Source organism: Mustelus asterias, chromosome 7 (genome assembly GCF_964213995.1).
Source record: "Mustelus asterias chromosome 7, sMusAst1.hap1.1, whole genome shotgun sequence".
Lineage (NCBI taxonomy): Eukaryota > Metazoa > Chordata > Chondrichthyes > Carcharhiniformes > Triakidae > Mustelus > Mustelus asterias.
In genome coordinates, this window is record NC_135807.1 from 102,880,504 (window position 1) to 103,137,852 (window position 257,349).

The 257,349-nt window shown below is 45.2% G+C and overlaps 1 protein-coding gene across 1 annotated transcript; it reads left to right on the plus strand.

The window, feature by feature from the left end:
- Positions 1-56,562: 56,562 nt before the first annotated feature.
- stac (SH3 and cysteine rich domain) lies at positions 56,563-243,502 on the plus strand. The gene is made up of 11 exons (XM_078217125.1): positions 56,563-56,849; positions 129,034-129,307; positions 140,752-140,852; positions 151,389-151,470; positions 151,588-151,703; positions 156,860-156,944; positions 157,343-157,410; positions 205,121-205,215; positions 210,488-210,539; positions 233,654-233,791; positions 241,495-243,502. The coding sequence occupies exons 1-11, from the start codon at positions 56,709-56,711 to the stop codon at positions 241,591-241,593; spliced, it is 1,251 nt and encodes a 416-aa protein (XP_078073251.1). The 5' UTR covers positions 56,563-56,708; the 3' UTR covers positions 241,594-243,502.
- The last annotated feature ends 13,847 nt before the right edge of the window (positions 243,503-257,349 follow it).

Below are 257,349 nucleotides of genomic sequence, written 5' to 3' on the forward strand. Positions count from 1 at the left end.
GAGAAAAGAATGGATGTTCAGGAACTTGGGGAATTAAATATTGATGTCTTGAGGAGTGTACATATTACAGAGAAGGAGGTGCTGGAAGTCTTAAAGCACATCAAGGTAGATAAATCCCCGGACCTGATGAGGTATATCCCAGAACGTTGTGGGAGGCTAAGGAGGAATTTCCCTTTGCCGAGATAATAGAATCATCGATAGTCACGGGTGAGGTGCTTGAAGATTGGAGAGTGTCAAATTTTGTGCCTTTGTTTAAAAAGGGCTGCAGGGAAAAGCCTAGGAACTACAGGCCAGTGAGCCTCACATCTGTGGTGGGTAAATTGTTGGAAGGTATTTTGAGAGACAGGATCTACAGACATTTAGAGATGCAAGGACTGATTAGGGACAGTCAGCATGGCTTTGTGAGTGGAAAATCATGTCTCACAAATTTGATTGTGTTTTTTGAAGGGGTAACCAAGAAGGTAGATGAAGGCAGAGCAGTGATGTTGTCTACATGGACTTTAGCAAGGCCTTTGACAAGGTATCACATGGTAGGTTGTTGCATAAAGTTAAATCTCACAGGATCCAAGGTGAGGTATCTAAATGGATACAAGATTGGCTTCTTGACAGAAGCCAGAGGGTGGTTGTAGAGAGTTGTCTTTCAAACTGGAGGCCTGTGACCAGCGGTGTGCCACAGGGATCAGTGCTGGGCCCACTGTTATTTGTCATTTATATTAATGATTTGGATGAGAATATAGGGGGCATGGTTAGTAAGTTTGCAGATGACACCAAGATTGGTGGCATGGTGGACAGTGAGGAATGTTATCTCCAATTACAGCGGGATCTTGATCAATTGGGCCAGTGGGCTGACAAATGGCAGATGGAGTTTAATTTTGATAAATACGAGGTGATGCAGTTTGGTAAATTGAACCAGGGCAGGACTTACTCAGTTAATGGTAAGACGTTGGGGAGACTTACAGAACAAAGAGATCTAGGGGTACATGAAGAAGGCATTCGGCATGCTTGGTTTCATCGATCAGAACATTGAATACAGGAGTTGGGATGTCTTGTTGAAGTTGTACAAGATATTGGTAAGGCCACACTTGGAATACTGTGTGCAATTCTGGTCACCCTATTATAGAAAGGATATTATTAAACTAGAAAGAGTGCAGAAAAGATTTACTAGGATGCTACCAAGACTTGATGGATTGAGTTAAAAGGAGAGGCTGAATAGACTGGGACTTTTTTCTCTGGAGCGTAGGAGGCCGAGGGGTGATCTTATAGAGGTCTATAAAATAATGAGGGGCATAGACAAGGTAGATAGTCAATATCTTTTCCCAAAGGTAGGGGAGTCTAAAACTAGAGGGCATAGGTTTAAGGCGAGAGGGGAGAGATACAAAAGTGTCCAGAGGGGCAATGTTTTCACACAGAGGGTAGTGAGTGTCTGGAACAAGCTGCCAGAGGTAGTAGTAGAGGCGGGTACAATTTTATGTTTTAAAAAGCATTTAGACAGTTACATGGGTACGATGGGTATAGAGGGATATGGGCCAAATGCGGGCAATTGGGATTAGCTTAGGGGTTTTAAAAAAAAGGGCGGCATGGACAAGTTGGGCCGAAGGGCCCGTTTCCATGCTGTAAACCTCTATGACTCTAACTGTTTTATGGCAGATAAAAGAGCGTATGAGAGAACTGTTTTGTAGCATATCCAAAGAAACAAGCACTCTTACAGACCAGGGCTCACAATTACATAGTAAGAAGTTTAACAACACCAGGTTAAAGTCCAACAGGTTTATTTGGTAGCAAAAGCCACACAAGCTTTCGAGGCTCTGAGCCCCTTCTTCAGGTGAGTGGGAATTCTGTTCACAAACAGAACTTATAAGACACAGACTCAATTTACATGAATAATGGTTGGAATGCGAATACTTACAACTAATCCAGTCTTTAAGAAACAAAACAATGGGAGTGGAGAGAGCATCAAGACAGGCTAAAAAGATGTGTATTGTCTCCAGACAAGACAGCCAGTGAAACTCTGCAGGTCCACGCAACTGTGGGAGTTACAAATAGTGTGACATAAATTCTGATTCTAGGATCGCATGATAAAGACTCAGGAGGAAAAAAGCAGAAATATTTATGTGAAATAGTGTGACATAAACCCAATATCCCGGTTGAGGCCGTCCTTGTGTGTGCGGAACCTGGCTATCAGTTGGTGTCTCAGTGAGGGAGTGCTGCTCGGGCTGCAGTGGAGAGTGACAGTTGGGGAAGTGTGGGGAAGTTTTTTTTTTTTGTTTTCTTTTTTTCTTGCTGGTAATGGCTTCAGGGATGGCAGTTCAGGCAGTATGCTGCATCTCCTGTGGGATGTATGTGGTGAGGAAATCCAGTAGTGTTTCAGGAGATTTTAGTTGTAAGAAGTGCATTAGATTGCAGCTTCTGGAGGAGCGTGTAAAGGAGCTGGAGGGGGAGGTAGAGGAACTCCGCATAATTCGGGAGGCGGAGGTGGAAGTTGATAGGAGTTATAGAGAAATAGTAACTCCTAGAAATGAGGCTTGGGTCAATGCCAGGAGGAGGGGTAAGAAGCAATCGGGAAGACAATCCCCTGGGGCGGTTCCCCTCCATAATAGGTTTTCGGTGCTGGAGGCTACAGTTGAGGAGGAATCAACTGAGCATAGAGAGCAGATCTCTGGGGGTGAGCCGAGTGAGAAAGCTCAGGTGGTTAGGGGCTGTAAAAGACTGGGCCTTGTGATTGGGGACTCCACAATTAAGGGGACAGATAGGAGGGTCGGAACTAAAGGTAGGGACTCAGGGTTGGTGTGTTGCCTACCAGGGGCTGGGGTCCGGGATGTGTCTGACAGGGTATTCAGGATTCTTAGGGGGGAGGGAGATAAACCACAAGTTATTGTACATGTGGGGACACACGACATAGGGAGGATAGGGGAAGGGGATATTAGGCAGGGATTTATGGAGTTGGGGTGGAAACTAAAGGCCAAGACTGACAGAGTGGTTATCTCTGGACTCTTGCCTGTACCACGGGATAGTTTAGAGAGGAATAGGGAGAGGGAAGGTTTGAATTCATGGCTGAGGGGATGGTGCAGGAGGGAGGGGTTCAGGTACTTAAGCAATTGGGGCTCGTACTGGGGAAGGTGTGACCTCTATGAGAAGGATGGTCTACACCTTAATCAGAAGGGGACCAATATCCTGGGGGGTAAATTTGCTAAGGCCATGCAAGGAGGTTTAAACTGATTCGGGGGGGGGGAGGGATCCTGAGTAGTGGGGCTGAAAGTGAGGGATGCATGGATGGGGACTGCAATGCACGGCATTGCAGAGGTGGGGTGGAGCAGGGTTTGAAATGTGTATACTTCAATGCCAGGAGTATTCGCAATAAAGTGGGTGAACTTGCAGCGTGGATCAGTACCTGGGACTTCGATGTTGTGGCTATTTCAGAGACATGGATAGAGCAGGGGCAGGAATGGATGCTGCAGGTCCCGGGGTTCAAATGTTTTAGTCGAAGTAGGGAAGGAGGTAGAAGAGGGGGAGGGGTAGCATTATTGGTCAGAGATTGTATCACAGTGTCAGAGAGGAGGTTTGATGAGAACTTATCTGTTGAGGTAGTATGGGCGGAGATTAGAAATAGGAGAGGAGAGGTCACCCTGTTGGGAGTCTTTTATAGACCTCCTAAAAGTTCTAGAGAGGTTGAGGAAAGGATTGCGGAGTCAATCCTGCTTAGGAGTGAAAGTAATAGGGCAATTGTTATGGGGGATTTTAACTTGACTAATATTGACTGGAATTGTTATAGCTCTAGCTCGTTAGAGGGGTCAGTTTTTGTTCAAAGCGTGCAGGAAGGTTTTTTGACTCAGTATGTAGACAGGCCAACTAGAGGTGAGGCTATATTGGATCTGGTGCTGGGAAATGAGCCAGACCAGGTGCTAGACTTGGAAGTTGGTGTGCATTTTGGTGATAGTGACCACAATTCGGTTACGTTCACCTTAGTGATGGAAAGGGATAGGCATGAACCTCGGGCCAGTGGTTTTAGCTGGGGGAAGGGTAATTATGAGGCTATTAGGAGAGAATTAGGAAACATAGGTTGGACTAGGAGATTACAGGGACTGGGAACGTCCGACATGTGGAGTTTTTTCAAGGAGCAGCTACTGCGAGTCTGTGATAGGTATGTCCCTGTCAGGCAAGGAGGAATTGGTAGGGCTAGGGAACCGTGGTGCACCAAAAAAGTTTCTTTGTTGGTTAAAAAGAAAAAGGAGGCTTATGTTCGGATGAGACGTGAGCACTCGGGTAGTGCACTAGAAAGCTTTAGATTGGCTAAGAGGGAGTTGAAGAGCGAGCTTAGAAGGGCTAAAAGGGGACATGAGAAGACTTTGGCGGATAGGGTTAAAGAGAATCCTAAGGCGTTCTATAGGTATGTCAAGAACAGAAGGTTGGTTAGGGCAAGTTTAGGGCCAGTTATAGATGGCAGAGGGAAGTTATGTGTGGAACCGGAGGAGATTGGTGAAGCATTGAACCAATATTTATCTTCGGTGTTCACGCAAGGGGACATGAATATAGCTGAGGAGGACACTGGGTTGCAAGGGAGTAGAATAGACAGTATTACAGTTGATAAGGAGGATGTGCAGGATATTCTGGAGGGTCTGAAAATAGATAAATCCCCTGGTCCGGATGGGATTTATCCAAGGATTCTCTGGGAGGCAAGAGAAGTGATTGCAGAGCCTCTGGCTCTGATCTTCAGGTCGTCGTTGGCCTCTGGTATAGTACCAGAAGATTGGAGGTTAGCGAATGTTGTCCCATTGTTTAAGAAGGGGAACAGAGACTTCCCCGGGAATTATAGACCGGTGAGTCTCACTTCTGTTGTCGGCAAGATGTTGGAAAAAATTATAAGGGATAGGATTTATAGTTATTTGGAGAGTAATGAATTGATAGGTGATAGTCAGCATGGTTTTGTGGCAGGTAGGTCGTGCCTTACTAACCTTATTGAGTTTTTTGAGAAAGTGACCAAGGAGGTGGATGGGGGCAAGGCAGTGGACGTGGTATATATGGATTTTAGTAAGGCGTTTGATAAGGTTCACCATGGTAGGCTTCTGCAGAAAATGCAGATGTATGGGATTGGGGGTGATCTAGGAAATTGGATCAGGAATTGGCTAGCGGATAGGAAACAGAGGGTGGTGGTTGATAGTAAATATTCATCATGGAGTGCGGTTACAAGTGGTGTACCTCAGGGATCTGTTTTGGGGCCACTGCTGTTTGTAATATTTATTAATGATCTGGATGAGGGTATAGTTGGGTGGATTAGCAAATTTGCTGATGACACCAAAGTCGGTGGTGTGGTAGACAGTGAGGAAGGGTGTCGTAGTTTGCAGGAAGACTTAGACAGGTTGCAAAGTTGGGCCGAGAGGTGGCGGATGGAGTTTAATGCGGAGAAGTGTGAGGTAATTCACTTTGGTAGGAATAACAGATGTGTTGAGTATAGGGCTAACGGGAGGACTTTGAATAGTGTGGAGGAGCAGAGGGATCTAGGTGTATGTGTGCATAGATCCCTGAAAGTTGGGAATCAAGTAGATAAGGTTGTTAAGAAGGCATATGGTGTCTTGGCGTTTATTGGTAGGGGGATTGAATTTAGGAGTCGTAGCGTTATGTTGCAACTGTACACAACTCTGGTGTGGCCGCACTTGGAGTACTGTGTGCAGTTCTGGTCCCCACATTACAGGAAGGATGTGGAGGCTTTGGAGAGGGTGCAGAGGAGGTTTACCAGGATGTTGCCTGGTATGGAGGGGAGATCCTATGAGGAGAGGCTGAGGGATTTGGGATTGTTTTCGCTGGAAAGGCGGCGGCTAAGAGGGGATCTTATTGAAACATATAAGATGATTAGAGGTTTAGATAGGGTGGATAGTGATAGCCTTTTTCCTCTGATGGAGAAATCCAGCACGAGGGGGCATGGCTTTAAATTGAGGGGGGGTAGTTATAGAACCGATGTCAGGGGTAGGTTCTTTACCCAGAGGGTGGTGAGGGATTGGAATGCCCTGCCAGCATCAGTAGTAAATGCGCCTAGTTTGGGGGCGTTTAAGAGATCCGTAGATAGGTTCATGGACGAAAAGAAATTGGTTTAGGTTGGAGGGTCACAGTTTTTTTTTTTTTTAACTGGTCGGTGCAACATCGTGGGCCGAAGGGCCTGTTCTGCGCTGTAATGTTCTATGTTCTATGTTCTATCAGTTTCTGCTCCGCGACTCTGCGCTGTCGTGTGTCGCGAAGGCCGCCTTGGAGAACGCTTACCCGAATATCAGAGGCCGAATGCCCGTGACCGCTGAAGTGCTCCCCAACAGGAAGAGAACAGTCTTGCCTGGTGATTGTCGAGCGGTGTTCATTCATCCGTTGTCGCAGCGTCTGCATAGTTTCCCCAATGTACCATGCCTCGGGACATCCTTTCTTGCAGCGTATCAGGTAGACAACGTTGGCCGAGTTGCAAGAGTATGTACCGTGTACCTGGTGGATGGTGTTCTCACGTGAGATGATGGCATCTGTGTCGATGATCCGGCACGTCTTGCAGAGGTTGCTGTGGCAGGGTTGTGTGGTGTCTTGGTCACTGTTCTCCTGAAGGCTGGGTAGTTTGCTGCGGACAATGGTCTGTTTGAGGTTGTGCGGTTGTTTGAAGGCAAGAAGTGGGGGTGTGGGGATGGCCTTGGCGAGATGTTCGTCTTCATCAATGACATGTTGAAGGCTCCGGAGGAGATGCCGTAGCTTCTCCGCTCCGGGGAAGTACTGGACAACGAAGGGTACTCTGTCCACTGTGTCCCGTGTTTGTCTTCTGAGGAGGTCGGTGCGGTTTTTCGCTGTGGCGCGTTGGAACTGTTGATCAATGAGTCTAGCGCCATATCCTGTTCTTATGAGGGCATCTTTCAGCGTCTGGAGGTGTCTGTTGCGATCCTCCTCATCCGAGCAGATCCTGTGTATACGGAGGGCTTGTCCGTAGGGGATGGCTTCTTTAACGTGTTTAGGGTGGAAGCTGGAGAAGTGGAGCATCGTGAGGTTATCCGTGGGCTTGCGGTACAGTGAGGTGCTGAGGTGACCGTCCTTAATGGAGATGCGCGTGTCCAAGAATGCAACCGATTCCGGAGAGTAGTCTATGGTGAGCCTGATGGTGGGATGGAACTTGTTGATGTCATCATAGAGTTGTTTCAGTGATTGTTCACCATGAGTCCAAAGGAAGAAAATGTCATCGATGTATCTAGTGTATAGCACCGGTTGAAGGTCCCGTGCGGTGAAGAAGTCTTGTTCGAACCTGTGCATGAAGATGTTGGCATATTGAGGTGCAAATTTGGTCCCCATGGCTGTTCCGTGTGTCTGGATGAAGAACTGGTTGTTGAAGGTGAAGATATTGTGGTCCAGGATGAAGCGGATGAGATGTAAAATTGCATCTGGAAACTGGCAGTTGTTGGCGCTGAGCACTGAGGCCGTTGCAGCAATGCCATCGTCATGGGGGATGCTGGTGTAGAGTGCTGGTGTAGAGTGCTCTCCGGAATCGGTTGCATTCTTGGACACACGCATCTCCATTAAGGACGGTCACCTCAGCACCTCACTGTACCGCAAGCCCACGGATAACCTCACGATGCTCCACTTCTCCAGCTTCCACCCTAAACACGTTAAAGAAGCCATCCCCTACGGACAAGCCCTCCGTATACACAGGATCTGCTCGGATGAGGAGGATCGCAACAGACACCTCCAGACGCTGAAAGATGCCCTCATAAGAACAGGATATGGCGCTAGACTCATTGATCAACAGTTCCAACGCGCCACAGCGAAAAACCGCACCGACCTCCTCAGAAGACAAACACGGGACACAGTGGACAGAGTACTCTTCGTTGTCCAGTACTTCCCCGGAGCGGAGAAGCTACGGCATCTCCTCCGGAGCCTTCAACATGTCATTGATGAAGACGAACATCTCGCCAAGGCCATCCCCACACCCCCACTTCTTGCCTTCAAACAACCGCACAACCTCAAACAGACCATTGTCCGCAGCAAACTACCCAGCCTTCAGGAGAACAGTGACCAAGACACCACACAACCCTGCCACAGCAACCTCTGCAAGACGTGCCGGATCATCGACACAGATGCCATCATCTCACGTGAGAACACCATCCACCAGGTACACGGTACATACTCTTGCAACTCGGCCAACGTTGTCTACCTGATACGCTGCAAGAAAGGATGTCCCGAGGCATGGTACATTGGGGAAACTATGCAGACGCTGCGACAACGGATGAATGAACACCGCTCGACAATCACCAGGCAAGACTGTTCTCTTCCTGTTGGGGAGCACTTCAGCGGTCACGGGCATTCGGCCTCTGATATTCGGGTAAGCGTTCTCCAAGGCGGCCTTCGCGACACACGACAGCGCAGAGTCGCGGAGCAGAAACTGATAGCCAGGTTCCGCACACACAAGGACGGCCTCAACCGGGATATTGGGTTTATGTCACACTATTTCACATAAATATTTCTGCTTTTTTCCTCCTGAGTCTTTATCATGCGATCCTAGAATCAGAATTTATGTCACACTATTTGTAACTCCCACAGTTGCGTGGACCTGCAGAGTTTCACTGGCTGTCTTGTCTGGAGACAATACACATCTTTTTAGCCTGTCTTGATGCTCTCTCCACTCCCATTGTTTTGTTTCTTAAAGACTGGATTAGTTGTAAGTATTCGCATTCCAACCATTATTCATGTAAATTGAGTCTGTGTCTTATAAGTTCTGTTTGTGAACAGAATTCCCACTCACCTGAAGAAGGGGCTCAGAGCCTCGAAAGCTTGTGTGGCTTTTGCTACCAAATAAACCTGTTGGACTTTAACCTGGTGTTGTTAAACTTCTTACTGTGTTTACCCCAGTCCAACGCCGGCATCTCCACATCATCACAATTACATGCCAGCTCTTCTCGGTTAATAAACACTCTGAATGTGGAAAAAGGACATCTTTTGTTCCTGAAGATAAAAGACATGCATGCAATAAGTGCAACTTTCAATCACATTCACATAATACTGTTCTTCAAAGCAACCTCCTACTTTAATAAAAATTGAAGAGCCAAAACTATCCAATATAATCAGATTGTCAGAAATATTAAAACTTATAAGAGCCTCTAAATATAGGGACCATTTGTATTCAAGCAGAGAAGGTCAGTTTTTAATAAAGATTGTTATTAAAATACTGAAGAGTCTTGATAGCTGGAAAGAGAAAGGATTTTTTCCTTCTAGTTAGAAAACAAAGCAAGGAAGTGTCATCGACTTAAGATTGCCACTGAGACTGAGGCTGACTATATTAAGGGATGATGTGGAGATGCCGGCGTTGGACTGGGGTAAACACAGTAAGAAGTTTAACAACACCAGGTTAAAGTCAAACAGGTTTATTTGGTAGCAAAAGCCACACAAGCTTTCGGAGCTCCAAGCCCCTTCTTCAGGTGAGTGGGAATTTTGTTCACAAACAGGGCATATAAAGACACAGACTCAATTTACATGAATAATGGTTGGAATGTGAATACTTACAGCTAATCAAGTCTTTAAGATACAAACAACGTGAGTGGAGAGAGCATCAAGACAGGCTAAAGAGATGTGTATTGTCTCCAGACAAGACAGCCAGTGAGACTCTGCAGGTCCTGGCAAGCTGTGGGGGTTACAAATAGTGTGACATGAACCCAATATCCCGGTTTAGACCGTCCTCGTGTGCGCGGAACTTGGCTATCAGTTTCTGCTCAGCGACTCTGCGCCGTCGTGTGTCGTGAAGGTAAGCTTGGAGAACGCTTACCCGAATATCAGAGGCCGAATGCCCGTGACCGCTGAAGTGCTCCCCAACAGGAAGAGAACAGTCTTGCCTGGTGATTGTCGAGCAGTGTTTATTCATCCGTTGTCGCAGCGTCTGCATGGTTTCCCCAATGTACCATGCCTCGGGACATCCGTCTGGTGACAATACACATCTTTTTAGCCTGTCTTGATGCTCTCTCCACTCACGTTGTTTGTATCTTAAAGACTTGATTAGCTGTAAGTATTCGCATTCCAACCATTATTCATGTAAATTGAGTCTGTGTCTTTATATGCCCTGTTGGTAAACAGAATTCCCACTCACCTGAAGAAGGGGCTTGGAGCTCCAAAAGCTTGTGTGGCTTTTGCTACTAAATAAACCTGTTGGACTTGAACCTGGTGTTGTTAAACTTCTTACTATATTAAGGGAGGCAGTGACATAGTGGTAATGCCACGGGTCTAGAGGTCCTGCCTAATGGCCTGTGGACAAGTCTTCAAATCCCACCAATAGACCTTGTGGAATTAGAATTCATGTAACAAATCTGGAATTATGAAGGTAGTCTCTATAAGGGTGAATGTGAAACAATTGTCGTAAAAATCCATCTGGGCTCTTTTTCCTCTAGGTAAGGAAATCTGCTGTCCTTCCTTGGTGGAGCCCAAGACTCCAGATCCACAGCAATGTGGTTGACTCTTAAATGCCCTTCAAAGTGGCCCAGCAAATCACTCAGTTGTATCAAACCATTCCAAAATATCAACATTGAATGTAACCGGATGGACCCACCTGGCATCAATGTAGGCATGATGCCGGCGTTGGACTGGGGTGAGCACAATAAAACATCTCACAACACCAGGTTAAAGTCCAAGCTAGTCTAACCTAGACACCAGAAATGACTACGGCACACTCAGCCCTTTCAATCTTCAAAGTCCTCTTAACTAATATCAGTGCCAAAATTGAGACAGTAATCCCATGAGAGCTGTCCCACAGACATAGCCATAATCACAGAGTCATACCTGGCTGACAATATTCCAGACATCGCCATCACCATCCCTGGGTACACTTTGTTCCACCGGCAAGGCAGATGTGGTGAAACATTGGTATACAGTGGGGAGGAAGTTTCCTTGAGAGTCCTTAACATTCCACAACAAACGGATCTGACCTAAACTCTGCAGTTCTGCCACATCCAGTCATGAATAGTGGTGGAGCATTAAACAACAAACTGGATGAGGAGGCTCCATAAATATCCATATTCTCAATTATGGGGGAGTACAGCACAAGGTCAAAAGACAAGGTTGAAGCATTTTTAATGATTATCCCTTGAAGGGCAAAACAGCAGTGTAAGAGTCACCTGACCTGGGTGAACAATCGGGACTGCTCTACAAGAAACAGGAAAACCCCTCAAAGACTCAATTTATAATTGTCCAACCCATGTATTTAATGTTTAGTTAGAACTAGAACTGAGTAAATTAGTTATTGAAGATTATATAGTAGTTAAAGGGGGAGGGATGCTGTGATTGTCCCTTTAAACAGAATAAGAGTCACCTGGTGTTGATAACCAATCAAGGGAATCACCCCAGGCGGGAGGAGTTTTCTTAGGCAGAGGCATTCCAGAACTAGCTGACATGCTGCTGCTCTTGTAGATCCTTGTAAATAAATCTTTTGTTGTTCACTGATGAAGTCTCTAAAAGTGCACATTACAACTGGCAATGAAGATAAATTATCCTGACACTGCCTCTGGCCCAACACATGTGAGTATTCTATTTTAATAAAAGCCTAAGCAAATGAAAAAAGTATATCCTCACCAGAATGTCTCTCTTTGGGTGAACAGACCCATTTGACTCCTCCACAGAAGAATACTTCTCCTTGGAGAGACATAGGATGAGAGGGAACCTAATAGAGGTATATAAGATGTTGAGAGGCATAGATCGGTTGGACTCTCAGAGGCTTTTTCCCAGGATGGAAATGGCTGCTACGAGAGGACACAGGTTTAAGGTGCTGGGGGGGGTAGGTACAGCGGAAATGTTTGGGGGAAGTTTTTCACACAGAGGGTGGTGGGCGAGTGGAATCAGCTGCTATCAGTGGTGGTGGAGGCAAACTCAATAGGGTCTTTTTAAGAGACTCCTGGATGAGTACATGGGACCTAATAGGATGGAGGGTTATAGGTAGGCCTAAAAGGTAGGGATATGTTCGGCACAACTTGTGGGGCCGTAGGGCCTGTTTTGTGCTGTAGATTTTCTATGTTTCTAAGACTGGACACTAATAATTCCAAGCAAATGAAATAAGGGGTGAAACGCAAAAAATTCTCCCAAGTGTTTGTCAGACCTGTAATCTTATTCGCAGTCTTGCAGCTCCAAGCACACTGATTCCAAATCATTAAGTTACCTCATGAATTCCGTGAAGGCACAATTGCAAAACTCAACCATCAGTCATACTCCAAAGGTTCAAATTTAATCCAAGGGTGAGAGCCCCAGGCAACTCGATTGCAATAATCAGAGTATTATAATTTTGGAATCGCCCTAAATGACATGTTATGGGATAGGTTAGTCTTTAGCGTGCACAACAGTGCTATTCAATACAGATTGCTTGCAGAGGTCAACCTAAATTTAAACAAGCAATGAAAATAGCACTGGCCATAAAAAGTGCTGGAAAGCATGCGCAGCGCACTAAATGGCACCATTCACCAGTTAGGATGGGAACCCATGGCATCAAAACAACTGAAGCAGCCAGGAAGTGGGAAACAATTACAGCTACCAACAAAACCAAAAGGTATAGTGGAGGCAATCTGACAGTAATGCTTAAAGTAGAATGTAGAGGTAACCATACTGCTGAATCATATTGATTTAAGGAGCCGAGTGTTTTTATTGTCACAAAAGAGGACATTTGTTAAAGCAGTGCAGAGCTAAGTCAAGATCGTTGAGTAATCGATTAAACAAGATGTCACAAGTATACAACAATGAAGTGCCTGGCACCAGTGATTCTGGTATTCACTCTCTCTGTTTAATTTAAAAACAAGCAAGTCAGACCCTCTTACTGTAACGCACCAGATAAATGGGAAGTCTTTTGTAGTGGATACAGGGGCATCAGCCACTGTGATGGGCAACTATATGTTTCAGTACATAAAAAAAGGGAGTGAAACCATTGAACTTGCCAAGTTGAATACTTAGACAGGAGAAGCAATAACAATAAAAGGCACCACAATGGTACCTGTAATTTATGGACAGCAGTCTATCCAGCTTCCAGTGATAATAGTGATGGGTGAAGGACCAAATCTTCTCAGCTGCAATTGGCTTAAAGAAGTCAAGTTGAATTGGGCCAAGGTCTTTCAATTGCAGGAAGGGGGATTTTCCAAACTGATAAGAAAATATGACTATATCTTTTGTGGCGCATTAGGCAAAATTAAAAAGCTGAGATTTATATTGACCCAGATATGACTCCCCAGTTCTTAAGGGCAAGACTGGCACCATATACCTTACAAGAGAAAGTGGATACTGAGTTAAACAGGTTGAAAGAACTAGACATCATCCAGCCAGTTCAGTTCTCAGAATGGGCAGCATCAATAGTTCCTGTATTGAAACCAGACAAGACCATCCACGTTTGCGGTGATTATAAGCTAACAGTTAGTTAGATCACCAAGCTGGATAAATATCCAATCCTGAGAACTGAAGGCCTGTATGCAAGGCTGGCAGGAGGTCAATCTGACACAAAGCTGGATATCAGCAACCTGAATTAGTTGACGCTTCCCAGGGGTATATCATGATAAACACACACAAAGACCTATTCCAGTACACATGCCTGCCTTTTGGTGTCTTCGGCATGTGCAGTATTCCAAAGGACAATGGAGAGTCTGCTACAGGGGCTATCACATGTTGTGGTATACCTTGGCAATGTCCTTATCACTGGATCAACAGAGCCAAAGCATCTAGCAAACTTAGAATAGATGTTTAAAAGATTTCTGGATGCTGAAGTTTGCCTCAAGAAAGAGAAATATACCTTTCAAGCCATTGAGGTGACCTATCTGCGGCACCATATAGACACACAAGGATTGAACTCTACACCCTGTGGCAGACAAAGTCAAAGGAGGCACTTGTACCCATAAGCATAACTAAACTCAAATTGTTTCTGGAGGAGGTAAAAATACTACAGATGATAGGATATGTGTCAAGAACCCTCTTCGAGGCCAAAAAAAGGCTATTCATAAATCAAGAAGGAAGGACTATCAATAGTCTTCAGCATCTAGGAATTCCACCAGTACTTACGTGATTGACACTTTACCATCGTTTTTGACCACAAACCGCAAGTGGGTCTCTTCAAAGAGGACAAGGCTATCCAACAATCACCTCGGCAAGAGTTCAATTATGGATGTTAAGTCTGTCGCCTATGAATATACTTTCAAGCACCAACAGGGTAATACACACAGTGAATGTGGACACCCTTAACTGCCTACCCTTGCAAGAAAGTATCACATGTATTCCAGTACCACAAGAAATCATCATGGCATTAAATCTTTTAGATGCATTGTCATTCTGGGCAAAGCAGATCAGAACTGGATCAATCACAATCCGTATCTGTTCAAAGTGAGATAGCAAACACTTCATAGGATGGGTAAATGAGCCAGTTTCTGAGGAAGTAAAACCATTCTTCACCCGCAAGAATGAATTGAGTTGTCAGGATGGCATCATACTCTGGGGAACAAGAATTCCCATGCCAGGCAGAGAATTGCTCCTAACTGAATTACACAGCAAAAATCCTGGGATCTCTAAGATGAAAATATTTGTCAGGAGTTATGAGTGGTGGCCTGGTATTGGCGTTGATATTGAGAAGCTGGTCAGATACTGTCAACAGTGCCAACTGCAACAAAAGTTGCCTGACACAGTCCCACTGCACCCATGGGAATGGCCTGACCGGCCATGGGTATGAACCATATTGATTATGTTTGTTTATTCTTGGGCACAATGTTTTTGCTCATGATTGGTACACACTCTAAATGGATGGACGTTTTTCAGATGAAGTCCACTACATCACAATCCACCAATGCTTTTCAACTCATGGATTATCTGAAGTCATGGTATCAAACAATGGAACCGTATTCATAAGTGCTGAGTTCCAAAAACTTCACCGCTCTCAGTGGGTGTTAAACACATTAGAACTGCGCCTTACCATCAGCATCAAATGGATGAGCCGAGTGAGCCATCCAAACTTTCAAGTCTGGCTGAAAGAAAATGTCAGGAGGAACCTTAGAAACCAGTCTCATGATTCCTCCTTAGCTATTGTACCAACAGCTGGACTTCCACTAGTAGAGCTACTAATGAAACATCATCTCAGAATGAGACTGAGCCGCGTGTTTCCAAATTTGCCAGGGAGGGTAGCAAACCGCCAATGGACCATGATTCACATTTTATTGCACAATCATTTACTGTGAATGAAGCTGTCTACATGAGAAACTTCAGTCATGGATCAACTTGAATCCCGGAATTATTGCTTCTGAGACTGAACTCCTGTTGTACCCAGTAGACGTGGATCACTTGAGGAGTAGAGAGATACTCCAGCCGTCAGTGTTGGCATCAAGAAATGTTTTTGAACCTATAAGCACCAAAATGCCTGATCAGCCTGTTATATATGATGTGGAGATGCTGGCGTTGGACTGGGGTAAGCACAGTAAGAAGTCTCACAACACCAGGTTAAAGTCCAACCAGTTTATTTGGTAGCACGAGCCACAGAAGCCTGTTATAGACTTAACTGGTGTTTTTGTGGAAGCAAGTAGCAATGAACTGCCTGTGCCGAACTGGACAAATCATATAAATACTGTGGCTAAAAGAAAAGGTAACAGGCTGGGAATCCTGCATCAAGTGATTCACCTCCTGACTCCCTAAAACTTGTCCATCATCGACAATGCATGAGTCAGAAGTGTGATGGAATACTTTCCACTTGCCTGGATGAGCTCAGCTGATATGGAAAAGGTTTAATATCATCCAGGACAAAGCACTCTGTTTGATTGGCATCTCATCCACCACCTTAAAATTCCACCCTGGCAGCAGTGTGTACCATTTACAAGATTCTTAAGGGGGAGGGTGAGCAGCCAGAGGTCATTGTACATATTGGTACCAACGACATAGGTAGGAAAAGGGATGAGGTCCTGAAGTGTGAATATAGAGAGTTAGGCAGAAGGCTAAAATGCAGGACCTCGAAGGTAGTAATTTCAGGACTACTACCGCTGCCACGTGCTAGTGAGAGTAGGAATAGGAGGATTAGACAGATGAATGCCTGGCTTGAGAGCTGGTGCAGAGGGCAGGGATTTAGATTTTTGGATCATTGGGATCCTTTCTGGGGAAGGGCTGATCTGTTCAAGAGGGACGGGTTACACCTGAACTGGAGGGGGACTAACATCCTGGCGGGGAGATTTGCTAGAGCCACTCAGGAGTGTTTAAACTAGTTTGGCAGGGGGGTGGGATCCAAAGCAGTAGGGAGACAGAAGAGAAGTTTGAGAACAGCACAGAAGTTAAAGAGAGCACATTAAATAGTAAAGGCAGTGTCAGTAATCCTAGTACCAGACAGATCAGACAAAAGGGCAGAGAGCAAGGGAAGTCCAGATTAAACTGCATTTATTTCAATGCAAGAGGCCTGACGGGCAAGGCAGATGAACTCAGGGCATGGATGGGTATGTGGGACTGGGATATTATAGTGAAGTGGAGAAAATAAAGAAAATGGTTACCTGACACACAATGGTTGCCTGGCACACAAAATAGTTACCTGGGAAAGAGACATTAACAGGCACTGGCTTTTAGCACAGACAGTTATTTCAAGTTAAAACATGCAGTAACTGAAATGCTGCAGGAAGTTAGTCAGAGCTTGAGGCACTTTAAAGATAAGGGCAGACTCCGAACAATAAAGACTGATGACAAGATCAGCCCGAGATGGGAACATAAATACATAAATGCAACAAAAACCAATCATTGTATGTAAAGATCGAAACCAGCCATTGATAGAGGAAATGTATCCATTCTATGAACAATGCAATGTTAAATGCCCATGTCTGTACCTGTCTGATTGTAACGATGTGTTAACTATCGATCACCATGATCTGTCTACTCAACTATAACTATGTGTTAAACGGCTAATGTCCGGACTATCCATTGTCTAAAAGGTATAAAAATGATCAACTGCTATTGTATGATTGAGAAGGTAGTTGCCAAGTACTGCAGAGTACCAGTGCTTTCTCCCCAAAGCTTCGTGTCCAAAATAAAACTGGGTTATTAAACCTCCAGTCTGACTCCGGTGGTAAATTTCCCACAATAGCAATTACTGAAACATGGCTAAGGGAGGGACAGGACTGGCAGCTCAATGTTCCAGGGTACAGATGCTATAGGAAAGATAGAACAGGAGGTAAGAGAGGAGGGGGAGTTGCACTTTTGATTAGGGAAAGCATCACGGCCGTACTGAGAGGGGATATATCCGAGGGATCGGCCACTGAGTCTATATGGGTAGAACTGAGAAATAAGAAGGGGGAAATCACTTTGATAGGGTTGTACTATAGGCCCCCAAATAGTCGGCAGGAAATTGAGGAGCAAATATGTAAGAAGATTACAGATAGCTCCAAGAATAATAGGGTGGTAATAGTCGGAGATTTTAACTTTCCCAACATTGACTGGGACAGCCATAGTATTAGAGGGTTGGATGGAGAGAAATTTGAGTGTATTCAGGAGGAATTTCTCATTCAGTATGTGGCTGGCCGACTAGAGAGGGGGCAAAACTTGACCTCCTCTTGGGAAATAAGGAAGGGCAGGTGACAGAAGTGTTAGTGAGGGATCACTTTGGGACCAGTGACCATAATTCTATTGGTTTTAAGATAGCTATGGAGAATGATAGGTCTGGCTCAAAAGTTAAAATTCTAAATTGGGGCAAGGTCAATTTTGATGGTATCAGGCAGGAACTTTCAAAAGTTAATTGGGGGAGTCTGTGGGAAGGCAAATGGACGTCAGGTAAGTGGCACGCTTTCAAAAGTGTTAACCAGGGTTCAGGGTAAACACATTCCTCTTAGAGTGAAGGGCAAGGCTGGCAGAAGTAGGGAACCCTGGATGGCTCGGGATATTGAGGCCCTGGTCAAGAAGAAAGAGGCACATGACGTGCATAGGCAGCTGGGATCAAGTGAATCCCTTGAAGAGTATAGGGAGTGTAGGAGTAGAGTTAAGAGAGAAATCAGGAGGGCATAAAGGGGACATGAGATGGTTTTGGCAGATAAGGCAAAGGAGAATCCAAAGAGCTTCTACAAATATATAAAGGGCAAAAGAGTAACAAGGGAGAGAATAGGGCCTCTTAAGGATCAACAAGGTCATCTATGTGCGGATCCACAAGAGATGGGTGAGATCCTAAATGAATATTTCTCATCAGTATTTACTGCTGAGAAAAGCATGGATGTTAGGGAACTTGGGGAAATAAATAGTGATGTCTTGAGGGGTGTATATATTACAGAGAAGGAGGTGCTGGAAGTCTTAAAGCGTATCAAGGTAGATAAATCCCTGGGACCTGATGAAGTGTATCCCAGGACATTGTAGGAGGCTAGGGAGGAAATTGCGGGTCCCCTAGCCGAGATATTTGAATCATCGATTGTCACGGGTGAGGTGCTTGAAGATTGAAGAGTGGCAAATGTTGTGCCTTTGCTTAAAAAGGGCTGCAGGGAAAAGACTGGGAACTACAGACCAGTGAGCCTCACATCTGTGGTGGGTAAATTGTTGGAAGGTATTTTGAGAGACAGGATCTACAGGCACTTAGAGACGCAAGTACTGATTAGGGACAGTCAGTATGGAAAACGTCATCCAGGGTTCCCTACTTCTGCCAGCCTTGCCCTTCACTCTAAGAGGAATGTGTTTACCGTGAACCCTGGTTAACACACTTTTGAAAGCGTGAGTTGAAAATCATGTCTCACAAATTTGATTGAGTTTTTTGAAGGGGTAACCAAGAAGGCAGATGAGGGCAGTGCAGTTGATGTTGTCTACATGGACTTTAGCAAGGCCTTTGACAAGGTACCGCATGGTAGTTGTTGCATAAGGTTAAATCTCACGGGATCCAGGATGAGGTATCGAAATGGATACAAAATTGGTTTCTTGACAGAAGCCAGAGGGTGGTTGTAGAGAATTGTTTTTCAAACTGGAGGCCTGTGACCAGCGGTGTGCCTCAGGGGTCAGTGCTGGGTCCACTGTTATTTGTCATTTATATTAATGATTTGGATGAGAATATAGGAGGCATGGTTAGTAAGTTTGCAGATGACAGCAAGATTGGTGGCATAGTGGACAGTGAAGAAAGTTATCTCCAATTGCAACAGGATCTTGATCAATTGGGCCAGTAGGCTGACGAATGGCAGATGGAGTTTAATTTAGACAAATGCAAGATAATGCATTTTGGTAGTTTGAACTTACTCAGTTAATGGTAGGGTGTTGGGGAGAGTTACAGAACAAAGAGATCTAGGGGTACATGTTCATAGCTCCTTGAAAGTGGAGTCACAGGTGAACAGAGCGGTGAAGAAGGCATTCAGCATGCTTGGTTTCATTGGTCAGAACATTGAATACAGGAATTGTGACATCTTCTTGAAGTTGTACAAGACATTGGTAAGGCCACACTTGGAATACTGTGTTCAGTTCTGGTCACTCTATTATAGAAAGGATATTATTAAATTAGAAAGAGTGCAGAAAAGATTTACTAGGATGCTACCGGGACACTTTTGAAACTCTCCCACTTACCAGACGTTGCTTTGCCTTCCGACAGATTCCCCCAATTAACTTTTGTAAGTTCCTGTCTGATACCATCAAAATTGGCCTTGCCCCAATTTAGGATTTTAACTTTTGGGTCAGACCCATCATTCTCCATAGCTATCTTAAAACTAATAGAATTATGGTTACTGGTCCCAAAGTGATCCCTCACTAACACTTCTGTCACCTGCCTTTCCTTATTTCCCAAGAGGAGGTCAAGATTTGTCCCCTCTCTAGTCGGGCCATCCACATACTGAATACACTCAACAAATGTCTCTCCATCCAACCCTCTAATACTATGGCTGTCCCAGTCAATGTTGGGAAAGTTAAAATCCCCTACTATTACCACCCTATTTTTCTTGGAGCTATCTGTAATCTCCTTACATATTTGCTCCTCAATTTCCCACTGACTATTTGCGGGCCTATAGTACAACCCTATCAAAGTGATTTCCCCCTTGTTATTTCTCCGTTTTACCCAGATAGACTCAGTGGCCAAACCCTCGGATATATCCCCTCTCAGTACTGCCGTGATGTTTCCCCTAATCAAAAGTGCAACTCCCCCTCCTCTCTTACCTCCTGTTCTATCTTTCCTATAGCATCCGTACCCCGGAACATTGAGCTGTCAGTCCTGTCCCTCCCTTAGCCATGTTTCAGTAATTGCTATAACATCCCAGTCCCACATACAAATCCATGCCCTGAGTTCATCTGCCTTGCCCGTCAGGCCTCTTGCATTGAAATAAATGCAGTTTAATCTGGACTTCCCTTGCTCTCTGTCTTGCTTTTGCCTGATGTGTCTGGCATTAGGATAACTGACACTGCCTTTACTACTTAATGTGCTCTCTTTAGCTTCAACCTTCTCTTCTGTCTCCCTACTGCTTTGGGTCCCACCCCCCTGTCAAACTAGTTTAAACCCTCCCGCGTGGCTCCAGCAAATCTCCCCGCCAGGATGTTAGTCCCCCTCCAGTTCAGATGTAACCCATCCCTCCTGAACAGGTCACCCCTTCCCCAGGAGAGATCCCAATGATCCAGAAATCTAAACCGCTGCCCCCTGCACCAGCTCTCAAGCCACGCATTCATCTGCCTAATCTTCCTATTCCTACTCTCACTAGCACATGGCACCGGTAGTAGTCCAGAAATTAGTACCTTTGAGGTCCTGCACTTCAGCCTTCTGCCGAACTCTCTGTATTCACATTTCAGGACCTCATCCCTTTTCCTACCTATGTCGTTGGTACCAATATGTACAACGACTTCTGGCTGCTCACCCTCCCCCTTAAGAATGTCCGTTCAGAGAAGTCAACATCCGAAACTCCCGATTCCACTATTTTCTGGCCACTGGTTTCAATTAAACTGAATAATGACATGAGGATTTAGGAATGATGGGCCCAGAATAACATTCAAATTTCCACTATATTCTTTGTTCCAACAGCAAACTATCTTTTTGAGTTTTGTTTAAAATACATTCTTGTTTCATTTCAGTCGTCGAGAATGTCAGCACTGCAGTGGGGAGGGGGAGATTTACCACTTTCCACACTCTGCCAGCATGGAGTAAATGTTGTGCGAGATTGCCAGCTGTGTGCTGTCAGCAGCCATTCGACTCATGAGACACCTGTTTATGTAACAGTCAAATCACTTTGTGCCCTTCTGTGCTGCCACCCGTTACAGAGAAAGTCAAAAAGTTCGCACACCACAAAAGATGCTGATGGGAAATGGTGGATCCACAATTCCCGACTCTCTATCCCTATCAGAAGCTTAGGTTGAGGAATTATCCTGACATTCATTCTTTCAGCACAAGTTACCTTGTTACAAACATTGAGACCAAAATCTTCCAATCTCGGGCCGTCGGAGACCGGATATATGACTGACATGTGCATCGGGAAGTTCTGACGTGCAAACCTATGTGTGTGTTTCCCTGAAGTTTCAAATTCCAATGGATGATTCCCCTGCTGCCCGGCATCCTCTGTGAATGTCTCCACCTCTGAATTAGTCAGTGACTTCAGGCAGTTCTGTGAGACTTACCTGGAGAGTTTCCCAGGAAAGTTAGACAGATTAAAACTTGCCCTAATATCTGGCTAACTACAAAATGTAACCTCCAACAGTCGCTCACTGTGACACCACCCCACCGTGACCACCCACATACCCACTTGATCTTGCCAACCACCTGACTGCACCCCGACCACCTGACTACTCCCCAATCCAGCTACCCCCCAACCAACTGACTACTCCTAAGTATACAGCTACACCTCACCCACCTGCCACCCCCACCCAGCCTACCAACATCACTCACTGTACCCATATCAACCCTCTACCCTCTTTCCCACTTACTCACCTTACCGAACTATACACCTTACCCATCCCACCTACATAATCACCTGCCTTACCTCAACCACCTACCACCCACCCATCCAATCAATGTCACCCACCCAACTGACCTCATACCCCTACCCATTTATCCACCTAACCACCTATAAGACCGTAAGATCATAAGACATAGCAACAAAATTAGGCCATTCGGCCCATTGAGTCTGCTCTGCCATTCGATCATGGCTGATATTTTTTCTCATCCCCATTCTCCTGCCTTTTCCCCATCGCCCCTGATTCCCTTATTAATCAAGAACCTATCTATCTCTGTCTTAAAGACACTCAATGACCTGGTCTCCACAGCCTTCTGCGACAAAGAGTTCCACAGATTCACCACTCTCTGGCTGAAGAAATTCCTCCTCATCTCTGTTTTGAAGGATCGTCCCTTTAGCCTGAGGTTGTGCTCTCTGGTTCTAGTTTTTCCTACTCGTGGAAACATCCTCTCCACGTCCACTCTATCCAGGCCTCGCAGTATCCTGTAAGTTTCAATACGATCCCCCCTCATCCTTCTAAACCCCAACGAGTACAGACCCAGAGTCTTCAACCATTCCTCATATGACAAGCTCTTCATTCCAGGGATTATTCTTGTGAACCTCCTCTGGACCCTTTCCAAGGCCAGCACATCCTTCCTTAGATATGGGACCCAAAACTACTCACAATACTCCAAATGAGGTCTGACCAGAGCCTTATACAGCCTCAGAAGTTCATTCCTGCTCTTGTATTCTCGACATGAACGCTAACATTGCATTTGCCTTCCTAACTGCCAACTGAACCTGCGCGTTAACCTTAAGAGAATCTTGAACAAGGACCCCTTTGTGTTTCTGATTTCCTAAACATTTTCCCATTTAGAAAATAGTCTATGCCTCCATTCCTCCTTCCAAGGTGCATAACCTCACACCTATCCATTCTACCACCCTCCCCAGTTACACATTCATCAACTTACCCATTCACTAACATTGACTGGACATTTAAACTTACCATATGTCAGAGGGTGCCATAAAAAGTGTGGCCGGAATTCTCCCAAAAAAATTCCAAGTGTTGAATCTGTCACTTCTTTACCCACTCTCCTAACCTGTCCAAGTCCTTCTGCAGCCCTCCTGCTTCCTCAATACTACCTGTCCCTCTACATATCTTTGTACCATCTGCAAACTTAGCAACAGTGCCTTCATTTCTTTCTTCCAAATCATTAATGTATATTGTGAAAAGTTGTGGTCCTAGCACTGGCCCCTGAGCCACACCGGCTGCCATCCTGAAAAAGACCCCTTTATCCCCACTCTCTGCCTTCTGCCAATTAACCCATCCTCTATCGATGCCAGGATCTTACCCTTAACACTATGGGCTCTTAACTTATTTAAGTCTCCAATGTGGCACCTTGTCAAAGGCCTTCTGGAAATCTAAATAAGTCATGTCCACTGGTTCTCCTTTATCTAACTTCCTTGTTACCTCCTCAAGGAACTCTAATAGATTTGTCAGACATGACCTCCCCTTGACAAAGCCATGCTGACTCAGTCCTACTTTATCATGCACTTCCAAGTACTCTGCAATCTCATCTTTAATAATGGACACTCAAATTTTGCCATTGACCGAAGTCAGGCTAACCGGCCTATAATTTCCGTCTGCTGCCTCCCTCCCTTCTTAAACAGCGGTGTTACATTAGCTACTTTCCAGTCGTCTGGTTCCCTCCCTGCCTCCAGTGATTCTTGAAAGATTGCCACCAATGCCTCCACAATTTCCTCAGCTACCTCTTTTCGAACCCTGGGGTGAAGTCCATCCAGTCCAGGTGATTTATCCACCTTCAAATCTTTCAGTTTCCCCAGAACCTTCTCCTTAGTGATGGCCACTACACTCACCTGTTCCCCCTGACTCTCCTGGAGCTCTGGCAGCCCACTGGTGTCTTCCACCATGAAGATTGATGCAAAGTAACTATTCAGTTCCTCGGCCATTTCTTTGTTTCCCATTATCACTTCTCCAGCCTCATTTTCTAGTGGTCCAATGTCTATTTTTGCCTTTCTCTTACCTTTTATATTTTGAAAAAAACTCTTCCCATCTTCTTTTATATTACTCGCTAGCTTACATTCATATTTCATCTTCTCTCCGCTTATTGCTTTATTAGTTGTCCTCTGCTCATTTTTAAAGGCTTCCCAATCCTCTGGCTTCCCACTAATCCTTGCCACTTTGTATGCTTTTACTTTTATGCTGTCCTTGACTTCCCTCGTCAGTTATGGATGCCTCATCCTCCCCTTGCATATTTCCTCCTGCTTGGGATGAATTTCTGTTGTGCCTCCTGAATAACTCCCAAAAACTCCTGCCATTGCTGTTCCACTGTCTTCCCTGCTAGGCTCCCTTTCCAATCAACTCTGGCCAGCTCCTCCCTCATGTCTTTGTAGTTACCTTTTTAAAATGTAATACCGTTACATCTAACTCCAGTTTCTCCCTCTCAAACTGCAGGATAAACTCTATCATATTGTGGTCACTGCTCCCTAAGTGTTTCTTCACCTTATCAAAGTTCCCTAATCAAATCTGCCTCATTACACATCACCAAATCCAGAATTGCCTGTTCCCTGTCTGCTCTCTCACAAGCTGCTCCAAAAAACCATCTCTTCGACATTCCACAAATTCCTTTTCTTGGGATCCACTACCTACCTGATTTTTCCAGTCCACCGACATATTGAAGTCCCCATGATTATTGTAATATTGTCTTTTTTTATATGCCTTTTCTATCTCCTGATTTATTTTCTGCCCCACATCCTGATTACTGCTAGAGGGCCTGTAAATAACTCCCATCAGGGTCCTTTTATCTTTGCGATTCCTCAACTCGACCCACAGGGATTCTATGCCTTCTGATCCTATATTGCTTCTTGCTATCGATTCAACTTCATTCCTTACTAACAATGCAACCCCGCCCCCTTTGCCCATCTGCCTGTCCTTCCAATAGGACAGTAAGTCTCACAACACCAGGTTAAAGTCCAACAGGTTTATTTGGTAGCCCAAGCCACAAGCTTTCGGAGCGCTGCCCCTTCATCAGGTGAGTGGGAGTTCTGTTCACAAACAGGGCATATAAAGACACAAACTCAATTTACAAAATAATGGTTGGAATGCGAGTCTTTACAGATAATCAAGTCTTAAAGGTACAGACAATGTGAGTGGAGAGAGGGTTAAGCACAGGTTAAAGAGATGTGTATTGACAGATAGTGAATGAGAGGTAGTTAGTGAGATGTGTATTGACAGTTAGTGAGATTTTGCAAGCCCAGGCAAGTCGTACCCCACGACTTGCCTGGGCTTGCAAAATCTCACTAACTGTCCTGGCTGGAGACAATACACATCTCTATCTACAGCCCTAGTTATATGATTCATCAGGACTCTAGTCCCATACGATTCAGATTCACCTCACCCATTTTGCCCACTTCACCCCCTACCCAGTTGCTCACCGATCCACTTCCCCATCTCTCACACACCTATCCACCTCTCCCACCCTACTCACCTCATCCACCCTACCACTTACCTCCACCACCTATCCATCCTACCACCCTCCCCAGTCTCACATTCATCAACTTACCCATTCACTAACATTGACTGGACATTTAAACTTACCATATGCCAGATGGTGCCATAAAAAGTGTGGCCGGAATTCTCCCAAAAAATTCTAAGTGTTGAATTTGTGTGAAAACTGGAGTAATTCATGCTGGGTTTTTTCAGTGGAAGTTCAGAGAAGAATCTCCCACACTCTGTGCACTGCAAAGGTCACCAGTGTGAATATAGTTAAAATTAGTGGGCAGGGCCTATTTTTGCTGGAGAGGCCGGCAGCATAGCGCTGAGTGGACCATTGTGCACGCACCAATCTGTGAGCGCCGAGATCGGCGCATTCGCAGTGGCCCCACACTGCCGGCCTCCTAATTGCTGGCAAGCTCGATTGCTGGCCAGTCCTGCAATCTCTGCAACGCCAGCCGTGCTATGCCCCCCCCCCCCCCACCCCTCCCACCACGGCCTGATCCCTGTCCCCCACAACATTCCTGGGCCAGCCCTGCCCCAACCGATTCATCCACCTGACGGTTATGGTCCCGACCCCCGCAGGACGCAGACTCCCATCCACCCCTCCAGGTCCGCCCCGATCACTGGCCTCTCTTCTTCCCCCTGCTGTCTACAGAGTGGCAGCAGGACACCCCCACCCCCACCGATTGCCCTACCAGGCCTCGCCCCCTTGGCACTGCCCCATGCCTAATGGGCAGTGCCAAGGTGCCCCCTGGGCATCGGCACTTTGCCCCTTGGGCAGTGCCAAGGAGCACAGGCTGGCACTACCAAGGTGCCAATGCCTAGGGGACACCACCCTCCCAGCACCCAACATTCGGGGGGGGGCCCCTGATTGACACCCTTCACTCCAGCGGGGTTGGGCCGCCAGCTCCCTGAAAGTGGGGAGTTATTTTGGATCCTACTGTAGTGAACCACTCTGGCAGGGGGCTTCAGTCCTGGGCCCGCTAATATTACTTAAATTGCATTAAAATAGGTATTTAAATTGTTTTGGCGCCCCCCCCCTGCCAATTTCCAGCATGGAGCTGACGCTGCCGGAAACCCGGTACTGGGAGATGCTACCGGGGTGGGACCGCATGTGCGAACTCCGCACATCGGCTGCCGTGAAATTCTCCCAGCCCACTGCACTAATGTTTAAGTGCAACGGGCTGGGAGAATCGCCCCCTCGATGTCCTCTCATCCTCTGACTCTATACTACCTCAACAAAGTCTTCCAAGGGACAATGCACTGTGCATTTTTAGAAAAGACTGGCTCAGAAGGTTCCAGACGAAATGTGAGTATTGAGTCAGGGGAGCGTTCGAGCAGATTGACAATCTGATGATGATTGCTGCTCCGCTGCTCTAGTGGTCCGAGGTGGAATTCTTCCTTCTGGACTCTAAGTGCTCCCGCCGGCATGAAAACGGGAGTGATTAGTGCTGCCAGTGCTATCCACTGTATTTAAATTGGCTACGCCACCCCCCCCCCCCCCCCCCCCCCCGCATATAAAACATAGTAAGAAGTCTCGGAACACCAGGTTAAAGTCCGACAGGTTTATTTACAATCACGAGCTTTCTGAGAGCTGCTCCTTCATTAGGTGAAGGACTCACTCACCTGATGATGAGCAGGTGAGCACTCCAAAACTTCATGATTCCAAATATACCTGTTGGACTTTAACCGGGTGTTGGGAGACTTCTTACTGTGCTTACCCCAGTCCAACACCGGCATCTACACATCACACATAAAACATGTGGACCCTCCGACTCCAGCGGCAGCTGATTCACTGGAGTCAGTATTCAGGACTAACAAACGGGAGCAGCATATAAGCGCTCCCTGAACATTGCACCGTCACTGCAGCAATGAAGACAGCAGGAAGAAAAGCAGCTCCAAGATTCCTTGTTGCTGATGTGAACCGTGTGTTGAACGCCATTGAGGAGAGGAGAGGCCCACCCTCTTCCCCAGGGCAGGCAGGAAACTTCCTGCCAACGTTGGAGCAGCATCCTGGGAAGTGGTGGCTGAGGTGATCAGCAGAGGCAGCATGGCCAGGAGGAATGCAGTGCAATGCCGGAAGGAGCTGACCCACCTCCTTCGAGCTGCAAGGGTGAGTACCCACCTGTCCTCCCAGGGCATCAGATCCATCCCCAACTTCTGCCATCTAACAACCATCACTTTCAAACTTCAAGTACCAGCTATCAGCATCTCCTTCAGATCCCCCCACATCTACCCCCCTCCCCACCATTGATCCCCATCATTATTGTTCTCAGGCTTGCCCCAGATCCCACATCAAGTCCCCACACCCACCTGGCCACCATCTCAAAATGTCCTCTTTGTGTCTCCGAGGACAATGACACACAACAGGAGGGAGCGAGGGAAGACAGGCGGGGCATACCAGAGCTGTGGGTCCTCACACCATTTGAGGAAAAGGCGCTGGAAATCGTGGGGGAGGCGTCAGAGCAGACGGTGTCTGATTGTGAAGTCAGATCAACCTGAGCAAGTGAGAATCCAAAACACCTTTATCATGATGATTAATATCGAGTGAGTCTATCAATCCCTACACCACTGAGGTTCCCAAAGCTGAGCCCCATGTCCTTTCTTTTCCAGGATCACGATGCAATGAGGCCTGCTCCCTGAACATGCAATGTTCAGGGAGCGCTTATATGCTGCTCCCGTTTGTTAGTCCTGGAGGTGAATTCTGACTCCAGTGAATCAGCTGCCGCTGGAGTCGGAGGATCCAGATGTTTTATGTGACATGGAGATGTCGGTGTTGGACTGGGGTGGGCACAGGAAGGTCTGGAACCTTCTGAGCCAGTCTTTCCTCCAGCCAACCTCTCAGAGCACCCCAGATCACAACTCCAGGGATGACACTGAATTCTCAGCACTGCTTTCACCTGCACCAGGACAAGCTCCCCATCACTGTGCAGATGGAAAAGCAATGCCAGACTCGACAGGAGGGGGTGTCAGCAACATTCCAGCAAGTGCAAGGCTATCTGGTGGAGTCCAGAAACCTGATCCCAGGAGATGGTGCTGGCAATGCATGGTACCCAAGCCAACATTGCAAGGGTGGCGGCCACAGTGGAAAACCTGGGGTCAGAGATTGGAGCTATATCTGATGATGTTCAAGCCTTGGCTCACTCTGTGCTGCCTATTGCTGAGGCCCAGACAGCAGGTACCAGTATCACACAGACATGTCAAAGTTGCAGATGGACATTTCTGTCGTGGTTCAGAGCTGGCCAGTCACAGAGGTCCATGGCTGATGGCATCGCTCTCTTGGCTCAGGTACATGAGACCATGTCAGGCAACGTCACTCAGGTGAGGTGCCTTAAGATTGGAGGGTGACAAATGTTGTGACTTTGTTTAAAAAGGGCTGCAGGGTGTGGTAAACCACTGTTAAGCTTATTGCCTGTGTGTGTGTGTGTGACATGCCTGGGCATGCCCCTGCCAGCCCTGCCTGAGACTCCTCCCCCCTGGTCCAGGTATAAAGGTGACTGCTCCCCAACCCCCGCCTCAGTCTCTGGACCAGATCATCAGCATGGGTGTGGTTCAAGTCTTTTGCGAATAAAAGCCTACTTGTTCTTGCATACAAACTAGTCTTTGCTTGATAGTGCATCAATTTTATTCGCAAAATGTTTTGGGATGGAGCAGATACTAAAACCCGATAGATTGGAATTGGATCCTCAAGCCATAGGAGCCTCTAACAGCTTTGATCACTGGCTGCAATGTTTCAAAATTTTCCTCTCCGCCTCCGCCTCCGTCGTCCGGACCGAAACCAACAAGCTACACGTGCTCCACGCCTGGGTAAGCGATCAAGTATTCTCGATGATTAGAGATGCTGAAACTTACGAGGATGCGATCGAACTTTTAAAAGGCCAATACAACAAACAGTCTAATGTAATCTACGCCAGACATCTTCTGGCTACTCGCAGACAACAGCCAGGAGAATCGGGCGACCAATTCCTGCGTGCGTTGCGAGCACTTGGCAGGGCCTGCAACTGCAAGGCCGTAACAGCCGCCCAAAACACTGAGGACTTAATCAGAGATGCCTATGTCACGGGTATCAGTTCAAACTATATCCAACAACAACTGCTGGAACAGGGTGGGCTGGACCTACAAAAGACTGTAGCGCTTGCCGACTCGTTAGAGGTGGCCTTCCGTAATCTCGAGGCCTCCACCCCCGACCACGGGGGTGCATCGTGGACGCTGCAGTCACCGCCACCTCTGTACTCGGGAGGGCCGCAGGCCTATGCCACGCCACGTCCCACCAATGACCCGACCGCTGCAGCATTCTCTGGAGGCCCGAAGTGCTACTTCTGTGGCCTGGGGAAGCACCCCCGACAACGCTGCCCAGCGAAGGATGCGAGCTGCTCCAGGTGTGGAAAGAAGGGCCATTACGCGAAGGTATGCAGGGCAAAATCGACGTCCAAGCCCAGTAGCGCCGCGTGCGACCCACAGGGGCTGCCATCTTGGGCGCCGGTAGCCGTGTGTGAGCCGTGCGGGCCGCCATCTTGGACGCCTTCAGCTGCGTGTGAGCCGTGCGGGCCGCCATCTTGGATGCCGTCAGCCGCGTCGCAAAATCTAACGGTGGCTTCGGTTACGCTGGACCAATCCAGGCCTCACCAACTCGCCAGGTCCATGATGGACAGCGAGGTAAATGGTCGCACTACAAACTGTTTATTTGACTGTGGGAGTACGGAGAGCTTTATTCACCCTTACACAGTGAGTCACTATGCCCTTTCAGTACTGCCAGTGAAGCAAATGATCTCCATGGCTTCAAAGTCCCACTCGGTGGATGTCCTCGGGTACTGCGTGGCAACCCTGACTGTACGGGGCACAGTGTACAAAAACCTCAGGCTCCTCGTGCTGCTAGAACTCTGCGCTGCCGTACTCCTGGGGCTAGATTTCTTGTGTCACCTTAAGAGCGTCACCATGGAGTATAATGGGCCTTTTCCCCCGCTCTCCGTTTGCAATCACCAGTTCTTAGATCGCCCACCGCACACCACCTGCAGCCTCTCGACCCTTAACGTCGCCCCTCCCTCACTGTTTGAAAATCTCACCCCCGACTGCAAGCCCATCGCCACCAAGAGCAGATGGTACAGTGCTGGAGACAGGGCTTTTATCAGATCCGAAGTACAACGGCTCCGAGGGGAGGGGATCATTGAGGCCAGTACCAGCCCCTGGGGAGCCCAAGTAGTAGTTGTTAAGACTGGGGAGAAACATCGCATGGTCATTGACTACAGTCAGACCATTAACCGATACACGCAGCTGGACGCGTACCCCCTTCCCCGCATATCTGACATGGTTAATCAGATTGCGCAATATCGGGTGTTCTCCACCATCGACTTAAAATCTGCATATCACCAGCTCCCTATCCGCCCGGAAGACCGCCAATATACTGCCTTCGAGGCGGATGACAGCCTCTATCACTTCCTTAGGATCCCCTTCGGCGTCACCAATGGGGTCTTGGTTTTCCAGCGTGAGATGGACCGAATGGTAGACCAGAACGGGCTGCGGGCCACCTTCCCGTACCTGGATAATGTCACCATCTGTGGCCATGATCAGCAGGATCACGACGCCAACCTCCACAAATTCCTCCACACCGCCACACTCCTAAATCTGATCTATAATAAGGAGAAGTGCGTATTCCCCACACACCGCCTCGCCATCCTTGGTTGTGTTGTGGAAAACGGGGTCATCGGTCCCGATCCCGACCGCATGCGTCCCCTCCTGGAACCTCCCCTCCCGGAACCTCCCCTCCACACCAGCCTCAAAGCACTGAGAAGATGCCTGGGCTTCTTCTCTTATTACGCCCAGTGGGTCCCCAATTATGCGGATAAAGCCCGTCCGCTCATCAAATCCACCTCTTTTCCCCTGACAGCAGAGGCCCGCCTGGCCTTCAACCGCATCAAAGCAGACATCGCAAAGGCCACAATGCACGCTGTCGACGAATCCATCCCATTCCAGGTGGAGAGCGATGCGTCTGACTTCACCCTAGCCGCCACCCTTAACCAGGCGGGCAGACCCGTGGCCGCCTTCTCACGAACCCTCCAAGGCCCTGAAATTCCACACGCCTCTGTCGAGAAGGAGGCCCAAGCCATAGTGGAAGCTGTACGGCACTGGCGCCACTATTTAGCTGGTAAACGATTCACCCTACTCACGGACCGACGGTCAGTTGCATTCATGTTTAACAACACGCAGCGGGGCAAGATCAAAAATGATAAAATATTGAGGTGGAGAATCAAGCTTTCCACCTACAATTACGACATCTTATTCCGGCCCGGGAAGCTCAATGAGCCCCCAGACGCCCTGTCCCGGGGAATATGTGCCAGCGCACAAATAGACCAATTGCAGACTCTCCACAACGACCTCTGCCACCCAGGGGTCACCAGGTTCTTTCACGTCATTGAAGCCCGTAACCTGCCCTACTCCATTGAGGAAGTCAGGTCTATAACCAGACACTGCCAGGTCTGCGCAGAGTGGAAGCCGCACTTCTATCGGCCAGACAGAGCACACCTCATAAAGGCCACCGGCCCTTTCGAACGCCTAAGCCTCAACTTCAAAGGCCCCCTTCCCTCTTCTGACTGCAACATATACTTCCTCAACGTCATTCACAAATATTCACGTTTCCCCTTCGCTATTCCCTGCCCGGATATGACCTCGGCCATGGTCGTCAGGGCCCTGCACAGCCTCTTCACCCTGTTCGGTTTCCCTAGCTATATCCATAGCGACCGGGGATCCTCCTTTGAGTGATGAGCTGCGACAGTACCTGCTCTCCAAAGGCATATCCTCGAGTAGGACCACCAGCTACAACCCCAGGGGGAACGGACAGGTAGAGAGGGAGAACGCGACAGTCTGGAAGGCCGTTTTACTAGCTCTGAGGTCTAAAGGTCTTCCAGTCACCCGCTGGCAAGAGGTCCTCCCTGATGCACTACACTCGATTAGATCACTCCTTTGCACAGCTACCAATGCTACCCCTCATGAAAGAATGTTTGTTTTCCCCAGGAAGTCCTCCTCTGGGACCTCACTACCATCGTGGCTGACGTCCCCAGGCCCTGTCCTGCTCCGGAAGCATGTGAGGACCCATACGTCGGACCCCCTGGTCGAAAGTGTCCAGCTCCTCCACGCCAACCCCCAATATGCCTATGTGGCGTACCCCGACGGGCGGGAGGACATGGTCTCCATTCGAGACCTGGCACCCGCAAGTGCCCCAGGGACCACGACGACCCACAACCCCACACCCCAACCCCTGTATACAGCACGCCTGAGCCCCAGGAGCCGCCACCACGCACCCAACAATCGGAAGGGACTACAGACGACTCGAGCGACTATGGCCTGGCGCCTGAACCAACACCGCGGCCACCGGAACCATAGAACCATAGAAAATTACAGCTCAGAAACAGGCCTTTTGGCCCTTCTTGTCTGTGCCGAACCATTTTTTGCCTAGTCCCACTGACCTGCACTTGGACCATATCCCTCCACACCCCTCTCATCCATGAACCCGTCCAAGTTTTTCTTAAATGTTAAAAGTGACCCCGCATTTACCACTTTATCCGGCAGCTCATTCCACACTCCCACCACTCTCCGCGTGAAGAAGCCCCCCCTAATATTCCCTTTAAACTTTTCTCCTTTCACCCTTAACCCATGCCCTCTGGTTTTTTTCTCCCCTAGCCTCAGCGGAAAAAGCCTGCTTGCATTCATTCTATCTATACCCATCAAAATCTTATACACCTCTATCAAATCTCCCCTCAATCTTCTACGCTCCAGGGAATAAAGTCCCAACCTATTCAATCTCTCTCTGTAACTCAGCTTCTCAAGTCCCGGCAACATCCTTGTGAACCTTCCCTGCACTCTTTCAACCTTATTTACATCCTTCCTGTAACTAGGTGACCAAAACTGTACACAATACTCTAAATTCGGCCTCACCAATGCCTTATATAACCTTACCATAACACTCCAACTTTTATACTCGATACTCCGATTTATAAAGGCCAATGTACCAAAGGCACTCTTTACGACCCTATCCACCTGTGACGTCACTTTTAGGGACTTCTATACCTGTATTCCCAGATCCCTCTGTTCAACTGCACTCTTCAGAGTCCTACCATTTACCCTGTATGTTCTATTTTGGTTTGTCCTTCCAATGTGCAATATCTCACACTTGTCTGCGTTAAATTCCATTTGCCATTTTTCAGCCCATTTTTCTAGTTGGTCCAAATCCCTCTGCAAGCTTTGAAAACCTTCCTCACTGTCCACTACACCTCCAATCTTTGTATCATCAGCAAACTTGCTGATCCAATTTACCACATTATCATCCAGATCATTGATATAGATGACAAACAACAATGGACCCAACACCGATCCCTGCGGCACACCACTAGTCACAGGCCTCCACTCAGAGAAGCAATCCTCCACAACCACTCTCTGGCTTCTTCCATTGAGCCGACACCACAACCAGCACTACGGCGGTTGCAGCGGCAGATCAAGCCCCCAGAGAGACTGAATTTGTAAATTTGTAATTCTGTAAATATCGTTCCACCCATCTCACCCCCGCCGGCCTCTTTTTTTAAAAGCAGGGGCTGAATGTGGTAAACCACTGTTAAGCTTATTGCTTGTGTGTGACATGCCTGGGCACGCCCCTGCCGGCCCTGCCTGAGACTCCTCCACCCCCCTGGTCCAGGTATAAAGGTGACTGCTCCCCACCCCCTGCCTCAGTCTCTGGACCAGTTCATCAGCATGGGTGTGCTCCAAGTCTTTTGCGAATAAAAGCCTATGTGTTCTTGCATACAAACTAGTCTTTGTTTGATTGATAGTGCATCACAGGGTAAAGCCTGGGAACTACAGGCCGGTGAGCCTCGCTGCGAATCACCAGTTTCACACTGTGAATGAACAGATTCTCGGTGTGAAGGAGCAGTTTCTCGGTGTGAAGGAGCAGTTTCTCGGTGTGAAGGAGCAGTCTCTCGGTGTGAAGGAGCAGTCTCTCGGTGTGAAGGAGCAGTCTCTCGGTGTGAAGGAGCAGTCTCTCGGTGTGAAGGAGCAGTCTCTCGGTGTGAAGGAGCAGTCTCTCGGTGTGAAGGAGCAGTCTCTCGGTGTGAAGGAGCAGTCTCTCGGTGTGAAGGAGCAGTCTCTCGGTGTGAAGGAGCAGTCTCTCGGTGTGAAGGAGCAGTCTCTCGGTGTGAAGGAGCAGTCTCTCGGTGTGAAGGAGCAGTCTCTCGGTGTGAAGGAGCAGTCTCTCGGTGTGAAGGAGCAGTCTCTCGGTGTGAAGGAGCAGTCTCTCGGTGTGAAGGAGCAGTCTCTCGGTGTGAAGGAGCAGTCTCTCGGTGTGAAGGAGCAGTCTCTCGGTGTGAAGGAGCAGACTCTCGGTGTGAAGGAGCAGTCTCTCGGTGTGAAGGAGCAGTCTCTCGGTGTGAAGGAGCAGTCTCTCGGTGTGAAGGAGCAGTCTCTCGGTGTGAAGGAGCAGTCTCTCGGTGTGAAGGAGCAGTCTCTCGGTGTGAAGGAGCAGTCTCTCGGTGTGAAGGAGCAGTCTCTCGGTGTGAAGGAGCAGTCTCTCGGTGTGAAGGAGCAGTCTCTCGGTGTGAAGGAGCAGTCTCTCGGTGTGAAGGAGCAGTCTCTCGGTGTGAAGGAGCAGTCTCTCGGTGTGAAGGAGCAGTCTCTCGGTGTGAAGGAGCAGTCTCTCGGTGTGAAGGAGCAGTCTCTCGGTGTGAAGGAGCAGTCTCTCGGTGTGTCACAGAGGTCATAGTGTCATAGAGGTTTGCAGCCTGGAAACGGGCCCTGCAGCCCAATTTGTCAATGTTGCCCATTTTTGTTAAACCCCCAAGCTTATTCCCAATTGCCCGCATTTGGCCCATATCCCTCTATACCCATCGTACCCATGTAACTTTCTAAATGCTTTTTAAAAGACAAAATTGTACCCGCCTCTACTACTACCTCTGGCAGCTTGTTCCAGACACTCTCCACCCTCTGTGTGAAAAAATTGCCCCACTGGACACTTTTGTATCTCTCCCCTCTCACCTTAAACCTATGCTCTCTAGTTTTAGACTCCCCTACCTTTGGGAAAAGATATTGACTATCTAGCTGATCTGTGCCCCTCATTATTTTATAGACCTCTATAAGATCACACATCAGCCTCCTATGCTCCAGAGAAAAAAGTCTCAGTCTACCCAGCCTCTCCTTTTAACTCAATCCATCAAGTCCCGGGAGCATCCTAGTAAATCCTTTCTGCACTCTTTCTAGTTTAATAATATCCTTTCTATAATAGGGTGACCAGAATTGCACACAGTATTCCAAGTGTGACCTTACCAATGTCTTGTATAACTTCAACAAGACATTCCAACTCCTGTATTCAATGTTCTGACTGATGAAACCAAGCATGCCGAATGCCTTCTTCACCACTCTGTCCACCTGTGACTCCACTTTCAAGGAGCTATGAACATGTACCCCTAGATCTCTTTGTTCTGTAACTCTCCCCAACGCCCTACCATTAACTGAGTAAGTCCTGCCCTGGTTCAATCTACCAAAATGCATCACCTCGCATTTGTCTAAATGAAACTCCATCTGCCATTCGTCAGCCCACTGGCCCAATTGATCAAGATCCCGTTGCAATTGGAGATAACTTTCTTCACTGTCCACTATGCCACCAATGTTAGTGTCCTCTGCAAGCTTACTAACCATGCCTCCTGTATTCTCATCCAAATCATTAATATAAATGACAAATAACAGTCGGCCCAGCACTGATCCCTGAGGCACACTCTGGCCACAGACCTCCAGTTTGAAAAACAACTGTCTACAACCACCTTGGCTTCTGTCAAGAAGCCAATTTTGTATCCATTTAGATACCATTTAGGAGGGGGAGTTGCACTTTTTCTTGGGGAAAGCATCATGGCCGTACTGAGAGGGGATATATCCGAGGGTTTGGCCACTGGTTCGAGGAGGAGGTACGGAAGTGAAGGGACAGTTTCTCAGTGTGAAGGGACAGTTTCTCAGTGTGAAGGGACAGTTTCTCAGTGTGAAGGGACAGTTTCTCAGTGTGAAGGGACAGTTTCTCAGTGTGAAGGGACAGTTTCTCAGTGTGAAGGGACAGTTTCGCCAGTGGTGCACATATTCCTGTGGTCACACCTGTGCATTTGATTATTCACTTCCACTGTGTAAGATCATGTCTGCAATTTCTCTGTGCGTATCTCAGGTTTCCATATGGGCTAACTCCTGTTGAGAGCATTGAAGATTTGTACCCTGACTGGCACTCCAAAACTCAGCCCTGGCAATAGGTTGACAGTGTAGCCAAAATGAAATTTGACTTTCTGCCATTTCACCTTCGTTTTTTTCACTCATGTCTGTTATTACATCTGGTTTCAGTCGCTTTTTTGTTATTGTAAGAGTACTTTGCATTTAACTTGACATTAGCACTTGGACAGGACAATTTTTCATGCCTTCAGTTGTTGTGTTTCTCCACTCAAGGATTGACTTGTCTGCATCTCTGTCTGAATTGCTTGATTTCTTGAGAATCCCTTGGTGATTTTCACTGCCAGCTCAGCCTTTAAATTTGACTTGGAATCATGCAAAAATTATTATTGCTATTCTCCCAAAAAAATTAAGTGCCCAACAGGCAGGAATACGGGGGGTTTTCCCACCGGTTTTTTGGGCAGGCTGAGTGGAATGGATCTCTGGGACTCTGTGCATCACAGAACCCCTAACGCAATTCACACCGGTAGGGAGGGGGCAGAGCCTAAACCTGCCAGAAAGCCAGGCGCAGAGCAGGCCACTGCATATGCGCCAATCTATCAGTGGGGAGATCCATACATGCACACTGGCCCCCCCCTCAATGCTGGCCTCCTGATCACCAGCCTCTGATTGCCGGCCTCCGTGACGTACCCACCCATCTGGTCAGCATCCTCCATGGACTCTCCACCCCCCATGGCCAGCCCGAATCCCCCTCCCCATGGCCATTCCAATCGCCCACTAATCCCTAATGCAGAATGAGCAGAGGATCCCCCCCCACCACCACCAATCGGCACACCTCCCAGGTGGTTCCACCCCCTCAGGTCCCACCCCCTTTGCACTGTCTAGTGTCCCAGTGGGCAGTGCTAGGGTGCCTGGTCGGCAGGGCCAATGTGCCAGGCTGGCAGGGGGGGCCTTAATGACCTCTGTCCCCACCAGTGGGGTGACCATGCCTGGTCCCCATTTACGGTGACCATATGTGATTCCCACTGGTGGGAACCTCTCCCAATGGGGTGGGAAACATTAGCGAGCCCAGAGAATAATGTCCCGGGCTCGCTAATGATGTGGAAATGATGATTTCCATATTGTAATCAGCCTCGCATTGATTTCTGGCTCAAGGCTGATTACACTTTAGAAAAGGATCTGAGAGAGTTGTAAACAGCTGGACACCAGTCATGAATGCCGCTACAGGCCCCCTGCTGATATTTTCCAGCCCACTGCGCTATTCGAACAGCGCAGTGGGCCAGAAGAATTGCGTCCTATGTGTAGTGAATTGAACTGAATTGATTTATTATTGTCACATGTCTTGTGAGTATACAGACAAAACATACCGTTCATTGAGTACATAGACGAGAAGGGAAGGATAGGTTGCAGAATATAGTGTTGCAGTTACCAATAGGGTGATGAGAAAGATCAGCTTATTGCATGATAGGACCATTCAAAAGTCTGATGGCAGCAGGGAAGAAGCTGTTCTTGAGTTGGTTGGTATGTGTTTTCAGACTTTAGTATCTTTTTCCCAATGAAAGAAGGTGGAAGAGAGTATATTTGGGGTGTGTGGGGTCCGTGATTATGTTGGCTGCTTTTCCGAGGAAGCGGGAAGTGTAGGTGGAGTCAATGGATGGGGGGCTGATTTGCGTGATGGACTGGGCTATGTTCACGATCCTTTGTGGTTTCTTGCGGTCTTGGACGGAGCAGGACCAATACCAAGCTGTGTTACAACCAGAAAGGATGCTTTCTGTGGTGCGTCTGTAAAAGTTGATGTATTTCATTTCCCAATCATTTTTGAATTGGCTGAATTCTTCACTCGTAAACCATTGTCACTCATCACAATGTCTGGAATGCCATAACGACAAAACAATGTTTTTAGGCAATCTTCTACTTCTCCTGTCATGTTGCAAGTCAGCTGGTCCAACTCCCAATAGTCGGAATACTAGTCAACAGTGACAAGATAATCAGTTCCTGTTATAGTAAAGAATTCTACTGCCAGCTTCATCCATGCTCTGTCTGGGATGTCATGCATCATAAATGGTTCTCTATCTTGCTTAACTTTGTACTCGGTGCAAGCACTGCACTGGCCAAGGTGGTGTTAATTTCCTTGCTCATGTCAGGCCATTAGAGCATTTCCTTTGCCTTTCTCAGACTTAATTAAATTGCTTGATGGCTTGAATGGATACGCTTCAGCATCTCCCATCTCCTCAGGGACGATGACTCTATTTCCTTTTGTCAATTCATCTTGCGATGCTCAATATGTGCTTGGTTCATGCTTTCAGGCCATCCTTTCATCGTTACTTCTCACAGCACTTGAAGAGCTGCATTGTGCTGTGCCATTTGCTTCATTTGAGTAAGGTGCTTGTCTGTCAGATTCACCAGTTTGATGACTTCCAGATCATGTCTAGCTGCTGCTTCACGTTCAATCTCAAAAATTTCACATTTTGTTGTAGCCTCTTCAACTTTCTTCATGGGGAGCGCTCCACTCGACAACATGTCGGCAATGTACTGCTTCCCTTGCTTGTATGTTATGTCCAGATAATATATGTGATAACCCCATGAGATCCATGGGGTAACTGGGAATGGCCTGCCCAGGTGGAATTCATCACCTGAGCCCTTTATCAGACAGATACCAGGAAGGGTATTGTCCCAGTGGGGGCTTGTGTATGTATGCCATGAAGTAGTTGCTTTATTTTTTGTTTAACAAATACCATTCCTTTCCAGTTGGGCTTCCTGAGTTATTACATTTGCAACAAAGAAGAATGAACATTTTGGATAACGTTGCCTTTCAAAGTATCTGGTAAAAGAGTAATGGAGAAACATGAAAATGCAGAAAATTGGAACCGCATGATACAGGTGTGGAGAATCAGCCCCAGTACACTGAACAAATGAAATACTACTTCTGGGAAAATGGGATAGGGGATGACTGGCAAAAAGTCATCCTCCTGACCACTTGTGGGGCACCAACTTTCAGCATCATATAGAACTTAACATACCCAGCAGCCCCAGATTCAAAATCCTTTAATAAACTGATAGATTTGGTAATGAACCACTACAACCCCAAACCATCTGTTATGTTGCAGCGCTACAGGTTTAACACGGCAAATAGACTTTCTGGGGAACCGGTTATGGAATTCTTGATGAGATTGCAAAAATTGGCGGAACACTAAGTATGGGCCAACACTTCCGGAAATGTTAAGGGATCACTTAGTATAATGGAATAAATAACATAGCAACCCAAATATATAGAACGCTGGCTCAAAAGGAACGTAACTTTGACTTTTTGTTAGTAAACATGGATGAACAGAGTTACATGACTGCCAATTAGCTTTGAAAAAATATATATTAAACATGAAAGGTTTGGCTATAATACATACTCCTTCACTCCCATTTATCTTCATTATGTGGATATGCCGGTGTTGGACTCCGATGGACATAGTAAGAAGTCTCACAACACCAGGTTAAAGTTCAACAGGTTTATTTGAAATCACGAGCTTTCGGAGTGGTGCTCCTTCAGATTTTAAGGTAACACAAATTATAAGATATATCTTATACTATAATGTTCTCAGCTAATACACAGTCCCTGTAAACCAGTAGGTAACTGTGGTCATATACACCCCACTCTGAAGTCAAGTGGCAGATGCTACCCAGTCAAACTTCTGTGGATTTCTCCTCAAATGCCCCCAAGATAATTATTACACTGTGAGCCAACTGGCCTCATTGGACTCTGGCTTCCACACAAGTGTTTCACCAAATTCCACACTTGAAAAGACATGCCTTAGAATCTTCTTTCAAACGATGCTTTCCTTCAGCTGTTTTCACAAGGATCCACTTCCAGGATTTCTAACTCTCCAGTCAATACTACTCTGCCTTGAATTGCCACGGGGTATTCAAGTTTCCACACAATCTCTCAGGTACCCAACCACACCACTTCACCAGGTCTGCACTTTTCAGTTCTGTTTTTAACTTCAACGAATAGTACCTTGTTCAAACTCCAGTTCCTTTTGTCCCTTTGACTTCAGTTTTCGTGCAATTTCTCTTTTCATTCCTGGTTTCCAGAACTAGCTGTTCTTTAGTTCATGGGGCTTGCTTTCTTCTCATTACTTCATTGTTCTTCTTCTGCTTCTGAGAGAACTATTTCCTCTCTAGCTGCTAAGTTCCAACTGCCTTGGGTCCAGTCAAAACTAAACTCAAAAGTCTTTTTAGCCCTTGTTTCTAAGCAGCAGCCCAGTCCTTCTCTAAGATCTGTTTGTTTTTCACATTGTAAACTCTCAAAGCACAATACAGAGACAATTTGGAATTAAACCAAAACCCCCATTCATGCAAGCACTTTTGTTGAACATGAATCTACCTTTAGTTGTAACCCTTTCTTAAACAAAAAAATGAATTAAACTCATTTAAATCTAGACTTTATTTCTAATATCCAACAATACAAACATAGATTACTTAAAACTACATCTGCTTCCTGACATAAAGACTGATGGAGAGAGTATGAGCAGGACGCATGCCAAGGTTGATGATAAGGATGCCTGGCAAGTGTGTGTGATGAGAGGACAGGATGAGGATGCAAAATCAAGAGGCAATGAGCCTGATGGAGATGTGAAGGTGTGTGTGAGAGTGAGCGATTATGGCAGTATTTGAGATCAATGTGAATGTTTGATGGACTGTGATTTAAGAGCAATGAAATGGTAGACTTACTCTGGTGGCAAGGATGAGATCATTCATCCTCTTCCTGCACTTGTTGGTGAATTTCTTATGTGCGGAGTTGGAACTGGTTGCCTTTGGCACTGCCTCCTACACCAGAATGGTGAGATTAGTGGACCTGAGGCCATCACAGGGATAGAAGATATTTCAACAGACCTCAGGTATCCAGTAGATGACCCAGGGAGGCATCACTGAATTTGGCTAAGATGTCTTCTTCAGTTTCGGGGCCATCATTTGCCTGGAGCATTCTTGATCTGCAGACGTAAAGGAGACTGTGCTCTGGTGCCCGGAGTGAGGAAGCGGTGAGATCTGGTGGATTTTATATGGATGTATATTTGATTAACTGGGAAGTGTACAATACTATGTGGAAATCCATCATTGCAGATGGCAGGAAAAACTCCTGCCACTTTGTGTGCAGAATTGAAAATTCCACCCAAATGGGCTTAACATCAGAAGAGAAGGCAGGTCATGTTTAACTAGTTTACTGGAACTCTTTGCGGACATTACGAGCCGATGAACGCAAGCATGCCGTATGCCTTCTTGACTACCTTCTCCACCTGCGTACAGTGACCTGTGTAACTGTATACCCAGATCCCTCTGCCTATCAGTATTTTTAAGGGTTCTGCCATTTACTGTATATTTCCCATCTGTAATAGACCTTCCAAAATGCTTTACCTCACATTTGTCCAGATTAAACTCCATCTGCCATCTCTCTGCCCAAGATCTATATCCTGCTGCATCCTCTGACGGTCCTCATCACTGTCAGCAATTCCACCAACCTTTGTGTCATCTGCAAACTTACTAATCAAACCAGTTACATTTTCCTCCAAATCATTTATATATATATATATATTACAAACAGCAAAGGTTCCAGCACTGATCCCTGAGGAATGCTACTTGTCACAGTCCTCCATTCAGAAATGCACCCTTCCACTGCTACCCTCTGTCTTCTATGACCAAGTCAGTTCTGTATCCACCTTGCCAGCTCATCTCTGATCCCATGCGACTTCACCTTCTGTACCAGTCTGCCATGAGGAACCTTGTCAAAGGCCTTACTAAAGTCCATGTAGACAATATCCACTGCCCTACCCTCATCAATCATCTTCGTCACTTCCTCGAAAAACTTGATCAAGTTAGTAAGACATGATCCCTCCCCCCGCCCTTCACAAACCATGTTGCCTTTCACTAATACATCTACTTATTTCCAAGCGGAGTAAATTCTGTCTCGAAGAATCCACTCCAATAATTTCCCTACCATTGACATAAGTACCACCAGCCTGTAATTACCTGGATTATCTTTGCTACTTTTCTTAAACAAAGGAACAACATTGGCTATTCTCCAATCCTCTGGGACCTCCCCCGTAGCCAGTACAAATACAAAGAATTCTCTCAAGGCCCCAGCAACTACCCCCCTCTCAGTATTCTGAGGTATATCCCATCAGGCCCTGGGGACTTGTCTACTTTAATATTTCTCAAGAACCCCAATACCTCCTCCTTTTTGATCTCAACATAACCCAAACTATCTACACACCCTTCCCCAGACTCATCATCGACCAAGTCCTTCTCTTTGATAAATATTGATGCAAAGTATTCATTTAATACCTCACACTTTCCTCTGGCTCCACGCATAGATTCCCTCCCCTGTCCTTGAGTGGGCCAACCCTCTCCCTGGCTACGCTCTTACTCTTTATATATGTATATATGGGATTTTACTTAATCCTGCTGGCCAATGTCTTTTTGTGATCCCTTTTAGCCCTCCTTACTCCTTGCTTAAGTTTTGTTCTACTTTCTTTGTATTCCACACTTGCTTCATGTGTTCCTAGCCTCCTAACCTTGACAAATGCTTCCTTTTTCTCTTTGACTCGGCTCACAATATTTCTCGTTATCCAAGGCTCCCAACACTTACCATACTATCCTTCATCCTTACAGGTATGTGCCGGTCCTGAATTCCTATCAACTTACATTTGAAAGCCTCCCACATGCCAGATGTTGATTTGCCCTCAAACATCTGCCCCCAATCTACATTCTTCAGTTCCTGTCTAATATTGTTGTAATTAGCCTTCCCCCAATTTAGCACCTTAACTTGAGGACTACACTTATCTTTATCCATCAGTACCTTAAAGCTTACTGAACTGATCCCGAACTGCTCCTCTACAGAAACGTCGACCACCTGGCCAGGCTCATTCCCCAATACCAGGTCCAGTACGGCCCGTTCCCTAGTTGGACTATCTACGAATTGTTTCAAGAAACCCTCCTGGATGCTCCTTACAAACTCTGCCCATCCACGCCCCTTGCACTAAGTGAGTCCCAGTCAATATAGGGGAAGTTAAATCTCCCACCACAACAACCCAGTTACTTTTACATCTTGCCAAATTCTGCCTACATATCTCTTCCTCCATCTCCCACTGGCTGTTGGGTGGCCTATTGTAAACCCCCAACATTGTGACTACACCCTTCCTATTTCTGAGTTCTACCCATATTGCCTCACTGTATGAGCCCTCCGATGTGTCCTCCCACAGTACAGCTGTGATATTCTCCTTAACGAGTAGGGCAACTCCCCCGTCCCTTTTACATCCCCCTCTATCCTGCCTGAAACACCTGTATCCTGGAATGTTAAGCTGTCCATCCTGTCCTTCTCTTAACCAAGGCTCTGTAATGGCAACAACATCATAGTTGCAAGTACAAATCCAAGCTCTAAGTTCACCTGCCTTACCTATTACACTTCTCGCATTGTAACAAATGCACTTCAGTCCACCAGACCCTCTTTGATTAGCAACCACACCCATCCTGCTGTTTCTCTGAGTCTTACTGGCCCTACTCTTTAGTTCTCCTTCAATTAATTCACCTTTGCTTTGGTTCCCACCCCCCTGCCAAACTAGTTTAAATCCTCCCTTGTGACATTAGCAACTCCCCTGGCCAGAATATTTATAGCCCTCCAGTTTAGATGCAACCCGTCCTCCTTGTACAGGTCCCATCTGCCCTGGAAGAGATCCCAATGCTCCAGATATCTGAAGCTCTCCCTCCTACACCAGCTGTTTAGCCACCTTTCTAGCCTCACTGGCAAGTGGCACAGGGAGTAAGGTTGGCTCAGACACATTACTGGAGGAGCATTAAAATTCTCAGCTCAGGACAGGGAGAGAGTATGTGACAGAGTGACATAAACAACTTGGGGCCAGAATGAGAGGAGCGCTGAGTGAAGAAGTTCTTCAGGTTACATTGTTGAGCATGCAAAGCCTGTCCTTACCCCTGTCCAGGGAGGGGACAGGCATGTCAAGCCAGTCTCAATCATGTCCAACATGTTGTGCGTAAGGTGTTGTCGTAACATCACACATTTTGGTCTGTGGGGTTTATGGATTCATAATGGGCCACAGCTGGCGCACACAATCGGGGAGGCTTCTACTGCCTAAGATGGGGAAGAGGCATTGTGGGGTATCCCAGGGTGTGTATGGTATATGTTTAGCTATGTAAGTGGAGAAGAGTGAAGTCCAAACAGCACGTAGACACATCCACTTCACAAAGCAATGGGGCTAACAAACAGATGTGCATCACAAAGATGATCAAGGAATATTTGGAAGGAATTGAGTGATCTGTGAGGGAGGGAAACCTGAACATTAGCTCCTCTGGGACAATGAGATGGGTTTCCACACTCACACAGTGAGAGTCCACGCTGGGCTGTCAGTGAGAATTCTGTAGCACCATCTTCCAGCCCACATCAATGGCTCAGTACAGAATTAAAATGAAGAAAAGCTTTGCGGGTGAGGGCTCTGCAGGCAGATTGTAGGGCAGGTGCATACACTGGAGGAGGTGGGATTAAAGGGACACCCATGCTTTCCCAAATGAGGAGAGAGGCATAGTTGAAACAGGTTAGGAGCCTTTCAATGACAACATAGAGAATCAGGAAATTGAAGCAATGAAGCCCTTTGATGTGAGACCAATCCTGCAAAGTGGCACTAATCAATCTCCTTGTTTAAACCCATATTCACAGTGTGGAAATTCCCCAGCATCATAACATACTCCAAAGCAATTAGGTGTCTGGACAAGCTTCTGAAGCCTGTTAGAAAGCTGGCACTGGATGGTTCACAGAAGGAAAGCCTCAGGATCCCTCCTCAATTAATCTCATTTCCTAACTAAACATCTACCCTCATATTTTTGTTTGTTTCAAAGAATATAATTTTTGGAGTGTAGTTATTGATGATTCCAGCACCTGGCCAAAGCAGTTGGTCATGCTGGGGGAGGGGGAATCTTGCTTAGCACCCCGTACTGGCCATCATTTCAGAGGCCACTAATTTCGTACAGGAGAACAAAGTCCTTGAACCCAGATTCACTGTTGAGTCATTGACACAAAGAGGCCCTTTGGGAACTAATGCTGATTCTTCTCTGTTTCTCATTGATACTGAGGAGAGGAGACCATCAGGAACATGGGGCTTGGATTTATCACTGCCTACATTATCGCTTACAGGAGAGAAGAAGAAGATTGTGAGAAATGCTCCTGGTTCAAAGTTTATTTATGAATGTCACAAGTAGGCTTACATTAACACTGCAAGGTACACTGAGGGAGAATTTAGTATGGACAATGCACCTAACCAGCACATCTTTCGGACTGTGGGAGGAAACCGGAGCATCGGGAGGAAACCCACGCAGACACAGGATGAACGTGCAGACTCTGCACAGACAGTGATCCAAGCTGGGAATTGAACCTGGGTCCCTGGCGCTGTTAGGCAGCAGTGCTAACCACTGTGCCACCGTGCCGCCCAAGGAAGGAGTAAAACCCCCATGACCAATGGCGATCAGGCCCTCCTCCAGACACAGAGACATCATTCGTACATGGCTCCCAAAACCCATGATGTACCAAACGTGCATGTGTTCTTTGCAGATGAGCGAGAATCTGTGTCCCTGACAACTCTGCATGTCCAGGGATCTAGTGACGCATATTTGCCATATTTGCCATATAGGCACTAAGGGAACCATAGGAAGGCATCAATTGCTGGTGGCTGTGAAAGTAATTGCCACATTGAACTTCTACACCAGTGGCTCCTTCCAGGGCTCCACTGGGGACGTCTGAGGGATATCACACAAATGCATTAATAAGGTCACATACAACCTTTTTGCCAAGGTCCACAATCACGTCAATAGAGATGAAGTAAGCCAGAGTGATAGAGCGCTGGACTTTGCTGAGATTTCAGGATTTCCACAGGTCCAGATAGCCATTGATTGTATTCATGTGGCTATAAAGGCACCCAGCAACAGGCACTCCAATACATTAAGTGGAAAGGCTATCACTCTCTCAATTGATTGGTTTACGACAATAAGAAGGTTATCATGTAGGTTTGTGCTAAATACCCAGGACACATAAACAACCAGGAACCACACAGGATCCAGGGATGCCTCCTTGGTGCCGAAATTGATGATGCTCATGCAGCAACCTCTGACTCCTGCAGAGAGAAGGTACAACAAGACTCATGCCACTGGCTGAGCATTGGTGGAGCACACCATAGGGATTCTAAAGATGTGACTCTGATGCCTGTACAGATCGGAATGATCATTCGAGGGTTTCACAGATCATCGTGGTTCACTGTGCACTGCACCTGCTGCAGCAAAGAGGGGAGGACTTGTCAGATGACAAGATGAAGGAGCTACATCTCTCCTCTGACATGGGCGACCTCAGGGAATGAGTGTGATGAGTTCAAGGAAACTGAGACTGCAGAGAAAAAGGCCAGAGTATGGGCTAGACGAGACAGGTATTAGGCAGGTCATTACCACCAGGGCAATGGTGAATTGTATTGAGTATCCTCTTGGGCAAGTGCCTTCCATCGTGAGCCAGCATGAATACCAGTTACAATTCCTCTCATGTCACCCATGTACTTCATTGACCTGATCCTTTGAAGGGCGTTCCACTGTTGTGAATCCATTGGGAGATGACTCTATTGTCTGTGATGCATTTTTCCAAATCACACTGACATCATGCACTCTCAGTTAGGGATCCTGGGCTGCATTTATCCTCACCTTAATCTGGATGCGGACCACCTGAGGATGATGAGAGCAAACCTTGCCTGTCAGATGTTAAAACACATATTCTTTAACACAGATATTGCACCCTCATGGCTAGCCCTGACCCTTGCCATGTTCAAGATGCTCAGACACACACCATGATGCCCTCAAGGAAACACGTCATTGCTAATAAAAAGCACACTTCAGCTTTAGTTACCCTCGCTCCTATCCCATTGCTCCCCTCCACATTATCTGAAGCAACAATGTGCACTTCCAGAGCACGTTCAAAGCCTTTATTGTCCACCAGAAACCACCATTTGCAATTTGTGTCAGTGACCTCGGTGAGTGCTCAGATGAGGGGATGCAAAGGGCTGTATCCCTACTTTGTGATGAGAGCCTTGTCTCCACCATACACAGAACCACAGGGTGGTAGACACTCCAGGTTGGATGTCTGAGCACCAGGACAATAATGTGGCAGAGCTTTGTCACCTTAAAGAGGCAGAGTGCTCCCATTTATTGGCGAGTTTAGGAGATGTACACTCTGAAAATCAAAAACACTGTTGGCTGACAGCAGCACACACAAGTTCTGCTTTTGAGCTCAGAGCATAAAAACTGCTGAGAGACAGACAGCACATGTGATTGCATGATATATGACCCTATCCATGAATGAACACATCCCACCTTTCAAGAGTGTAGACAAGATAGGAAAACACCTCTGCCTCAATCTTACACGGCCAAAAATAAACATGACGTGATGCTACAGAATACGTGAATGAGACACATCCCACAAGCATACTTCATACATCACTGATGTCGAGAATGATCTGGACAGGGGTTACACAATATGGTGATATGGAAACACGCTACAGAGATGAGAGGCTCAAGATTGTGACGTTTGCAATAAGTTGGTGGAGGTACCGAGGTAACACATTGATTGACAGCAACACAGTTCATTGTAAAATGGAGGCATACGCTAGAGATGTGAAATGGATGTGGTCCTATTTATATTGTGTTCATTGTATATATGTTGTTGTGGACGCATGCCACTGTTATGCTCCTACATCTTTGTACCTTTCCTCACCCTACCGCTACATCTTGGTACTTTTCCCAACCTCCACAGTGGAAGTGGAGGCAGCCTGCTAACTGCTATGCCCTGTGTCTGTGATAACCTTGGTGTGTGTCATTTGGAGGGCATAGACCTGGAGGGACCCAGACTGCTTTCTGAATCCTGCTGTGGGGCAGGTGCACCCTCCTCAGCCTGTGGAGCTGGGGATGATTGGGGTCACATAAAGAGGGTATTTGGATCGACCAGAGAGTTTCAGAGTCACCTGGGAGGATAACCCCAGGTGTCCAGCTGCTAGCCTTGCTCCATAAGAGCGCCTTAGAGGCCGTGACTGATTCATGGAGGAGAAGGGGCACATGGAGTGAGATCTAGGTGCGCTCTCCACCACTCCCCCCCCCCCCCCCCCCCCCCACTCCCCAACTTGCTTAGCCTCTGATGGATGCCACCAAAGGTGGCAGTGCTATTCCTGCATCAGTGCAGAATAGATGTCCTGGACCAAGATCTCTATGATGGATACTTTCTGACCGGTGTTGACCTTGGTGCATTGGCATGCTTGGCACTATCACTTCAGACTGAAGGTGCACAGACCCCGCCATCATGTGTTGCAATCTGAGGAATGCAGCTGATATCCCTTCCTGATGTTCCTGTGATTGTTGCTGTAGCTCCAGTAACTTATTTAGGATGAGTCCAGAGGCTTGTCAGCAGAATTGTGGCCTCCAGCAGTCCTCCGAGTGCTGGCAACCTTGGATGTCACTGCCTTTTCCTGCTATGGACCAGATAATCTTGCTGTGCTCATTAGATCATGAACCCAAGCCTGGCCTAGAACTAGGTCCCACTGAGGCACGTGTATCACCGCTGGGGGAGGGTGTGGGTGAACACTGTGATGGCTCTTCTGGTGTACTAGTTCCTCATCCAATGTGTTCTCGGGGCTAGAGATGAGGGACTGTATACATTTGAAAGTTTTCCAGGGGCAATGTAAAAAAGAGAGATTATTAGTGCATGCCAGGTGACTCTTGTTAGCTATTTAAGTGGTTGCACGATTGCTTTAAAAGCTAGTCACATTATTTGATGGTTATGTTATTTGGATGTTTCACAGGCTCCTGCTTAGTTTTGTTTTATACTCTGGCAGGCAACAGCTCCTACAATAAATCTGTCATTGTTAGTTTGAATCTACATATGCAAACCATAGCTTTTTCATTTTGTTTAAAACCCACAACCCCTAACATAGATAGAACATTACAACTCTCAAACATGACAAGACACGCACAGTATGGTTGGCTGAGGGATAAGATAGTGCAAGATCACTCACTTGTGTGTGTGCCATACATCGCGTCGTCAGCGCAGCCATAGCTGACATCCTCTGCAGTCAGCTCCATGGCACAGTTTTTGGACTCCAGGTGGACCCAGTTTGGGACCTCTCCCTTTTATTGTATGTCAGCTCGTCCTGCATGAAGACAGATGGAGAATGTGAGAAAGATGCATGTCAGGGCAGATGTTAAGGAGGCCTGGCATGTGCGGTGAGTGGTGAGTGGAGCCATGGACAGGATCAGGACACCCCAAGGTTGAAAGGAGGTTAGGCCGGATGGAGATGTGACGGTGTGTATGAAAGTGAGTGGTGATGTCCCTTCGGCTGGCTGGCAGTGAGTGAAATGCCAGTGAATGTGTGATGGGCTTGTGAGTTGAGAGTGCTGAGATGGTTGACTTACCCTGGCGGCAGGGATGAGATCATTCATCTTCTTCCTGCGCTGGGTAGCTGACCTGTTGTTCACAGCATTAACATTGACCACTGTTGTCACAGACTCCCAAATTGGATTAGTGACCTTGTTAAACCTCCTGCAGCCAGAGTGGGGTAGGTAACATCGCGACAGGCCTCGAATGCTTCCAACAGCTGCTTCTAAATTTGGGGGCAGCCGTCTGATGCGCGATATAACACACGAGAGGCTGGATGTACTCGGGAAATAAAGGCTTTTATTGCCAACAATAACAGAGCTACCATATACAGTATACGATCCCAGACTAAAGGGTCACCAGGCAGAGCAGTGACCTTTATACCTCTCCCAGGAGGCGGAGCCGACTGGGGTGTACCATAAGGACTATATTAACAGGTAGAACAGCTCAACCCTAACCCCAACAGTAACATATCTACAGACTCATAGTACTGGCCAGACCATGGCTCAGCACTACCTGGTGGGAACCAACAATGGTTCACCACACCGATTTCTTGAGTTTTGGAGCCAACTGTCTTATCTGTAGCTGTCCTAGGCTGCAGAGATTAAATGTGACACCTGGATTGAGGAAGCACTGAGCTGAGAGCAGGGCAGGTAAAGGCCACTCTCCAGTGATTCAGTGTGGTTCCTGTGCGTGCATAAAGAATGATGCAGGAAGAAAATGATAAGGCGCGAAACCCTGCCATTGCAGCCAGTGGAAAATCCCACACTAAGTGCAGTGAGAGAAAATTCCACCCCTTGCCTTCTTCCCCATATACAATTCCATTGGAATGATGGCACAGGGGTAATTTTCCAAAAAATCAGAAAATTGCAAGCCTCGCACCAGAAACTTTGGGCGATGCTCTTATCACTATCAGTCTGGGGGATGCCCCACGACTTTTGTGAAGTTTGTTCATGTTTACCAATTCACAGCCCCTCAGGAGTCATGAACGATCGTCTAGCTTCAGGAACCTTTTGCAAAATGAGATTTTTAAAAATCATCCTCTTGCCCCTCCCACACCCACCTCCCACCCTCACTCCACATACCCCATCCATGCCAACTCATGCCCCCCACACCCCATGGTCCCTCATACCTTTGATGCCAACTCTGGGACATGGGTGATAGATATGATTCTCTGATACAACTACATCAGACTGTTTAATTCACCAGCATGTGGACCAGCTCTCCTCACTTTGGTACCAGTCCCCAGATGTTGATGAGGCATTTTCCAGGGCTACTTGGACTGTGATATGCTCATTTGATGCCTAGGTCGCAGTTGGGTGCTCCATCTAAGACTTATTATTCGTTGGAGTGGTTTTAATAAAGCTGAGTAAACACAGCCTGCTCTGTGTTTTCATGTGATATCATTTATCGAGGTCAGTCTCCTAAATGACTCTGAGTCTTACATAAATTGTGTAGATTTTATTTTTAACAACCATTCCAGACTAAGTAATTCAATGACTATTAAAGAAAATTCACACACACACACACACAGACCAGGACACTGCAACAACTCCCTCGATCCTCTTTGAAATAAAACTATGGGATCATTTACATCCACTTGAACAGACATCTCATTCAAAAAACAGCACCTCTGATAGTGTAGTGCTCCCTCAGTGCTGCACTGGAATGTCAACGTTCATTTTCATGCATGCAAAGCCCTACAATGGGGCAGGAACCCAACGGTTTAGAGGCAAGAGCACAGCAAACTGAGCCACAACTGACACTTTTACTGAGTTTACTGATACTTGTTCTTTATTCCTGATTATCTTATTTTAAAACTGAATGAATCCAAATGCAGGTCAAAATGTAAATTGTCTGTGCTCACACTCAAGCAGGAAGCTAATTTATTAGCCAGAAATTGTTTAAATGGCAGGTTTGGCAGCAAACAGCATCACCATTGGATTTTCATGCCGTCACTTGTGCTATATTTGCACTGTAAACATCAATCCAATAACAGAACATCAATGTCAATATTGCATCTGGGACCTCATGAACATTTTGCCCAAGGGTTTATCTCCTTGATCAATGAAATAAAAGGATAGTAAAAGAAACAGAGTGAACAATGAAGAAGAGATTAGGACGAGTTGGAGTCAAACGAAATATAGGCTGACAGACAAATAAAGAGGAAAGAAATAGAATGGATTATTAGCGGAAAAGGAGAGACGGGGTTACGTGATAGGAATAGTAGAAAGAACAAGCAGAAGAGTATTTTGTAACTCAGATGTGTTTGGGAAATGATGTATTGGTCTTAAGAAGTTAATGAGTGAATTCTTGGGGTTCTTGAGAAACATTAAGGTAGGCCTGATGGGATATACCCCAGAATACTGAGAGAGGCAAGGGAGGAAATTGCTGGGGCCTTGAGAGAAATTTTTGTATCCTCACTGGCTACAGGGGACGCCCCAGAGGATTGGAGAATAACCAATGTTATTCCTTTAAGAACAGTAGCAAGAATAATCCAGGTAATTACAGGCTGGTGAGCCTTACATCAATGGTAGGGAAATTATTGGAAAGGGTTCTTCGAGACGGGATTTACTCCCACTTGGAAATAAGTGGATGTATTAGCGAGAGGCAACATGGTTTTGTGAAGGGGAGGTCGTGTCTCACTAACTTGATCGAGTTTTTCAAGGAAGGGACAAAAATGATTGATATGGGTGCGGCAGTGAACGTTGTTTACATGGACTTCAGCAAGGCCTTTGACAAGGTCCCTCATGGCAGACTGGTGCAGAAGGTGAAGTCGCATGGGATCAGAGGTGAATTGGCAAGGTGGATACAAAACTGGCTCGGTCATAGAAGTCATGATGTGGAGGTGCCGGCATTGGACTGGGGTAAACACAGTAAGAGTTTTAACAACACCAGATTAAAGTCCAACAGGTTTATTTGGTAGCAAATGCCATTCGCCTTCGGAGCGCTGCTCCTTCGTCAGATGGGAGTGGATATCTGTTCTCAAACAGGGCATACAGAGACACAAAATCAAGTTACAGAATACTGATTAGAATGCGAATCTCTACAGAGATACAGGCTGTAGGATTCGCATTCTAATCAGTATTCTGTAACTTGATTTTGTGTCTCTGTATGCCCTGTTTGAGAGCAGATATCCATTCCATCTGACGAAGGAGCAGCGCTCCGAAAGCTAATGGCATTTGCTACCAAATAAACCTGTTGGACTTTAACCTGGTGTTGTTAAAACTCTTACTCGGTCATAGAAGACAGAGGGTAGCAGTGGAAGGGTGCGTTTCTGAATGGAGGGCTGTGACAAGTGGCATTCCTCAGGGATCAGTGCTGGGACCTTTGCTGTTTGTAATATATATATATATAAATAATTTGGAGGAAAATGTAACTGGTTTGATTAGTAAGTTTGCGGACGACACAAAGGTTGGTGGATTTGCAGATAGCGATGAGGACCATCAGAGGATACAGCAGGATATAGATTGGTTGGAGACATGGGTGGAGAGATGGCAGATGGAGTTTAATCCGGACAAATGTGAGATAATGTATTTTGAAAGGTCTAATACAGAGAGGAAATATACAGTAAAAGGCAGAACCCATTGATGGGCAGAGAGATCTGGGTGACCTGAAAGTGGCAATGTAATTGGAGAAGGTAGTCAAGAAGGCATACAGTATGCTTGCCTTCATCGGCCGGGGCATTGAGTTTAAAAATTGGCAAGTCATGTTGCAGCTTTATAGAGCCTCAGTTAGGCCACACTTGGAATACAATGTTCAATTCTGGTCGCCACACTAGCAGAAGGAAGTGGAGGCTTCGGAGAGGATACAGAAAAGATTTACCAGGATGTTGCTTGGCATGGAGGGCATTAGCTATGAGGAGAGGTTGGAGAAACTTGGTTTGTTCTCGCTGGAGCGACGGAAGTTGAGGGGTGACCTGATAGAAGTCTACAAGATTATGAGGGGCATGGACAGAGTGGATAGTCAGAAGCTTTTTCCCAGGGTGGAAGAGTCAATTACTAGGAGGCATAGGTTTAAGGTGCGAGGGGCAAGGTTTAAAGGAGATGTACGAGGCAAGTTTTTTACACAGAGGGTGGTGGGTGCCTGGAGCTTGCTGACGGGGGAGATCATGGAAGCAGATATGATGGTGACTTTTAAGGGGCGTCTTGACAAATACATGAATAGGATGGGAAAAGAGGGACATGGTCCCCGGAAGGGTAGGGGGTTTTAGTTGAGTCGGGCAGCATGGCCGGTGCACGTGTGGAGGACTGAAGGGCCTGTTCCTGTGCTGTAATTTTCTTTGTTCATTGTTTGTTCTTTCTTTGAATGGTAGGGTCAATGTGGCCCAAGAAGTACAGAATCAGAACCAGCGCCATCATTGGAAACAATGCTTTCATAGGAACATAAAATTGCTACACCGAGGAGACTAAGTCCACCTTGTTCACCTTCCACTATCCGGGCAGTTTCATGACAATACCAAGAAGTTCGGGGTAGCACAGTGGTTAGCACTGCTGCCTCACAGTGCCAGGGACCCAGGTTCAATTTCTGGCTTGGGTTACTGTCTGTGTGGAGTCTGTATATTCTCAGTGTCTGCGTGGATTTTCTCTGGGTGCTCCATTTCCTCCCACAGTCCAAAGATGTGCGGCTTAGCTGGATTGGCCCATGCTAAATTGTCCCTCAGGCCGCAAACCTACCACCTTGCCTGCCCCGGAATCGATTTCCCAGAGCTGAAAGTTTTGTTGGTCTTGGGCGGGATTTTACGATCTTGCCCAAGCGAGGCAGTAAAATCCCGCCCTTAGTGTCAGGGGGACACTCGGGTAAATGCATGGGGTTATGGGGATAAGGCCTGGGTCAGATTGTGGTCGGTGCAGACTTGATGGGCCGAATGGCCTCCTTCTGTACTGTAGGATTCTATGAATTGTTGACTCTTCATATCAATCCATCTCGATCAATCTGTAACAGAGCCAGAAGCAGCAAGGGGAACCCCAAGAGCTTTGGGAATCATCTATTCAAAGTCACCTTTTCCTCACAAGCATGCTGCACTGAATATGTCTTGACTCTTATTATTCACATACCGTCTGTATCCCGAACTGTTACAGTCTGAAAGAAATCCACATGACCTGCATTTAAATGAGGGAGCCGGTTTGAATATTGAAACAATTTTGCATGCTGAAGATTTGTTTTCCAATACCAGCAGTACTGTGGATGGCAAGACTGACAAACACATAAAAAATGTTTTAAAAAGCTTGGAAGAACAATTCTCTATTTGCTGAATCGAGATTCCGCAGTTTCATTGGTTACTTTGTGGGCTTTAGTGTAATTCATGTCATTAGCAGGGTTCTCTGACAAAGGGTCATCCTGACTGAAAACGTTGGCTCAATTCTCTCTCCACAGATGCTGTCAAACCTGTTGAGGTTTTCTGTTTTTGTTTCAGATCCCAGTATCCTCAGTATTTTCCCTTTCTCTTTCAATATTAATTCCCACCACTAAATGGCTGCGGTAGAGATAATTCCTAATAGTATCGTAAATCCAGAAATTTCACGATTGCCATGAGGTTCCCTGGGAGCTGCGAGGAAGACTGGAGTTTTGTTATTAAGGTTTATATGTAAGTGCTACAAATTGTCCAGCAACTGCAAAGGATCGTAACTCCTGCTGCATCTGTTTCACTTTGCAAATTGCTACATTTTTCAAAAATGAATGATTAAGAGTGATATTAATGTGCGGTTGTAAAGACGCGACTCTATAGTGATCTCAGATCTACAATCTCGCCCGAGTTAAACAATATAGTTAAGGGCGGACATTATTCTGCATTACCAATTTCAGTAAATCCCAAATTAAAATAAATCTTATTTTCCAAAGATCCATTCCATAACACTTTGCGATACTCAGGCTACACAGCAGTTCCATGAATATGTGTAAAAGTGATTCTGAGTATAAGGCCTGTTTCAGAAAGGAGGATATGGAAATTGTTACATTAAGATCCTGAGGCACAGTCCAACATCCCAAATGTTAATTTGTTGTAAACCTGCTGGCGGGTGTAAGTCTTCGGTCTTTATTTTAAACCAGCTGTTTTAATTGCCCTCCTTTTTAGTTTGGAGTGTTGTCCGGTCTCCATGAGCCAGGAGTGTAGACATCTGGGGCAACATGTTTGTATTTTTACACGTGAGCGAATCCCAGTTCTGAGAGCGGGCGGGAGGGGGAACAAGTGCACTGAGCAGCATTGCCAGGATACTGAGCTGCAGACACATAGCAAGGATCCTCACTTGGAGCTGCTCCGCTACAGGTGGAGGGAGTGCTTTTCTCCAATTGTTTATTACCCAGTGGGGCAGCGGCTCCAGCAGACAGCAAAGTTTCAGCAGCAGCCGCCAATATTTTCTCTCCTGCTACATCTCTCTCCCACACTTTCTCCCTCACTGTTTCTCTCACAGTCCCCTCTCGCTCCTCCACACTTTCTGTCCCTCTCTCGGTTCCACTCTCCCCGGGCTGCACTCTCTGTATTGACGCCTCTCCTCGGCTGTTCTATCGATCACGCAGCCGGAAATACGTGAAGAGCCGGAGGGTAAAACCCGCTGAAAACTCCGGAGAGTTGGCAAAGCGGCGGGAGTTGTGTGGATTTTCGGGAATAATTGAGGAGGAAGGAGCGAGCGGCGGAGCCGGGGATCGGGCGGGCGGGAAGGCGGCTCTCCCGCCCCCGGCTCTGGGACCGAGTCCGCTCTCGGTGATGCCCGGGGTTGGCCGCTGAGGAAAGTACAAGATGCCGAACCGGGAGCTGGCGGCGGAGGAGTCCGAGAGCGGTGCGAACCCTGCCGCTGATGAGATGGAGAAAGAGAACGAACGGGTCGACGGAGAGACACCCGGGTCCCCGGCTTCAACCCTCAGCCAGCGGGAGTCCAAGGTACGAGGGGAGGAATGGGGTGACGCACAGTGGGCTGTCTGGGTGTAGGGGAGGTGGTCTGGGGGGCAGTGGGCTGGCTGGCTGGCTGTAGGGGGCTGCCTGGGGTGGGCTAACACTGTGCATGAGGCTGAATCTTTGGAGTGAGTGTGGTAACTGTTCACTTGAGACATTTTTCCAGCAATATTTGGGAGATGCTCCTCTCCAGCAAAGTCCTGAATCCAATGGGATGAAGGACAGAGTTGGAGAGAATGGGATAGGCTGTCTACATGGCCCCATGTTGAGGGCTGCAAAGAGACTCCTTCCCCCCCCCCCCTGAGCAAGGGGTCGTGTGGGGGTACTGCCAACTCTCCCAGGCATGTGGTCCTGAGCGGTAACTGTCCAACCCCTCCCCATCCATGCAAGAGGCAACATGGATAAACTGTCTGCCTTTCCACAACACCTCCCCATGAATGGCTATGGGGGGAGACTGTTCTCCTAGGCACCACAGGGAAACTGACCTCCAGCCCTCCAGCATGGTCTCTCAAGATGAAACTGCCTTCAGTCAGTGAGGGGCCACAGGGATGAGACACCCACATGATTGAGGCACTGCCGGGAGAGATTCCTGCCCCAGTTAGCGAGGGACTCTGGAGAAATGATCTCCCTCTCCTGAGAAAATTATTTTTGAATCTTCAGTCATGCCATCATTTTTTGGATGTGTTATCCTAAAAGCCGAATGTTTCTTATGGTGCTTCTTCCACAAACCCAAATGGAAATGGGGCTGCACGGTGGCGCAGTGGTTGGCACAATGGTTAACACTGTGGAACAACACCACGAACCAGTTCAATTCCAGCCTTGGTTCATTGTGTGGAGTTTGCACATTCTCTCTGTGTCTGTGTGGGTTTCCTCAGGGTGCTCGGGTTTCCTCTGGGTGCCCCGGTTTCCTCCCACAGTCCAAAGATGTGCAGGTTAGGTGGATTAGTCGTGGTGAATATGTGGGGTTACGGGGATAGGGTGCATAAGTCAATGCAGACTCAATAGGCCGAATGGCCTCTTCTGCACTGTAGGGATTCTATGAAATAACCGGCTTTTTCAATTGTTGTCTAAAGTATCCGAGGAACGTGACCAGTGGAATTCGAAGAAACATTAAATTTCCACTAATACATTAGTTTTAGAACTTCTTCAAATTGCTCCCAACATAACACAATAGTTTCCTTTAAAAGAATGAGGAGGTAACATGAATTTAACAATTTTGAAATTACAGAACCAGAATCTGGGGCTTCACAATGTGGTGAAATCCACAACAGCATTGTAATTGGGAAGCAATTCAGCTGTTTAAAAAATAAAATGCCATTTGGTTATGAACTTCTAAGAGGTATTTTTTATGAGGACTCATCGCGATTAGATCCCAGGCTCATAAACCAGTAAAGTTTATTTATTAGTCACAAGTAGGCTTACATTAGCACTGCAATGAAGTTACTGTGAAAATTCCCTAGTCGCTACACTCCGGCCCCTGTTCGGATATACTGAGGGAGAATTTAGCACAGCCAATCCATTGAACCAGCACAAACCAAAACTGCTTCAGTGACCAGGCTGATCCGGGAATATTGAGATAATTCCCAGATTTGATTTTTGATTTGACTTATTATTGTCACATGTATTAGCATACAGTGAAAAGTATTGTTTCTTGCGTGCTATACAGACAAAGCATACCGTTCATAGAGAAGGAAACGAAAGAATGCAGAATGTAGTGTTAAAGTCAGAGCTAGGGTGTAGAGAAAGATCAACTTAATACAAGGTAGGTCCATTCAAAAGGAAATTTGGCATGTCAGCTGCGATTCTCTCCAATGTTTACAGATGCACCATAGAAAGCATTCTTTCTGGTTGTATCACAGCTTGGTATGGCTCCTGCTCTGCCCAAGACCGTAAGAAACTACAAAAGGTCGTGAATGTAGCCCAGTCCATCACACAAACCAGCCTCCCATCCATTGACTCTGTCTACACTTCCCGCTGCCTCGGCAAAGCAGCCAGCATAATTAAGGACCCACGCACCCTGGACATTCTCTCTCCCACTTTCTTCCTTTGGGGAAAAAGATACAAAAGTCTGAGGTCATGTACCAACTGACTCAAGAACAGCTTCTTCCCTGCGGCTGTCAGACTTTTGAATGGACTTACCTTGCATTAAGTTGATCTTTCTCTACACCCTAGCTATGACTGTAACACTACATTCTGCACTCTATCGTTTCCTTCTCTCTGAACGGTATGTTTTGTCTGTATAGCACGCAAGAAACAGTACTTTTCACTGTATGTTAATACATGTGACAATAATAAATCAAATCAAATTCAAAAGTCTGATGGCAGCAGAGAAGAGGCTGTTCTTGAGTCGGTTGGTGCATGACCTCTGACTTTTGTAACTTTTTCCCGACGGAAGAAAGTGGAAGAGAGAATGCTCGGGGTGTGTGGGGTCCTTAATTATGCTGGCTGCTTTGCCGAGGTAGTGGGAAGTATAAACAGAATCAATGGATGGGAGGCTGGTTTGCATGATGGATTGGCCTATGTTCACGACCTTTTGTAGTTTCTTGCGGTCTTGGGCAGAACAGAAGCCATCCCAAGCTGCAATACAACCAGAAAGAATGCTTTCTATGGTGCATCTGCAAACGTTGGTGAGGGTCATAGCAGACATGCCAAATTTCCTTAGTCTTCTGAGAAAGTAGAGGCGTTAGTGGGCTTTCTTAACTATAGTGTCACAATGGGGGGACCAGGACAGGTTGTTAGTGATCTGGACACCTAAAAACTTGAAGCTCTCGACCCTTTCTACTTCGTCCCCGTTGATGTAGACAGGGGCATGTTCTCCTCTACGCTTCCTGAAGTTGATGACAATCTCCTTCGGTTTGTTGACATTGAGGGAGAGATTATTGTCGCCGTACCAGTTCACCAGATTCTCTATCTCATTCCTGTACTCTGTCTCGTCATTGTTTGAGATCCGACCCACTACGGTGGTGTCATCAGCAAACTTGAAAATCGAGGTGGAGGGGAATTTGGCCACACAGTCATAGGTGTATAAGGAGTGTAGTAGGGGGCTGAGAATGCAGCCTTGTGGGCACTGGTGTTGAGGATGATTATGGAGGAGGTGTTGTTACCTTACTGATTGTGGTCTGTGAGTTAAGAAGTGCAAGATCCAGTCACAGAGGGAGGAGCCGAGGCCCAGGCCACGGAGTTTGGAGATGCGTTTTGTAGGAATAATGGTGTTGAAGGCTGAGCTGTAGTCAATAAATAGGAGACTGACATAGGTGTCTTTGTTATCTAGATGTTCCAGGGTTGAGTGCAGGGCCAGGGAACAGGTGTCTGCTGTGGACCTGTTGCGGCGGTAGGCGAGTTGTAGTGGATCCAGGCAGTCCAGGAAGCTGGAATTTCCAGCTCCTTTTCTGTACTCCTAAACATACTTCTTAAAACCCTCTCCCCATCTCCTCCATACTTCCCTCCAACAATAAGCGCAAGAAATTCATTACCTCTTTGACACTAAAATTGAGACCATCCATAAGAACAAAGAACAGTACAGCACAGGAAACAGGCCCTTCGGCCCTCCAAGCCTGTGCCGCTCATTGGTCCAACTAGACCATTCATTTGTATCCCTCCATTCCCAGACTGCTCGTGTGACTATCCAGGTAAGTCTTAAACGATGCCAGCGTGTCTGCCTCCACCACCCTACTTGGCAGCGCATTCCAGGCCCCCACCACCCTCTGTGTAAAATACGTCCCTCTGATATCTGAGTTATACTTCGCCCCTCTCACCTTGAGCCCGTGATCGTCACCTCCGACCTGGGAAAAAGCTTCCCACTGTTCACCCTATCTATACCCTTCATAATTTTTTACTCTCTATTAGGTCTCCCCTCATTCTCTGTCTTTCCAGGGAGAACAACCCCAGTTTACCCAATCTCTCCTCATAGCTAAGACCCTCCATACCAGGCAACATCCTGGTAAACCTTCTCTGCACTCTCTCTAAAGCCTCCATGTCCTTCTGGTAGTGCGACGACCAGAACTGGACGCAGTACTCCAAATGTGGCCTAACCAGCGTTCTATACAGCTGCAAGATCAGACTCCAGCTTTTATACTCTATACCCCGTCCTGTAAAGGCAAGCATACCATATGCCTTCTTCACTACCTTCTCCACCTGTGCTGCTACCTTCAAGGATTTGTGGACTTGCACACCTACGTCCCTCTGTGTTTCTATACTCTAGGAGCAGGAGTAGGCCATTTGGCCCCTCGAGCCTGCCCCCCCCCCCCCATTCAATAAGATCATGGCTGATCTTTTCGTGGACTCAGCTCCACTTACCTGCCCGCTCACCATAACCTTTAATTCCTTTAGTGTTCAAAAATCTTTGCCTTAAAAACATTCAATGAGATAGCCTCAACTGCTTCACTGGGCAGGGAATTCCACAGATTCACAGCCTTTTGGGTGAAGGGTTTCCTCCTCAACTCAGTCGTAAATCTGCTGCCCCTTATTTTGAGATTATGCCCTCTAGCTCTGGTTTCACACGCCAGTGGAAACAACCTCCCTGCTTCTATCCAATCAGCAGCCTTAGTCACTTCCTTTTCTATACCTAACCTACCAGGCCAAATTTCCTCTAAAGTTCTCTCCTGTTCTAGCCCTGAACATACATTGTCCCCTAGTTACTGTCCAATCTCCCCTCATTCCCTCTCTGAGCTTACCTTGTCCCTGAGACCCATCTCTTGTTCTATTGATCCAGTTCCTACTGAACAGTTGGCCACGTAACCTCCCATCCTGGTTACCACGATTATTCATTTTGTTAATAGTTTTCTCCCTCTCTCTAGGTCCAGTCTTGCTCTCTCCTTCCAATCTGCCATCACACTCCTCCTCTCAAAAAAAGCCCCTTAACTCTACTCCTCTCCTTGCTGCTGTATTTCCAAACTTCCTTTATTCTCCAAAGCCATTGAATGCGTAGTCACCTCCCAAATGTGTGCCTATCTTGCCCAAACTCTTGGAGTGGCACAGGGGTGGCGCGGTAGCACAATGGTTAGCACTGCTGCCTCTCAATGCTGGGGACCTAGGTTCAATTCCAGCTTCGGGTCACTGTCTGTATGGAGTTTGCACTTTCTCCCCGGGTCTCCGTGGATTTCCTCCAGGTGCTCTGGTTTCCTCCCACAGTCCAAAGATGTGTGGGTTAGGTTGATTGAACATGCTAAATTGACCCTCGGTTCAGGGGGATTAGCAGGGTAAATGAGGGTTACAGGAGTAGGGCCTGGGTGGGATTGTGGTTGGTACAGATTCGATGGGCCGAATAGCCTCTTTCTGTATTGTAGGGACTCTATGATTCTCTCTTGCCCAAGCTGTATGTTTGAATCCTTCCAATTAGGTTTCTGACTTGCCACAGTTCTGAAACAGCTCTTTCTAAAATCGCAAATAACATTCCTTGTGACTGTGACACAGGGAAACTATCCCTCATCTTTCTTGGACCATTATATAGCCTTTGACCAGGTTGACCACACCATCCTTCTCCACCACAGTCTGGTTGGATGGGACTGCACTTGGTTCCATTCTTTATCTATGTAGTAGTCAGATAATGATGTTGTCTCTTTCAATTTCTGTACCATTTCCTGTGACATTCCCCACCCGTCTATCTTTGCACTCTATTTCTCATCTACATGCTGTTCCTTGGCAACATTGTTAAAGAAAACTGTCAGTTTTCACATGTGCACTGACAACACCTTGGCTCCTCCACTATCTTTCTTTAAATTAGACTACTTGTCCGTCATCACTGGATGTGCAGAAATATCCTCCAATTAAACATTAGGGAGACCAAAGTTTCCACTACAAATTCCATTAACTAGCAAATGACTCCATCCCTCTCCCTAGCAATTGCTTGAAGCTGAACCATTGCAATATTGGTGTATTTAATCTTGAGATGAACTTCTGACCATATATCCATGCCATAACCAAGACCAATTACTGTACTGTACTATACATACTGACAATGTATGTATTACTGGCCATCCTCCCACATTCTATCCTCAGTAAACTTGAAGTCATCCAAAACTCTGGTGCCCACATCTTTACTTACACCTGTTCATCCAACTGTGTTCGCTGATGTACATTGACTTCATGGTCTCACCCCTCGCTATCCCTGTCATGTCTTTCTGCCCCATAACCTTCCAAGATGTATATTTTCCTCTAATTCTGGCCTCTTGAGTTTCAGCTGCTTCCATAATTGCTGGCCCTGCCTTCAGCAGCCAAGGTCCGAAGTTTTGGAATTCCCTCCCTAAACCTCTCCAACACACTCCCTCTTTTTTTCCTCTATTTAGATGCTCATTAAAATTAGATTATTTGATCAAATGTTTGACCATTTGCCCTTTTTGGTCATTTACCTTCTTATGTGGCTCAGTGTCGAATTTTGCTTTATAAGAAGACCCCTGTAAAGTGCTTGAGATGTTTTCTTGCATTGAAGGTGCTATATAAATACAAATTGTTATTCTTGCATTTGGGAATTTTTTGACAAACTATATTCTTGGAACATATGAAAATATCTTGCTTCTAAAAATGAACTTTAGATGTTAAACAGGCTAAGCAGCGGAATGAGTATATGTTGCAGCTGATATTCAAATGCACAGCAAACATAATGTCAGTTTGAGACCAAGTTTTAAAAAGGAATTCGGCAGGTCACTCGTAAATCATTACTTATAAAGTTTGTAATAGGAACACTTTACCAGCTGTTAGTCGCTCTATAAAATAGTTTCAATTAGTACCTGGGGAGAGATACAACTTTTAAGGTCAAAATTTTATATGTTAACCTGTGACAAACAATATTTTTCTGGTTCAGGATTATTGCCCACTTATAGTCAAGGCATGGAAGATCTCGCCTGAAGAGAGAGCTTTACATTGTTGGGTTCAATTTTCAAAATTAAATCTTGAGATTCTTTGTGCATGTGTTTTAAAACAAGCCTTTAGCGATGTCTGCTCTTGTATTCAAAACACTCACTTTGCCTAATTGGGTCTGTTTGACAGGAAGTATCAGTATCAGACTACACGACATTGCTAAACTGCGCAATCTGATTCTTTCTATCAATTAATTCATTGCAGCAGGTCTTTCCATTTTAAGACATTGGAGCAGGGATAGACCATTCAGACCCCTGTAATGTGACCATGTTAAAAAATACCTTTCGATATAACAGGTTACACAGCCTTCAGTGCTTCAATAATCTATTCAACAATAGCAACCAAAAGATAACTGAAATAGCTAGCATGTCAGAAAATCCTGCATTCCATTTGAAATATGTAAAAAAAAAATGCCTGTAGCAGAGAAATCTTTAGTTCCCAATTAGTACATGTAGTGTATGCCAAGTCATTTATCCAGCAATCTGCAACTTTCTTGATAGAAACAGAAAATGCTGGCAATACACAGATCAGTTAGCATCTGTAAAAAGGGAAGACAACACAATGTTTTTGTATAACCACTTATCAGAACTGAAGATTAGAATGAGAACTGAAAAGTGACGATATAGACTGTATGGGGGTTACTTGCAGTATTCCCGCAGGTTGAATCATCTGCCCATTGTAGAACCTGCCTTAATTGTGATTTTCATTTCCTGTAAATTGATGAGATGTGAGGTGTTTTATAATGCACTGGGCTTGTGCTCTGCCACTTTACCAGCCAGGTAATGCAGTTGAAAATTATTCTTGTTTTGTCAGGATGAAAGGTTCTATACCCAAATTGTCTTTTCAGAAATAGGAGCTGGAGTTGATCCTTTGAGCCTTCTTCAGTATTCTACAAAATCTTGACTGATCTTTTACATTAGCTCCACGTTCCTGCACAATCCCCATATCTTTCCTTTAGTATCTACAAATCTATTGACCTCTTGCCTTAAATATACTCAACAACTGAACATCCTTGGTTCTCTGAGGTAGAGAACTCCAAAGCTCCACAACCCTTTGAGAAATGACATTTCTCTATCTCAGACATTAATGGCCAACCCCTTACTTATGCTCAGTCTATGACCATGTGTCCTAGATTGCCCAGGCAGGGCAAACATTTTCTCTGCATTTACCCTGTTAAGCCCTTTTAGGAATTGTATATGTATCAGTTAGTCCATCTCTCATTCTTTTAGATTCTTCAAATAAGATAGGTCTTTACGCAATATCTTGAGTTTAAACGTTGTATATTCCCCCACCCCACCCGGTACTCATAAAATAACTCTTTGCCACACACTCCCTCAAGGGCAAGCATATTCTTCCTCAGGTAAGGAGACCAAAACTGTGCACACTACTCTCACCACTGCTCAGAGGAATGAATGTGGCCAGAGTTGCAAAATATGTCAAAGAAAAGCGGCAGAATAGACTCTCTTTCTTGTGGGATCTCTCCAAGTCTTTGCCCCGAAACAAGCCAAAAGATTAGGCACTGCCGATTTCAAAGACAGCCCTGGATGGTGTACCAGCTTTATAAAAAGAAACAATTCTGTACTGTGACAAGCCCAAGATTTCACATTTTAAATAAAGATCCAATAATAAGAAAGACTTGTTGACTCCTGTTGCGCTACTTTTGGAGTGGAGCTGGTGGGAACTGTATCTGAATTGGCAACTGAGTGAAAAGGAGAGGGTGGATTTCAACCCCTCAACTCGTGCATAATTTGACCCCCTGTTTTTTGGCTAAGAATGTAGTCTTAGAAACTCAATATTTACACGAGTATAATATGGTACAATTAACAGCATAGCTGAGGCACTACAGTAGTACTTTGTATCTATCCGTCTTCACTAAAGATGATGATGCTGTCAATGGAGCAATAAAAAGAGACAGCCACAATATTGGATAAATTAAAAAATAAAGAAAGATAAAGTACTTAAAGTTGGAAATCCTCAAATAGAAAAGTCACCCAGTCCTGATGGAATACACATCTTTGGTTAATGAGGGATGTAAAGGGGAAATGATTCTGGCTGCATTCTTTCAATCCTCCTTGGTTGTGTGGGAGAGTTGTACGGTTGCAAGTATTACAGCCCAAACCTAGAAACCACAAACCAATCAGTCTAATGTTGGTGGTGTGGAAATTTTAAGAGACAATATTCTTCAACCAAAGTAATTGGCATTTAGAAAAATACAGACTAAAAATAAGTCAGCACAGATTTATTCAAGGTTAATCATGTTTGACAAATGATTGAGATTTTAGATGAATTACAGCTTAGGATTGGAGAGGTTTTAAAAAGCCATTTGACAAAGTGCCACGTAATTGACTTTTTAACCATGGAATTAAAGGAACAGTGAGTCATTGAGGTTTGCAGCATGAAAACAGGCTCTTCGGCCCAACTTGTCCATGCAGCACTCATTTTTTTAAACCACTAAGCTCGTCCCAATTGCCTGCATTTGGCCCGTATCTCTCTATACCCATCTTACCCATGTAACTGTCTAAATGTTTGTTAAAAGACAAAATTGTATCCACCTCTACTACTACTTCTGGCAGCTTGTTCCAGACACTCACCACCCTCTGTGTGGAAAAACTGCACCTCTGGACCCTTTTGTATCTCTTCCCCCTCACCTTAAACCTATGCCCTCTAGTTTTAGACTCCCGTACCTTTGGGAAAAGATATTGACTATCTAGCTGATCAAAGCCCCTCATTATTTTATAGACCTCTATAAGATCACCCCTAAGTCTCCTATGCTCCAGGGAAAAAAGTCCCAGTCTATCCAGTCTTTCCTTGTAACTCAAACCATCAAGCCCCAGTAGCATCCTAATAAATCCTTTCCACTCTCTTTCTAGTTTAATAATAACTTTCTATAATAGGGTGACCAGAACTGTACACAGTATTCCAAGTGTGGCCTTACCAATGTCTTGTACAACTTCAACAAGACATCCCAACTCATGTATTCAATGTTCTGACCGATGAAACCAAGCATGCTGAATGCCTTCTTCACCATCCTGTCCACCTGGATTCCACTTTCAAGGAGCAATGAACCTGTACCCCTAGATATCTTTGTTCTATAACTCTCCCCAACACACTACCATTAACTGAGTAAGTCCTGCCTTGGTTCAATCTGCCAAAATGCATCACCTCGCAATTATCTAAATCAAATTCCATCTGCCATTCATCAGCCCACTGGCCCAATTGATCAAGATCCTATTGCAATCCTAGATAACCTCCTTCACTGTCCACTATGCCACCAATCTTGAAGTCATCTGCAAACTTACTAACCATGCCTCCTACATTCTCATCCAATTCATTAATATAAATGACAAATAACAGTGGATCCAGCACTGATCCCTGAGGCACACCGCTGGTCACAGGCCTCCAGTCTGAAAAACAACGCTCTACAACCACCCTCTGTCTTCTGTCATCAAGCCAATTTTGTATCCATTTGGCTACCTCACCCTGGAGAGATTTAACCTACCATGAGGTACCTTGTCAAAGGCCTTGCTAAAGTCCATGTAGACAACATCAACTACATTGCCCTCATCTACCTTCTTGGTTACCCCTTCAAAAAACCCAATCAAATTTGTGACTGTTTCTAATCAGTCCTTGCCTGTCTAAATGCCTGTCGATCCTGTCTCTCAGAATACCTTCGAACAACTTACCCACTATAGGTGTTAGGTTCACCGGCCTGTAGTTCCAAGGCTTTTCCTTGCAGCCCTTCTTAAACAAAGGCCTAACATCCAATCTTCAGGTACCTCACCTGTGGCTGTCAATGATTCAAATACCTCTGCTCGGGGACCTGCAATTTCCTCCCTAGCCTCCCACAATGTCCGGGGATACACTTCATCAGGTCCCAGGGATTTATCTACCTTGATGTGCTTTAAAACTCCCAGCATCTCCTTCTCTGTAATATATACACTCCTCAAGACATCACTATTTATTTCCCCAAGTTCCCTAACTGCCTGCTTTTCTCAATAGTAATACCAATGAGAAATATTCAATTAGGATCTCACCTATGTGGATCCACACACAAATGACCTTGTTGATCCTTAAGAGGCCCTACTCTCTCCCTAGTTACTCTTTTGCCCTTTAATATATTTGTAGAAGCTCTTTGGATTCCCCTTTGCCGTATCTGTCAAAGCAATCTTGTGTGCCCTTTTTGTCCTCCTGATTTTGCTCTTAACTGTACTCTTACACCCTCTATACTCTTCAAGGGATCCACTTGATCCCAGCTACCTATGCATGTCATGTGCCTCCTTCTTCTTCTTCTTGACCAGGGCCTCAATATCCCGAGTCGTCCAAGGATCCCTACTTCTAGGCCTAACCCTTCACTCTAAAAGGAATGTGCTTATCCTGAACCCTGTTACATACTTTTAAAAGCCTCCCACTTACCAGCTGTCCCTTTGCCTGCCAACAGACCCTCCCCCAATCAACTTTTGAAAGTTCCTGTCTGATTCCATCAAAATTGGCTTTGCCCCAATTTAGAATTTTAACTTTTGGGCCAGAGTTATCGTTCTCCATAGTTATCTTAAAACTAATGGAATTCTGGTTCCAAAGTGATCCCTCACTGACACATCTGTCACCTGCCCAAGTGGCTGAATGGATTCAAAATCAGCCGAGAGTCAGAAAGTAAAGAATAGTGCTGAATGGTTATTTTTCAGACTGGTGGGAAGTAGGCAGTGCTGTTGCCAAGATATTTCGACTGGTTATCTATTTGATATGTATTAATTACCTGTACTTGTGTATATAGGGCATTATTCAAAAGTTTGGAATGATATGATGTAGGAAATGTAGTAAACAAGATGGGGACAGTAACAGAACTCGAGGACATGGGCAGACTGGTGAAATGGACAGACATGTGGCAGATGTCATAGACACCTAATGTGAAGTGATGCAGGTTAGTAGAAAGAATGAGGAGGGGCAATATAAGCTACATTTTTTAAAAGGGGAACAGGAACAGAGAAACCTGGAGATGTACGAACACAGATCTTTGAGGGTAACAGGATGTGTTGAGAAGACTGTATGGGATACATGGCTTTATTAATGGAGGTATAGAATACAAAAGCAAGGATATTGTGCTAAATCATTAGAAATCACCGGTTAGGCCTCAGTTGGATCATCAGGTTCAAGACTGAGCACCAGACTCTGGATGTTGATGCTTTAGAGAGAACGCAGAGGACATTTAACTCAATAGTACTCGGCATGCAGGGGAATCGGTTAGCTCAATTGGCTGGACGGCTGGTTAATGGTGCAGAGCGATGTCAACAGCGTGGGTTCAATTCCTGTACTGACTGAGGTTATTCATGAAGGCCCCGCCTTCTCAAACTTGCTCTTCGCCTGAAATGTGGAGATCCTCAGGTTAAATCACCACCAGTCAGCTCTCTTCCTCAGAGGACAGAGCAGCCTATGGTCATCTGGGACTATGGCGACTTTACCTTTTGCTAAGCATGCAGAACTTAACCTTCTCTGCTGTCAGAATAACTATAAGTGAACAAGAGATTTAATAAAGGTGTTCAGAAGAGCTGAGGGCACAGGTTTCAGATCATTGGCAAAAGAACCCAGGCAAGATGCACAGCTCTTTTTACATATCTGATCTGGAGTGTACCACCTGAAAGGGTGCTGGAAGCAGATTCAGAAATAACTTTTGAAGAGGATTTTCATAGAATCCCTACAGTGCAGGAAGAGGCCATTCAGCCCATCGAGCCTGCACCAACAACAATCCACCCAAGCTCTAACCTGTAACCCCAAGTGTTTACCCTTCTAATTCCTCTGATACTAAGGGGCAATTTAGCATGGCCAATCAACCTAACCCGTACATTTATTTTGGATGCATACTTGGAGAGGATGATAGAGATAGGACAGGGAAGTTGGACTTACTGGATAGTTCTTTCAAAAAAACTATTATGAACACGATGAGCTGAATGGTCACTTCCGTTGTATCATTTATAGCACTGAAGGTAATTAATCAACTATTGTTTGAAACATTGTAGACATAGTTTCCAATGGCCTTTCAACATGATGGTGATGTTGTGCCTTCTGCTGGAAAGCTGAAACCTTAAGTAGTGTGCTTCGAACAAATTCTTGAAGATCAGTCAGTAAGCTGGGCCTCCCACTCTGCACCAGTGACTCTATATTGGGCAACATTTTCTCTCAGCCCTAATGGCCCAGTGGAGAATACTTTGCCCCCATCCTCTTCACATTTGATAAATTCATGATGTTTGTCTCTGGGATGGTGGATAAGCATGAATGATGAGGCAGGTAAAGGGAGATGTTCTCTTGATGATCTTGCTACAACTCTTTGCAGTTTGTGTGTGAAGAGAGCAAAACTGACACTTGTGCATATTTGGGTTTACTTCTTCACTTCGGTATTGCATTGCTGTAATGTTAAAGGAAAAAGATACATTTTTAAAGTGCCTATCATGACCACTGGGCATCTCAAAGTGCTTTTCAGATAATAAAATACTTTTGAAGTGTAATCATTGTTTTTAATGTAACAATGTGATGATGACCAGGTAAGTGTTTTGGGAAATTGATTGAGGGTTAATAATGGCATGGGACGTTTTACATCAGTCTGGGAGGGCAGATGGGACCTTGGTTTAACGTTTCATCCAAAAGATGGCACTGTATGTCCCTCCCCCAGCACTGTACTGGAGTATCAGCTTTAAATCTGTGCTCAAATCCTGGAGTGAGGCTGTGAACCCACAACCTTGTGACTCGAGGTGTGATTACTATCAACTCAACCATGGTGCTTCTGCTGGATATTATTCATTGTCTGTTGTTCAAAAAAGAGAAAATTGCACAGATCCGGTGCTTGTCCGCTGGTCTGATTCTGCCTTCAAACTTGTCAGTGAGTGGGCTTTCCACTGTCTAGACTAATGCAAAATATCATCATTCAAAAAGTGCCCGTGCCATTTTAGCATTAGTTGCACAATCTATTTCACCTTGATGGTTGTATGTTATTTTAGCTTTAAGAATAACATCTGAGTTGAAACAAGGTTGAATTCTGCATTCATTTGACTTTACAGTCATTGATATACGCTAATTGGTGTTTTGTATTGTTCTTTATTTGTTGTTTTAAAAATTTAGGCCTGTAATAGTTGCCTTTAATGTGCATGATTGTTACCTGTCAAGTAAATTATAGCATATTATTTATGGTACTGGACTAATGACCCAGAGAATGGAAATTTTCAAAGGAAATTGTGTTCTGCCATTCAATGAATCTGGTCATGAATCTATCAACATCCTGAGGATTACCATTGACCAGAAACTGAATTGGACAAACCATATCAATACTGTGGCTACCAGAGCGCGAGCGCTCTTGCTCTCGCTGTCTCATATACAAGGCACAGGCACTCCATCCAGGACAAAGCAGCCCTTGGGCAGCACCTTCCAAACCCACTACCATTTGGAAGAACAAGAGCAGAAGATATCTCGGAACAGCTGGAGGTTCCCCTCCCAAGTCACTCACCATCCTGACTTGGAAATATATCACTTCACCGTTGGGGGGTCAAAATCCTGGAATTGTCTCCTTAACAGCACTGTGGATGTACCTACACTTCAGGGACTGCAGCAGTTCTAGAAGGCAGCTCACTACCACCTTCTGAAGGGCAACTGGGGATGGGCAATAAATGTTGGCCTAGCCAATGACGCTCATATCCTGTAAAATGAGTTTTAAAAAATTGCGGCGTGGCACCAGAGCGGTCACAAAAATTGCTGTTTTGTTTAAAAACCCAATTGGTTCAGTAACACCTGGAAAGAAAGGGGACAGGCTGCCCTTGTTTGAACTGGCCTACATCTATAGTCCAACACTGCAATTACGCTTCAGGCATTGACAGTAGATATGGTTTTTCCATATTCAGAACAATATATAAGGTCTATATATAAAATAATGCTCTTACTGCTGAACCAATTTACTAATTCGTTTTTACAATTTTCTACCGAGGCAGACTTGCACTTTTGGGTGGTCCTGAGCTTTCCCTCCTTGCAGGGCCTCCCCATGACATCCCGCCCTGCCCCATGGTGACGGGGCGACCCGTCCACCAGTGAGGGCCTTGCTTTTGCCTGCAGCCCTCCTCAGCCCTGGTCTGGGAGTCGGATCATCCCTGCAGGTGTGCTGGTGGTTCACTGGCTGCCTGGTTGCTGCTGCTGCCTATCTGGCCTGTTCTCACCCTCCAATGGGTTTGGTTGCCACCCAGCCCCCTCACTCTCAGCCCTGGCCTCTGGTTGAATTACCCCGCCGCTCCCAGAAAGCCATGCAAACTCAGAGCTCCTAGGCTCTGATTGTTGCTCCCACAGCCACCTCTCAGTATGCTAACATTTCCCACCCCCCCCTTCCCCCGCCAAATACATTGGCCGAGGCCCCACGCTGCATTGCTGTGTGTTTCATTGTAAGTCTGCCTCTGGCTTTCTATGACACAGGAAGAGTTTTAACAACACCAGGTTAAAGTCCAAAAGGTTTATTTGGTAGCAAATACCATTAGCTTTCGGAGCGCTGCTCCTTCGTCAGATCCATCTGACGAAGGAGCAGCGCTCCGAACGCTAATGGTATTTGCTACCAAATAAACCTTTTGGACTTTAACCTGGTGTTGTTAAAACTCTTACTGTGTTTACCCCAGTCCAACGCCGGCATCTCCACATCATTTCTATGACAGAAGCAGCCCTAACTTGTACTAACTCTTGGAATATGCAGTAAATGAGTAATTTGAGGCATAATATATGGTAAAGATAGCATGTGAAGGAAGAATAGGTGACTTTGGACCTATGGCTTCCAATGCCCACCAGAACCAGGGATTTTTCTTTTCTTATTCATGGATTGATTGTCAACTGACTAATACCCCAGGATTTGTAGGATGGCAGGTTTTCCCTGCAGTGGGTAACCCATCCCTGCCAACATTGCCTGTTATGTAGCCACATAACACTCCAAAGAGTGCTAATTGGCCAGAAATGGGACTTCTGGCCCTCAGTCAGGAGGAATTCCCACCTCCAAGCAGCATGCCCATCCTTGCAAAGCCAGAAATTGCAATGGCCAAGACTGGGACTGACTGTAATCAACCCCCAGAACGCAAGTCCTGGGAAGGGCGGCACAGTGGTTAGCACTGCTGCCTCACAGCGCCAGGGACCTGCGTTTGATTCCCAGCCTGGGTCGCTGTCTGTGTGGAGTTTGCACATTCTCCCTGTGTCTGTGTGGGTCTCCTCCAGGTGCTTCGGTTTCCTCCCACAGTCCAAAGATGTGTGGGCTAGGTGGTTGGCCATGCTAAATTGCACCTTCGTGTCAGTGGGACTAGCTTGGGTAAATGCATGGGGTTGTGGAATTAGGGCCTGGGTGTAATTGTGGTCGGTGTAGACTCGATGGGCCAAATGGCCTCCTTCTGCACTGGAGGATTCTATGACTTTGGAGTGCATATTCACAGATCCATGAAGGTTGATTGGCCATGCTAAATTGCCCCTTAGTGTCAGGGGGATTAGCGGGGCAAATATAGAGGTTTACAGGGATAGGGCCTGATTGTTGTCGGTGCAGCCTCGATGAGCAGGCGATACACATTTCCCAGGGCAATCACTGGACACCAGGCTTCCACCAAGTTCGGAAATTTGGTTCAACTGCTCCATATTGGAATGTGAAACTAACATTACACAGAAAATATACATTTGTTCCTGCTGCTGGGGGAAATGCAAAATAAAAGGCATCTGCAAACACACCATGTACAATCCAACGAATAGCCTTTCCTGTCATGATTGCTTTAAAATGAAAGTATACAAGTAATAGGAAAATTAAAGGATATGTGTTAAGTCTGCAAAACTTTGCTACCAGCCTGAAACTTTGCTAGACTGGGACATGGATTGGAGGCTGGGCTACAGTCCCAATTCTCCAACCTATACTTGCTACCTGAAGAATCAGTCAGAAAAATTACCTCTAGCACCTAATGTTCCTGGTGTTACCATTATTATCTCCTTTAATATGAATTGGATTACTGAGTCTTGCCACTGCATTGCCATTATGACTGAAATAGAATAGAATAGAATCCCTACAGTACAGAAAGAGGCCATTCGGCCCATCGAGTCTGCACCGACCACAATCCCACCCAGGCCCTACCCCCATATCCCTACACATTTACCCACTAATCCCTGTAACCTACACATCTCAGGACACTAAGGGCAATTTTAGCATGGCCAATCAACCTAACCTGCACATCTTTGGACTGTGGGAGGAAACTGGAGTACCCGGAGGAAACCCATGCAGACACGAGGAGAATGTGCAAACTCCACACAGACAGTGACCCAAGCCGGGAGTCAAACCCAGGGCCCTGGAGCTGTGAAGCAGCAGTGCTAACCACTGTGCTACCGTGCCGCCCTATGAGAAAGAAAGAAATGAGAAAGAAAACTCTCCAAAGGATTACCTTTTTACAAGGCACTTAAAGCAGAGATCCTGAAATTGAGCAGAATGAAGCATAGAACATGGGTATCGGAAGAATGCTGCCTGTAACTTGTTAAGAGGTTGTTTTTGCAATATTGATATATTCTTCATTGAATCATAGAACCCTACAGTGCAGAAAGAGGCCATTCGGCCCATCGAGTCTGCACCAACCACAATCCCACCCAGGCCCTATCCACATATCCCTACATATTTGCCCACTAACCCCTCTAACCTATGCATCCCGGGACACTAAGGGGCAATTTAGAATGGCCAATCAACCTAGCCCGCACATCTTTGGACTGTGGGAGGAAACCGGAGCACCCGGAAGAAACCCACACAGACACAAGGAGAATGTGCACACTCCACACAGACAGTGACCCGAGCCGGGATTCGAATCCAGGTCCCTGGAGCTGTGAAGCAGCAGTGCTAACCACTGTGCTACTGTGCCGCCCATTGGTGGTGATAGAAGTTCTCCTGGCTGATTCCTGACTTTGCTCTTCAAAACTGCAATGTCTCCGGAAACATTTCCAGCTTAAAACTGAAGTTTACGTTCAGTTTTGAGAGAGAGAAGAGTGGGGGTGCAATACTACATTTTTAAGGGCAATTATGAACACATGAAAGCACGGTTAGCTAAAATGAACTGGCAAATTAGCTTAATGATGGGTCTGTAGAGGTGCAATGACAGACATTTAAGGGGATATTTCGGAGCACAGAATAGTTGCATTTGAATGAGAAAGGGAGGACCCACCATCCATGGTTAACTCCAATTAAAGCTAGTATCGAAGTTAAAGAAGCATATAATTGTGCAAAATTGGGTGGCAGGTCAGAAGATCTAGAATTTTAAAAAAGCAAGGAATGGCCAACAGATTGATAAAGCAGAAAACAATAGAGTACAAGAGAAAGCTAGCTAGAAATGTAAAGACAGATAGTAAGAGAATCTATTATCTTGTATCTTATAGAAATCAGATATTTATAGATATTTTTCAAAAATCAAGAGTTAACAAAGTGCGTGTTGGTTCTATGGAAAGTGAATCTGGGAAATTAATAATGGAAAATAAAAAGATGGCAGATGATTTGAATGGGTATTTTCCATTGGGTTTCACTATAGAGAATACAAGTCACATCTCAGAAATAGCTATAAATCAGGAAATGGAAGGGAGAGAGGAACTTGGGGAAAATTACAATAACCATGGAAGTGGTAATGAGAAAATTGTTGGAGCTGCAGGCTGACAAATCCCCGGATCCTGATGGACTTCATCCTAGGGTTTAAAATAAGTGACTAGTTGGTCCATTGGTTTTAACTTTCTAAAGTTCACTAGATTTGGGAAGTTCCATTTAGATTGGAAGGTCGCAAATGTAACTGGTTTATTCAAAAAGGGAGGGATTCAGAAAGGAGGAAACTATAGGTCAGTTAGCTTAACATCTGTCATATGGAAAATGTTGGAAACTATTGTTAAAGATGTTATAGTAGAGCACTTGGAAAAATTTAGGGTAATTGGATAGAGACATCAGGGTTTTGTGGAAGAGAAATAATGTTTAACCATTTTATTGGAGTTTTTTGAAGAAGTAACATGTGCTGTGGATAAAGGGGAACTGGTGGATGTACTGTGCTTAGATTTCCAGAAGGCATTTGATAAGGTGTCACGTCAGAAATTATTGTGAAAAATAAAAGCTTATGGTGTAGGGGATACCATGTTGACGTAGATTGAAGATTACCTATCTAGCATGAAACATAGGGTAGGTAGAAATGGGTCGTCTTCTGCCAAGCAGGATGTAACAAGTGGTGTGCCACAGGTATCAGTGCTGGGTCCTCAATTGTTTACAATATATATAAATGACTTGGATGAAGGGACTGAAGGTATGGTTGCTAAATTTGCTGATAACACAAAGATACATAGTTTAGTAAGATGTGAAGGATTATAAGGAGCCTACAAAGGGATATAGATAGAGTGGGCAAAGATCTTGCAAATGGAGTATAATGTAGGAAAATGTGTAATTTCCCACTTTGACAGGAAAATTAACAAAGAAGTATATTTAAATGGTGAAAGATTGCAGAGCTCTGAGATGCAGGAGTCCTAGTGCATGAATTGCAAAAGGCTACTATACAAGTACAGAGGGTAATGAGGAAGGCTAATTAGAATGTTATCACTTATTGCGAGGGGAATTGACAAAAGTGGGGAGGTTATACTTCAGTTGTACAGGGCATTAGTGAGACCACATCTGAAGAACCATGTGTACTATCAGTCTCCTTATTTAAGAAAGGATATTAATGCATTGGAAGCAAGTCAGAAAGGGATTACTAAACTTGTACCTAGTTTGGGAGGGTTGTCTTGTGTGGAACGGTTAAACTGGTTTAACTTGTATTCGCTGGAGCTTAGAAGGGTAAGAGGCAACTTGTTTGAAACATACAAGATCCTAATGCGTCTTGGGAGGATCAATGTACAGAGGATGTTTCCTCTTGTGGGAGAATCTAGAGTTGGGGATCATTGTTCAAAAATAAGGGGTCACCCATTTAGGACAGAGATGACAAAAATATTTTCTGAGGGTTGTGAGTCTTTGGGAAACTCTTCCTTAAAAGGTGGTGGAAGCAGAGTCTTCGAATATTTTTAAGGCAGAGTGACATAAGGGGTGAAAGTCTATCCAGGGTGGTCAGGAATGTGGAGTTAGGTTACATTCAGATCAGCCATGACCTCATTGAATGGAGGAGCAGGCTTAAGCGGCTGAGTGGCCTACTCCTGCTATTAATTTGTATGTTTGTGAGTATTGAAATATATTTTTCAATGTTCATCGATTTGAGTTTCTTTCAGTTCATGATTGCAGTTTAGTCTCTGTGAAGCATAACTTTATTTTAGGAAGTGCCCAAGATCGCCATTGCCATGAGAGAAATAAATAGTGTCAAGATGGTGACCCCTATTCTTTACAGAACACCTTTTTTGTCTTATCATTGCAGTTCTACATGTGCCTTTGGGACATCAGACATTGAGAGGAAATAGATAAAACATTTTTTAATATAAAAAACATTTGGCTTCAAATTTAATTTTATTGCCCAGTGCTCCATATCTTTCTTGATTTCATGCTGCTGATTTCTTGACATCATCTAAAATTACAAAATCAGCAAATTTTTAAAAAAATATTCATTGATGGGATTATATTCATTGATGGGATGTGGACATCACAGGTCATGCCAGCATTTATTGCCCATATGGGCAGCACGGTAGCACAGTGGTTAGCACTGCTGCTTCACAGCTCCAGGGTCCCGGGTTCGATTCCCGGCTCGGGTCACTGTCTGTGTGGAGTTTGCACATTCTCCTCGTGTCTGTGTGGGTTTCCTCCGGGTGCTCCGGTTTCCTCCCACAGTCCAAAGATGTGTGGGTTAGGTTGATTGGCCAGGTTAAAAAAATTGCCCCTTAGAGTCCTGGGATGTGTAGGTTAGTGGGATTAGCGGGTAAAATATGTGGGGGTAGGGCCTGGGTGGGATTGTGGTCGGTGCAGACTCGATGGGCCGAATGGCCTCCTTCTGCACTGTAGGGTTTCTATGATTCTTTCTATGATTCTATCCCTAATAGCTTGCTAGGCCATTTCAGAGGGCATTTAAAAGTCAACCACATCACTGTGGTTTTGGAGTCACATGTAGGCCAGACCAGATAAGGATGGCAGATATCCATCTCTAAAGAAAATTTCATGGTTGTTACGACAATTGACAATGGTTTTGTGGTTACCATTAGACTTTTAATTCCAGATATTTATTGAATCTATATTCCACCATCTGCCACAGTGGGATTCGAGCCCAAGTCCCCAGAGCATTACCTCGGGTCTCTGGATTACTAGTCCAGTCATGATATCACTACCCCTCACCTTAACAAACCTCCTTACATGGGTGCTCGATGTTTGTACAAAAAACTTAAATGACCTCCTCCAAAGTAGCACGCTGATTTACTTCATACACAAGCCAATCAACTGACTATAGATGCATTCTAGTTGTGCTGCAGACAATTGTTTGCTCTGTACATTCTTACCCCGAGTGAGCAGAGGCGGAATTTTCCTTTCTGTGAGGTTACTTGCGCTGTCGGGCAGGATAATTCTGTGGATTTGCTGTTACTTCAGCTGACGTGTGTTGTTAACCCTGGGGTTTCCTCCATACTTTTGCCAGTGAATTGTGCTGAGACCTGTAAGTCAGTCAATGATAAAATCAGACTTCACCCTAACACCCATTAGTGTAAGAGAGCAGAGTTAAAACAACCTCTGAGAAAATGTTGAAGTATTGTGAGTTACCAGCTATACAGGAATACTGTTTCTTAGAAAGAGGGAGGATACACATGGGACAGGAATCTTCAAAATGGGGGAGGGGGGTGTGGTTGGGAGGGGGCAGGGTTTCTGAAACTTCTGGCTAAAGTGACATTAATTTTCCAACTTCTGCAAGAAAAAGTTTTAGAATTGTATACATCTCTGAAAGCTAGTTTAAGATACGTATACATTTCTACTTCATAAATTCCCACATTAAAAACCTGTTGGTGGAAGGTGGGAGATATTGGCAAGCCAATGTTTATTGCCCAATTCTGGTTGCCTGAGGATGTTCAGAGTCAATCATACTGTGTGATACATTTACTGGATATAAGCTAGACCAGGTGTATGTGGCAGGTTCCCTTCCCTGAAAGACAGTGGTCACCTAGCCAGGATTTCATCAATCCAGCAACTTCGATGGCCATCTATTTTCTGAATTTAGAATATGAATGATCATATTGGGTGGCACGGTAGCACAGTGGTTAGCACTGCTGCTTCACAGCGTCAGGGACTCGGGTTCGATTCCCGGCTTGGGTCACTGTCTATGTGGAGTTTGCACATTCTCCCCGTGTCTGTGTTTCCTCCGGGTGCTCTGGTTTCCTCCCACATTCTGAAAGACATGCTGGTTAGGTGCATTGACCCGAACAGGTGCCGGACTGTGGCGACTAGGGGAATTTCACAGTAACTTCATTGCAGTGTTAATATAAGCCTTACTTATGACTTGTAAATAAACTTTACTTTTACATATTTATTGAATTTGATTCCTCAACTTACAGTGCTTTTTAACTTACAAATTCTAATTTGCTGGTCCATTTAAGTGACCCTATCCTCCAAATTTTAAAACTTTTTCTTCTCGGGTTTGAAGTGCCATAGCTTCCAGGTTTACACTGTTCCCTAATCTCCTTGGCAGCAGTCCTTCTGCCAGTGGAGGTTTTCCTTTTTGTATCTTTAAACTGTTTGTTTTGCTTGTTTAAGGTATTCAGAAATGGCAACAAAATCTCCATTGGATGAGGGCAATGAATCTCGTCCTTCACTACACTCAGCTACTGAAGTAATAGGTTTATTTAGTATATACAAAAAGAAAAAAATGCTGGAAACTCGCAGATCTGACAGCATCTCTGGGGAGAGAATAGAGCCAATGTTTCAAGTCTGGATGACCCTTTGTCAGAGTTGGACGAAAGGTCATCTAGACTCGAAACGTTGGCTCTATTCTCTCCCTACAGATGCTGTCAGACCTGCTGAGATCTTCCAGCATTTTTGGTTTTTGTTTCAGATTCCAGCAGTATTTTGCCTTTTATTCAGTATACAGTTGGATTTGCAACTTTGGCTTCTTAGTTGCTTAGGAGATATAGAAATGAGTATAATTGCAGTTGCGTGCAGACTTGATGGTTATTGCTGGGTATGCTATGAAGACCGTAGTCCAGGAAGGAAACTTGTTCCCGTGAGACCTTTTCATCAGGCATTGCAAAGGTTACAGAAATGCATCAGTCACAAAATGTCAGTTTAGGAGAATGTTGAGCTGGTGTCTTTTCTGCAGTTGGCAGCTAGCATCCCTTGGGAGCTTTTTTTTTCAGGAAATACTGGTCCAGATCTTCCAGTCTCAGGATTGCCAGACATACTCCCCAGGATACATGTTGGGATCCCTCTAAGGTCTCAATGCACTGACTCCATGGGAATTGATCAGGAAATTTGAACTTCTGATAGGAGGTGGCCCAACTATAGATTACAAAAGGAAATTAAGGAAAGTTTTAGATCCAAAGAGGAGTCATATAAAATTGCTCGAAAAAGTAGCAAGCATGTGGATTGGAAGAAGAATCAGTATTCAGCAGAGGAGGACAAAGAGGTTAATTGAAGAGGGGAAAAATTGAGTATGAAAGTAAGCTAGCAAGTAACATAAAAACAGACTGTAAAAGCTTCCACATATATATAAAAAGAAAAAAAGACTGGTGAAGACAATTGTAAGTCCATTATAGTCCAAAACAAGAGATTTATAATAGAGAAAAATATTCTGGCGGGAAGGTTTGCTAAGGTTACTGGGGATAGTTTAAACTAGATTGGTTGGGGGGTGGGAATCAAAATGTGGTGACTGAGAGAGAGGAGGTTAGAGTAAAAATAAGAGGGGCTGGTCGGCAGTGTGAGAGGGAGGATAGGCAGGTGAAGGGGAAGGGAAGCTCTCAGACCGAAGGGTTGAGGTGTGTTTATTTTAACGCAAGGAGTATAGTGAACAAAATGGATGAGCTTAGAGCGTGGATCGCTGCTTGGAAGTGTGATGTGGTGACCATTATCAGGGTCAGGACTGGGTACTTCAAGCACTGGGTTTCAGATGTTTCAGGAGGGACAGGGAAGGAGGCAAAAGGGGTGGGGGAGTGGCACTGTTGATCAGGGATAGTGTCACAGCTGTAGAAAAGATGGATGCCACGGAAGGATTGTCTACGGAATCTCTGAGTGGAGGTTAGGAACAGGAAGGGGTCAGTAACTTTACTGGGTGTTTTCTATAGGCCGCCCAATAGCAGCAGAGATGTGGAGGAGCAGATTCTGGAGAGATGTGATAATAACAGAGTGGTCGTGGTGGGAGATTTTAATTTCCCAAATATCGATTGGAATATCCCTAGGGTAAGGGGTTTAGATGGAGAGGAGTTTGTTAGGTGTGTTCAGGAGAGCTTCCTGACACAGTATGTGGATAAGCCTACAAGAGGAGAGGCTGTGCTTGATTTGATATTAGGGAATGAACCTGGGCAGGTGTCAGATCTATCGGTGGGAGAGCATTTTGGGGATAGTGATCATAACTCTATCTCCTTTACACTAGCATTGGAGAGAGATAGGATCAGCCGAGCTAGGAAAGTGTTTATCTGGAGTAAGGGCAACTATGATGCTATTAGGCAGGAAATTAGAGGCATAAATTGGAAGGAGGTTTTTTCAGGGAAATGTACGGAAGAAATGTGGCAAATTTTCAAGGAAAATTTGTCTGGAGCTCTGCATGGCAATGTTCCGGTGCGACAGGGGAGTTATGGTAGGTTACAGGAACCGTGGTGCACGAAAGCTGTAACGGATTTAGTCAAGAAGAAAACAAAAGCCTACAAAAGGTTCAGGGAGCTAGGTAATTTTAGAAATCTAGAAGAGTAGTACGACTAGTAGGAAGGAACTAAAGAGGGAAATTAGAAGAGCCAGGAGGGGACATGAGAAGGCCTTGGCAGACAGGATAAAGGAAAACCCCAAGGCATTCTACAAGTATGTGAAGAGCAAGAGGATAAGATGTGAAGGAGTAGGACCTATCAAATGTGACGGTGGGAAAGTCTGTATTGAACCGGTTGAAATAGCAGAGGTACTCAATGAATACTTTGCTTCAGTATTCACAGTGGAAAAGGATCTTGGTAGTTGCAGTGCAGACTTGCAGTGGACTGAGAAGATTGAACATGTGGGCATTAGGAAAGAGGATGTGTTGGAGCTGTTGAAAAGCATCAAGTTAGATAAATCGCCGGGACCGGATGGGATGTACCCCAGGTTACTGTGGGAGGCGAGGGAAGAGATTGCTGATCCTCTGGCCATGATCTTTGCATTGTCAATGGAGACGGGAGAGATTCCGGAGGATGGCGGATGTGGTTCCGTTATTCAAGAAAGGGAGAAGAGATAGCTCAGGAAATTATAGACCGGTGAGCCTAACCTCAGTGGTTGGTAAGTTGATGGAGAAGATCCTGAGAGGCAGGATTTATGAACATTTGGAAAGGAATAGTATGATCAGAAGTAGCCAGCATGGCTTTGTCCGAGGCAGATCATGCCTTACAAGTCTGATTCAGTTTTTTGAAGATGTGACTAGACACTTAGACGGGGGAAGAGCGGTAGATGTGGTTTATATGGATTTCAGTAAGGCGTTTGACAAGGTGCCCCATGCAAGGCTTATGGAGAAAGTGAAGGGGCATGGGATACAAGGGGACGTTGCTTTGTGGATTCAGAACTGGCTTGCCCACAGAAGGCAAAGAGTGGTTGTAGATGGGTCTTTTTCAGAGTGGAGGTCAGTCACCAGTGGGGTGCCCCAGAGATCTGTTCTGGGACCCTTGCTCTTTGTGATTTTTATAAATGACCTGGATGAAGAAGTGGAAGGATGGGTTGGCAAGTTTGCTGATGACACAAAGGTTGGAGGTGTTGTGGATAGTGTAGAGGGATGTCAGCAGTTGCAATGAGACATAGATAAGATACAAGAAGTGGCAGATGGACTTCAACCCATAAGTGTGTGGTAGTTCATTTTGGCAGGTCGAATAGGATGGAAGAATATAATATGAAGGGTAAGATGCTTGGCAGTGTGGAAGAACAGAGGGTCTGGGTTCATAGGACGCTCAAAGCGGCGTCGCAGGTAGAGGCTGTGGTTAAGAAGGCATATGGAATACTGGCCTTCATCAATAGAGGAATTGAGTTTAGAAATCGGGAGATAATGCTGCAGCTGTATAGGACCCTGGTCAGACCCCACCTGGAGTACTGTGCCCAGTTCTGGTCGCCTCATTACAGAAAGGATGTGGAAGCCATAGAACGGGTGCAAAGGAGATTTATGAGGATGTTGCCGGGATTAAGTGGTATGCCTTATGAGGATAGGTTGAGAGAGTTAGGTCTATTCTCCTTGGAGAGGCGAAGGATAAGAGGTGACCTGATAGAGGTGTATGAGATGTTGAGAGGTATTGATAGAGTGGATTCTCAGAGTCTTTTACCCAGGGCTGAAATGGTTGTCACAAGAGGCCACAGGTTTAGGGTGCTGGGGAGTAGGTATAGAGGAGATGTTAGGGCTACGTTTTTCACTCAGAGGGTGGTGGGTGCGTGGAATCGGCTGCCGGTAGTGGTGGCGGAAGCGGATTCGATTGAGTCTTTTAAGAAACTTTTAGATAGGTTCATGGAGGTTAGTAAGATAGAGGGTTATAGATGAGCCTAGAAGGTAAGGAAATTGTTCGGCGCAACTTGTGGGCCGAAGGGCCTGTTTGTGCTGTAGCTTTTCTATGTTCTATGTTTCTAGAACAAGGAAATGGCATAGCAATTAAACAACTACTTTAGTCTGTCTTCACAGAGGAAGACATAAATAACTTCCCAGAGATGCTAAGGGTCTGGTGAGAACAAGGAATAAAAGGAAATTAGTATTAGAAAAAGCACTGGAGAAATTGATGGGACTAAAAGCCAATAAATCCCCAGGGTGTGATGATCTACTGGCCCCCCCAGGGGCTGATGATCTACCCCCCCCCAACCAGGGGCTGATGATCTACTCTTCCCCCCCCCCCCCCCCCCCCTCTCTCTCTCCAGGGACTGATGATCTACTGCCTCCCCCTCTCCAGGGGCTGCTGATCGTTTTCAGAGTAGCAGGCGGTGACTCCTAGCGTCCCACAGGGATCAATGCTTAAACCCCAGCTATTCACAACATATATCAATGATTTGAATGAGGGAACCAAAAGTAACATTTCCAAGTTTGCTGATGACAGAAAGCTTGGTGGGAAGGTGAGTGGTGAGGAGGACATTAAGAGGCTTCAAGGTGATTTAGACAAGTTGAGTGGCAAATGCATGGCAGATGCAGTATAATGTGGACAAATGTAAAGTTATCAAACTCGGGCAGAGAAACAGAATGGCACAGTGTTATCTAAATGCTGATTGATTGGGAAATGTTGATGTTCAAAGGTGTCCGAGTAGACCAGCAAGTAGTTAAGAAGGCAAATGGCCTTCGTTGCAGGAGGAGCAAGGATGTCTTACTGCAGCTGTACAGGGCCTTGGTGAGACCACACCTGCAATCTTGTGTGCAGCTTTAGTCACCTTATCTAAGAAAGGATATATTTGCCACGGAGGGAATGCAACGAGAGTTCACCAGGAGAGATTGGGTCGGCCTACATTCATTGGAGTTTCGAAGAATAACGGGATCTCATTGAAATGTATAAAATTCTGGCAGGGCTGGACAGACTGGGGGGTGTTGAGATAGAGAATCAGCCATAATATTATAGAATCCCTTCAGTGCAGAAGAAGACCATTTGGCCCATCGAGTCGGCACCGACCACAATCCCACCTGGGCCCATAACCCCACATATTTACCTTGCTAATTCCCTGACACTAGGGTCAATTTACCGTGGCCAATCAATCTAACCTGCACATCTTTGGACTGTTGGAGGAAACCTACGCAAACACGGGGAGAACGTGCAGACTCCACACAGACTGTGATCCGAGGCCAGAATTGAACCCGGGTCCCTGGCACTGTGAGGCAGTAGTGCTAACCACTGCGCCACCGTGCTGCCTCCGCCATGATCATGTTGAATGGTGGAGCAGGTTCAAAAGGCTGAATGGCCCACTTCTGCTCCTATTTTCTATGTTTCTATGAAATTCCCTTTCTCCCCGGGACTCCCTGAAAAAATTTCCTCCTCTGAGTCAGAGTTGGAGACTTTGGATGGTTCCGACGTGTTTACTTGAAGAGCTATCCAGAAAATGTTAGACAGAAAAATCTTAGTCTAACTCCTGGTTAACTATACAATTGATGTCCAACCACTCTCGCTGACCCCGACTCTCCAAGAATACCCGACCCAAACTGTCTAACCCCGACCATCCAATTTACACGCTTCCTAATCCCCCTCCCACACCTAGAGTCATAGAGGTTTACAACATGGAAACAGGCCCTTCAGCCCAACTTGTCCATGCCGCCCTTTTTTTGTAAACCCCTAAGCTAGTCCCAATTGCCCGCATTTGGCCCATATTCCTCTATACCCATGTAACTATCTAAACACTTTTTAAAAGACAAAATTGTACCCGCCTCTACTACTATCTCTGGCAGCTTGTTCCAGACACTCCCCACCCTCTGTGTGAAACGTTTGCCCCTTTGGACCCTTTTGTATCTCTCCCCTCTCACCTTAGACCTATGCCATCTAGTTTTAGATTCCCCTACCTTTGGGAAAAGACATTGACTAGCTGATCTGTGCCCCTCATTATTTTATAGACCTCTATAAGATCACCCCTCGGTCTCATACACTCCGGCAAAAAAAGTCCCAGTCTATCCAGCCTCTCCTTATAACTCGAACCATCAAGTCCCGGTAGCATCCTAGTAAGTCTCTTCTGCACTCTTTCTAGTTTAATAATATCCTTTCTATAATAGGGTGACCAGAACTGTACACAGTACCTCCCAAACTCACCAGCTGACTCCCTGTGACTCATTCTGATCCCGCCTGCCACCCTGCCCGCTGTCCCCCTACCCTTTTCCCACCCTTGCTAGCTTCCCCCAAACTCATTAACCCCTGCTGCCACCCTACCCACTTAGCAAGGTACCACGCCATCAATCTGTCACCCTGTCCCCTTACACACCCTGCCCCCTTACCCATCCACACAATCACTCTTTCACCCTGCGACTCAGACACTGAAACACTGAAAAGGTGTTTAAATGTTCAGCTTTTCAGTGTGCCACTGAACACCTAGCAGAATATAGCAGTTATTGCTTTAAAAAAGGCTGCATGGCTTGTCCTTCCTCGACAATCAGGCATTATGAGGAATCAGTTGGTTAGAACACGTGCTCAGCATTTCTGAAGAACAAAGAAAATTACAGCACAGGAACAGGCCCTTCGGCCCTCCAGGCCTGCACCGACCATGCTGCCCGACTGAACTAAAACCCCCTATCCTTCTGGGGACCATATCCCTCTATTCCCATCCTATTCATGTATTTGTCAAGACACCCCTTAAAAGTCACTATCGTATCCGCTTCCACTACCTCCCCCGGCAACGAGTTCCAGGCACCCACTACTCTCTGAGTAAAAAATCTGCCTCATACATCTCCTTTAAACCTTGCCCTTTGCACCTTAAACCTGTGCCCCCTAGTAACTGACTCTTCCACCCTGGGAAAAAGCTTCTGACTGTCCACTCTGCCTTTCTTAATCTTGTAGACTTCTATCAGGTCACCCTTCAACCTCTGTCGTTCCAGTGAGAACAAACCAAGTTTCTCCAACCTCTCCTCATAGCTAATGCCCTCTATACCAGGCAACATCCTGGTAAATCTTTTTTGTACCCTCTCCAAAGCCTCCACATCCTCTGGTAGTGTGGTGATCAGAATTGAACACTATATTCTAAGTGCAGCCTAACTAAGATTCTATAAAGCTGCAACATGACTTGCCAATTTTTTGGTGATGAAGGCAAGCATGCTGTATGCCTTCTTGACTACCTTCTCCACCTGCATTGCCACTTTCAGTGACCTGTGTACCTGTACACCCAAATCCCTTTGCCTATCAATACTCTTGAGGGTTCTGCCATTTACTGTATATTTCCTGTCTGTATTAGACCTTCCAAAATGCATTACCTCACATTTGTCCGGATTAAACTCCATCTGCCATCTCTCCGCCCAAGTCTCCAATTGATCTGTATCTTCTGATGGTCCTCATCGCTATCCACAAATCCACCAACCTTTGTGTCGTCTGCAAACTTACTAATCAAGCCAGTTACATTTTCCTCCAAATCATTTATATATCTTACAAACAGCAAAGGTCCCAGAGGAACGCCACTTGTCACAGCTCTCCATTCAGAAATGCACCCTTCCACTGCTACCCTCTGTCTTCTTTGACTGAGCCAGTTTTGTATCCACCTTGCCAGCTCACCTCTGACCCCATGCAACTTCACCTTCTGCACCAGTCTCTCATGAGCGATGTTGTCAAAGGCCTTACTGAAGTCCATGTAGACAACATCCACTGCCCCACCCTCATCAATCATCTTCATCACTTTCTCAAAAAACTCGATCAAGTTCGTGAAACACGACCTCCCCTTCACAAAACCACGTTGCCTCTCACCAATACGTCCACTTATTTCCAAGTGGGAATAAATCCTGTCTCGAAGAATCCTCTCCAATAATTTCCCTACCACTGATGTAAGGCTCACCGGCCTGTAATTACCTGGATTATTCTTGCTCCCCTTCTTAAACAAAGGAACAACATTGGCTATTCTCCTATCCTCTGAGACCTCTCCTCTAACTAGTGAGGATACAAAGATTTCTCAAGGCCCCAGCAATTTCCTCCCTTGCCTCTCTCAGTATTCTGGGGTATATCCCATCAGGCCCTGGGGACTTGTCTACCTTAATGTTTCTCAAGAATCCCACTACCACCTTCTTTTTGATCTCAACATGGTTCAAACTATCTACGTATCCTTTCCCAGACTCATCATCCGCCAAGTCCTTCTCTTTGGTGAATACTGACGCAAGGAACTCATTTAATACCTCGCCCATTTCCTCTGGCTCCACACATAGATTCCCTCCCTTGAGTGGGCCAACCCTCTCCCTGGCTACCCTCTTGCTCTTTACATATGTATAAAAAGTCTTGGGAATTTCCTGAATCCTGCTGGCAAATGCTTTTCCGTGACCCTTTTAGCCAGGCTTGGAAATTCGAGCAGGAATATGGAGCTCCGGCATGGCACAGAAATGTGGGAATGGGGAGGCAATCTAGTGGTGATTGCCACTCCTCAGAAGATTCTGGCCATTGGGTCCAGTATTTCGGTGCGGAAGGCTGTATTATCATGTAGAATTGAGATAGCACGATCACTGAAGTACCCAAAATTAATGTTTAATCATGAAGATTCAGCCACTCCTGTCACATGCAGGTGGCTACTACGAGTCTTTTTACTCAAACCGGGTTATCTCCAAGCATTATTCCCATTATCAAAAGAACTAGTAAGAGCAGAGACAAGAAGATAGTTAAGAAGTTCCCCTTCCTTTCAAATCTATCATCACCACTCTCTTCAAGAAACCATATTGAATGCCCTCGGTATTTGAAAACTAGCACCCAATCTTCACCCCCGTTTCTCCTCCAGAGTTTGTGAACATGTTGTCACCTGTCAAATCTGCAATTTGATTTCTGCCACAGTGCTGAAATGGACCTCATTAAAATCACAATATCATCCTCTGTGACATGGTCCATTGTCACCATCACTCCTTTACACTGTAATCCAGTCTGCAACCTTTAGCAATAATACACAAAAATAAAATTGTGTGCATCTTGAAAATCTGAAATAAAAACAGAAAATGATGGTAAAACATAGCTGCTGCCACTGCCAGGCCTACTGTCAAGACAGAAATATAAGCCCAGTATAACTCTTCAGAACTGGAGAGAAGTAGAGATGTAACGAGTTTTATGCTTGGGAAGGGGCCGTGGAGCAAAGTAGAACTTCAGGGGTGAGTTAGAGGACAGGGAGACTAAATTATATGGAACACGATAAAGAGAGTGGTAATGATACTGACAGACCAAAGCATTGGTCCAGAGTAGATGTTGATTGCAGAATAAAGGTCAGTTCTGTCTGAAAGAAAAGTAATGGATTGTGTTAGTAGCAGAAATTTTACATTGAGGATGCCAAACGCAAACTGGAGACCTCTTTGCAGAACAGTCTGCAAGCGTGACCCCAACCTTCTGATCGTTTGCCATTTCAATTTCCCACCTTGCTCACGTTTTTACCCTTGGCCTGAGACAGTATTCCAGCGAAGCCCAACTCAAGTTTGAACAACAGCACTTCATTCTGATTTGGCACTTTACAGCCTTCTGGCTGAACATTGAGTTCAATAACATCAGACCATAAACTCTGTCCTGCATTTTGAATGTTATTCCCCCAGGTTTCAGTCTGTACCTTGTTCTTCTGTTTTTGCATTCAGACAACATTGGCCCATTTCTCTTATTAACACATTCTATTATTTTATTCCTTTCCTCCCCTCGCCACCCCCACAACTAATTCTCATGGTTTCACCCTAACGTTAAATTCTACGTACACACTGTGTTCAATTTTTTTTTTAAGTCCCTTTTCCTTTTACCAACTAATAAACTATTCATAAATCTTGACATGGCTCCAGTTTCAATCACTGACTCACAGCTCTCTGTATAAAAGTCATGGGTCAGAACAATGTAGAATGATGATCACAGTCAGATTGCCACCCTGCAACTTTGTACTTGCACGGAAGTACAACCACAACTTTTGTGCCCGACGTTCCGACTCGGCCTGGTGAGAATGGTGCAGTGCAGCCGGTTCCCGAAGCTTGCTGTTGAGTGTGGGCAAGTTGGAGGAAATAAAGACAATTGCCCATTTTAATGGCACCAGCTGCATTAAGCAGGAAAGTTTAAAGGTCCAGCCACTTTGGGAAAACCGAGAGAAGGTAGGGAGGCATGATGGGAGGGTGTGTGGGATGCAGGGGGTGGGTGGTGTGGTCAGTGGAAGGGGTGATCACTGGGGGTGTTAGCTGAGAGGTGGGGTTAGAATGTACCAGTCCATCTCTCTTGCTCTGTCCTAAATCTCTTGCATTTAATCCTTGTTTTTAATGTCTTCTCATTCCTGATCACTTCAATCAATCAAAGTTTTCTAAAAAAACATTCATTTGTAGAATGTGTGCATCACTGCTGGGTCAGCATTTATTCTCCATTTCTAATTGCTTTGAGAAGGTGCTGGTGAGCTGTCTTGAAGTGCTGCAGTTGCTATAGTGTCCGCATGCCCACAGTGCCGTTAGAGAGGGAATTCCAGGATTTTGACCCAGCGACAGTGAAGGAATGGCAATATATTTCCAAGTCACGATAGTGAATGACTTGAAGGGGAACCTCCAGATGATGGTGTTCCCAGGTATCTGCTGCTCTTGTCCTTCTAGACAGTAGTGGTCATGGGTTTGGAAGGTGCTGCATAAGGAATCTTGGTGAGTCCCTGCAGTGCATTTTGAAGATGGTACACATGGTTGGCACTGGAGGGATTGAATGTTTGTGGAAGGAGTAGCAATTAAGTGGAATGCTTTGTGGTGGATGGCGTCAGGCTTCCTGAGTGTTGTTGGAGCTGCACTCATCCAAGTAAGTGAAGAGTAGTCTGTCACACTCTGACTTGTGCCTTGTAGATGGTGGCCAAGTTTTGGGGAGTCAGGAGGTGAGTTACAATGGTAGCCATTGTATTTATATGGCTGGTCCAGTTTGAGTTCTGGTTGATGGTAACCCCTAGGATTTTGATAGTGGGGAATTCAGCAATGGTGATGCCATTGGATATCAAGGGACAATGATTAGATTCTCCCTTGTTGAAGCTGGTCATTGCCTGACATTTGTGTGTTGCAATTGTCAGCCCAAGCAGAGGCATTGTCCAGGTCTTGTTGCATTTGGTCATGGATTACTTCAATATCTGAGGAGTCCTTGCTGAATATTCCACAATCATTAGCGAACTTCCTTACTACTGACCTTTTATAATGGAAGGGAGGTCACTGATATAGCTTAAGATGGTTTGGCCGAGGACACTACTCTAAGGAACTCTTGCAGTGATGCCCTGGAAACATTTCCTCCTCATTCCCATTGAGTCCAGTTATGCTAGGGCCCCTTGATGCCATATTAATTCAAATGCTACAGTGATCTCGATGGCAGTTGCTCTTGCCTTACCACTGGAGTTCAGCTCTTTTGTCCATGTTTGAGCCAAGACTCTAATGAAGTCAGCAGCTGAGTGACCCTGGTGGAACCCAAACTCAGTCAACAGGTCGTTTCTGAGAACGTGCTGCTTGATAGTATTGTCGATGACCCCTTCCATCACTTCACTGATGTTCAAGAGTAGCCAAGTTGAATTTGCCTTGCTTTTGTGTACAGGACATACCTCGACAATGGTTAGCACTGCTGCTTCACTGCGCCAGGGACCTGGGTTCGATTCCCAGCTTGGGTCACTGTCTGTGTGGAGTTTGCACATTCTCCCCGTGTCTGTGTGGGTTTCCTTCTGGTGCTCCGGTTTCCTCCCACATTCTGAAAGATGTGCTGGTGAGGTGCATTGACCCAAATAGGCACTGGACTGTGGCGACTAGGGGAAATTCACAGTAATTTCATTGCAGTGTGAATGTAAGCCTTACTTGTGCCTGATAAATAAATTTTACTTTAAAAATTTTCCACACTGCCAGGTAGATGCCAGTGTTGTAGCTGTAGTGGAACAGCTTGGTTCGGAGTGCAGAAAGATCTTAACAATCTTCAGTACTATTACTGGAATATTGTCAGGTCCCATAGCCTTTGCAGTATCCAGTGCCTTCAGTCATTTCTTGACATCAAGTTGAGTGAATCAAATTAGCTGAAGACTGACATCTGTGATGCTGGGGACTTCCAGAGGAGGCCAAGATGGATCATCCATGCGGCACCTCTGGCTGAAGATTGCTGCATATGCTTTAGCCTTGTCTTTTGCACTGATGTGCTGAGCTTTCCCATCATTCAGGATGGGGATATTTGTGGAGTCTCCTTCCTCAATGAGTTGTTGGGAATGGTGGTGGACAATTGAACATGATCTGGCAGAACTGCAGAGCTTGGATCTGATCCATTGTTTGTGGTATACGGGCATAAGACGTAGGATGTAGCCATTCGGCTCATCAAGTCTGCTCCATCATGCAATGAGATCATGACTGATCGGATGTGCTAACCCTGAACTTCTGACCCTATTTGCTTTTCTGTTTGTAACCTCTCTTCCTGTTACACTCTGGATATCATTATCTAAGTAGCTGCATTGCAATTCAGCCATGTCCTTTTGCTTTGTACGTCTATGTACCCCCTCTCCAGAGCCATACCCTCTATTTAGTTTAAAACACTCTCTACTTCCCTAATTATGCAGTTTGCAAGAACACTGATCCCAGTACAGTTCAGATGCAGGCCGTCCCAACAGTACAGCCCCCATTTTCCTCGATACTGATGCCAGTGTTCCATGGCATTCGGCCCATCGAGTCTGCATCAACTCTCTGACAGAGCATCTTAGCCAGGTCCTATCCCCCATAACCCCACGTATTTACCCCACTAATCTCCTTAGCCTGTGCATCTTTGAACACTAGGGGGCAACTTAGCATGGCCAATCCACCTGCACAGCTTTGGACTGTGGGAGGAAATCGGAGCACCTGGAGAAACCATACAGACACTGGGAGAACGTACAAACTTCAGTCACCCAAGGCTGGAATTGAACCTGGGTCCCTGATGCTGTGAGGCAGCAGTGCTAACCTATGTGCCACCATACCACCTACACTTCCCCTACATCAGTCTTTGAGCCACATATTCATCTCTCTAGTTTTATGTACTCTATTCTAATTTGCACGAAGCTCATGTAATTATCCAGCGATTATAACCTTGGCAGTTCCGTTGTTGAATTTAGTGCCCAGCTCCTCATACTTTCTATGCAGAACCACTTTCCTCCTCCTTATTTCATTGGTACCTACATGGACCACAACAATGGGTTCCTCCCCCTCCCACTGCAAGTTCCTATCTAGCCTGGAGCAAATATCCCGAATCGCTTAACTCTGCCTATTACTTGATGCTTATGTGGTTTGGCCTACAATATTCCTGTGTTGTAGCTTCACCAGTTTGACACCTCATGTTTAGATACGCCTGTTGCTGCTCCTGGCATACCCTTCTGTGGTGCCTTTACAATCGTAACTTTTAGGTGAAGCCAACAGGATTCACATATCGCTAAACTAATTTCTCTCAGCTTCAGCCAGAGGGAGACTCCAGGACACGTACCCCCCACCCGCCCCACCCCCCCGCCCCGCCCCACCCAAAGGAAGAAATTCTCTCCAGAGTGTTGCCTTCCTCCCAATAGTCTAAAATTCAGTTGTTTTAACTAGATTGTAATTTCCCAGATATTGTAAGGGTCCGGGTGCACACTCCTCAGAAATTATTCCCCCGCCAAAGGGAATAAGAGTTGGGTTCGCAGAGTGTTTGATACAGGAGGTTAGATGAGACAATTAAGTTTTAAGTAAACACATGAATATTGTGAAAAAGCATGCAACTTGGTGGTTATGCAGAGAGTATAAATCACACCATTTACATGATACCCCATCGGATATCCATCAAAATTAATGTTACCTTGACCCTGCGAGTGTGAGACTAGTTAGGTTTAGAATGGGTCCCACATGGAGGTGCCTGCTGCTATCATACCCCTAATGAAGTCTGATATGTGGAGATATTTATAATGAATTTTTGATGTTGTATAATTAAAAGATGATGTGGTATACGGTCATTTGCTCAATAATGTACCACATCTAATCATTATCCCATTTTTTAAAGAAATGTTTTTTGTATTTGTGAAAAATTAGAATTGGTTAACGGTCATGTTAGTCAAACTGCTTGGTCAACAAATTGTGTCCAGTAGGACAATAAGACTTGGGGCCTAGTGGTTTTACCTGTCCAAACTAGCATCCAAACGAATTTAGTGCGAGTTGGCATTGTAAGGATCCTTAGGATAGTGGCTTCTGGATGTGTGTAATCTTTATCAGCGAGGTCACATTGATGTGAAGGGAGTACGTGCTTGGTCAACTTTGCTCTTCGAAAATGCAGATTGCTGTAAATTTTACTGAAAAGTAATTTTTAAATTAATTTTGTGTATCTATCCCATATTATAGCCTTATTCCCATACACTTGGGGCGGCACGGTAGCACAGTGGTCAGCACTGCTGCTTCACAGCTCCAGGGACCTGGGTTCGATTCCCGGCTTGGGTCACTGCCTGTGTGGAGTTTGCACATTCTCCTCGTGTCTGCGTGGGTTTCCTCCGGGTGCTCCGGTTTCCTCCCACAGTCCAAAGATGTGCGGGTTAGGTTGATTGGCCATGCTAAAATTGCCCCTTAGTGTCCTGAGATGCATAGGTTAGAGGGATTAATAGGTAGAAAATGTAGGGATATGGGGGTAGGGCCTGGGTGGGATTGTGGTCGGTGCAGACTCGATGGGCCGAATGGCCTCCTTCTGTACTGTAGGGTTTCTATGACTTGTACTTTTTGTTGAACAAGGGTCAATCCTGTCTTGGTGCTAATGGTAGAGTAAGTGATATGCTGGGCCATGAGGTTTCAGATTGTGGTTGAGTACAATTCTGCTGCTGCTGATGATCCATAGCACCTCATGGTTGCCAGTCTTGAGTTGCGGGTTCCTTACCATGCTTGACCTGTCCAGAGCTGATGTTGAGAACTCCTGGGAAACTCCATCCCGACCGTATACCACTGTGCTATCACCTCTGTTGAGTCTGTCCTACCGCTGGGACGGGACATGCCCAGGATTGGTGACTGATATTATCTGTACGACTACATCAGGCTGTTACTTGTCTAGTCTGTGAGATAGCTCTCCCAATTTTGGCACAAGCCCCCAGATATTAGTAGAGTTTAGAGGGTCTTATCATTTCTGATGCCTAGATCAGTGCTCTATCCAGTTTCATTACTTTTTATTGACTTTTTAGTAGTTTGATGCAACTGAATTTCACAGGGCAGTTAAGAGTCAACCATGTTGCTGTGGGTGAGGGGTCACATGTAGGGCTGCAGATTTCCTTCCCTAGTGGAAATGATTTTCCAAATTGTAATTAAATTCCACCATCACTGTGGTGGGATTTGAACTGGGGTCCGCAGAGCATTATGCCTGGGTCTCTGGGTTACTAGTCCAGTGACAATACCACGACACCATCATTCCTACTTTACCCAATCTCTTCATAATGTTAGACATCATTATCAATTTACCGTCATCTGAAGTTCTGATGAAAGGTTATGACCTGAAATGTTAACTCTGTTTCTCTTTAGACATATGCTACCTTGATAGTTCTAGCATTTTCTGCTTTCATTACCCCCGCAATCTCCTCCGTTCCAATGTGCATTGGTGTTTACACTCAATTGTGTCAGTGTGCAGCAGCTTAACTTTACACTGTCACTGCTGTATAAATGCAAATTGAATCCAAGTTATGTCTCAACCTGGAGTGGAGTGTGACTCTGGAAGAGATAATCTTACTCCTCTACATTGTACCAAGTATAGCAGTTATGTGGCTAGACTCATAATCTAGATGCCCAGACTAGTGATCGGGAGACATGACCCACATGTCAACTGTTTACCATATACATAGACGATCTGGAGGAGGGGACCGAGTGTAGGGTAACAAAGTTTGCGGATGACACAAAGATGAGTGGGAAAGCGAATTGCATGGAGGATGTGGAAAGTCTGCAGAGAGATTTGGATAGGCTAAGTGAGTGGGCGAGGATCTGGCAGATGGAGTATAACGTTGACAAGTGTGAGGTTATCCACTTTGGAAGAAATATTAGTAAAATGGACTATTATTTAAATGGTGAAAAATTACAACATGCTACTGTGCAGAGGGACCTGGGGGTCCTTGTGTATGAATCGCAAAAACTCAGTTTGCAGGTGCAGCAGGTGATCAAGAAGGCAAATGGAATGTTGGCCTTTATCGCGAAGGGATGGAGTATAAAAGCAGGGAGGTCTTGCTGCAATTGTACAAGGTACTGGTGAAGCCGCAACTGGAGGACTGTGTGCAATTTTGGTCCCCTTATTTGCGGAAGGATATACTGGCCTTGGAGGGAGTACAGAGAAGTTTCACCAGGTTGGTACCGGAGATGAGGGGGTTAGCTTATGAGGAGAGATTGAGCAGATTGGGCCTGTACTCGTTGGAGTTTAGAAGGCTGAGGGGAGATCTTATAGAGACATATGAGATAATGAAGGGGCTAGACAGGGTAGAGGCAGAGAGATTCTTTCCACTTAGAAAGGAAACAAGAACTAGAGGACACAGCCTCAAAATAAGGGGGAGTCAGTTTAGAACAGAGTTGAGGAGGAACTTCTTCTCTCAGAGGCTAGTGAATCTCTGGAATTCTCTGCCCATTGAAGCAGTGGAGGCTACCTCGTTAAATATGTTTAAGTCACAGGTAGATAGAATTCTGATCAATAAGGGAATTAAGGGTTATGGGGAGCGGGCGGATAAGTGGAACTAAACCACTATCAGATCAGCCATGATCTTATTGAATGGTGGGGCAGGCTCGAGGGGCTAGATGGCCTACTCCTGCTCCTATTTCTTATGTTCTTATGGCAGCTGGAGAATTTAAATTCAGTGAATTGAAGAAATAGGGATTTGGTAACAATAGTGGTGAGCATGGGACTAGATGACTTTGTAAACACCTATTTTGTTCACTAATGTCAATTTAGGAAACCAGCCATTCTTACTCAGCCTGGACGATATGTGACTCCTCACCCACAGCAAAGTGACTGACTCTTAACTGCCTCTGATATGGTCTAGAACACCATTCACTTGTATTCAAGAAAATGGTTCACCACCACCTTCTCAAGGGCAATTAGGGATGGGGAATAAATGCTCTCCTTGCCAGTGACATCCACATCCAGGAATTAATATCAAAAGAACTAGACTCTGTTTGTGTCTTGACGGACAATTCTGACCTGACAAGGTTAGAACCATCATGAAGAATAAACTGATTTCTTAATTCTACCCTTAAAGGAGTCCTGATGAAAACACTTCATTTTTTTATATAGACTTTAAACAGTAGGCTCTATCGCATATCCAGACAAAAGAAGAATTAATTAAGACTGACAAAAAGAACAGTACCAACTTTAGCAAGGGTTGTGATTTATTCTACAAGTAAAAAGAGTTATTTTCTTTGTCCGGGTAATGTCATGTTTTATCTTGCTAATGTTAAATGCAGGAAATAATGAGAATCAGCAAAAGAAGCCTGTCTTTTTCTCTTTCTGTCACTGCCAAAAAGCCACATCTCAGAATCAAATGTTTCAGAAGGCTACGCCCCAGTAATGACAATTAGAAATTGTGAATTAAGAATAAGGATTTCCCCTATTTTTGAAAATAAACTTGTAACAATAAACATTTTCCCATTCTTGGAAACAACTTTCTTCAGCAGAGGTGAAAGAGCCAGCAATCCATCTGGGAAATCAGGTTATCCTTTTATTTTATTATTTTTAAAATACACTTACGGGATGTCGCTGGCTATTACTTGCTGCTTATGCTCTTTGGCATGTGTGTAGTCATGTGTTGTAGCTTAACCAGGTTGACACACCATTTTTAGGTGCCCTTCTGCATTATTCATTGAACCAGAATTGATGCCCTGGCTTGGTGGTAATGGGGGTTATGCTGGGCCATGAGGTTACAGATTCTGATCAAGTACAATTCTGTTGCTGCTGATGGCTCACAGCATTTCATGGCATGACCAGTCCGGTCTTGGGTTGCTTGATCTGTTCAAAGTCTATCGTATTTAACACGATGGTAGTACCACAATGATAGAGGGTATTCCTCAATGTGAAGGCAGGACTTTGTCTCCACAAGGACTGTGTGATGGTAACTCTTACCAATCCTGTCATGGCAGAACTGCAGAGCTTAGATCTAATCTGTTGGTTGTGTAATTGCTTAACTCTGCCTATTACTTGCTGCTTATGCTGTTTGACACATGCAGGCAGGTTGGTGAGCATGAGATCAAAGTAAGTTTTTTTTTTGTTGGTTCCCACACCTGCTGCAGTCCCAGCCTAGCAGCTCTATCTGTGGCAGTGCAACAAAGCCACTCTTGATGGTAGACATTGAGGACCCCACCCAGAGTACATTCTGCACCCTTGCTACCCTCGGTGCTTCCTTCAAGTGGTGTTCAACATGGGGGAGTACTGATTCATCAGCTGAGGGGGACAGTATGTGGTAATCAGCAGGAGATTTCCTTGCCCATGTTGGATCTGGTGTCATGAGACTTCATGGGGTCCAGAGTCGATGTTGAGGACTCTCAGGGCAACTCCGATATACCACTGTGATGCCACCTCTGCTGGGTCCTTTCCAGCTGTTAGGACAAGACATAGCCGGGAATAGTGATGTCTGGAACATGGTCTGTAAGGTATATTTCCGTGACTATGACTATATCAGGCTGTTGCTTGACTAGACTGCAAGACAACTCTCTCAATTTTGGCACAAGTCCCAGGATGTTAGTAAGGAGGACTTTGCTGGGTCAACAGGACTGGGTTTGCTGTGGTCGTTTCCGGTCTTGGTCGATGCTGGGTGGTCCATCTGGTTTCATTCTGGATTGTTTTCTTTGTAGTGAGTGGATTAAACTGAATGGCTTGCTCGGCCATTTCGGAGGGCATTTAAGATATTGCTGTGGGGTCTGAAGTTTTTACAACAATTAATAATGGTTTCATGGGGTTATTCGAATTTCATTTTAAGTTCCACCACTTGCTGTGGGGGGATTTGAACTCTGGTCCCCAGAGTATCTGGATTGCTAGTCCAGTGACAATATCACTGTGCCACTCCCCCATGAATCCCATTTGTTCACCCAGAAACCCATTTGGAGCTATGCTAATCTTTCTGAATGCCACAGATAAGGTGAGGTCAGTAACTTCAATAAGCCATGGTTTATCATTATACTGCATAATTGGCACAACCGCAAAGGGATGAAAATTAAATTTAGCATGTGGTAGTATATCAAGATTGAGTTTTGATTTATTTGTAGCAAAAGTAGGACAATGTCAGCGCAAGGGAAGGATCCTGGTACTGGCTGTGCAAAGAATAATGCTGCTATTGAGCAAACAGGTCATTCCAGAGATTGGGAGTTCTTATGAATTCTGGACAAATATGTAGGAAGTGTCATTTTTTCCACTATGTTAGCGAGTTGTAAATTGCAGTCACTGGAATGCAAAGTTTTGACATTTTATTTCTATAGAATATGATTTGTGTGAAATATTCTTTAGCACTGTTCAAGCAGTTAACAAGCCATGTGGCCAACATAAACATTGAAATGTGTGGTAATCTAACTTTGAGGAAAACTCAGTTTTCCAATAGAGATTACAAATGCTGGCAACTTGCATCATGAGCAGAGTTTGTGGAGGACCTTAAATGTTCAAAGGCAAGTGTGGTAGTTTATCAGCAGTTGAAGAAAGCAAACATAGTACCTGATATATGTGAACTTGAAGGAAAATAACAGCAGTTAAAGTTATAAGGATGGGCTGGATTTTCAACTTTGAGGTGGGTGGCAGGAGTCAGGAAATTTCCCAGCTCCGCGTACCCATCTTGGGAGAAAGTACCTATAAAGATGGGGTTTTCAGTCCAGGGTGCAGGTGCTAATAGGAGTTACACACATCCTATTGTCACCAAAAGGTTCATTTGTTCTCTACACATTGGTTTTCTGCCCATTCACTTGTTATAATGACAAGAACCAATTAACACAGAGGGAACAACCCTTGCCGCTAAGACTGCAATGTATCCATTTCAGCCCAGGATGAAATATTTCAGATAGGATGAAATAATTATTTGGCAATAATAGTAATCTCAACCATAACTCACCATTTGCCCAAGAGTCCCTCATTCTTTATATTTTCTTTATACTGTCCATTACATTGTCCTTTTCCCACAATGCACAAAATAAAAGCCAATGTAAAATATGCATTTCAATGGATACTTATATATTGTGACAATGCATGTAAAAACAAATTAATCAACCTTGTGTATTCCTTTCACATATCTCCTGTGTACTTTTGCTTCTATAAGAAGCTTTCGCATTGGCTACAGCATGGCTGATGAAAGGCTGCTGACCATCAGCTGAGATGACCGCAGTTGGCCCTTGAGGCCAACCTAAACCTAGAAGGTGAATTTTAGACTGCACCATCTCAACCTGGGCTGACTGGTTGGCAACAGCAAAGGTAATGGCTGAATGACAAAGATGGGAACATATATACTGTCACACTAAGAGAGGAAGGCAGTCCCGTGCTCCATAGAGTCTCTGCCACCCCCCGGGACAACCTCTCAGCAATCATGCTGATCTGTTGGAAGATAGATTGCTCAAATGCTGTGATATCTGGACACCCCTTTGAGCACTAATATTCAGAGTTGTGATGGCTGCAAGTTGAGATTGCATGACAGTAGTCTGAGCTTTACTGCAACATGCTGATTTTGGTGGAAGCTGAGACACTGGATGCCATCTACTACTTCATACTGATTCCAAGGCATGCTGAGGGAGGTGACCATGTTAGAAAGGATGAACCCCAAGGTCCGCACAAAACTTTGTGTCAAGTTGCATTACTCTGCAAAACTGCTTAACATTGAATGTGGCCATTTTGGCTGGCTTTCCAGTGCAACAAGTGTTTGATTGTGTACACTCATGAGCCTTATTCTTAACCTGACCCATTAAAATCCTCATTCGAGTCCTCTGCAGCAAAGTTATAATCAAACCAAAGTTTAATCAAGATTCAGCTCATCAGTACTAGCTTGATAAAACAGAGGCAGTGGAGGGAATTGAATGAGGTGATGTTGAGGAGATACGGAGTGTCATCAGCCTATGTATAGCCTGATGTCATGTGTTTGGATGATGTCCAAAGCTGCACCATGTATATGAGGAAAAGGCGGGTCCATTAATCAAACACCAGAGATAACAGTGCAATGATGGGCAGAGCAAGATGTTCTTTAGTTATGGCGCAGTGAAACCAGCTAGACAATGATGGCATTGGAGGAGTATTCATCGATAGATTCATAGATGCTTACAGCACAGAAGGAGGCTCAAGATCCATTGTGTCCACGCTGGTTAACAAAGATCTGACTACGCTAATCCTATTTTCCAGCATTTGGCCCATAGCCCTGGAGGTTATGGCAGCGCAAGTGAATATCTAAATATTACTTCAATGTTACAAATGTTTTCAGGCAGTTGGTTCCAGATTCTTACCACCCTCTGGGTGAAAAGGTTTCTCCTCAACTCCCCTCTTAGCCTTCTACTTCTCACCTTAAATCTATGCCCCTGGTTACTGACCCCTCTACTAATGGAAAAAGTGCTTTCCTCTCCACCCTATCTATGCCCCTCATAATCTTATACACCTCTATCAGGTCTCCTCTCAGCCTTCACTGCTCCAAGGAAAACAGCCCCAGCTTACCCAATCTTTCCTTATAGTTCAGATCCTCCAGCCCAGGCAGCATCCTGGTAAATCTCCTTGGCACCCTTTCCGGTGCAATCTCATTCTTCCCATGATGTGATACCAGAACTGCAAGCAGTACTCCAGTTGTGACCTAAGCAGCATTTTATACAGTTCCAGCATGACCTCCCTGCTCTTTATTCTATATCTCTGCTAATGAAGGCAAATATTCTATATGCCTTCTTAACCACTATATCTATCTGAACTGCCACCTTCAGGGATCTGTGGATATGCACTCCAAGGTCCCTCGGATCTTCAGTCCCTTCCAATCCTACCATTCATAGTGTAATTCTTTGCCTTGTTAGCCCTCCCCAAATGCATGATGAAAGGCTGGAAAATTCCGGCCATTATCTTGGTGATGAGTTTTCATAAACATTTCCAAAATGTAACAATTTATAACATTCTGTGCACTTTTAAGACTTGACTTAACGACATACAGTACAAGTAATATTCTTCCTGTGGTGTCACATTTTCCATTAAACATTCTATCTTGGCAGCCTCTTCATGTTTAACCTGCATTAACTTAAATACATATAACAGTTAAGGTTTAAAATCTGCTGTGCTGCAATTCTTCCTCCTATATGACTGAGGATTACTTTTGGTGGTAGTAACTTTGAATTCTAATATGTATCGAGGAACATCTTTTTTTCTCATGACAATTGAAGTTCACTTTACTTCCATGTACTTGTTTTGACAATTATATCCCTGGTCTCGTTTGGTTAACTTTGTCAAGAACAACACTGCTGATCCCCGATGGTGCCTCTGGCGTTTAGATATTAATGGGTGGAAATTGTAGACCCAGAAGAAATTTCCTGCCTTAAATGTGTTTTACCTTCTGGACAGTGAAGAGTTAAAACCAACAGGCGATGAATTGGATTTGCCTCAATTAAACATGGCTGCAGACCCCAAGCCACAGGTTTCGAAAGAGTACACAACAGCACAATTCCAAGCTGATGGACAAAGAGAGGAAGTGCCTAAAGCCAAAATAACTTGGTTCGAACTGATACTGTTAGTGTGGAGTTTTGGAACATAAAATAAAGTTTCAGAGTGAAGCCGTGGTTCTTGCTCGGAATGAATTGGACAAAGCTCATGTGAAACAGGACAACAAGAAACAGAATGAATGTAAAGGAAATCAAGAGCTGATTGAAACAGAATATAAGGACTTTTGATGAGAACAATATCGCAACATCAACTAAGTTCTTTGGGCGGCCAAAGAGAACTTTACTTGACAGATAAATGAGCTGCTTTCACAAATGGAAAACTGTAATTCTGCATTTTACGACTCCCACGGTTGGCTAGCTGAGACCGTGGTTAGTGTGTCAATTTCAGCCTTGGGTGACTCTCTGTGGAGTTTGCATGTTCTCCCCGTGTCTGCATGGGTTTCCTCCAGGTGCTCTGGTTACCTCCCACAGTCCACAAAGATGTGCCGGTTAGGTGGATTGGCCATGTTAAATTGTCATTTAGTGTCCCAAGATGTGTAAGTAGTGGCGTTACAGGGTAGGGCCTGGATGTGGTGCTCTGTTGGAGAGTTCGTGCAGACTCGATAGGCCAAATGGCGGCCACCTGCACTGTAAGGATTCTACAATGACTCAGTATTTCCTTTGATTCTTCTTTAAAACCAGATTTTCCATTGTCATCAGAGTTATTAATTTTTTTAATCCTATCTTTGGATCACCATGTTCAGGTTTTATCTGATCTCCATTCTCCTTCACAGCTATTGGTCCTTCAATACTTAAATTTGGAAAAATAACTGTCTCAGCTAGCCAACCATGTGAGTCGTAAAATGCAGGATTACAGTTTTCCATTTATGAAAGCAGCTTATTATCTGCCAAGTAAAGTTCTCTTTAGCCACCCAAAGAACTTAGTTGATGTTGCGATATTGTTCTTATCAAAAGTCCTTATATTCTGTTTCAATCAGCTCTTGATTTCTTTTACATTCATTCTGTTTCTTGTTGTCCTGTTTCACATGAGCTTTGTCCAATTCATTCCGAGCAAGAACCACGGCTTCACCTTATGCAGCAACCTACCATGCGGTGCCTTGTCAAAGACCTTGCTAAATGCAATGGAGACAACATCAGCTGCACTGCCCTCATCTATCTTCTTGGTTACCCCTTCAAAAAACTCAATCAAATTTGTGAGACATGATTTTCCACTCACAAAGCCATGCTGACTGTCCCTAATCAGTCCTTGCATCTCTAAATGCCTGTAGATCCTGTCTCTCAAAATACCTTCCAACAAGTTACCCACCATAGTTGTGAGGCTTTTCCCTGCAGCCCTTTTTAAACAAAGACACAACATGTGCCTCCCTCCAATCTTCAGGCACCTCACCTCTGACTATTGATGATTCAAATACCTCTGCTAGGGGGCTTGCAATTTCCTCCCTAGCCTCCCACAACGTCCTGGGATATACTTCCATCAGGTCCCGCAGATTTACCTACTTTGATGCACTTTAAGACTTCCAGCACTACCTCCTCTGGAATATGTACACTCCTTAAGACATCACTATTTATTTCCCCAAGTTCCCTAACATCCATGCTTTTCTTAACAGTAAATACTGATGAGAAATATTCATTTAGGATCTCACCCATCTCTGCACGTAGATGACCTTGTTGATCCTTAAGAGGCTCAATTCTCTCCCTTGATACTCTTTTGCACTTTATGTATTTGTCGAAGCTCTTTGGATTCTCCTTTGCCTTATCTGCCAAAGCAATCTTGTGTCCCCTTTTTGCCCTCCTGATTTCTCTCTTAACTCTACTCCTACACCACCTATACTCTTCAAGGGATTCACTTGGGCCCAGCTGCCTATGCATGTCATGTGCTTCCTCCTTCTTCTTGACCAGGGCCTCAATATCCTGAGTCATCCAGGGTTCCCGATTTCTGCCAGCCTTTCCCTTCACTCTAAGAGGAATGTGCTTATCCTGAACCCTGGTTAACGCACTTTTGAAAGCCTCCCACTTACCAGACGTCCCTTTGCCTTCCCACAGACTCCTCCAATTAACTTTTGAAAGTTCCTGCCTGATACCATCAAAATTGGCCTTGCCCCAATTTAGAATTTTAACTTTTGGGCCAGACCTATCATTCTTCATAGCTATCTTAAAACTAATAGAATTATGGTCACTGGTCCCAAAATGATACCTTACTAACGCTTCTGTCACCTGCCTTTCCTTATTTCCCAAGAGGAGGTCAAGTTTTGTCCCCCCTCTAGTCGGGCCATCCACATACTGAATGAGAAATTCCTCCTGAATACACTCAACAAATTTCTCTCCATCCAACCCTCTAATACTATGGCTGTCCCAGTCAATGTTGGGAAAGTTAAAATCCCCTACTATTACCACCCTATTTTTCTTGGAGCTATCTGTAATCTCCTTACATATTTGCTCCTCAAAGAGGTAAAGGGGCAGGTGTTACACCTTCTGCGACTGCATGGGAAGATGCCATGGTGATTGGAGAGGTGTTGGGTCTAGTGGAGGAGTTCACTAGGTTATCCGGGAGGGAACAGCCTCTGCAGAATGCTGACAGGGACCTAGTCAAAGGTCAATAGTGTGGGTGTATCCTGGTAAATGAGTGGCAGTAGGGCAAGTGGATGGGATAATGAGCAAGGCACTTTTCTTCATTCATCTGCCCACTGAGTATTGGCAGCTAACTACATAATTGCATAATGGTTGCAAGACTATGTCATCTTCAAGATTGTGTCTTGAGAATCCCCTCCATTGTTTCAGTGGTTCAGTAGACTACACTTTGAATAGGCAGAAACAATGACAATTTTCCCTTTGAGAAAGCCCATGTTAGGCCATCTGTTCAAGGGTCAGCCAACAGTTGGATGACATTTATAACTTTGACATTCACGTGACAAGGAAATGAAGTCTCCCCGAGGCACAGACACTCACCATTGACAACCTACCTCTCCAATTGGCCTTTTTGCTTTATGCTTTTTATCTGTGTCCGCGTTCCCCTACCACACCGGCCAGCCTCCTACCCCACACTGCTTCCAGGGTTGCTTGTTCCAACTCTAATTCTGGCCCGTTCCTGGACCGAAAATCAGAAGCTAGGGCAGCCATTTTTAAAGATCCGGTTCATGGAGTCTGGAATTATTCCATCATCATTCAAGGATTTCACTCTTTGAAACTCTCTCGCTTTCCCTATTCTTTATCTTTCTAATTTTTCTCTTTGGATTTAAAGTTTATTTATCGGTATCACAAGTAGGCTTACATTAACACTGCAATGAACAAAGAACAGTACAGCACAGGAAACGGGCCCTTCGGCCCTCCAGGCCTGTGCCGCTCCTAGGTCCAACTAGACCAATCGTTTGTATCCCTCCATTCCCAGACTGCTCATGTGACTATCCAGGTAAGTCTCAAACGATGTCAGCGTGTCTGCCTCCACCACCCTACTTGGCAGCGCATTCCAGGCCCCCCCCACTCTCTGTAAAAAAACATCCCTCTAATATCTGAGTTATACTTTGCCCCTCTCACCTTGAGCCCGTGACCCCTCGTGATCGTCACTTAATCTGGGAAAAAGCTTCCCACCGTTCACCCTATCTATCCCCTTCATAATCTTGTACACCTCTATTAGATCTCCCCTCATTCTCTGTCTTTCCAGGGAGAGCAACCCCAGTTTACCCAATCTCTCCTCATAGCTAAGACCCTCCATACCAGGCAACATCCTGGTAAACCTTCTCTGCACTCTCACTAACGCCTCCATGTCCTTCTGGTAGTGCGGCGACCAGAACTGGACGCAGTACCCCAAATGTAGCCTAACCAGTATTCTATACAGCTGCATCATCAGACTCCAGCTTTTATACTCTATACCCCGTCCTATAAAGGCAAGCATACCATATGCCTTCTTCACCACCTTCTCCACCTGTGTTGCCACCTTCAAGGAATTGTGGACTTGCACACCTAGGTCCCTCTGTGTTTCTATACTCTTGCTGGCTCTGCCATTTATTGTATAACTCCTCCCTACATTATTTCTTCCAAAATGCATCACTTCGCATTTATCTGGATTAAATTCCATCTGCCACCTCTCCGCCCAATTTTCCAGCCTATCTATATCCTGCTGTATTGTCCGACAATGTTCATCGCTATCCGCAAGTCCAGCCATCTTCGTGTCATCCGCAAACTTGCTGATAACACCAGTTACACCTTCTTCCAAATCATTTATATATATATATATATATAAATAGCAGAGGTCCCAGTACAGAGCCCTGCGGAACTCCACTGGTCACAGACCTCCAGCTGGAAAAAGACCCTTCGACCACTACCCTCTGTCTCCTATAGCCAAGCCAGTTCTCCTTGTATCCCATGAGCTTTAACATTTTTAACCAACCTGCCATGTGGGACTTTGTCAAATGCCTTATTGAAATCCATATAGACGACATCCACGGTCCTTCCTTCGTCAACCATTTTCGTCACTTCCTCAAAAAACTCCACCAAATTTGTAAGGCACGACCTCCCTCTTACAAAACCATGCTGTCTGTCACTAATGAGATTGTTCCGTTCTAAATGCACATGCATCCTGTCTCTAAGAATCCTCTCCAACAACTTCCCTACCACGGACGTCAAGCTCACTGGCCTATAATTTCCTGGGTTATCCCTGCTACCCTTCTTAAACAACGGGACCACATTCGCTATCCTCCAATCCTCAGGGACCTCACCTGTGTCCAAAGAAGCGACAAAGATTTCCGTCAGAGGCCCAGCAATTTCATCTCTCATTTCCCTGAGCAGTCTAGGATAGATGCCATCAGGCCCTGGGGCTTTGTCAGTTTTAATGTTCCCTAAAAAACCTAACACTTCCTCCCTTGTAATGGAGATTTTCTCTAACAGGTCAACACCTCCCTCCGAGACTCTCCCAGTTAACACGTCCCTCTCCTTCGTGAAGTTACTGTGAAAATCCTCTTGTCGCCACGTTCTGACACCTGTTCAGGTACACTTGAGAGAGAATTTAGCATGGTCAATGCACCTAACCAGCGCGTCTTTCGGACTGTTTGAGGAAACCGGAGCACCCGGACAAAAGCCACACAGTCACAGGGAGGATGTGTAGACTCTACACAGACAGTGACCCAAGCTGGGAATCGAACCTGTATCTTTGGCACTGTGAGGCAGCAGTGCTAACCACTGTGCATCCTGCCACTCTAGAATTAGAGTTCAAGTATTTGCATGCCTCCTTCGTTTTCTTACCTTTCCTGTTCAACTTTGTTCATTTGTTTTGCCTACTTAGGTTCTTTATCTGTATCTGAGTTTGAGCTAATCTGGATTACCTTTTCCTTCCTCAGAGTTCAAGAGTTGAGCAAATACTTAACTATACCTGCTTTCTTGAAACCTATTTTTAATTCTATCCTGAACCTTTCTGCCATCGCTTTGTTAACTGTTGGAAGATATTCAGACATGTCCTCTCTTTCAAGGAAGGCTTCAGCAAAGGACATACCCATTTTAACTTCTCAATAAATGCTGCAAAAACCACTGTGAAATCTTTCTTACTTTGAATTCTGGTCAAACTCGGTGTACTCAATTCAGCCTGTGGATTTGAAATCCTGCAAACAGATCCCAGTTTGCTACGATCACTGTAGAGCCCAATAACTTTTTAAAAATTAAATTTGAACGTCTAGTTAATAATTGAAAGGATGACATGACGAGATTTCACATTTTAAGATATTTACTAAACCAGACTAAAGCCGCTACAAACTAAACTTCATATTTAGAACATAGAAAAGCTACAGCACAAACAGGCCCTTCGGCCCACAAGTTGCGCCGAACAATTTCCTTACCTTCTAGGCTCATCTATAACCCTCTATCTTACTAACCTCCATGAACCTATCCAAAAGTCTCTTAAAAGACTCAATCGAATCCGCTTCCACCACCACTACCGGCAGCCGATTCCTCGCACCCACCACCCTCTGAGTGAAAAACTTACCCCTAACATCTCCTCTATACTTACTCCCCAGCACCCTAAACCTGTGGCCTCTCGTGACAACCACTTCAGCCCTGGGTAAAAGTCCCTGAGAATCCACTCTATCAATACCTCTCAACATTTTATACACCTCTATCAGGTCACCTTTCATCCTTCGCCTCTCCAAGGAGAATAGACCTAGCTCTCTCAACCTATCCTCATAAGGCATACCACTTAATCCCAGCAGCATCCTCATAAATCTCCTCTGCACCCGTTCTATGGCTTCCACATCCTTTCTGTAATGAGACGACCAGAACTGGGCACAGTACTCCAGGTGGGGTCTGACCAGGGTCCTATATAGCTGCAGCATTATCTCCCGATTTCTAAACTCAATTCCTCTATTGATGAAGGCCAGTATTCCATACACCTTCTTAACCACAGCCTCTACCTACGACGCCACCTTGAGCGTCCTATGAACCCAGACCCCAAGATCCCTCTGTTCTTCCACACTGCCAAGCGTCTTACCCTTAATATTATATTCTTCCATCCTATTTGACCTGCCAAAATGAACCACCGCATACTTATCTGGGTTGAAGTCCATCTGCCACTTCTCTGCCCAGTCTTGCATCTTATTTATGTCTCGTTGCAACTGCTGACATCCCTCTACACTATCCACAACACCTCCAACTTTTGTGTCATCCGTAAACTTGCCAACCCATCCTTCCACTTTCTCATCCTGGTCATTTATAAAAATCACAAAGAGCAAGGGTCCCAGAAGAGATCCCTGGGGCACCTCACTGGTGACCGACCTCCACTCTGAAAAAGACCACCTACAACCACTCTTTGCCTTCTGTGGGCAAGCCAGTTCTGAATCCACAAAGCAACGTCCCCTGTATCCCATGCCCCTTCACTTTCTCCGTAAACCTTGCATGGGGCACCTTATCAAACGCCTTACTGAAATCCATATAAACCACATCTACCGCTCTTCCCCCGTCTAAGTGTCTAGTCACATCTTCAAAAAACTCAATCAGACTTGTAAGGCATGATCTGCTTTGGACAAAGCCGTGTTGGCTACTTCTGATCATACTATTCCTTTCCAAATGTCCATAAATCCTGCCTCTCATCAACTTACCTACCACTGAGGTTAGACTCACCGGTCTATAATTTCATAGAACGTAGAACAGTACAGCACAGAACAGGCCCTTCAGCCCACAATGTTGTGCCGAGCTTTGCCTGAAACCCAGATCAAGCTATTTCCTCCCTATCATCTCGAAGTGCTCCATGTGCCTATCCAATAGCTTCTTAAATGTTCCTAAAGTTTCTGACTCCACTATCCCTGCAGGCAGTCCATTCCACACTCCAACCACTCTCTGAGTAAAAAACCTACCTCGGACATCCTTCCTATATCTCCCACCATGAACCCTATAGTTATGCCCCCTAGTTACCGCTCCATTCATCCAAGGAAATAGTCTTTGAACGTTCACTCTATCTATCCCCCTCATCATCTAATAAACCTCTATCAAGTCTCCTCTCAACCTCCTCCGCTCCAAAGAGAAAAGCCCAAGTTCCCTCAACCTTTTCTCATAAGACCTACCCTCCAAACCAGGCAGCATCCTGGTAAATCTCCTTTGCACTCTTTCCAGTGTCTCCACATCCTTCTTATAGTGAGATAACCAGACTGCACACAATATTCCAAATGTGGTCTCACCAAGGTCCTATGCAGTTGCAGCATAACCCCACGGCTCTTAAACTCAAACCTCCTGTTAATGAACGCCAACACACTATAGGCCGCCTTCTTCACGGCTCTATCCACTTGAGTGGCAACCTTCAGAGATCTGTGGATATGAACCCCAAGATCTCTCTGTTCCTCCACATTCTTCAGAACCTTACCTTTGACCCTGTAATCCGCATTCAAATTTGTCCTACCAAAATGAATCACCTTGCATTTATCAGGGTTAAACTCCATTTGCCATTTTTCAGCTCAGCTCTGCATCCTATCTATATCTCTTTGCAGCCTACAACAGCCCTCCACCTCATCCACTACTCCTCCAATTTTGGTGTCATCAGCAAATGTACTGATCCACCCTTCAGCCCCCTCCTCCAAGTCATTTATAAAAATTACAAATAGCAGAGGACCAAGCACTGATCCATGTGGCACTCCGCTGGTAACCGGCTTCCAGTCTGAAAATTTTCCATCCACCACCACCCTCTGTCTTCTGTTAGATAGCCAGTTACCTATCCAATTGGCCAAACTTCCTTCTATCCCACACATCCTTACTTTCTTCATAAGCCGACCATGGGGGACTTTATCAAACGCCTTACTAAAATCCATGTATTTGACATCAACTGCACTACCTTCATCAACACACTTAGTTACCCCCTCAAAAAATTCTATCAAATTTGTGAGGCAAGACTTGCCCTTCACGAATCCATGCTGACTATCCCAGACTAAGCTGCATCTTTCTAAAAGGTTGTAAATCCTATCCCTAAGGACCTTTTCCATCAACTTACCGACCACCGAAGTAAGACTAACCGGCCTATAATTACCAGGGTCATTTCTATTCCCTTAAACAGAGGAACAACATTCGCCACTTTCCAGTCCTCTGGCACCACCCCCTGGGCTATCTCTTCTCCCTTTCTTGAATAACGGAACCACATCCACCATCCTCCAATCCTCCGGAACCTCTCCCATTTCCATTGACGACGCAAAGTTCATCGCCTTAAGGTCATAAACAATTTGTCAGCACCTTGTACGGGCGGCACGGTAGCACAATGGTTAGCACTGCTGCTTCACAGCTCCAGGGACCTGGGTTCGATTCCCGGCTCGGGTCACTGTCTGTGCGGAGTTTGCACATTCTCCCGGTGTCTGCGTGGGTTTCCTCTGGGTGCTCCGGTTTCCTCCCACAGTCCAAAGATGGTGCAGGTTAGGTTGATTGGCCAAGCTAAATTGCCCCTTAGTGTCCCGGGATGCGTAGATTAGAGGGGTTAGCGGGTAAATATAAGGGTTAGAGGGATTAGCAGGTAAATATGTAGAGATGTAGGGCCTGGGTGGGATTGTGGTCGGTGCAGACTCGATGGGCCGAATGGCCTCTTTCTGTACTGTAGGGGTTCTATGGAAATATCTCTCTTTCAAGTGTCTGGCATTCCACTTGGTACCGACACGTTAGCATTGGTACCAAGCAACTGCTTGATTTGCTTTGATCCAGGTAGAGATGATGTAAGTTTGTGGTCGCAATTTGACCATTTACTGCAAATCCAGTCTTCAACTTCAAATCGTAGTTCCCTTGCGCAAGGTCACTTTTGCTTTACCTTGTCACTTGGCGATTTCTTCTGCTTTGTCCCTTCCACTGACAACAATGTCAGAGGTTGACCATCTCCTTAATCATCATAGAATCCCTACAGTGCAGAAGGAGGCCATTCAACCCATCAAGTCTGCACTTACCACAATTCCACCCACCCCTATAACCCCACCTATTTACTCTAGCTAGAACCCCTGACACTGAGGGGCAATTTAGCATGGCTAATCAACCTAACACGGGCATCTTTGGACTGTGGGAGGAAATCCGAGCACCCGGAGGAAACCCACGCAGATATGGAGAGAACGTGCAAACTCCACACAGTCACCCGAGGCCGGAATTGAACCCGGGTCCCTGGTGCTGTGAGGCAGCAGTGCTAACCACTGTGCTGTGTCTGACAACACTGAAGAAATGATTTGTAATGTGCTATGAACATAGTCCACAGGGCATTCTGCAGTACTGAAAGTTAGTTTCATGAGTGGCAAAAGCTGCAAGATATTGGCTTTGCTCTACTAATGGTACCTGAAGAAAACTCTTTTGCATGCCAAGCTTCATGAAGTCTGGAGTTATGAAATAATGCTGATACTTCGCGGATTGTAGGAAGTGGCTACTTGTCAGGAATGACAGTTTTGTTTATGACCTTAAGGTCAATGCATAATCTAAGTTTGCCATTTTTCCCTTGTGCAGTAACGAGATTTGATATTCAAAGTGATGATTTGATTTACTTAATGATACCATCTGCTTCTTTTCAGTTCTTATAACACTTTGGCACAGCTTGCAAATGGCAACCATCTCAAATTTTGTAAAATTGATGTGTTAACACAAGGAGCAGGACAGTAGCCCTTAATCTCTGTTAATCTATTAAATAAGGAAAGATACTGGCGTGTATAGCTTGCATCATCAATCACAATGTGTGCTGTGTTGGAGTCCTCGGGTTTGAATGAAATCCTATTGAAAAGAATTGCCATTGTAAGGCTTCTGCCTTTAGCTACATAGAAAGTGAATCTGTCTCGAGTGATGTTTTTGTAGTGGACTGGAACTGTGATTGTTTTGAAAGGTTGAGCTGTCTTAAGCTTGAAGAGTGTCTGTCATAAGAACATAAGAAATAGGAGCAGGAGTAGGCCATCTAGCCCCTCGAGCCTGCCCCGCCATTCAATAAGATCATGGCTGATCTGAAGTGGATCAGTTCCACTTACCCGCCTGATCCCCATAACCCCTAATTCCCTTACCGATCAGGAAACCATCTATCCGTGATTTAAACATATTCAATGAGGTAGCCTCCACCACTTCAGTGGGCAGAGAATTCCAGAGATTCACCACCCTCTGAGAGAAAAAGTTCCTCCTCAACTCTGTCCTAAACTGACCCCCCTTTATTTTGAGGCTGTGCCCTCTAGTTCTAGCTTCCTTTCTAAGTGGAAAGAATCTCTCCACCTCTACCCTATCCACCTATAATCTTATAGGTCTCTATAAGATCCCCCCTCAGCCTTCTAAATTCCAACGAGTACAAACCCAATCTGCTCAGTCTCTCCTCATAATCAACAGCCCTCATCTCCGGTATCAACCTAGGAGTAAGAGAAAGTTGTGAAAAATTTCAATAGCAAACTTTGTCACTCAGAATTGATTGTTTTGCTCCATTATGGATGGTAGAAATGCTGAGATACTTGCAATCTCGACTAAGCATTCTTGAACATGATCTGCTGCTTTAACAGCTGTTTACACATGCTGTATCTCACGCTGAGGAAGAGAACTCACCCATGTTTCGAACCGATGAAGTCCTCTTTGACAACAAGCATATCTTTGCAAAATGATTCCAATTTTTCCTTCCAGCTAGACGTGGGATTTTAAAACAGTGTTGTGGACATTGTTGGCAAGGCCAATATTTATTGCCCATCCCTAGTTGTTCTTCAGAAGGTGGTGGTGAGCTGCCTTCTTGAACAGTTGCAATTCCTGAGGTGTAGGTACACTCTGTGTGCCGTTCAGGAGGGAATTCCAGGATTTTTACCTAGCGACAGTGAAAGAACAGCAATATATTTCCGAGTCAGGATAGTGAGTGACTTGGACGGGAACTTCCAGGTGGTGGTGTTCCCAGGTATCTGTTGCTCTTGTCCTTCTAGATAGTAGTGATCGTCGGTTTGGAAGTGCTGTCTAAGCAACCTTTGTGAATTCCTGCAGTGCATCTTGTAGATGGTACACATGGCTGCCACTGTGTATCAGTGCTGGAGGGAATGAAGCCTGTAGAAGGGGCAGTACTCGAGCAGGCTGCTTTGTCCAGGATGGTGTTGAGCTTCTTGTTGTTGGAGCTGCAGTCATCCAGGCAAGTAGAGAGTATTCCATCACACTCCTGACTTGTGCCTTATAGATAGTGGACAAGCTTTGGGGAGTCAGGAGGTGAGTTATTCGCTGCAGGATTATTAGCCTCTTGTCTGCTCTGGTAGCCATGGTCCAGTTCAATTTCTGGGCATTGATAACCCCAAGACATTGATAGTGGGGGATTCAGAGATGATATTGCCATTGAATGTCGAAGCGTAATGGTTGGATCCTCTCTTGTTGGTGATGGTCATTGCCTGGCACTTGTGTGATGTGAATGTTAACTTGCCACTTAACAGCCCATGCCTGGATATTATTCAGGTCTTGCTGTATTTGGACACGGATTGCTTCAGTGTGAGGAGTTGTGAATGTACTGAACATTGTGCAGTCATCAGCGAACATCCCCACTTCTGACCTTCTGATAGAAGGAAGGTAATTGATGAAGTAGCTGAAAATGACTGGGCCTAGGACACTATGATGGGAAGTGTGTTGATGAGACTACTGAGGTCTCTTTGTTCTTAACTCTTTCACCTGAGCTGCTTACATCCTGACATTCTCAACATTTTTCATGGAGTCCATGAGGGATGTTCCCTAATTTGTGAAATTGAAGTCTTTTCAATTAACTAGTCACAAATTAGTTTGTTGATTAGTGTGTGAAATTTGTACATAGAAGCCAATTGCCACAACACCATTTCCCTGGTATCTCTGGAGGATCTTTTATTATTCAATCATCATACTTTTCTTCGACCCGAAGTAATTTTTGAGAGCACTTCTGATCATATCAAACGTAGATGTGTCTTCTTTGAACTGCTCGAATATTCACTGGCCTTCTGGTCCAAGACAATATACAAGTATCATTATCTTGTGAATGACTGCTACATCCAGATGGTTTATCCCTGTAGCTGGCAAGTATGTCTCAAAGCCTGAAATCCACTGATCCCTAGGCATGAATGAATCTCCTCGTGAAGAAGGGAAAAATGCAGAAGCCAGTTGATTCAAACTTTTCTCCATCATCCTTGTTGCAAATTTGCTGTATATTTTAAATCCCTGATCTATGCAGGGATGATACTAGTGTGTAACAGGTTTTATTTAGTGCTTTAAAATGTCCAATCCATGCTTCAGCTCTGCTATTCAGCTCTTTCTACAGTTCATTTACTTTTCCCTGAGCCCACATCAAGGCTTAACCAGTGGAGCACAGTGAGCATCAAAAGTAGTCACTCGTATAATCAAACACAGAACACATGAAAACGACAAATTAAATGAACAAATTAAAGTCCTAAAACATAACAATCTTATAAGCCTCATAATTATAAACAAATAAAAATAAATGAATATTTAATGAATGGCAAGAGACTGGGAAATGTGTGCATCCTGAGCCCTTGCACATGAATCTCGGATGGTTAACATGTAGATACAGCAAACAATTAGGATGGCATATTGAGTTTATTAAGTTTATTTATTAGTGTCACAAGTCAGCTTACATTAACACAGCAATGAAGTTACTGTGAAAATCCCCTAGCCTCTACACTCTGGCGCCTATTCCAGTACACTGAGGGAGAATTCAGCATGACCAATGCACCTAACCAGCATGTCTTTCAAAGTATGGGAGGAAACCAGAGCACCCTTTGTCCAGGATGGTGCCCTGTATAAGGGCAATATGGCAGCTAGGGCAGTGGCATGCTCCTCCTGCCAGATGTGGGCAATTACAGAGCAATCTAGTCTCCCTGACAACTTTGTCTGCAGGAAGTGTGTCCAGTTGCAGCTCCTCACACACTGCATTGTTCGGTTGGAGCAGCAGGTGGATGCACTGCGGAGCAGACAGGAGGCAGAAAGTGTGATGGACACTAGTTACAGGGAGGTTGTCACAACCAGGTTCAGACAGATAGATGGGTGACTGCCAGGAGAGGCAGGCAGGTAGTGCAGGAGTTTCCTGTGTCTATTCCCCGTTCAAACAGGTTCTGCTGTGGGACAGGGTCGGGCAAAGAGCAAGCGAGCAGTAGTAATAGGGGACTCGCTAGTTAGAGGCACTATCGGGTGTTTCTGTTTCCGCAATCGAGACTCCAGGATGGTGTGTTGCCTCCTTGGTGCCAGGGTCAAGGACATCTCTGAGCGATTGCAGGTCATTCTTAAGGGGGAGGGTGAGCAGCCAGAGGTCGTTGTGCATATTGGTACCAACGACATAGATAGGAAAAGGGATGAGGTCCTGAAATGTGAATATAGAGAGTTAGGCAGGAGGCTAACGTGCAGGACCTCGAAGGTAGTAATTTCAGGACTACTACCGGTGCCACGTGCTAGTGAGAGTATGAATAGGAAGATTAGGCAGATGAATGCTTGGCTTGAGAGCTGGTGCAGGGGGCAGGGATTTAGATTTTTGGATCATTGGGATCTTTTCTGGGGAAGGGCTGACCTGTTCAAGAGGGATGGGTTACATCTGAACTGGAGGGGGAGTAACATCCTGGCGAGGAGATTTGTTAGAGCCACTCGGGAGGGTTTAAACCAGTTTGGCAGGAGGGTGGGATCCAAAGCAGTAGGGAGACAGAAGAGAAGTTTGAGGACAGCACAGAAGTTAAAGAGAGCACATTAATTAGAAAAGGCAGTGTCAGTAATCCTAGTACCAGACAGATCAGGCAAAAGCAAGACAGAGAGCAAGGGAAGTCCAGATTAAACTGCATTTATTTCAATGCAAGAGGCCTGACGGGCAAGGCAGATGAACTCCGGGCATGGATGGGTATGTGGGACTGGGATGTTATAGCAATTACTGAAACATGGCTAAGGGAGGGTCAGGACTGACAGCTTAATGTTCCAGGATACAGATGCTATAGGAAAGATAGAACAGGAGGTAAGAGAGGAGGGGGAGTTGCACTTTTGATTAGGGAAAGCATCACAGCCGTACTGAGAGGGGATAAACAAAGAACAATACAGCACAGGAACAGGCCCTTCGGCCCTCCAAGCGTGCGCTGCTCCCTGGTCCAAACTAGACCATTCTTTTGTATCCCTCCATTCCCACTCCGTTCATGTGGCTATCTAGATGAGTCTTAAACATTCCCAGTGTGTCCGCCTCCACCACCTTGCCCAAGGGTTCGGCCACAGAGTCTATATGGGTAGAACTGAGAAATAAGAAGGGGAAAATCATTTTGATCGTGTTGTACTATAGGCCCCCAAATAGTCAGCAGGAAATTGAGGAGCAAATATGTAAGGAGATTACAGATAGCCCCAAGAAAAATAGGGTGGTAATAGTCAGAGATTTTAATATTCCCAACATTGACTGGGACAGCCATAGTATTAGAGAGTTGGATGGAGAGTAATTTGTTGAGTGTATTCAGGAGGAATTTCTCATTCAGTATGTGGCTGGCCGACTAGAGGGGGGGCAAAACTTGACCTTCTCTTGGGAAATAAGGAAAGGCAGGTGACAAGCGTTAGTGAGGGATCACTTTGAGACCAGTGACCATAATTCTATTAGTTTTAAGATAGCGATGGAGAATGATAGGTCTGTCCCAAAAGTTAATATTCTAAATTGGGGCAAGGCCAATTTTGATGGTATCAAGCAGGAACTTCCAAAAGTTAATTGTGGGAGTCTGTGGGAAGGCAAAGGGACGTCTGGTAAGTGGGAGGCTTTCAAAAGTGTGTTAACCAAGGTTCAGGGTAAACACATTCCTCTTAGAGTGAAGGGCAAGGCTGGCAGAAGTTGGGAACCCTGGATGACTCAAGATATTGAGGCCCTGGTCAAGAAGAAGTAAGAGGCACATGACATGCATAGGCAGCTGGGACCAAGTGAATCTTGGGAGTGTAGGAGGAGAGCTAAGAGAGAAATCGGGAGGGCAAAAAGGGGACACAAAATTGTTTTGGCGGATAAGGCAAAGGAGAATCCAAAGAGCTTCTACAAATACATAAAGGGCAAAAGAGTAACAAGGGAGAGAATAGGGCCTCTTAAGGATCAACAAGGTCATATATGTGTGGATCCACAAGAGATGGGTGAGATCCTAAATGAATATTTCTCATCAGCATTTACTGTTGAGAAAAGCATAGATGTTAGGGAACTTGGGGAAATAAATAGCAATGTCTTGAGGAGTGGACATATTACACAGAAGGAGGTGCTGGAAGTCTTAAAGCGCATCAAGGTAGATAAATCCCCAGGACCTGATGAAGTATATCCCAGGACGTTGTGGGAGGCTAGGGAGGAAATTGCGGGTCCCCTAGCTGAGATATTTGAATCATCAATAGTCACGGGTGAGGTGCCTGAAGATTGGAGAGTGGTAAATGTTGTGCCTTTGTTTAAAAAGGGCTGCAGGGAAAAGCCTGGGAACTAGAGCCAGTGAGCCTCACATCTGTGGTGGGAAATTGTTGGAAGGTATTTTGAGAGACAGGATCTACAGGCATTTAGAGATGCAAGGACTGATTAGGGACAGTCAGCATGGCTTTGTGAGTGGAAAATCATGTCTCACAAATTTGATTGAGTTTTTTGAAGGGGTAACCAAGAAGGTAGATGAGGGCAGTGCAGTTCATGTTGTCTACATGGACTACATGGTAGGTTGTTGCATAAAGTTAAATCTCACGGGATCCAGGGTGAGGTATCTAAATGGATACAAAATTGGCTTCTTGACAGAAGTCAAGGTGGTTGTAGAGAGTTGTTTTTCAAACTGGAGGCCTGTGACTAGCGGTGTGCCTCAGGGATCAGTGCTAGGTCCACTGTTGTTTGTCATTTATGTTAATGATTTGGATGAGAATATAGGGGGCATGATTAGTAAGTTTGCAGATGACACTAAGATTGGTGGCATAGTGGACAGTGAAGAAAGTTATCTCCAATTGCAATGGGATCTTGATCAATTGGGCCAGTGGGCAGTTGGAGTTTAATTTAGACAAATGCGAGATGATGCATTTTGGTAGATTGAACCAGGGCAGGACTTACTCAGTTAACGGTACGGCGTTGGGGAGAGTCACAGAACAAAGAGATCTAGGGGTACATGTTCATAGCTCCTTGAAAGTGGAGTCACAGGTGGACAGAGTGGTGAAGAAGGCATTCGGCATGCTTGGTTTCATCAGTCAGAACATTGAATACAGGAGTTGGGACGTCTCGTTAAAGTTGTACAAGACATTGGTAAGGCCACACTTGGAATACTGTGTGCAATTCTGGTCACCCTATTATTGAAAGGATATTATTAAACTAGAACGAGTGCAGAAAAGATTTACTGGGATGCTACCGGGACTTGATGGATTGAGTCATAAGGGGAGGCTGAATAGACTGGGACTTTTTTCTGTGGAGCGTGGGAGGCTGAGGGATGACCTTATAGAGGTCTATAAAATAATAAGGGGCATGGACAAGGTAGATAGTCAATATCGTTTCCCAAAGGTAGGGAAGTCTAAAACTAGAGGGCATAGGTTTAAGGGGAGAGATACAAAAGTGTCTAGAGGGGCAATTTTTTCACACAGAGGGTGGTGAGTGTCAGAGGTAGTAGTAGAGCTGGGTACAATTTTATCTGTTAAAAAGCATTTAGAAAGTTACATGGGTACGATGGGTATAGAGGGATATGGGCCAAATGCGGGCAATTGGGATTAGCTTAGGGGTTTTTTAAAAAAAGGGTGGCATGGACAAGTTGGGCCGAAGAGCCTGTTTCCATGCTGTAAACCTGTATGACTCTATGACACCCGGAGGAAACATGGGGAGAACGTGCAGACTCCACACAGACAGTAACCCAGGACGGGAATTGAACTTGGGTCCCTGATGCTGTGAGGCAGCAGTGCTAATCACTGTGCCACCCCCATTAAATGTTATTTTAACTCCTGTTACAATTGGATTGAAGTATAAGAGTAAAAGGCGTTTAGGGCATTGGTGAAGCCACTTTGTACAGCTGTGTTCTCTGTCCCCAAGTAAAAACAACCAGGAGTGCAAAGAAGATTCACTGAACGCGTTCCAGGAATCTGTAGATTGTCCTATAAGGAAAGATTGGAGTGGACAATTCAAATATAACCATGTTCTGCATCAATTTCAGTACCTTCCCTGATCATACAAACACTACCCTGTGCATAACCCCATAACCATATCTATTCTCCACGCTCACTCAGCCAGTAGACAATTGAGCATTATGTCCTGGATTTTAATCTGCAAGGAGTGAGAGGGTTGGGGAGCACGAGGTGGGAGGTCAGCTCCAATCTGCCAAGTACAGCATTCACTCCAGTTCATTAGACTGCATCAGGAGAGGCGTATTGCCAACTAAATCACTCAATTACTTTTTGTCCACTGGTTTCCTGTGCCTCCTGAAACTCACCATTGAAAACAAACCGCAATTGAAGAGGAAATTGGAAAAAATTGCCAAGAAATGTTCAGTACTCGCAATAGCTTTCTTATCTTGGGTTTGTTCACAGTAGTTATGCTGAGTGGTTGCTTTATACACTTTGGATGTTTCTTCAACACTTTGGAGCCCTGATCAATCAAATTAATTTTAATGCCACCTTTGGCATCTTAGATTGGAACTCACATACAAAGAGTGAGACTGGGAGTGGAACAGGCAAAAGAGCAAAGTCGGAGTGCAACATGATGATGGGAGTGAAGGGCCAGGTTGGCTCGGGGTAGGGTGGAGCGGGTGGTGGGTGGGGCCGTTGGTGAGGCTGGGAGCAGAGCGGGCGTGGGCGAGGTTGGGGGTGGAGCAGGCAGTAGGTGGGGCGGTGGGCGAGGCTGGGGGTGGCATGCTGACCTCTGAGGCTGTAAACTAAATGGGAGGAAATAAAATTCATGGTGACATCACATCATGGTGTGCAGAGATGAGTCCACAGGCAAACATTTAACTGATGTTATCCATCCATACTGCCACATACCGGGTGGCACCGTAGCACAGTGGTTAACACTGATGCTTCACAGCGCCAGGGACCCAGGTTCGATTCCTGGCTTGAGTCATTGTCTGTGTGGAGTTTGCACGTTCTCCCCGTGTCTGCGTGGGCTTTCTCCGAGTGTGCTGGTTTCCTCCCACATTCTGAAAGACGTGCTGGTTAGGTGCATTGACCCGAAGAGACGCCGGACTGTGGCGATTAGAGGAAATTCACAGTAACTGCATTGCAGTGTTAATGCAAGCCTTACTTGTGACTAATAAATAAACTTTAACTTAAATTATCCAGTATAGATGATAAATTAATCATATAATTTAGTTCAGTTCGGATTAAGTCCGGTCTCAGGGAATACAGTTTAACATTAAATTAGGGGGGTGCTGACATTAAAGGATTCCTACATTTTTCATTTAAAGTCTGTAAGAATAGTCAAGTAAAAACATTTATGTTAACCTACCTATGAAATTTATTTACATCAGTACAGGGGGAGGAACAGATTGTTCAGCAACTGGTTTAGCACTCATGTTTATTTCTCTTAAATCTCATAAATAGATGTATGATAGGGCACCTCAGTCCCATGGAATGTGTATCCTGTATCAGCACAGTGGTTAGCACTGCTGCCTCACAGTGCCAGGGTCCCGGGTTCAATTCCCGGCTTGGGTCAGTGTGTGGAGTTTGCACATTCTCCCTGTGTCTGCGTGGGTTTCCTCCGGGCTCTCCTGTTTCCTCCCACAGTCCAAAGATGTGCGGGTTAGGTGGATTGGCCGTGCTAAATTGCCACTTAGTGTCAGGGGGACTAACTAAGGTAAATGTATGGGGTTATGGGGATAGAGTCTGGGTGAGATTGTGGTCGGTGCAGACTCGATGGGCCGAATGGCCACCTTCTGCACTATATGATTCTATGGCACATGGAGTATCATTGGTTGGAGGAGCTCAAGCTCTGTATTGCAGAGCTTGAACAGCATCTGGGGTCTTTATGTTGCATCTGTGAAGCGGAGAGCTATATACGCTTCTCGGTGTGGTCATCCCATAGCTTAAGGGTCTGCAAACAGACTGAATGCCAGGCAGCCAAAGGGGAACAGGCAGGTAGGTGCAGGAGTCCTCTTAGTGCACCTTGCTTTCTGACTGATATTCATTTATGCTGATCTTTTCAGCAACCACCAACTTTTTTGTCTCGGCAGTCAGCCTCTACTTCCTGTTGCTGGAGTCAGTATTACCCTTTGGGTCCACAGAGGTCCTAGCAACAGATCCAAGGATTTGTCGGTGAAATGGGGTGCAGACATTGCCTATTTCAACTCCATTCCAGTACGTCTATCTCTTCATGACATGTGCAGAAAGTCTCTTCCTGGAATTGGATCACAAAATGCAGGTCGTCATCACTTCTGACATCAATTAGGGATTGCCAACAAATGCTCACCTAGTCAGCGACAGCCAGTGATGCTCACATTGTGAATGTTTTTAAAAATGTAATCAGGATTTAGAGCTGTATTAAAAAGCAGCTGACAAATGTGATACACACACTGCCAATTTGCTATTGGCCTCCATGCTGCTTACTTGTCTACACATTAAGTCCAACCTCGTAATCTTCAGAGACATCACATTGCTGGATCACCATAATAAGTCATTAGTAACTGTCGACATTAAGGGTGGGATTTTCCAGTTGCCCCAAAACCGGAAAAACCTGCCTGAAGTCAACGGACCTTTGCAGTCAGCCCTGCGCCCGCTACGATTCCCATGGCGGGCGGGATGGGAAAATTCCTCCCCTAACAATCACATTTATTTTTAAAAATCCATTCATCAACATACCTTCATGTCTCTTCTTACTCCAAAAATAAAGGCATTCTGGCATATTGTTACAAATCAAATTGATGCGTATGTGCTATCTGCCACGTCGCACTGCTTTTGTCAGCCTGAATTCCAGGCAGATTTATTTTGAGCAGTTTTCTTGCAGTTGATTAGGGACCTGAGCCCATGGAGAGGCCGCTAGGGTGTACCTAGTCCCATGTGGTATGCTCCCTGTCCCCTACCACTGACAAAACACCAGCGGTGGCAGGGTAAGACCCTTCAATGACCACTCAATAGTTCCTCCCCATCCTCATAATATGAATCTCTGCTGATTCTCTTTACTCTCAACTCTGACGAAGGGTCATCGAGACTCGAAACGTTGGCTGCATTCTCTCCCCACAGAAAAGTCTGTCTCTGACTTTCCTTGGCCCCAACTTCAACAGAGGGAGATGGGAAGGTGGCAGGGTGTCCAGCCTGCACGTTCTACTCTGAATTGATGCTCCCCTGCCCCCCCCCCCCCCCCACACTCTTCCTAACCCACTCCCCTGCCCCCACACTTCCTACCCCATTCCTCCCTCCCCACACTCTTCCCAACCCACTCCACCACAACTCTTCCCAACCAACTCCATCCCCCACTCTTCCCGACCTTCTTCCCCGCCACTCTTCCCGGCCTTCTTGAATTGAAAGGAAAGCTGTGGGGCTCTTTGTCCTAGCAGATGAGAAGACTCTGGTTGACCAGCCTGGGTTATGAAGTGCAGATGGCCTTTGTAAAGACCTCTTTGATTGTGGCCTGTGCAGTCCACAATGTGGTGTTTGTGGCTCTCCAGAGGTTACAATATGCAACATTTTCTTGATACTGCCAGGTAGCTCTTTTGTTCAAGGTTCACAGACAGGCCCGTAAATTCCGATCCCTGGCAGAGATGTATGGTCCATCAAAAATAGAAAAAGATCTGCATACTTGCGTTTCCTGAACAGCTCTGCCGAAACTCCCAATGTGTGCAGCAGCCTCTGACCCTCAGCGCAGCCATCTGACCAGGCCCCAGTGCATCGCAAGAGATTGCTAACCACACCCCCTTATGATGCGGCAAGCCTGGGAACGTCCATTGAGGTCCAAGTTTCAAAAGACAGTTTTGCATTGAAAGCAGGATCCCCTGCTCTTATAAAAGGTATCTATTTGTATTTTGTTTTTTTGCTATTTCTTTAAAGTAATCAGGGGGTCGGAGAGGAATTTCCCAGATTTTTTTTTTTCCCCATATTGGCCCTGGGGTTTTTCACTCTGGGTTTTCACCTCTCCCTGGGGATCACATGGTCTGGAATAGGGGGGTGGGGGTGAGTTAATAGGTTGTAATGAACAAAGCATCGTAGCTGTGAGGGACAGCTCAGTGGATAGGATATTGGTATGTAGATAGGCTGGAAAATTGGGCAGGGATCCTGGATTCAGGATTCAATCCTGGACCGGGGAGCGGCGCGGGCTTGGAGGGCCGAAGGGCCTGTTCCTGTGCTGTATTGTTCTTTGTTCTTTGTTCTTTGTTATTGGCTGACTCGAACTGTAATTTTTTAATTTAAATTATTGAACATGGGGAATTATTTAATATGTATAAATAAACAAATGTTTTATTTGTTTCATTTAGAGTCTATTACAGTACTATTTAGAGTCATAGAATTATAGGGGTGAATTTTCCTGTGCCACCTGCCACTGGAATTGTAGCAGCTGAGGGACGGACAATGGAAAGGTCCATTGACCTCGGGTGGGATTTTTCCAGTTTTGGGGCGAATGTGGCCAGAACTTCCTGCCCATAGAATCCCTACAGTGCAGAAGGAGGCCATTTGTTTCATCGAGCCTGCACGGACAACAATTCCACCCAGGCCCTATCCCTGTAACCCCTGACATCAAGGTGCAATTTAGCATGGCCAATCAGCCTAGCATGTACATCTTTGGATTGTGGGAGGAAACCGGAGCACCCGGAGGAAACCCACACAAACATGGGGAGAACGTGCAAACTCCACACAGTCACCCAAGGCCGGAATTGAACCCGGGTTCCTGGACCTGTGAGGCTACTGTGCTAACCACTGTACCACTGTGTAGCCCTAAATCTGCATTATATTATTATGTAACTTTTTAATATGTGTGGCATGCTTTTAAGTGTTTGTGTATTTTAATTTAGAATATGGCCAGAACTACTTGAACTATGATTTGGATACCTGCATGAGATCAATCAAAGGAGAGTTCATGTTTTGGGCCATGGAAAACTTAGATGTGTTTATCATTAGTATTCTTCTGCTTTGCTTACTTTATTTATAATTCTCATATTTAAGTGGTCTGTATGTTTCAATAAAGCATAATTTCATATTTAAATGTTTTGTTTCAATAAAGCATTAGTAGAATTTTGCAGTTTAATGGAAAATATTTATTAACAAAAATAATGTTATAAATGCAAAACTTGTAAACTGAGTTTAATTGATTCACCTTTTCAAGCTTCTTATAAAATATATTTCTCTACAACAATCAATAAAATATCTATACATTAACACAATTCTGTTGTTGCCAAACAGGGAGGTGAGGGATGGATATGAGGAGCGGGGAGGGGGAGAAGGAGGGGGAGAAGGAGGGGGACGGAGAAAAGGAGAGAGGGAAGGGTTTGGATTTTACATGTAGCCTGACTCTTCCATGTCTACATCAAAGTCTCAAAGTTAAGAATCAAGTGAAAAAATGCGATGTTCCAACAGTGGTAGAACATGACTCCAAATTTTCAAGCTGCACTGGATTCTGAAATACCTAGTTCACATCCGTTTACAGGAGACTTGCTTATGTCATCTTAAGTGTTACGTTTTCTGAAAGCATTTGAACTAGCCAAGTTGCAAAAGGATCAACATTGCATCAGGAAGACTCTTAAAATTGGGATAAATATTACAGGAGACTTGCATATGTCATCTTAAGTGATACACTTTTCTGAAGCATTTGGACGAGCCGAGTTACACAAGGATCAATGTTACATCAGGGAAACTCTTAAAACATTAAAAAACTGGTTAAAATATTTTGCAAAATCCAAATGCTGAAATTCATTCCAGGCACTGACATCCACGTTGTTATATATGAACGAACACTTTTAATGGAATTAGTTGTCATGACAAAATTGTTTTTTTGTTTAAAAAAATTTTGAAACTAATTCTTTCACTTTTTGTGCTTTACTTGTATGTTAAAAAACTTTTTAAAACATGGGCCAAAATAATAACCAACCCAAAGAATGTCTGGTGCATCTATGCACTGCAGCTAGACCAAAAAATAAAAGTGCAAATAAATAAGGGCAAAAACTCACCGAACAACAGCACAAGCGGTGGAGGTTTCAGCACAAACTGCAGTTTAGTGCTTCAGGACCGGCAGCTTTCAGAACTTCGATCGGAGGTTTAAAATTGGCGCTCTTTCAGCATTCATGCACTGGGACTTCCGTGAACGTCCCACACGTGTCCGGCACTTAATCAACGTAACCTGGCATTTCAGACCAAAAGTTACACCCCAATGATTCAATCAGTTTAAAGGGTCTTTGTCCAGTTTTTAAAACATTAGAAATAGCCACGAGGACACCTGTATGTTACATATATGTTATAAAAAATGTACACTGTGAGATCTTAGTTCCTTCTACAATTGCTTCCCACATTATTGAAATATTGTTTTAATTGTCAGTTGTTGACGTCAACAGTTCCAATATCCACAAATGAGATTTTGTAATATGATTAAAGTTATGTATTTAATGGCTACTTGGCTGTTGATGTTTTTGTTTTAAGAACTTGGACTGTCTCAAAAATATCCAGATATTTTTATCTTGCAGCAAAGTTTTCAAATCTAGCTATGTATTTTAGGTATTCAGTTCTATCCTGAGTGTATGCAGCTTGGAGAATATTCCTGCACACAATCAAGATAACAGAAATTGAAGGAAGGAGGGTGAATGATTTCATCCTGTGAATATTTTAAAGGTTTTCTTTATTTTCTGTGGGATTCTATGAAAGAAATAGGTGATTGAATTGTCAAAGCTTCACTTCAGGCAAGTGATGACAGAATGCACTTATCTGTTATGAATTGCTCAGACAGTCAACACTTGATGGGCAACACATATAATCACGATTCTTTTGTTAGGGGAATAATAGCCTTTGGAGCATATATTCATCTTAAAATTGAATTTAAATATAGATCTGTCTATGTTTTTGGTCTAGGCTTTCAGAATATAAACAATCCTATGTGAGCATTCTTACGTTTTTTTGTTATGGAAATTTGTTTATTACAGATTGCTTAAGGGCAGGTTTATTTTTAATTTATTAAAGGGTAAAAAATGTATATATGAGTTCTCTCTTGCACACTGGGACTCTGTATTAGAACACTGTGTACCTTCCAGCCCATTATTTTCATAATTTTAAGAAGCGGATAATTTATGGTTCGACATCTTAAGGGGGAGGTGGTGGCATAGTGGTATTGCCACTGGACTAATAATCCTGAGATCTAGGGTAATGCCCTTAGGACCCTGGTTCGAATCCCACCACAGCAGATGTGAAATTTGAATTTAATGAATGTCCAAACAAATTGTAGTAAGAGTTTTAACAACACCAGGTTAAAGTCCAACAGGTTTATTTGGTAGCAAATGCCTTTAGCTTTCGGAGCGCTGCCCCTTCGTCAGATGGAGTGGATATCTGCTCTCAAGAGGAGCGCTCCGAAAGCTAATGGCATTTGCTACCAAATAAGCCTGTTGGACTTTAACCTGGTGTTGTTAAAACTCTTACTGTGTTTACCCCAGTCCAGCGCTGGCATCTCCACATCAAACAAATTGTACGCAGACTTGAAAAGTAATGGGGCACTTGAACTTAGTGGAGTAAAGATGGAGGCCAAATCAGGGGGAACAATAAAAATGTGAGGTATGAAAAGTTTTGGTAGGAACAAGGGCACTAAAGGTGGAAGTAAGACCATAATTGAGCAGATTGATAGCATGGTGTCCCAGTGGTTAGCACCAGGGGTCCGGGTTTGATTCCCGGCTTGGGTCACTGTCTGCGCGGAGTCTGAGCATTCTCCCCGTGTCTGCGTGGTTTCCTCCGGGTGCTTCAGTTTCCTCCCACAGTCCAAAAGACGTGCTGGGCAGGTGCATTGACCATGTTAAATTCTCCCTCTGTGTACCCAAGCAGTAAGAAGTTTAACAACACCAGGTTAAAGTCCAACAGGTTTATTTGGTAGCAAAAGCCACACAAGCAGAAACTGATAGCCAAGTTCCGCACACACAATGACGGCCTCAACCGGGATATTGGGTTCATGTCACACTATTTGTAACTCCCACAGTTGCGTGGACCTGCAGAGTTTCACTGGCTGTCTTGTCTGGAGACAATACACATCTTTTTAGCCTGTCTTGATGCTCTCTCCACTCCCATTGTTTTGTTTCTTAAAGACTGGATTAGTTGTAAGTATTCGCATTCCAACCATTATTCATGTAAATTGAGTCTGTGTCTTTATAAGTTCTGTTTGTGAACAGAATTCCCACTCACCTGAAGAAGGGGCTTAGAGCCTCGAAAGCTTGTGTGGCTTTTGCTACCAAATAAACCTGCTGGACTTTAACCTGGTGTTGTTAAACTTCTTACTGTGTTTACCCCAGTCCAACGCCGGCATCTCCACATCACGACTACCCAAGCAGTGCCAGAGTGTGGTGACTAGGAGATTTACACAGTAACTTGATCGCAATGTTAATGTAAGCCTACTTGTGACAATAATAAATAAACTTTAAGTGTCATGGAGAACTGAAGATCAAAGACTAGTGAAGTGGAGGGGAAGGGGATGGAAATGATGAGGCGGCACGGTAGCACAGTGGTTAGCACTGCTGCTTCACAGCTCCAGGGTCCCGGGTTTGATTCCCAGCTCGGGTCACTGTCTATGTGGAGTTTGCACATTCTCCTCGTGTCTGCGTGGGTTTCCTCCGGATGCTCCGGAATCCTCCCACAGTCCAAAGATGTGCGGGTTAGGTTGATTGGCCAGGTTAAAAATTGCCCCTCAGAGTCCTGGGATGCGTAGGTTTGAGGGATTCGCTGGTAAATATGTGGGGGTAGGGCCTGGGTGGGATTGTGGTCGGTGCAGACTCGATGGGCCGAATGGCCTCCTTCTGCACTGTAGGGTTTCTATGATTTCTATGATGGCGTGTGAATCTATGAAACACCAGGAAGGCTCAGGGTCCCCATCAAAGGCAACAGAAGGAAAAGAGACTTGAGGTAGGCTGCAGGATTAACACCTTTTAGTCGTTATATGTTGTAAATTAAGTAATGACACCTCACTTACAGATGAATGTGGTGCTGAACAGGACAAAAAATTTATGAATGTCAGCCCAAAGGTCAGAAGCCAATCTCAGCTGAGGCAGAGAAAGTGGTACTAGATTGACTGAGTGACTTTGGTTTGTGGAAGGGAGCCTTGGCTAGGCTTGTCCTCCTTATCACTGCCTTGTGACTTCTGCTGGAAGTTCATGCACGTGAATGCTCGGTATTTAGGCAATAAATAATGGTCTTTAGCAAGTCATCAGAGGGTAGCAGGTAGTGATGGCAAATACCTTCAGAAGGGGAGGAGAGGAAATTGCTGAGAACATTTTAAGCATTTACAAACAATCCTTGTCTGTCTCTAGGCTAAGCCCCTGACAGCACCCTTATTAATTGGACAGAGATAATTCAAGGCCAGAAATCTGATCCTTGCATTATTCAAGGATACAGTTTCAAACGTAACTCAGCTAAGGTAACATTACAAACCCTATTAGACACAAAGCTGGAGCTCGAGGACTCGGCACATCCATAGCTGGTGTCTATTTTTCCGTTTCGTCGTCATGTCTCCCATCTATTTGAACACTGTTTCCATTCGGTTGCAGCTCCAGAAGCTCAAGCGTTCACTGTCGTTTAAAGCAAAAGGTCTCAGGAGTAAAAGCGCCGAAAACTTCTTCCAGCGGACGACCAGTGAGACAAAGCTGCAAGTGGAGCTGCTGCCTGGAGTCAGTTCCAGCACTGGACAGCTTCCAGTCTCAGAAAGTCAAACATCCACCCCAACCAAAACCCCAAGGCAGGCTGAAAACCGGACACATTCCTTCCTGGAATATATCTTCAAGAAACCAACCTTCTGTGATACCTGTAACCACATGATCGTTGGTAAGCCGTTCCACTTGTGCAATGAAGTGTGCAAGCCTGTTGATATTGTTTGTGGTAATAAGGATGAATTTCTGGTCAATAATTGTTATTAGCAAGTATTATCCATCCTTCAAATGATATATTGTGGCGTTCTACTGCACCAAATATGAGCTGTTTTGTAGGCAATGGAAGAATTAATTTTCTAATGTAAGTTCTGATACCAAAGCAACAATGTAAGAATATTAAATGAGTAAATAATATTGGGAGTATTTACATCCCCGACTCTGTATTCTTGAGTACCCCAGCCAAATGATTCAAAACTGCAGGTTTTGGTCAGCATTGTTCCTCTGGAGGTTTGCAGAGTCAAAGGCAAGTATTGTACACAGCATCCTAGAGTTAAAATCCAAATGGCTATGGTTTCAACACCCGAATATTCGTGAAAGCATAGTGCACCGGTTTAACAAATTCAGGTTAAAATGTTTGCTTGTGAGTTGAATTTACTAAGCAACAATGAATTCAGGTTAGAAATAACTCGAAACAAAGTCACTGGATGCAGTTAAGCTCTGAAAGTTGAACCCTACAAGAGAAATCACCTTCGCCGATTTTTTCTGACAATGGGGGCTCACCTCCCAGCATTCAAAGCATGGGAGAAGAAGACATCCCCGCCAACTCCGACTGCCCCACAACCAATTTATACTCCAATGAGCATTGGCTGCAGGCAGGTCTTCACCCCTCACTTGGGAGGAAGTCAGTGTAAGGGTCCCCAGGGCATGGAGTGTAAGGAAGATCCACGGTTGGATCTTGGGGGGCTGGGGTGGGGCGTTAGAAGGGAGATTCTAATGGAGGCGGCCCATCCTTCCCACCCAAAATCAAACTTTGATTCTTTCTGGTCTTCCCCCAAACAGATTTGATGTTCCTGCCAGCCTAAAAATTGAGCCCGGATGGAAGTGACCCTAAATGACATTAAATGGCCAAGGGCAACTGGGGCAAGGGCAGGCTTCTCATGTGAGACCTTGCCCACCCCAGTGTAAAATTGCTGTGTGATCGAGTATGTGGAAAACGGGAGGGAATCCTGTCCCTGCAATTTCACGCATTCCCACCCAAAAACTCAGCAAGGGGGAGTATAAAATTAGGCCCCTTGTTTCCAAAGGAAGATACTTTACTGAAAGGTGCAAGAATCCACCTGAAATTATTTATTTGTTGCCTATTAAGGAGTTGTGTGGTTGTCATTACTAATTTTTGTTAATATGAACCTTTCCACTCTTACTGAACTTATCTTTCCCTAAATCTGACCCCTCCCAGCTCCAGTAAAATCCTTACACTAAACAACCTCATAGAGTCATAGAGGTTTACAGCATGGAAACAGGCCCTTCGGCCCAACTTGTCCAGGCTGTCCTTTTTTTTTAAACCCCGAAGCAAGTCCCAATTGCCTGCATTTGACCCACATCCCTCTATACCTATCTTACGCATGTAACTGTCTAAATGCTTTTTAAAAGACAACATTGTACCCGCTTCTACTACTACCTCTGGCAGCTTGTTCCAGACACTCACCACCTTCTGTGTGAAAAAATTGCCCCTCTGCACCCTTTTATATCTCTCCCTTTCACCTTAAACCTGTGCCCTCTAGTTTTAGACTCCCCTACCTTTGGGAAAAGATATTGACTATCTAGCTGATCTATGCCCCTCATTATTTTATAGACCTTTATAAGATCACCCCTCAGCCTTCTATGCTCCAGAGAAAAAAGTCCCAGTCTATCCGGCTTCTCCTTATAACTCAAACCATCAAGTCGCGGGAGCATTCTAGTAAATCTTTTTTGCACTCTTTCTAGTTTAATAATATCCTTTCTATAATAGGGTGACCTGAACTGTACACAGTATTCCAAGTGTGGCCTTACCAATGTCTTGTACAACTTCAACAAGATGTCCCAACTGGATTCAATGTTCTGACCAATGAAACAAAGCATGCTGAATGCCTTCTTCACCACTCTGTCCACCTGTGACTCCACTTTCAAAGAGCTATGAACCTGTACTCCTGGATCTCTTTGTTCTGTAACTCTCCCCAATGCCTACCATGAACTGATTAAGTCCTGCCCTGGTTCAATCTACCAAAATGCATCACCTCGCATTTATCTAAATTAAACTCCATCTGCCATTCGTCAGCCCACTGGCCAATTGATCAAGATCCTGTCAGAATCCGAGATAACCACCTTCATTGTCCACTATGCCACCAATCTTGGTGTCATCTGCAAACTTACTAACCATACCTCCTATATTCCCATCCAAATCATTAATATAAATGACAGTGGACCCAGCACCGATCCTTGAGGCACACTGCTGGTCACAGGCCTCCAGTTTGAAAAACAACCCTCTACAACCACCCTCTGGCTTCTGTCATCAAGCCAATTTTGTATCCATTTAGCTCCCTCATCCTGGTTCCCATGAGATTTCACCTTGTGCGACAACCTACCAATGTGGTACCTTGTCAAAGGTCTTGCTAAAGTCCATGTAGACAACGTCAACTGCACTGCCCTCATCTATCTTCTTGGTTACCCCTTCAAAAAACTCAATCAAATTTGTGAGACATGATTTTTCACTCACAAAGCCATGCTGACTGTCCCTAATCAGTCCTTGCGTCTCTAAATGCTGCAGATCCTGTCTCTCAAAATACCTTCTAACAACCTACCCACCACAGATGTGAGGCTCACTGGCCTGTTGTTCCCAGGCTTTTCCCTGCAGCCCTTCTTAAACAAAGGCACAACATTTGCCACTCTCCAATCTTCAGGCACCTTACCTGTGACTATCGATGATTGAAACATCTCTTCTAGGGAGCCCGCAATTTCCTTCCGAGCTCCCACGATGTCCTGGGATATACTTTCATCAGGTCTCGAAAATTTATTTATTATCTTGAATCACTTTAAGACTTCCAGCACCACCTCCTCTGTAATATGTACACTCCGCAAGACATCACTATTTATTTCCCCAAGTTCCTTAACATCCACGCTTTTCTCAACAGTAAATACTGATGAGAAATATTCATTTAGGATCTCACCAATCTCTTGTGGATCCGCACATAGATGACCTTGTTGATCCCTAAGAGGCCCTAGTTATTCTTTAGGCCTTTATGTATTTATGAAGCTCTTTGCCTTATCTGCCAAAACAATCTTGTGTCCCCCTTTTGCCCTCCTGATTTCTCTCTTTACTCCTACACCCCCTATACTCTTCGAGGGATTCACTTGATCCCAGCTGCCTATGCATGTCATGTGCCTCCTTCTTCTTCTTGACCAGAGCCTCAATATCCCGAGTCATCCAGGGTTCCCTTCTTCTACCAGCCTTTCCCTTCACTCTAAGAGGAATGTGCTTATCCTGAACCCTGGTTAACACACTTTTGAAAGCCTCCCACTTACCAGACGTCCCTTTGCCATCCCACAGACTCCCCCAATTAACTTTTGAAAGTTCGTGCCTGATACCATCAAAACTGGCCTTGCCCCAATTTAGAATTTTAACTTTTGGGCCAGACCTATCATTCTTCAAAGCTATCTTAAAACTAATAGAATTATGGTCACTGGTCCCAAAGTGATCCCTCGCTAACGCTTCTGTCACCTGCCTTTCCTTATTTCCCAAGAGGAGGTCACGTTTTGCCCCCTCGCTAGTCGGGCCATCCACATACTGAATGAAAAATTCTTCCTGAATACACTCAACAAATTTCTCTTCATCCAACCCTCTAATACTATGGCTGTCCCAGTCAATGTTGGGAAAGTTAAAATCCCTTACTATTACCACCCTATTTTTCTTGGAGCTATCTGTAATCTCCTTACATATTTGCTCCTCAATTTCCTACTGACTATTTGGGGGCCTATAGTACAGCCCTATCAAAGTGATTTCCCCCTCCTTATTTCACAATTCTACCCATATAGACTCAGTGGCCGAACCCTCGGATATATCCCCTCTCAGTACGGCCGTGATGTTTTCCCTAATCAAAAGTGCAACTCCCCCTCCTCTCTTACCTCCTGTTCTATCTTTCCTATAGCCTCTGTACCCTGGAACATTGAGCTGCCAGTCCTGTCCCTCCCTTAGCCATCAGTAATTGCTATAATATCCCAGCCCCATGTAACCAGCCATGCCCTGAGTTCAACTGCCTTGCTTGTCAGGCCTCTTTGCATTGAAATAAATGCAGTTTAATCTGGACTTCCCTGCTCTCTGTCTTGCTTTTGCCTGATTTGTTCTGTACTAGGATTACTGACACTGCCTTTACTACTTAATGTGGTCTCTTTAACTTCTGTGCTGTCCTCAACCTTTTCTCTTCTGTCTCCCTACTGCTTTGGGTCCCAGCTCCCTGCCAAACTAGTTTAAACCCTCCCGTATGGCCCTAGCAAATCTCCCAGCCAAGATGTTAGTCCCCCTCCAGTTCAGATGTAACCCATCCCCCTTGAACAGGTCACCCCCTTCCCCAGAAGAGATCTCAATGATCCAGAAATCTAAACCCCTGCCCTCTACACCAGCTCTCAAGCCACGCATTCATCTGCCTAATCTTCCTATTCCTACCCTCACTAGCACGTAGCACCGGTAGTACAAAGAACAAGAACAAAGAACAATACAGCACAGGAACAGGCCCTTCGGCCCTCCAAGCCCGCGCCGCTCCCCGGTCCAGGAATGAATCCTGAATCCAGGATCCCCGCCCAATTTTCCAGCCTATCTACATACCAATATCCTATCCACCGAGCTGTCCCTCACAGCTACGATGCTTTGTTCATTACAACCTATTAACTCACCCCCACCCCCCCATTCCAGACCATGTGATCTCCAGGGAGAGGCGAAAACCCAGAGTGAAAAACCCCAGGGCCAATATGGGGAAAAAAAAAAATCTGGGAAATTCCTCTCCGACCCCCTGAGGCGATCGAAACGAGTCCAGGAGATCACAATGGCCCTAATCGGAAAATGCTTCCCAACCCTAGTCATTTCCACTTCCACGACACCATATGAATTCCCTGCCCCCGAGACAGGTTCCCAACTATCCGCAGTCTCGCTCTGTACTGGCACCAGCAAGATGATCATAGAATGAAGCCTTAAAACGAGAAACAAGGAACAATTAGCCTGCGCCGCTCCCTGGTCCAAACTAGACCACTCTTTTGTATCCCTCCATTCCCACTCCGTTCATATAGCTGTCTAGATAAGTCTTAAACGTTCCCAGTGTGTCCGCCTCCACCACCTTGCCCGGCAACACATTCCAGGCCCCCACGACCCTCTGTGTGAAATATGTCCTTCTGATATCTGTGTTAAACCTCCCCCCCTTCACCTTGAACCTATGACCCCTCGTGAACGTCACCACCGACCCGGGGAAAAGCTTCCCACCGTTCACCCTATCCATGCCTTTCATAATTTTATACACCTCTATTAAGTCTCCCCTCATCCTCCGTCTTTCCAAGGAGAACAACCCCAGTTTCCCCAATCTCTCCTCATAACCAAGCCCCTCCATACCAGGCAACATCCTGGTAAACCTCCTCTGTACTCTCTCCAAAGCCTCCACGTCCTTCTGGTAGTGTGGCGACCAGAACTGGACGCAGTATTCCAAATGCGGCCGAACCAACGTTCTATACATCTGCAACATCAGACCCCAACTTTTATACTCTATGCCCCATCCTATAAAGGCAAGCATGCCATATGCCTTCTTCACCACCTTCTCCACCTGTGACGTCACCTTCAAAGATCTGTGGACTTGCACACCCAGGTCCCTCTGCATCTCTACACCCTTTATGGTTCTTCCATTTATCGTGTAGCTCTTCCCTACATTATTCCCACCAAAATGCATCACTTCACATTTATCAGGATTGAACTCCATCTGCCATTTCCTTGCCCAAATTTCCAGCCTATCTATATCCTTCTGTAGCCTCTGACTATGTTCCTCACTGTCTGCAAGTCCTGCCAGTTTTGTGTCGTCCGCAAACTTACTGATCACCCCAGTTACTCCTTCTTCCAGATCATTTATATAAATCACAAACAGCAGAGGTCCCAATACAGAGCCCTGCGGTACACCACTAGTCACAGGCCTCCAGCCAGAAAAAGACCCTTCCACTACCACCCTCTGTCTTCTATGACCAAGCCAGTTCTCCACCCATCTAGCCACCTCCCCCTTTATCCCATGGGATCCAACCTTTTTCACTAGCCTACCATGAGGGACTTTGTCAAACGCTTTACTAAAGTCCATATAGACAACATCCACGGCCCTTCCTTCGTCAACCATTTTGGTCACTTCTTCAAAAAACACCACCAGGTTAGTGAGGCATGACCTCCCTCTCACAAAACCATGTTGACTATCGTTAATGAGTTTATTCCTTTCTAAATGCGCATACATCCTATCTTTAAGAATCTTCTCCAACAACTTCCCCACCACGGACGTCAAGCTCACCGGCCTATAATTACCCGGGTTATCCTTCCTACCCTTCTTAAATAACGGGACCACATTGGCTATCCTCCAATCCTCTGGGACCTCACCTGTGTCCAGTGACGAGACAAAGATTTGCGTCAGAGGCCCAACGATTTCACCTCTCGTCTCCCTGAGCAGCCTTGGATAGATTCCATCAGGCCCTGGGGATTTGTCAGTCTTTATGTTCTCTAACAAACCTAACACTTCCTCCTTTGTAATGGAGATTTTCTCCAACGGTTCAACTCTCCCCTCCGAGACACTCCCAGTCAACACATCCCTCTCCTTTGTGAATACCGACGCAAAGTATTCATTTAGGATCTCCCCTACCTCTTTGGGCTCCAAGCATAAGTCCCCACTTTTGTCCCTGAGAGGTCCGATTTTTTCCCTAACAACCCTTTTGTTCCTAACGTATGAATAAAATGCCTTGGGATTCTCCTTAATCCTGTCTGCCAAGAACATTTCGTGACCCCTTTTTGCTCTTCTAATTCCGCGTTTGAGTATTTTCCTACTTTCATTGTACTCCTCCAGAGCTCCCTCCGTTTTTAGCTGCTTGGACCTAACATACGCCTCTCTTTTCCTTTTGACCAGTCCCTCAATTTCCCTGGTTATCCACGGTTCTCTAATCCTACCCTTCCTATCCTTTTTTACAGGCACATGCTTGTCCTGTAGCCCTAACAACCGTTCCTTAAAAGACTGCCACATACCAGATGTGGATTTACCCTCAAACAGCCTCTCCCAATCAAGAGCTGCCAATTTCTGCCTGATCCCAATAAAGTTAGCCTTCCCCCAATCCAACACCTTACCCTTGGGACACCACTCATCCTTTTCCATCACTATCCTAAAGCTAACAGGATTGTGGTCACTATTTGCCACATGTTCCCCAACCAAAACTTTGAAGACCTGACCGGGCTCATTCCCCAGTACCAGGTCCAGTATAGCCCCCTCTCTAGTCGGGCTGTCCACATATTGTTCCAACGAACCCTCCTGTACACATTTTACAAATTCCTCCCCATCCAGAGTCCCTGCCCTCAGCGATTTCCAGTCTATACCAGGGAAATTGAAGTCTCCCACTACAACAACCCTATATTTCCTGCACCTATCCAGTATCTCCTGACATATCCATTCTTCCACTTCCCTTGGGCTGTTGGGGGGCCTGTAGTATACCCCCAACATAGTGACTGCGCCTTTCCTGTTTCTAAGCTCCACCCAGAGTGACTCGCTACAAGACTCCTCCGAATTGTCCTCCCTCTGCACCGCCGAAATATGCTCTCCAACCAATACCGCTACTCCCCCACCTCTTTTGGCCCCTCGTCTGTCTCGCCTAAAACACTTGTACCCTGGAATATTCAGCTGCCAGTCTTGTCCCTCTTTCAACCAAGTCTCTGTCACCGCAACCACCTCCAAATTCCTCGTGCGCATTAAGGCCCCAAGTTCGTCTGTTTTACCTGCTACGCTCCTTGCATTGAAGTATAAGCACTCCAGACCCCCAGGCTCAGTGAGGTCGTCCTCCCCCAGAGTGCTCTTCTTCTTTGCCAGCCTTGTCCCAGCCCCAAGCTCGTCCCCAGCCACCACACTTATAGGCCTAATAGTTTGATCCCCACCCCCCTGCCATACTAGTTTAAACCCCCCCGAACTGCACTAGCAAAGCTCCCAGCCAGGATATTTGTGCCCTTCCAACTTAGTTGTGACCCCTCCCTCTTGTACAGGTGCCATCCTCTCCTGAAAACCTCCCATTGGTCTATGAAAATAAAGCCCTCCCTCCTGGACCAGTCCTTTAGCCAGGCATTCATTTGAACCAACTCCCTATTCTTAGCCTCACTGGCACGAGGCATTGGGAGCAGCCCAGAGATGGCCACCCTAGTGACCCTACTTTTTAACCTATTTCCCAACTCCCTGAATTGCTCTCTTAGGACCCCCCTACTCTTCCTATCTACGTCATTTCCACCAATGTGTATAATGACATCCAGACATTACTACCTTTGAGGCCCTGCACTTTAGCCTTCTGCATAACTCTCTATATTCACAATTCAGGAACTCATCCCTTTTCTTACCTATGTCATTGGTACCAATATGTACAACAACCTCTGGCTGCTCACCCTCCCCCTTAAGAATGTCCTGTAACCGCTTAGAGATGTCCTTGACCCTGGCACCAGGGAGGCAACACACCATCCTGGAGTCTTGATCGCAGCCACAGAAACGCCTGTCTGTGCCTCCAACTAGCGAGTCCCCTATTACTACTGCTCACTTGATCTTTGCCCGACCCTACTCTACAGCGGAACCAGCTGTGGTGCCACAGGCCTGGCAGCTGCTGGTACCTCCGTCTGACAGGCTATCCCCTTCAACAGTATCCAAAATGGTATACCTGTTTGAAAGGTGAATAGCCATAGGAGACTCCTGCACAACCTACCTGCCTCTCCTGGTGGTCACCCATCTGCCTGACTGATGCTGTGGTGTGACAACCTCCCTATAACTAGTGTCTATCACACTCTCTGCCTCCTGTATGCTCCACAGTGCATCCACCTGCCGCTCCAACCGAACAATGCGGTCTGTGAGGAGCTGCAACTGGACTCACTTCCTGCAGACAAAGTTGTCAGGGAGACTAGATTGCTCCGTAATTTCCCACATCTGGCAGGAGGAGCATACCACTGCCATACTGCCCTGATACAGGTGAAAGGATAAAAGAATCTCAACTCATCTTTCCTTTGCTTGTGGTCCTCCCGACGACTTTTGTTTGGTTAGAGGAGGAGGTAGGCAGGGAGAGAAACACTGAAGTAGTTTGGGGTTTAACTGTCCCTTTACAACAGCTCCTCCACAAATCACCTTCTGGTAGCAGTGACTGCGTCTATGCAAATCTTACCTGCAACAATCACCTTTACCATCATCTCATTCTAGTTAATCTGCACCGTATCCCACCCAAAGGCAAAATGTCCTTCCCGAGGTCCATTCATAGAAATCCTACAGTGCAGAAGGAGGCCATTCGGCCCATCGAGTCTGCACCGACCACAATCCCACCCAGGCCCTACCCCCACATATTTTACCCGCTAATCCCTCTAACCTACACATCCCAGGACTCTAAGGGGCAATTTTTTAACCTGGCCAATCAATCTAACCCGCACATCTTTGGACTGTGGGAGGAAACCGGAGCACCCGGAGGAAACCCACGCAGACACGAGGAGAACGTGCAAACTCCACACAGACAGTGACCCAAGCCGGGAATCGAACCCGGGACCCTGGAGCTGTGAAGCAGCAGTGCTAACCACTGTGCTACCGTACCGATTCCAGATGCAGCCTGGCCAAGGCTCAAAACAATTGCAGCAAAATCTCTCCCTCTTTGTATTCCCACCTTCTTGTGATTAAGGTCAAGATCAACATATTATTCACCTTTTTCATTACTACCAGCTTTAAATGATCTGTGTGCTTGGTCTCTCAAATCTCTTTGCTACCATACAGTTGGTGGTTTCTCTCCATTTAGAAAATACTCAAATTTATCTTCCCCACACAATTCCATCTGCTATTGTTTTGCGCACCCGCTTAATTTATGTTGGATTTAACCTAATGTTAAAATACCCAACAGAAGGATTGCAGCTAAACATGTAAAACAGTTTATGAAACGCTGCACAAAAAATGCCTTGCTGATTAGTTTTTGAATGCATAACACTGGTGAGTACTTGATGTGCACCTAGATCCCATTTATACAGTGAATGAAGCATGATGGTTTCTGACACTTGATTCTAATAATGAGGTAGAAATATCGTAGCTCTGTAAATTTGTAAAGCATGTTTTCAAAACATTCCATGTTTATAACATATAGTGTTAATGACATTTATTGACAGAAATTTATCACTCCTTCATCCTTTTGCTGAAAAATGTAGTTCCATTTGATTAGCAGAATCTGAGTTCCTTCCAGTGTTAATGTTTCATCAATGATTTAAAACCCAGAAACATCATAAGCGCATTTAAAATTTATACTTCCCTCTGTGTAGCAGAACTTGTTATCTTCCAATGAATTATGACAAGACAGGATAAGAAATTGGTTCACAGCTATGAACCCTACAGTATTGTCATGACTGGGAAATAAGCCAAACCCAATGCTTCTTTGTGGATAAGCAGCATGGTGGCACAGTGGATAGCACTGCTGCCTCACAGTGCCAGGGACCCAGGTTCGATTCTCGACTAGGGTCACTGTCTATGTGGAGTCTGTATATTCTCCCCGTGTCTGCTTGGGTTTCCTCTGGGTGCTCCGGTTTCATCCCACGGTCTGAAAGATGTGCTGATTAGGTGCATTGGCCATGCTAAATTCTCCCTCAGTGTACCCAAACAGGTGCCGACGTGTGGTGACTAGGGAATTTTCACAGTAACTTCATTGCAGTGTTAATGTAAGCCTACTTGTGACACTAATAAATAAACTTAAACGGATGGCAATCAGGTGCCATCGCACTTATGGAGATGTGCTTAAAATTCTGAGGAGACAGTACAGAAACTTTCCAATAACTCAGGAGGTCTTGGGAGCATAGATGTAAAATTAAGTCCAGAGATTTAGGACAAATACCATAAGGTACTTTTAAAATGCATAAGATTGTGAAGAGGTGGAATGCACTATCAGAGTTGGTGATTGAAGCAGGGATCATGAAAACCTGAAAAGGATAGGTAGCTGAAAGAAAAGAGGAATGAAGGGAAATGGGAACAGGACAGGCATATCTGATTGGGACTGCTGCTCACATAGAGGTTAAACACAACACGGGACTATCTGGGTCAAATAGATGATTCCTGCATTGTGATTCCTGTACAATTCTCTTGTGGGTTCAAATTCGGCATTGTAGGGAACTGAAAGACAGTCGGAAAAAAATTACTAATCAAATAAAGAAAATCAAGCCTGACATGGTTTTAAGAGTTCAATTGTTATCTATTTGTAGTGGTCTGAAATAGTGTAGCTTAAAGTTAATATTGGCCACTAAACACACCATCTGTTTGTTCAGATCACTTCATTACTAACAGGATATGTGGAAAATATTGATTTAACTTGTGATGTATATTCACTAAACAGGCACCAATGCCAAACTCGGATTGCGCTGCAAGGCTTGTAAGATGAGCATCCACCACAAATGCGTTGATGGTGTTGAACAGCAACGATGCATGGGCAAACTGGTAAGAAGTACTGTGCATTTGGCATGGTTATCATAGAAACACACCAAACGCTGCTGGTTCAAAGATTAATCCTCGAGGGTTTTAAAATCCACACACATTTTCTATCACACAACATCTTAAAAAAAAAAACAATGATTTTATGGAAAGCGATAATGTTCAATACTCAAAAACAATGTTGCAGAACTGTAGACTTGCCAAACTTACAACGTTCTTTCCACAAAGCCAATTGTAATTTTCACTTAGTGGCATTGAAAAACTAATTGGGTTCTGAAAAGATTAATGTATAATGACAGCAGTATGTTTAAGAGGAGCTGGCTGGGGAAGGGATGTTGTAGGTTGCTGGGGGACAGTTCCAATGGGAAGTACTCATGTAAATATTTTCCGACAGTATGAAAGGTATAACTTGGTGAAGGCTGGAGTTGTACACTGGTTTTGAACTGGAGGTAGCTGCAATTGGAGGTTATTTGGCATAACTGGAGATCTAAATATACACTCTACCATAAAAAACAATAAAGGCAAGAGGATTTAATTTAGCTGTTTTGACTTAAATCTGCAAAATTTCTTTCTTATTTTGAAACTCATTTAACTTGACATGCTCAGCTCGTAATTTGGATGAACAGGATAAAACCAATTAAAATTAATCTGTAAACCTCTACCAAAGGACTTAGCATAGCACACTGTGTGATGTGTTTAACAGTGGGACCCATCTTTATGTCAAGAGCAGCTTTGGTGTGACATTAGTACCAAGCAAAACTTCATTAAAGAAATATCTAAATTCATCCCAGATGCCATAGTCAGTTAAGGCAGTGAGTAGCTAAACTAATCAGGACACTAATGGTTCTTGCTGCTTTTCGACAAGTACCACAGATTCCTTTACATCTGCCTGAATAGGCAAATAGTATGCTGATATAGTATCTTGATTAAAAGATGCCAGGCGCAAGCTTATCAGCTCGCCGTGCCGCGCCCGTCAATCAGTGTGGCATGCTGGGAACATATCGTGATGGCGAAAATCAGATTTGCGCTGGGCACAAATTGGATCGCTACATAAGAACTAAGAGCAGGAGTGGGCCATCTGGCCCCTCAAGCCTGCTCCGCCATTCAATAAGATCATGGCTGATCTTCTCATGCACTCAGCTCCACTTACCCGCCCGCTCACCATAACCCTTAATTCTTTGCTACTTTGCCCGCATTATTTTACTTGTGAGAATAGCTTTATGCCCAGAAAGGGCACGAAGCTCATCAGCATCTGGATCTCCATATCATTAGTGAATCCAGCACGGCTGCTTTCCCCCCACCCGACCAGTGGAAACCAGATGCCATGGCCATGCCGAGGAGTTTGGAGGTTATTGATACCCCAGATGGTCGAGGTCATGGCCAAGGGGATGGGGCCTGAGTGGGCATGGGGCTGTGACAGGAGTCGATGCACTCTGACGGGTGCCTATGCACAGGGGACCTATGCAGAAGGGGGTCATGGCTGGGGGGGGGGGCATGCGGGGGTGGGTCACAGAAGAGGCAACATATGTCTACAAGTCTGCCAGGAGGCTCATCAGGAGGGCCCTAATGTCCCAATGACCCGTGTCAATGTGGAGGACTGACAATGCCACAGGATTTGGGGGGGTGGGTGGGGGAAGCAAGGAGTTCTCCTGGTTCACCGGCAGATGTGGGCACTCTGCGGAATGGCACCGAGTCCTCTGAAGCCAGCTTCACCGGCATGTATAAGCTTCGTCCCAACCCCCTCCCTTTCCCCATCCCCCGTACTGACACAAAGCAGAAGATTGCAGTGTGGAGCTTGCCAAAAAGATTGACATGGAGGTCTCCCGTTTTCTCGTGGTTATGACATTTGGAATTTCTTTGGGAAAATTCTGCCCGACATCTTTGACAGCACAGTTCTGATTTTGAACTGCACTGAGGTCTCATGAGCCGGGTTTTATTGCAGCTGCAGGTTATGAAGGACCAGGTTCTGTTCCTGGCCTGTACTGAGTTAGTGATCTCATGATGTCGAGATGCCGGCGTTGGACTGGGGTAAGCACAGTAAGAAGTCTCACAACACCAGGTTAAAGTCCAACAGGTTTATTTGCTAGTACAAGCCGCAAGCTTTCAGAGCGCTGCTCCTTCATCAGGTGAGTGGGAATTCTGTTCACAAACAGGGCATATAAAGACACAAACTCAATTTACAAAATAATGGTTGGAATGCAAGTCTTTACAGGTAATCAAGTCTTAAAGGTACAGACAATGACAATTTATCGATCGACAGTTCCGACGCACCACAAAAAAAAACCGTACCGACCTCCTCAGAAGACGAACACGGGACACGGCGGACAGGGTACCCTTCGTCGTCCAGTACTTCCCTGGAGCGGAGAAGCTACGACATCTTCTCCGGAGCCTTCAACATGTCATCGATGAAGACGAACATCTCTCCAAGGCCATCCTCACACCCCCACTTCTTGCCTTCAAACAACTGCACAACCTTAAACAGTCCATTGTCCGCAGCAAACTACCCAGCCTTCAGGAGAACAGTGACCACGACACCACACAACCCTGCCACAGCAACCTCTGAAAGACATGCCAGATCGTCGACATGGATGCCATCATCTCACGTGAGAACATCATCCACCAGGTACACAGTACATACTCTTGCAACTCAGCCAATGTTGTCTACCTGATACGCTGCAGGAAAGGATGTCCCGAGGCATGGTACATTGGGGAGACCATGCAGATGCTACGACAGCAGATGAATGAATATGGCTCGACAATCACCAGGCAGGAGTGTTCTCTTCCTGCTGGGGAACACTTCAGGTTAAAGTCCAACAGGTTTATTTGGCAGCACTAGCTTTCAGAGTCTCGGGCTCCTTCACCAGGTGAGTGAGAACTTGTGTAAGGACTTGACACAAGTCCTCCCTCACCTGATGAAGGAGCCTGAGACTCCAAAAGCTAGTGCTGCCAAATAAACCTGTTGGACTTTAACCTGGTGTTGTGAGACTTCTTACTGTGCTTACCCCAGTCCAACGCCGGCATCTCCACATCAGCGGAACACTTCAGCAGTCACAGGCATTCAGCCTCTGATCTTTGGGTAAGCGTTCTCCAAGGCGGCCTTCATGACACACGACAACGCAGAATCGCTGAGCAGAAACTGATAGCCAAGTTCCGCACACATGAATACGGCCTCAACCGGGATCTTGGGTTCATGTCACACTATCTGTAACCCCCCTGACTTGCCTGGGCTTGCAAAGTTTCACTAACTGTCCTGGCTGGAGACAATACTCATCTCTTTAACCTGTGCTTAACCCTCTCTCCACTCACATTGTCTGTACCTTTAAGACTTGATTACCTGTAAAGACTCACATTCCAACCATTATTTTGTAAATTGAGTTTGTGTCTTTATATGCCCTGTTTGTGAACAGAACTCCCACTCACCTGATGAAGGAGCAGCGCTCTGAAAGCTTGTGGCTTGTGCTACCAAATAAACCTATTGGACTTCAACCTGGTGTTGTGAGACTTCTTGGTGATCTCAGCCAGAGCCTGTTTTGTGGCACTTTATCAAATGCCTTTTGCGAGTCCATGTATACCACATCAACTGAAATACTTGCTGAGCAGGCGACTGCTCATGCGCCGATCTGTCAACGCGGAGATCCGTGCATGCACAGTAGTCCTGCACTGCCGATCTCCCAATCACTGGCCAGCTTGATTCCTGGCCTCACTCCTCCCTCCCTCTGTCAACACTGAGTGTAGAGTGGCGGGACTCCCGACCTCCACCGATTGCTCCGCTCCCTTGGGATTGTCCGATGCACCTTGGGCAGTGTCAGGGGGCCAGGTTTGCGCTGACAATGCCCAGGGCCTTACCCATGACCTACTGCGGGCCTCCAAGGCCCCCGTTCACTCCAGTGAGGTTAGGCCACCATTTCCCCACAAGCGGGGAGCTATCGTAAACCATGCTGGAGTGAAACACTCCTGGCGGGGTGGGGGGGGGCAGCTAGCAGGCCCAGAGATTTCAGTCCCGGGCCCACTAATTATATGTAAATTCTATTTTGAATAAATTATACAGCGAAAGCAGCCCAGTGGGCTGAGAGAATCCCCCCCATTGTGTTCAGTTGTGGGCACCACACTTTAGGAAGGATGTAAATACATTAGAGAGGGTGTAGGAAAGATTTATGAGAATGATTCTAGGGTTGAAGAAATTTAGTTCTATTGATAGATTGGAGAAGTTATATACATAAAGAGCAAAAGAGTAACAAGGGAGCGAGTAGGGCTTCTTAAGGATCAACAAGGTCATCTATGTGCGGATCCACAAGAGATGGGTGAGATCCTAAATTAATATTTCTCATCAGTATTTACTGTTGAGAAAAGAATGGATGTTAGGGAACTTGGGGAAATAAATAGTGATATCTTGAGGAGTGTACATATTACAGAGAAGGAGATGCTGGAAGTCTTAAAGCACATCAAGGTAGATAAATCCCCAAGACCTGATGAAGTGTATCCCAGGACATTGTGGGAGGCTAGGGAGGAAATTGCAGGTCCCCCAGAAGAAATATTTGAATAATCGATAGTCAGAGGTGAGGTGCCTGAACATTGGACGGTGGCAAATGCTGTGCCTTTGTTTAAAAAGGGCTGCAGGGAAAAGCCTGGGAACTACAGGCCAGTTAGCCTCACATCTGTGGCAGGTAAGTTGTTGGAAGGTATTTTGAGAGACAGGATCTACAGGCATTTAGAGACGCAAGGACTGATTAGGACAGTCAGCATGGCTTTGTGAGTGGAAAATCATGTCTCACAAATTTGATTGAATTTTTTGAAGGGGTAACCAAGAAGGTAGATGAGGGCAGTGCAGTTGATGTTGTCTACATGGACTTTAGCAAGGCCATTGACAAGGTACTGCATGGGAGGTTGTTGCATAATGTTAAATCTCACGGGATCCAGGGCGAGGTAGCTAAATGGATACAAAATTGGCTTGATGACAGAATAAGAAGTTTAACAACACCAGGTTAAAGTCCAACAGGTTTATTTGGTAGCAAAAGCCACACAAGCTTTCGGAGCTCTAAGCCCCTTCTTCAGGTGAGTGGGAATTCTGTTCACAAACAGAGCTTATAAAGACACAGACTCAATTTACATGAATAATGGTTGGAATGCGAATGGTTGGAATATAGAGGTCTATAAAATGACCACCACTTGATGACAGAAGCCAGGGTGGTTGTAGAGGGTTGTTTTTCAAACTGGAGGCCTGTGACCAGTGGTGTACCTCAGGGGATCAGTGCTGGGTCCACTGTTATTTGTCATTTATATTAATGATTTAGATGAGAATATAGGAGGCATGGTTAGTAAGTTTGCAGATGACACCAAGATTGGTGGCATAGTGGACAGTGAAGGTGGTTATCTCAGATTGAAACGGGATCTTGATCAATTGGCCAGTGAGCTGACGATTGGCAGATGGAGTTTAATTTAGATAAATGAGAGGAGATGCATTTTGGTAGATTGAACCAGGGCAGGAATTACTCAGTTAATGGTAGGGCATTGGGGAGAGTTACAGAACAAAGAGATCTGGGGTTACATATTCATAGCTCCTTGAAAGTGGAGTCACAGGTGGACAGAGTGGTGAAGAAGGCATTCGGCATGCTTGGTTTCATCGGTCAGAACATTGAATACAGGAGTTGGGACGTCTTGTTGAAGTTGTACAAGACATTGGTAAGGCCACACTTGGAATACTGTGTGCAATTCTGGTCACCCTATTATAGAAAGGATATTATTAAACTAGAAAGAGTGCAGAAAAGATTTACTAGGATGCTACCGGGACTTGATGGATTGAGTTATAAGGAGAGGCTGAATAGACTGGGACTTTTTTCTCTGGAGCATAGGAGGCTGAGGGGTGACCTTATAGAGGTCGATAAAATAATGAGGGGCATAGACAAGGTAGATAATCAATATCTTTTCCCAAAGGTAGGGGAGTCTAAAACTAGAGGTCATAGGTTTAAGGTGAGAGGGGAGAGATACAAAAGTGTCCAGAGGGGCAATTTTTTCATACAGAGGGTGGTGAGTGCCTGGAACAAGCTGCCAGAGGTAGTAGTAGAGGCAGGTACAATTTTGTCTTTTAAAAAGAATTTAGACTGGGTAAGCTGGGTATAGAGGGATATGGACCAAATGCGGGCAATTGGGACTGGCTTCGGGGTTTAAAAAAAAGGACGGCATGGAAGAGTTGGGCCGAAGGGCCTGTTTTCATGCTGTAACTCTATGACTCTAAGTTGAGGCTGTTGTCCTTGGAGAAAAGGTTGATTTTGGTCTTCAAACTCATGAGTATGGATTGAATAGATAGAAATAAACTGTTCCTATTAGTCAAAGGATTAAGAACCAGAAGACAATGATTTAAGATGATTGGCAGAAGAAGTAATGGCAAAATGAGGAAAGCCTATTTTAGGCAGTGAGCAATTAAAATTGGAAGTGCACCACTTGAGCGTATGGTGGAGGCAGATTCTATCCTGGTTCTGAAAAGAGAATTGGATCATTATCTGCAAAGATAAAAATTGCAGGACTATGGGAAAAAGGCAGGTGTCGGACTCGGTGAATTGCTCTGCTGTAACCATTCTATGATTCAGCGAAGGACAGGGGAAGGCTCAGCTTTAAAGAATCTAGCCATCTGCTATCCCTCATTGGCAAACATCATACATTAACACATTGTGGGAGGCAGTGGCATAGTAGTATTGTCACTGGACTAGTAATGCAGAGACCCAGGATAATGCTTTGGGGACCTGGGTTCAAATCCCAACATGGCAGATGGTGAAATTTGGGTTCAATAAAAATCTGGAATTAAAAGTCTAATGATGACCATGAAATCATTGTCAATTGTCCTAGAAACCCATCTGGTTCACTAATGTCCTTTAGGGAAGGAAATCTGCCATCCTTACCTGGTCTGGCCTACATGTGATGTGGTTGACTCTTAAATGTCTTCAGGGTTGGGCAATAAATGCAGTCCCCGCCAATGATGTCTGCATTCCATGAACAAATAAGCAGAAAAAAAACCCTAATTGGAGAAGTAACCACAAGATGACCAGTGTCCTGACAACATACCTGCAAGGAACCACTATATTCAGAGGAGCAGGGGGCAAAATGTTAAAACAATGTAACTGAAGACACATCATTCTTTTAACCACACTGATACAAGATTAAATTGCCTGAGCATTGTGTACCCAGCATTGTGTTTCATTGCATTGACATCCAAAGCTGACCACTAAATTTTTAATCAAAATAGCAAAAGCTGTGTTTTGTCAGTGAAAGGGAGCTGGGAAACAATCAGACTTGTCAATGAAAGAAGATGGCAAATGACCTCATTGTAGCAGAGTAAAATGTTTGTCATCACTGCGGTTTGAAATACAAAACCAAGAGGTGTCTTTATAAATGTTTCAGTGCTTGATGATATTCAACCATCCTTAGGCTATGCTGCTCGTCAGAGTCAAAATTGAAAAAGGTTAACAGAATAAAAAGTGTTTGCTGTAATTTCTGTGCTGCATATTTCAGCTGGTGTTAGAATACAGCTAGACACTACTCTATGTAAGACAATAAGATGAACTCAAATTAACTAAAAATAGATAAATAAATAAAATTAAGACATAAAAATGTAAATGTTGGATTGTAACTAATTGCATAATTAAATAGCTTTATACTGAAGACCTTTGTATATAATATCTGATTAGCATTGATTTTGCAGTTAAATTAACATGCTAACTTTTCCGGAACTAAGTGAAATATTGTCTTTTCACCTGAGGAAGAAGGAAAGAATCATCAGAAGCTCATGAGATGGAAATCTTTTCTCTCTGGTGATTGTTGAGGGTTCTAACAGAAGGTTATTTCGGAGAGGTATTTGCTCACCATATTGACTGCTGAATGGATCTCCAATTCAGAGTAAAAAGAATTAAGTGAGGGAGATCCAGCTTCAAGGGGCCAAGAATGGAACTGGACCAGTTAGACTGGAAAGAAAAGCTGGCAGAAGAAACTAGCTGAACAGTGGGCTACCTTCATAAAAGAAAAGGTTTGGGACAGCCAAGGTACATTCCCTCTCAAGGCAAAGTTAGGGCAAACAAATCCATAGCTCCCTGGATGAACAAAGTGATAGAAATTAAGATAGAGAAGAAAACGTGTGCTTATGACAGGGTATCAGGGAGAAAATACAATTGAGAACCAAAAGGAAGGTTCAGAGGGGAGGTAAAAAAGCACATTAGAGAAGCCAAGAGAGATTATGAGAATAGACTGGCAGCCAACGCAAACGCGGACCCCAAAGTCTCCTATAGGCATATAAATAGTAAAAAAGATGCTAAAAGAGGAGTAAGGCCATTTAAGGACCTAGAAGGGAACTTGCACATGGAGGCAGGGAATGTGACTTAGATATGAAATGAATACTTTGCATCTACCTTTACCGAGGAGGTAGCTGCTATTCAGGCCATGGTGACAGACAACGAAATTCCGTCTCTAGAAGGGCTCAAAATTGACGAGGAGGAAGTGTTGGATAGACTGTCGTCGGTACTTCAACACAGCAGCAGATTTAATTCAACAAAATCACACAGTCTGCAGTGAGAATAATAATGTGGAGATGCCGGCGTTGGACTGGGGTAAACACAGTAAGAAGTTTAACAACACCAGGTTAAAGTCCAACAGGTTTATTTGGTAGCAAAAGCCACACAAGCTTTCGAGGCTCTGAGCCCCTTCTTCAGGTGAGTGGGAATTCTGTTCACAAACAGAACTTATAAGACACAGACTCAATTTACATGAATAATGGTTGGAATGCGAATACTTACAACTAATCCAGTCTTTAAGAAACAAAACAATGGGAGTGGAGAGAGCATCAAGACAGGCTAAAAAGATGTGTATTGTCTCCAGACAAGACAGCCAGTGAAACTCTGCAGGTCCACGCAACTGTGGGAGTTACAAATAGTGTGACATAAATTCTGATTCTAGGATCGCATGATAAAGACTCAGGAGGAAAAAAGCAGAAATATTTATGTGAAATAGTGTGACATAAACCCAATATCCCGGTTGAGGCCGTCCTTGTGTGTGCGGAACCTGGCTATCAGTTTCTGCTCAGCGACTCTGCGCTGTCGTGTGTCGCGAAGGCCGCCTTGGAGAACGCTTACCCGAATATCAGAGGCCGAATGCCCGTGACCGCTGAAGTGCTCCCCAACAGGAAGAGAACAGTCTTGCCTGGTGATTGTCGCTCGACAATCCGCTCGACGATTGCCGCTCGACAATCACCAGGCAAGACTGTTCTCTTCCTGTTGGGGAGCACTTCAGCGGTCACGGGCATTCGGCCTCTGATATTCGGGTAAGCGTTCTCCAAGGCGGCCTTCGCGACACACGACAGCGCAGAGTCGCTGAGCAGAAACTGATAGCCAGGTTCCGCACACACAAGGACGGCCTCAACCGGGATATTGGGTTTATGTCACACTATTTCACATAAATATTTCTGCTTTTTTCCTCCTGAGTCTTTATCATGCGATCCTAGAATCAGAATTTATGTCACACTATTTGTAACTCCCACAGTTGCGTGGACCTGCAGAGTTTCACTGGCTGTCTTGTCTGGAGACAATACACATCTTTTTAGCCTGTCTTGATGCTCTCTCCACTCCCATTGTTTTGTTTCTTAAAGACTGGATTAGTTGTAAGTATTCGCATTCCAACCATTATTCATGTAAATTGAGTCTGTGTCTTATAAGTTCTGTTTGTGAACAGAATTCCCACTCACCTGAAGAAGGGGCTCAGAGCCTCGAAAGCTTGTGTGGCTTTTGCTACCAAATAAACCTGTTGGACTTTAACCTGGTGTTGTTAAACTTCTTAGTGAGAATAATAACCAGTTGGTCTCCTTTATGTGGTGTTGGTTGAGGGTTGAATACTGGCCAGAACACAAAAAGAACTTTGTGCTTTTCAACAGGTGCCACAGATACTGTTATATCCAGCTAAATGGCAAACAGTATATCATTTTAGCATCATGATAACATATTTGACAACAAAGTTCTAACTCTATTGTATTGAGGATGACACCCAGGTCTCAAATAAGCCAGGCCTCATGCAGATATAATGCCCACTGACCACCTGCTTTTAAAAAATCATTCTTACACTGTTGTCTTCACTGGCAAGACTCATTTCTGGCCCATCCTATTCGCCCTGGGAAGGTGGTGGCAGACCCTTTCTTGCAGTATGTTTATTATCTGTAAGGATTTGATAGAACGGAGTGGCATGCTAGGCCACTTCAAAGGGCAACTCTGAGTGAACCATGTTGGTGTTGACATCTTCCTGGTCACTTGAATGCACAGCCACTGGTTTTTGGCACTCTTCTATTGGTTATGCTTGACATGAATTCCTGCTAAAGCAGACCTTGTCGCAAATGCGTTCTCCTTTTTGAACTTACTGAGGGCATAGAAGAAAGATTTGCATTTATGTAGTGTCTTCCATAATCTCAAGATGACCCAAGTGAAACGGTGAGTAGAATGGCCTCCTTCTATTGTATGATTCTATGTTATCATCCTCCACTAATCACTGCTCATATGCTTGTTCTCTCATTGATAGCCAAAGGGGTTTCGACGTTACTATAGCTCTCCATTATTAATCCATGAACAATATGGATGCATCAAAGAGGTGATGCCTATTGGTAAGTACTGAACTTCCTTGTATTGAGGGTAGATGCGTGGCTTGTTTATTTGCGTGGCTCATTGTTGCCTTTTTCCCCTCAATTCACCTGTTCCTTTCTCTTTATTTTCTGATTTAGCTTGCGGCAGCAAGATAGACCCAGTGTATGAAGCTCTCCGGTTTGGAACTTCCTTGGCTCAAAGGACCAAGAAGTCAGGGTCTGGCAGTGGATCTGACTCACCTCAGCGTAACTCTGTAAATAACCCTTTTGGTAATTGTGTTCTGTTCATTGTTAAACTGTGATTTCAATAACTCTGGTTTACCCAGTCCCCCTTCTGATGCGTTGTCTTAGCTAAGAACAAATTATTGCTCCTGTTTTCATTTTCCCTGCTCCTGGTCAAGCTGTTTTGTCCTGGATGGTGTCAAGCTTCTAGAGTGTTGTTGGAGCGGCACTTATCCAGGCAAGTGGAGAGCATTCCATCACACTCCTGCCTTCTGCCTTTTTGATGGTGGACAATCTTTGGGGAGTCAGGAATGAGCTGCTCCCTGCAGAATTCCCAGCCTCTAACCCGCTCTTGTAACTAAAATGTTTATATGGCTGGTCCAGTCGGTTTCTGGTCAATGGTAACTACCAGGACATTGATAGTGGGGGAATTCAGTGATGGTAATGCTACTAAATGTTATGGGGACATAGTTGGATTCTTGTTGGAGATGACCATTGCCTGGCACTTATGTGGTGCAACTACTTGCCATTTATCAACCCAAGCCTGAATGTTATAGAATCCCTACAGTGCCGAAGGAGGCCATTCAGCCCATCGAGTCTGCACTGACCACCATCCCACCCAGCCTCTATCCCCGTAGCCCCACGTATTTACCCTAGCTCGTCCCCCAACACTAAGGGGCAATTTACCATGGCCAATCAACCTAACCCGCACATCTTTGGACTGTGGGAGGAAACCAGAGCACCCGGAGGAAACCCACGCAGACACGAGGAGAATGTGCAAACTCCACACAGACAGCCACCCAAGCCGGGAATCGAACCTGGGTCCCTGGCGCTGTGAGGCAGCAGTGCTAACCACTGTGCCACCGTGCCGCCAGGTCTTGTCTGGGTCTTGCTGCATATGGGCACTGACTGCCTCAGTATTTTTATTCACTGAAGCATTGCTATCTAAGCTACATATGGGCTACTCATATTTGCTTATGGCAGCAAAGTAGGGAGAGCTGTGGGTACACCAACATATGAGCACACTAGTTTAGATGCAATTGTTCAGTTGGGCAAATGGTGACAACTGAAATGTAACAGTGACCTATAATATATGAATTAGAATCAGAAAAGTACTCAGTAATTAAAATTGACGCACGGTCATAGAATCAGGAATGGTTCCAGTACAGAAGGGGGCCAATTCAACCCCTTGTGTCCATTCCAGCTCTCTGCAAGAGCAAGTGAGTGAATTCCTATATCCTTTTCCCTGTAGCCCTGCAAATGTTTTCACTTCAGATAGTAATCCCATTCCCTCCACCACATTCTCACACTCTGCATTCCAGAGCCGAAGCGCTTAGTGGAATTATATCACTGTTACTTCATTGTCGCTGGGTCAAAATCCTGGAACTTTTAAAAATTAATTTACAGGATGTGGGTGTCGCTGGCTAAACCAGCACTTATTGCCCATCCCTAGTTGCCCTTCAGAAGGTGGTGGTGAGCTGCCTTCTTGAAGCTCTGCAGTCCCTGAGCAGTAGGTATACCCACAGTACTGCTGGGGAGACAATTCCAGGATTTTGACCCAGCAACAGTGAATATATTTCCAAGTCAGGATGGTGAGTGATTTGGGAGGGGAAACTCCTGGTGGTGATGCTTCCAGGTATCTGCTGCTCTTGTCCTTCTCGAGGGTAGTGATCGTAGGTTTCAAAGGTGCTGCCTAAAGAACCTTGGGAGTTCCTGCAGTGCATCTTGTAGATGATACACTCAGCTGCCATTGTTCGTCAGTGGTGAAGGGAGTAAATGTTTTTGGAAGGGGTAGCAATCAAACAGGCTGCTTTGTCCTGGGTGTCGAGCTTCTTGAGTGTAATTGGAGCTGCATTCATCCAGGCAAATGGAGAGTATTTCATTACACTCCTGACTTGTGCCCTGTTGGTGGTGAGTAGGCTTTGGGGGATCAGAAAGTGGGTTATTCACTGCTGGATTTTTAGCCTTTGACCTGCTGTGTAGCCACAGTATTTATATGTGTACTTCAGTTTCTGGTCAATGGTAACCCCCAAGATATTGATAGTGGGGGATTCAGCCATGGTAATGACACTGAATGTCAAGGAGCAACGATTAACTCCTCTCTTTTTGGAGATGATCACTGCCTGGCACTTGTATGGCACAAATGTTACTTATGATGTGGAGATGCCGGCGTTGGACTGGGGTAAACACAGTAAGACTCTTACAAATGTTACTTGTCACTTGTCCAGGTCTTTCTGCATTTGGACATGAATTGCTTCAGTTCAGAGTCCGGGAACTCCCTAACAGCGCTATGACTGTACCCATGACTGCCACCACCTTCTTAAGGGCAATTGGTGATTGACAATAAATGTTGGCCTTGCCAAAAACATCCACACCCTGTGAACAAATAAAAAAGAACTGCATAAAAATGTTTGGCATTATGTTGCATTTAGTTCTTTTGCCATTCATAATTTGGTTGGCTTTAGGGCTCTCAACCCTTCCATCAATGGAAACAGTTTCACATTATTTGTTCTGTCCAGAACCCTCATAATTTTGAACATTTCTTATCAAATCTCCTCTGACCTTCTCTGAAGAGAACAGCTATCTTCAAACTGGGACAAAAGAACGGAACTTGTGAATGTACCTACCATATATTCAGCTGATCTTTCTCCACCCCCTAGCTATGACTGTAACACTATATTCTGCACTTTCTCCTTTCCTTCTCTCCTATGCATTCTACAAACCATATGTTTTGTCTCTATATTCACAAGATACAATACTTTTAAATGTACCCCAATACATATGACAATAATAAATCAAATCAAAGGAAGTAACTGCCATTGACCTTAAAGCAACATTTGACTTGGTATGGCCTCAAGGAGCCCTGCCAAAATTGAAGTCAATCAGAATGGAGGAAGGGGAGGTGGAGTAGGTGGTAGGAGTGGGAACTCTCTGCTGGTTGGAGTCATACCTAGCGCAAAGGAGGATGATCAGGTTGTTTGTGGCCAGTCATCAGTCCCAGGACATTCTTAATTCATTCTCTGATGGGATGTGGATGTTGCTGACAAGGCCAGCATTTGTTGCGCATCCTAAATTGCATTTGAACTGAGTGATTTGCTCAGTCATTTCAGAGAGCAGCTCCATGGGTCTGGAGTCGCATGTAAACCAGGCCAGATAAGGATGGCAGATTTCCTTCCCTAAAGGAGATTAGTGCTACAGGAGTTCTTCAGGATAGTGTCCTTGGCCCAACCATCTTCAGCTGCTTCAAGGTCAGAAGTGGAGAGGTTCGCTGATGATTACACAATGTTTGCCATTTGCAACTCATCAGATACTGAAGTAGTTGGTGTCCATTTGCAGAAAGACCTGGAAAACATTCTGAATTTGGCCGATAAGCAGCAAGTAACATTCGCACCACACAAGAACAAACAAACAAAGAACAATACAGCACAGGAACAGGCCCTTCGGCCCTCCAAGCCCGCGCCGCTCCCTGGTCCAGGATTGAATCCTGAACCCAGGATCCCCGCCCAATTTTCCAGCCTATCTACATCCTAATATCCTATCCACCCAGCTGTCCCTCACAGCTACGATGCTTTGTTCATCACAACCTATTAACTCACCCCCACCCCCCCATTCCAGACCATGTGATCTCCAGGGAGAGGCGAAAACCCAGAGTGAAAACCCCAGGGCCAATATGGGGGAAAAAAAATCTGGGAAATTCCTCTCCGACCCCCTGTGGCGATCGAAACGAGTCCAGGAGATCACACTGGCCCTGATCAGAAAATGCTTCCCAACCCTATTCATTTCCACTTCTGCTTTACGAACACCATCTGAATTCCCTGCCCCCGAGACAGGTTCCCAACTATCCGCAGTCTCGCTCTGTACTGGCACCAGCAAGATGATCATAATCACAAGTGTCAGGCAATTCCCATTTCCAGCAAGAGAGGATCTAACCATACCCCTTCAACATTCAATGACATTACCATCATTGAATCCCCTACTATAAACATCCTGGGGGTTACCATTGACCAGAAACTGAGCTGGAATGATGATAGGTACTGTGTAAGTTCCAAAATGTGGAACTCAATTTGCTGCAGCTCATGACACTTCCTGGACATGTGGTTGCCCACGACAAGAGAAGCAGCATGGAGTTCCCACATGGAACAGGATCTGCATCCCAGAGAGCCACTTTGACCTATCATGTCTCAATGTGTTTGGCTAAAATTGACTTAACAGAAATTAACATGAGACATAAATAAAACGCATGAGCTACGACTCAATCAGCTGCTGCACTTGTGCTGGCATCACTTTATGTAAAGGGTAGTTACCTTGAAAGATTTATTTAACTTCTTATCTGTACATCTCAGATTTTACTTGACTGAAAAATTCCCACTTCTCCCATTTTACTGTCCTTTGTTATTTAATTTTAACTTGACTCTAAACCCAATTAATTGAAAATTGATTCTCATTATAAGATTCTTGTAAAAGCTTAAGCAACTTGATAAATTATGAATTGATCAATTCTTACCTACAGTTAATTTAAATTCAGAATTTGTCAGTGTACTAAACCATGTATGGCTCGTTGTGCTGATGATGTTAGTTTGCAAGTTATTCTCACCATATTTTTGGGCTGCCGCTTCCTTTGTGCTCTCCATGAAGGAATGTGCACTGAGATATACAAAGTATTGAATTTTGCAGATATGGTAGACCCAGTTTTAGGCATGTCACCTTCAAAGTTCAATAATCATAGTTTGGCCATTAATATGATCAGCAAAGGTGGGAAATACTGTAAAAGCACATGGGCCAATTCAAGTAAAAGTTTAGGGAAAGGATATAACAGATCATTTCAGTTAAGTAATAGAAACATGGAAGAAATAGAGGATGGTGGCAAAAGAAAAAAATAGGTAAATAATTGAAGAATTATGGCCTGAGGGAAATATGCTCAATGCCTATTGATGAGCTGAGTGATCTATTAAATCATTCAATTGGTCTGTTTGTTTGTTTATAATATAAATATATTCTTCCTTTTACTGACAGTTGAAGCCTTCACCAATGCGTTTCCCGCTTTTTGTGTTTCGGTTTCAGATTTTTAGCATCTATGTTTTTTTTAAAGTAACTTTGTGCTGAAGTTTGTTGAAACCTCATCATTGTGATTGGCTTTAATTTTAATTGGTGAACACACGCACTTACTGTTCTCCTCATTTTATCTCAGGCCTCAGACCTAGCGGAAGTCCCAGAGGAAGGTGCTGATGCTCCACATGGACTGTCGAGTTACAGCAGGAAGTATAGTGATAGTGGTAAGCATGAAATTAAAATATGTATTTTATATATCCTTGAAAAGCATATAGGGTCCACAACATTCAGCATTTGAGCAGTCTACTCTCCATAGTGTGCCTGGATTCCATTATCAAACTTTGGCTCCAAATTTTAAGCAGTGTTTGATTAATGTCAGTAATTGAACAAGACCTCAATGATACATGACCATAATTCTCGGCAACTTATCAGTTTTCACATTATTTATTGTTGTGCATCACAGTTTGTTCTTTGAGCATTGGAAAGGATTAATACATTGAAATCCATCCTTGTCCAATTTAATGAGACGTGAAGTGCCGTGTTACATGCAGAGCGGAAAATGAAACCATAACTGAGTGAGTTTTGGCTGCCAGTAATAGTGATGTTTCTCTTTCCTTTGTAGTATTTGGTTCTCTAGAGAATGGGCTTGAAAATATCATGAGGGAAGAAACGAACCCTTCCAGTTCTCTGGTAAGAGCCCTAGGCCGCTGCTGATGAGGTCACTTGTGAGGCAACAGTTCCAGTCACAAATCATTTTGTCACTCATATTCCCCATCAATATTGAATTTTTAAAACTCTTTCATGGGATGTGGGCGTCACCGGCTGGGCCAGCCAGCATTTATTGCCCATCCTTAATTGCTCTTAAGGGGGCATTTAAGAGTCAACCAGTATCTGGATCTGGAGTCGCATGTAGGCCAGACCAGGTATAGATGCAGATTTCCTTCCCTAAAAGACATTAGTGAACCAGATGGGTTTTTACAAGAATCGACAATGGTTTCATGGTCATCATGAGGCATTTAATTCCAGATTTTTATTCAAATTTCACATAGTTAGCAGTAAGGTGCACTAAAATGCATTAGGTTCACAGGAAGCCATGCCAATTGAGGCGGATCTCCAGTGACCCATATGGCCCGAAAGTCCACGAACCACCCCTTCCTTCCACCATGAAACACCATTCAGCTCCCTGACCACCCCAAGTGTGCCAATCCAATTTTTTTAAATGTATTTATTCTTCTCAGATCCTTCCTTTGAGCACAATTCCCCTAACCCCAATTGGATTCCCTGGCACTCCCTGGCGCATTCCAACCATTATTCATGTAAATTGAGTCTGTGTCTTTATATGCTCTGTTTGTGAATAGAATTCCCACTCACCTGAAGAAGGGGCTTGCAGCTCCGAAAGCTTGTGTGGCTTTTGCTACCAAATAAACCTGTTGGACTTTAACCTGGTGTTGTTAAACTTCTTACTCATTTGAAGGCAGGTGTGTCTTGTCACTCCAGGCGACTTGGTTCCGGTATCATTGTATGTTTCTTCCGAACCCAAGAAGCAGAGACATATGGTGTAGGATATCTGTGTCTCCATGGAACCACTGTTCTGGTAGTGGGGAAATGGAGCCTCTGTCCATTTATAAAGGCTAACCTGAAGATTCTGAAGTCGGTGGGGTTCTGGTATTCCAGGTATCTCATTTCTCAAGTGGGTTCCTTCAGACTTCCGGTGGAGTTAAGGCAGGAATGCCTGAGTAAATTTAAGGTCACAATTTTTATTATATCTGATATTTTCAACAGAACTGTGAAATAATCATACCTATAATTCGTCAACTTTTCAAATTCCAAATTTCAGTATTTAAAAGCAATTAAAATGATTTTGTAAGAATTATGTGTGGTTGCTGCAGCTTTTTAGTATTTTCCAAAGAGTTGTGAATTGTTCAAACTTATGATGATCCTTTGGCGTTACAACAAGTCATACTTTATAAGGACGGGAAAATAAAGTCCTCCTGCTCTTGCAGTGAATCTCTTGTGTTTGCCTTCATGCCTATTTTCTGGGTCTCGCAAATGCTCTGTTTGCACAGTCACATCCCTTGGGAATTCTCCTCTAGCCTAATCATAGAAATCATAGAAACCCTACAGTGCAGAAGGAGGCCATTCGGCCCATCGAGTCTGCACCGACCACAATCCCACCCAGGCCCTACCCCCACATATTTACCCGCTAATCCCTCTAACTACGCATCTCAGGGACAATTTTTAACCTGGCCAATCAACCTAACCCGCACATCTTTGGACTGTGGGAGGAAACCGGAGCACCCGGAGGAAACCCACGCAGACACGAGGAGAATATGTAAACTCCACACAGACAGTGACCCGAGCCGGGAATCGAACCCGGGACCCTGGAGCTGTGAAGCAGCAGTGCTAACCACTGTGCTACCGTGCCGCCCCTAATATAAACAGCCCCAACTTTTTCAGTCTTTTTTTGCATTTGTAATTCATGAATTGCCATTTCTAGGATGGAACTTAACCATTGAGAGAATATATTAGGAATTAGCTTTATTTATTAGTCACAAGTAGACTTATATTAACACTACAATGAAGTTAGAGTCATAGAGGTTTACAGCATGGAAACAGCCCCTTTGGCCCAACTTATCCATGCCGCCTTTTTTTTTAAATCACTAAGCTAATCCCAATTGCCTGCATTTGGCCCATATTCCTCTATACCCATCGTACCCATGTATCTAAATGCTTTTTTAAAAATAAAATTGTACCCATCTCTACTACTACCTCTGGCAGCTTGTTCCAGACACTCACCACCCTCTGTGTGAAAAAATTGCCCCTTTGGACACTTTTGTATCTCTCCCCTCTCACCTTAAACCTATGCCCTCTAGTTTTAGACTCCCGTCCTTTGAGAAAAGATATTGACTATCTACCTTGTCTATGCCCCTCATTATTTTATAGACCTCTATAAGGTCATCCCTCAGCCTCCTACGCTCCAGAGAAAAAAGTCCCAGTCTATCCAGCCTCTCCTTATAACTCAATCTATCAAGTCCCAGTAGCATCCTAGTAAATCTTTTCTGCACTCTTTCTAGTTTAATAATATCCTTTCTATAATAGGGTGACCAGAATTGCACACAGTATTCCAAGTGTGGCCTTACCAATATCTTGTACAACTTCAACAAGACGTCCCAACTCCTGTATTCAATGTTCTGACCAATGAAACCAAGCATGCCGAATGCCTTCTTCACCACTCTGTCCACCTGTGACTCCACTTTCAAGGAGCTATGAACATGTACCCCTAGATCGCTTTGTTCTGTAACTCTCCCCAACGCCCTACCTTTAACTGAGTAAGTCCTGCCCTGGTTCAATCTACCAAAATGCATCACCTCGCATTTGTCTAAATTAAACTCCATCTGCCATTCGTCAGCCCACTGGCCCAATTGATCAAGATCCCGTTGCAATTGGAGATAACTTTCTTCACTGTCCACTATGCCACCAATCTTCGTGTCATCTGCAAACTTACTAACCATGCCCCCTATATTCTCATCCAAATCCTTAATATAAGTGACAAATAACAGTGGACCCAGCACTGATCCCTGAGGCACACCGCCGGTCACAGGCCTCCAGTTTGAAAAACAACTCTCTACAACCACCTGCTGGCTTCCGTCAGGAAGCCAATTTTGTATCCATTTAGATACCTCATCCTGGATCCCGTGAGATTTAACTTTATGCAACAACCTACCATGCGGTACCTTGTCAAAGGCCTTGCTAAAGTCCATGTAGACAACATCAACTGCACTGCCCTCATCTACCTTCTTGATTGCCCCTTCAAAAAACTCAATTAAATGTGTGAGACATGATTTTCCACTCACAAAGCCATGCTGACTGTCCCTAATCAGTCATTGCATCTCTAAATGCCTGTAGATCCTGTTTCTCAAAATACCTTCCAATAATTTAGCCACCACAGATGTGAGGCTCACTGGCCTGTAGTTCCCAGGCTTTTCCCTGCAGCCCTTTTTAAACAAAGGCACAACATTTGCAACCCTCCAATCTTCAGGCACCTCACCCGTGACTATCGATGATTCAAATATTTCGGCTAGGGGACCCGCAATTTCCTCCCTAGCCTCCCACAACGTCCTGTGAAACCCCGAGTCGTCACACTCCGGCACCTGTTCGAGTACACTGCGGGAGAATTTAACATAACCAATGCACCTAACCAGCACGTCTTTCGCACTGTGGGAAGAAACCGGAGTGCCCGGAGGAATCACCGTAGAGTATCTCGGGGGGGGGGGGGGGGGGGGGAGCAGCGTCACGCCGCAGAGTATCTCGGGGGGGGGGGGTTGGGGGGGCACGTTACACGACAGTAAAAGTGGTTTTGTTTGAAATTAAAGTCTGCTGAGTGATGCACTCTGCTGCTGCGGTGAGATTAATTTTACCTGTTGTTTGCAGGGTTCAGGCAAGAGTGATTGACTTGGTTTGAAAATGTGTTTATGAATAAAATATGCTTTGACTGTTGTGCATGAGAGAACATCTAACACAAACCATCTATATCAAAAAACCAAATATCAACAGAAGGTACTAAATGAGCAAATTTGGTCCAGTGACATCTGGAAAGAGAAAAGGCAGATTAAAGTTTTGGGAGTTTGCCATTTTTAGAATTCAGACTTGAAAGCAAGACAGACTTATTACAGAGAAGCCTCCTGATTTAAGTTTACAACGTAACCATATCCTTAAAGGTGGATTGAAAAGTTAGTGTTCAAACCAAATAAAACCTGTAATAGCCAGTGTTAACACACTGTTAACACTGGTGCTGTTTCAGTTTGACATGGAGAGTGCAACTGTCCACATCAATGAGAGGCATACACCGAGAAGGGTACACTCAGCCCCTCCATCACATAGGGAAGGCTGAAGGGAATATTTAGAGTTCAATTGCAAATGAGGGAAAATCCTCTTGGCATTTATTAGAGTGCCAGATCAGTAACCCCAGGATATATTATGAAGCCAGACAAGATCCCAACAATTTCCTATTTTGGCGTTAGTGTGAGCATAAGATGTTTCACTCCAGGCACGATTCTACTGACACACTGGGGAGCTTCAACCCCTCTTATAACTAGTTAGCAAAACACAGGTGTACTTGCTTGTGACTTAGGTTACCAGGCTTTGGAGAGAGAGAGACAGAAACACACTTCAGGCAGCAACTGCTTGCATTTTGAAATGAAACTGAAACTCTTTTATTCCTACCAGCTTAGCTCCTCCCAATAACACATGACTCTGGCTCTGTCAATCAACCTTATCAAAACTCTACTCTAAATAAACACAAATAGTTCTGCTTAAGCAAACATTCCATGTCTAAAATGAGTACTTGTTCTCTCAGCTACTAATTTAAAGGTTTTCCTAGACAAACCATCATCCTGCAAAACAGATCTGAATTTTGAACATAACCCCTTACAAGAAACATGATATAAATGTATTTGTTAAAGGCACAGTATCATGACACATAATACTTTGCATACATATTTGTAGGTGTTTATGTAAGTATTTTGTTCCTTTCAAAACATATTTTGCAGATTAAAACCAGTCTGACCTGATTACTAAGTTTGATGTGACTTTTTGCCCCAGATAGTTTTGGTGAAATTTAGAAGAAAGATGATGTGATAATCAGAGTGTCAATATTCACATTCCTGTGGATTCTTTCATTCACATTCTATTTTGGAACTGTTTTTCATTCATTTTATTTCTGACTCATTAACAGTTGACCATTGGAGGATGGCCATACAGGTGCAGTAGATACTCTGACTTCTATAGGCAAGGGCCTCGAATTTATCATATTCAAGAAATGGGATACATTTCTGTCTCTCAAATGGCACTTTTAGGTGGTTGCTGGGAAGAATTCATTTATAGTGGATGACTGTCCCATAATGGCTGTGTTCTGATTTGAGATCCAAGCCTTACATGGCTGTGCTCGATTCTGGTACCTCATTACCAGCAGTTATATAGAGGGACAATTACACTGCTGTCCCTGAATCCAATGACTGGTGTTTGCAAAGGCAATAAGAAGAAAAATTAGAGATAAATGTTGCTACTATCAGCTGAGAATGGTGGAAGTGCTTTACATGGGATTCTGCAGCCTGAAGAAACTTTCAGTCAGGGTTTCCGGTGTAACAGAATCATAGAATTCCTACAGTGCAGAAGGAGGCCATTCAGCCCATCGAGTCTGCACCAACCACATCCCATCCAGGCCCTATTCCCGTAACCCCTTATATTTACCCTGCTACTCCCCCTGACACTAGAGTTAATTTAGCATGGCCAATCAATCTAACCCGCACATCTTTGGATTGTGGGAGGAAACTGGAGCACCCGGAGGAAACCCATGCAGTCACCGAGAGAATGTGCAAACTCCACATAGACAGTGACCCGGTCCTTGGCACTGTGAGGCAGCAGTGCTAACCACTGTGCCTTTTTGAAATCTTTTTTGAGATCTTTTTGAAATTGACTTTGCCTTGCAGATGGAACACGTCTGACAGCACAAGTCTGTCGAAGATTACTGGATGCTTTTGCCACCCTCCATTGTAAGATGTTTTGAAAACCAGCAATGGGGTTCCCAATGGGGTTCCCTTGTTTGCTATTTTAATACAAGAACAATGCAGGATGTAGAAAACATTTGAGGTGATAACGCCATATGAAATATTGGTTCTCAGTTGGTTTATAAGTCACAGAGATGTGAAGAATTCACTGAGAAGTCCTGTGCTGTTGTAGGTTTGCTCTTTTCTACCTCCTTGCAATGAACTTCTCCCTTCTCAATGGGCCTCTGCCATTCCTTCACTTGAATACTTGCTTCAAAAATGATCTTGCAACGCAGCTATCCCTAATTGTCAAGAATCACAACCTCAATATTGTCAAGAATGAAAGTGGAAATGCAGATGGAGAAGGTGGATAGGTAACTGGCTATCTGATCGAAGACAGAGGGTGGTGGTGGATGGAAAATTTTCGGACTGGAGGCAGGTTGCTAGCAGAGTGCCACAGGGATCAGTGCTTGGTCCTCTGCTCTTTGTGATTTTTATTAATGACTTAGAGGAGGGGGCTGAAGGGTGGATCAGTAAATTTGCTGATGACACCAAGATTGGTGGAGTAGTGGATGAGGTGGAGGGCTGTTGTAGGCTGCAAAGAGACATAGGATGCAAAGCTGGGCTGAAAAATGGCAAATGGAGTTTAACCCTGATAAACGTGAGGTGATTCATTTTGGTAGGACTAATTTAAATGTGGATTACAGGGTCAAAGGTAGGGTTCTGAAGACTGTGGAGGAACAGAGAGATCTTGGGGTCCATATCCACAGATCTCTAAAGATTGCCACTCAAGTGGATAGAGCTGTGAAGAAGGCCTATAGTGTGTTAGCTTTTATTAACAGGGGGTTGGAGTTTAAGAGCCGTGGGGTTATGCTGCAACTGTACAGGACCTTGGTGAGACCACATTTGGAATATTGTGTGCAGTTCTGGTCACCTCACTATAAGAAGGATGTGGAAGCGCTGGAAAGAGTGCAGAGGAGATTTACCAGGATGCTGCCTGGTTTGGAGGGTAGGTCTTATGAGGAAAGGTTGAGGGAGCTCGGGTTGTTCTCTCTGGAGCGGAGGAGGCTGAGGGGAGACTTAATAGAGGTTTATAAAATGATGAACGGGATAGATAGTGAACGTTCAAAGACTATTTCCTCGGGTGGATGGAGCTATTACAAGGGGGCATAACTATAGGGTTCATGGTGGGAGATATAGGAAGGATATCAGAGGTAGGTTCTTTACGCAGAGAGTGGTTGGGGTGTGGAATGGACTGCCTGCAGTGATAGTGGAGTCAGACACTTTAGGAACATTTAAGCGGTTATTGGATAGGCACATGGAGCACACCAGGATGGTAGGGAGTGGGATAGCTTGATCTTGGTTTCAGATAAAGCTCGGCACAACATCGTGGGCCGAAGGGCCTGTTCTGTGCTGTACTGTTCTATGTTCCATGAAGTCAAGAAGGCATACGGCATGCTTGCCTTCATTGGCTGGGGCATTGAGTTTAAAAATTGGCAAGTCATGCTGCAGCTTTATAGAACTTAGTTAGGCCGCACTTGGAATATAGTGTTCAATTCTGGTCGCCACACTACCGGAAGGATGTGGAGGCTTTGGAGAGGGTACAGAAAAGATTTACCAGGATGTTGCCTGGTATGGAGGGCATTAGCTATGAGGAGAGGTTGGAGAAACTTGGTTTGTTCTCACTGGAACGACAGAGGTTAAGGGGCGACCTGATAGAAGTCTACAAGATTAAGAGAGGCATGGACAGAGTGGATAGTCAGAAGATTTTTCGCATGGTGGAAGAGTCAATTACTAGGGGGCACAGGTTTAAGGTGCGAGGGGCAAGGTTTAAAGGAGATATACGAGGCAGAGTTTTTACACAGAGAGTAGTGTGTGCCTGGAACTCGTTGCCGGGGGAGGTGGTGGAAGCGGATACGGTAGTGACTTTTAAGGGGCGTCTTGACAAATACATGAATAGGATGGGAGTGGAGGGATATGGTCCCCGGAAGGGTAGGAGATTTTAGTTAAGTCGGGCAGCATGGTCGGTGCAGGCTTGGAGGGCCGAAAAGCCTGTTGCTGTGCTGTAATTTTCTTTGTTTGTTGTTCCTTGTTTGTTCTTTGACTGAGCTGCTAGTGGAAATGAAGTGATTCCACTATTTCAAGCAGGATTAAGTGGCAGGAGATCAGGGGCCTGGGATTTCAATGTCTCCTGTTTATGCAAGCAATAACAATGTATGATCAGAAAGATGTAAGGAAGAGAAGCAGAAGTTAAAGATTAATAAGATCATGGCTGAACTACAGCAGCTCCACTTTTCCACTCTTTTACCATACTCTTCAATTCCTTTAGTGCACAAAACTATTCATCTCAGTCTTGGGTATATTCAATGACTGAGCATCCACTGCTCAGTCAATGCCAGAGAGTCACAGCCGTCTGAATGAAGAAATCTCTCTTCATCTCAGTTCTAAATGGCTGACCACGTATCCTGAGACTATATCCCCTAGTTCTAAACTCTCCAGCCAGGGGATACAGCCTCTCAGCATTTTCCCTATCAAACTCATAGAATCATAGAAACCCTACAGTGCAGAAGGAGGCCATTCGGCCCATCGAGTCTGCACCGACCACAATCCCACCCTGCATATTTTACCTGCTAATCCCTCTAACCTACGCATCCCAGGACTCTAAGGGGCAATCAACCTAACCCGCACATCTTTGGACTGTGGGAGGAAACCGGAGCACCCGGAGGAAACCCACGCAGACACGAGGAGAATGTGCAAACTCCACACAGACAGTGACCCGAGCCAGGAATCGAACCCGGGACCCTGGAGCTGTGAAGCAGCAGTGCTAACCACTGTGCTACCGTGCCGCCCATAAAAAAATGTTACACATTTCAATTAGATCAGCTCTCTGAAGTTTATAAGAATAAAAACATAGGTGATTATAGGATATCAGCCTAGGCTGATAGATCATCTGCTCTTCAACTTGAGTGAAGAACTAAATGCTGCAAGTGCTGGTAATCTGAAAGAAAACAGGAAATCCGAGAAACTCAGCTTGTTTATTCACTGACAGGCCTGCTAACAATCCAGGTGGGCTTCTTCAAGCTCATTGAGAAGTTTTAGTGTCAGGCTTGCTGGGGTTACAACTTGGTGTTTCTTTCTTCCACTTTTTGTTTTCAACAAAAAATATAAAATGGTTTTAATATCAGTGACCACATTGTTTTTAAGTATAGGGGGAGGAGCGAAATCTAGGAAAACGGCCATTGTGTCGGAAATCCTGCTGCAACCCGCTGACTTCCATATTTCACTCCAGTGCATTAGGCTACACACATGACAATTAAATCACCCTTCTTTGTGTATCATCTTAGCCCCCACCTTACTTTGCCATCCTAAACCTACACAGCAAAACACACTTCAGGGCAACTTCACTTGCAGGTGCACCCTTCCCCCTCTGTTCACGGAAATTCCCACATCCCTACTGAGGTTCAAACAAAGAACAACAAAGAACAATACAGCACAGGAACAGGCCCTTCGGCCCTCCAAGCCCGCGCCGCTCCCTGGTCCAAACTAGACCATTCTTTTGTATCCCTCCATTCCCACTCCGTTCATATGGCTGTCTAGATAAGTCCTAAACGTTCCCAGTGTGTCCGCCTCCACCACCTTGCCCGGCAGCGCATTCCAGGCCCCCACCACCCTCTGTGTAAAATATGTCCTTCTGATATCTGTGTTAAACCTTCCCCCCCCCTTCACCTTGAACCTATGACCCCTCGTGAACGTCACCACCGACCTGGGGAAAAGCTTCCCACCGTTCACCCTATCTATGCCTTTCATAATTTTATACACCTCTATTAAGTCTCCCCTCATCCTCCGTCTTTCCAGGGAGAACAACCCCAGTTTACCCAATCTCACCTCATAACTAAGCCCCTCCATACCAGGTAACATCCTGGTAAACCTCCTCTGTACTCTCTCCAAAGCCTCCACGTCCTTCTGGTAGTGTGGCGACCAGAACTGGACGCAGTATTCCAGATGCGGCCGAACCAACGTTCTATACATCTGCAACATCAGACCCCAACTTTTATACTCTATGCCCCGTCCTATAAAGGCAAGCATGCCATATGCCTTCTTCACCATCTTCTCCACCTGTGATGTCACTTTCAAGGATCTGTGGACTTGCACACCCAGGTCCCTTTGCGTATCTACACCCTTTATAGTTCTGCCATTTATCGTATAGCTCCTCCCTACATTATTTCTACCAAAATGCATCACTTCGCATTTATCAGGATTGAACTCCATCTGCCATTTCTTTGCCCAAATTTCCAGCCTATCTATATCCTTCTGTAGCTTCTGACAATGCTCCTCACTATCTGCAAGTCCTGCCAATTTTGTGTCGTCCGCAAACTTACTGATCACCCAGTTACACCTTCTTCCAGATCATTTATATAAATCACAAACAGCAGAGGTCCCAATACAGAGCCCTGCGGAACACCACTAGTCACAGGCCTCCAGCCGGAAAAAGACCCTTCCACTACCACCCTCTGTCTTCTGTGACCAAGCCAGTTCTCCACCCATCTAGCCACCTCCCCCTTTATCCCATGAGATCCAACCTTTTTCACCAGCCTACCATGAGGGACTTTGTCAAACGCTTTACTAAAGTCCATATAGATGACATCCACGGCCCTTCCCTCGTCAACCATTCTGGTCACTTCTTCAAAAAACTCCACCAGGTTAGTGAGGCATGACCTCCCTCTCACAAAACCATGCTGACTATCGTTAATGAGTTTATTCCTTTCTAAATGCGCATACATCCTATCTCTAAGAATCTTCTCCAACAACTTCCCCACCACGGACGTCAAGCTCACCGGCCTATAATTACCCGGGTTATCCTTCCTACCCTTCTTAAATAACGGGACCACATTAGCTATCCTCCAATCCTCTGGGACCTCACCTGCGTCCAGTGACGAGACAAAGATTTGCGTCAGAGGCCCAGCGATTTCATCTCTCGTCTCCCTGAGCAGCCTTGGATAGATTCCATCAGGCCCTGGGGATTTGTCAGTCTTTAAATTCTCTAACAAACCTAACACTTCCTCCTTTGTAATGGAGATTTTCTCCAACGGTTCAACACTCCCCTCCGAGACACTCCCAGTCAACACATCCCTCTCCTTTGTGAATACCGACGCAAAGTATTCATTTAGGATCTCCCCTACTTCTCTGGGCTCCAAGCATAATTCCCCACTTTTGTCCCTGAGAGGTCCGATTTTTTCCCTGACAACCCTTTTGTTCCTAACGTATGAATAAAATGCCTTGGGATTCTCCTTAATCCTGTCTGCCAAGAACATTTCGTGACCCCTGTTTGCTCTTCTAATTCCCCGTTTGAGTTCTTTCCTACTTTCTTTGTACTCCTCCAGAGCTCCCTCCGTTTTTAGCTGCCTGGACCTACCATACGCCTCTCTTTTCTTTTTGACCAGTCCCTCAATTTCCCTGGTTATCCACGGTTCTCGAATCCTACCCTTCCTATCCTTCTTTTTAACAGGCACATGCCTGTCCTGTAGCCCTAACAACTGTTCCTTAAAAGACTCCCACATGCCAGATGTGGATTTACCCTCAAACAGCCTCTCCCAATCAAGAGCTGCCAATTTCTGCCTAATCCCACTAAAGTTAGCCTTCCCCCAATCCAACACCTTACCCTTGGGACACCACTCATCCTTTTCCATCACTATCCTAAAGCTAACAGAATTGTTCACTTGTGTGGTAATGGGAGTTAAATATCCCAGGCTATCAAACTATTCGAAAGGACAGACAGGAAGATGAGGGAGGTGGCGTAGCTCTGATTTTTAAGGATGACATCATGGTGGTATTGAGAGATGATATAGGTTCTATGAAGAAATAGGTTGAATCCATTTGGTTGGAAATCAGAAATAGTAAGGAGAAAAAGTCACTAATGGGCATAGTATATAGATCACCAAATAATAACATCACGGTGGAGCAAATAATAAACAAAAAAATAACTGATGCATGTAAAAATGGTACGGCAATTGCCATGGGAGATTTTAATCTGCATGTCGATTAGTCAAACCAGGTTGGTCAAGGCAACCTTGAGGAGGAGTTCATAGAATGTATCAGCAATAGTTTCCTCAGACAGTATGTAATGGAACCTATGAGGGAGCAAGTTATCATAGATCTGGTCCTGTGTAATCAGAGGAGCGATCACAGTATGGTTGAATTTAAAATACAGATGAAGGGTGAGAAAGTAAAACCCTATACCAGTGTCTTGTGCTTAAACAAAGGAGACTATAATGGGATGAGGGAGGAGTTGGCTAAAGTAGACTGGGAGCAAAGACTTTATGATGAGACAATTGAGGAACAGTGGAGGACTTTCAAAGTGATTTTTCACAGTGCTCAGCAAAAGTATATGACAGTGAAAAGGAAGGACTGTAGGAATAGGGTTAATCAGCGATGGATATCTAAGGAAATAAAGAAGGGTATCAAATTGAAAGAAAATGCATACAAAGTGGCAAAGATTAGTGGGAAACTAGAGGATTGGGAAATCTTTAAAGGTCAACAGAAAGCCACAAAAAAAGCTATAAAGAAAAGTAAGGTAGATTATGAGAGTAAACTAGCTCAGAATATAAAAAGATAGCAAAAGTTTCAATAAATATATCAAATGAAAAAGACTAAACATTGGTCCTTTGGAGGATGAGAAGGAGGATTTAATAATGGGAAATGAGGAAATGGTCAAGGTATTGAACAGGTATATCGTGTCGGGCTTCACAGTGGAAAACGCAAATAACATGCCAAAAATTGATGACAAGGAGGCTATGGCAGGTAAGGACCCAGAATCGATCATTATCACAAAAGAGATAGTATTGAGCAAGCTAATGGGGCTAAAGGTAGACAAGTCTTCTGGCCCTGATGGAATGCATCCCAGAGTACTAAAAGAAATGGCGGGAGAAATAACAAATGCGCTCATGGTAATTTATCAAAATACGTTGATCTCTGGGTGGTTCCGGCAGATCGGAAAACAGCAAATGTGACGCCACTGTTTAAAAAAGGAGGTAAGCAAAAGGCGGGTAACTATAGGCCGGTTAGCTTAACTTATGTAGTGGAAAAATGCTTGAATCCATCATCAAGGAAGAAATAGCGAGACATCTGGATAGAAATTGTCCCATTGGGAAGATGCAGCATGGGTTCATGAAAGGCAGGTCATGTTTAACTAATTTAGTGGAATTCTTTGAGGACAGTCCGAGCGCAGTGGACAATGGGGAACTGGTGGATGTGGTGTATCTGGATTTCCAGAAGGCATTCGACAAGGTGCCACACAAATGGTTGCCACGTAAAATAAAGGTGCACAGTGTTACGGGTAAAGTATTAGCATGGATAGAGGATTTGTTAACTAACAGAAAGCAAAGAGTGGGGATAAATGAGTGTTTTTCTGGTTGGCGATCAGTGACTAGTGTTGTGCCTCAGGGATCAGTGTTGGGACCACAATTGTTTACAATTTACACAGATAATTTGGAGTTGGAGACCAAGTATAGTGTGTCAAAGCTTGCAGATGACACTAAGATGAGTGTGCAGAGGGCACTGAAAATCTGCAGAGGGATATAGATAGTTTAAGTGAGTGGGCAAGGGTCTGTCAGATGGAGTACAATGTTGGTAAATGTGAGGTCATCCATTTTGGTAGGAATAACAGCAAAATGGACTATTATTTCAATAGTAAGAAATTTCAGCATGCTGCTGTGCAGAGGGACCTGGGTGTCCTTGTGCATGAATCACAAAAGGTTGGTTTGCAGGTGCAGCAGGTAATTAAGAAGGCAAATGGAATTTTGTCCTTCATTGCAAGAGAGATGGAGTTTAAAAACAGTGAGGTTATGTTGCAGCTGTATAAGATGCTGATGAGGCCACACCTGGAGGGCTGTGTACAGTTTGGTCTCCTTACTTGAGAAAGGATATACTGGCACTGGAGGGGGTGCAGAGGAGATTCACTAAGTTGATTCCGGAGTTGAGAGTGTTGGCTTATGAGGGGAGACTGCGTAAACTGGAACTATATTCATTGGAATTTAGAAATATGAGGGGGGTATCTTATAGAAACATATAAAATTATGGAGGGAACAGATAAGATAGAAGGAGGGAGGTTGTTTCCATTGGCGGGTGAAACTAGAACTAGGGTGTAGCCTCAAAATAGGGGTAGCAGATTTAAGACTAAGGGCCCGATTTTACCAAAGTTTCACGCCCGTTTTCGGGCGCGAAATCGTGGTAAAGTTGGGCGACGGGCCTAAAACGCGGTCCAGACCCGACCCAAGGCCAATCGCGCCTTTACCAATGGCCAATCCGGCGCGCACCCGAATCGGCCAGTGGGCCGATTTAAATGCATTTGCATGCATTTAAATCGGCATAATGAAGCCCGTGCCCAACTTACCCAAGGATTCCCACTTTACAAGGCTCCGATCCGATTGGCACCCGCGCATTTACCGTGTTGCTGAATTCAAGTCCGATAGGGCTTCAACTCAGCAACTGAACTGCCGAATCGCCCCCGACCACCCTTCGCGGACCACCCCGGCAGCCCACCCCCCCCCCCCCCGATCGGACCACCCTGGGACGCAGGTCCCGCCAGCAGCCCCCCCCACCCGGGATTGGACCCCCCGGGCCCCCGACCTACCTTGATCGCTGGTGTCCGTCAAAAGCATCTTGCGATCCTGGATCCTGGCCTTGTTCCGGGGTTCCTGATGGGTAGGATGATGTCTCTTCACTGGGGGTGGGGGGGGTAGCGGGGGGATGTGACATCTCTTCCCTGAGGGGGGATTGGGGGGGGATGTGACGTCTTGTCCCTGAGGGGGGCGGAGATGTCACATCCCCCCCCCCCCCCCCCCCCCCAGGGAAGAGACGTCACATCCTGCCCCCCCCCCCCCCAGGGAAGAGACATCACATCCCCCCCCTCAGGGAAGAGACATCACATCCCCCCCCCCCCCCCCGCCCCCTCAGGGAAGAGACGCCAGATCTCCCCCACCCCCCTCAGGGAAGAGATGTCACATCCCCCCCCTTAGGGAAGAGATGTCAGATATCCTCCCCCCCCCCCCCTCCCCCCCCCCCCCCCCGCCGCCTCAGGGAAGAGACATCACATCTCCATCCCATCCCCCCCCCCCTTCAAGGAGGAGACGTCAGTTTCCCCCCCCCGCCCAGGGAAGAGACGTCACATCCCATCCCCCGCCCCCACCAGGGAAAGTCAAAGGCAGCGCAGACAGCAGTGTTGTCAGCGCTGCCTTTGACTTTCACGCTCAGGCGCGCTGAGTGCTGTCGGCTTCGAACTGCGCATGTGCGGTTCGGTGCTCCAACAGATGCAAATGCGCTAGGCATCGCCCACTGGACCCGCGCCAAAAAAAGGCGTATGGGGGCGCTGGAGCGCGGCTGCCGGGCGCGGGTCTGATTTACGACTGCACCCGGCACTTAGAGCCGATTTGGTAAAATCGGCCCCTAAGTTGAGGAGGAACTTCTTCACCCAAAGGGTTGTGAATCTTTGGAATTCCCTGCCCAGTGAAGCAGTTGAGACTACCTCATTGAGTATTTTTAAGGCAAAGATAAATTTTTGAACAGTAAAAGAATTAAGGGTTATGGTGAGTGGGTGGGTAAGGGGAGCTGAGTCCACGAAAAGATCAGCCATGATCTTATTGAATGGCAGAGCAGGCTTGAGGCGCCAGATGGCATACTCTTTCTCCTAGTTCTCACGTTCACCCAACTGGCAAAACCACATGTCCCACTCCCACCCCCACCCTCAATGCCACTAACACAAAGCAGTCCTGAAAAAGCCCCAAGACAACCAGCTTCCCATTGCGTTGCATCAATTCTGGTCTTTCCATTCTTCATTACACAAGTGAAAAGGCTAAATACCAGCCAGCAACCAAGGATCAGCAAAACAAGAAAGTGATGTACAGCAGTGCTATTTATGTGACACACATTTAAAACAAACTAATTTTCTAATATTTTGTAGCAGATCCTTGTGCAAATCTTTGCTCTTTTCCTCGTACCCCTATGTAGTACAACCCTTTGGCTTTAGCAGAGGCAAGGCATTCAGATCCCTGCTCTAACCATTGAGCAGCCCCTGCTGGGTTGTGAAACCTGTGAGAGTCTCTCCTATCTTTGGTCGTTTTGGCCATTGGGACGGGGAGAGAGACAGGGTGAAAAATGCAAGCTCTGAACCAAGTCCCCATTTCCATGATGCCTTTTGTGATCTCTTTCGTGGCCCATCCACGCTTCCCTGCTAGCAATGTGCTTTGCTGCAGGTCAGTGGGCCTAATGAATGACCAAGACTAGGTTATCATTCATCCTATTTTTAGTAGCATCCATAATGTGGAAGCAGTTGATGAAGACGTGCATGTATTTGTGTGATTGAGTATTTGATGCTGCATGCTATTGGACACTCCGGAAGAAGGTATTTGTCAATGCCTGTGGCATCATACATGCTTAAACGAAAGATGCCTCCAATCTCTCAGCAAGTGTCCACAGTGCAGCTGGAATGCCTGCCAGTACATCTCTCAAATTCTGCTGCTGCTCCACAAGTATTGTCTTCATTAACAGTTCCTGCGGGACAGTTTCTGCTTCCAGCTGAGCAGAGCTTGGAGAATCTTACTGCCTCCTATATGGATTCTTCACTGCTCTCCTCTCCCCCACTATCTGTCCTTCTCACTGTGATGTGTGAATCACTATGTAAAGATCCAACTCTTTTCCTTACTGGTCCTACTGAATTGTGAGCATCTGAGCTGGCGTATTAACCAAACAAGTCCTGTGATGGCGCAATTTCAAAGGGAGTTTACCGCTCTGAGGAGTCACCATAGGTGACCTGAATCAGTTTCTGCTGGATACAAGAAGGCCTGTGGGAGACGTGGATGAGTATTGTCTAAGAATGTTTTAAGTTATCAATCTGCACGTGATAATATTTCACTCACTGTTGACATCATGTCTGTATGAGTGAGCATTGCTTACCACATTGCTGTCTGTTAGCAGGAAGGCCCCTGTCTTTATCTTGGATACACTGAGACTCCTCTGATCTCCAGCACAACCTCTTCTGAAGCTTTTACTTGTGTGATAGCTAACGGTCACCTTCCATTCTCTGCCTTTCCCTCCTGATCTATTCTGCCGCCTTCTGCAAAGAGCAAAAGAGTTGACCTATGAGTGAGGGTAACAGGTGGATGGAGAGCAATTCTTGAAGATGACTAAGAGTGAGGCTTAATATTGCAGAAGGAATGGAGTGAGTGTGAGTGATGGATGGGCAGAAGGGGATGTCATCAGCAGAGGGTGGGTGTACGTGCAAGATAAGTTAATGATTGATGTACTGGTGGTGTTGACTTGAGAAGGCAGAGTGAGGGGATTGAGGTGATGCATGCTCAGGATATTGGTGAATGTGCCATTGCTGTTATCTTTGCTGACTTGTTTAGAGTATTGACATGCCTCTGCTGCTGACCTCTTATTCACTTTGAAACGAGATCTCTTGGTATACCCAGCCAACTTCTTCCTTTATATTGTGGGGGAACAGTATATCTCTGAGTCTTCACAGCACATCCAGGCAGGTGACACTAAAGTAGGGTGTAGTTTTCACCTTCTGCCTTCTCTGCCATCACTTATTTCTCTCTTCTTGCAATGTCCAATTGCTTCACATTGCAAGTTTTGAGTGCCCTTTAAATCCTTGTGTTGTAGTCATGTTATGCAATTTGTCATCATCCCTGCTGATACTAATTGGTCAGGAAACTCAGAAATTACCTATTAAAAACCACCACGGATATGCCTTCTGAATGTCTCATCGATCAGCAATGCCCGTCTCCCTCCACCCTTGCTGTCAGAATGTTTGCACATTATAATCCAGCCCATAGGAACAAGGGTAGGCCGATTAGCCCATTCAACTCAGCCTCATCACTGCAAGAATTCCTCAGGGCAGTGTCCTAATCCCAACTGCCTTCAATTGCTTCATCAATGACCTTCCTGTCATAATAAGGCCAGCAGTGGGGATTCCCTGATTATTGTACAGTGTTCAGTTCCATTTGCAACTCCTCAGGTACTGAAGCAGCCCGTGCCCATGTGCAACAAGACCTGGACAGCATTTATACTTGGGCTGATAAGTGACAAGTAACATTCACACCACACAAGTGCCAGGCAATGACCAGCCTCAATAAGAGAAAACCCTTTGACATTCAATAGCATTGCCATCATCGAATCCCCCACCATCAATACTATCTACAAGACACAAGTCAGGAGTGTGATGGAATACTCTCCCCGTGCCTGGCTCAGTGTAGCTCCAACAATGCTCGAGAAGCTTGAATCCTCCCAGCACAAAACAGCCAGCTTGATTGGCACGCCATTCCACTTTAAACTCTTTAAACACCGCCCCTAGAAACACAGAAAATAGAGTGATAAATGTGGCCTTTCCCGGGATGCCATGTCCTCTGAATGAATAAAAGGCACTTTCTCTTCCCTGTAATTTAATGGTTCCTTTGTGTAATGTCAAATGCAACCTATAATAACTTAATGGTTTTCTTCATCTTTGAAATTGTTCTTTTTTAAAAAATAAATATCTAACTGAAAGAGTACCATGACTAGGTCTGTAATTACGTCTGTTTAACAGTCTTGGCTATGTTAGTATATACTCATTTCAAGTCTTCAAAAGAATATTTATAACCGCATGTGTAAGTTGACATGATAAATATTTATTTGAAATTCACTATAGTTTCAGCTTTAGTAGAGCCATTGTTACCAGGGATTTTAGTGTTTTGTGATAAGTAAGCAGGATCTGTCTGGACATGATGGATGCTTCTTGCAGGAGGATTAGATACGATTCTAAATCGAAAAGAACATTGTCTCATGTCACAAAGTCAGTTGGCCTGCAAAATAATGGAAACTTTTCGCATACTCCATTGTGGAAAAGTTCCATTCTATCAAAAACCTTCCATCCTATGGTGATGAGATGCGTCTTTATGCACTTGAGATCCTCTTTTCCAACTTGAGATCAAAACTAGAGTGACCACATCTGAATCCATTGTTACAAATTGACACAAAAAGGAAAATTGGGTTCTAACTCTCCCGGGGCAAGGAAATAAATATTGTAAGTGGTTTGTCATTCAGTAATTTTGATGTATTGAGCTGAATTCTAGTTTGCTGGAGAATGTGGGTTTGAGTGAAACTTGACAGCAGGCCAGGAAACCAGAATCCACCCACCAACTTCTGACTTTCATTCAGGTGAGTTAGGCGCATCCCCCAACCCCACCCTACGTTCCCCTGGGGAGAGATGTGTTAACACAGTAAAAGTTTTAACAACACCAGGTTAAAGTCCAACAGGTTTATTTGGTAGCAAATGGCATTTGCTACCAAATGGCATTTGCTACCAAATAAACCTGTTGGACTTTAACCTGGTGTTGTTAAAACTCTTACTGTGTTTACCCCAGTCCAATGCCGGCATCTCCACATCGAGAGATGTGTTGTCAGTCATTGTTAATTGTTCAATTAAAACAATGTTTAAAAACACCTTTGACTTTAATGTTAGGTCCATAGATTTCCTGAAACTTGCCAGGGAAAGCAAGGCACAACTTAGTGGGAATATTTAAGGGGGTGCAGAATCAATATCAGGGAAATGTTCCCATTATTATACCCAGCTGCTTTCTCATTTACTTGCGAAAAGAGTATGTTCGCAGTTTTGCTGAGATTATTTTAGAGGCTTGCTCTATCACTTCAGGATGGATGCCGCTTACCAAAGAAAGGGCAGTGTGGACTTACGCAGCCTTGCAGCGGCGGGGTTGTCAAATGTGGTGAGCCATTCAAAAGCCTGTTGACTTTGGTAGAACTCAAAAATCCCGGCAACAGGAGCAGCCAGAATATTGCGCCTTCAGTGTGTGAGACAAAGACAGAAATATTTTAATTCTGGACCCAGTGACAAATTCATTCTTTTACAGTAATGTATATATAAAAAGGGGTATTATCGACAAAGTCATTGAGAAATGGCTGGACTTGTTGCACCAGCAAAGCTTCTGACTGAGGGGAATCTGCCAATGACACGTTCACGGACAAGTGGCGAGTGCCGGGTGATACAGCTGTTGGAATGGGTGATACACCTGTTGGAGTGGGTGATACAGCTGTTGGAATGGGTGATACAGCTGTTGGAATGGGTGATACACCTGTTGGAGTGGGTGATACAAGCTGTTGGAATGGGCTTTCCCACATCTGGGAAAATAACCTTAACATTTTTGTGTTCTTTGGCCACATATTCAGACTTGTGTAGGTCAAATGACATAAAAGCCACATTTCTGCATGGTGATGTTTTTCAGAAGGGAAATGTCTGTGAAACTGTCCAAAGAGACAGAAGATGTAAAAAGAGAACTGTCGACATCAATAAAATGTGCCTAATGTGGCCTGACTGATAATTCCAAGATTCTGGTTTGCATTGTTTTCCGGATTAGTTTTGCTGAAAATAGTTGTGTTCAACTAAAAGCAGATCCTGTAATATTTTATTACAATCAGAAAGGAAAACATTTAGGTGGCTTCATGATGCATGGTTTTGTGTGAGGTGATGCTGCGGAATTTGAGAAAGGTGTTTCTAATAAGATTAAAGTGCAATTTAAAATTGGGAGTCAGGCTTGTGGAGCTTTTAATAACATTGATTTAGATATTAAGCAAAACTATCCAGAATAAATCAACAATCTAACAGAGGTGGACTTGCAATGAAACACACTGTGCCGAGGTGCAGGGCCCTGACCAGTGGGGGGGGGTCCATGCTGATAGGTGGCTTTGGGGCACCAATCAGAGCCAGAGAGCCCTGAATTTGCTGATTGAACCTTTCAGCAACCAATGCATTGCAACATTGGGCTCTGATTGGTGGAGACTCCTCAGAGCGGGAAAACACAGTGTAAGACCATTGAGAGTTTGGTGACTTTGGAGGTGAGAGCAGCAATAATGAGGATATCTAAAAATACTTTTTTGAAACAGCAGCAGCCCAGGTTTCTTAGCTAAGGCTGAGGAGGCTAGATAGCCAGGCAGGCTGAGCCAACAGCAAGGATGTGAGCTTATCTTGAGAGTTGCGAACTCGTGAGAGCCAAGTGAGGAGGGCAGGTGTTGGCCGGCAGTAGTCGAGAGGAGCAGTGGGGTGAGTCTTGACCCCCACGCCAGGGCTGAGGTCTGGACACCTAAGTATTTTTAAAAAGCAAGCTAATTTCTGACCGGGCCAAAGGTCTAAGGAGGCCAGAGCAGCCTGAGCCAATAGCAAGCTTGTCTGGGGTGGGAGGGCTGAGGAGGAGGCACTGTCAGTCATTGTGGGGAGCAGCAAGGCGACTCAGCCAGGCCAATAGCAAGGCTGAGAGGGCTGGTGGGCAACAAACCTAGGGTAAAGGCGAGGTGAGGCCAGGCAGCAGTTGAACAGCCAATGAATGAGTGAGTCAGCACATTTCCCAAGGTCGTCATCAAGCAGAAATGAAGTGTAAGGCCCGAGAAGGTGCCGGAAGCTGTAGAGGGGAGTAGCAAGGTGACACGACCTGGCCAGCAGCAAGGCTGAGGCGAGCTGGTGGGCAACTAAGGCGGAGGTAAGGCGAGATGCGGAGGCCAGGCAGCCAATGAGTGAATGAGCACGTTTCCTGAGGTCGTTCTCGAACAGATGTGAGGTACAAGGGCCGAGGAGGCATTGGCGGTTGTCAAGGGGAGCAGCAGGATGACTCGACCAGGCCAGGAGGACTGAGGAGGGCTGGGCAACAAGTCGAGGGTGAGATGAGGAGGCCAGATAGCTGGGCAGGCAGCCAGTAAGCAAACAGAATAACAAATTCTGTTGAGTGAGCAGGGGCAACTTGAACCCCAGCCAGGACTGAGGAGGACAGGGCAAGTGAGGGTGAGGTCACGGCCATACTGGAGCCAGGCAGCCAGTGAGCCAACACAACAACAATGTCATCGAGTGATCGGGGCAACTTGAACCCCAGGGCTGAGGAGAGCAAATAAAGTCTGCTCCTTCAGAAAATTCATTCATTAAAATCAAGAAATATCAGTCAACATGAAGCAACACTATCAATCTGGTAGTAAAAAGCACAGAAAATTGAAGGTGAGGCAAGAGGACAGAGCTCAGCAAAAAGACAGTTTGTCATTTTACTTTAGAAAGTTTGAAGTGTTGAGCAGTGAACAAACTGCACATTCACCCTCACCCACCAAAGGTATGGGTGAATGTGGTTTGATGAATTCAACTTGCCAATTTCCAGAGATACCACATCACCTGATAAAGGTGAACTAGAAGTTCAAGAACAAGAAGAGGCCTCTGAAATGGGAATGGAACTACAAGATACTGCTCAAGCTCATTCTTCTGCAGCTGAAGTGAGGGAAGAAACCTATCCTGAAGACATTGCCTTATAGCCAAAATCTGTTCCACTGGGTATGATTGGTCAATGAACATAGGTAATATGAAAAATTTGAGAAAAGAGTTTGATGTTAGAGGCTGAAAGCAGCTTAGAAGTCTTGATGAGTCCCATTTGTTGAGGGTAAAAAGAAATGACATGACTGAAAGGAAAAATTAGTTGATTATTTTTCAGAAATCTCGGGGGCAGTTTACTGTTATATTTGCAAATTATTCCCTGACCCCAGTAAAGGGAAGCACACATTCGTCAACGGGTACTCTAACTGGAGAAATGTTGGAAGAGATGTTGCTGATCATGAAAGTTCCAAAGCTCATACTAAAGCTGTGTGTACATTTGTTCAAAACTTTAAATCATCTGGAAGAATTTATTCCCCGTTATCAACTCAGTTTGATAAGGAAAGTTCTTATTGGAGGAAAGTGCCACAGTCAATCTGCTGTCTTCCTTGGGACTTTCTTAAGAGGACATGATGGGCCTGATTTTACCAAAACTTCGCGCCCATTTTCGGGCGCAAAATCACGGTAAAGTTGGGCGTCGGGCCTATACCGCGATCTTCACCCGATTCCGAGCAGATCGCGGCTTTACCGACACCCGATTCGGGCGTGGGTCAGCCCCGCGCCCGAATCAGGCGGCCCAACGATTTAAATGCATTTGCATGCATTTACATCAACTTAATGAACCGCGCGCCCAACTCTACCGCCAAATCCCACTTTACCGTCTTCTGGCCCGATCCGCGTCTGCGCTGTTACCGACCTGCAAAATAAAAGTCTGAAGTCGCCGCTGCAGCCTCCGAAGAGCGGGGTCAGAGACTGCAACGGCTCTCTGACCCAGGTCATCCTCTGGTCGAGGGGGGTGGGAGGAGGAGAGGGGGTGTGGCATCTCATCCCCTGCGGGGGGGTTGACGTCTCATCCCCTGGGGGAGGGGGCGTGTGACCGATCATCCCCTGGGAGGGGGGAGGAGAGGGGGTGTGACCGATCCCTCTGGTAGGGGGGGTTCCGCTGCCTGCCTGCGGCCGATCCCTCCTGGCACCAGCCACAGATTACTCTTCCCTGCAGGTGCGAGAGAGCAGGAGAGATGGCTGTGGCTGGTAGTGTACCAGTGATGGTGCCAGGAGGGATCAGCCGCAGGCAGGCCGTATGCCCGATCCACGCTGTGGGTGGGGCTTAGCGCTGGCGGACCGATCGGAGCTCTGAACTGCGCATGCGCAGTTCGAAAAAAATCTGACAGCGCGCTCGGGCGCTCTCCTCCACGCCCCCCTAGGGGATGATACATCACACCCCCTCTCTTTCCACCCCCCCCCCCCAGGGGATGATGGGTCACACCTTCCCCCCCCCTGCCCAGGGGATGATCGGTCACACCCCCACCTCCCCGACCAGAGGATGACTGTCAGAGAGCTGCTCTCTCCGCTTTCTGCTTTTTTCTTCACGCCCGAGCACGCTGTCAGATTTTTTTCGAACTGCGCATGCGCAGTTCAGAGCTCCGATCGGTCCGCCAGCGCTAAGCCCCATCCACAGCGCGGATCGGGCATACTGCAAAGAGGATTCCAGGCGCGGATCTATTTGATGCCCAGATCCGGCACTTAGACTCAAAATGGTTAAATTCCCCCCGATGAGTCTTCAGTGTCAGGTCAAAGGGATAAAGTTTTAGCCTGCTTTGAATATCTCAGTGAATTTGATGAGCTTCTCAAAGAGCATTTGAAAAGTTATCAATATTGTGGCTCAGAAAAGCAGAGAACCTGCAATGAATTCATCACCATAACGGCAGAGTGGCTCAGAAACTAATTCACTAATGAAGTTAAAGATACTATTCCATAATAGTTGATTCAACACCAGATGTGAGTCCAGGAGCATTCTAGAAGCAAAGGCAATGGGCCTTTCTGCACCATCAGACATCCATGGGACAAAACTGCTCCCACTCCGTTGGGTGATGCATCGCATGTTACCAAGGGTTTGGTTGGATCGAAGTGCACCAACAAAGCCGACGACTGCAGAGCTTGCTTAATTTTTACAAAGCCGCCTTTTTCTTCTTCTCCCCATCTCCAATGTTAATTTTTTTTACAGCTGATTGAATAGGGCCAAGGAGGCCTAATTTTGTATAGTTTAAACCTCCAGCTAGTTTTGCATAGAGATCTTTAATTCTCTGAGCTCCTCTATAGACGATTAATATGTTATCCCTGCAAATTTTTACTGTACAATCCAGTTGAAGGGTGGGGACTATGCGTGCAGCCTATTTGGAAAATTATACGGGCTTTGTGATGCCTTAATCGTCCAGCCTACTAGGCTTGACTTCAATCCTTCTATTGAAGGGCATAAGGCTCTGGGTGAACCTAAAAAAATTGAAACATTGCAACCGGATTGACCTAGATTTTAGCTTTAGCTCCCCATACACATCCCAATTCATTTTGGAACACCTCGGAACATTTGCACAGCAGCTTCTGAAAGCCATTCCGCAGGTTTAATATTTCCAGCCGGTTTCGCTGTACTTGCTTTAACCAAACACAGCCCATTAGACAAGGTCTGTGACCCTTAATTACCAAGACTAGTAGTTTAGCCATTTGATTCTTGATGCACCACTGTGACTATTGCTGCCCTTAAAGTCTGCAATGTTTCTCTTGTATGTTTAGACAGTACGGTTCCTGACTCATTCAATCTTAATGGTTGGAGATCTTTTTGAAGATAACAAAATGTCTGTTCCCCACAACAGTAGCCGCAGACCCTGTATTGACTTCCATTTTGAGTGCTTTTGTCATTTACCAACAGAGTTACCTCAATCAGGGACACTTTTACTTAGCTGGACCTGGTTTAGGGTGAATGACCCTGGTCCCTTGTCAGGCTCCTCATCCAATTTCTTTCAAGGAGTTAAGCTAACAGTCGAGATCTTTTTTTTCCGTACATTCAGTACTGGTTGCCTCACTCTGTACTGTGCTTTTAAGTGACCTTTTCTGTTGCACATGAAACGCACACAATTTCTGCATCAGCACACTTCTTGGGAGTTTCTCCCCCACATCAAAAACAAGCTTCAGCCCTCACAGTTGCACTCTCTCTCTCTCGGCTTTTCTGCGCCCGCTCCTGGGCTATTATTCACAGCAGCTGTTTCCCTCTGCAAACAATTTACCTTGTTCAGCACATCTTCCAACTCGTTTGTGCCCCGCTCAGTGCATTCAGTCCCCGGGGCTCACTCCACGGCTTTTTCACGGAGGGTTCAGGGGTATGGGGAACTACAAAATCAAAGGTAAAGGAGAGGGTACGAGTGAGGGTTAATGATGAGGACATTCATCTAGTTAAAGGAGTCAAGGGCTCAGGCAGAGGAAAAAAGTTGACAAACACAAGAAGGGAGCTGGTCAACGCAGTGCAAGGAGATGGTCTGAGGAAGGATAACCAGTTTGCGACAGGTAGGGACAGAGCGTGCAATCAAAAGAATGCACTAACAAATTGGGTCCATATAAAGGCTAGCATAAAGACACTTTACCTGAATGCACGTAGCATTCGAAACAAAGTGAATGAGCTGATGGCACAAATCAGTACAAATGGGTATGATCTAGTGGCCATGACAGAAACGTGGTTGCAGGGTGACCAGGACTGGGAACTGAATATCCAGGGGTATCAGACATTTCGGAAGGATAGACAGGAAGGAAAAGGAGGTGGGGTAGCTCTGTTAACTAAAGATAACATCAGGGCGGTAGTGAGAGACGATATAGGCTCTAAGGAGCAGAATGTGGAATAGTTGTGGGTGGAGATAAGGAGAGAAAGACACTGGTGGGTGTGGTCTATAGGCCCCCAAATAATAACTTTGAGGTGGGTCGGGCTATAAACAAGCAAATAATGGATGCGTGCAAAAACGGAACAGCAATAATCATGGGGGATTTTAACCTACATATTGATTGGTTGACTAAAGTCGGATGCGGTGGACTTGAGGAAGAGTTCTTAGATGCTGTTGGGATAGTTTCCTCGAACAGTATGTTACAGAACCTACGAGGGAGGTTGGATCTGGTCCTGTGTAATGAGACAGGTAAAATTAATGATCTTCTTGTGAGGGATCCTCTTGGAATGAGTGATCACAATATGGTTGAATTTCTAATACAAATGGAGAGAGAGAAAGTAGGGTCCCAAACCAGTGTCCTCTGCTTGAACAGAGGGGAGTACAATAGGATGAGGGCAGAATTGGCTAATGTAGACTGAGAGCGCAGACTAGTTGGTAGGACAGCTGAGCAGATTTTTAAGAAGATTTTTCTCAGTACTCAGCAAAAATATATTCCTGTGATAAAAAAGGAATGTAAGAAAAGGGATAACCAGCCGTGGATAACTAAGGAAATAAAGGAGAGTATTAAATTAAAAACCGATGCATCCAGAGTGGCCAAAACTAGTGAGGAATTAGAAGATTGGGAAAGCTTTAAAAAACAACAAAGAACTACTAAGAAAGCGATAAAGAAAGGAAGGATAGATTATGAAACTAAACTAGCACAAAATATAGAAACTGATAATAAAAGTTTTTACAAATATATAAGAAGGAAAAGTGTAGCTAAAGTAAATGTTGGACCCTTAGAAGACGAGAAGGGGGATTTAATAATGGGAAATTAGGAAATGGCCGAGGCCTTTAACAAGTTTTGTGTGTCGGTCTTCACAGTGGAGGATACAAATAGCTTACCGAAAATTGATGGTCGTGGGACTGTAGGGGGTGAGGTCCTTAAAACGATTACTATTACTAAAGAGGTAGTGCTTGGTAGGCTAATGGGACTAAAGGTAGACAAGTCCCGGGGCCCGGATGGAATGCATCCCCGGGTGCTGAAAGAAATGGCAGACGTAATAGCAGATGCGTTGGTTGTAATTTATCAAAATTCGCTGGACTCTGGGGAAGTGCCGGCTGATTGGAAAACAGCTAATGTGACGCCACTGTTTAAAAAAGGAGGCAGACAAAAGGCGGGTAACTACAGGCCGGTTAGCTTAACGTCCGTAGTTGGGAAATTGCTGGAATCCATCATTAAAGAAGAAATAGCAGGACACCTGGAAAAAAATGGTTCGATCAAGCAGACGCAGCATGGATTCATGAAGGGAAAGTCGTGTTTGACGAATTTACTGGATTTTTATGAAGATGTAACGAGTGCGGTTGACAGAGGGGAACCGGTGGATGTGGTGTTTTTGGATTTCCAGAAGGCGTTCGATAATGTGCTTCACAAAAGGTTGCTGCAGAAGATTAGGCTACATGGAATTGGGGGTAAAGTGTTAACGTGGATTGAGGATTGGCTATCTAACAGGAAGCAGAGAGTTGGAATAAATGTGTGCTTTTCTCGTTGGCAGTTGGTGACTAGTGGCGTGCCGCAGGGATCGGTGCTGGGGCCTCAACTGTTTACCATATACATAGACGATCTGGAGGAGGGGACCGAGTGTAGGGTAACAAAGTTTGCGGATGATACAAAGATGAGTGGGAAAGCGAATTGCGTGGAGGATGCGGAAAGTCTGCAGAGAGATTTGGTTAGGCTAAGTGAGTGGGCGAGGATCTGGGAGATGGAGTACAACATTGACAAGTGTGAGGTTATCCACTTTGGAAAGAATAATAGTAAGATGGACTATTATTTGAATGGTGAAAAATTACAACATGCTACTGTGCAGAGGGACCTGGGGGTCCTTGTGCATGAATCGCAAAAACTCAATTTTCAGGTGCAGCAGGTGATCAAGAAGGCAAATGGAATGTTCGCCTTTATCGCGAAGGGGGTGGAGTATAAAAGCAGGGAGGTCTTGCTGCAATTGTACAAGGTACTGGTGAGGCCGCAACTAGAGTACTGTGTGAAATTTTGGTCCCCTTATTTGCGGAAGGATGTATTGGCCTTGGAGGGAGTGCAGAGAAGGTTCACCAGGTTGATACCGGAGATGAGGGGGTTAGCTTATGAGGAGAGATTGAGTAGATTGGGCCTGTACTCGTTGGAGTTTAGAAGGCTGAGGGGAGATCTTATAGAGACATATAAGATCATGAAGGGGCTAGACAGGGTAGAGGCAGAGAGATTCTTTCCACTTAGAAAGGAAACAAGAACTAGAGGACACAGCCTCAAAATAAGGGGGAGTCAGTTTACGACAGAGTTGAGGAGGAACTTCTTCTCTCAGAGGCTAGTGAATCTCTGGAATTCTCTGCCCATTGAAGCAGTGGAGGCTACCTCGTTAAATATGTTTAAGTCACAGGTAGATAGATTTCTGATCAATAAGGGAATTAAGGTTATGGGGAGCGGACGGGTAAGTGGAACTAAACCACTATCAGATCAGCCATGATCTTATTGAATGGTGGGGCAGGCTCGAGGGGCTAGATGGCCTACTCCTGCTCCTATTTCTTATGTTCTTATGTTTTTCTAAAGAGATTTGGCCTCAGCCAGCAACTTCTTTTGAATGATTAGGCTGTTTATCCCACAGACCATCATGCCCCTTAACATTTCTCCTAAAGCTGGGCCTGAACTCAGTGTTCTGCCACCCTCTAATTTTGTCCACAGAGCCTGACGTTGTCTCCCCTGGCTCTCGGATTGCCGAATGAAATTTGTATTTCAGCATAATGATCGAGGGACAGGGGTTAAAATGATTTTTGACCAACTCCAAAATCTGGTCAAAAGATTTTGGGCGGGATCTTACCTGCCATTCACATTCCCGCTGCAGTGAGGTCGGAAAATTTGGTAGCCGGTCAAATCTCCATTCACTGAAGCAGGATGGGAAAATCCTGCTGGCGTGTACAGTGATAAGATTCTAGCCCTCGTGTCGGAAGCGTTAGGCAATGTTAAAGTTCTCTCTGAATTATAAGTCGGCCACAGACTGAAAGCACAGTAATGTTTCACTTTTCTTCAGCTGTTATTTCATTCACTACAAAGAAGTAACAAAACCTTTCAATATACTGCTCCCAGTTTCCAGTTTGGTCAAATGGCTCGATCTTACCAAAGGCATTGTACAATGTGCATGTACCTTACTTCTTCGCATTCTCAGCACTCTGGTCTCTTTCCTCCCCCCCCTCTCCCCGCCCCCAGCTGCACACTGACAAATTCAAAATGTTTTCCTCGTCACCAGTGTAATTAACCGAGGGCAACTTGATGTGGCTCAAATTAACAAAGGCTTTATTGCCAATAATAAATAATATATACAAAAGGTCAGACTGAATTAAAAATTTGATCTGACAGTTCTCCTCCCAGCCTCTAACTGTGGGAGCTCCTGAACCTGGGGTGCGTGCCCTCACTCCTTATTGGTTTAGCTTCCCCACCTTGACAATCCATAGCGTCCAACAGATCATGTGGCCATCAGGCAATGCCCCCTTAGAGGGCCACATTCCAATAATACGGCTCTGGATCAATCTCTCATCTTTACTGTCAATGACACACATCAGCAGTACTTCTATTTGCTTTTGGTGATTAACATGGTCGGGCACATCTTTGTGGTCTATGAAGCACTTAGATATGTTTTTGTTTAATTCACGATATGTATCGGAGACGATTCTTAATTTAAATATTCCCTCACTTGTTCATACTCCAGGCCTACATCCAGACAGCGTTTCACCAATTGCAGCTTCAAATGTTATTTCTTGCTATTAAGATTTTCAGGATCATTTTAATGAGCTGACTCATTAAACTTGGTTCTAAACTGATTATACTCCATTGGTTTAGGTATCTTAACACCAATAATTGTCTCAAGTCACTTGGAATATATCCTTTGGTGTCACAAATTTCTGTTATTACTTCTACTTTTGTTTCTCCAAGGGCTTTTAGATGTTCTGTAGATGTCCTGGACAATAAGTAAAGATCTGTGGAAGAAAGTAGAGGCGTTTGAAATGTGGATGCAAAGACGTTTGCTAAAAATTCCATATGCAGATCATAACACAAACGAAGAGGTGCTTAAAATTGCAAGAACAAAACGAACTCTAAAAAGTGAGAGGCAGACAAGAAATTGTAAGTGTTTCGCCCATTCAATCAGAGCTGAAAACCTGCAGAGATCGCTGCTAGAGAGCAAAGTGGAAGGCAGCAAAAGGGGTGACCTAGACATTGTTGAATATTGGATGTCAGGTTGCAAAACAAGCTGCAGTGGATGTGTGAGGCTGGCACAAGACAGACGAGTCTGAAATACTATGACAGGAGATCTGGCAGGAGTGGCTACGAGCAGCAGAGAAGAGAATCTGCTAATTGCATATTAATTGTGTTTAATTGTTTGCAGTGGTGGGCATTAATTTCCTATATATAGATATAGACTAAAACTCTAGTTGTTGGGTGAGGAATTATATGCTTGTAATGTATAACTTTGTAAATAAATGTAAAAATGTAAAAAATGGCCACTGTTCTTTCCTTCAACTGGCTTTCTGGAATAGAACAACTTTTGAGATTGATTTTCAAGTCCACATTGCACAATGTTTGCTGCTCTTCAATGATTCTCCTCTTCAGCAGTCAGGCTCTGAGTAGATCACTGTATTGAGTTGAATAGGGCTTGGAGACATTGTGCCTGCTGATATGAGATGTTCATTGCTGTCCCAACGCTGAGTGTGATGTTGTCCTGATCCCTGGCTGGCTTCCCCGAGGTGCAAGGTGCCATTGACTGTACACGCATAACAATCCTGGCACTCCCCCAGAACAGCCCAGAGTATTTGTCAATGGCTAGGGCATCCCCTCCATCAATGTGCAGCTGGTACACAACTACACAAAGAGTTTGATACGGTTGTGCACAAGGTTCCTGGGCAGTTGCCATGAGGTTTTCATTCTTCAGCAATCCAAATTCCCTGAACTCTTCAATCCTGAAAACAGCTTGGAGAGGCATGTGCTAAGCACCTGGGCTATTCACTGCAAACATGTGTCATACCCTCAATCAGAAACTGGAACATTGAAGGCCAACAATACTGCAGTGAATGCTAGATTCTACAGGATAGTTGTGGTGTTCGGCACTGTGCACAATATCGTGCTTGGACCTGCAGAAGGAAAGTGATGACAAAGAATAACATATTAGCTAAATAAAGAACAAAAACTTGTCAAAATAATATTTTCTCAGGCACCCACGTGGATATCCTTGTTGAACTTCAGTAGAGGTAGAAGCAGTTTGCTCAGATCGCTGCACTTATTGCTGAGATGCTTGTGGCTTGTCTTCTCTGGGTTTTGGAGCCCTTACACGTCCTGCTAAAGGTTGCTCCACCTGCAGCAATGTAGAGGCTCACTCAGCCATTGGGACATCAGCAGTAAGTGGGCTATTGAACTCAGATCCTCCTCTTTCAGGAGAGACGCTGAAGAAGAAGAGGAGGATGATGAGAGCAATACAACTCCACCTGTTTACATTGCTTTTATAGATGCCCTTATTCATGCACAGCCTACTTACATTGCAGCAGTGCACTAATGGCAGCAGAAAATGCATTCGGCATTCTTGTCTCTATTTCCCCCCTTCCACTGTCAAACAAGTGGGAAGACCACTTAGCACCCAACACCCGAGAATGGGCAAAGCAGGAAAGTGATGACAAAGAATAACATATTAGCTAAATAAAGAACAAAAACTTGTCAAAATAATATTTTCTCAGACACCCACGTGGATATCCTTGTTGAACTTCAAAATCTCACTTTTGTTTCTTCTGCAACTTCTGCATGCTGTAACCCTAATGATTTCAGTAGAGGTAGAAGCGGTTTGCTCAGATCGCTGCACTTATTGCTGAGATGCTTGTGGCTTGTCTTCTCTGGGTTTTGGAGCCCTTACACGTCCTGCTAAAGGTTGCTCCACCTGCAGCAACGTAGAGGCTCACTCAGCCATTGGGACATCGGCAGTAAGTGGGCTATTGACTGGGAGCGAGATGTGTGTGAGAAATGGAAACACTTTGAGTGAAATCTGTCCCTAGTTTCATGATTCCATTCATCATCATCTTTTTCACCACCCAGATGTATTTCACAGCTAACATTGTGCCTGAGAATACTTTGAGACTAATCAATACAACCCTCTTAAAACCAAGGCTAAAATACCTCTCAACCTATTTCCGGCGTCCAGTTGGCATCCAGTTTTTGGACCGTGATGATGAAGGTGTGAATAGATTAATTTAATTGGAGCATATGATGGTCCATGGCTCTGGCTACTCTGTCCATGGGAGAAGACATCATCTCAGTGGGCTGTGATATCACACCCCTCGTGTTTGAGTAAATTCCTCCAACCTCGCTGCAATTGTGGTGGTTTGCTTTGAATGTCTGTCGGCACATTGCACAATGTTTGCTGCTCTTCAATGATTCTCCTCTTCAGCAGTCAGTCTCTGAGTAGATCACTGTATTGAGTTGAATAGGGCTTGGAGACATTGTGCCTGATGATATGAGATGTTCATTGCTGTCCCTATCTCTATCAACTCTTCTCGGTCACATGTCAAGTGTGAATCACCAGGAGAAAACCCTGCCATCTAACTGGTCCCACCAAAGTGCAAGAATCTGAGCTGGTACATGGAATGAATAAGGCTCATGACAATGCAGCTTCAGAAGGTTTTCACTCCTCTGAGGGCTCATTGCTTATAATGTTCACTGATTTCTGCTGCAGATGTGAAAGTTCTGTCAAGATAAAATATGTGAATGTGTACCAGCAAGGGAAGATTATATTGTTCTTTTCTCCACAGACGCTGCCTGAGCTGAATCTGGCATTTTCATTTTTAAAATTTGAGATTTCCAGTATTTGCAGTATTTTACTTTTGCGTAAGACTATGAAGTTGTCATTATGGAGATGAACATATTTTACTCCCTATTGAAATAAAGTCAACATGAATGCATGCCATATGATGTGTGGGTGACTTTTATTTAATTGTGTCACCAGGTAGCTAAGAGTTTCCTTTTACAAGAGCAACTCACCAGCCCCATTCTCCCATTCTTTCTCTGTCGCCCTCCACAACTTCTCTCTTCTGGTAATGATCCATTCTGGAAACAAGCATTCAGAAAATTAATCTTGTGTCCAAAAAGTAGACCTTTGAGTTCAATCCCTCATTTGGGCAATCTCAATGCAGCACTTTGGGAGAAATCATCAATTTGTTTTTATTATCTGCGATGTGGACTTTGCTGTCGAGGCCAGCATTTATTGCCCATCCCCAATTGCCCTTGAGAACGTGTTAATATATCATAGAATCCCCACAGTGTAGAAAGAGGCCATTTGGCCCATCGAGTCTGCACCGACCACAATCCCAGGCCTTACCCCTATATCCCTACATATTTACCCACTAATCCCTCTAACCTACGCATCCCGGGACACTAAGGGGCAATTTTTAGCATGGCCAATCAACCTAACCTGCACATCTTTGGACTGTGAGAGGAAACCAGAGCATCCGGAGGAAACCCACACAGACACGAGGAGAATGTGCAAACTCCACACAGACAGTGACCCAAGCCGGGAATCGAACCCAGGTCCCTGGAGCTGTTAAGCAGCAGTGCTAACCACTGTGCTACGGTGCCGCCCTTACTGTTGGTGAGCTATCTTGAACCACAGCAGTCCATGCCACCCTTAGTTTTCCATCTATTAGTTCAAGCGTGTGGAAAATTAGATGTGGTAGTTATTAATGGAAAACAACTCTTGCACTGAAAAATGGTTATTGCAAATGTGAAGACTTGTTCTTTTGTGTTTTAATTCTTGTTGGTATTTTTAATTTATATTATTATTCTTTGAATCCAATATTTTATTCCATTTGTATATTTCTCTTTCTGTATTTGATTGGCTATTAAATTCATCTACTCTAATTTGCATTACTTTCTCACTCCTTGGTGCTATTTATTGCACAATATTTCAGTCTGATTGTGAGGGAGATGCCCTGTTGCTTGCCCTGTTCATTCATTTGCCAGATGTTCTGCTTCTTTACTGTGCCATTATCAGTTCACACTTGCACCAATTTGCTACCCAAAGATGAAAAAAATCTAAACATGCAAAGGCACGTGTAGCTAATGGCAGGTGTTATTTGGTGCCTCGACAAAGCAAATTATGACCCATTAGTCTCTGATTTCATTTTCTTCTCTTTGATATTAATATCTTAGCTCTTTCAGCTTGATGGATTATTTATCAACTTCCACGATCTTAGGACGTCCCAAAATGTTTTAGAACCAATGAAGTATTGTTCCTTTGCCGTTGTAATGTATGAAACACTGCAACCAATTTGCATACAGCAAGGTCACACACACACTGAACTGATGACCAGATAGTGATGTTGGTCAAAATAACTTTTCTGCTCTCCTACCAACAGTGCCATAAGATTGCTTATGTACGCTGATAGAAACATTGGCTGAACATCTCGCTGAGAGACCACGTGGGGTGGGATTTTCCAGCTGTGTTTGCCCTGAAACCAGACAATCCTGCCCGAGGTCAGCGGACCTTTCCATGGTCCGCCCCTCACCCACTACGATTCCCATCGTGGGCGGAACAAGAAAATACGCCCCACCTCTCCAACTGTATTCCCTCAGCACTGAGTACATCCATACAATAAGAAGTCTCACAACACCAGGTTAAAGTCCAACAGGTTTATTTGGCAGCACAAGCTTTCGGAGCACTGCCCCTTCATCAGGTGTACATCCGTACAGTCAGAATTGAACCTGTTGTTATTTGTTTTTTACTAGTTTGTTTGATTTGGATTTCTATTAGAGTTCTTGATGCAGCTTATAAGACAAATTATTTGTTAAATGCCTGAGACATGGTGGACTTGAAGCAAAATATTCTTTCCACAGCTCTTTGACATTTCCTCGAGGGCTACTTTTTTCTATCTCCTTTATTATGTGATGCAGTCACCTCATGACATTACCTTTGATATTTATGTTGAATTTTTTAGGGTTTCTTTCTTTAGATAGATACGATGGCACAAGTGCCAAAGCAGAATTTGATAACCACTTGCAGTGGGGTGTTATTTAGTGTAATCAGGAGTGGCGATGCAACATTTTCTCCCGTGACCACCGTTTTCTTGACGTTTATAGTCAATACAAACAAGTTATAGGCATAGGCGGGACAGTCCATGAGTCTCTGCAGTTGAACTGCTGTGTCGATGACTAGTGCAGCGCTGTGCAGGAATTTTCTGAGCAAGATGAAATGTATTTTTGTCTTTGATTTTAGCCTTAATAGATTATAGAGCTTGCTGTCTGATCCTTTGTGCAAGTAGACTCCTTCCTTTCTGCAGAGAAGGTAAAGGTCAGGAGCATGGAGATTAAGATGCCAACAGAGTGGTGGCTAAGACACAACCCTGTTTCACTAAATTCTTCACTCCAAAACTTTCAGAGAGGATGGGACTGAGGAGATTTTGTTGTCAGCCAATTTTTCCCAAAATTGTATAGAGCCCTGCCCTGCTGATGTTGCTGCATGCCTGAGTCAGATCTACGGAAGTCATAATGAAAGTTTATAGGTCATAATGATAAGAAACTGTTTATCAAACATGGCAATGAAACGATTAAGGCCCAGTTCTCATGATTAATCGGAATTAATTACAAAATCATGTACTCGGAGAAATAATTGAGGCACCATGTGCCTTAACTGCTCATGTGTCTTGTAATGAAGGACCCGAGGAACAGAATGCTGTCGATTGGCTATAGATAGGGTGAACAGTGGGAAGCTTTTTCCCAGGTCGGAGGTGACAATCACGAGGGGTCACAGGCTCAAGGTGAGAGGGGCGAGGTATAACTCAGATATCAGAGGGACGTTTTTTACACAGAGATTGGTGGGGGCCTGGAATGCGCTGCCAAGTAGGGTGGTGGAGGCAGACACGCTGGCATTGTCTAAGACTTACCTGGATAGTCACATGAGCAGTCTGGGAATGGAGGGATACAAACGAATGGTCTAGTTGGACCAATGAGCGGCACAGGCTTGGAGGGCCGAAGGGCCTGTTTCCTGTGCTGTACTGTTCTTTGTTCTTTGATTAAAAGCTGGGTTGTGATAAGGTAAATAATCGTGACACACTGGGCAGAGCTATCACATATAAAGGCCAGTTGCCCAAAGTGGGTACTTGGATGAAACATCAATAATTATCTAAGGAATGCAGAGGTGTGACTATTGTGGGACAATCAGAAAAAGTTACTGTCAAGTTTGAATATTTGTTGAATATTCAAGATGATGGCCAAGAAGGTTGGCCCATTGACGACAGAATGGGCTATGACAGCCTTCTGTCTGGTAAGAAGTTGGGTTGGTGCTGTGTTAAGCATACCTGGGGTGACTCAGCAGCCCCACTCTGGCATGGTAGTCTCTGCCACATTTGCTACCGAGGAAGACATTGGGCTGAGAAGGTAGGATTCGCTGGCCACTGCCTCTTCCAATGTCCTTCATGTGAGGAAATGGTGGTGTAATGGTAATGTCACTGGACCAGTAATCTGAAGGCACCACTAATGGTCTGGAGACATGGGTTCAAGTTCCATCATGGCAACTGGTGGAATTTAAATTCATTGATAAATCTGGAATATACAGCTGGTCTCCGTGATGGTGCCCATGACAACCATTGTTGTAAAAACCCATATGGTTCATATGTTATCCTTACCTGGTCTGTTCTGCACATGACTCCAGATTCACAATAATGTGGTTAACTCTTAACTGCCTTCTGAAATGGCCTGGCAAGCCACAAAGTTCAAGGGCAATTAGACATGGGCTACAAATGCTGGCCTTGCCTGTGACCCCTACATCCCATGAAAGACCAAAATAAATAGTCAGCCTCCAGAGGAGATGGACATCAGCAACTGCCTCCCAGTTGTTAGTGCCAATATTTGCAATCCTCATGTTCACTGTAGTGCAGGTATGGATGACCAGGACATTGTGACCCAGTGGCAAATTCACTGTAAAGAAGATTTTTGGGTATACAGCCACACAAGCATGGTTCAGCAAGTGCAATGTTGCTGGCTTAGCAATGAGAGTATGTTGATGCAATTAAAATGCTCCAAGACGTCTGAGTTGGTCACTTGCTCCTGCAAAGAGATGTGGAACATAAGTCAGAGACAGAGGGCGGCACGGTAGCGCAGTGGTTAGCACTGCTGCTTCACAGCTCCAGGGTCCCGGGTTCGATTCCCGGCTCGGGTCACTGTCTGTGTGGAGTTTGCACGTTCTCCTCGTGTCTGCGTGGGTTTCCTCCGGGTGCTCCGGTTTCCTCCCACAGTCCAAAGATGTGCAGGTTAGGTTGATTGGCCAGGTTAAAAAAAAAATTGCCCCTTAGAATCCTAAAAAAAAATGTGTAGGTTAGAGGGATTAGCGGGTAAATATGTGGGGGTAGGGCCTGGGTGGGATTGTGGTCGGTGCAGACTCGATGGGCCGAATGGCCTCCTTCTGCACTGGAGGGATTCTATGATTACAGCAAAGATGGAAATTGTTCAGGTTTTTCTCCTAGCTAAGATATATTGTTCAGGTCTCAGCACAGTAGAAGACTGTGCTGTGGCTGCAGGCTTTGTAGACTTGCAGCAAGGCTTTCCATCATTCTAATATATAATTAGGCACCCTCTCTAGCTGTCCTGAAGGTTTATGACAAGGAGTAGAATATCCCAGAGAGTGTCAGTGTCAGAACACAACCCTGTTTGATCCCACCCTGGATCTCGAAGGGTTTCGATGTTGCCCTGTCGTACCTTACCTTACTCATTATGTTGTCATGGAAAGGGGAGATCACACTGAGCATCTTTGACAAGCAACCAATTTTCTCCCAGCAGTTTAAATGGATTGTCTCTGCCCACATGGTCGAATGCTTTGATGAGATGAAGGCAACAAGTAGCCTCCTTTATTCATGACAGTTCTCTGGAAGCTGTTGGACTAAGAAAGTCATATCAACTGTAGATCTTACAGTTCTGAAACCACACTGGAATTCAGAATAGATGCATTCAGCCAGGATCTGTAGTCTGACACAGGTAAAAACGTTCTCACTTTGCTCAGTAGAGAGATGCTTCGATAGTTGTTGCAATCACTCGTCCTTGCTCTTGTACAAAGTCACAATCTTTGGATCATGCAAATACTGGTGCATTGCCCCCTTCAGGAGAGACAAAGAAGCTCATCAGGATGCTGCATGAGTGCTGGTTTCTCAGGCTTGAAAAGTTCAGGCATCAGCTCCTTGAGCTTATCCCATAGCTAAGCGAGTCAATAGCGTCACTAAGTTTTTCCACTCTTGATTTGTTATCCAGCTCTATGACAAGCAAACTTCGATGGCATCTAAAGTTTCCTCAGTGACAACACAAGCTAGTGTTCCACCCATCTCTCCAAATTGTTTATTGGAGTCGGTGATAACCTTTCCTGCCTTTGTTTTCAGTGGACCCATTCTCTTTGCTGATGGCTCAGTTTCTTTTTGATCCCTTCGTGCATGCCCCTGACATTCTCTATGTCAAAGGGCAACTGAGTAACCAGCAGTCATTGGCACAACACCTGGCAATCACTGGACTTTACTTTGAGCGGCTTAGTGCATTGAGAGTCTTCTCGATCTTGTCTCTCTTGTAATTAATGAGAGGGGACTTCAATGACAGGTTCCATCACAATGATGTTAGGCACAAACCATTCAGTATCCTGGCTTTCCACATGTCGAGAATGCAGTATTGTGGATGGTGTCTCGAAGTATGCTGCAGTTGGCTCCTGCAGTCTGTGGAAATGCCAGAGAGCACCTGTTCAATCAACAGCAACTGTTGCTTTTTATCTGGATAGGGAGTATGGCTGATGTTGGTATGAGGATAGCATTTCTGTTTTGAAGGGAAGTCTTATGCACACCAAGGAATGATCTGTTTCACAGTCAGTGCTATGGTAGCTGTGTATGTTGAGAATGGTATTCAGAAAGTCATGCCGAGTGATGATCAGATCCAGCTAGTGATGCCCTGATCTTGGGTGTTCTGAAAGAAGGTGTTAGTTACACAAAATTCACAGTAGCAGCAAAGTCTCTGTCCATTCTCATTTCTCTTTCTCAGGCCATGATGTCCAAGCTAAGAAAGTGATGCCGAATATTCCATGACCATTCTTGCATTAAAATCCCCCAGTAGTAATGTAGGATGTTCTGACTTGGGGGTCCTGCTGATGGAACTGACCTTTCAGGTGGGCACAGTGTAGGAGCATCAATATTGATGAAGCTATGTGGTCCTCTTTGAGTTCACAGGCTGATGGGGAGAGCACATTATGAACCTCTTTTGGGGGTCCTATCCTCAAAGGCAGCAAGCTCCTTTCACCAGTCCCACACCTTCCTCACACATTTCCTCTGAGCATCTGTCAGATGAATGTGTAATGTTAACTCTTCCAGTGATCCACTCTCAACAAGCCTGGTTTCTTGTAGGGATACTTTATTTTGTCTTGCGCTCATTATTAACCAGCTGCAAGTCATCTGTCAATCCCATGCACATGGTCCTGTTTGCCAATCAAAGAGTTGGCATCTTTTTGGTTGTTTTATTTGTTTGGCTGGTGTAATGGATTCGATCCATTTGTTGTTCAGAGACTCCAGTTCCAGGCATTAGTTGAAGCAGCAGGACCTTGGTGGGTCAGCACTTTACTGGTTCTGGGGTACCTGAGTTGAGGTGGGCAGTGACTGAGCAGTGGTACACTATGTTGCCTCCTACCGCCGAAGATAGCCTGCATCAGCCATTCGCGATACCAGTCGAGTTGGACTTTCCACTTGTAACTGTTGTGCTGTGTTAACTTTCTGCAGCGAACTTGGAGTGTCCTCTCCAGGGACACAATGTATGGACACCCTGGGTTGCTCAAATGTGAGAGTTCCTCTCTCAACCTCCTTTGTTGAGTCCTTTGGCACGGGCTTTGTTCCAGGAGTTGCTGGAAAGGTGGGATGTTTAGACATCAAGCTGCCTTTGGGCTCCACTCCAGGTTTTTTGTCAGGATTTACTCCATTAGCTTTCAACTCTCTTGAAGTGTCCACAAGACTGTGGAACTATTAGCCCATAGCTGGGAGTTTGGTTCATGAGTGCCACACCAGTGAGCCTGCACACTGCATATCTCGGAGACAAACTTCTTTAACCTGGGGGCACAAGGGACCCAGTTTCAACGTGTCGCTATGAGGAGTCACCACCAAAGACTTGGCTAATGGGAGGCTGTGTACAGGGAGCAACTTACATTTGGATTTCTTGTTTGCATTGTTGCTATCCACTGAGAGCGAAAATGAGAAGCAAGCTAAAACACACAAGCGAAAAGCGTGCCAAGTCTCATCACCCACACACTAGATGCACCACGACAATTGGTTGGACAACAAGAGAGAAAGAGAGGCATTGCTGATAGTGGATCCGGAAGTGATTTTTGCATCAGAATGATATCGTGTGGGGCAAAGAGCCTCTGATAGACTACAACAGCACAATCTCATTGGTGCACTGAGTGCGCATGAGGGAGACATCGCAGTAGTGGTCTGATTAGTGCACGAGAGCGACATAGAATCCCGAGAGTGCTGAAGGAGGCCATTCGGCCCATCGGGTCTGCACAGACAACAATCCCATCCAGGCCCTATCTCCATAACCGCACGTATTTACCCTGCTAATCCCCCTGACACTAAGGGCAATTTAGCATAGCCAATCCAGTTAACCTGCACATTTTGGAGTAGTGGTCTGATAGTGCACAAAGGAGACTTCGCAGTAGTGGTCCTGACAGAAGTGCATGTAGGCCCAAATTTTCCACACGATGACCTTGCAATGCGGGTGGGACGAGAAGTAGCCACGTTTCGCCAACCCACCCAAGATCAATTAACGATTGTGATCATTAAAAGCAAGTGAACACACAAAAACGGAAAGCATGCCAAGTCTCATCACCCACACACTAGATGCATCATATCAATTTGTTGGATGACACGAGAGTGAAAGAGTGGAAATAAAGAAAGTTCAATCAAGTCTGGAAGAGACTCTTGCATCAGAATTGTCTAATGCTGGGGCAAAGAGCCTCTGCTAGACTACAACAGCACAATTTCCCTCATGCACTGAGTATGCATGAGGGAGACCTCGCAGTAGTGGTTGATGGTGCATGCAAGAATCATGTCTGGATCAGTGGGGTGGGCACGTGGCAGGTGCCGGGTCTAATGGCAGCCAGGTGCAAAGTTGAAAGGTGGCTTCCAAAGGCTGCTGAAGACAGAGGGAGCATATGGCAGCAGCAGGAAGGCACATCAAAGGGGGGGAATTTCAGGTGGACAGCAAGGCCACCTCCCGTTTCTCCAACAAGTGTCTACATGCCCTTGTGGGAGTGTCTGCGTGCCCTTGTGGAGACAGTGACAGCCAGCAAGAGCAACCTCATGCCAAGGGATGGAAGGCGGCGTCCACACCACCTCATCAAGAAGGCCTGGGCAAGCTGGCAACTGGGGTCAATGGGCATGACGCAGTCCGGTGCACATGGATCCAGAGCTGGAAAGGGTTCGATGACTTTCTGTGCTCAGCAAGGGTGAGTTCTGAGTGGCCATTGTCCATTATGGGGGACTGAGGAAGGGCGCCTGTCCATCATCGCAATCAAGCATGTGGGATTCAGAGAGGCTCAGAACACACATCTGCCCATATGTGTTAAGGCTGGAGAGAAGATCTGAAGCCCTGCGTCCATCAAAGAGTCAGGTGTCCAAAGGGGCTGGGACATACCTCGTGGGAGTGAAGGGGGTTGGGGCAGCATGGTATGGTGCTGAATTTGGAGGGTTGAGTGCTCAATAGAGCTCTGCACTTACAGGAGAAACAAAGCCATAACAACAAGGAGTGATCGGCCATTGGTGGTGAGGTGCCTAAGCTGGCACTCCTCACCAGCTGGGGGCCCTGGAGCTCAAGTGCGAGTGAGGAAGAGGTCATCAGGTCACAGAGAGGCTGGCGTCTCTGCGGAAGGTAAGAGCCCAGTGGGCTAACGCAAGACAGGCTATGTGTGAAAAAAATGTAGGGATACTTTATCCCTAACAAAGACTTCAGTGATGCACCAATCACTGAGCCACTGCAATGGACCGCATGTTGCGGAAATTAACTCTGTGATATGATGAATAGTTCTGGCCAATGATTTTCATCCCTCAGATGACCCATTCACCAGAGCCAGCCAGGAGGCCAATGATCCTCCATTGACACCGGAGTGGGCCAGAATATGATGCACCCATGGACACACCCTCTCTAAGCACTAGGACTGATACTGGCACGTCAGTGGACACTAATGTGTTGGCTAGTTGGTGGTGCTCAGTAGTGAGGGCACATCACACTTGCTTGAGCAGAGGATGGAGGCAGGGAGTGCCCAGCGCACTGGCAGTCAGAGGAGTGCAGGAGAGCGGGACCATGCTGAGTCCGAGGAAGATGATGAGCCTCTGGAGTCAGCAATCAGGTGGCAAGTGCTGGATGTCCAATGGGTTGCACGGGGAAATCTGGTGGAGTTCCCTGAGGGTCTACGTAAGACCATAAGACCATAAGACATAGGAGCGGAAGTAAGGCCATTCGGCCCATCGAGTCCACTCCACCATTCAATCATGGTTGATTTCAACTCCATTTACCCGCTCTCTCCCCATAGCCCTTAATTCCTCGAGAAATCAAGAATTTATCAATTTCTGTCTTGAAGACGCTCAACGTCTCGGCCTCCACAGCCCTCTGTGGCAATGAATTCCACAGACCCACCACTCTCTGGCTGAAGAAATTTCTCCTCATCTCTGTTCTAAAGTGACTCCCTTTTATTCTAAGGCTGTGCCCCCGCGTCCTAGTCTCCCCTGTTAATGGAAACAACTTCCCTACGTCCATCCTATCTAAGCCGTTCATTATCTTGTAAGTTTCTATCAGATCTCCCCTCAACCTCCTAAACTCCAATGAATATAATCCCACGATCCTCAGACGTTCATCGTATGTCAGGCCTACCATTCCTGGGATCATCCGTGTGAATCTCCGCTGGACCCGCTCCAGTGCCAGTATGTCCTTCCTGAGGTGTGGGGCCCAAAATTGCTCACAGTACTCCAAATGGGGCCTAACCAGTGCTTTATAAAGCCTCAGAAGTACATCCCTGCTTTTGTATTCCAAGCCTCTTGAGATAAATGACAACATTACATTTGCTTTCTTAATTACGGACTCAACCTGCAAGTTTACCTTTAGAGAATCCTGGACTAGGACTCCCAAGTCCCTTTGCACTTTAGCATTATGAATTTTGTCACCGTTTAGAAAATAGTCCATGCCATGGTTTCTGTCATGGAGGAGTCCATGCAGAGTATGAATGCTGTGTTGACCCTGAGTATAGAGTATAAAAGCTGGAGTCTGATGATGCAGCTGTATAGAACGCTGGTTAGGCCACATTTGGAGTGCTGCGTCCAGTTCTGGTTGCCGCTCTACCAGAAGGACGTGGAGGCGTTGGAGAGAGTGCAGAGAAGGTCTACCAGGATGTTGCCTGGTATGGAGGGTCTTAGCTATGAGGAGAGATTGGGTAAACTGGGGTTGTTCTCCCTGGAAAGATGGAGAATGAGGGGAGATCTAATAGAGGTGTACAAGATTATGAAGGGGATAGATAGGGTGAACGGTGGGAAGCTTTTTCCCAAATCAGAAGTGACGATCACGAGGGATCACAGGCTCAAGGTGAGAGGGGTGAAGTATAACTCAGATAGTAGAGGGATGTTTTTTACACAGAGAGTGATGGGGGCCTGGAATGCGCTGCCAAGTAGGGTGGTGGAGGCAGGCATGCTGACATCATTTAAGACTTACCTGGATAGTCACATGAGCAGCCTGGGAATGGAGGGATACAAACGATTGGTCTAGTTGGACCAAGGAGCGGCGCAGGCTTGGAGGGCCGAAGGGCCTGTTTCCTGTGCTGTACTGTTCTTTGTTCTTTGAGCTCCAAGTGCACAGCGTCATCCATTGAGAGAGTGATGACTCACATGAACAGGCAGCTCCAGGAATGGAGTGAGGGTTTCCTGGTGTGGGGCTCAGACTTGCAAGCCCTCACACAGGCACTGACCACACACTGCCAGTGTGGCAGAAGAAGGTGGCACCCAGTCTCTCAGATGAGTGCCCATCCTTCATTAGTGGGCAAGGAGGTCACAACACAACTCACAATGGAGAATGGGATGGATGACATTTCTGGGACCTCCTCTCATGGCGCTCCATTTGAGGGCAGCATCCTCTCTGCCAGTCACCAGCCATCCTCCGAATCTGTGACAACTAATGAGTGCCCAGTCATGTTGTTGAGTGCACCCTCTCATGTGGAGTCTGCTCAGGCTCCACCAGCCAAAGGCCAAACCACCAAGGTTTTTTCATTCGGGGATGTGGGTGTCACTGGCTGGGCCAGTATTTATTGCCCACCCCTAATTGCCCTTGAACTGAGTGATTTGCTGGGCCACTTAAGAGACCACTTAAGAGTAAACCACATTGCTGTGGGTCTGGAGTCACATGTAGGCCAGGCCAGGTAAAGATTACAGATTTCCTTCCCTAAAGGACATTAGTGACCCAAATAGGTTTTTACGACAATCGACAATGGTTTCATGGTCATCATTAGACTTTTAATTCCAGATTTCTTTTATTATTAAATTCAACTTTCATCATCTGCATGGTGGAATTCGAACTCGGGTCCCCAGAGCTGGATTTACTCTTAGCATTACGCTGGGTTTCTGGATTACTAGTCCAGTGACAAAACCACTGGGCTACCGCCTTCTATCACCTCATCCAGACCAACAGAGTACCACAGTCAGCAACCTGCTTCTAATGCCGCTCTGAGCGGGGGAGGGGGGAAGGGGGGGCATCTAGACATAGCACCCGTAAAAGTAAGGCTAACATACAGTGAGCACAACAAAGGTTTTGCACTGGAGACTTGTGCTTTCTTTTTAGAAATCATAGAAACCCTACAGTGCAGAAGGAGGCCATTCGGCCCATCGAGTCTGCACCGACCGCAATCCCACCCAGGCCCTACCCCCACATATTTACCCGCTAATCGCTCTAACCTACGCATCTCAGGACTCTAAGGGGCAATTTTTAACCTGGCCAATCAACCTAACCCGCACATCTTTGGACTGTGGGAGGAAACCGGAGCACCCGGAGGGAACCCACGCAGACACGAGGAGAATGTGCAAACTCCACACAGACAGTGACCCAAGCCGGGAATCGAACCCAGGTCCCTGCAGCTGTGAAGCAGCAGTGCTAACCACTGTGCTACCGTGCCGCCCCACTGTGCTACCGTGCCACCCCCTTTTATATCAGAGAAAATCCAATTGGATGTTTTTGCTTTATTTAATGTTAATGTTATCATGATAAATTACTACTCACTCACAAGCCTCGAGTGTCCTGTGAATTCAATTGGTGGTAGCCTCATCAATGCCTACTGCGAGACGTTAGGGGCATCAAACTTTATTATTAAGGCAGTGGTGCCAGATTGGGCTGATGGCATGGTTGTCATGGTAATGTATGAAATGTGTGGGATAGAGGTGGTGGTCTCAGACTCAGACAGTCGGCAAGCCATGCCAACTTAGCTGAAATGTCACTAAATCAAGGCCTCCCTGAAGGTTGCTAATTTTAGTCTCTGTCCTACCTGGATGCTTGGGCTCTGCATCTGAGCTAACATCAGCCTTCTCTTCTGAGGCAGCTGCACCTGCCTCAATATTTTCCAAGTCCAGAGGTTCCCCCTAGAGAGAGAGTGAAATTGTGAGGATTACAGCAGACAATGACAATGAAAGATACTCACTCTGGTGGACGTTGCAGGGTGCCCCCGGAGTGGTCCAGGCATCGATACCTCATCTTCAGCAGACCAATGGTCCTCTCCACCACTGCCCTTGTGGCTGTGATTGTATCTCTCCTCTGCCTCTGTCCTCAGATACCTGAGTCGTCATTAGCCTCCTTTTCAAAGGATAACCCTTGTCACCCGGCAACTATCTGTCAAGGCAAGCTGTGGCCGTGAACAATCTTGGCACTTGTGAGTGGTATCGAACATAGGCATTGTGGGAACTGCCAGGGTAGCTCGCACAGACCTATAGAATCTGGGTCCTGTGATCACAAATTATCTGGACATTCAAGGAGTGAAACCCTTTCCTATTCACAAAGATGCCCAGCTGGCACCTTGATGGCCACATGAGTGCACTCAATGGCACGCTGGATGTGGGAGACCCCTGCAATTACAGCAAAGCCTCTGGCCCACTCAGCCTGGGTGACTTGGTCTGCCCTGAAATGAATGAATGTTCTCACCTGCCTGAACAGAACGTCCGTCACTGGCTTGACAGAGCTGTGTGCAGCTGCCTGGGAGACTCTGCAAAGATCACCCACTGGGCCCTGGAAAGATCCAGAAGCATAAACGCTAAGGGTTATGGTGACCTTGAGAGGCCTGGGCATTAGATGTCCACCCACAGAATTGGAGGCTACCCAAACATCTGGCAGATGGTCATGATGGCTTCCTTTGAACGGCACAACCTCCTATGTCACTGGACCTCTGTCATGTCAAGGTAGTTTGATCGCTGCCTGTACACCCTGGCAGCTGGGTAGTGACGCTCCTGTGGGACTGTCTTCCTTTCCCTTCCTGCTGGCCCTGTGCCTGAGCCTCTGTTCTGAGCTGATTCCTGTGACCGCCTGGCCTCCTCTCTCTTTGTCTCCTGTCCTCCTCCTCAGGAGAGGTGCTTCCTGCTGAATAAACAAGACCCAGCAGCAGAGATGCAAATGGGGTTGACCTGTGCATGGAGGGTGCTAGAGGGTCACAAATCTCAGATATCAGAGAACAGCAATGCCCTGAAATCTCCAGACTAGATACTGAACGGGTGGCACAGTGGTTAGCACTGCTGCCTTATAGCACCAGGGACCCAGTTTCAATTCCGGCCTTGGGTCACTGTCTGTGTGGAGTTTTCACATTCTCCCCATGTCTGTGTGGGTTTCCTCCAGGTGGTCCGGTTTCCTCCCGCAGTCCAAAGATGTGCAGGTTAGGTTGATTGGCCATGATAAATTGCCCCTGAGTGTCAGAGGGATTAGCAGGGTAAATATGTAGGGTTATGGGGATTGGGCCTGGGTGGGATTGTTGTCGGTGCAGCCTCGATGGACCTTAATGGCTTCCTTCGGCACTGTAGGGATTCTAAGAACCCTCCAAAAAATGCAGAGAACTTTAAATGCTCCGAACCAAACTCTCACCAAACTCGCAACACCTCCTAACTCCTTAGCCTGCCTTTGCTCCAGTTCTCACCGACACTCGGCATCCGAGATCCCTATTGTCTCCACAGGATTCCAGCCATAAACTCTCATTTTTATTTTGAGAGAAAGGAATTGCTAATTGTTGATAGATTGTATTTAATTGGTGGTGGGCATTAACTGAGGATTCACTCATACTTCTCAATAAACACTTGTTTAATGGTGCTTGTTGAGTTGTGCAGTGCTTGCTGGTGACCTGTAACTGTGTCAATAAACACTTGTGAAATTTTATAAAAATTGGTTGCAGTTACGTTCTTTACCAAGTTGCTTTCTGGAATATAATACCCATGATTCTCAGCTCAGCAGACAGAGTGCTACCTCTGAACCGAGGAAGCATTTTATATGAATGGTTGGAGAATTGAAGTGACACTTTATTGTTTGGGCATGGTGAGTATTGGAAATCATGGGAAAGTGGGTAGGATAATGTACAAGGAAGTATATGAAAATAGAGACAAAATGAAGAGACCTAAATCAGACCGGAGAGAGTCTGATTGCTTATGTCACCTCTTTCCTGCTAACTTGCTTACATTGCTCGTGTTTTCTTTTGTAGCCGAAAACACCTGAAAACAAAGACCCCTTGCAGCATTTCAATTATGTGGCTCTGTACAGATTCATACCTCAAGTGAATGACGATCTGGAAATGCAGTGAGTACTACCGCTGGAAAGCTATTTCATTGTCACTTTCCTGATGTCATATCTACCAAAATGTTCTTGTTATTTTCCAGACACGAGTAGAATAGTTAAAGCACCAGGATATATCGGGTATAATCTGATCCAATCATCTGTATCAAAAACTTTAGGTTATCAAACTATGCCTGTCACCTTTTGTCTGAATTTCAGAACAGAATTTACAGCATATTCATCTGTTGCTTTAAATTATTCAACATACTCTCCAGTATAGATGCAGCCTGTCTATTCAGGTACTGAAGGCGGTCTCTTGTGTACATCTAAGAAATGATTATAATTGTTCAGAATGCACTGATCCCACACAAGTTCTTAGCCTTGCTCTTTAAATTGCTAAAACTCGCCACAACCTCTAGTCCATCATGGTTATTAAAGTGAAATCTGGGGCTGAAGAACAAGCAGTGACACAGGAACGATGTGCAAAGTGGCCTCCTTCTGTGCTATCATTTTTGATGCTATGGTGTGCCAAAACAAAAGCAACATACAATGAGAGGTCAATAAGTGAAATTTAATTTGACCTTAAAAAGGAATGGAGGAGGAACAAAGGAACAGGGGAGTGTTTACATCTCTATATTTATTGCAATGCCATGTTACTTTGCTTTTTCTACATGAGACTCAGCAGGATGAGCTGACAGTGTGGTCTGCATTGTGTTGGTGAACCAGATGGTGTAATAATGAGGTATTCATTTGACTTAGCTCTTCATATATAGATACAGCCATACATAAAAGCCAAGCTGAAAGCTTTGAGCCACATTTGTTTTTATCAATAGGTATTAATACTGGAAAGACGGGGTGGATTTTACAGACACAAGTTCCTTTAAGGGAGCCAGGTCTCACAGGAGCATATTTTGGGAAATTACTGACGTGTACCCCATAATTTTCCTTTCATAGAGCCTCACCTCTGCAAAATCAGCGCCATCACAGCTATGAGCGTATAAGACGAGAACGGATAGATTAATATCCCAGAGCCACTGGGCTCCTATCAGGAAAGATTCTCCGATGCTAATTGGTCTGTTGTGTAATTGCCAGCTTTTGTTTTCAGATTTCAGTACCTATAGTCTTTCTTTCACACTTTACTTTCCGTGCTACAGGAGATGATAAGAGGCTATCATCAATTAAATGTAGAACTGTGTACATGTAAAACCTGCAGGGATTGGAGAGTTGCCAGCTATCCAGATTGGCTGGAAGCTCTCCATAAGGTGAGACTTCCTCCTGAGTGAGGGACAGAAGTACCACCTGCAGCTTTGGATGGCTGGAAAAACAGGGGTGGCCCTCCCCATAGGGGGCTCCTCTGCGGGCTACAGATATCTGAGCGGGTGGCTCCCCCAACCTCCACCTCCCCACTCCCCTCTCCCCAAAACGCCTGCAAGGAGGGCCGCCAGGGTAAATGTTGTCGTTTCCCTCGCATGGCGACGGGCCCACCTGCAGCTGGTAAAATGCCAAAGGCCGTGGGAAGAGGAATTTGATTTGATTTATTATTGTCACATAGAGTCATAGAAATCATAGAAACCCTAGAGTGCAGAAAGAGGCCATTTGGCCCATCGAGTCTGCACCGACCACAATCCCACCCAGGCCCTACCCCCATATCCCTACATATTTACCCGCTAATCCCTCTAACCTACGCATCTCAGGACACTAAGGGGTAATTTTAGCATGGCCAATCAACCTAACCCGCACATCTTTGGACTGTGGGAGGAAACTGGAGCACCTGGAGGAAACCCACGCAGACACGAGTAGAACGTGTAACCTCCACACAGACAGTGACCCAAGCCGGGAATCGAACCCAGGTCCCTGGCGCTGTGAAGTAGCAGTACTAACCACTGTGCTACTGTGCCGCCCAAAGAGTCATAGAGGTTTACAGCATGGAAACAGGCCCTTTGGCCCAACATGTCCATGCCGCCCTTTTTTTTAAAAACCCTAAGCTAATCCCAATTGCCCGCATTTGGCCCATATCCCTCTATACCCATCGTACCCATGTAACTATCTAAATGCTTTTTAAAAGACAAAATTGTACCCGCCTCTACCACTACCTCTGGCAGCTTGTTCCAGACACTCACCACCCTCTGTGTGAAAAAATTGTCCCTCTGGACACTTTTGTATCTCTCCCCTCTCACCTTAACCTATACCCTCTAGTTTTAGACTCACCTACCTTTGGGAAAAGATAATGACTATCTAGCTAATAAATGTCCCTCATTATTTTATAGACCTCTATAAGATCACCTCTCAGCCTCCTACGCTCCAGAGAAAAAAGTCCCAGTCTATCCAACCTCTCTTTATAACTCAATCCATCAAGTCCTGATAGCATCCTAGTAAATCTTTTCTGCACTCTTTCTAGTTTAATAATATCCTGTCTATAATAGGGTGGTCATGATGTGGAAATGCCAGCGTTGGACTGGGGTAAACACAGTAAGAAGTTTAACAACACCAGGTTAAAGTCCAACAGGTTTATTTGAAAGGTGTGGCTTTTGCTACCAAATAAACCTGTTGGACTTTAACCTGGTGTTGTTAAACTTCTTACTATAATAGGGTGACCAGAATTGCACACAGTATTCCAAGTGTGGCCTTACCAATGTCTTGTACAACTTCAACAAGACATTCCAACTTGTATTAGCATACAGTGAAAAGTATTGTTTCTTGTGTGCTATATAGACAAAGCATACCGTACATAGAGAAGGGAACGAGAGAGTGCAGACTGTAGTGTTAGAGTCATAGCTATAGGGTGTAAAGAAAGATCAACTTAATGTGAGGTAGGTCTATTCAAACTTCTGATGGCAGAAGACCCTAGGTCACCCTGAATTATCCTCTGAAGGCCTGAATAGTCGTCTGAGCAGGAGGGCTATCTGCCACCTTCCCACTGCTGCTCATATGCCAGAACTGACTTCAAGGTGATGGGCATGCCAGCCCTCTCCATCCCACCTAAATTTTCAGCTCCCCTGCCTCTCGGCATTCTCTCTGAGGTCCTGTAATATCCTGACTGTAACGTGCCCATGCTCAGCCTGCCACGGTCAGACCAGCCATAATCTTATCTACTGGCAGAGCAGGCTCGAGGGACTTAATGGTCTACTCCTTATTCACATGTTCATATGAGCAAAAGTGGATAAATGGATTGGTGTAAATCAACTATGATATAATTGAAAGGCTTAAGGGGATGAATAGCCTAACCCTGTTCCTAATATCCCATTCAGGCTCCCAGAGATTGAATAGGTTGGGACTTTATTCCCTGGAGCGTAGAAGATTGAGGGGAGATTTGATAGAGGTGTATAAGATTTTGATGGGTATAGATAGAGTGAATGCAAGCAGGCTTTTTCCGCTGAGGCTAGGGGAGAAAAAAACCAGAGGGCATGGGTTAAGGGTGAAAGGAGAAAAGTTTAAAGGGAATATTAGGGGGGGCTTCTTCACGCAGAGACTGGTGGGAATGTGGAATGAGCTGCCGGATAAAGTGGTAAATGCGGGGTCACTTTTAACATTTAAGAAAAACTTGGACGGGTTCATGGATGAGAGGGGTGTGGAGGGATATGGTCCAAGTGCAGGTCAGTGGGACTAGGCAAAAAATGGTTCGGCACAGACAAGAAGGGCCAAAAGGCCTGTTTCTGAGCTGTAATTTTCTATGGTTCTAAATAGTGGTGGAGCCAGTCTTGCTGGAGCAAACAATGCCAATCCAGTCAGAGTTCCTTGTATAGAGCTTTGTGTGGCAGGAAGACGTATCAAGAACTTGAAGGTCATCTGTATTGGCACACTGGCTATTAGCTTGAGTTCCTAATATACATTCTGCTATGTGAACTGAGAGCACAGCTTCATAAAAACCACCCCGTGTCCTTGTCCAACACAAATACATTAGTACCATTACTCAACTTTAGTAAGACTGCATCTGCTGAACTACATTGAAATATCTGTTGGCTCCTGCAGCTCGTCTGTTTAATCTAAATGAAGTCTGTCTCTTTCAAATGCATCTTTCCTCTTTCCATAGAATAACTGCGGCTGGCTGGATCCTATACAATTTCATCTTCTTGCTTTCCAAATAATCAGCACTCTAATTTTGCCTGTCAAAACTTCCCTTGGCTGTATTTCAAACTAGTGCAGCTCGCATTCCAGAGATGGTGCTTTGAGGAGGCTGCAAGGTTTCATTTTAAGAAGTATTGCCACCATATCCAATTCTATGATGTAACTGGCTTGTTCTCCCGAGTGTGATTTATAATGGAAACTTTACAAGTGTCTGTGAAAGTTCCATTGCTCAGCAGAAAGTAATACTGAACAAACAGACAGATATACAGCACTACTGTTTGCTTCACTAGTTTGGTTCAGGATGGGCTTACAGAAAGCACTAATTGCTTCAGTGCTTCAGTATACCTGAGATGATGAACATAACCAGTCTCCAGGAATGATTTTTCAAATCAGTGTACTACCAGTAAGGAGCGGCACCCATTGGCTGCAAATGAAGAAATAACTTATTTTTACATTTTTATAAATTGGGCATGTTTTCACTGAAAAGAGATGATTTAGAAGTGATATGATTGCTGTTGTTCGTATTCATATCCTTTAAAAAGTACCTGGATGAGTACTTGGCACACCATAACATTCAAGGCTATGGGCCAAGTGCTGGCAAGTGGGATTAGATGGGCAGGTCAGGGCCTTTCATGCGTCGGGGCAGACTCGATGGGCCAAAGATCCTCTTCTGCACTGTAATATTCTGTGATTCTGTGATCTTTCTGTTCTGTTTGACCAAATTCACACTCCACAGTGCATTTACTCAGTCACTAGAATCAGTCAATATTTTCTGAAATGCAACATATATCTCTTGCGGTTCATATTTTGTCTCCACATAAAAAAATGATATAGCATCTTATCAGATTCTCAAAGTAGTCCCAAAGTCACTGGTATTTTGTAGGCAAACCTAGCAACCCGTTTGTGCACAACAAGCTTCCACAAACAACAATTGAATAAATTACCCAATAATTTACATTAGTTGGTCAAGGGGAAACTATTAGCAAGGACACTAGGAGAACAGGAGAACTCTGTACTCTACTTCGACATCACTGAGTAGCCAAGTATGTCATTTGAAATGTACTTCCAACAGTAAAACACATCCTCTGCATTGTACTGATGTGCCAGCCTTGAGATGTGCTGCTGTGGGGAATAGTTTGTTTATATTACCAGGATTCTTTCATCTCTATCATTTGAGGAAGTTTTAATGTTCAGTTAAAGGCTAACATTATCTCTTTGCTTAAAATCGCAGGGCTGGAGACAGAGTTTTTCTGCTAGATGATTCTAATGAGGAATGGTGGAAGGTAAGGCTTCTTAATCTTGACGGTTGTAATCAGAAATAATTCTACTAACTAAACTTCTGGGGGGTAAATCTTCCGTCATAACTTTGGTGGAAGTCTGGAAGACCCTCCCCCAAGAAAATGGTATACACCGCCAGAGATTAGGAACTTGTCTCTTTGTCTCCGCCCACCCCCTCCCCCACCACCACCTGCACACCAACCCCATGACAACCTCAATTTCATCATTACGCAGAAAATTTAAAGGTTTTTAATTCCTTAAAGTATTAAAAAGTTGCTGACGGGGCCAGGATTGTGTTTTAGGAGGTTTATAAATATTTCTGAATACAAATAAACATGCCTGAGTAGTGTTGTATAATATCAGACATCTTTGATCAAAGGTCAGGGAAAAGACTTCTTGGTGTGTTATGTGTAACTAAGTCTTAAACACATTCTATATTTTTCCATTTATATTTTTGCTACACACATCATTATTCCCTATATCTGTCAGAAATTAGCGAAGGGGAAACATCTGGAAATGTTAAGGACAAATGTATGTTCCCAGTGGGGAATATACATCAACAGAGCATGCAGATTAAAGGTGGGGTTATAACACTACAGCTAATGGTCTCTGCCTCACCTTACCCACACTCGCTACTAAAGATCATCTTTGAGATGTATCAAAATCACATCAATCCAAAATGGATTCTGGGACAGTTAGTTTTTAAGATTGCCATAGCACTCTATTGTGGCCATTTGTGTATGTATGTGTATATATAGTCATACCGAAATAAACTGTTCTCAGTTGGGTGCTTTGAGCTCCATGTGATGCACGTCTCTTTTCTGTCCAGCAAAGATATCACAGTCTGGCAATGAGGATAGGATTTTGGATACTCTAGCCAAACAAATTTGGTTGGAGAAGCTTTCAGCAAACTTGTAGAGGAACTGAGAGTTTTATTTTTACTGAGAAATAGTTTTTAAAATCCTATCTTAGTGAAAAGGCTGTTTGTATACGTGGGTGGTCTGACCTTTGAAGGTAGCCGCATCAGCAGGTATTATTGGGTGATCGGGAGAGTACGACCACGACCAAGAATCTTTCGCTGTGTATGTGGAGCAGTTTGACATATATTTCACTGCTAATAGTATTTCTGATGTTCCTGATAATCTGGCAATAAGGAAAAGGAAGATATTTGTGACAGAAGCTGGCCCAGAGTGTAAGAAACACTCTGTTTCTTAAATAGAACAAGAATTTGTTCACCCCTGCTAAACCAAATGACTTGCCACTGTCGGTATAAGCAGCACTATAGTCCCAAACCATTCCAGAAAGATATCAGTTTGGAACCAGGAGTGAGATGCTCAGTGAGGACATTGGAGACTTTATCGTGGCTTTGAAGAAACTGTTCATTCATTGCGATATTGAAGAATTTCAGAGTATTGTGGGACAGATTTGTGTGCTGTTTCAAAAGTGAATGCATTTACAGTAGGTTGCTGACATTGCCAAAGTTAACTGTCGACGGAACTCTTGCTAAGCAGCTTTGTCCATGGGCGTGGCAGAACATGACTCGAGAGAAGCCTGCTGAATTAAATAAGCTGCAGCTGAGTAAGCTGAAGGCCCCAACAACGACGGGTCATAGCAGCAGAGGTACTACAAAGTTCTGTTACTGTTTCTTCAGGTAAACATTAGGCACAGAATTATCTATTGCTGAAGACACGGTACTACAGCTGCAAGAAGAAGGGTCAACTTGCCAAGGCACGTCAAAAGAATACAAACAGAGGAAATGCTGGTTCAGAAAACAGAGGTCACTGCATATAGTTGTCGAGCAGCATCAGGTCAAGGAGGGGTCAACTAAGACCTATGTGATCTGAATCACAAGGAGGTCTAGTGGAAATCTGTGGTATCATTATCCAAGTAGCTTTGGATGGATCTCCGGTGAACATGGAGGTTGACACAGGTGTATCAGTAAGAGTGATTCCTGAATCGATATACCATTAGAAGTTGATTCAGCATCAGTTGGATAAATCACACATAGAATGACTAAGTTATAGGAAAGAGAAAATCTCCCATAATGGGAAGTGTGTTGGTTCCAGTTATATACCAGCGGCAATGTGTAAAATCGACCATTATTGTCGTGGAGGGTGAAAAACCTGCTTTGTTGGGAAGAAACTATTTAACAGCGCTGAAGTTAGATTGGAATCAGCTTTCTTGCAGGGAAACAAAATTCACAACGTGGATGGCATGATTGCCAAGTATTCTCAAGTATTTACTGAAACAAACTAATTCAAGGATATAAAACCAACAAACGGGTCCGGAGGAATACAAGACCAGTTTATTCAGTGCCCTGTGTTCTAAAGGAGAAAATAGAGCAAGAACTGAAAACACTTGAGACTGTAAAGTAGAATAAAGTTGTTCTTTATTCATTTACAGGATGTGGACTACTTCCATAGTAGTAGTAACAAAGTCAGATGGTAATGTAAGATATGTGGGGATTTTAATGTAACCATAAATCAAGTGTGGAAATATAATCCACTTGATAGTTGCCAAACGTGGAATATCTGTCCACAATGTTGTCAGGGGGCCAGATTTTTTTTCAAAGTTATCTGACAAACACCTATCTGGAACTTGAGTTCAATGATGAGTTTGTGTCATATTTGACAATTAATACAAACGTAGGTGGTGTTCAGTTTCATAGGCTGCTATTTAATAATTCTTCTGTCCCTGTAATTTTTCAAGGAGCAATGAACCTATTTGGATGACACACTTGTTTTCGCTCCAAACAGACAAACACATAAGGACGGACTGAATAGAGTGCTCCAATCTTTGGAAAAGCATAGAGTTCAGGTGAAGGTGCAAAAATGTGAAATGCTTCAAAATTCTGTAGAGTATTTGGGACACCGGATAGACAAAGATGGGTTACAGTCTACCAAGAGTAAAGTTCAAGAAATAAGAAATGCACCACAAACTCATTTTTCTTTGTGCCTCGTGAATTACTGTGGTAAGTTCATACCAAATTTGGCAACCTTATGCATCCATCAAATGAATTCTTGAGGAAGTGTGTTCGTGGGATTGGACAAGGGAGTGTGACAAGGCATTCCAGTTTTGTAAAAGTACATTGATAGATGGTACAATGCTTGAACATTGCGAGTAGGTGTTGTGACCTCTCATTGGTAATGGTGAGGAGAGACACTGATTGCAGTATCCTCAGTGTCAGTGACTGGAATTATAAACACACAAAATGCAAAACATTGTCTTTTAATGTTGGAGTATGAAGAATTCATAAACACTTTTTGATCATTGTTTCATGATTGAGATTTTGCAGAATTTTGCAGAATTTCCGAGATCAATGGGAAGTTTTCAGGAGAGGATGGCACCTGCACAAGAAGGACGGGTCGAAAAACTAAGTTGGAAGGGCACGAATATCCTGGCTGGGAGTTTTGCTAGTGCAGTTCGGGGGGGTTTAAACTAGTATGGCAGGGGGGTGGGGATCAAAATATTAGGTCTACAAGTGTAGAGGCTGGGGACGAGCTTGGGGCTGGGACAAGGCTGGCAAAGAAGAAGAGCACTCTGGGGGAGGATGACCTCACTGGGCCTGGAGGTCTGGAGTGCTTATACTTCAATGCAAGGAGCGTAGCAGGTAAGACAGACGAACTTAGGGCCTTAATGCTCACGAGGAATTTGGATGTGGTTGCGGTGACGGAGACTTGGTTGAAAGAGGGACAGGACTGGCAGCTGAATATTCCGGGGTACAAGTGTTTTAGGCGAGACAGAGGAGGGGCAAAAAGAGGTGGGGGAGTAGCAGTATTAGTTGGTGAGCATATTACAGCGGTGCAGAGGGAGGACAATTCAGAGGGGTCGTGTAACGAGTCACTCTGGGTGGAGCTTAGAAACAGGAAGGGCGCAGTCACTATGTTGGGGGTGTACTACAGGCCCCCCAACAGCCCAAGGGAAGTGGAAGAACGGATATGTCAGGAGATACTGGATAGGTGCAGGAAAAATAGGGTTGTTGTAGTGGGAGACTTCAATTTCCCTGGTATAGACTGGAAATCGCTGAGAGCTGGGACTCTGAATGGGGAGGAATTTGTAAAATGCGTACAGGAGGGTTCTTTGGAACAATATGTAGATAGCCCGACTAGAGAGGCAGCTATACTGGACCTAGTACTGGGGAATGAGCCCGGTCAGGTCTTCAAAGTTTCGGTAGGGGAACATGTGGCAAATAGTGACCACAATTCTGTTAGCTTTAGGATAGTGATGGAAAAGGATGAGTGGTGTCCCAAGGGTAAGGTGTTGGATTGGGGGAAGGCTAACTTGAGTGGGATTAGGCAGAAATTGGCAGCTGTTGATTAGGAGAGGCTGTTTGAGGGTAAATCCACATCTGGCATGTGGGAGTCTTTTAAGGAACAGTTGTTAGGGCTGCAGGACAGGCATGTGCCTGTAAAAAAGGATGGGAAGGGTGGGATTCGAGAACCGTGGATAACCAGGGAAATTGAGGGACTGATCAAAAAGAAAAGAGAGGCGTATGTTAGGTCCAGGCAGCTAAAAATGGAGGGAGCTCTGGAGGAGTACAAAGAAAGTAGGAAAGAACTCAAACGAGGAATTAGAAGGGCAAAAAGGGGTCACGAAATGTCCTTGGCAGACAGGATTAAGGAGAATCCCAAGGCATTTTATTCATACGTTAGGAACAAAAGGGTTGTCAGGGAAAAAATCGGACCTCTCAGGGACAAAAGTGGGGAATTATGCTTGGAGCCCAAAGAAGTAGGGGAGATCCTAAATGAATACTTTGCGTCGGTATTCACAAAGGAGAGGGATGTGTTGACTGGGAGTGTCTCGGAGGGGAGTGTTGACCCGTTAGAGAAAATCTCCATTACAAGGGAGGAAGTGTTAGGTTTGTTAGAGAATATAAAGACTGACAAATCCCCAGGGCCTGATGGAATCTATCCAAGGCTGCTCAGGGAGACGAGAGATGAAATCGCTGGGCCTCTGACGCAAATCTTTGTCTCGTCACTGGACGCAGGTGAGGTCCCAGAGGATTGGAGGATAGCTAATGTGGTCCCGTTATTTAAGAAGGGTAGGAAGGATAACCCGGGTAATTATAGGCCGGTGAGCTTGACGTCCGTGGTGGGGAAGTTGTTGGAGAAGATTCTTAGAGATAGGATGTATGCGCATTTAGAAAGGAATAAACTCATTAACGATAGTCAGCATGGTTTTGTGAGAGGGAGGTCATGCCTCACTAACCTGGTGGAGTTTTTTGAAGAAGTGACCAGAATGGTTGACGAGGGAAGGGCCGTGGGTGTCGTCTATATGGACTTTAGTAAAGCGATTGACAAAGTCCCTCATGGTCGGCTGGTGAAAAAGGTTGGATCTCATGGGATAAAGGTGGAGAACTGGCTTGGTCACAGAAGACAGAGGGTGGTAGTGGAGGGGTCTTTTTCCGGCTGGAGGCCTGTGACTAGTGGTGTTCTGCAGGGCTCTGTATTGGGACCTCTGCTGTTTGTGATTTATATAAACGATCTGGAAGAAGGTGTAACTGGGGTGATCAGTAAGTTTGCGGACGACACAAAATTGGCAGGACTTGCAGATAGTGAGGAGCATTGTCAGAAGCTACAGAAGGATATAGATAGGCTGGAAATTTGGGCAAAGAAATGGCAGATGGAGTTCAATCCTGATAAATGCGAAGTGATGCATTTTGGTAGAAATAATGTAGGGAGGAGCTATACGATAAATGGCAGAACTATAAAGGGTGTAGATACGCAAAGGGACCTGGGTGTGCAAGTCCACAGATCCTTGAAGGTGACGTCACAGGTGGAGAAGGTGATGAAGAAGGCATATGGCATGCTTGCCTTTATAGGACGGGGCATAGAGTATAAAAGTTGGGGTCTGATGTTGCAGATGTATAGAACGTTGGTTCGGTCGCATTTGGAATACTGCGTCCAGTTCTGGTCGCCACACTACCAGAAGGATGTGGAGGCTTTGGAGAGAGTACAGAGGAGGTTTACCAGGATGTTGCCTGGTATGGAGGGGCTTAGTTATGAGGAGAGATTGGGTAAACTGGGGTTGTTCTCCCTGGAAAGACGGAGAATGAGGGGAGACTTAATAGAGGTGTATAAAATTATGAAAGGCATAGATAGGGTGAACGGTGGGAAGCTTTTCCCCAGGTCGGTGGTGACGTTCACGAGAGGTCATAGGTTCAAGGTGAAGGGGGGGAGGTTTAACACAGATATCAGAAGGACATATTTTACACAGAGGGTGGTGGGGGCCTGGAATGCGCTGCCAGGCAAGGTGGTGGAGGCGGACACACTGGGAACGTTTAAGACTTATCTAGACAGCCATATGAACGGAGTGGGAATGGAGGGATACAAAAGAATGGTCTAGTTTGGACCAGGGAGCGGCACGGGCTTGGAGGGCCGAAGGGCCTGTTCCTGTGCTGTATTGTTCTTTGTCTTTGATGAAACAACTTCATTGTGACAAATTGCCGTTCAAAATGGACAGAGGTTTTCAATGCATCGAACATCAACTCCAGATATTTTACATAATCTGTTTGCTGCTTATGAGTTTGCAGAGGAGATTGTATCCAACAACATGCCTCAGTTCCGTTCAGAAGAATTTTTAAATTCCAAGTGAATAAATGGAGTAAAAAACATAGACCTGTACTATATCCTCCTGCTTCAAACAGAACATTCGAGCACACAGTACAAATTGTTAAACTTGCTCTTATTAAACAAATGTAAGATACAAATTGGAAGAAACGTCAGTTGTCTTTGAGTCACAAACTGGCAATTTTTCTGTTTATTTAACTTAGCACAACTTCCATTACTATCGGCAGAATGCCAGCTAAATTGTTTCCTAGAAGACAGCAGAGAACAAGGTTTTCATTGCTGCACACACCATTTAGCACAGTTAGTAGAAGAGAAATAATCCAGGCAGAAAGAGTCATGATGGGAATAGAGTGAGGGAAACAAGTCTGAAGGTGAACGAAAGGTTACAGGTGAAAGAACATCATCGTAAGTGGTTATCAGGAGGCGTCATAAAAATATGTGGTCCTCACACATATTTGGTCCCGATGTTTGGTAATAGAAAGGTGAGGTTGTACATTTGAATCATCTTTCAGAGGTTCCCAAAGAAGAAAGAAGTTGGAAAGTTGGGATACAAATGGAGTACCAATAGCTACTCCAATATAAGTTGTGTGGGAATGTAATTCAGATCCGAGTCTGACAAATATGTTTGATGAAATGTAAAATTCAATTGAAGATGAAAGTCAAAATCAGTCTTTGTTTGGAGAAAACCTCTCCTCAGACTCAAGCCCAAGTGGAAGTTTGGATCAAGGAGCGAGGTATTCGCTTAGGAATAGGAAACCAGTGATTAAGGTTGATTTGTAAAGAAATGAAAAACAAGAAGTGTATGGAATTTGAACTTTGTGTAATGTTGTCATTAAGGGAGGGAGGATACAGGGGATGGGCATGGGGTGAAATGGATAACTCTTTCAGAAAGTTGGTGCTGGCTGCCTTCAGTGACGCATCTAGAAAAGTTAAAGTTTATTAGTCGCAAGTGGGCTTACATTAACACTGCAAGAAGTTACTGTGAAAATTCCCTCGTCGCCATATTCCGGCACCTGTTCAGGTACACTGAGGGAGAATTTAGCATGGCCAATGCGCCTAACCAGCATGTCTTTCGGACTGTGGGAGGAAACCGGAGCACCTGGAGCAAACCCACACAGAGGGAGAATGTGCAAACTTCACACAGACAGTGACCCAAGCCAGGAATCAAACTCAGGTCTCAGGTCCCTGGCACTGTGAGGCAGCAGTGCTAACCACTGTACCAAAATGGAATAGACTGATGGGAACTGACAGAAGCAAATAATCCAGTGCTCTCTAGCAATGACAACAGCCGTGATTTTCCAGCCATATCATGCCCAGCGCAGAGCGCATTAGAGCAGAGAGGGGCCGGAGAATTGCGGGTGAGTGGTTTAGCATGTTCTGCGCCGGCGCCAAACCTTGTCAGTATCTTCCCACCCACCACACCCAGACAATCTGATTCCTGCCCCATAAGGGTGGGAACTAGATCACCATATTTAAATTAATATTTAGATATGCTGAGTCTGTTTGAGGCCGGATTCTCCCTGTTCGTGGGATTATTGGACCCTTGGACACCGTAGGAGCCCAGCAAGAATCTCTACTGGTCTCCACAAACAGAGACCAGGCATGATGGCTACGCCGGAGGGAGCTTGGAGGCCGTTGAACCCTCCAGTGGGTTTGTTCACTCAGAATGGTGAGCATGCAGCAATCTTTCCCCTTCCTGTGGAATCTAGAACAAGAGGGCACAATTTCAAGATAAGGAGCAGGCGATTAAGGACTGCTTCAAGGAGAACTTTCTTCAGTCAAAAAGTTGTAAATCCTTGGAATTCTCTACCCCAGAGTGTTGTGGATGCACCATCATTGAATACATTTAAGATTGTGTTAGACAGATTTTTGGTGTCTCAAGGAATCAAAGGATATGGGGGAACGGGTGGGAAAACGGAGTTGAAGCTGAAATCGGTCTTGGTCATATTGAATTACTGAGCAGGCTTAATAGGCTACCCCTGCTCCTATTTTTTAAATGTTTTTATATGCCACAAATCTTGATATTCACTCAACTGAGCCTCCTTCAGAATAAGCGAGGCAATGTTCCTTGTGGCTGCATGGGTTTTGTTATAGTTCTGCACTGTGTGCATGGGTTCAGAACTGGAACTGTGATCCATGTCATGTGTGGATGACACCTGAATAGCCAGCCTTGTGACTTGTCATGATATGTTAATGAAGAATCATGTCTACTGCCAAGATACTGGATGGTGTGCTGCCCATGGTCATACACCAGCTTCACACTGAAGGAATGGAATCCCTTTCAGTTCATCAGAATTGTCAAGTTTATGGAGGCTCACAGAAGAGTGCAATCAGTGACAGCCTCCACCATGGTAGAAAGGCACAGTTGCTGCAACTCTTGTGCTCACTCTGTTTCCTTGTTTCTGGCAAGGTGTCCCCCTTCATATCCAGCACTCCAGTGACCTCCCTCATGCAACAGCACACTGCAAGCTGTGAGATATCTCCAGCAACAGCTTGGAATGAGTCAGATGCATGAAAGGTCACCATCACAGTCACCATCACAGTCATATTTAATACAGTCCTTGCCATGCTTTGAGGTTGAGGTTGCAACAATTGACAGGTTTCAATCACAACCTCTTTAATGAATCAAAAACGTATCAAGCATTGTTCATTGCTGAAGACATTGCAACCTCCTGCAAGGAGAAAAGGGCCCTCACCAGAGAAAATAATACTTTATTCTTTACCTGTCAAGCACTGCCATAATTTGACTACTTGCACTTGATTGTTCCTTAACCTCAGCTGCAGGCGGTGACTACAGCTCGATTTTTCACAAATCTCTTGCAATGAAATCCTCCTTTTTGATATCATTACATTAACTCTATATTTCCATTATGAGTTGTTCTGATGTAAAGCAATTGACCAGAAAGTTAACTTTGTTTTACTCGCCAGAGGTGCTACCTAATTTGTTAAGTACTTTCAGCATTTTCTGTTTTATTTTGTCATTGCTGCTTCATGTTTTATTCAGTGCCTCAAACAAAATTCCATTTACGTTTTTCATGTTACTTTCCACAAGTCCCTCCATGATAGGTACATCTGTTGACGCATACAGCCCCATGCTTAAAGTGCAGGCAAGAAATAGGATTTTCAGCCTGACCATCTCATGGAGCTTGTAAACTAGTGGAATCCCAAAAGGCTAATGAGGAGCGTCGGAGCCAAGCACCGTACCTGGTGATTCCAAGGCAGACCCCATGCCACACCAAGCTCATGCGTCACAGGATGGCATAGAAATGGTTCCTCATTACACATTCTTTACTCAGAGAGTGGTTGGGGTGTGGAATGGACTGCCTGCAGTGATAGTGGAGTCAGACACTGGAGGAACATTTAAGCGGTTATTGGATAGGCACATGGAGCACACCAGGATGATAGGGAGTGGGATAGCTTGATCTTGGTTTCAGATAAAGCTCGGCACAACATCGTGGGCCGAAAGGCCTGTTCTGTGCTGTACTGTTCTATGTTCTACACAGAGTAAGAACTCAATTTATAGATTGTAGTTAGACCATTTTACAGCATTCATTAGAACGGCAGCCAGTAGTATGGAAAATGGTTCCATAGCAGTTACTGAGCAAAATTGGAGATTTGAATTAGTGAGGACCATTTGTAAGCGCCAAATACAGAACTGAAGGAAAAAAAATAGTTTTGAGAACCTTGTGCATCGATCTTCCTTTTCGTAGAACGGTAGAATTTTACAGCACAGGAAGCCATTCATTTCATTGTAGGTGATGCCAGCTCTTTGCTAGAACAGTGCAGAAGTAATCCCATTGTACCACTTTCTCCAATGCGGGGTATCTATGTCTCCCGCTACTCTTGCCTTAAAAGATGCAGATGTCTTTGCTTCAACGTTTCCCTGTGATAAAACATTTCCCTGTGATAAAGCATTTGATGCTCTCCTTATTTTTAGTGACAATTTTAAATTGATGGATCCTTTGTCTCTGACTCCCAAACCAGAGGAAATGCTCTTTCCAAATTCATTCTGAAGTGGAATACAAATGATGAATGTACATTTATTTTCTCAGTCATTCACAGAAATGGCTGATTTTTGAGACTTTAGTTAGTGCAGTTTCAAATAATTTTGGGGCCTGCAATGAAATAGGCATTGCACCTTTCGTGGTAAAATTTTGCCTTCATCCAAGGCTATTGTATTAAAAACCATTCTCTTCATCACTTGGAAATAATTTCTCTTTAAATTTTAAAATCTTGTTATTCACAGTAATAGCAAAGAATCTGCCACAGGAGGAAGTAAAATTTTTAATTGATTTTATTCTGCCAATCAATTGCTCAAAAAAAAAGGATTTGAACTCCATCATGTTGACTATCAGTTCATTTGTGTCAGAACTGTACGCTGCAAACTAAAAATTGTGTCCAATTATTTCAAATGTGAGCTTTCTGCTTCCCCAAGCCTACAAATGTCAAAAGTAGTGAAGCTTTTAGAGGAGTCTGGGGATATTCTTACCTGAAAAATTCAGAATTTTTACATTCACACTTTAAAAATCACAGTGGATAGAAATGAAAATATTATTTGTTTTGTTTTAAGAGGCAATCCGATTCTTCACAAACTACCTCAACAGCCATTCTCCAACATTTCACCTCCCCTCACCCCAGCTCTGGGAAGCAGTTTATTGAGGTATTGTGCTCCATCCACCCTCCCCTCTCCTGCTCACACTAATACACCTTCCCAACTCATCGATTGATGCTGACACTTTTCTGTCTCTCTACTTCCCGCCCCTACCCACAATTATCCTGGCACTCTGCTCCTCTCCAACCCAGGGTGAAATGATGCTCTTTCACACACTTTTCAAACTGGCACTGTTTTATTCCCCATTTCAGGCTGGCATTCCCCATTTCCTCACTTTGAATTAATGCCGATACACTCTCCATTCCCTTCATTCCATTAATGCTGGCACACTTCCCGACCAAGGTACCAGTCCTAGCATCTCCCTGCTGGGAGAGTTACGTATTATAGAAATCATAGAAACCCTACAGTGCAGAAGGAGGCCATTCGGCCCATCGAGTCTGCACCGACCACAATCCCACCCAGGCCCTACCCCCACATATTTTACCCGCTAATCCCTCTAACCTACCTAAATGTATTAGTCAGGGTTCACAGTAGCAGAAGCAGCAGGAGATTGACTGCAAAACTTTTCTCACAAGTCAGCGTTGATAGTTGGTTCATGTTGTACATTTCCTAAAAATAAGATGACAGATGGTCTGGTTCAGTAGAAAACTTAGAGAGGAAATTGTTGTAGCAAAATATGTAATCTAGACATTCCTCCGATGAATGTATTTTTGGCATACATAAATTGGATGTTACTGTAGATTTAATCTATTGGCGTCTTTGCCTGCTTAAAATTCTTCTTACACTCTACCCGTGCAATTGGTGTAGTAATCAAAGTCCGAGAGTAAGTTGTGTTTGGTTGTTGGGGCCTTGGGGGCAAGCTGTGCAAGTTCTTCAGTCCTGTATTTTCTGCTTACATTTGAGTATGGTAGGACAGTGGTTATGTGACTGGATTAGAGATCCAGAGGCTGGACTGAATAATCTGAAAGTCTGAGTTAAAATCTCACCAGGGCAAATGAAGAATTTAATGCAGTTAATTAGGTGAGATAATGTCAAATGAAAGACTAGCATCAGAAATAGTGATACTGCAATGACTGGAGTAATTGAAAAAAGAAATGGTTTGCGAATGTCTTTTAGGGAAGGAAACTTGCCACCCTTACCCTGTCCAGCCTATTGTGACTCCAGCCTCTTGCAGTGTGCTCAACTCTTCAGTGTCTTCTGGAATGGATTAGCAAGCCATACAATTGTGTCAAAATCACAACAGCAGGCCGCAGTGGTTCTAGAAGGTGGCTCACTATCATTTTCTCGAGGGCAATTCAGGATGAGCAGTAAGTGCTGGCCCTGTCAGCGATGCCATATTCATGAATTGATAAATGAAAAACACACACAACACTGTCACCTCTCCAGTTTGCAAATTTCTTGTTCGGAAATGCCAGTTATCCAGAAATGCTTTGAGCAGAACCTCAACATCATTAGTGAAAAAACTTCTGAGAGGCTGGTGTTCCTCACCAAAACTGATTTATTTACAATGGTTTGTAATACTCAGGCAGGTACTTCCCAGTACAGAGTATTGACCCCGAATCCCAGTGACCCGGACACTCCACATTATGACTGGTAAAATCGTGTGAAAGCCGAGAAATTGGAATCACGCCCGATTTCTCGGCTCTCGTGATTTTACGGGAGCCAGATTTCCAGCGAGGTCAGCTTCTCGCTGGAAATGGGCCAGAGACTAAATCATTTATTCAAATTTATTTAAATATCAACTTACATTTGTTTATCGAGCCCAGCACTGAATTGTCTGGGCTCGCTTGCCTTCATGGTCTCGCCGGGAGAGGTTCTCTCCGGCAAGAAAATACCTGCTCCCCATGAATGGGGAACCGTCATGTTGGCCTCGTCAGTGAAACCAAAGGCCTTTGAGGCCCCCTGGGGAGGCCGAGGACAAGGAGGGTGCCTCTTGAGCAGTGCCAGCCTGGCACCTTGGCACTGCGCACCAGGCAGTGCCGGGGTAGGGCCTATGGGGGTGGGGCCTGAAGGTGGCGTGCTTGAAGGGATGGGGCCTACGGGGGGGGGCAGAGCCTGAAGGAGGGGGGGCCCGCTACCACTCTGCATTGCGATCGGATCGGGCGGTGGGGGCTAGATGTCCGTGTGGTGTGGCTCACAATTGCGGTGGGAGGAGAGAGTTTATGAGGTTGCCTGCGACAGCAGGGGCCTGACAGCTTGCCCTCTGTCTGCCAGACCCCTGTTGTTGTAAATGCGTATGTGAAGCATCAGAGGTCTGCACATGTGCAATAGCTCCTTCTACAGTTGCTTTTGCGCATGTGCAGATACTGAGTTCTGTGCATACGCAATAACTCCCTCTGCAGGCTGGCTGGCAAATTAAGCCCAGCCCACTGCCTGCCTGGTGTCTGTCTACTCTTGATCATTAATGTGATTGAAGTTGTTGTCGTCAGTGCTATCAAGCAGCAGTTACTCAGCAATAACTTGTTCACCAGTGCTCAGTTTGGGCTCCGTGAGGACCAATCAGAACTATGCTTCATTACAGCCTTGGTCCAAAACATAGTCAAGAGTAGACAGACACCATCCACCATAATTATGTCAATACAGGGCATCCTCAGTGTAAAGATGGGTCTCGGTGTTCAAATGGACTGTACAGTGGTCACTCCTACTAATAATCTTATGGACAGATGCATCTGTGACAGGTAGATTTCTGCGGATGAGGTCAAATAGGTTTTTCCCTCTGTGTTGCTTCACTGACCATCTGCTGCAGGGTGACTTGGACAGATATATCTTTCAGGACTGTGTCAGCTTGGTCAGCAGTGAAGGCATCCACCCAAAGTATGTGCTGCCATCCCGGTTACCATCAGTGTCTCTTCCAAGTAGTGTTCAACAAGAAGGAGCACTGATTGATCAATTAAGTGAGAATAAAGAACTAAATTCCAGTGGTGAGGTGAGAATGATTACACTTGATATTAAGACATGATCTGACCAAGCATGGCATCAAGGATCATTTGCAAAATTTGAATCAGTGGGAATCAGCTGGTGTGACACTACTGTGCCTTTAAGAAATGTATTTTTAAAATCATGTTCTCTGCAGTTTGAAAGAAGCGTTTTCTTTTTCATTGTTGCTGACCTGTCTGCTTAGATGTGCTTTTATTGCTGCTTAAATGGTTCAAACTGAGTTTTGTTTTTTTTTGGAGTTTTACGAGTTTACAACCCTTTTAAATTGTTTGAGGGAAGAATGATTGACAGGTTTGGTGACAAGAGTTCTTTTACTTTCAATTTTTGGCTGCTGTTTTAGTTAGAAGCTGCTTGAACAGCAGACTGGAAGCAGGTTTTCTTGCCTCTCTGGAGTGAAAATTCTGCTGTTGGTGGTTTGCTGGCTAGTAACTAGAGGCAAGGATTGCCTCTGTCTCTTGCAATGGTTTTCTGGCTAAGAACTAGAACTAGAACGCAGTTGGTGTTATCTCTACCTCGGGGTCTGCTGCAAGGTACAATGCTGGGAAGTCAGAGTTTCAATTCTCCAACCAAAAGACTAAGTTCCAGCATCACATGAGCATTCTTATTTCCTGTGCTAAACTTGTGGTAGGTGTATGTTTATAAGGAGATTTGTTGTATTGGAACAGTGCATTTAGTTCTTAAGGTTTATACAATATTATGTTTTTTGGTAAAAACTATTGCTAATTTTCTTTCTATGTGTTGACTGTATTCTTAAATCAGCTTTGTTTGTTTAAAACCTCCCGAGTGGGTTATTTGAATCATACCTAAAGTTAAACATCTCATGCTTACCCTAGCCAAATTCATAGTGCAAACCCTATTGTCTAGGCTGACTTCATAAAATACCTTGGGGTTTCTGACCTGGATTATAACACTGGAGACATAGCTAGCACAATGTCTTGTAGAATGGGGATGAGAAAAATATCAGCCGTGATTGAATGGCGGAACAGACTTGATGGGCCGAGTAGCCTAATTCTGCTCCAATGTCTCATGGTTTTATCAGGGAATAGGCTGTTGAAACCAATCATCTCATACTTAGGACACCAGTGCAGGAGTTCCTCAGGGTAGTGTCCGAGGCTGAAATGGCTTCAGCTACTTCATCAATGACCTTCCCGCCATTCTGAGGAAGTGGGCATGTTTGCTGGTGATTGACAATTGTCAATGTCGTACGCAATTCCTCAGGTAATGAAGCAATCCATGCCCAATGCAGTAAGACCTTTGGACTTGGGCTGATAAGTGAGCAGTGCTATTCACATCACATGTGCCAGGCAATGACCATCTCCAACAAAAGGGAATCTAACCATTTCCTCTTGACATTCAATGTGCCACACAACCCTGCCACAGCAACCTCTGCAAGACGTGCCGGATCATCGACATTAATGCCATCATCTCACGCGAGAACACCATCCACCAGGTACACGGTAAATACTCTTGCAACTCGGCCAACCTTGTCTACCTGTTACACTGCAGGAAAGGATTAACTGAGGCATGGTACATCGGGGAGACCATGCAGGCGCTACGACAACGGGTGAATGAACACCGCTCGACAATCACCAGGAAAGACTGTTCTCTTCCTGTTGGGGAGCACTTCAGCGGTCACAGGCATTAAACCTCTGATCTCCGTGTAAGCGTTCTCCAAGTTGGCCTTCACGACACACGACAGCGCAGAGTCGCTGAGCAGAGACTGATAGCCAGGTTCCGCACACATGAGGACGGCCTCAACCAGGATATTGGGTTCATGTCACACTATCTGTAACCCCCACAACCTGCCTGGATGTGCAAACTCTCACTAGCTGTCCTGTCTGGAGACGATACACATCTCTTTAACTTGTGCTTAATGCTCCCTCCACTCACATTGTCTGTACCTTTAAGACTTGATTAGCTGTAAAGACTCACATTCCAATCATTATTCATGTAAATTGAGTTCGGTGTCTTTGTGCCCTGTTTGTGATCAGAACTCCCACCCACCTGACAAAGGAACAGCCTGTTCCGAAAGCTAGTGGCTTTTGCTACCAAATAAACCTGTTGGACTTTTACCTGGTGTTGTTCGACTTCTTACTGTGTTTACCCCAGTCCAACGCCGGCGTCTCCACATCATGACATATGATGTCAGCAGTAATTTCCATTCACTTTCTGCTATTCAGTCTGCCATTAATTTGTGAAGGATCAAAGGAAATCCCAGTGAAAGGGCATCAGTGGCTGTTTGCTCTGTTGCTCCAAATTTCTGCAAAAAGTCTGGTGAAAGATCACAGAACCCTGTGGAAGTTCTACTCCCAAATATTACTGTGATTTTCCATAAACAAGCTAATAACTCTCCTGAAATGAACTTGGAACAAAGGTTTTGATGAATATATGCCCCGGCATGAAGTTCGGTTACCATATATAGCAGACACAAACTCCACTGCCATATTTCGACATTGTACCTTAAGCCAAGTAGTATGACATGAACGCATTGATTTTGCAGAGGGTGTATAAGGAAAGGTGAAGCAAATAATCAGCAACCCAATTGCAGTAGCAACCACTCTTACAGCAACTGCTCAACATGTCCCTCAACAATGAATTGTTTCACTGAATCAAACAGACCTATTTATGTCTTTTGATTTGATTTATTATTGTCACATGTATTAGTATACAGTGAAATGTACTGTTTCTTGTGTTCTATACAGTCAAAGCAGACCATAGAGAAGGAAAGGAAAGGATGCAGAATGTAGTGTTACAATCATAGCTAGGGTGTAGAGAAAGATCAACTTAATATGTGGTAGGTCCATTCAAAAGTTTCATGGCAGCAGGGAAGAAGCTATTCTTGAATCGGTTGATTCGTGGGAACAGTGACCACAATTCAGTAAGCTTTAGGATACTTATGGATAAAGATAAGTGTAGTCCTCAAGTTAAGGTGCTAAATTGGGGGAATAATTACAACATTATTCAGCAGGAACTGAAGAATATAAATTGGGGGCAGATGTTTGAGGGCAAATCAGCATCTGGCATGTGGGAGACTTTCAAGTGTAAGTTGATAGGGATTCAGGACTGGCACATTCCTGTAAGGATGAAGGATAAGTATGGCAAGTTTTGGGAACCTTGGACAACAAGAGATATTGTTACCCTAGTCAAAGAGAAAAAGGAAGCATTTGTCAAAGCTAGGAGGCTGGGAACACATGAAGCAAGTGTGGAATATAAGTAAAGTAGAAAGAAACTTAAGCAAGGAGTAAGGAGGGCTAAAAGGGGTCACAAAAAAGCTTTGGCCAGTAGGATTAAGGAAAATCCCAAAGGCTTTTTATAGATATGTAAAGAGCAAGAGGGTAGCCAGGGAGAGGGTTGGCCCACTCAAGGACAAGGGAGGGAATCTATGTGTGGAGCGAGAGGAAATGGGTGAGGTATTAAATGAGTATTTTGTGTCAGTATTCACCAAAGAGAAGGACTTGGTGGATGATGAGTCTGGGAAAGGATGTGTAGATGGTTTGAGTCATGTTGAGATCAAAAAGGAGCAGATATTGGTGTTCTTGAGAAACATTAAGGTAAACAAGTCTCCAGGGCCTGATGGGATATACCCCAGAATACTGAGAGAGGCAAGGGAGGAAATTGCTGGGGCCTTGAGAGAAATCTTTGTATCCTCACTGGCTAGCGGGGAGGTGATGATGTGGAGATGCCGGTGTTGGACTGGGGTAAACACAGTAAGAAGTTTAACAACACCAGGTTAAAGCTCAACAGGTTTATTTGGTAGCAAAAGCCACCTGTTGGACTTTAACTTGGGGAGGTCCCAGAGGATTGGAGAATAGCCAATGTTGTTCCTTTGTTTAAGAAGGATAGCAAGAATAATCCAGGTAATTACATCAGTGGTAGGGAAATTATTGGAGAGGATTGGAAATAAGTAGACGTATTAGTGAGAGGCAACATGGTTTTGTGAAGGGGAGGTCGTGTCTCACGAACTTGATCAAGTTTTTTGAGCAAGTGATGAAGATGATTGATGAGGGTAGGGCAGTGGATGTTGTCTACATGGACTTCAGTAAGGCCTTTGACAAGGTCCCTCATGGCAGACTGGTGCAGAAGGTGAAGTCGCATGGGATCAAAAGTGAGCTGGCAAGGTGGATACAAAACTGGCTCGGTCAAAGAAGACAGAGGGTAGCAGTGGAAGGATGCGTTTCTGAATGGAGGGCTGTGACAAGTGGCGTTCCTCAGGGATCAGTGCTGGGACATTTGCTGTTTGTAATATATATAAATGATTTGGAGGAAAATATAACTGGTTTGATTAGTAAGTTTGCGGACAACACAAAGGTTGGTGGATTTGCGGATAGCGATGAGGACCATCAGAGGATACAGCAGGATATAGATCAGTTGGAGACTTTGGTGGCGAGATGACAGATGGAGTTTAATCCAGACAAATGTGAGGTAATGCGTTTTGGAAGGTCTAATACAGATAGGAAATATACAGGAAATGGGGCAGGTTGTTGGTGATCTGGATACCTCGACCATTTCTACTTCATCCCCATTGAAGTAGACAGGGGCATGTTCTCTACTACGCTTCCTGAAGTCGATGACTATCTCCTTCCCTTGACTATATCTTCCCCAGCAATTTAATTCCATTAAGAATGGAGTTTAGGTATATGTGAGACTGAATGTGAAAATGTGTCAGAGATTATGAACATTCCATGTGGAGAGTGCACTGCACATGAGGTGAGGGGGCAGCATGTTTAATGTACAATATCACTATTTCCACTTTTTCTATGTCAGTTGCCAACACTTGTGGAGGATGACTGAGAAATCCAATATGTCATAATCCAGGTCCTAGTGGTAAACCAACAAACAAACAAAGAAGAGGATTGATTAAGGACAAGTTTATGATTTTATTACACTCCACTAGAGGAAAATAATCATACCTCAGTGTGTTTTCTTTAACTAGAGATTCTTTAACTAGAGATTCTTTAACTAGAGTGGGTGGCACGGTAGCACAGTGGTTAGCACTGCTGCTTCACAGCTCCAGGGACCTGGGTTCGATTCCCGGCTTGGGTCACTGTCTGTGTGGAGTTTGCACATTCTCCTCGTGTCTGTGTGGGTTTCCTCCGGGTGCTCCGGTTTCCTCCCACAGTCCAAAGATGTGCAGGTTAGGTTGATTGGCCATGCTGAAAAATTGCCCCTGAGCGTCCTGAGATGCGTAGGTTAGAGGGATTAGTGGGTAAAATATGTAGGGATATGAGGGCAGGGCCTGGGTTGGATTGTGGTCAGTGCAGACTCGATGGGCCGAATGGCCTCTTTCTGTACTGTAGGGTTTCTATGATTTCTATGATTTCAATGATAGTAGTTAAAAAGAATGATGAGTGACATAGCCCATATGAGATATCTTGGGTTATTTAGTGTAGATGTATTAATCACAGACCTGGATCAGTATAGTAAGACCAAATCTAGATCTGCACTTAGCACTATTAGATGGATGGTAGTGCTTTAACATTAGAGACTCAAATCACCTAATAGAAATCAGCATTGTCGAGTTCATGTTCTGGTTATAGAATCTGTTAGACTGGACCTGACGTGTTGTTCGAATCAGCTTTTTAAAAATGCTATTGAAGGTTTAACAATGCAGTTTTTTAGCTGCTAAAACATGGCTACTATCATTTATAAATAGAGCCGGATTTCCACTACTGAGATGGGTGCTCAGGTTGGAAATCTCCCCCTCAGCAGACCCATCTCAGTTTAAAGGGCCCTGCGAGACCCAATTTTTCCTCCAGGGTGGTAGGGGCAGGACAGAATCAGGCCCATCAACCCCAGAAGCAGATCCTAGCGAGTCATGGGGACAGACAGGTTCTAAAGTGGGCTGGTTAGAAGACCCACCTTGGTTCTCTGAGATTCATTCCAGTTATTTTAGTCACCGTTAGGCCCTCTAGCCTTCAACAACCCCCACCCAGACGTCATGACCTCTCATACCCCCTTGCCATCTCCATGCCAACTCGCCTCCCACCCACCTCCCATAGCCCCTACAACTCCTGCCATGGCTCCTCATATCCCCCCCCTTGTTACATCCATAGCCACACACACAATATTCACCATGGGGAGTCCTTAGGAGACATGTGAAGATGAAAAATTTAACTTCCAATGATCTGATACAGCTTCCACTCATATATACTTGCCTGTGAAAAAGCTCCCATTCAAGAAACGCGTTCAAAGATTTTAAATTTCCTCAAGTGGTCAATCTCTTTAAAAACAAATTTTTATTTATATCCTATATCAAAGACAGCTAAACCTTTAATAACCTCTTTAAACTATCAATCGCAGTGTGAACTCAAAACACCCGGCTAAGATAATTATATCTTTTGAAAGTCAGCCACGCATTAATAACGACAATAATAGTCCTTGGGGAAATATCAACAAAGGCCTCTATCTATTGAAACTACTCGACCAGGTGGTAATGTTTTCCTGACCTACAGCAGATGGCTTGTCAATATAAACTGTCCAGCATATTTTTTTTCGGCTGTCACTGACAGCTTCAGCCCATTTTACTTTCATGCTTAAAGTGCAGGGGATTTAAAAAGAATCTAAGATCATGACAGTTATACGGACCTTATCCACCCTTAAGGAATGTTACATCTACCTCATAAATTTGTGATTACCACACTGTGGATTGAGGCCCTTACAACAACCAAAATGGGGTTTGCTTCAATTCAGCACGGAGTTCAATTAGCCATGCAGACTTTCAAAGAACAAAGAAAATTACAGCACAGGAACAGGCCCTTCGGCCCTCCAAGCCTGCACCGACCAATTACCATTTTTGTGTGAATCACACCCTGCTCCCTTGTTATACCAGCAAAAATTGGATTTGTTGCAAATGGGGGTGGGACTCCCACATCCAGGTCCTGCCGACCATTTTTAAAGTAGAAAATCTGATTCATACTTTTCAAAATTAATTTATGTTTAAGTGATCACTTTTTGAATTATGTTTTAAAAAACAGATAAACTAAAACCACCCTGCTAAGACGTCAGATTTAGTACATTCCTCCCAGTGAAGTGCAAATTGGACATTACATGAGTTATATTTATTGCATTATAAACATGGCGACGTCCCAGTTAAGTTAGAAAAAACAGAAATCATGGATGATTACTTGCACAATTTCTGCTAAGTAATTACAAAAGTGTATTGCAAATTGTTATGCTATTTGGATTAAAGATTTTAAGTGCAGTTGGCTCGAGAACATCATTACTGGAATAAATTGGAGCATTGTTACAATAAGAGCTTCATTTTTCTGTGTGCAGAGAAGCAAAGAGCATGTTCTGTGCAGAGCTCTGCAAAATCTGACTGTGATTTCATGATCCTACACACACAGCAAGGAGCTGTACTTCCAGGGATTAGTAATTAGAGAAATGGTGCTCCAGTGTTGTAATCATGGCCACCATTCTCTCGAATCGGGACTCAGTACCCACACCAGTGGGAAAGCTGGAGTGGTTCGCACTGGCACTGGCAGCGTCTGTTATATGGGATTCACCCACCTGATCGATGCAAATTAATGCATCTCAGGAAACCGCCAGGCAGCCCGGCTGTTCAGAGATCTCTGCACTGGGAGATGGGCCCCCTACCAAAATGAAAATGATGATCCCCCCCCCCCTGACCAGGGGACCATTACAAACCCCTCACCAAAGAGGGGCACCCTCCTCCCACCCACATATAATGAGTCCCCACCCACACCATGCAATCATGAGAGTGACCTGACCACCCCCTACTCAGCCTGCCATCATCCCCTTTCCCCACTCAGACCCCCCTTTCCCACCCAGAACCCAATCAGCCCTCTTTCCCAAGTCAGCCCACTACCCCCCTCAGACCCCGCCCTTTGAAGAAACCACAGCTGTCAGTCAGGCTCAGTCGATGTAAATATTATGGTTAGGAACAATGGAGGTACTTGAAATGCCCCATTCTAGCGTGAAGGGAAATGTAAATAAACACAGCAGACTGGAGGCTGTGTAGAAATCCATTAAGCTGCCAGCGAAACCTCTTTCAAAGCACCACACTTTGAAATTGATGGAGATCAAAGATTTTCAATGCAGTATAAAGGGTTTAAAAGATTTCTGCTTGCTCGGAAGTCTCAGATACTCCAAATAAAGGCTGTGTGAATATATTGAGGCTGAGTGCACAGCAGTGAAGAATAGAAACACCCCCCCCCCCCATAACGATCCAGAGGTTGAGTGGTATCAGGCTGGGGGCATGGGAGCAAGCGGTTGTCCTCGCCACTCTCCCAGGATGGAGGTCTTGTGGCTAGACTTCCCCCACCTATATCTCTGACCTTCCAGTCTCTGCAACCTCCATTTTGTACTCAGACTTTGAGATTGATGCATAACCCTTTGGATAGCAACTAAATGCACCAATATGTTGAGAAGTCCAACTGCAGAAGCCATCGTGTCCAGTTCAGACACTTCCAACTAAGTTTAATTGGTGGAAAATCAAGAATCCAGCAAACAAACGCACTGACCTCCAAATCTGATATCTGTTCCCATTGAACAACCAGATGGAGTGTTGAAATTTTGGTGCCCTCGTCTCCCCAAAAATATACCTCAGCCACAACCTCTGAACAGAACCTACAGCACAATATCTCATTCCCAGAACAGCCAATCTATTAACCTCTAAGCCAGTGCATCAGTTTAGTATCTATTAGTGATAGAGACATCTCTGTGCTAAGGACAATGCCCTTTATTAGTCTGGTTAAAACTGACTGGGCTCGTTTCCTCCTCAGAGCCAACAATTAAATGTATTGATCTGGGTTGAATGAGAAACAAAAATGAACAGACCACAAACCCTATGGTTTGTGTCTCCTCCCCTCATCTTCACGAGGTGATGTCATGACACAGTAGTGCCAGTAAGGAGCCTGCCGAGACATTACATTTTAGGTCAAAGATGGGGATGTAACACTGTGGCCCTGATCTTTCTGTAGCAGTGGATCCAGGTGAAGTTAATCTTCTTTATTGGTTATTTTTCTTTTTCATTCCCCAGGGTAAAATCGCTGACCGAGTTGGATATTTTCCTGCAACATTTGTTCAGAAAGTGATGGTAGGTGAGAAGGTCTTCAGATGCACCAAACCGTTCACAGGCTCGAAAGAAGAAGGACAGATAAATGTGAAAGAAAATCAGGTTATTAACATCTAAAACTTCTTCTGTTTTTATTTTAATTATGAAAATTAAAGTTTACATAATAACATTGCCAAATTATCCCTTAATTGGAATTAATTAATCAAGCTTGGATAAGGAAAAGATAAAAGAGGAGTAAGCGTTCTCAATTGGAGAAAAGCCAACTTTACTGATGTGCAATTTAGCAAAAGTAGATTGAAAACAGCTGCTTGGACGTAGAGAGTCAAAGCAATATGTTCAAGGAGACGATAATGAGAGATCAGAGCAATTATAATCCCGCAAAGATAAAATTACTCCCAAAGGTAGAGCCCTCTGCATGTCAAGCAACATACCATGGACCAATATGATGGCTGGGAGGTTTGCTAGTGTTATTGGGAACGGTTTAAGTGGCTTGGCAGGAGGGTGCAAACCTGAGGGAGAGGAACATCGATGAAAATGGAAGGCAGAAAATTAGTAAGCGTGTGTGAAAGACAAAGGGAGCAATGGGTTATAAAAAGGAGTTTGGCAGTGTTTAATGATATATACTTCAATAGGAGGAGTTAAGTGAATAAAACTGAAGGTAAAAATAGATGCATGGAACTCTGATAATATGGATATTAATGAAGCATGGCTTAAAGCAGCTCAACATTCTTGGGACCCCCACACCCTAGGGTAAAAGTTGGAGGCCAGCCTGCCTCTTTTGGCGTGCTCACCCCATGGCCATTTAACAGTTAATTGGCTTGAGGCGGGACTTCCACCCTATTGGGCGGGATAACCTGCCTCCAAGATAGCTGACAGCTGTTTGACCCAGCAGCGCCACCAGGGAGTGATGGCCACTGTTGAGACTACAGTGTGTTCTCAGGAGAAGCAAACTACGCAGGAGCCAGACTTGAATGTAAGGCTGGGCTAGACAAGTGGGGATTGGCTCGACATTTGACCCTGACCTTTCTTGCTGAGGGTAAAATCCAAGCGGCATGGGAGAGGCCCTTACGTGACTGTTAATTGGCTTAAGGGCTTTGATTGGCCCACATTCCAAGTGGGCCATCCGATGGCTCCCCACCCCTGGAAAATTGCAGCGGGGGTGGACAGGATAGTGAGACACATGCCCCCTGCTATATTGGACCCTCAGGTGTCCATTCCACATCTATGAAACTAAAAAATAATTATAGCATGATCCTATAGCCTATTAGATACTAAGCCCCCAAATTTGAATTTAATCCCATGAATGAATTTTTTAAAATGTCAACTCCCGGAAGTGCCTTTGGTCATTTCCCTACCTGAAAGGGACTATACAAATGCAAGTTGCTATTTTTTCTCAATCCACAGTTCTTCATGTTTGGTCATGCAGTTCCTGGTTATTTTTAAACTGCTTAATGATGTACCTTTAAAAAAAAAAGTTTGAACATTATATTTGCCCTTCCTTCAACCAGAAGACATTATTGCTGTTTCCAATGAATCCATATTGCAGTCAACACCCTTTGCACCAACAAGTCACCAGACCTCACACTGCTGTTGCTGCCAAGAGCACAGAATCAAAATAATTGGCAAAAGGAGTAAAATTGATGTCAGGAAAACTTTTTTCACCCAGAGGGTGGTTGGAGTCTGGAATGAACTTCCTGAGAGGAAGGTAGTGACAAGTTCGATCAAGGTGTTCAAAAAGGGAATTCGATTGCTATCAGAAAAGAAAGAATGTGCAAAGTTGCAGGGATAAGGCAGAAGAGTGGAACTATAGGTAGAATGCTCTTTCAGAGAGCCAGTGTAAACTTGATGGGCTGAATGGCCTCCTTCTGCACTGTAAAGATTCTGTGAAGATTCAGATATATAACAATTAACATAGATGCTCACTAAGGAGTGATTGCTCAAATCTATACACCCAACGCAAAGCCTCACCCAGCAATGCAGCTCATCACAAAATCATGAGCGAAATGCAACCATTTCATCCAGAAAACGTTTGGAGCAATTTCCTAACATGTGCTCCCAGTAGGCAAGGCTCTATACATTTGGAAATTAAAACAATGGTAATTGAAGCCTCATTTAAATATTATTTGTTAATATAGTTACTAGCTCATTTTCTGATCATGAAAGGCCAATTCTTTTTGAATCCATATTTAGTAGCAGTGGATTTGTTTGGGATAAAAGGGCTGACATTTCAACCCAAGAAGTCATTGGTTCCGTGTATTTGATTTGAAGAACTGTTTCAAATATTCCAAAAAATGCAGTTTTCTCACTGAGGAATGTGAGGGCTGATTCTGCACATAGGTGCATTTTATTGTAGGTCTATGATATTGGGGTGATTTTACTTAATACTATCTCACATGTCTTCTGCACATATCAGGAAGTTGTGGGTGTGGTAACAGTAATTTTTGAGGACACTGCACCCACAACTTGCAGGGCCAATGTTCCTCATGCATATTTAATAGCTCAAAGATCCCTTCTGTAGCAGTGAATAATGCAGTATAATTTGTTTAACATCCATTCTACTCTTGCCAAAGTTATCCCAACTTCATGTGAACACAAGAGGATAAACTACTACTATAGTAAGTCATCAACAGTAGGGAACAAAGCTTATAGTTCTGTTGCAAGCAGAAAGGGAACAGAAGCTGGTGAATATGACTTTAAGACAAGAAATTATCAAATTCTCAGGCCAAGAGTAAGTTCCTTGCTGCTGAAAGGCCAACAGCATTTGCGACATATAAACTTTTTGCTACTGAGTGAATTTTAGAAACATAGAAAACTACAGCACAAAACAGGCCCTTCGGCCCCACAAGTTGTGCTGAACATATCGCTACCTTTTAGGCCTACCTATAACCCTCCATCCTATTATCTCCCATGTACTCATCCAGGAGTCTCTTAAAAGACCCTATTGAGTTTGCCTCCATCACCACTGACGGCAGCCGATTCCACTCGCCCACCACCCTCTGTGTGAAAAACTTCCCCCTAACATCTCCCCTGTACGTACCCCCCAGCACCTTAAACCTGTGTCCTCTCGTAGCAGACATTTCCACCCTGGGAAAAAGCCTCTGAGAGTCCACCCGATCTATGCCCCTCAACATCTTATATACTTCTATTAGGTCTCCTCTCATCCTTCGTCTCTCCAAGGAGAAAAGACCGAGCTCCCTCAGCCTATCCTCATAAGGCATGCCACTCAATCCAGGCAACATCCTTGTAAATCTGCTCTGCACCCTTTCAATCTTTTCCACATCCTTCCTGTAATGAGGCGACCAGAACTCAGCACAGTACTCCAAGTGGGGTCTGACGAGGGTCTTATATAGCTGCATCATTATCCCCGGACTCCTAAACTCAATCCCTCGATTGATAAAGGCCAGCACACCATACGCCTTCTTAACCACCTCCTCCACCTGCGGGGCCGATTTTAGAGTCCTTTGGACCCGGACCCCAAGGTCCTTCTGATCCTCTACTGTACTAAGAGTCTTTTCCTTTATATTGTACTCCTTCATCCCATTTGACCTGCCAAAATGGACCACTACGCATTTATCTGGGTTGAAGTCCATCTGCCACTTTTCCGCCCGGTCTTGCATCCTATCTATGTCCCTCTGTAACTTCTGACATCCCTCCAGACCGTCCACAACCCCACCAACCTTCGTGTGGTCGGCAAACTTACCAACCCATCCCTCCACTTCCTCATCCAGGTCATTTATGAAAATGACAAACGGCAAGGGTCCCAGAACAGATCCCTGGGGCACACCACTGGTGACCGACCTCCATTTAGAAAAAGACCCATCTATACCCACTCTCTGCCTCCTTTGGGCAAGCCAGTTCTGGATCCACAGGGCAGCAGTCCCTTGGATCCCATGCCCTCTCACTTTTTCTAGAAGCCTTGCATGGGGGACCTTATCGAACGCCTTGCTAAAATCCATATAAACCACATCTACCGCTTTCCCTTCGTCAATGTGTTTAGTCACATTTTTGAAGAACTCCACTAGGCTCGTAAGGCACGATCTGCCTTTGACAAAGCCATGCTGAGTATTCTTGAGCATACTAAACCTCTCTAAATGCTCATAAATCCTGTCCCTCAGGATCTTCTCCATCAGCTTACCGACCACTGAGGTTAGACTCACCGGTCGGTAATTTCCTGGGCTATCCCTATTCCCCTTCTTGAAAATAGGAACCACATCCGCAATCCTCCAATCCTCTGGCACCTCTCCCGTCTCCATCAACGGATGCAGCTTGCCGTTTTCCCAGTCTGTGATAGCTGCCTTCCAGTTTCCAGCATAACACCAATAGCCAGAAAGGATTGGAAACTGATGGTCAGAGACACTGCTATTTCTTCCCTTGTTTCCTATACAGCTGCCCAGAAGAAGTTTCATCCTGGCCTGGTGGTTTATTCACTTTCATAGATGCTAAGCACTTTAATATTTCCTCCCTCACTATGCCTTTCATGCTTCTCCTTTGCAATGTCTATTTGTCCCTCTGTTTTGTGAAAACAGAAACAAAAGGCCAGATTTTTGCAGAGTTGAGGAGATTTGTGGACATTTAAAATGGCAGGCACGACTCAGACCTGCGTCTGGAATGACTGCCCACATTTCTGACAAATCTAATTTTTGTGGGTATGGTGAAAGGGGCGGGCATGATTCACACTTGAAACCTAAACTTAGCAGGACCATTTGAACTTAGTGCTAAATTCAAACAAACTCCATTTTGACTGTTGCAAGGGCCTTAACCTGCAGTGTGGGAATCATGGAGGGCAGGTGAGGTCTTTTTAACTTCCATGATCTGGAGTTTTGTAATTGACTTGCTCGTCAAACTTTAAAAAAACTGGCGTAAGCTCACAGTGATTGTTTTAAAAACTCTGCTTTGATTGCTTTGATTGACAGGCCAGCTGCTGCTGCTGTCCGTGCAGTTCTTTGTTGACATTTTCCCAAGGGCTATCATTTTGACATCATGAAACATTTTTAGAAGTTTATTTTATTTCATCTCCGCCTGCCTTCTGAGGTCCACTGAGTGGTCAGTCTGTACTGAGTGGTTAGCACTGCTGCCTCACAGCGGCTGGGACCCGCCTGGAGTGATTCCAGCCTGGAGTCTGTCTATGTGGAGTTGGTAAGAAGTCTCACAACACCAGGTTAAAGTCCAACAGGTGTTCATTCATCCGTTGTACAAATGAACACCGCTCGACAATCACCAGGCAAGACTGTTCTCTTCCTGTGGGGGAGCACTTCAGCAGTCACGGGCATTCAGCCTTGGATCTTCAGGTAAGCGTTCTCCAAGGCGGCCTTCACGACACACGACAGCGCAGAGTCGCTGAGCAGAAACTGATAGCCAAGTTCCGCACACATGAGGACGGCCTAAACCGGGATGTTGGATTTATGTCACATTATCAGTAACCCCCACAGCTTGCCCCCTGGACTTGCAGAATCTCACTAGCTGCTCTGTCTGGAGACAATACACATCTCTTTAACCTGTGTTTAATGCTCCCTCCACCACATTGTCTGTACCTTTAAGACCTGGCTGGCTTTTATAGAATTTTATAGAAACCCTACAGTGCAGAAGGAGGCCATTCGGCCCATCGAGTCTGCACCGACCACAATCCCACCCAGGCCCTACCCCCACATATTTTACCCGCTCATCCCTCTAACCTACACATCCCAGGACTCTAAGGGACAATTTTTTAACCTGGCCAATCAACCTAACCCGCACATCTTTGGACTGTGGGAGGAAACCGGAGCACCCGGAGGAAACCCACGCAGACACGAGGAGAATGTGCAAACTCCACACAGACAGTGACCCGAGCCGGGAATCGAACCCGGGACCCTGGAGCTGTGAAGCAGCAGTGCTAACCACTGTGCTACCGTGCCGCTGTAGGGATTCGCATTCTAATTAGTATTCTGTAACTTGATTTCTGTGATTCTGTGCGCTGTTTGAGAGCACATTTCCACTCCATCTGACGAAGGAGCAGCACTCCGAAAGCTTATGGTATTTGCTACCAAATAAACCTGTTGGACCTTAACCTGGTGTTGTGAGACTTCTTACCGTGTTCACCCCAGTCTAACGCCGGCATCTCCACATTATGCAGAGTTGGCCTGTTCTCCCTGTGTCTGTGTGGCTTTCCTCCGGGTGCTCCGATTTCCTCCCACAGTCCAAAGATGTGCAGGTTAGGTGGATTGGCCATGCTATATTACCCCTTAGTTTGTCTGTGTGTGTGAGAGTGGATGTGGTTGTGCTGGATGTGGTGTAATGCCCCTTGAGCTATAAGCCCCTTTGCGACCTGTTCCAGGAATAATTAGCTACAGAAACAGACGTAAATTTGACCGATGCATCATCAGGTTCTGGAAATGTTGAAAGAGAGCCATTTTCTGCAGTATTGAATTTTTGAAGTCCCTTTGTGTCATTTTCACCTCGTTTATGTTATCAGCAACAATTAACTCTTGTTTAATTACCAATTAATGTTTACACCACAATCAGTACCTTTTACAATCCACCCATGTCCAACTTGATGCAGGAGATTACAGAAACACAACTGATAAGATCCTTCAAATTCGAACACTTTCCAAATGTTAGATGCAAGAGGGATGTTTCCTCACAGAGTGTGTTAGACAGAATCTGTTTGGAAGATTGTATAATATTTTGAATAATGCTATGAAATTGCGGGCCTTGTGACGGTTGGGAAAAGTTTCCAGGGACCAGCAGCTGCCTGTTTCTCTGTGGAACAACTCATCTCTGCTTATGTATTTGGAAGAGATGACTGGCTTGATTTTTTAGCTAGTGGCTAGCCTTAGATGTAGGCTTAATGTCCTGGTCCACAATAGCATTGTGTGAATCCTCATGGTTTAAATAGTATGTCATAATAAACTAACAGCTGAGATGGGAAATAGATCAGGAACTTACCTAGCCTACCTAGGCTGGCACAGTGGTTAGTACTGCTGTCTCACAGCGCCAGGGACTGGGTTCAATTCCTGGCTTGGGTCACTGTCTGTGTGGAGTTTGCACATGCTCCCGTGTCTGCATCTGTTTCCTCTGGGTGCTCTGGTTTCCTCCCACAGTCCAAAGATGTGCAGGTTAGATGGATTGGTCATGCTAAATTGTCCCTTAATGTCAGGGGACTAACTAGGGTAAATGCATGAGGTTATGGGGATAGGGTCTGGGTGGAATTGTGGTCAGTGCAGACTCGATGGGCCAAATGGCCTCCTTCTGCACTGTAGGATTCTATGATTCTATTCTGTTACTGCCACCACGCGCTCTCCCCTCGCCCCCAACTCCTGCCATTCTCTGTTATATCCAAATGACAGAAACGCATCAGTGCATTTTCTACCACTTGTGCCAAATCAACATTGAATACTGGTTTATCTTCTGAAAACCTGAATATCATCTTGCTCTATAAATGTTTAAATAATACATTCATCTTCAAGGATTCCGTGGGGGTGAGTTGGGGACAGACTGGGGGGAGCATTTCATGGCCTGGATGGTAACCTGGGGAAGTGAATCAGTGGAACAAAAATCAGGCATGTTGCCTAAAGGTGGACCTTTCACTCCACTAGATTGCCGCACGGGCAGTGTAGTTTAAAATGACCCACAGTTTCTTGAGACCACGCAATTAAGCTTTGATATTGTTACATGTCAAAATCAGAAATAAAACAGAGAAATTTGCTTTGTATTATACAAACACACACTTCCAAGGTCGCAGCTCAGAAAAATGAGCTTCTAGAGACTTTCTGCAGGTTTTAATGTGAATCACATGCAGCTCGCTTTTTAACGCTTCCCTCTATTTGCAGATCTGTGTGGACAAGGGTGAAGAAATTAATGGTTTCATTAAAGTGCGCAGTGGGAAGAAGAAGGGTTTTGTGCCACTTGATATCCTCGTCAATATCTGATGTTACATTGGGTTTGTGTGGTGAAGGTGATGTTACTTATTGTGGTACTTGCCATCCTTGTCTCACATTATCAGCAATGATGAACTGTCTTGTGGTCCTTTTTGGACAGTCAGATGACCAAAAGAGCATGTTGAATCAAGTTCAGAATTGCTTCATGAAACTCAGATCTTGGCATTGCTCTCCCAGATTGGAGAGGGTGGTATCTGCAGTTGTATATAGGGTTTGGTGATTTTCTATCCCTATAAAATCTGACAATGGCGAGGACAGTTTAAATGTCTTTATTGTTTATTTACACATTATTGACATCCAAATAGGAAGTAGCTAATCAAATGCAGTGTTTTTTTTAAAGTTGTGTGTGTTTTCATGAATTATTGCTGTACTGTGTGTTTTCAAAGGACAACTGCTCCCGCATCACACTTACTGGTTATGTTATCATGTGACAAACATGAAGTTTCTTGGCTAAAGTGAATTGTGGTTTAACCCCAAAATTATTTGCCTTCCTGGTGTCTGGACAGCTCACAGGATCACAGATCTGCCTGGTACACATTAACTTGAGGCATGCTCGACAATATTCAAGTCAGGCAATAATTATTGTCAATTTTAGTTGACAAAAAAAAATCTGCTTCTCCTCTGTGTGGGAATTATGTGTTACATCATCTTATACATTTTAATATCTTTAAAGACTTTTATCAGAAAGGAGAAAAAAATCAATTATCATTAGTGGTGGAATGCAGATTTTGAAGACATTCTTAGCTAATTTAATGTCTCAGTGACCAATAAGCAGCATAATAAGAAGAGAAAATTGGTGGCCACTTTTATAACAGATCGACATTGGATCTGGTGCTGCTGGGCATTTTGGAATGGTTGGCTGAATGTAGTTTGTTATCAATTAAATATAAATGCACACTTTTTTTAAGTTTCTAGTACATCTAAAATGTATATCTGGGTTGGTGTAAATAAAGATGCTGATTGCCTACAGATGTTTATAAAACCTACAAACCAAAATTTTCTCTCTCATAATAAGTATCTGATTTCAGCCATGTTGCTGAGTGGACTGGAGGTCAGGCTCTGGAGTCTGAAACAATCGATTCAATCCCACTCCTCCCCCATCCCAGATTGACCCTTAGCAGTCAGCTTCAGAGTGGCACTGGTAGAGGTCAAGTAACCGGCTGCTCATCTGCCATCTTGAATGAAGCCAATTCAAAGTGCAAATTTTTAAAAAATATTTAAAGAGAAGCAGCCTAATTTTAACCAAAACTGCTTCAGTGCTGTTAGAAATCTGAGTTTCTGGGCTTTGGGAAGACACTACTAAATAGAACTGTTTGCAGACCCTGGTCCTGATACGATGTCCTTTTCACATCGGGGTCAAACAAGTCATGTGTTTTGCACAATCATGTCAATCTTACAATTTAGATCCATATCATTGGCTGTGAAACCTGTCTTTAAATCCTGCTTGCAACCAATGAAAAGTCACATATTTGAAACTACCACATACCAAATGGACGATAGGAACTATGTGCATTAAAAAAATTTAAAAGTTTAAAGTTCGGAAACTGCTAAAATTATTTGAATACATTAATTTATTTGAAATGCTAGAAAAAATTGAATTAAAAATAAAAGAGAACAAGTTACGCAGAAATCAAGTGCTTATATTTTTATTTGAAGATGTGTCTGTGAATTTTGAAGGATGAATTTAATGAGACAACTTCTGACTGTTTAGTAGCTTTATTTGTTTAATTTACTGTATGTTTCAGCATTCACAATGTATGATCTGAAAACCAATGGACCTGCCCAACCCATGAAGACAGTCATTTCACTCCAATATCCCCATGTTGTGACAGGTTAATAAAATTGCACTTCTCCGGAATCAATACTATATCAATCAATAAAAGTTACAATGTTTATTATTAAACGGTCATATTATAATTATGTGTTTTGATTGTTCTGTGCCAATCCAAAGAGCTTCTCATTTTCTTTTTTTCGCTGTTGCAGTTTGCAAATTCTAATCTCCGCCTTGTTAAACAGTAACTGGGTAAATATTGTGTGTAATGTGAGGAAATGAATTGGCAGCCCTAGTTCTCTATCAGTAAGATTGTGCTTAATGGTTTATGAAGAATTTATAGAAGCAAAAGGAAAGAGCTTTTTGACACCCTGACCCTCTTTTAAAAAAAGCAATACCCCAAAAGACATAACAAATGGAAGAAAATGCTTCTAACTAAATACCTCATTTTGCATGTTGAATAAACCAGGGCAATGTTTCCTGAAGTATCTTCCAATCCACGTTGCCATTCTCAATAACTTTATTGCTGACGAAGCCAATTGTTAATAATCTGATGGAATATAGTTAAATTAGTCATTCCAAGTGATTTGAACAGCACTCTTACCGTCACTGTCCATCTATCCATTTTCTAGGGAGCAGTATTTGGAGTGAGGAGACATGTGCGTCTGTCAGATACAAATACTACTGCTGGGAATCAGCCCAGTATTCAGTCGGTGATCCAGTGGGGCCTGATCCCGTGCATTTAAATAGAATTTATATTAAAAAAGGATCCAGTGGATAATACCTGTTGTATTTTCCCACATAACAAAATAGGATCTTGTGCACAAACCAGGTTTGTCTGTGTCAAAAAATTTAATTTGTGAGATGTCCTTGGAATGTTTCTCTGGCACAACGTGAGCTGAATTTAATACGTGTTGCACAGGCCTCAGCAATGGCACCACAAGTGGTTCACTCACTCTAATCCTGCAGCAACCAGCCAAATTAACAGCCTGGAGGCACAGAGTCTGCCCTACGTTAGCACAGGAGTCAAACATTAATTGTGGCATCATCCGAGGTAGGTGCTGGCACAGTTTTTTAAAAGCCAGCCTCCTTGCTTTCAGTCCTGCCCTGTACACTCCAGAAGGGGCACTTTCTCCAGTTTAAGTTTAAACTTTATTTTTTATTAGTATCACAAGTAGGCTTACTGTAATTAAGTTACTGTGAAAATCCCCTAGTCGCCACACTCCGGCGCCTGTTTGGGTGCACTAAGGGATAATTTAGAATGGCCAGTGCACCTAACCAGCACGTCTTTCAGAATGGACCTTTTCCAGCCTAGAAACTAATGTGCGTTCAATCCAGAAACCTGTAGAGACCGACCAGTGTTTGAAAGAATACAAGAATTAGAGTCATAGAAGTTTACAGCATGGAAACAGGCCCTTTGGCCCAACTTGTCCATTCCAACCCCTTTTTTTTTAAACCTCCTAAGCTATTGCCCACATTTGGCACATATCCCTCTATACCCATCTTACCCATGTAACTGTCTCAACGCCTTTTAAAAGACAAAATTGTACCCGCCTCTACTACTACCTCTGGCAGCTTGTTCCAGACACTCACCACCCTCTGTGTGAAACAATTGCCCCTCTGGACACTTCTGTATCTCTCCCCTCTCACCTTAAACCTATGCCCTCTAGTTTTAGACTCCCCTGCCTTTGGGAAAAGATATTGACTTTCTAGCTGATCTATGCCCTTCATTATTTTATAGACCTCTATAAGATCATCCCTCAGCCTTCTATGCTCCAGAGAAAAACGTCCCAGTCTATCAAGCCTCTCCTTATGACTCAAGCCATCAAGTCCCGCTAGCATCCTAGTAAATCTCTTCTGCACTCTTTCTAGTTTAATAATATCCTTTCTATAATAGGGTGACCAGAACTGTACACAGTATTCCAAGTGTGGCCTTACCAATGTCTTGTACAACTTCAACAAGATGTCCCAACTCCTGTATTCAATGTTCTGACCAATGAAACCAAGCATGCTGAATGCCTTCTTCACCACTCTGTCCACCTGTGAGTCCACTTTCAAGGAGCTATGAATCTGTACCCTGAGATCTCTTTGTTCTGCAACTCTCCCCAATGCCCTACCATTAACTGAGTGAGTCCTGCCCTGGTTCAATCTATCAAAATGTATCACCTCGCATTTATCTAAATTAAACTCCATCTGCCATTCGTCAGCCCACTGGTCCAATTGATCAAGATCCCATTGCAATCCGAGATAACCTTCTTCACTGTCCACTATGCCACCAACCTTGGTGTCATCTGCAAACTTACTAACCATGCCTCCTATGTTCTCATCCAAATCATTAATATAAATGACAAATAATAGTGCACTCAGCACCGATCCCTGAGGCACCCCGCTGGTCACAGGCCTCCAGTTTGAAAATCCCTCTGGCTTCTGTCTTCAAGCCAATTTTGTATCCATTCAGCTACCTCACCCTGGATCCCGTGAAATTTAACCTTACACAACAAACTACCATGCGGTATTTTGTCAAAGGCCTTGCTAAAGTCCATGTGGACAACATCAACTACACAGCCCTCTTCTACCTTTTTGGTTACCCCTTCAAAAAACTCAATCAAATTTGTGAGACATGATTTTTCACTCACAAAGCCATGCTGACTGTCTCTAATCAATCCTTGCATCTCTAAATGCCTGTGGATCCTGTCTCTCAAAGTACTTTCCAACAACTTACCCACCACAGATGTGAGGCTCACCGGCCTGTAGTTCCCCGGCTTTTCCCTGCAGCACTTTTTAAACAAAGGCACAACATTTGCCACCTTCCAATCTTCAGGCACTTCACCTGTGACTATCGATGATTCAAATATCTCTGCTAGGGACCTGCAATTTCCTCCCTAGCTCCCACAATGTCCTGGGATACACTTCATCAGGTCCCGGGGATTTGATGCGCTTTAAGACTTCCAGCACCTCCTTCTCTGTCATATGTACATTCCTCAAGACATACTATTTATGTCCTCAAGTTCCCTCACATCCATGCTTTTCGCAACAGTAAATGCTGATGAGAAATATCTCTTGTGGATCCACACATAGATGACCTTGTTGACCCTTAAGAGTACCTATTCTCTCCCTAGTTATTCTTTAATCCTTTATGTATTTGTAGAAGCTCTTTGGATTCTCCTTTGCCTTATCTGCCAAAGCAATCTTGTGTCCCATTTTTGCCCTCCTGATTTCTCTCTTAATTATAGTTCTATACCCCTATATTCTTCAAGGAATTCGCTTGATCCCAGCTGCCTATGCATTTCATGTGCCTCCTTCTTCTTCTTGACCAGGGCCTCAATATCCCGAGTCATCCAGGGTTCCCTACTTCTACCAGCCTTGCCCTTCGAAGAGAAATGTGCTTACCCTGAACTCTGGTTAACACACTTTTGAAAGCGTCCCACTTACCAGACGTTCCTTTGCCTTCACACAGACTCCCTCAATTAGCTTTTGACAGTTCCTGCCTGATACCATCAAAATCGGCCTTGCACCAATTTCGAATTTTAACTTTTGGGCCAGACCTAGAAACAGGAGTAGGCCATTCAGCCCCTTGAACTTGCTTCGCCATTCATTAAGATCATGGTTGATCTGATTGTAGCCTCCACTCCACTTTCCTGTCAACAACCCCCATAACCCTTTACTCCCTTGTTAATCAAAATCCGTCTAAATTGGCCTTGATTAAATTAAATGCCAACCTCCTCTGCTCTCTGAGGAAGAGAATTCCACAGATGAATGACTCTCTGAGAAAAAATAAATTCTCATCTCTGTCTTAAATGGGACGCCTCTAATTTTTAAGATGTGTCCACCAGTGCTAGACTGCCCTGCAGGAGGAAACATCCTCTCAGAATCAACCCTGTTGGGTCTCCTCAAGATCTTATATGTTTCAATAAGATCACCTCTCCATCTTCTGAATTCCAGCGGATACAGACCCAACCTAATATAAAATAAAACAATCCCTTCATTCCGGGCATCAGTCAAGTGAACTTTCTCTGACCTGCTTCTAATGCAGTTATAGCCTTTATTAGGTAAGGAGACTAAACTTGTGCACTGCACACTGCATTCCAGATGCCATCTCACTAAGGTTCTGTCGAGCTGTAGCAACGCTTTGCTACTTTTATACTCTATATCTCCCTTACAATGAATGTTAACATTTCTTTTGCCTTCCTAATCACTGTTGAACTTTCATACTAATTTTTTGTGTTTCAATTCGGAAACCCAAGAGGCTGACAAGTGTTTGATGTAATGGAAGGCTTGCACTTTAACTGGAGATTCAATGACTAGGAGAATCCCAAAGGCATAATAGAGAGAAGACACTAGGTTGACCCCATGATTTAATGATGTTTCCCTGTATGTTCTCCTCCAGGTTGCAAGGGAAAGATGGAAGCTTACCTTCCTAAGGGACAGCAAGATGAGATCCTCCAGCCTGACTAAGCAAACCTGGATGGCGATGGTAATGGAGGACAGCAGCTCTGCTGTCACCTCCTGGTCCTGGATGCAGTGCCACTAACAGGTCCAGACATCCTTTGTTGCGTCAGGATGAGTCCTATATGCCACCCGCCTCACTGGTGCTTGCATGTGGCAACTCGAGATGTGACACTGTATGGAAAAGGAGTGATCATCTTGGCACTGGCAAGGGCTGTGCCTGCTCCAGCAGCCACAGATACATGGCCACATCTGAAAGGCAGCCAGCTTATACATTTGCTTACTCCCACCATGTCCCATGCAAGCAGACATATGGTGGAGGCATTGGTGAGACTTGATCATGGGTCAAATGGATGCCACCAGCATAAGTGTTGTCCTAGTCGTTGTGAGGAAACTGGCAGTGTCCCTCCTGCCAGCAGGGGCAGTAGCCCACCAGCAGAATAGACACATTGCCGAGAGCCCACCAACAGAATAAACACTCACTGCTGAGAGCCCACCAGCGAAGTAAAAACTGTGGAGAACCTATCAGCAGAATAAACACTGCAGAGAGCCCACCAGCAGAATAAATACCCATGGCTCAGAGCCCACCAGCAGGCTAACTCCCACTCTTATTACTGAGGTCTCATCTCAGTGCCATCAACTTTAACCGCTCAGGAAATCCAAACCTCTACATTTAATCACTAGCAATGCCTACAAATTGCTAAGTACCTGCTCAAGGAGCTTTATTGCATTTCCTCCACGTTGTAACAACAATACCAATATGGAGTTTTTTGGCCGTTGGTAAATTGTGGAACCAATGTGACAACATCAGGGTTCTGGGCAAATGTGTTCTCTCACAATGTTTTAGTGCCACCCACCCCTGGCCGCTTGATAGTCTGTTCCCAAGGGCCCCATAAAATGCAGCCATGTGTCCACAAGCCTTCTGTTGTGCTGTTTTTGGCTGTTAGGGATGAATGGGGTATTTTTCTAACTTGTGTTTCTTCTTCAAATTCAGTTAATTCATATTGACAGATTGACTGTATGTATTGACCTGTATTAGAGCATCTTTCCATTCATAGCAGGATATCAATCAGCTGAGATAATTAGGACTTAGGGAGTTCTGCTTGTCAATGAGTCCATTGGGAAAATTTTACAGGAGAATTTTTATTGTAAAACAGAATGAATTGTAAGCTGTGTTATAGGAATACACAAATATGGGAAATTTATACATTCAATTCCTCATTTTCCAATAGATTATTCAGATATTCAGCTCAGCCATTTAGAGTTCAGATAATAAACACTTGACTGAACTTTTTTTTCCAAAAACCCACAATTGCCTCTTTGCACTTTACCTTTTTCTCTATGGGTGGCGTAGGTCATTATAAGCTGTAAGAGAACTCTGTGTCCAGCAACATTGATGTCCTCATGCAGGCGAAGGAGCCAATCTCATTGCACAATTCTCACAGAAGGCAAACCAGGTATATTTTCCTCCAAATCATTTGTATATATATTACAAACAGCAAAGGTCCCAGGACTGGTCCCTGAGGAACGCCACTTGTCATAGCCCTCCATTCAGAAATGAACCCTTCCATTTTGGTTTTTTGGAAAAAGAAGTTCAGTCAAGTGTTTATTATCTGAACTCTAAATGGCTGAGCTGAATATCTGAATAATCTATTGGAAAATGAGGAATTGAATGTATAAATTTCCCATATTTGTGTATTCCTATAACACAGCTTACAATTCATTCTGTTTTACAATAAAAATTCTCCTGTAAAATTGAAGAAGGGGCTTGCAGCTCCGAAAGCTTGTGTGGCTTTTGCTACCAAATAAACCTGTTGGACTTTAACCTGGTGTTGTTAAACTTCTTTCTATGATTGAGCCAGTTCTGTATCCATCTTGCCAGCTCACCTCTGAACCCATGCGACTTCACCTTCTGCATCAGTCTGCCACGAGGGACCTTGCCAAAGGCCTTACTGAAGTCCATGTAGACAACATCCGCTGCCCTACCTCATCAATCATCTTAGTCACTTCCTCGCAAAACTTGACCAAGTTAGTGAGACACGACCTCCCCTTCACAAAACCATGTTGCCTCTCGCTAATATGTTCACTTATTTCCAAGTGGGAGTAAATCCTATCTTGAAGAATCCTCTCCAATAATTTCCCTATCCCCGACATCAGGCTCACTGGCCTGTGAGTACCAAGCTTATTCTTGCTATCCTTCTTAAACAAAGGAACAACATTGACTGTTCTCCAATCCTCTGGGATCTCCCCTGTAAGAAGTCTCACAACACCAGGTTAAAGTCCAACAGGTTTATTTGGTAGATCTCCCCTGTAGCCAGTGAGGATACAAAGATTTCTCTCAAGGCCCCAGCAATTTCCTCCCTTGCTTCTTTCAGTATTCTGGGGTATATCCATCAGGCCCTGGGGCCTTGTCTACCTTAATGTTTCTCAAGAACCCCAATACGTCATCCTTTTTGATCTCAACACGACTCAAACTATCTACACATCCTTTCCCAGACTCATCATCTACCAAGTAAAGTACTCATTTAATACCTCGCCCATTTCCTCTGGCTCCACACATAGATTCCTCCCCTGTCCTTGAATGGGCCAACCTTCTTCCTGGCTCTTTATACATATATATATATATGTATAAAAAGCTTTGGGATTTTCCTTAATCCTGCTGGCCAATTACTTTTCAAGACCCCTTTTAGCCCTCCTTACTCCTTGCTTAAGTTTCTTTCTACTTTACTTGTATTCCACACATGCTTCGTGTGTTCACAGCCTCCTAGCTTTGACAAATGCTTCCTTTATCTCTTTGACTAGGCTCACAATATCTCTTGTTATCCAAGGTTCCCAAAACTTGCCATATTTATCCTTCATCCTTACAGGAATGTGCCAGTCCTGAATCCCTATCAACTTACACTTGAAAGCCTCCCACATGCCAGATGTGGATTTGCCATTCTTCAGTTCCTGCCTAATATTGTTATAATTAGCCTTCCCCAATTTAGCACCTTCACTTGAGGACTGCACTTATCTTTATCCATCAGTACCTTAAAGCTTACTGAGTTGTGGTCACTGTTCCCGAACTGCTCCCCTACTGAAACATCGACCCCCTGGCCAGGCTCATTCCCCAATATCAGGTCCAGTACGGCCCCTTCCCTGGTTGGACTATCTACATTCTGCTTCAAGAAGTCCTCCTGGATGCTCCTTGCAAACTTTGCCCCATCCACGCCCCGAGCACTAAGTGAGTCCCAGTCAATATAAGGGAAGTTAAAATCTCCCACCACAACAACACTGTTACCTTTACACCTTGCCAAAATCTGCCTACATATCTGTTCCTCTATCTCCCGCTGGCTGTTGGGCGGCCTATAGTAAACCCCCAACATTGTGACTACACCCTTCCTATTCCTGAGCTCTACCCATTTGCCTCCTGTATGAGCCCTCCGAGGTGTCCTCCCGCAGTATAGCTGTGATATTCTCCTTAGTGCAACTTCCCCACCCCTTTTACATCCCCCTCTTTTCTGCCTGAAACATCTGTATCCTGGAACATTAAGCTGCCAATCCTGTCCTTCTCTCAACCAAATCTCTGTAATAGCAACAACATAATAGTTCCTAGTAGTAATCCAAGCTGTAAGTTCATCTGCCTTACCTGTTGCACTTCTTGCATTGAAATAAAAGCACTTCAGTTCATCAGACCCTCTTTGATTAGCAACCACACCCTGTCTGCTCTTTCTCTGAGTCGTACTGGCCCTACGCACTGGCAGCAGCTTCGGGATTTTCACATTTAAAAACCCACGTGCAGGCACCAAAGGTCTCTGTCAGTTTCACAGGTGCAATAACAACAAAAACTGACAGTTTCATTATCATTATAATTGCAAAATTTGGGCCAGTAATTCTATAATATTGCTTATTATATTGAGCCAGATGCATCACAAAGCCATTAACATCTACTTGTGATCTACAGCCTTGCTTTCCAGTCTTCCCTTCTGAGTTTGCTTTATATTGTTTCCTGATGTATTTATGTGTGGAGCAGCTGTACCAAGATACCTATTAACAGAAAGAAAGTAGTCACGTAGGATTGTGATTTTAGAACTTGAATAGTGAAAGCACAGGCAGCTTAAATCAAGCCGATCTCTAGGAAGAGGCAAGCTGCCACTTAACACCTTGTGAAAATCACTAGTACCTCTAAGTTAATAATGTATGAGTTGTAAGTGTCTATAGAATAAATCTTATAAAATATCTTTGTGTGAGTGAGTGGGTATGGGTCTGGTGGGTGGGTAAGTGAGTGTTTTCCAATTTCAGCACCCACATTTGCATTATCAGAAACAGGTGGAATGACATGAGATGTCATCTGTCATATTCTACATTCGCAGGGGTGGGGGTGGCGGCCGTGGGGGGGGGGGGGGGGGGTGGAGGCAAGGGGGGAATGGCCATTACATACAGCCCATAGAGTATAAAAACTGGGAAATTATGTTGAACATATATAAAATATTAGTTGAGCTCCAGCAGGTAGATCATATCTAATTCCTTGCACGACAATTTAGAAAGGATGTGAAAGCTTTGGAGAGGGTACTAGAGAATTGGCGATATACAAGAATGGTTTCATGCATGAAGGATTACAGTTACATGGATAGGCTGGAGAAGCTGAGGTTGTTCTTTGAGCAGAGGATAAAGGATTTTGAAAAGTGTAGTTAAGCAGTCAGACATTGGTGTCCATAAACTCTAATCCTTAAAGTTGGCAAGACGAGTTAATTAGGTGGTTAAGAATTCTATGGGTTACAAACATTCGCTTAGTGGAACAGAATATGACTGAAAAGAGAGACATGTTGTCGACATTTCTTGTCTGGCACTCATCAGAACAAATACAAAAATGCCAAAGTTCAAACAATGATTTATATGACAGGGGAAATGAGTGCTGATTGATTAGCAAGTCAACTCTGATTGGCCGAGGCATTGCCATGGAGAAAGAAACATAGGAACGAGGCTCCCAAGTTCCTGGGTAATTCAAAACAGTTGTAAGAGTGTTAAATATTAATGTGGTCAGCTCACTTGTAGAGTAAGACAAAAGGAAGAAAAGGTTGCCATCGGTGGGTTAATTAACCAGTTCATCAAGCTTTATTGTTTGCTTATAGTACAGGATGGAAGTGAGGGAAAAACCCACGAATGTCTCTGATGGTGTTACTACATGTCATGTGATTAATCAAATAGAGATGCATTGGTTTACAATAAATAACATCTCTCCCCCTTTAAGTGATGCACCAGTGATATTGGCGAGGATAAGATCAGGTAGATTTTTCCCTCTTGGCAGTTCCCTCGCCATCTTCAGTTTAGGTTGTACCCATCATATACTCATTGAAGAGGGGAAACTGTATTGTGAAGATTTCTGAGTTTTGCCGTCTATTCAGGTATCTACTTTAATTTGAGCTTATGTCTGTGTGATGACTTCAGCCAGGCTAATGAGGTTGGCTTGAGTATGAACTATCTGATGAGTCCTATCATCAAAAGAAGTACCTGATGAGTCCTAATTGATGGTTAAATCAGGGAGCCTCATGCTCCCTATTTAAAGCAGGTGTGTCAGACTCCCAGCCTGCATTCAGCAGGTCGCACCTGTTCGAGCTGGCTGTGTCCAGAAGAAGTTCTTGCTGCTGCAGTGAAGGAGAAGAAAAGAAAGAAGAAGCTGGATAGAAGGCTCTGATTTGCCTTCAGGACGGATTTCAACAAGGGAGAAGGAAGAAGGAGCCATCGTCTCACCTGACCACCCAGCCATTGGAAGGTGCTCTCTCCTTGGAGGAGGAGAGGAGAGGAGAGAGAGAGAGAGGGAGTTTCCCATCGACAGAAAGGAGGACAGCACTCAACAGAGAAGAATACATAAACACCAAAGGACTGAGTTGTTGGGCTGGTGCCCCCAAACATCAAAGGTCTGTGCCTGAAAGGGAGGGGGGGGAAGAACACAGGAACATCTTTTACAGAGGTGAGGGGTGAAAATAACCTGGACTTTTTATTGCTAGGCCCAAAAAGGGCTGAAGTTTAGAAGTCCCCCCACCCGCTGCTGCTGCTGCCCCCAACATCGGCACCCCCCCCCCTCCTTCCTCCTGACTGAGGCACCAGCCCTCCTTGGTGCCCTGTCCCTCGTCCTCCCTCCTGCTCCTCCGTCCCCCTGGCACTGCAGCCCCCTCTCCCCCTAACCAAACACCACGTGGCCCCCCGCAAGGGGAGACCACGCCGGCAGCAGCCGCCACCTTGGCTGCCGGCGGGGGGGGGAGTGGAGCCTCCGAGGCCAGAGGACCCCGAGAAAAGGAAAAGGCAAGAAAAGGAGGGGGAACGCGACCCCGACCCCCTCCACCCCAGTCACCCCGGCTGCCGGCTCGGGGAAAATACCCACCTCCGGCCTCCCTCCCAAACCATCTCCTAGGTCCGTGGGCGCCTCAGCGTCCTGTGCTGGGCCCAGCGTCACGGGTGCACGCGCTCCCGGGACGGGATTGGGGGGATGCGCGACCCCGAGCCGACACAGCCGGCAGAACCAACACCGACAGGGGACGTGACGGGGAGACGGAAGGGGCGTGGCAAGGCTAAGGGGGGCGGAGCGTGGGGGGCATCTCCCACCCGCGGGCACGATAATAAAAAGAGGCGCTGCCCCTCGGGAGCCGTGGGGTTTGAGGTCTGTGGGCCCCGCTCCCCATTCATGTCATCGCCTGCCACACCCCCACCTGTTTTTACGCCTTGTCCCCAGACTGGGGGCAAGAAAAAGATCCCAACAAAACACATGCTGCTGCAGTCCCCCGCATGGGTCTCCCCGAGGCCGGGTGTGGGCGGGGCCCCCGCGGCTCCGTTCAGCCCGGTCGAATCGCCCCGGAATTCTTTTACAGCTTGCCGGGGGACTGGAGCAGCACCCCAATGTTCAGGTCCCCGGGCGGCGGTGGCGAGGAATTTATCTCCTCCTCTCTGTCCCAACCTTTGATGCTGGGCACCCCCAACTTGAATCCGGAGGGTTCTCTGGGCTTGGGGGGTGTCCAGGCGTACGGGGCGGGGAGGGGGACTGAGCCGCCGCCGCCCACGGACCCACAAACCCAGGCACGGGACCACACCGGCCTCTAGCAGCGCACCCCGGCGATGATGAAGTTGCGGGACCTGCTCGGGACCCGTGACTTGGTGGACGTCTGGAGACATCTCCATCCTGGCTCCAGAGCTTCCACTTTCGTGGAGCCTGGAGGCAGAGCGTCCAGAATCGACCGCCTTTACATTTCGAGGACGCACGTGTCCGGCGTGCCGTCGGCCTCCATACGGCAGGTGCCGTGCACGGACCACTACCTGGTGTGGGCGGAGTTTGCTCCGTCTCGCGTCCGGGGGGGGGTCCGCGTACTGGAGGACGAGCGCTTCCTGGACTCGTTCTGTCGATTCTTGGCTGGCTGGAGAAGGAAGCGGGGAGGCTTCCCCTCCTTGAGGCTATGGTGGGACGTGGGCAAGACTCACGTCCGGACCTTCTGTCAGGAGTACGCGAGGGGGTCGACGAGGAGGCTCGAGGAGTTGGAGAAGGAGCTTTTCGACCTGGAGGCACGCCTCAGTCAGTTCGACACGGACCCGGCCCTGCGGCTAGAGTACAGGGAGAAGAAGAGCGCGCTGCGGGACCTGCAACTGGTCGGGTCCCGCGGCGCGTACGTGAGGATGCCCGCAGACTTCTGTGGGAGGACCTTCCGCAAGTCAGCCTGGAGGGCGTCGGCAGGCTCGAGGCCCCCATCGCCGTGGCCGAGCTGACCGGCGCCCTCAATGGCCTCGGTCGGGGCAAAGCCCCGGGGCTGGACGGGCTGACAGTAGAGTTCTTCAGGGCGTTCTAGGACATCCTGGGGGGCGACTACACGGGGGTCCTGGAGGAGAGCAATGCCACCAGGGAGATGCCCCTTTCATGGCGCAGGGCCATCATTGCCCTGCTGCCCAAGAAGGGGGATCACCGGTGCCTTAAAAACTGGCGCCCGGTCTCCCTCCTCAGCACGGATTATAAAATCTTTGCCAGGGCTTTAGCTTCACGCCTTGGGCCCGTGCTGGACCACATGATCCACCCTGACCAGTCCTACAGGGTCCCGGGCCGATCGATTCACGATAACCTCCATCTGGTCCGGGACCTGGTCCACCATTCCCAGAGGGCTGGTCTGTCGAGCGCCTTCTTGTCTTTAGACCAGGAGAAGGCGTTCGACAGGGTGGAGCACGAGTATTTACTCGGAACTCTGCAGGCATTCGGGTTCGGGACGCAGTTTGTCGCCCGGATCCGATTACTGTACTCTGCCGCAGAGTGTCTGATTAAGGTTAACGGGTCCCTGACAGCACCCCTTTGCTTTGGGAGGGGAGTACGGCAGGGCTGCCCCTTGTCCGGCCAACTTTATTCCGTGTGCGTGGAGCCATTCCTGCGCCTCTTGCAGAGGAGGTTGTCGGGTCTGACTCTGCGCGTCCCAGACGTAGGGGTGGTCCTGTCTGCTTACGCCGACGACGTGTTCCTCATGTTCACGGACCCGGCTGACCTGCGGAGGATGCGAGAATGCCAGGCGGTGTACTCCGCCGCGTCCTCCGCCAGGATCAACTGGGCCAAGTGCTCCGGACTCCTGGTCGGTCCGTGGGAGACGGACCCGCTTCCGGAGGAGCTCAGGCCTTTCACCTGGAGCAGGACCAACCTCCTCTACCTGGGGGTCCATCTCTGCCCAGCCGAGGAATCCTGGCCGGTGAACTGGCAGGAGCTGGAGGCCAAAGTCTCCGCCCGCCTGGGTCGCTGGACAGGACTGCTCCGAGTGCTGTCCTACGGGGCGCGAGCTCGCGTCATAAACCAGCTGGTCGCCTCCATGCTGTGGTACCGGCTGGTCCCTTTGACCCCTCCCCCTGGCTTTGTCACCGATATGCAGAAAGCCCTCGTGCGGTTTTTCTGGGACAACCGACTGCACTGGGTCGCTGCTGAGGTGCTGCATCTCCCGATTGAGGAGGGTGGACAAGGTCTGGTGTGTCTTCGCACACAGGTAGCGACCTTCCGCCTCCAGACCCTGCAGAGATACCTTTACATCGAGCCTCCTCCACGATGGCGTGCGATGGCAACGTATTTCTTCCGCCAGTTGCACGGCCTCAATTACGACGTGCAGCTCCTGCACATCAACCTGGGGCGTATTCCGACCTCCCTGCGGGAGTTGCCCGTCTTTTACCAGGACCTCCTTACGGTCTGGAACGTGGTCGCCTCGCGACGCAGCTCTCCCCCGTCAGGAGTAGCGGCTCTCGTGCGAGAGCCGCTGCTCAGGAATCCGCACCTCCAGCCGTACAACTTCAGGTGGCTGGCGGAGAGGAGGGCCGTGGACGCCGGGGTGACCAGGATCGGGGATGTGCTGGATGGCGGAGGAGCGGGCTGGATGAGCCCCCGCATGCTGGCTGAGCGCACGGGGGTGGCCGTCTGGCAGGCGGCCAAAGCCATCCAAGACCTTAGGACGGTCGTGCTCGGCCCCGAGTGCGCACGCGGTCTGGAGGCGGCGCAGGCGTGCGGTGGGATCCCGCCCGAGCGTTCCCCTGCTCGGACGGAATTTCAC

What these genes read in the sequence shown, in the direction of transcription:
- stac (XM_078217125.1), top strand. Translation starts at nt 56,709, where the DNA reads ATGCCGAACCGGGAGCTGGCGGCGGAGGAGTCCGAGAGCGGTGCGAAC. An exon ending in CAAAGAGGTGATGCCTATTG is followed by an intron (nt 151,471 to 151,587) that starts GTAAGTACTGAA and finishes TTTCTGATTTAG; the next exon opens with CTTGCGGCAGCAAGATAGAC. An exon ending in ACTCACCTCAGCGTAACTCT is followed by an intron (nt 151,704 to 156,859) that starts GTAAATAACCCT and finishes ATTTTATCTCAG; the next exon opens with GCCTCAGACCTAGCGGAAGT.